This window comes from Carex rostrata, chromosome 33 (assembly GCF_964058835.1).
Source record: "Carex rostrata chromosome 33, lpCarRost1.2, whole genome shotgun sequence".
Classification (NCBI taxonomy): Eukaryota; Viridiplantae; Streptophyta; class Magnoliopsida; order Poales; family Cyperaceae; genus Carex; species Carex rostrata.
Window position 1 is genome coordinate 3,254,186 of NC_135950.1, and position 206,782 is coordinate 3,460,967.

The 206,782-nt window shown below is 33.8% G+C and overlaps 14 protein-coding genes, 6 long non-coding RNA genes and 6 pseudogenes across 28 annotated transcripts; 11 read left to right on the forward strand and 15 right to left on the reverse strand.

Moving 5' to 3' along the window:
* Positions 1 to 4,093: 4,093 nt before the first annotated feature.
* On the reverse strand, positions 4,094 to 5,942 carry LOC144548464 (signaling peptide TAXIMIN 1). The gene is made up of 2 exons (XM_078297136.1): positions 5,665 to 5,942; positions 4,094 to 4,361 (listed from the first exon to the last, which is right to left on the reverse strand). The coding sequence occupies exons 1-2, from the start codon at positions 5,772 to 5,774 to the stop codon at positions 4,238 to 4,240; spliced, it is 234 nt and encodes a 77-aa protein (XP_078153262.1). The 5' UTR covers positions 5,775 to 5,942; the 3' UTR covers positions 4,094 to 4,237.
* On the forward strand, positions 4,371 to 5,016 carry LOC144548465 (uncharacterized). Its single transcript, XR_013509368.1, has 2 exons — positions 4,371 to 4,572; positions 4,797 to 5,016. It is a non-coding gene; the product is annotated as an uncharacterized LOC144548465 (long non-coding RNA).
* A 7,052-nt stretch (positions 5,943 to 12,994) lies between the features above and the next one.
* LOC144548461 (uncharacterized) lies at positions 12,995 to 16,153 on the forward strand. The gene is made up of 5 exons (XM_078297133.1): positions 12,995 to 13,148; positions 14,214 to 14,760; positions 15,026 to 15,142; positions 15,768 to 15,817; positions 15,918 to 16,153. Exons 2-5 carry the CDS (start codon positions 14,275 to 14,277, stop codon positions 16,021 to 16,023), a joined length of 759 nt encoding a protein of 252 aa, XP_078153259.1. The 5' UTR covers positions 12,995 to 13,148; positions 14,214 to 14,274; the 3' UTR covers positions 16,024 to 16,153.
* A 1,202-nt stretch (positions 16,154 to 17,355) lies between these two features.
* On the reverse strand, positions 17,356 to 20,772 carry LOC144548699 (carbonic anhydrase 2-like). Its single transcript, XM_078297430.1, has 8 exons — positions 20,576 to 20,772; positions 20,339 to 20,400; positions 20,133 to 20,181; positions 19,616 to 19,732; positions 19,469 to 19,522; positions 18,417 to 18,502; positions 18,005 to 18,104; positions 17,356 to 17,489 (listed from the first exon to the last, which is right to left on the reverse strand). The coding sequence occupies exons 1-8, from the start codon at positions 20,759 to 20,761 to the stop codon at positions 17,358 to 17,360; spliced, it is 786 nt and encodes a 261-aa protein (XP_078153556.1). The 5' UTR covers positions 20,762 to 20,772; the 3' UTR covers positions 17,356 to 17,357.
* A 6,199-nt stretch (positions 20,773 to 26,971) lies between these two features.
* Positions 26,972 to 27,696, forward strand: LOC144548275 (uncharacterized). The gene is made up of 2 exons (XM_078296960.1): positions 26,972 to 27,331; positions 27,403 to 27,696. The coding sequence occupies exons 1-2, from the start codon at positions 27,052 to 27,054 to the stop codon at positions 27,585 to 27,587; spliced, it is 465 nt and encodes a 154-aa protein (XP_078153086.1). The 5' UTR covers positions 26,972 to 27,051; the 3' UTR covers positions 27,588 to 27,696.
* A 7,490-nt stretch (positions 27,697 to 35,186) lies between these two features.
* Positions 35,187 to 38,692, reverse strand: LOC144548650 (transcription factor GTE4-like). Of its 2 annotated transcripts, XM_078297368.1 has the most exons (3): positions 38,262 to 38,609; positions 36,841 to 37,031; positions 35,187 to 35,384 (listed from the first exon to the last, which is right to left on the reverse strand). In XM_078297368.1, the coding sequence occupies exons 1-3, from the start codon at positions 38,587 to 38,589 to the stop codon at positions 35,379 to 35,381; spliced, it is 525 nt and encodes a 174-aa protein (XP_078153494.1). In that variant the 5' UTR covers positions 38,590 to 38,609; the 3' UTR covers positions 35,187 to 35,378. The 2 variants fall into 2 exon arrangements, with proteins under 2 accessions (XP_078153494.1, XP_078153493.1); XM_078297367.1 differs by lacking the exon at positions 35,187 to 35,384 and having other exon boundaries at positions 36,723 to 37,031; positions 38,262 to 38,692.
* Positions 38,693 to 39,304: 612 nt separating this feature from the next.
* Positions 39,305 to 67,694, reverse strand: LOC144548651 (GDSL esterase/lipase At1g28600-like). Of its 3 annotated transcripts, XR_013509408.1 has the most exons (6): positions 67,424 to 67,694; positions 66,984 to 67,199; positions 66,498 to 66,649; positions 65,290 to 65,566; positions 64,467 to 64,832; positions 62,730 to 62,795 (listed from the first exon to the last, which is right to left on the reverse strand). XR_013509408.1 is itself a non-coding variant. In XM_078297370.1 (5 exons), the coding sequence occupies exons 1-5, from the start codon at positions 67,677 to 67,679 to the stop codon at positions 39,456 to 39,458; spliced, it is 1,164 nt and encodes a 387-aa protein (XP_078153496.1). In that variant the 5' UTR covers positions 67,680 to 67,694; the 3' UTR covers positions 39,305 to 39,455. The 3 variants fall into 3 exon arrangements, 2 of the variants coding, with proteins under 2 accessions (XP_078153496.1, XP_078153495.1); XM_078297370.1 differs by lacking the exons at positions 62,730 to 62,795; positions 64,467 to 64,832; positions 65,290 to 65,566; positions 66,498 to 66,649 and adding exons at positions 39,305 to 39,718; positions 40,264 to 40,540; positions 41,211 to 41,362; XM_078297369.1 differs by lacking the exons at positions 62,730 to 62,795; positions 64,467 to 64,832; positions 65,290 to 65,566; ... (1 more) ...; positions 66,984 to 67,199; positions 67,424 to 67,694 and adding exons at positions 39,305 to 39,718; positions 40,264 to 40,540; positions 41,211 to 41,362; positions 42,733 to 42,951; positions 43,070 to 43,353.
* On the reverse strand, positions 50,087 to 52,414 carry LOC144548665 (uncharacterized). Of its 3 annotated transcripts, none has more exons than XR_013509415.1 (4): positions 52,110 to 52,414; positions 51,605 to 51,695; positions 50,636 to 50,756; positions 50,087 to 50,420 (listed from the first exon to the last, which is right to left on the reverse strand). It is a non-coding gene; the product is annotated as an uncharacterized LOC144548665 (long non-coding RNA). The 3 variants fall into 3 exon arrangements; XR_013509414.1 differs by having other exon boundaries at positions 52,105 to 52,414; XR_013509413.1 differs by having other exon boundaries at positions 52,048 to 52,414.
* On the forward strand, positions 53,935 to 56,086 carry LOC144548718 (uncharacterized). Its single transcript, XR_013509433.1, has 3 exons — positions 53,935 to 54,189; positions 54,300 to 54,365; positions 55,735 to 56,086. It is a non-coding gene; the product is annotated as an uncharacterized LOC144548718 (long non-coding RNA).
* Positions 60,003 to 61,583, reverse strand: LOC144548291 (GDSL esterase/lipase At1g28600-like). Its single transcript, XM_078296975.1, has 5 exons — positions 61,331 to 61,583; positions 60,976 to 61,194; positions 60,688 to 60,836; positions 60,305 to 60,581; positions 60,003 to 60,223 (listed from the first exon to the last, which is right to left on the reverse strand). Exons 1-5 carry the CDS (start codon positions 61,581 to 61,583, stop codon positions 60,003 to 60,005), a joined length of 1,119 nt encoding a protein of 372 aa, XP_078153101.1.
* A 9,632-nt stretch (positions 67,695 to 77,326) lies between the features above and the next one.
* Positions 77,327 to 80,026, reverse strand: LOC144548663 (G-type lectin S-receptor-like serine/threonine-protein kinase At2g19130 pseudogene; annotated as a pseudogene).
* An 11,042-nt stretch (positions 80,027 to 91,068) lies between these two features.
* Positions 91,069 to 93,892, reverse strand: LOC144548736 (G-type lectin S-receptor-like serine/threonine-protein kinase At2g19130 pseudogene; annotated as a pseudogene).
* A 4,420-nt stretch (positions 93,893 to 98,312) lies between these two features.
* Positions 98,313 to 101,084, reverse strand: LOC144548548 (G-type lectin S-receptor-like serine/threonine-protein kinase At2g19130 pseudogene; annotated as a pseudogene).
* Positions 101,085 to 106,888: 5,804 nt separating this feature from the next.
* Positions 106,889 to 112,664, reverse strand: LOC144548664 (G-type lectin S-receptor-like serine/threonine-protein kinase At2g19130). The gene is made up of 2 exons (XM_078297382.1): positions 110,364 to 112,664; positions 106,889 to 107,338 (listed from the first exon to the last, which is right to left on the reverse strand). The coding sequence occupies exons 1-2, from the start codon at positions 112,608 to 112,610 to the stop codon at positions 107,096 to 107,098; spliced, it is 2,490 nt and encodes an 829-aa protein (XP_078153508.1). The 5' UTR covers positions 112,611 to 112,664; the 3' UTR covers positions 106,889 to 107,095.
* Positions 112,665 to 116,203: 3,539 nt separating this feature from the next.
* LOC144548735 (uncharacterized) lies at positions 116,204 to 118,668 on the reverse strand. 2 transcript variants are annotated; one of them, XR_013509443.1, is made up of 4 exons: positions 118,369 to 118,668; positions 117,681 to 117,761; positions 117,223 to 117,446; positions 116,204 to 116,596 (listed from the first exon to the last, which is right to left on the reverse strand). It is a non-coding gene; the product is annotated as an uncharacterized LOC144548735 (long non-coding RNA). The 2 variants fall into 2 exon arrangements; XR_013509442.1 differs by lacking the exon at positions 117,681 to 117,761 and adding an exon at positions 117,928 to 117,986.
* Positions 118,669 to 119,830: 1,162 nt separating this feature from the next.
* Positions 119,831 to 122,147, forward strand: LOC144548661 (uncharacterized). 2 transcript variants are annotated; one of them, XR_013509412.1, is made up of 3 exons: positions 119,831 to 120,141; positions 120,810 to 121,150; positions 121,256 to 122,147. It is a non-coding gene; the product is annotated as an uncharacterized LOC144548661 (long non-coding RNA). The 2 variants fall into 2 exon arrangements; XR_013509411.1 differs by having other exon boundaries at positions 120,810 to 120,915; positions 121,084 to 122,147.
* A 3,600-nt stretch (positions 122,148 to 125,747) lies between these two features.
* Positions 125,748 to 129,181, reverse strand: LOC144548372 (G-type lectin S-receptor-like serine/threonine-protein kinase At2g19130 pseudogene; annotated as a pseudogene).
* A 253-nt stretch (positions 129,182 to 129,434) lies between these two features.
* LOC144548518 (G-type lectin S-receptor-like serine/threonine-protein kinase At2g19130 pseudogene) lies at positions 129,435 to 132,078 on the reverse strand (annotated as a pseudogene).
* Positions 132,079 to 137,800: 5,722 nt separating this feature from the next.
* LOC144548519 (G-type lectin S-receptor-like serine/threonine-protein kinase At2g19130) lies at positions 137,801 to 155,615 on the reverse strand. Its single transcript, XM_078297208.1, has 2 exons — positions 153,243 to 155,615; positions 137,801 to 138,166 (listed from the first exon to the last, which is right to left on the reverse strand). The coding sequence occupies exons 1-2, from the start codon at positions 155,571 to 155,573 to the stop codon at positions 138,008 to 138,010; spliced, it is 2,490 nt and encodes an 829-aa protein (XP_078153334.1). The 5' UTR covers positions 155,574 to 155,615; the 3' UTR covers positions 137,801 to 138,007.
* LOC144548292 (G-type lectin S-receptor-like serine/threonine-protein kinase At2g19130 pseudogene) lies at positions 144,647 to 147,279 on the reverse strand (annotated as a pseudogene).
* A 4,284-nt stretch (positions 155,616 to 159,899) lies between the features above and the next one.
* Positions 159,900 to 164,097, forward strand: LOC144548520 (uncharacterized). The gene is made up of 3 exons (XR_013509380.1): positions 159,900 to 160,421; positions 161,942 to 162,059; positions 163,829 to 164,097. It is a non-coding gene; the product is annotated as an uncharacterized LOC144548520 (long non-coding RNA).
* A 1,755-nt stretch (positions 164,098 to 165,852) lies between these two features.
* On the forward strand, positions 165,853 to 168,852 carry LOC144548579 (sinapine esterase-like). Its single transcript, XM_078297281.1, has 5 exons — positions 165,853 to 166,237; positions 166,600 to 166,818; positions 167,067 to 167,218; positions 167,613 to 167,889; positions 168,462 to 168,852. The coding sequence occupies exons 1-5, from the start codon at positions 165,976 to 165,978 to the stop codon at positions 168,719 to 168,721; spliced, it is 1,170 nt and encodes a 389-aa protein (XP_078153407.1). The 5' UTR covers positions 165,853 to 165,975; the 3' UTR covers positions 168,722 to 168,852.
* Positions 168,853 to 169,658: 806 nt separating this feature from the next.
* Positions 169,659 to 173,152, forward strand: LOC144548580 (GDSL esterase/lipase At1g28570-like). 2 transcript variants are annotated; one of them, XM_078297282.1, is made up of 5 exons: positions 169,659 to 170,440; positions 170,828 to 171,046; positions 171,272 to 171,423; positions 171,818 to 172,094; positions 172,642 to 173,152. In XM_078297282.1, the coding sequence occupies exons 1-5, from the start codon at positions 170,179 to 170,181 to the stop codon at positions 172,899 to 172,901; spliced, it is 1,170 nt and encodes a 389-aa protein (XP_078153408.1). In that variant the 5' UTR covers positions 169,659 to 170,178; the 3' UTR covers positions 172,902 to 173,152. The 2 variants fall into 2 exon arrangements, with proteins under 2 accessions (XP_078153408.1, XP_078153409.1); XM_078297283.1 differs by having other exon boundaries at positions 169,668 to 170,440; positions 171,818 to 172,108; positions 172,642 to 172,784.
* Positions 173,153 to 186,188: 13,036 nt separating this feature from the next.
* Positions 186,189 to 191,469, forward strand: LOC144548601 (GDSL esterase/lipase At1g28600-like). Its single transcript, XM_078297312.1, has 5 exons — positions 186,189 to 186,456; positions 186,694 to 186,909; positions 190,158 to 190,309; positions 190,390 to 190,666; positions 190,939 to 191,469. The coding sequence occupies exons 1-5, from the start codon at positions 186,204 to 186,206 to the stop codon at positions 191,211 to 191,213; spliced, it is 1,173 nt and encodes a 390-aa protein (XP_078153438.1). The 5' UTR covers positions 186,189 to 186,203; the 3' UTR covers positions 191,214 to 191,469.
* Positions 191,470 to 194,095: 2,626 nt separating this feature from the next.
* Positions 194,096 to 197,231, forward strand: LOC144548604 (GDSL esterase/lipase At1g28600-like). The gene is made up of 5 exons (XM_078297316.1): positions 194,096 to 194,354; positions 194,562 to 194,777; positions 195,953 to 196,104; positions 196,227 to 196,503; positions 196,946 to 197,231. Exons 1-5 carry the CDS (start codon positions 194,108 to 194,110, stop codon positions 197,215 to 197,217), a joined length of 1,164 nt encoding a protein of 387 aa, XP_078153442.1. The 5' UTR covers positions 194,096 to 194,107; the 3' UTR covers positions 197,218 to 197,231.
* Positions 197,232 to 200,348: 3,117 nt separating this feature from the next.
* LOC144548373 (GDSL esterase/lipase At1g28600-like) lies at positions 200,349 to 203,927 on the forward strand (the record flags this gene model as incomplete). Its single annotated transcript, XM_078297039.1, has 5 exons — positions 200,349 to 200,634; positions 201,431 to 201,699; positions 202,369 to 202,521; positions 202,693 to 202,969; positions 203,451 to 203,927. Coding segments are annotated over 5 exons (1,254 nt in total), but the record flags the coding sequence as incomplete, so codon positions are not given.
* Between the last annotated feature and the right edge of the window lie 2,855 nt (positions 203,928 to 206,782).

A 206,782-nucleotide genomic window follows, 5' to 3' on the forward strand; every position in this document is an offset into this window, starting at 1 on the left:
TGTTGCATGGAGGGGCTCTATGCTATGCATAGCATGCTAGCATATTCCTATATATATATATATATGAGGAGGGATCAAGTTACAACAATTTTTGAGTTACAACAACCATTTTTTACATTTTCAAAGTCCAAATCATCGATCCAAACCGTTAGATGTGATCTCTACAATAAAATGTGCTTGGAGACCAAATTTTACATTTTTTGAAATTTTTTTACTATTTATTAAGATGGATACAAAATTCAATGGTCTGAATTTGACTAGTTTTTGTATCCATCTTAATAAATAGTAAAAAAATTCCAAAAAATGTAAAATTTGGTCTCCAAGCACATTTTATTGTAGAGATCACATCTAACGGTTTGGATCGACAATTTGGACTTTGAAAATGTAGAAAACGATTGTTGTAACTTGTTGTAACTCAAAAATTGTTGTAACTTGATCCCTCCTCTATATATCTATCTATATATATAATTTATAAAAAGTTGTATTTATTTTGAGAATTCTTTTTAATAACAATCATTAAATAACTTAAAATTTTTTTTTTTTTTTCAAAAATAGTTACCACTTTTTAGAAATTAAATGTACTAGAAAGATGACAATATTTTCTGTATTTACTTATAAGTGACTTTTGAACCAGGATCAATAACTGAGAATTCAAACATTTTTATTTTTTTAATAACACATAAATAAATATATTAATTTTTCTTATAGCCCCAAAAAATTCGGCATGAAAAATGTTGATCCGGGTTATTTGTAGCAGTCTTTCTAATAAATTAAATTATATAGTATTTAATCTTTTTTTAAAGAAATATATTAAATATTTCTAAATATTTCAATAAATAAATTATAAATATTTCTATTTAAATAAAATAAAATCTGAAAAAAGAAAAAAATAGTGAAACTGGAAAAAAAATTACAGTTTATCTCTTTTTTTTTTGGCGATGGTTTTGGAATTCTAAAACCGGAAAAAAAATTCCAATTTGGGTAGATTTCGAAATCATGCCCAACTTTGGTTATTTTTTGAAATTTAATTATTTTTTTGGATATAAATAAAAAAATCGGTCTTAATATACTACTAGTATCATACCCGTGCGTTGCAACGAGGATATATTATAAGAAACAAATATATCAATGAAAATAATAATTATCTAAAAATTAAGATACATGTTAATAGAAAATTTATATGATTTTGTATTTTTAATTAACTTTAATCGTGATCTCTAGTAACAATTTGATGATGCGATGATTCTTTATTTTTAAGTACCAATAATATCAAATAATAGCTCGATTCAAATCTAATATCAAATATCATACAACAATTTAATATCGACATATAATATGATATAAAAAAACATAAATAAAAAGTGTTATCATGTGTATGTATAGGATATATATGTACACACATATTATAAGAGAAATATATACTTACACACACGTTCCAATTTTGTATTATTCTTCTTCTTTGTTTCTAATTTAGAATACCACACACACATTGATATATTATATATTGAAAATATATTTTAAATTGCCCACACTAATATGTATAGAAACAAAGAAAAATAAATAAGGAAATAAAAAAAAATGATTTCCATTATGATCCGTATAGAAATGAAGGAAGAAAGGAAACAAAGAAATAAGAAAATGGAAGGTGAAGTCTTCTCAATTGAAGAGGAGAAATATAGAAACAAAGAAATAAGGAAATGAATAAATATATCGCTAAATTTCAGAATTTTTTTAATTTTAATTGTAACATATCGTGTGGCAGCACATGTGGTGAGTATGATTTTAACTAAATTTAGACTTTTATACATAAAATAGATGCATTTAATCAAAAGAAGACAAATTATGTAATTGGAGGGCTGAGATCAAATCCGAAGTTTCATCTTTCAATCGTAGCCTTTGACGGATCGGACACCCAATAATAATAAAATGGAGATGTATAAAAACATGATATGTTAGGGAGTGAGTCTATGGTACTATGCATATCACGGGTTGTTACCGTGCTACGGCTCTATATTCGAGTTTTCAAATCCTAATGGTCGATCCGAACCGTTCATCTTGTTCTCCATATTAATATGTGTTTGGAGACCAAATTTTACATTTTTTGAAAATGTTTTACTATTTTTTTAGATATTTAGAAAATCACTTGATCTGAAAATTCTGGACCATCCAAAAACAGTGATTTTCAATAAATCTAAACAAATAGTAAAAAAAATTCAAAAAATGTAAAATTTGGTCTCCAAACACATATTAATATGGAGAACAAGATGAACGGTTCGGATCGACCGTTAGGATTTGAAAACTCGAATATAAAGCCGTAGCACGGTAACAAATCGTAATATGCATAGTACCATAGACTCACTCTATGTTAGGTTTAAAGACTTTATATGTTAAATTTAAAGACTAGCATATGTAAGTTTAAAGATTTAAAACGCCAACTAATTAACACCAACTGTAAATGCACTAGTGACTTTCTATAATGTGATTCTGATCAAATATAAGCTAGAGTTAGATAATTTGACCGTATATTGAATATGGGGAGCAGTTATTATGTTCCAATTTATAAATATTAAAAAAAAAACATGAATGTTTTTTTAATTATTTATTTAATCAGATAACTTTTGTAATGACGGATTGATTGATTTATGTCACATTGCTAAAATATAATTACTCATTTATTTTCATTATTTATTTGTTTTCTGAAATCATTAATGAATAAAAATATTATACGAATAAGACTTAATATATCCATCCAATTAAACTATTAAAGTGAGCAATGATATTTTTTAATAAAAGCAATTAAAGTTAGCAGAGTTTTAAATAAAAACGACCTATTAAGTTGCAATTTTATAAATATTCATTTGACGACATTTTTGTGCTTATTTTGGAATTCATATTTGTGATTTTAGTAGCTATTAATTTCTAACCAACAATTATTATTTGAGACATTGAACTTCCTTTCGGAGGATATGATGTCAATGAAATTAAATTTGAAAAAGTATTATATATTTCAAACTCCTAAATAATAAATATAATTAATTGAAATCACTTCAAGTGTTTAAAACAAAATTGGCCGAACAAACAACGATTAAATAGGTAAATTTGAATAAGAATAAACACAGTTACCCACTTTTTGAATTTAAAAAATAATATAAAGAAATTTCAGAACTAAGACTGGTGCTTTTTTTTTTTTTTTGTTCTTCTTATTTTTCTTGTATATTTTTGTAAAGAGGTTTCAGTTGTAATATTTTAAGTACTAATACAGATGTTGTATGTACTAATACGAAATGATATGTAACTGATTTTATCTTGATTAATAAAATATTACCTACGAACTTTCAACCAAAAAAAATATGATATATAGTGGATCTCTCCCCACTGGAATTACCATATCTTTAAATTGAAATTATGTTCAAACTAAGAAAATTTAAGTATATTAATGCAAGTATAACTAGGGTGTTCTTAAGCTCACCAAGTCTCTTGGTGAACTCAAGTTTAAAACTCGTTAAATCAGTTTCAAATGATGAATCCGAACCATTGAAACCCACCTACCTTACGAGTGATGCGTCTACATGTGAAAATTTTAAACATTCAAATTAATTTAGTATAAAGTCAAGCGGTCAAAATTAGAAGCTTAATAAATTAGTTTTGATGCATTCATTTTTCGAACGTTTTTTGACCGCTTGACTTTATACTAAATTAATTCGAATGTTTAAAATTTTTATATGTAAACGCATCACTCGTAAGATAGGCAGATCTCAACGTTCGGATTCGTAATTTGAAGCCGATTTGACGAATTTTAGACTTGAGTTCACCAAGGAACTAGAACACCCTAGTTCTACTCGCATTAATATACTTAAATTTTCAAATCATGATTTTTTTTATCCTGCCAAACCTTTTTCAAATCATTCAGTTGTCACTATGATTTCATCCCGGCATTCTTTCCCCCTTTTTTTTGTTTTTTTTTTTTTTCATTTTCTGTTAATTTTTTTAGTTTCTCTACCCGGTGCTTGTGTTGATTTTTTCTTTCCACTCTATGTAAACATCTACTTCTTCATTTCAATGAAATTTAGTAGGTAAAAACCTTCTAATGATAAAAAAGATTGAACAAAAGATGAAATTTATTTACACAAAATAATGCTGCATGACATATAACAACAATATTACTAGCAATCAATCATACTGCAAAGTGTACTCATATTTAAAAAATAAGCATAAGATAAAGAATGAGAAATATGGATTAACAAGGGATCTGCTTAGTGAACCATTTCATGACATGGAGAGGTGCTTTTATGAGCTCAATAGCAATTTCCACAACTATAGTCACACACAAACAACAAGGGCAGATGCATGACAGAAGCAACCTGCACATATATATTAATATTATATACAAATAAGTAATGTTGGTATCTGGTTCACTTTACTGGCATAAACAAAATTACAAAAAAGTTGTTCACTTATTACCAATTTTGAAAAACAAAAAGATGCTTTCTTTATGCTATTTTCTCCTCAAACAATAATATGTCCTTTTTGTGGATAATTGAAAGGACTAGTTCGACAATACCATAAAATCAGGTGTCCAAATGAAAATTTACTATCAAGTCTACGGTAAAGATTTTAACAAAGCACTTTTGGCTTCATACAACGCAAAACTATAGAATCAAAACAGCATTGCATAATGATTCATGCGCTGCATGAAGCCAAAATTACTCTGTTAAAAATCTTTACCCCGCAATTCAGCTTAATTTCTACACAAAAGATGTTTTGAAAAGACTAATTCGACAATACCATAAAATCAGGTGTCCAAATGAAAATTTACTATCAAGTCAAGAACCTTTCTTCAACTCTACGGTAAAGATTTTAACAAAGCACTTTTGGCTTCATACAACGCAAAACTATAGAATCAAAACAGCATTGCATATGATTCATGCGCTGCATGAAGCCAAAATTGCTCTGTTAAAAATCTTTACCCCGCAATTCAGCTTAATCTCTACACAAAAGAGATGATAGCAAAGAAAAATTTGATATCAAGTCCAAGAACCTTTCTTCAACTCTACGGTAAAAATTTTAACAGAGCAGTTTTAGCTTCATGCAGCGCAAGAACTATAGAATCAAAACAGCATTAACAATGATTAATGCGCTGCATGAAGCCAAAATTGATCTGTTAAAATCTTCACCCCACAATTCAGCTTAATTTCTACCCAAAAGATGTTTTGAAAAGACTAATTCGACAATACCATAAAATCAGGCGTCCAAATGAAAATTTACTATCAAGTCAAGAACCTTTCAACTCTACGATAAAGATTTTAACAGAGTAGTTTTGGCTTCATGCAGCGCATGAACTATAGAATCAAAACAGCATTGCATATGATTCATGCGCTGCATAAAGTCAAAATTACTCTGTTAAAAATCTTTAGCCCGCAATTCAGCTTAATTTCTACACAAAAGAGAGAATAGCAAAGAAAAATTTACTATATAAGTCCAAGAACCTTTCTTCAATTCTACGATAAAGATTTTAACAGAGTAGTTTTGGTTTTCATGCAAGGCATGAACCACAGAATCAAAACAGCATTGCATATGATTCATGCGCTGCATGAAGCCAAAATTACTCTGTTAAAATCTTTACCCCCAATTCAGCTTAATTTCTACACAAAAGAGAGAACTTACCCGACAATCCAGATGATGACTCCAACAATGGAAACGAGAAGAGCGAGAAACGCAAAGGGAAGACCTAGAAGCCACCCAAGCGGCCTACACTCACAATCGCCACTACCCATCCTTAATGAATTTTACGAAATTGAATATAGGGAAGAAGGTAAAGAGAAAGAGAGAGAGAGAGAAATTGAGCAGAGCAATAACGGGACAAGGGAAAGTGAGAAATTAGAGGATAGATATAATTGGAATTTGGTCAAAGGAAGGAAGGTTCGGAGAGGGAAATTATTGTATTGTCAAGTCTAAAAAGGCGATAATAGAGCAGTAGAGCAAAGCAGCCAAGCAAAAACAGGGTTTCAGATCTATCTCGTAAGTCGTAAATAGGGAATAATGATATTGACAGAGTAGTTTTACCTTCATGCAGTTCAAAAATCATATGTACCTGTTATATCTGTGCGCTGTATGAAGTGAAAACTTCCCTGTTAAACATAAGGGTAATAATATTGACAGAGCAATTCTAGTTTGATGCAGTTCACAAACCGCATGAAACCCTATTTTAACTCTATTGTATGTACGTTGTATGAAGCCAAAACTTCTCTGTTAATATCTTTACCCGTTAATCGGATCGAAGCCTTTCTAGTATGGACCTAAATCAATTATTCAATTATGACAGCACCTAAACCAACCTACCAATCCATTCAATCCAAGTGTCATATTCTCTGAGGTAACAGAAATATTATGTTTAGATCTGACCGTCCAATCAGAATCCGGACCAATCCGATTATCATTGAACAGTCCCGATCTGAACAGAAATATTGTGTTACCTCAGGGAATATGAATTCCCAATCCTGTATTCTTAATCCATATCCGCTGTCTTGTACTATGATACAAGGAAGGTGGCAACAAACAAATCCTATGAGATCTCCATGCCATAAATATTGATGTGGTAATTATAATTTTAATTAATATAATGTGTGTAGTACTTGTTAATTTAAATTACTAAAATGGTTATTTGTTTAAAAATATCACATCAGATTTTTCAAGTACTAATTTTGAAAAAAAAATATAATGTTAGTAATTACAAAATTATCAATTATGCAAATTAATTCTTTAATGTCAATTTTTTTTAGGGATACAAACATTCTAAAATTGATATGAAAAAGTTGCTAAATTATTGATGTTGTAGATGACTTTTATTTTTATAATTAGAGGAACAAAAATATCTAAAGAAAGCTCTTGATACACTCCAAGTTTCTCCTTTTTTAAAAAAAAAAAAAAATGTATAACGAAAGCTGCTAAGGCACCCCAAGTTGGCACCACAAAGTTGTCACAAACGGAGTTCACATAATAATTTCACTGTACAATGGAACACCTAAACATAGTAATGTATTCTTGATTTTTTTATTTTATTTTTATAAATTCCTCCATAAAATATATAGAATAAAAAAACATCTAGTACTTCTCTCTTAATATTTTTGGACCTAAGAATTTGTCATTGAAGGTCAATTAGATATGAAATTTAGAAATACATAGGTATTTGTTAATAATATTTTTCCGAATAAGAGAGCAAATGATCATATCGATCTTTAGTGATCATTTTCGAAAATTATTTTGTGATCCAAATTGAAGCTATTTGTATAAGAAATATCACAACAAGCGTTAAAAATCAACACAAATAAATATTAATTATAATTTGAAAGTACAGGTCAATTGTCAAATTGAACATAGTTGGGCTTCAACTTGGAGAAAAATAACAGTTCTTGTTTCTTAATTCTAACAACGTTTTCGTTGATTGACACATTTTGTAAACTAATTTAATTTTCAAACTTTTAATTCTCGGTCTAAAACCATTTAAACCAAATTGAAGCTATTTGTATAATAAATATCACAACAAGCGTTAAAAATCAATACACATAAATAATAACATAAATTTGAGGGGCCTCCAAACCAATATGCGCCCAGGCTGCATATTAGCTTGGAGGCCCTGATATTTTTCGAAATCTCCATAATTTGAGGTGTTTTTCTTTTTTAATATGGTATAAATAAAAATTTCGGTTAATCATCAAATTGAACATAGTTGGGCGCCAACTTGGAGGAAAATAACATTTCTTGTTTATTAATTCTAACAACGTTTTCCTAGATTGACATGTTTTTTGTAAGTTAATTTAATTTTCAGATATGTTTGCCATAAAATAATGGGAAAATTGTGAGATTGCCACTACAAAACCTTGAAATTGTGAGATTGTCACTACAAACTTTAAAATTGTGAGAATGTCACTATAAAACGTCCACAATTGTGAAAATGCCATTAACAGTGTATTCTTATAATATTTTTATCAAAAATTAATTTGAAAAGGCGATATCAACTGGAGTGTTACTTTTTTGTATGAAGGGTATAATCGGAATACAAAATTATGTATATCAAAAAAGTATTTTTCAGTTATTTTTTGATAAAAATATTATAAAAATACACTGTTAATGGCATTTTCACAATTATGAACTTTTTATAGTGGCATTCTCACAATTTTGAAATTTGTAGTTGCAATCTTACAATTTCAAAATTTTATAGTGGCATTCTCACAATTTTTCCTAAAATAATAGGTTTCACAATCAGAGCAGGCGACTGAGACAAGTCTGATTGGTCAAGAATTTAATGAATGGTCAGAAATGTGCCAGCGCAGATTGTAACCAACTGCATGTGTCAAATTTCTCTTTCCCCTCTTTACTTCATCAATTTGTCTCCTAACGATATCTTTCCAATAAAATATTAATTAAAAAAACACACGGTGTCCCGAATGAGACTTTGAAGCATAGCGATAAATAAATTATTCAGATTTAGTTTGATAGAGTTAACAATTTATAATTAAAAATAATTCAGATATAATTTAAAAATAATATAAAATAATTCAAATTAAACATCTCAGTTCAGTTCTATGAGAGAACAAAAATTCATCTGCAAGATAACAAAAGATGAGATCAAACTTAAAATTAAACTTGTTAGATAAATTAAACTGCAACATTGACAAGGCTACATTCCAATTTCCAAGCTTCAAATCGCTTTCCAAGTCACATCTGCAAATTAAATACATACACGTTATTACTTTAATATTACCTATGATCTTTAATGCATATAATCAAATAATATATGCAAAACAACTAATAAGGAATGTTCAATGTCTAATTGGGGAAAAATAATTTTGCTCCAAGTTACTTAGTCAAAATTTATAAAAAAGGTCACCATTTAACATTTGAAAGGACCTATATGGGAAAAATAATATACATAACCATTTTTCCATGAACAAAGAAAATAATAAAATAAAATCTTGAAAAGTTAAACTAGTATATCCTTTGGCCCAGAAAATTAAAATTCATTGTATCAATAATTTTTTTTTTTTTTTGAAAAGATATACTGGTATATCTTGTGGCCCACAAAATTTAAATTCATTGAACCTGTAAAAAATAAACTCACTAAAAAATGTAGAAAGTTTCACAAATAGAAGGAAAACATAAATAAACTCACTTAAAAATGAAATAATAAAAATATAAAAAAAACAAAAGTATTTACTACAAAAGCCGTCTTCAATTAAAGGAAGATACTGTTTTACAATTGCTATAGAGCAAAAGTTCATAGAGGTGTTTTAAATAGTAAATTATCTGACCTGTTTTACTAATTACCATTCAATGCAGATAATGCTTTAACTCTTAATTTTTATTTTGTTTTTATGGTTGACAAAGTCAACAATTGTATTGATAAAAAAAAAATTTATTCACAAGATTCCTACTATATTACTAATGGAGTTGGTTACGGCTCAATATTTGAGTTTTCAAAATCCTAACGGTCGATCCGAACCGTTCAACATGATCTCCATATGAATATGTACTTGCAAACCAAATTTTACATTTTTTAGGATTTTTTTACTACTTTTTTAGACAGGTAGAAAATCACTTGATCTGAATAATATAAAATTTTCAAATAAGGAAAATATGAGAAATATAATTATTTGAGATAATTATATATGATACTACAATTAATTAGATTAATTGTATTTAATTAATTCAAATAAGGAAAAATAGAATTTGTCCCACTAAACAAAAGCTCAATGGTTGTTGTTAATTATGGTCCATGTTTATTTTAATAAATAGTTTTCATAATTTAAAGTTTGCCCAAAATAGTTTACCACGTTTTCTGAAAAAAATGGTTGTGCAGCATTTCTTATTTGGCTCACATATCTCTCATAAGAAATCCATTTTTAGCGTTCTATATATTTCTGGAAAGGTGAAAGAAATATTTAGAACTTTTACTATTTCAGGGAAGCCAAATTAGAAACAGATCATGGTAAAAAACGTGATAGAACATAGTGCTTAATTTAGACTAGTGGTTTGCAACTCGGGTGGGTACGGGTACCCCGGGTATACCCGTCTCGGGTACGGGTACGTCTCGGGTACGGGTATACTCGGGTACAAGGGTATTCGGGTACGGGTATGGCGGGTATAATTTTCAAAACCCATACCCTACCCGTCCTATACCCTTACCCGTGTACCCTTGACGGGTAAGGCGGGTACGGGTACGGGTAGGGCGGGTACGGGTATTTTTTTTTTTTTTTTTTTGCTGTTTTTTTTCTGTTTTTTTCTGGTTTTTTTTGGTTTTTTCTTATTTTTTCTGGTTTTTCCTGATTTTTTCTGGTTTTTTTCTGATTTTTTTGGGGGGAAAAATCAAATTTTTTGAATTTTGAACTGTGATGAACAGTACTCGGGTATGGGTACTCGGGTAGTCGGGTACGGGTTTAGTCGGGTACGGGTTAACTCGGGTAGGGTAAACTCGGGTATTGGTCTAAAATAACGGGTCCGGTCCGGTTTTTGCCCGTACCCGCGTACCCGAGTACCCGACCCATACCCGGGCTCGGGCACGGGTACCCTAGCTGGCGGGTACGGGCGGGTATACCCGTTAAGGGTATTATTCAACCTCTAATTTAGACTACTATATTATGGAAACTGTTGCGCATGTTTCGTATTTTGATCATAGCGCCCTCATACAAAGTCCGTTTTAGGCGTACTATATATGGATGAAAATTTAAAAGAAAGATCTATAATTTTTCCTTGTTGAGCAAGACCGAATTCAAATTAGATTGTGGTAAAAACGTGGTAGAACATGTGGTTAATTTGGAAACATAACTCACATTCCTTGTTTGCTATATATAGTATCTCTCTCATTCCTTTTGAGAATGAATTCGTTTTGAGAGTTGAAGTTCTGCCAAAACTCTCTCTCTTGTTTCATATCTCATATGTTGAGAACTCACAAACCCTAAAAACTCAAGATCTAGTTATGTCATTTTAGTCCGGCTCAATTAATACTCGTTTGATAGAATAACAAGGTCTAAACTCCTTATTCTATCTTTTACGCCACAACCAAACATGATGTATAGTGCTGCTCCTCATCCTCTGAGAAGTCATCAGTACTATCAAAATCAAAGTCGTCCAAAACAGAAGCATTTGGAGTATGATCCAGTTTTCCTTTAGTAGGCTCATTTGGATCCAATTAAATTTTCATGCCTTATTCTATTGGGTCCGCCCCCTCTAATGGATCTGGATCCGCTCCATTATTTACCCAAGGGTCCGCTCCTTTCACCCTAGATCCGCTAGCCCCCTTGTCGGATCCGCTGAAGACTCCATGAGGTGCCAAGAACTCCCACTTCTCCTTTGTCGCCCTTGCTGCCAACTCCTGTGCTGCCCGGATTGTCTCCACTGCCACCGCTTTGATCCGCTTTGATCCTCTATTGTTTGGACATCATAAATTACTAAATTGCCCCGGCAGCACCTCCGCTGAAATGCTACCGGCAGCAATTTAGCCATGCCCTATATATATATATATATAGAGATAGGCTAATGTGCTTCCATAAGCACTTGGCCCGAAGTGCTGCCACCCCATTTTCGATTTTTCAAAATCCAAACAGTCGATCCGAACCGTTCATCTTGTTCTCCATATTAATATCTGCTTGGAGACCAAATTTTACATTTTTTGGAATTTTTTTGCTATTTATTAAGCCACTTTGAACTCTGTATATATATATATAGAGTTAGGTTGGGGTGCTATGGATAGCATAGAGGCCTCTATGCTACGGCTCAATATTTGAGTTTTCAAAATCCAAACGGTCGATCCGAACCGTTCATCTTATTCTCCATATTAATATCTGCTTGGAGATCAAATTTTACATTTTTCTGAATTTTTTTACTATTTATTAAGTATTTTACAAAATTGTTGATCCAACGGTGGCTGCACAAAACAGTAAAACCGTTGGATTAGCGATTTTCAAAGTGGCTTAATAAATAGTAAAAAAATTCAGAAAATTATAAAATTTGGTCTCCAAGCAGATATTAATATGGAGAATAAGATGAACGGTTCGGATCGACCGTTTGGATTTTGAAAACTCGAATATTGAGCCGTAGCATAGAGACCACTATGCTATGCATAGCACCCCAGCCTAACTCTATATATATATATACATATAACTACTAAATCAATTTATAATTCCTAATTTAATTACTCTTAGTTAGAATTCAATTATTTATTTATTTACATAATTTAATTTATTCCCTTTCTTAGTTTCATGATTGCAATGAATTTTAGATTTATTAAATATTTACACTTTATTTATGGTGTTATATTTTATCTTATTTGAGTGTAATATTGTCTTAATTAATATAGTTTTTTTATAAATTATTTTTATCAATTTTTTCTTACTTTTTGGGTACAAAACAAGGCTTCTGCCAAAAAAACCCGAGTTACCGATCCGATTCATCCGATTCCGGTTGATTCATCCGATTTTGATAATACTCGTACGACATCCGATTCTGATAGTACTCGAAATTTAATTAGTGAGATTTAAAAATTAAATTATAAACACGTAATAATATTCGTACGACATTATAAATTGTTACGAATCTTCGATTCGAAATTTGGACTAAAGCAGATTTTTAATAAATTAAATGAATACATATTAAGTTCTGGATTGCTTGGACCATTGGATTTAATCTCAACACGAATCTTGAACTCATCCTACACTTTAATTTTTAAATTGATGAAAGGAAGGGATTTAAACCCATTTGAATAAAAATTTCGGGTCCGGCACCGAATCCATATCATCTGCATTAACGCACCTGTTGAGTTAATTTTTTAGGCCGTGTGATCAGGCCCATGCCTATTATGCATGAGGCCATTAATATTAGTGCGGATTTGAATTGGACGGTCAGATCTTAACTCTAAATTTGTGTTAACTCAGAGGATACGAATTCGTCCGGCACCCCTATTTATCTCCTTTTCTCTTCCCGTGTTTCACCGACAGTGGACCCCACGCACCTCTCTTCCTTCCCTTTTTCCCTTCTCTCCCGTTCACGAAGAAACAGGAGCGACTCCTCAGCGACCTCCATGAAACTTCTCCTCAGCCGGTCTTCAGCCTTCTCCTCCAGGGACTCATCTCCTCCTACGACAGAGCACAGTCCAGGTTAGTAGGAAATCGGAATTTTTTGAAATGAAATCGGCTCAAATCGGCTCAACTCGGTAAAACTCGGCCGAGTCAAGCACTGTTCATCCGAGTTTTGCTGAGAAACTCGCACAGGCACGAGACTCGGGTAAAACTCGGAATCGGCCGATTTTTGGAACCATGGTTTTAACCTTACTTTGTATAGCCTTTGTTTATACAGCATCTCAGCTGTTAATTGCTGATATATATGAATCAAATTAAGATCTACTTGACAGCTAACTTGGTACACTTTTACTTGGCTAATAAACACTTTGCTACAAGTGATGATGCTTGATGCATGATCTTATTTACCATCAAAAAAGATATATGACTGGATTATGTGCAAGCAATATTTTATTTAGTTAAGATGTATGGTCTTTGATCTTTCATTCATTCTAGGTGACGATGCAAAAAAATAAAATAAAAAGTTATGATAAATCAACAAACAGATAACCTCAAGTATTTTTTTAGTTGAGCATTTTGTAGTCTAGTGAATGTTTTCCAAGCACTATGGTCTGCCTTTTTCATTTAATACTTGATTTTTTTTCTGTCAGCAGCAAGGTATTTTACTTTATGTTTTTGCTTAGGTCATCTTTATTTACTTTTTATGTACCAGTTTGTTTTTTACCAGCAAGATGTTTTATTTTTAATGTATCAGTTGGTTTTTAGTGATGTTTTGTCCAATGCATTTTTAAATGTTAAACCAATTGAATATTGTTCGTACCAGTAAGATTGGTACCATTTGGTATCAGTACCAACTCAGATATAAACATTTTATGTCCAAAACTAGTTGAACTATTTGTTTGATAAATTACTTTAAGCTACAAATTGAATGGATTTAAGTATATACTTTAAGGGCATAAAAGTCATTTACTCTAATGAAATAATTTCTCTTTTATTACGTGTACATTTCAATCAATAAATAGAGAAGAATTCAATTCTGGTTTATTTTTATTCCGATCAACAAATTTCAATTATAAATCATCTCTATTGAATACTATTGAATTGAAATCAATTGAACTCTAACACCTTTATTGTTCTGATCAGACCCTTAGGCGTTCCGATCAGAGGGCAAATCTAGTGGCTACTTCTCAGCGGCAGCAACAAAATGCTCTGTTCTCTCCCAAACGCAAAATCCAGTTCCACATGGCTCGATCGCCTTCACACTCTCAAGGGTTTAAACGACTCCATTCCTCCTTCCTCAAACCCTAACCCTAACCCCGATTCACAAATTATTTCATCTAATTCTGATGTGATAACTACCATCTTATCTGATCTCTTTGTCATGGATCCTCTCCATTCAAATCCCATCTCAAATTTCAATTCTAAACGAGGTTTACGCAAGCAACCTACACCTAAAATTTGCATTTTGAAGAATATCGTCACAAATGCTGATATGGCGGATCTCACGATCAAGGCTATCAAGAAAAATCACCGAGTTCAAGAGAAGAAGAAAAAGAAGAAGAAGAAGGGGAAAAAGAGGATTGAAGCGGGTTCGGGCATGAAAGGTCGAACCGAGGCAACTGTTATTGATACAAGCACGCCCGGGTGGAAATCTGCTAAGATTTTGATTCGGAAAGGCTCCATTTGGAAGGTTCAAATTCAATTAGTTTTAACTAAATTCGGCCTCAATTTGTTTAAATTAAGCCTAAATTGGGATTATTGGACTTCAATAATCCCAATTTTACCCCTAATCTGCTATGATTTTGATTCAAAACGGCTCCATTTGGAAGGTTCTGCCTTTCATATTTAGAATTCAAATTCAATTAGTACTAATTTTGCTTCAATTTTGCTTGAATTGGGATTAGTGGACTTCTATAATACCAATTTTACCCCTAATTATGTTTTTGGTCTGACAGATACGGGATAAGAAGCAATTGAATGCAGGATCAAATAAGAGGAAACGGCTTAATCTTGCTTCTAACAAAGAGCAAGAGCTGTCAGATTCTGAGAAACCTTCTGATTCTTTAGAGCAAGTAAATGTTCCTCTATTTATTCATTTATTTCTATGTTTGTTTCTGTTATCTATTAACATGCCACAAAAAAATGGCTGACACATTTGATTTTTAGATGTAAATAGGCATAGAAGGTTTTCTCTTTACTAGACATGAGATAAACAATTGATTGTGAGTGAGTCTATGGTGCTATGCATAGCACGGATAGGTCCGTACTACAGATCAATATCTTTGTTTTGAAAATCCTAACGGTTGATCTGAACCATTCAACATGATTTCAATATGAATATATACTTGCAAACCAAATTTTACATTTTTGGGAATTTTTTTACTATTTTTTAAGATAGGTAGAAAATCACTGTTTTTGGATGGTCCAGAATTTTCAGATCAAGTGATTTTCTACGTATCTTAAAATATAGTAAAACAATTCTAAAAAATGTAAAATTTGGTCTGCAAGTACATATTCATATGGAAATCATGTTGAACGGTTCGGATCGACTGTTAGTATTTAAAAAATATATTGATCGGTAGTACGGACCCATCTGTGCTATGCATAGTACCATAGGCTCACTCGTAAACTATTTGCATAATATAAAACTAAACTATGTGATGTTCAAGTTCTCTTAGAAACATTTTTTAACTGCAGGAAGATGACTATGAAGACTCAATTGATCTAATTCAAATTTCAGTTAAAAGGTATTCACTTGAGTTATTCAATTATTTACCAGAAGTTGCAATTTATTCTTTCTATTTTCTCAGTCACTTGTTAAACTTGTGTATTTTTTTTTTTATTTAGGCCAAAGTGCTCCAAACTACCATCTATTCCTGAAGCAGCGAAATCAATAGCACTCCATTTGAAAGTTAGAACCAATGGCAAGAAAAAAGAAAAGGTCCAGTCTTGAAGTAGTGTTAATCTGCTTACCTTTTGACTTTTGAGATCAAAAGTGTTTTATTTGTTTTTTTTTATTTTGTTTTTAAAATTGTACTTGCTTAAGAAAGGTTTTTATAACTGTGCTTCTGGCTTAATATTTATTCTTGTTGTATTGTCAATTAGGCCCTAGTTAATCTAATTTACTGTTTATTTGATCAATTGAGTGGTAGCAAAGTCTTTCATTCAGGCTTCTTGTACCAGTTTGAAGCCAGTTGTATTTTTAATTGGAGACCCCCAGCAAATCACTAATATAATAACTGGATATAAAATACCTTTTATTCAAGTAAACAATTTTAATACTTCATCTAGAGAATGAATTAATATCTGATGACGTACATTATCATGTAATTTCAGATTAGATCGCAGATCCCTTTTTACTTTGTTTGCAGCCTCTGAACGAAAGAATGAATCACCATATATATATCTATTACATTTTTAAGGGAGACTTAATTGTTCTGATTTTCTTGGGTTGCCTAGACTTCTGAAGCTTTTTCATAGAATCTCAAAGTGATAGTAGATTCACTGCTGATTTTACAAACAAGAGAACTATTTGGGAGGAATGGTAGGGTTTAATTAATCATCCTATGAATCTAAATAACTAGCTATAGTAAATGGAACAAGTTTGGAATTTGAGGTTTAGGGTTTTTGCTTTTACAGTCTAACAATAGGCTACTCGGATTTATATATATATATGTTTTGAAATTAATTTCCAAATTATATCTTAAAGTCATGTTATTTCTCATTGAAGTTTTGTCATAAATTTATGTGCAGAAAACAATTGCTGGCTTGAGTATTAATTAATAAGAAAAAGAATCACACAATTATTGTCTTGTAATAGAGGATCAGTACACAGTGTTATAGAGTTGTTAACTTATAAATCATGGCTATAAATGCATGATGTATATGCATATATGTACTAAAGATAGATCAATACAATATATCATTTCATTACTTTATCTCTTTCTTAAATCATATATCTTGTCTTGTCACAAAAAACACGGATCTAAATATAGGATTATGCATATCATTTACGTTGGAATAACCTAAGGAAAAGAATAACTAAATTAATATTTCTAACAAATTAAACTGATATATATAATGAAACGTGCCCTCTTGGTGAGCAGATCACACTCTAGTTTTGCTCTTCATTTATAAATTAATTACTAAGATGGGGACAAGGAATAGATCAAAATGCATCATACAATGCCACCAGGTTAAGTTACATATTCATGTACTACTTAATTATCACAAGTTCAAACAAATGTGCATGATGCATGTCTTGATGCAGCTAGCAGTGTAATTAAATTATTTGATGATCTCAAATGTGCCGTTGACGAAGTCGTAGTGAGCTCCAAACAGCTTGAGCTTTCCTTTCTTCCACTGTTCCATCACAAACGGGTACGTCTTCAGGTTCTCTATTGATACTTTCACAGCTTCCTGAAATTTTATAGCGTGCAATTTAGTATTATTGTTGTTATTATATATGCAAGTGTTTCTTTTCACTCTTGTAGCAATTTTTTTAATCTAAAATCACACCGATCGATTACACACTCATATGGTTTTGCTCTAGCTAACCAACTTTAAGTAGTATCAGTTATCATCCACGCTGCGAAAATAACTTAAAAATGGGACATCTGCTAATGCAAGTCACAATTCCACTTCATTTATATATGTACTTACACAACAAGAATGAGACACTTTTCGCGAGGATAAAAAAGTGATTTTTTGCGACGGACTACTTTCATTGTTCAATTTTTTCTTTTTGCGATGGACGACCGTCGTAAAAGTACTTTTTTTCTCGCAAAAAGTGTCTACTTTGTTGTAGTGTTAATAATTTATTTATTTAACATATTTCTTTTCGGGTGGGACTGGATTAATCAACCAAGAAATTAAAAAGAAAGTGGAAAAGATTTGAAAGACAAATATATATGTTAGTACAAATTAACTTGTACCTTTTCACAAATGGCGCATTGATCATCCAAGGACATGGTGCTGTGTTCAGCTTTAACCTTTATTCTTGCAGGGACTATATTCGCCCAATAAATATTCTCACTGTTTAGTTTAAAAATCGTAAGACGGAGAAGTTTGTCAAAATTAAAATGACAACATTAATTAGTATATATATAGTACAAGCAGTGCTTAATTAATTCACTCAAGATGGACAAACATTTTCATAGATATTCAGTTAAGGAGGAATTAATTAGTTTGCTGATTGGCTATAATGCATTAATTAATTAACTATATCTATGCATAATTAATGTTTTTCAGTTGAAAATAAATTACTCAAGTTGTGAACAGATATTAATTAAATCTAACAAAATATATATAATAGAAAATATGTAATTTGCATATATACAGACTTACGGGCTGTTGTTTCCATCATATTTGATGGTCATGAGCTTCTTAATTCCATTACACTTGGAATGTCCAATCACCACTATGTTCTCCACCTAATTAAACAACTCAATGATGTTTACAAACCCTCATACTAAAAAAAATAGCTTCACAAATCAATATATTATGAGTTGTGCCCACCGGTAAATATTGCATTATAGTTTTTTTACTCTTACATTCATTATATATAATCAGGGGCGGACCTAGAGTATTCCAGGGGTCCCATGGATTTTGAGTTTTAGTGGAGATTGGGATGTTACGATCGACTTTGCCCCTCTCCTGAAATTTTTTTTACCCCCTCTGGATGTTTGAATTGTAATTCAGGTTAAATTTAGAGTTAAAATTAAAATAATTTTTTTGAATTATGATTGATAATTATAATTATAGGTTAGAGAATCAGAAATTACAAGTCAGAGTATTGAAAAGTATAAGTTAAAGCAATGTTTTTTTTATCAAGTACCTCATTAGTTAATGGATTAAAACCTGATTAACTATTTAAACCCGGTTCGATATTTTTTTGCCCCCCTTGGCTAAAATTTTGGGTCCGCCCCTGATTACAATGAAGAACATTGATTTTGTTTATCCATTGATTGGACCTTCTACAATTTGGACCAATTAGAAGTTCTACCATAACTATTAAAAAGTCTGGTAATACCAGGGAGACATATATGTTTTACTTAAGAGATCTGCTTGGGTCCGATGCCCATTGGACCCAAAGTGGTTCTAATGAGTTCGGTAACTGTCGGATCTGCTTTAGAATTCATGTATACGGATTTTAAAGCAGACGCGAAATTGTGGGCACAAATCTTAAAGCAGATCTGACAGTTAGCGAATCAATTGGAACCACTTTGGGTCCAATGGACATCGGACCCAATTAGCTGCTTCCTTTACTTAATTGGACTCTCTTATCAAGTTTTGATGCACTAATTAATGTATCAAATTATTTACTACTGTCAAATTAATTAATGTATTAAATTATTTTTTACTTATTCCTTCTTATTATTTTTACTTGAAGGTCTTACCTTGAGGTGCAAAACAGCATACTCAATTGCAAATCCTTCACTGGTGTATTTGTTCTGCATTCATCCACAGAAATCACTAAATCAAATTTTATTGAAAGGAAACTAACATATAATAATTTCATCATATTTATATTTATTGAAATTTACTTTGTCAAAGGAAGGGACCATGCTGGCAATGTTGCGAACAGTGAAGGCCTCACCGGACTGGAACCCGAGCGTGATTGACGGGCAAGCACGCGAGTCCGAGCAGGTAAACAACATAAACTGTCACACAAAAACCAAACAAATTGCATTGAGGAAACTATGGCAAGTTTCAAAATTTGAAACATTTCAATCCTCAAATGTGCATTATCATGCAAATGAAGTCATGTTTGTGGTTTAGAGCAATTCAAATAATGAGTTCCACAGTTCAAAACAACAAGTATACATTTTAAATACCAGTTTGCACTCTATGGATAAATGTGTATTTTGAAAATTTCAAATGATGAGTAAAGAAATGAATTCAAGATACTTAATTATCAACTACTGTATTAATTAAACGGAAATTAGTGTATATAATTATTCTGCTGTAGCCAAATACAGAGTATCAAAAAGATTTAATCATGAAAAATTTCAGGTGTGAGTTCAAAGAACTTGAAAAACAAACTACATATATAAATCATACCTTGGGCCATTCTCTATCTTTGAGAGGACCAAACACATTTGGCTTCTTGCTGAAAAAAATTCAGAAATTAGAAAGATCATAAACAAGCCATATAAAAATCTCAAAAGAATTACAGATCATAGAATGAAAGAATACAAAATCAGCCTCCAAAAAGAAAATATTTCATAAATGGAATATGTCAGTTATATATATGCATATATACTCACTCGTACACCTCGGTCTTGAACTGCTTAAATCCGGTAATTAATCTCTCGACCGGATCCATCTCCTGACAGATTCCACCAAATTAAAATTAAAAATAATCAAGTTCAACAATCCAACGAGATAAAATCTGAACAAGTTGATTAATTAATTGCAATAGGTCACAGGAAGAAGAGAAGATCAATCTCGTACAAATTAAACAAAGATAAATTGAAGTTAATAGACAATAATAATTTACTTACCATGTCAACATAAACTCCAAGTGTGTCAAGCCATGTTGCACACCGTCCATAGAAACCGATAACTTTACCATTAATCGCCGGAAGTTCAAAAGGAGTTCCTTCCTCCTTGCCGTATGGTCCGTAAGATCCAAAATTCGTCTCAAATTTGAGTGATCTAACAACAAAATATCCAAAAAAGGAACCCATATGGCCTTTAACAGAGGTAATGTATTCGGATGGCTGAAGAGTGAACTACAAAAAATTCCACCTATATTAATTAATCATAATATATAGAAGTTTGTTATAGGGTAGAAAATTAATTAACAAATTAAGTTGTAATACCTCTGACAAACTTCCTCCTCCTCCGCCCCACTGATCGGTGCTTTCCTCCTTACCATTACGCAGAAAATGCACGGTAAGTGCATCAACAACCCAAGCATGTCGAACACTGACCTTAACAATGCGAGTGATGCCGGTGATGTCCATATCTTTTGCTGAGCCGCCAGTACCACCACATGGCCCTAACTTCTTTGAGAGAATTACTTTTCCACTTGAAGCCTTCAATGAATTAATTAAGTCAACACAATTCACAATAATAATTTACAAGGTACATAAGTTTCTCTCTGGTATATGGACATACATTCATTCAAATTGCCTAACAAAACCAAAGTTTAGACCTTTGTATTAAGAAAAAAAAGGTTAATCCATACCATATATTTCTTTGGAAAATGAAGACAAATTATGACAAGTGAGGATGATAAGGAGGGTAGCCTTAGCCTCTGTTATATTATTCAAGTCACATAGTGGCTCATCTAGTCATCTTTGCTCTTTGTTTTCTCTTTAATTGTCTCCCTTTTCTCTTAGTTTCTTTTACAAGTGGACCCTACCTCATTAAATATCTTCTCTCTCCTTTCTCTTCCTTCATGGAGAAGGCATTGGCTTCCAAAACTCCAATCAAATTTATATCAAAAAAGGGGCTTATGACTGTTGATTATTTAGTTAACCATTAATTAATAGATAGTCCCTGCCAACCCATGAGTGTCCCTAATAATAATAATAATAATAATAATAATAACAACAACAACAACAAGAATAATCATAAAAGAACAACAATAATAAAGCGATACTCTGCATGCATGAATTCGTATCCTCTACATTAACTCAAAAGTTAATGAATCTTTTGAGTTAATGCATCTCAACCATTCAATCTGTTTTAAAATCTATTTTAAGATTCGTGTATACTAGATTTACACCAATATTAAAGGACCTCTATGTTATAGACAAGAGATGGATTAGCTCCGTTTAAAATCAGACACTTGAGATTCATTAACTCAAAAGATTATCTTTTGAGTTGAGTTAATGCAGAGGATACGCATTCCTGCATGCATAGCACCAATGGATTCCTCATATGAATATATTATTCTCTTAATTTAATTCGAACAACAAAAGAGACAATTTAAAAAAATTGTGGCATAAAATAAGTTTCACATATGTTAGCCTAATTTTATTCAAATTCTACGGTTTTCTTTTTCGGAGATACTGAAGTTCGAAAAGTATATATCATAGTAGTTGAATAGCCATATCTTGAAAATGTTATTCTAATTAATTTGAGAAGGATTTTAACCGTAGAAGGAAAAATCCGAATCGGTAGAATTGGAATCGGTAGAAATTGGGTGAATTGAATCGGAAACTCGGATTTTTGTGTCAGAAACTTATTTTGTACTAAAAAAATTAGGAAAAAATTAATAAAAAATTAAATTGTCAACAATTTATATTTAAATAAATCATTACACTCAAATAATTTACTAATACAATATAATACAAGCATTCAACAAACACTCTTTTACTATGTCGAGATAGCTGGATTACTTTGTCATCGTTTGTATTAATAGAAGGGGTAATTACAGTGGGACAATGTGATAACCCATAATTTTAAAATGGGTTAACTAATGATAAAGAATAGTTAATTAGTAATAATTAGCTAAAGCATGTTATGGATGAATAAATTTTATAAAAACTAATTAAAACATTTAAATCAAATGTACAACGGTCTATAGTTAAACAAAAAATTATGAAAATCAAATTCTTGACAAATTGATAGATCACATAAACTTAAACAAATCGTTAGGACATTTAAACTTAACAAAATGAGCATCAACAATCATAATAAAATAAGCTTCATTGATTAACATTTAAAAATAGAAATGAAATTTGCTGACCAGTCAGCAAATTAAATAAACGAATTTGAAGATTTAGAAATTGACTCGCTACATGACAGACCACATGGCCAATCCTTACTCCATTTCCTTCGTTCATTTTTTCTATTTCTCTTTGCAATGGACCCCACCTCTAATTTTTCTCTTTTTCTTTCCTTCCTGGCGAAGAAACCATCTCCCTCTCTAGCTCTTGGAAATATTTTATTCCTAGAAATTAAGAAAAAAGGAAGAGAAAAAAAAATAGAAAGAGTACATTATATTTTTAATTGGTAGAAAGATCGGTAGGATTTTTACCGATTTTAAAAATAAAAAAGTTTGAAACGATAGGAATTATACTGATCCAAACTTTGTATTTTTTTTTTAATCTGGCGCATAGATAGAGGGAATTCTTATATTAAATCTTTAGTAAAATGTAAAAAGTTTTTCGAAAAGTAGATAAAATGTTTCTATTATATATAGATTTTAAGATACTCTATCTTTTTTTGTAAAAACTTTTTATATTTTACTAAAAAAAATTTAAAGGGAAAAAATACAAACTAGTTTTAGATTGGTAGAATTCCTACTTTGAAATATTTATTCATAAGAAAATTAAAAAATATTTTAAAAATAAGAAATCTTGCAATTTAAAAAAATGAGAAGGCAGTAAGAAACCATGACGCCATGGCACATCTCAACTCCGTGAAAAAAATGAATATTTTTTTTGCTTGATTTGAGTATAATTCGGGAATGATTCAGTACAATAAGTGAGCCAAACAAAAAATTCCCAAAAAAAAAACTCACTCCAGATCAACGTGTTACTGGCTTTAGGGACAAGAATTTCCTGCCCACAGGAGGGTCGGAGATTCGGTTCCCTCCTCTTCAGAATGTTGCTTCATTTTTCTCATTTGATCCTTAACTATTAAGTCATATGTAAATATGGAATCCAATGATTGGAAAAAAGAAAAAGAAAAAAATGATTCAAAATGATTCAAAAGGCTTTATAGGAAATTTCTGAGGGACCTATGAGAATTTAAAAGTCCTACATTTTTGTAAATTAATTTAATTTTCAGAATTGTTTGCCATAAAATAATATGTTTCACAATCAGAGTAGCCAATTCTGCATGTGTCAAATTTCGTCTCTTCATCAATCAATCTCCTAACGAGATTTTTTTCAAGAATATATATAAATTAAAGAAACACACGGTGCGGCCATTTTTATTAATACCCAAAAAAAAAAACATTTTTACAATAATAACCTGACAATTTTTTTTTTTTTAAATCTGACCAGACCGCCGGTAATTGGGGCGGTCCGATTCCATACCAGACCGCCAGGACCCTGGGCGGTCCAGTAGGGACCAGACCGCCGGTAATTGGGGCGGTCCACTATGCTGCCATATAGCAGCTCTGTCTGCTGTCTCTCTAGCACAGTATCATTTATTAAACCACAGAGAAGAAAGAGAGAGCGATTTTGAAGCGATTTTAAGCGATTTAGAGGCGATTGCTACAGGTATATTATTTTTTATTTAATTATTTTATGTTTAATTTTTAATTAATAATTATTATACCCGCAGTCTGTAAAAACTATAAATTAGGCTTTAAGTAATATTATAATTAACTTTTAAATTCCAAAAAATAATGAATCTATTATACTGTAATTCTTATGAATGTTTTTTTTTAAATGTAGTTTGTTAAGGACAAAATGCTGGTTGCACTGTACGTGGGCGGTAGGCTAATTAAGGGTGCAGATGGCGTGTATTACTCGAAAGATGCCTCATTCGGCTTGCAGGTTAATGAAAGAACCACATTTATTGAACTTAAGCAACTAGTATATGAAAAGACTGGTGTGAACCCCGACCGGTATGAATTAGAATTGGCTACCCGAATTGACACACAACGGGCTGGGGCGGGTAGACCTTACTTTGTGAGTTTTCCTATAACAGATGAGGAGTTGTGGAAGGCTGTGTACCAACAATTTGAGTCTAGGGGGGTCGCTATGATAGACTTATATTCCAGGAGGGTTCCCCAGGCCGGGGCTAGACCTTTTAGTGCGGCTGGGGCTGGACCTTCTAGGGCTCCCCCTGCTGGACCTTCAGGTTATGACAATTCGGCTTATGACAGCCAGGGGTACCACCACTCCCCTCATGACAGCCAGGGGTACCACCACTCCCCTCATGACAGTCAGGGGTACCACCACTCCCCTCATGACAACCAGGGGTACCACAGTCCCTGTTATGACAACCCGGGGTACCATAACTCCCGTGAGTTTACTGAAGTTGTACCACCACCACCACCACCGCCCAGACAGACACCCATAATCCCTACATTTCCAGCTATACCAGAGTCATTACCGATACAGTTATCCGTTAATCCAAATGATACTAATATTGATGTTGATGCTATTGATGCCATACCGGAAAGAGAAATGGAAACCGGAGATGAATACCAAGGAATTTGGGAATCTGATGACTTATCAGATGGTGATGCAAATGTACCAGGTTTGTCCAGGGAAGAAAAATTCCCAATCAGGGGTCGAGGGAATAGGCATCCTGTCGCCACATTCAACGATACCACAGCTTTTGAAGAGGCTGACATTAGTTTCTTTGGTCCTCGTGTTGTATACAATCGTGAACTTGCCCCAGGGCAAGTCTATACCAACATAGATGAACTTGTAAAGAAAATCTATGAGACTCACGTTCACGGCAACTGGGAATGTATATTAGAAAAAAGAGAATCAAAAAGATTGGTTGTGATATGCAAAAATGCCCCTCGTTGTGAGTTTCGCCTTTATGCAACCCCTGCGGGTTCGGGGGAAGCATGGATAATTAAAAAGTGTGAACCACCTCATACATGCAAGTCTGCGTCCACAAGGACAGACCATTCAAACCTGACAGCATCACTAATTGCCGATGCAATTGAGGCAGACATTAAGTTGGACCCATCGATGAGCATCAAGGCGGTGGCTATGGCCGTCAGACACAAATACATACATGTAATCCCAAAATATAACAGGTTGTGGAGAGGTCGTGAACTTGCGATTTGCAGAATATTCGGTAGTTGGAAGGATTCATACAACTATCTGACACCATTGCTCCAGGCTATGGCAAGTACAAATCCCGGCACTGTATTTCAGCGGTGGCATGGCCCCATTTATGATAAGAATGGAGTACTAATAGAGGGAGTTCAACAATTCAAGGGCATTGCATGGGCTTTTGGTCCTTGTATCCAAGCTGTGCCATTCATCAGACCCGTTATCAGCATTGATGCATGCTTCATGTCTGGCCGTTACGAGGGGAGGCTACTGATAGCATGTGCATATGATGCTGAGAACCAGCTGTTGCCTTTGGCGTTTGCAATTGTTCGGAAAGAGGATGGTGAGAACTGGGGATTCTTTATGCAATTTTTAAGAAGACGGGTGGTTGGGCCAACAAAGTTTTTCTCTGTAATATCAGACCAGCACAAAGGAATAAAATATGTTTTTGATCATGAAGAATACGGTTGGTCAACACATACTGGCGAGTGTGTGCACAGGTTGTGTATGCAACACGTTGCGGAGAACCTTAGCAAGGCAACCGGAAACAATAGCTGGGTCCTAGAAACATTCAGACGTAATTGCAAAAAGAAGAAGCCAAGAAGGGTGGAAGAGATGAGTAGAGAATTTGCAAAGGTATGTGTTTGTTGATTGTTTACATGTCTTATTGTACTTTGTTAACATATTTTTATTTTAATTGTTTACTTATATTATTTTATTTCCTTATTTATATGTAGTATATGCCGAAAGCAAATCTGTACTTAATGAAGGTGGGCAAAAATAACCCCAGAGATGTCCAAGAGCCACCAGCATACGAGAAAATATTTCAAGCACGTGATGGAGGTTACCGTTGGGGAATTATGACCACCAACGGCTCTGAATCGCTGAATGCAGTCTTCAAGGAGAGCCGGACGTTGCCTGTGGCTGCAGTTGTAGAAGACACTTTCTACAAGTTAAATACATGGTTTCAGGAACGGCGTGCTAAGGCCGCAGAATTAATAAGGATGAACCAGTCATTTTCAACAAGGGTGGAGGAGAAACTAAAAAAACACAGGAATAAAGGTGCAACTATGACCGTGATCCCGATGGGTAATGACGGTACAGAATTCGAAGTGCACAATCCAAATGAGTACGTTCCTTCTAGCCGTAGACCAGATGGCACTATGGAGTTTGTGAAGAGGGCTTTCAAGTACGTAGTGCAATTCGGAGAGGCAAGAGAGGTGACCTGTACATGCCAAGGACCCCAACTAGCTGGAATACCTTGTAGTCACGTGATGGCGGTATGCCGAGTGAGAAACTTCTGCGAGGATCACTATGTCGCCGACATGTATCGTACCGATTACCTTGCTTCTACTTGGGGTGGATCTTTCCATTCTTATCCCAACCAGCATGAGTGGCCTGCGTATGTCGGTGATAGAATACTCCCTTCAGAAGGATGGATAAGGAAGGGGAGGAGGAGACACAAACGTGCTATAATGACCATGGACGAGATGGGTGGTAGGAGGCCATCGGGAAATCAGGCTCGCCGTTCCGTTTCTGACAGGCGCAGGGCAGGTAGGTAGCATTTTTCAGAATTAATTTATGTTTTTATTATATTGATAACTGAACTCTGTTGTTATGTTCAGATGCCATAAACGAACACAATGAAAGAGAAAATGCGAGAGTTGTTGCTGAAGCAACTGGTAGAAGACAACCACCTCCTGCGACCCAATCATCTAGTAGCCAAGGGTCTACAAGTACTGCTGCACCTGCAGCTGGCACCAGAAAATCTTCCCGTCTATTGGGTCTATTCCGACGTCGTGAAAGATGAACTTATTATTTTGCTTGGGAGAACTTATTTTGTTTGGTTTGAACTAACTTATGAATATTGGTGAACTTCAGTTGTATCATTGAACTTTAATTGTATTCGTGGACTTTACTTGTTAGACTATGTTAGACTACTTCCGAACTACAGTTATATTATCTAGCATATTCAATAATTAATTCAGAGATAACTGATAAATTGTCTGACAAGATGATAAAATACATCAAGAAACATCTCACAACGAAAAAACCAAATTGACGAATTTAAAATCCTATTTCTTAGCAGTCGGCTTCTTACTAACTGACTTCGTAGCAGCCGAATTCTTAACAGCCGTATTCTTAGCCGCCGGCTTCTGATTGGTGACACCCGACGATGTGCTCGCCGAATTTTTTTTCATACCATATCCATATGGATTTTCCACAAAGTCATCGTCTGAAAGGGGTGGATTTTCAATGGGACATTTGACACCAACTCTTTTCAAAAGAAGTATTGCATCACAGTGACATTTGGTAGCATGAGTACATCTTTCGCTATTGTCCATCCTGTTGAACAGAACCACAAACATAGACTAATTGTACAGTAAACATAGACTAATTATAAAATAAAAAAAAATACCTGCGGATTTAGTAGTGGAGAAAATCGTCTGAAATCGCCGAAACAATCGTCTGCGCTCTCTTTCTCCTTCTTTGTAGTGTGTGTTGGAGAGAGAAAATGCTGATTTTGTAGGACAGCTAGTGGACCGCCAGGGATACCAGCGGTCTGGTCCGTAGCAGCTGATTTTGTATTCGTGAACTTCACTTGTTAGACTATGGTAGACTATAATTATAAGTGGTGTCATAACTCTTTATAAGTTTGATGTAATTTGATTTGATAATGCACATATTTTTGGGCGATTTTGAGGCGATTGCTACAGGTATAAGACCGTTTCGATGAAATTGCTTAGTTTTAACACTTGATTACTTATAATTTGACGAAACAGATATGTTGTAGTTTCATAAGACCGTTTCGATGTAAAGTAGAAAAAACATAAAAACCATGGATCAACATAAAATAAAACTGCAATCATAATAATACTACAGTCCAAAATACATCATAAAAAACTGCAATCATAATAAAAACATCATTAAAAACTGCAATCATCTCTTATGCTTCTTCCCCGAGGGACTGAACCTAGCAGCTGCTTTGCCTTTGAGCTCCCTGTCCGGCTGCACACGCCTCGGTATCTGCTGGGAGTGAGGACTCATATCTCCTAAGTCCTCCTCTCCACCCTGACTCTCATCACCAGTGAGGTCAACCTCCCCCGGGCCCTGTGTATACATGTACGGCGTACCCGTATCGGCTCCCCATGGATCAAATGGAATGACTGATCTGGAATCGGTGGTCTGCGTACGCATCTCCCATGGATCCTCAGCCCAGCTAGGTGCATAGGTGGCAGGAGGCGGTGCGCCAAATAATGCAGATACAAATCCATCTGTGGTCTGAGATGCACTCCCACCAGACTCATAGTCGTGCTGCATCGTATCTCTGTATCTCGGTCTCGAAGAGGCAATCACCTCGTCATCTGTATCCTCACAGGGAAGGTCGTTCGTGCTAAAACCGAGGGGGTCTTGCCGAGCAGGTACTCCATCCTAAATTTAAATAAGGTCAGATCTAATATATACAAAAAAAACTCTGCTATAGAATGTAGAAAGCTGACATACCGGGCCAATCTCCACCGGAACTCCATATTTATTGTAGTAAGCGTCCCATCCTTGGGTATTCAGAATCCACTCGTGGAATGCCCAACCTGAGTCATCAGCTGCATAATTGAAAGTTAACTTAATTAGAACCGAGAATTCGAGGAAAATGAAATGATTATGTGTGTCCTACTTGTAATATTAAATTGTAATCACCTGCAGGAGGTGGCGGCATCTCGGAGGCGTAGATAGGGACTGGTGGCTCATCCGGATTTCGCCTGGTAGTCTTGATCGCCTCCCGCCAATTGATGTTCTCTCCAGCATCGCGCATCATGCCAATGAGGCGGCCTTCCCAACCGCCTACCTCCACGACTGGTGCCGTGTGCTCGAGCATTTGGCATCCTATGGCTCGCCAAGCATCCCTCGCCATGCAGACCAAACTGTGTCCAACCCCTCTCACAGCTGCCAGTAACTGCACACAACATATCATCATGATTATGACAACAATAAGTAATTAAAACTTGCAATTTTTAATTAAAGTATATTTCAGTTGTACTTACCGCACGAGCATGGATCGGACCCCAAGGCAAGAAACTCCTAGATGAATCCTCCATCAGTCTACGTCGAAGGGTGTCGCCGTAATGGCCTGTAAGGTAGACTGACGGCATGCCGTGTCTCTGGTACCAGACCTCATATCTCAAACGTCCGGGACCTACAGGCACTGACTCAGGAGATGGCGGACTCCATAAGTGCTGCTCCGGATGTCCAGCCCAGTCGTACTCCAAGCTGAAACGCTGCCTCCAGTCGACTTTGGGCTTGCAGTGAGTCGTTCTGCAAGTACAATTAATTAGAAAGTCCAGAAACGAAATTAAAATGACAATAGTAAAGTGATAACGATATTTGTTCCTTTGACGATAGTACTTACTTGTGGAACCTGTCCGTCTCATCCTGACCAATCAGCGGGTACTCCGGGATGAAGGCATCCAAGCCGAACTGTCGGGACACCCGATCGGGATAATGGTACTCCACTATCCAGTAACAAACTAACGGTCCCTGATAAAACCAGAGTGGTCTCTGCTCCAATGTCAACCGGCTCAGAAGACCGCTACGATAAAATGCACGATACGGGAACCAATCGATGTTACAATGTCGGAGCATCTGGAGCTGACCCCGGACATAAGAAACCCCCTTGCCCGTCTCCTGGTAGTCGTGATCCCTGCCCCATATAGCAGCATATGCGGGGCATCTGTCTGGGTCTGGAACTCTCCAACGGGGAGGTGGATGTGGTATATCTGGCCGACATATGGGCAGATGTGACCACGACCAATGCTGGAGTAGAAGAAGTGGCCCTTGAATCTGCTTGTTCTTCACCTGAAATTTTAACTGTAAATAAGAACTCCGTATGAATTTTCAACTTTAAAGTAACAACAAAATTAGTACAGACTTACCAAACAAGCGTGACACAGCGATCTGTATAAGTGGGCGAGAACGGCTCCACCCCAGTTCCACCTCTTAGGCTTATCAAGGTCCCTCAGCAATGAGAGAAACATAATCGGGACCGAATCACCGCTAGAGTCCACGAACATGACGGCACCGCACAGATCCAGCACAAAAGCCCTAATATACCTGCAACATGAAACAATCAATATAAAACATTGAAATTATTGAGATTACGAATATGAACGATATTAACAATATTGAAGAACGTAATGGTACCTCCTGACCGCCTCAACATCGTCTGTCTCGGGGAATATCTGATTCTGATTCTGGAAGAAGTGAGCCCGGAGTGATCTCAGAGAAATACAATAAGCAGAAGACCGGGCCTCTTCCTCCTCCCCCTTCTTCTTGTTGAACTTCTTCTGTAGCTGATTCGGATGACACCCTAACAACTCCGGTATCATCCTCTGCAGGTCTGGATGGTCTGAGACGCCACCTATGGGCTCGCCATCGATAGGCAATCCCCACAATGCGCTCACATCACCGAGGGTGACTGTCATCTCCCCAGGCGGGAGATGAAATGTATGCGTCTCAGGTCGCCATCTCTCCGCTAGACCGTGCATCAGATACGGATTGATATTACTCTGTGGCATCATGGCAATCTGATACAACCCAAGCTGCAAGAGGCATTGGGTCATCAGCGGATGGGGAACAAACGGAATCTCAGACCTGCGGTGCCTCACCGTAAGTAAGCCATCGTCCTGTATTTATTATAAATTTATGAGACTCAAATCGTGTTATTTTTTTAGTAATATGTACATTACGCATAATAATCACGTACCTCAAGAGATGCCAATGAGACACGGTGCTTAACATGATGGGTCCACAGAAGAGGACTGAAGGTGTCAGGATCGTGGCAGCGATAACTAGGCTCGGCCTCAGACGACTGACCCGCTCCAGTCGGATGCTCAAATCCTGCTCCATCTCCAGCCACATCCTCATCAGACGACGGGCCCGCTCCACCCGGACCCGCTCCAGGCGTAGGCCGTAGTCCCCACCGTCTAGATTTAGGCATACTACATTTAAAAAAAAAATTAAACAGTTCAAAAAATAAAATATTATGTATATGTGTATGTGTATGCCAAAAGATAAAATATTTGATATATTTACGAAGTCATGTCGTAAATTTTTATAACTTTGATTTTTTTTTTTTTTATTTGTTTGGTGAACTATATGTATAATATACACATACACATACACTTATTTCTAGCATATTCAAAAATAATGCAGCCCATGTTCAACCAAAATACCAGGAATTTAAAATTCATAAAATCCATATACATTACTAAATAATACAGTACCGTCGAGTCCATAGAATAAGGTAACATAAAATTAATACAGCAACAACCAGTTCAAATAGCAATTATACAAACCGTTACAGTTAAAACATAAAATACTACAACAACATACAATTGGGGTCTAAGCCTTACGAGACGAGGAGCTTGCTCCCTTTTTTTCCTCACCCCGACGGACGCACGCAGGACATTCCCACGTAGTGAGACGAGCGTCATTCAGCAGATCTGCATGCAGGTCCATGCAATTGGGATGAACAGCTTTGCCACATTTATAACAGAAGAACATATCCACCATATCTCCCTTCAGCTCACATAAGCAGCACTGTCCCCATCCAGGTGGAGGGACCCTGTCCACCCAGCCTTCCATCAGCATTTTTCTAATTGATGGATCAAGAGTGCTCAGAAATTCTTCATTATTTTTGGGTGAAAACAATCTTTCCAAATTCCGCATCGCGTAGGCTTCAGCCGTCCAAAAATTATTAATGAGTGCTCTTTTTGCTTCGCGTTCGGTTTCAGTTCTTCCTCTATTTTTTCCAACTTTGGGTGCCATTATAACTAGGGTTTCAAGTGACAGCAATTGATTAGGAAGGCTAATTATGTGCGTAATTAAATACTAACTGTACAGTAACCAACGACTAATTCAGTACGAATCTCATTGCAGATCAGACGATCTAAGTTCAACTTTGAATCAAATTTGTCCAAAACTTTTTGAACAAATCCCAATCCATTTATTATATGGCGCCGTAGCTGATTAGCTGAACCTAATGCAGTACGTAGTATTCAACTTTTTTACCGTTAGAACATGACTCTGATAATTAATATTTAATCGTACAATTTCATTTCTATATGATCAGATTCTTGTCTTTGGAAAAAATAAGCATAAATTAAACTTGATAGGAACTTTGCAATTGACTACTTTCCGGCCTTGCAATTGTTTAAATTTAAAAATGGACCGTTAGAATAATGTACATTAACAACAGAATGACAATGAAATTATTTTATCCGTGCGCGCTTACTCTATTCGTATTGTATTTGATAAAATGTATATGAATTAAATTCAATAAATCAGAAAATAATATATGATAATTTTTATTTAAAAAATTAATTAAATATTACTATTATTATTATTATTATTATTATTATTATTATTATTAATTGATTTCTACACTATTTTATATTATTTTATTTTATTAGCAATAATGACGAGACTGGTTTATATATTTAATAACTAGGACAAGCTTCCATAAACATACAATTAAATAGAGTTACGACTTATAATTCCTAATCAACCCTAACCCTCAATTTTTAACCATAACCCCGAATCCTAAATTTTATAACCCAAAATACCAACAATTCGAGAAATTCAACCATCTTAACCCTCAATTTGTATCCTTAAACCCTAACTTTAAATTTTTATCAATAAATCACAATCCAAGCAATTCGAGAAATTTGACCATAAATCCAAACCCTAAATTTTTAACCATCAAGCCTAACCCTAAATTTTTTTAATAATGTCCAAGCCTAACCCTAAACCCTAATCGGGTCGCCTTCCGGGAAAATCAACAACCCGGCAAGGTCACAAGCAATTCGGAACAACCAATTCATAACGAGTTTTCATTTAGATAATTACCTGATATAACTTGAACACAAAACGAGTCAGCGGGTTGCGGTCGGTTTCGAGATCCTTAGCTTTGCCTCCAAAAATTCCCGAAATCACCAAATCACAGTCAATGCACCACGAAGACACCACTACGAGAGAGAGAGGGGCAAAAAGAGTCAAAATGGCTTAGAGAGAGAGAGGGAGAGAGAGGCAGCAAGAGAGAGAGAGAGGGAGAGAGAGAGAGGCAGAAGAGAGAGAGAGGGAGAGAGAGAGGCAGAAGAGAGAGAGGTCACCTGGACGGAGCTGGCGGCGGGCGGCGGAGCTGGGCGGCGCTGGCGCAGATCGGGTTTTTTTTTTTTTCGTCTGGTCTGGTGCGCTACACAGAGACAGAAGACAAAGGGGGGGGGGGGGCGGTTCGGGGGGGTGATTGATGCATAGTGGACCGCCAGGATCACTGGCGGTCTGGTCCATAGTGGACCGCCCAGGTCCCTGGCGGTCTGGTATGGAACCGGACCGCCGGCAGTCCTGGCGGTCTGGTCAGATTTAAAAAAAAAAAAAATTTCAGGTTATTTTGGTAAAAATGTTTTTATTTTGGGTTATTAATAAAAATGGCCGCACACGGTGTCCCAACCATAGACTTAAATACAAAAATTTAGGTTTAAGTCTGTCAGATTATATTATTTTTAATTTAGATAAAAAAAAATCAGATTTTATCAGACTAACTAATTTTATATTTAGTATGCTCTTGAATTTTTAATGATTATATGAATTAGATCATACGGATTTGAATTTAATCAAATATCAGACTGATTTTGATATGAGTTAAATCAGGTTTTGATTTGTTTTTAATTTGAATTTTTGTGTGAGCCTCGTAAATAAACTGAGTAGGTCGATTATGCTTGAATTAAATTTATATTATTTAAATAGTTATTATTGACAGTTTTGCTCAAATAACAAATTTACACAATTACATAAGAACAATAGAAAACGAAACCCAAAAAAAAAAAAAAAATACTAGATAGGATGGACTATCCCGTTCAATTTTTTTTTTTTTTTTTCTAAATTAGCGACTTCATTTTTTTTTTTTTATAAATTAGCAACTTTGTGTGATTATGGTCAGAATTAGGTAGACGTGATGGTTGCTAGATGGGATAAACCATCACATTCTTTCTATATTTCGAGATTTCAGAAAATCCTACCCCGATTTTGATATTTTATTTTCTATTAATATAAAAATTAGATTGAGTGATACAATCTAGATTTTTTTTTTTTTTTTTTTTTTCAGTTCGTTTAGAATTGCCTAAAAAGACCGATATTTATTTTCCGATTCTATCTATGAGACTAAATTTTTTATTATCTTATATTAGTTTTATATAATTTCTATACATAAAAATTCGGGTTAAATGACACCTTTCCAGGTATTACAAAATTCTCTTTTAGAATTTTTGAATTCAATTTTTCCTCAGAAGAACAACTAAAACATTTTGATGAAGATATCTAAAAAAAATAAAAAAAAACATTGACCAGGATAGATCCATTAATCAAACAGTCATCTAAAGGTCAAATAACACAGCAAAATAAAATAAAACACCTTTTTACTGACAAATCTTCGCAACAAAAATTTCATCTGCAAGACAAAAGATGAGATTAAATTTAAAATTAAACTTGTTAGATAAATTAAACTGCAACATTGACAAGGCAAGATTCCAAGCTTCAAATCACTTTCCAGTCACATCTGCAAATTAAATACATACACGTTATTACTTTAATATTATTTGTGATCTTTAATGCATATAATCAAATAATATATGCAAAACAACTAATAAGGAATGTTCAATGTCTACATGGGGAAAAATAATTTTGCTCCAAGTTAGTCAAAATTTATAAAAAAATCACTATTTAACATTTGATGTATTATGAAGAAAATTTATAAAACATTTCCAATTTCCAAAAAAAATTATGAACAAAGTTTCACCAATAGAAGGAAAACATAAATAAACTCACTAAAAAATGACATAAATAAAAATATAAAAAACACAAGTTTTTCTTACAAGGGAATAAAACTCTTTATTTCCTAAGCTTTATTTGCAAGGGAATGTTTTATGTTTGTGACTAAAAACCCAAAATTTGAAAAATTCAAAACCAAATTCTCAAATGACAAAACTAAAATTCCTGTTCCTAAATAGGCTGCCCTGCATTTTTTTTAGTTTATTTTGGGCCCTTAGAAGTGGCTCAAAATTCCAAGTTCTGTTAAATTAAAACCAAAAGAAAAACAAAAGTTCCTCTTGACAGAAACATCTCAAAAGGGAAAAGGAAAGTTCAAAGTAAGGCTGAGAGCTTCTTTGGATGGAAATAAAGAATAATTTGAATGACGAGATCTTAATCTATCATTAGCAAAAGGAATTCATTTTGATGGTATAAATGATTGCTATATTATAAAAGCAATAACCAAAACAATTCATTTTGTAGCCAAATCCTATATCTTGAACTAACATTCTTTTATATCCTACACAAAAAAATCGAACATCTTTTCAACCAAAAATCGTACATTTTAGGTTGTCTTTTCTGTTTTGTATGAAGGAATACACCTATTTTAAGAAGCTTTCTTTTATATGGTTTTACTGGTAGAATCCGTGCTGCCAGAAAGTCGACGCACAAGCTCCTACCCGGTACCAGAGGAACTGAACTCACTAATACACAATTCATTCCTGTCCCCACTCAAGATTTCTATCTGTCAATAAGTTACCAAACTTTTTCGCAGATATATATCTATCTATACAGACAAAGCACACACACACACACACACACAAGCAGACTGTCATTTTGGTGAAAAAAAGGGCATTAAGATAATAAGACGATAAAAGATTAGTCACCAGTAATATCATTTTAATTCCTATTGCATTGCGCTTCATTCTAATGCCACCCCGATTTGCTTTTTATTTTCTCTCGTCTTATGACAAAATTGTTTAATTTAACAAGAATTATTGTCTGTTTACCAGTACCAAAATCCAAAATGAACTCAGAAAATACAGGGTCACTACTCACTTTATTTAGGAAAGGGATTTTGAATTTAAGGGTTTGGGAGAATACACTTGAAAATATATCTTATCAACAATTTCTCAGAGATCTCTGAAAAAGGAAAATGGAAAATAGAATTTAACAAGAAATATTAACATATTATAAGAACTCACCTTCCTTGCTATCTTGCTTGGTTTTGTCTCCCATTCTTCTTCAATAACTTCAACTTTACAACTAAATCCCTGTTTTTTCACAGAATCAATCTCCTTCTCAGTCTTACCATCATTGAATTGGGCCTCAATTGAAGGCCACTCGGACTCGAAAATTCCCAACAACTCCTCTGCCATTGCATATGCAGTTTCATCTAATGAAACAAAGACATAATCAAATCTTAAAACATATGAAATTTTGTAAAAATTTGCTTTAATTAGTTTGTTTTGTGCCTCACTGTAAAGTTTCTTTATAATTTCATTTTGGTCCATTAGTATTTTTGGTATAACCATTCTGCCAAAACCTTTCCAAAAATTTCACATAGGCCGTCATTTTTATTAGGAGGAAACATTTTTGCATTATTTTTCATACTTTTTTCAGACAATATTTTTTTTTCAGAGACCCGTTCAGATTTGTTACATGATTTGTACCAGACATAACAATGTAAATCACCATCTTTGCTGGTTTCAGGGTTTTGATATTATCACTCAACAGCTGAAACAGTAAAAGTTGTTTGTTATATTTTTGTTCATAAAACTTGAGTTGTATTTTGATTTTATAGAAACAATTTATATCCCAACTAAATCTAACTCACTCATGGTTAATTGCCCCTCAACAACTTAAAACCCACATACCCCACAAAAACGGGTGAAAATGTTAACAGAGCAGTTTAGGCTTCAAGCAGCGCACAAACAAAATGCAGTGATAATTTGAAACTATAATCCGTGCGCTGTACAAAGCCAAATCTCCTCTGTTAAATATTTACCCCAAAAAATTGCAAATTTTCAAACAAACATGCATTTGCACAATAATTCCTTTTTAATAAAATTCTAACTTTCCCAATAAAGAATAACAATTTTTAGGGGGAATTTCTTGTATACCCTCAACAACATAAAAGTTACGTATTCCCCCCCTCTAAAATTTCATAATATCATATTTACTCTTCTTAAATGAGTTCTAATTGAAAAGACATTAAAATGGGTAAAATTGTGAGTTTTTGAAGTTTAGAAAGGTAAATATGATATTATGAATTTTAGAGAGGTAATATGCAATTTCCAAGTTTTTGAGGGGTATACATGAAATTCCCCATAATTTTTGAAGCATGCAAATAAAGAATAAGAACACATGAAATTCCTATCTAAATCTAACTAAAACCCATATACCCAAAAAAAATGCAAATAAACAAACATGCATTTTCACCCAATACGTAATTTCCAAGTTTTTGAGGGGGTATACATGAAATTCTTCATAATTTTTGAAGCAAGAAACAATTAAAAACCCAATACCACCAAAAAATTGCAAAAAACAAACAAACATGCATTAAAAACAACCATGCATTTTCACCCAATAAAGAATGATAATGGTTTTTGAAGCAAGAAACCACCTTTGCGGTTGTAAGTCATGGCATTGCGAAAGGTAAGCCTGACGTCATCAGCAAACTGAAGAGGGGAGTTGTACCGACCTTTGTGGACACGGCATTTGACAGTGCCTAGGTCCATGGGGTGTCGTATAACGGCGTAGTAGTCTTTCAATCGGAGCTTCTTCACATCTACTGGTTCGTTGAACAGCCAGCCGTGACGGTGGCTCATCAACTTCTCCAGTAGTGCACTGCAACTGGAGAAGAGAGACAGGGAGAAAGTGTCGTCGCCGGATCCCTTCATGCGCGTGTCCGATACGGCGACAAGGGGTGCTTTTGATTTCGCTTTTGGCATTGTGTGCTCTCTACTGCTCTGTGTGGGGGTAAATATTTTAACATAGCACTTTCGGCTTCACACAGCCCACGAACCATATATAGCCCTGTTTTGATATTATACTCTGTGCACTGCACTAAGACAAAACAGCACTGTCGATAGGAGGGTCCGATTTAATGATTTAAGTGTTTGGTTGATTATTAATTTATTATAGAAAGAAAATTGAAATGCTTTATTGTACTATGTCAATATGTCATTATAATATTAAAAAAAATGTCATTGTCATATCAGCAATTTCATACGAAATTTAAAATTCACATGGACCTCATTTTTTTTTCTACAAACCAAAACAACCATTCCTATCTGAAATTGAAAAAAATAATATTAATCACGGATCTTTTGTGACACCTTACTGTATAGCAACTTATAAATTTTAGTTAAAAAATTGAATGAAGGTAACATACTTAGTGCAATAATATTTCAACCACTTTGAATAAAGTGTGTAGACATATTGATCCCTTCATAGCAATATAGAGATTTAGTAAATAAAATAAAAATGATGAAATAAAATGAAATAAAATAAACGGGCCTTTCGTCTAGTCCTCGGCCCAAAATTTAAATGCTGTTCTAATTTGGATGTGTGGGTCTGAAGCATTACCCAAAGGCTTCATCCAACTGTAATATAAATTGGCCCAATCATTTTTTTTTTTTCAATAAGCCTTTCCATTACTAGTGCTTCATGCAAATTGTCTTGCTGTTCTTTTAAATAATCTAAAACATTCCTCCCTACTAATGATAAAACAAAGGGAAAGGAAGTTCATATTGGCTCAAAATAACAATCAAGATTCAAGAATGGTTGCCTATATATATGTTGTCTATCTCATCCATTACATTGCGTCGAGAAGAAGGCTCCCCGAATCATACATGATATCAGAGCAAGTGTTACTTATGGAAGGAGAAGAGTATGACCCTCGTAGCACTCCATGTGAAATTGCCTTGTAAGCGGCCTCTGTCATGTGGAGCCCATCCCATGATCCGTACTTTGACGGGTCCGAACAAACAGTAGAACCTTGTTTTCCGCATGATGCCAATGACGAGTAATTGTAAGGGCCTTCGGCCCCGCAACATACCATTAAAGGGTAACTGAAACCTACACAAAAAAGTAATACACATGAGAAGGATGTTTATAGTGATTATTGTAGAGTGACGCTATGGTACTATGTATACCGTGGATTGGTCTACGTACGGATCAATATTTTTTGTTTTCCAAATCTTAACGGTCAATCAGAACCGTTCAACATGATCTCCATATAAATATTTACTTGCATACTGAATTTTATATTTTTTAGAATTTATTTTCTATTTTTAAGATAGGTAGAAAAATCACTTGATCCGAAAATTTTGAACCATAAAAAATAATGATTTTTTTACCTATCTAAAAAATAGTAACAAAATTTAAAAAATGTACAATTTAGTCTGCAAGTACATTTTCATACAGAGATCATGTTAAACGGTTCAGATCGATCGTTAAGATTTTGAAAACGAAAATATTAATATGAAGTACAGATCAATCCACACTATTCATACTACCATAGCCTCACTCTAACAATAATCATTATTAATATCAACCAAATTAATAAGATTTTGGTGGCTTGTTGGTTGTATGATTTGCTAATTTTGATTGCAAAATCTCACCTAATTTCTTTGGATTGCGAAAGATGTTCATTGAAGCTTCATAGTAATCTGCATAGATAATAGTCACATTAGGATAGAGAAGCTGAAGCTTTTCAAGCTCCTTGAAAAGCATTGCATTGTGGTATTCTGCAAACTCATTGAAGTGCTTGAGACATCCTGATTCTGGATCATAGTCTTCCTTTTTCTCGCTTTGAAACATCGTAAGATACCTCGGGAGACATCCTATCGGCAAATCATTCGGAACCAATAATGTTTTCGCTCCTCGACTAATCAATTCCTGTATGATTGTATATTAATTAAGATCCCATTCAAAATCAGCTTTTAGTCTAGTGATAAAGATACAAAACTCTTATGTGGAAGATTATGAATTTGAAATCTACAAAGTGAAAAAAATTTATGTAATATAAACAGGGGTTTGAAGGAAGCTGTAGACTAGACCTCCATCTTTCATTTCAATAAAAAGTTAAGATCCCATTCATACATAAGTTTAACATTGGCATGTTCCTTTGCATGTGAAATTTTGAACCCCACCCCAACCACATATATTATATTAATAAGGGCCTGTTCGGTTGCTCCTCACAAAATAGTGTTTACGTGAGAAAAATAAAATTCACTCAGACTGAATTTTTTTTTTCCACGTGAACAGTAAATTTCAGTTCAAAAATTTTCTATTCCTATTTTTATTCTCATTCCCACTGTGCAACCGAACAAGCCCCAAGTGTTTGCTGATCAATGCAGATTCCAGAGGGTAAGGAATAAGCTAATGCATGTGCTACCATGTTAGCATGAAGAAAAACAGTTTAAACAGTACAAAACAAATTAAATATATTTTATTGATGTGGATATTGTGCCACAATCAGATGTTTAATAATAATAATCCTCAATGGCTTGAAAGTTGAAACTATGCATGCTAAGAGAAAAGAAAAAGAAAAGGAAAGAATGCTTACAGTGATGGTTAAACTGATGGTTCTGATTACATCAGGGACAAAGGTTCTGACTTCATCTAGTGTTCTACCAGCAAACAATGGATGGTTGTAGTCGTTTCCTCCTATCTCACCTACCACAAACAGAGCACTGCTCATGATAGACTTGCCAAATCCTGCAAAGTTCAATTGTTAATTTGTGAATATATTTTTTTCAATTATACAAGTACATTTATTAATGATCAACACTTCTGTGACTTCTTCTCATTATATATGTCAGATCCGTTTAAGTTGACCATGCAATCGGAATCGGATTGTGGAATCGGAATCGGCCGAACCAGATTTGAAACTCGGATTATTTTAACAAAAATTTGTTTTGTACTAAAAAAATAATTTGTCAATAAATTATGTTAAAATACAATATATATTACATTCAAAATAACATTACAACTAGAACACACTTATACTACCAAAAGCTATGCCGAGCAAGCTGAATCACCTAATCGTCCTCTGTATTAAAATTATTCATCAAAATTTTCATTATGTGATAGTTAGCGATTAAATTTTAATAACACTCATAATAATTAAATTTGGACAAATAACAATCAAATTTGTAGTTTAGTTAAAAAAATTTGAAATTTATGTAATTTTAACATAAAATAGACTATTCTATGAAATAATAAAAATCCTTAGTGATATTCCAAAATAAAAAATAAATTGTTTAATATGTACTTTTACATTTTCATAATAATAAAATCTGTAGCCTAGTACAGTACCATTCTTTACTTTAATTAGTCAAACAAAAAAAATATATAAATAAAACAAATAGGGACTTCCCAGACTACAGGCCTAGTACGTAAAAGAATAAATATTCATTGGATCAAGATATAAAATGGTAAGGTTTACCATGGACCACTAAAAATTAAAATTTTCTCTAGTAGACATCAAGTCTAGCCACAGAAATATTTGAAAATTCTTCCACCTAACCCGGTCAGAAATTCTTCTCCCTTGCCAAATTTTTCTGGAGCACTATTATTTTTCTTCAAAGGATTCAAAATTGAACTTAAAATCTCAAATTAAGCAATAACAATGATTTTCTTGCTCTCAACCTCAAGATACAATAGAAAGCTAGGGCAGGAAATCAAATAAGAGTAGGCTAAAGCCTCTCCGAAGAATCAGACTAACTCGAACCAAAAATCGTTAACTCGACCGAGTCAACTCAGTTCCAGTTCAACCGATTTTCGGCAGAAAAAAATGATCGGCGGAAAACATGGTAAATATCGGCTCGGACCTGACCGATACCAGTCTGACTCAGCCGATTTTCCAACCCATTTGCGTGTGCGCACACACACATTAATAATTTAAGAAAAGAAAACAGAACTATAAGAACTGAATAGATAAGAGGAACTAGAGACAAATCACAGAAAAAACTATACCTAGTGCTTTAATTTAATCATTTTTTGTGGTACTGGTACCAAGCAAAATACATGGCGTGCACCCATGAACCACAAATAAACAAAAAAAAGAGGTTTTATTGAGATAATACCTGGTTCTTCCAAGATTGAAGGTAGCAATTTCTTGAACCACTGAAGCTGAGTGCCAAGTGAGAAATCCGTCCAGGACACCTTAATTCCCACGGATTCAAAGAAGGAATTGTTCAGTACCGTGGCTCCACCGACAGCAAAATTGACACCATGCCGGAAGTTCTCTTTTGCGCTCCCTCCTGAGAGATATGGCGGGATTAATGGCAATCCGTATGCTTCCGCTAATCAATTAAATATATAAGCCAATCAATCTCTTTGTTAAAAAAAGCTTAATTCATAGGAAACAACTCAGTATATATATACATAGAAGGAAGAAATCTATGAGTAGAATGCACTAACCAATGAAATCGAGAATTATCCGACCATCACAGTACCGGCCAGTGGGGTGGCCGAAATAAGTCTCCCCATATGGTAGGTTACCAATGGGGTCATAGGCATTACCGATCGACTTGAGGTAGTTTCCAGTGTCGCTGATCGAGTCGCCGAAGCAGAAAATGTGGGTGAAGCAACAATTTCCAGTTTTTGATAGAAGTAGAATAAGGATTGTGAGGATAGGGATGTGAAGAGAGAAAAGGAGATGCTTGGAAGCCATGAGATATAATTTTGTATAGTTGAAAATCTATTTCTGAAGAGTTGGTAGTAATAAGACATACACGTTCGTTTCTATAAAGAAAGTCACTAAAAAAAAAACACGTCAGCACTCCCTACTTTAATAGAATAATAATAATAATAATAACACATACACGTTGACGTGGATCCAAATGGGCTCCTTAATTTCTAAAAAGAGCACTCTCCTATTCTTCTACCTGGACCGTTCAAAATCGATCATATGGCTTCAATTACATTTGATTCGTTTTAATAAATTACACTGATATAAAAGAAAAAAATAATTAAAACCGTGTGATTAATTTTGAACGGTCCGAATAAAAGAATAAGAGGGTGCTCTTTTTCTTGAGAAAATAAATAGATTTGAATAGCTAGCGTTGACGTTGTAAACAAAAGGAAAGGTCCAATTTTTTTTTTTTTCATGATGGAAAAGGCACACTAATCTGTCACCATATATATATTGTATATGCACCTTAAAAAAAAAAATTTAGTAGCTTACTATTAGAGCCGAAAATTTTATTTATACCTAAAAAAAAAATTCATCGATTCTGAATAATTTAATAAATATTCAGGTCACAGAACTATTTGAAGGTTTCTAGTTTGGAGCCAAAGGGGTATATGGAAGCCCTCAGTCTTTGAAGTCGCAGAACAGTTTGGTGACCTAGGTGGTATTTCTCAAATTCTCCATAATCTAGGATGATTTGGTTTTTTTTTTTTGTGTGTGTGTGATTAGAGTACAAATAAAATTTCAGCAATTTGAGGGACTATAGTTGAATTCAAAATTGTTTAATATATTGTTTATATTTGAATCGGAAATAAATGTTTAGGAGAAAATAAAGAAAATTTTGGATAATTTTTTTTCCAGGGTAAGGTGACAATTTGTTATTTAAAATGTGGGTGAAGTAACAATTTTCAGTTTTTGAAAGAATTAAGTAGAAGGATTACAAGTGTAGGGATGTGAAGAGATAAAATGACATGCCCGGGAGCCATGAGAGATAATACCCGAAATTTTTATTTATATATAGAGAGAGAGAGTAGAACTAGGGTGCTCTTAAGCTCACCAAAGTTTTGGTGAGCTTAACTCTAAAACTCATAAAATCGATTGCAAATGACGAATCCGAACCGTTGAAATCCGCCTACCTTACGTGTGATGCATCTACATATGAAATTTTTAAATATTCGAATTAATTTAGTATAAAGTCAAGCGGTCAAAATTAGAAGGTTAATAAATTAATTTTAGTGCATTCATTTTTGAACATTTTTTGACCGCTTGACTTTATACTAAATTAATTCGAATGTTTAAAAATTTCACATGTAGATGCATCACATGTAAAGTAGGCGGGTTTCAACGGTTCGGATTCGTCATTTGAAATCGATTTGATAAGTTTTAGAGTTAAGCTCACCAAAACTTTAACTTTGGTGAGCTTAAGAGCACCCTAGTTCTACTATATATATATATGAGGAGGGATCAAGTTACAACATTTTTTGAGTTACAACAAGTTACAACAAGCATTTTCTACATTTTGAAAGTCCAAATCGTCGATCCAAACCGTTAGATATGATCTCTACAATAAAATGTGCTTGGAGACCAAATTTTATATTTTTTGGAATTTTTTTACTATTTATTAAGATGGGTAAAAAATTCAATGGTTTGAATTTGACTAGTTTTTGTACCCATCTTAATAAATAGTAAAAAAAAATTCCAAAAAATGTAAAATTTAGTCTCCAAGCACATTTTATTGTAGAGATCACATCTAACGGTTTGGATCGACGATTTGGACTTTCAAAATATAAAAAAATGCTTGTTGTAACTTGTTGTAACTTGATCCCTCCTCTATATATATATATGAGGAGGGTTCAAATGCACCCAAATTTATCTACTCCCAATTGCTCCCAATCATCAGCCGAACATCTTAAATTAGATGCACGATCCAGATTAAAATAGAAATAAACTTTACATTTCCTTTTCTAGCGCGCTTTTGATTCACCCAAATCTCTCCAGTCAATTAAAACTGATGGTCTTCCCTCTTGCATAAAGGAGGCACTCTTAAAAGTGGTGCAGCAAATCCCAAAGGAGTTGTGGCAAATTTTTGTCTCCTGCCTATGGTCCTTATGGAGATGCCGAAATGATTTGGTCTTCCGAGCAAAGGTACCTACCTTCCGTGATTTTAGCAACTACCATGCTGGAATCAGGTGCGAAATGCTTCTGGCATCAACAGAGGCAAAACCTCAAGCACAGGGACATGTGGCGCAACAAGTTTTGGGAGATGCTGATGGGGAGGAATTGATTTGCTTTGTAGATGGGTCTTGGGTGGAAGGATGGATGGGAGGAATTGGGATAATTTTTCTCAGGAAGGGATGTCTGGTTATGTATAAGGCCGCTACAGTTCAGGTATGCTGTGGCATCCAGGCAGAGGCATGTGCTTTGCTTACTGCAATTAAGTATGCTATTGGGGAAGGCCTTACAACATGTCAGTTCATAACTGATTGCAAGAATGTGGCAGATGCATGCTCTGATTATAAACCACCTTTGGATATTGATTGGAGAGTGCACAAGGAAGTATATGAAATTTGGAGGTGTCTAAAGCAGTTTAGGAATTTTTCATGTATTTTTCAGGATAGAGGCCATAACGATCTGGCTGATAGTCTTGCAAAAATGGGTAGGCAGCTGGGAGATTCTTATATTGGGTTTACGTACCCAATTTTTCCTTGCTAGGAGCTGCAGTTTTATTTCTTTCAGAATGGAAATTGTAACAGGATAGTTTGTAGCCTACGGGCATGACTCAAGCAAAAAAAAAAAAAAAAATAAGGAAAGAAAAGAACGACCCCTCCAGTGAAGGAAAGAGCGTCTCTTCACCTTCTCTGTTTCGCCCTTTCTCCCCATCTCCTTCGATTACCAATCACCCCTCTGATTACCGAAGTGGACAAAGTCGGTCTCCATGTCCGCTTCTCCTTCTCACGATAAAGAAATTGTTGTTTCTCCTTTTTCTGCTTCTCCTACTCATGATGATGTGCCATGTTCTCTTTCTCTGCTTGATGCTTCACTTGCTCTCTCCGCCAGGCCATCCAACGAACCGATCATGTCTCCATTCTCCATCGAGCCTTCATCTCCACCATTTGAAGCAACTGACGTAAGCTGTTTCTTTAAATTTTCAAAAGTAACAGAGTTCAAGTATTGATCAAGTTGCTTAATCGTGTCAGATATTGTTCCTTGATTAATAGGCTTTGAAACTCATCGTATTGATTCAGTAGTAACATAATTCAAGTATTGATCAATTTGCTTAATCTTGTCAGATATTGTTCTTAATATTTTACATGGATAAGCTCATTTCAGGTTTTGACTAAGATTTTATGTTGTCAGATTTTAAATTATTAAAATTGCACTAATTGGTTGTTAAGTCTGACTTTGTTTATTATGAATTGATCTTAAAGAATCAACATGCTTAAAATTTGAATTTATTGGACTGCTTTACCTACTGTTCAAGAAACAACCTGCTTTAATTTACCTATAGTTAATAATATTTTTCATGTTACAATATTATGTCGTACAAGTTCTCATTAAACATTGTTTTATGTTAGGACGATGATTCAATGAATGATGAGATCGAGATAGAGGCAGATTTTTCTCGCGAAGATAATGCAAATAAGATGAGTGGTAATGATCTTGCCCTGTGGGCATGAAGTTTGCGTCGCTTGAAGAATTTGAAAAGTTTTTATCAAAAGTTCGCTATTCTTCAACTTGTGAGCGAAGAAAACATGATGATGCTATGGAGGATGCACCAACTGAAGAGTCATAGAAGGGTATTGTTGGTATAGTAATGGAAATGATACTTTTAATATAGAAAGGGTACTTTTGTTATTTGTTTGCTGTTAGGTTTAGTTTATGTCGTTTTCAGTTTTTTATTCTAAATTGAAGTTGAATGTAATGTGATTTCTTATACTTGTGTTTTATGTTGCGTGACTTTTGCAAGCTTTAATTATACTTGCTGTTGGGTTCAGTTTTGTCAATATTTTTTTATAAGCCTTGGTATACATCTTTCTATTGTTTTGTAAAAAAATGCAAATAAAAGAAACTAAAGGACCTTCTTGCAAATTTGTTTTTATAACCTCAGATAAAGTCTCATGAGTTCAGCTAAAAATATAATAGCAAGACCAAGTATATCAAGTAGTGTACCACATTACAACATTACAATATTTCATAATTACAAGCATTCATCTATTTATCCTAACGATTACATAGGCCTTTGACTAATTCCTTTTTCCTTGATTTCTTCTCTATGTTTGAGTCATTGTGAATAATAGGAAGAGCTTTGCCAAATGCCTTCGAACTCTTCATGCCTTTTACCTGACACACGTGACAAGACAGTAAATATGTTTAGAGAAATAATTGCAGTTAAAGCGGATAATTTACAAGATAAATAAATTTAACAAGCTCACATGATTCAAGATGTTAAAGAACTCTTGAGCAGTAGCAAATACGGATGCTTTGTCCAGACACCACTATATTAAATAAAAAAAAATGCTAAAAACTTTAAGCCAAAAAAGGGATCTGATGAAGTTTACATCTTCGTTGCTACAATTATAAACGAATAGATTGTGTGTCATTTGCAAATAACATATGAAAATATTCAAAAAAATGTTAACAAGAGGGATTCAATTCCCTGATTTTTCATTATAGATTGCTCGATCAAATGGTAACCACCGGATTATGTAATGTACAAACAACATGCACGAGACTAGGGACCCTTTAAAAATTTGGCCAATACTGATAACAAAATTTGTCAGTCTCTCCGTTTGACAGTATAGTACCACTAACAAAATGAGTATGTCAATCTTACCTCAAATAATCGAGTCACCGAAGAGACAGAGAGAGGAGATTGTCACAAACCCTAAAGCGAGAAGGGTTCCGAAGCCCTGAATGGTCGAGGCGGAGAGGAAGCGGGAGGTGATCTGGACTGTTCATTGGAAAGCGAGATGGGGGAGGGGATCCGGCGTTGATGCGTCCATTGATAACAGAGAGGAAGCGAGAGGGGGGATGCATCCATTGTTCGGGGCGGAGAGGAAGCAGGAGGCGGGGATCGGGCGTTGGGGAATCAGAGGTGGGGGGAGATCGAAACGAAGAAGTGGAGGTGGTGAGTTTGGTTCGCGTCTTTCACTGGAGATGACAGAGAACAGGAAATGAATGGAGAGCGTCCAGAAATGAAATTAATTTTGTATAGCGGAGGCAATCTGGATCGTGCATCTAATTTAAGATGTTCGGATGATGATCGGGAGCAATTGGGAGCAGACAAATTTGGGTGCATTTGAACCCTCCTCTATATATATATAGGATTTGGCTAATATGTTATGGGTAGCTAAGAGGCCTCCCGTGCTACGGCTCAATATTCGACTTTTCAAAATCCTAACGGTCGATCCGAACCGTTCATCTTGTTCTCCATATTAATATGTGTTTGGAGACCAAATTTTACATTTTTTGGAAATTTTTTACTATTTTTTTAGATTTATTGAATATCGCTGTTTTTTATGGTCCAGATTTGTCTGAAAAACAGCGATTTTCAATAAATCTAAAAATATAGTAAAAAATTTCCAAAAAATGTAAAATTTGGTCTCCAAACACATATTAATATGGAGAACAAGATGAACGGTTCGGATCGACCGCTAGAATTTTGAAAAGTCGAATATTGAGCCGTAGCACGGGAGGCCTCTTAGCTACCCATAGCACCGTAGCCAAGTCCTATATATATATATATATATATATAGACTAATACTAATAAGACATACACGTTAACGTTGTAAATTAACAAAGGAAAACGTGCAAATTTGTTTTTCTTTTTTTTAATGATGGAAAAGGCACACAAATCTGTCACCGACTCACCGTACAGATCTTAATTTGAACATATGTAACTGTCGAGTGTCGAAAAAGAAAAGGACATGATTATTACAATTTTGAGTTGTCATAAAGTTATCATAATAATTTTTTACACTACTAGAATAATCGTTTATTGCATGACAACGAAAATAGCTTGTTGCATGGCCTTTGGCATGCAACAAGCCCCGAAATGGCTTTTTGCATGGCCTTAGGCATGCAAGTGCAACCATGCAACTACCTTCCATACAAATAGTCAGTATTTACAAGGGCAGCCATGCAAAAAGTCTGTTACATGAGACTTGTCATGCAATAACTAGCCATGCAACTACTTCGAGAGTTGACCCAGTTTAGAGTATATGCAAGGGAATATAGTGCGGGTCCCATCATACTATTTGCAAGGAGCAGACATGGGTCCCACCATAATATTTACAAAGCAAGGGAACACGGGACCCACTAGACTATATGCAAGGATAGATAATGTGGGACCTACTTGATTATTTGCAAGGTTAGTTAACGTGGGTTCCATATGTTTATTTGCATGGGAGATGATTTCGTTATAACATGGGAAGAATATATAGTTATTACATGGATGACTATTTGCAAAAATATGATTTACATTTTTTGCATGCACATAAATTACCAATATTTGCGTGGAAAATCCGACATCTAAAATGAGCTACCTGGAGGCAAGCAGGTATAATTCAATTTTACAATCCTCCCTCTCTGTACCAATCTGATACCAACCCAGTACTGTTTACCAATTCTCATATTACAATTCAACACGATTTACTAAAACACAGAAGAGTACATACATAAAAAGCAACCAACAAGATAAGAAGAGTAATTAATTTCTATATATAACCAAAAAACTATAATCATCATTCATTTTGCCAACATTATAAAGGCAGTAAAAAACACCTTTCAAGCAATTACCAAGATAAGAAGAGTAACTTTTATATATAACCAAAATATACCCACCTTTCAAACATTAACAAAATAAGACAAACCCCCCCCCCCCCTAAGTTTACAAAATATTACCAAAATACTTTACCCTTAATATTGCCAACCACACTAGACCTCCTGGTTTCATGTTGAAGATTGATTGGCCAACCAATCGGACATTGCAGCATCATGTTCGGCAATTTCTTGTACATTCTAAGAACTCAGCAATGTTTGGAAAGACACTTGATTTGGTTGTATAGAACCAGCAGCATCCTATGTATACCAAATTGTTATATTAGAACATGTTATTGTATAACAATTATTAGCCTCAAAATAACTCATTATTATTTATCATACAGTGCTGTTACCAATTAAGAGGACCAAGTTACATTGAGCTTGTTTTTTAAATGATGCAGTTGAAGCCCCAAAATAACTTAGATGCACATGTTTACTAATTTCATAAGCAATTAATGTTATAAGTTAAATACCTTCAACAAATCTTCAAGTAGGAAGCACTGCTTACTTTCTTTCATTGAAGAGTATGAACATTGGCATGGAAGGTTTAGTAGTGTTGCACTCTTGTATAGTTGATACTTGTTACTTGGCTACCTGATGCAGGTTAAAAAACTGCTATTAGCATTGTTACCACAAAACAGGTGCATAAATAATTATATTATTAAGAAACACACCAGCAATGATGAGGCAAGCATGACATAAATGAATAAATAAAGAGTAAAAGGGTTGGGATCATGTGCTGATAACAAGTCAAAGGTATATGCAGCAGCTAATTCATAGAGGTCTTGTTATTGATCCAACTTAGCTAAAACAGTATTGAAAATTAAGATTGATAGTTGAAACCCTTGCAACAAAAAACACTTGGGTTTGAGTAGTAGTCTTCACTTGTACCACATGCTCAACAAATCTCTATATGTCATTGTTGAAGTTTAACTTAACTAAAATAACAAGTCAAATGTAAAAAAGAAAACGTATAGAGATTTAAATCTTGACAAAATTATTGTCAAGCGAAAGAGCCTTAATTCTAATCATTCACAACTTTTCTCCATTCACTACAATAGTAAATAAGTAAATAGGTAAAGAAATGAAAATAGTGAATAAAAAGAAAATGTAGCACCAGATTAAAAGTTGCAGTAATTCCTCAACCCAATCTTTTAATTACCCAAATAATCCAGCAAATTAGACAGATTTCACAACGCAACTCAAAGTGACACTTGATTAAAAGCCACTGATAATTAACAAAGAAACTTCCTAACTAAGATTAGAACACAAAATGCAAAAAGAAATCAGATCTTATGCTAAAGGATAGTAGTGCAAAATTGAAGTAACACAATGCACAAATAGAGTGAAATTTTATTTCCTGTAAATTTCCGGTGATCAACAAATATACCCTCTTCACCCTTTCCAGACCTCAATTAATGGCAGAAAATCAACCAATTTACCTGTCATGAATGCTGGTTAGTGATCCCAAATCAGGAACCAAAACACCATCATCCTTCTCCTCGGCTCCAGCAAAGTATTGAAGTCCCCCAACTGCGTACATATAATTACAAACATAATAGTATCAATTAATTCATCTCCATTCAGCTTATTGATTTAATAAAACCCTTTCAAACTTTACTTAAAAACCTCAAGGCAGCAATGACATCTGGATCGCTTGTCATTAAATCAGGATGACCAACTAATATTCGACAAGGTGAAAATCGAAAGCTATTGACAGCTAAACAAGCAAGCCCCGTAACACAAACTTCTAACAATCAACGTGCCTTGATAAGCTATTGACAGTTCAATTTCGAAATTACTCAGAAAGGTGAAAATTTTAGGGTTACCCACAACCAAAATAATGTAAAACTAATAATTTCTAAATTAATTATTGCCTTACTACCTGATTTGGACAAAATCAGTTGGTTCGCACCATACTCGACTGGATGTTCGATCTAACCTTACTTGAGATCTGAATCGCGCCAGTGAAAAGGAGCTAGAAACCGGGTTCTTGAGCCTACGAGTGAAAGGCCTAAGGACGGCCAATAGCTTATCAAAATGGATTTACTTGATCGGGTCTAAGGAAGCTCTAAAGACGGAGATCGACTTGATCGGGTTTAGATAGGAAAGGGGTCCTCTAGCTCCTAGTGGCTGGGTTTTTTGTTTTGAGAGGGCAGCGCTCGATCGATCGATCTATCAAGAGGCGGATCTAGGGTTTTTTTTTCTGAGAGAGGGAAGCACTGAAGAGAAAGGGAGAGCTATTAGAGGGGGGAAAGAAATATCAGTGTTGCTGACAATTGGGACCTAGTTTGTAATTTGTATTGAGTTCGACCTCTCCCAAACTCTCGTATTTGTCGGTAAAAAAAAATCTGGCGGCAACCGAAAAAAATAGAGGGAAGTTAAGACAAAAGTTTGGAGGGAATCTAAATTTTGTTACAATTTTAGAGGATAATAAAAATTTCAGAGGGAAGTAAAAAGTTTGACAAAATATGAGGAAAAAAAAAACACGTTATTAAATTGGAGATGTCTATTGATAATCAAAACAACACGTTATTTATCGGACGGTTTAGATTTACATATGTATAAATTTGTTAATGTATATATGATAGATAATATGAAAAAAAATCAAAAAAATAAATTTATAATTTTTTTTACAGATTCTACAGTCAAATTATATTTATAATTATTAATTTTGTAGAATTTCATTATAAGTTGTCCCTTCAACATGTGTAAATATTTGTAGACCGTTCATTTTCACACGAGCGATCGACGGTCGATCTGCAATTAAATGATTCCAAATTTATTTTGAAATGATCAAGGGTAAATATTGAGCATAACCAACATAAATTTTGTGATGTTTGGTTGTGTACGAGGTTCGATCCTACAAAAAGTGTTTATAACCCTTCGATATTTCAATATTCCGTTGACTTGATAGATATGTAAACAAAAATAAAATTTCATCGAACTTTCCTATAATAAAATGAATGCAGTGCTCTTTAGTTTCAACGGTTCCGATCGAGCAACGAACAATATATTCCCATACATCTTCATAACTCACAAAACAAGAGTTTATATTTCATGTTCATACATGTAGGTCTTGAGTCATAAACTCTAGTTTTGTCAACATAATGAAGACGCATGAGAATAAATCGTTCGTTGGTCGATCGGAACCGTTGAAATTAAAGTACATTGTATTTATTTTATTGTAAGAAAGTATGGTGAAATTTTATTTTCGTTTACATATCCATCAAGTCGACAGGATATTGAAATATCAAAGGGTTATAAACACTTTCGATTGGATCGAACCTCGTACACAACCAAACATCAGAAAATTTATGTTGGTTGTGCTCAATATTTACCCTTGATCATTTCAAAACAAATTTGGAATCATTTAATTGCAAATCGACCGTCGATCGCTCGTGTGAAAATGAACGGTCTACAAATATTTACACATGTTGAAGGGACAACTTATAATGAAATTCTACAAAATTAATAATTATAAATATAATTTGACTGTAGAATCTGTAAAAAAATTATAAATTTATTTTTTTGATTTTTTTTCATATTATCTATCATATATACATTAACAAATTTATACATATGTAAATCTAAACCGTCCGATAAATAACGTGTTGTTTTGATTATCAATGGACATCTCCAATTTAATAACATTGTGTGAAAGACAAGTGGAACCTACTTGTCAGATCCAATTTTTTCTTTTTTCCGTCCTCTCTGGAAAATTTGCGGTGCGACACAGAGAGCTGCTTGTAACTCCATCCAACTTACTCTTCAATGGGAAATTTCATCAAACAGTTCCTAAGCAATCCGTTTTCCCGCCTGAAATTTTTCATTCCCTCCAAAATGTGACAACTTCCCTCCTAATTGGATTCCCCGTTGTTTCTAGACGGACCCCTATCTCAATTTCTCTCCTACTATATCTCCTCCCTCCGCCTTCCCTAAGTCAGTTTCTAAATTAAATTACTCGCTAGTTCTTCCCTCGTCCTTTCTTTCAGAGGAGAGGAAACGAACCTTCAATCTTGGCTATGTAAGTGCTTCTGTGTAAATCTTTTTGTTTACCTTTTATTTACTTCAATCTTGTGCGCTTGAGTGAATAGATTTCATTTATTAAAACTACTCTTGTTGTACTCGTTCAAGATCATGAATGGGCATACTTTGATTCAAAAACAAGGAAGACAAGGAGACAAGGAAGAAGAAGAAAAGGTAAAAGAATTATTGGGTAGTGATTATTGGTTTCTCGGTGCCTTGCTTATTATTTGAGAAATTATGACTTAAATTTTTTCTGTCTCTGCTGGAGCACTATTTATGCTCGTCAGGTGTTTGTAGAAATTCCCCACTGAAAAATGTCACCATTTTGTTTTGGTCAACCTTCAAAAACCTTTAACATAATATAATTTTAGTTGGTTAATGGAGATGATACAAGCCTAAATAGTAGAATTATTCTAATGGAAGCGGATACGATACGTTGATTGTAGTTAACTTTAGTACCCTTATCCCTGTAATCTGATGTTTATTTTTGAGGTAATCCCTCTAATTTGATGTTATAAGACCTTAGGTGAAATTCCAATCATCTAATTTTAGTTCATATTTTTTTCATTAACACGTCTACCTGGTCTGGATTAGAGCGCTCTGATTTTTGAGGTACCTAGTTGTATGTAATTTTAGGTATTTAGAGAAGTTCAAATCAGGCTTGCTGGTATGATAATGGTACAATGAGCAGTAATGGTGAAAGGTACGTTGAGCAGTGGTACCGGTGGTGATGTGTTAGTATTGTGTTTACTGGTACAGGTTTTTAAGTGCAAAGGCTGGTGCAGGTTACTGTTTTGTTGGTCCAGCTTTGTAGGACTGACTACTGGTTTGGGTACGAAGGTAGATAGATGTTCTGGCCATGAGTCTTTATAATAACATTTTCCAATTTTCCGTTAATATATTCATTGGCACTGCTGCCAAATTTTCAAAAAAAAAAAAAAAAATTATGTACAATACGGTGAATTTTGGTCAAATTGAAGATCTATTCTTCTAGGTCAATAGAAAAAAAATCTGTATAATTAAGTGGTCAGGTTTAATTACATACTGCCGAGTTTATTTGAATTATATCTTGATATTGGTGTGCCAATTGGAATACTCTTTTTTGCATATCATATTACGTATGTGGAGTACAGAGAGAACGTAGAACTAATTACATCCTATTTTATTTTAATTTACTGTTAAGTTTTGCTTTTTAATGGAGATACAAGGGACACCTCCATGTAATTTTTAAAGGGTACATTGGTCAATTCAAAATTTTACACAATTAAATAAAAAGAAAAATAAATAAAAGGGATAGAAGAAATAAAGTTATTTTTTTATAGGGATATTGGGTATTATGGTGATATGATGGGGAAATTGGTTATTTCAAAAGTTTAGATGAGTACATTGGAAATTTTTCCTATTTTTTTGTTGTAATTTTTAACCTGCAATAAGATAGGATTTAACCTGCAATAAGACTCTACTTTAGTTGACCATTAAAAAAAAGTTAGATTATAGTTTCATATATCATGATACTATAAATTTGATATATTCTTGAATTCAGAGAACACATGGAAAATCATGCTTGAATGATGTAAGTGACGGGGGTACATGAAGACAAACAACCTTAATAATCGCCTTAGTTCTTGCAGTGTTAACCCTCCTTCCTTTGTGGGATGAACTAGCTGAGGAGATTGATGTAGGATTAGCGATAAGTTTTTGAGATGAGTAAACTTTTCATGAATCAAATTATTGGAGAGGGTATTTTTTTAGTACAACTGCGTAGTAGAATTTTTGTTTTATGTAGGTTTTCATATGCATTAGGGCTCAATCAAATTATTTTGGAGCCTAGTTGCACATTTGAGATAATTTAAGTAACTATTGGTTTTTTTCAGAGATTTGATTGTGGGCTCATAGATGGATAGATTATGCTATTGATATAAATTTGTATAATTATTTTTCATCTCTAAAAAAATCATTAAACTTCTTGGTGATGTGATTTATAATAAACTTCTTGGAAGGTTTGTTCTACATATAAGAATTTAAGTTATCAAAGTATTGAATTCTTATATACTGTGAATTTTAATTAAAAACTTCATTGAAAATGAGATATCAAATAAACAGAAATAAATCTTTCTTTAGGAAATAAACTATTGCATGGCTAATCCCATGCAATTGTTAGGAACTTTCAGTCCAGACTATTTGCATAAGAATGGTAGTGGACTATTTACATAAATCTTCAATAAAATATAATATAAACATTGAGTTGAGTAGTTGCATGGCCATGGAGTTAAATAGTTGCATGGACATTTAATAAAATATAATATTTACTAAGTGATTAAGTAGTTGCATGAGAAGGGAGTTGAGTTGTTGCATGAACTTTTAATTAAATATAATATCTACTAAGTTTTTAAGTAGTTGCATGGCCATGGAGTTGAGTTGTTGCATGGACCTCGAATTAATTACAATATCTGACCTTCAAAAATCATTTGCATGACTGAATATTACACAGTTGCATGGTTACACTTCATTTAATTGCATGCGATACCTGTTACATGGGAATTCGCATGCAACAAGTTTAAAAAGTCAACAAACGCCATTTCTTTTGCATGGGCCGTCTCAACCATGCAAAAAACCGGTGCTGGGCATGCAAAAAACGATTATTCTAGTAGTGTTATATTTTAAAGTCCAAATTGTCCAAACTGTTCAACATAATCTCTACAATAAAATGTGCTTTCTAGATCAAAATTTATATTTTTTTGAATTTTTTTACTATTTATTAAGTCTTTTACAAAACTATTGTTCTTGGACAATTCTGAACCACTAAAAAATAGTAGTTTTGAAAAATACTTAATAGATAGTAAAAAAATTCAAAAAAATTATAAAATTTGATCTCCAAGCACCTTTTAATACAGATACCATGTTGAACGGTTTGGATTGACTGTTTAATCTTTAAAAATTGCAAAAGTAAATTGTTGTAAGATGTTGTAACTTTCAAATGTTGTAAGTGGATCCCTCGTCGAAAACAAAAAACCAAAAAAGAAAGAAAAATAATTTAAAAATAAATTGTGCACTAATATTATTGTCTATTTCCCATTATTTTTGTATCTGGTACATTTTTTGTGTTGTACCATCCAACACATAAATTTAACTAAAAGCCTTGTAAAAGAATTTGTCTAGCCCTGAAAAGCCCAGCCCATATACTTCACCGTTTTTTTTAGATCCAACAACAAGACCCGTTATTTGGGTATCAATCAATTTGATTTAATTTGGTGTCTTAATTTATGTACTTGAAATATTTGATTGGTTGAACTTACCTTTCAAATTATTTGGTTATTTAGGAAGGGAACAACAGATAGTGTCTCATTTTCTGAAGAGATGCTAGCATTGGTATATATATAGCATGGCAATAATGAGGTGAGAATGTCCTATTACTTATTCTGTGTGAAAAATTAATTGAATTGCACTGATAATAAAAAAATTCTTTCTATTTTATTTGGGTGGTGAGGGGTTCAACAGATATTTATTTTTTGGAGTGTTATATTAATTTGAAGAAATTATTTATTAGCACAATTTTTGTATGAAATGTTTGGTGGTCAGGGAGAAGAATTATTCATTAAATCCATATGACAAAATCATGTCAAAGCTATAAATTGAAATTTTCCAGTTTTCTCCTTTAAAAGTTTTAATTTTTACAAACAAATAAATAATTAGTCCTTCTCACAAAATGAAACTATTAGCCCCTCTCACAAAATAGGAAGTCCAATGAACGCCATGTTAGCGAGGAGTCCAGTCAAACACTAAATCCAATGTATACATCATAACATGCGTTAAACGCATATTGACTCCTTTAACTTATCCATTCCATTCCACATTCATTTTATTTGATACCACACAATTGCCATGTTCATTGAAAGTAGAATTTTGAGCGAACATGCGTGAGTTTACAATTTGTAATGTAAATGTGATTTTGTTATAAGTTAACGAATACAGTACTTGATAACTCCTTGAAAGTAGAGATATATGATCACATAAACAATACATTGATATAAATAGTACTATATAGTGAGGATAATATAATTCGAGATGAAATCATGATTATCCGTTATTTGTAGTATGTATAATGAAGAGCAATATATATAATTTAATTTAAAGAGATGATATTACATGATCTATACAAGTAATGAAAAACGGAGCAGATAGAGTTATAGTTTATTTGTATTAAGGATTGAAGTTAATTAATATGTTGAATAATATTTGCAACGAAAGTAATGGTGAGAATGATTAATGTATTAGTTTGTGAGATGCATTGTGAAAAGGTGTAATGTTAGAATATGTGAGAGAAATGATATGATATGACATGACCAATCTGTGACATTAAATGATGTGAGAGAATATGTGAGAGAAATGATATATTTACATAACAATCTGTGATATGCATATGACCAATCTGTGAATGTATGAGATCTGTGACATGCATATGACCAATCTGTGAATGTATATCATATGAGGAATGATGATAAACAAACAATATAATGAATTTAGAAGAACAGAAAAAAGTAAAAGTTAAGGTAATATTACTAATTTGATGCTATCGAAAAGTCTAGATATAAACTAAGAGCATCTACATCCCTGAAACTATTAGAGCTTCTAATCCAGTTTCAGGGATGTGGGAGAGTTTCTTATTTAGAAACTATGCAGGAAAGTTTCTTATTAAGAAACTGTTTGTAAACTCTGTGTTGGTCAAATGATTGGCTCAAATTGTTTCTCCTTTTTAATTTGTTGCTGACGTGGCTTAATAGAAACTCTAAAATGAGTTTCAGGAATGTAAGAGTTAGAAACTTTAAAAATCATAATTTCTAAAAAATAGTTAACAGTTATTTAGAAATCCTTTTGAGTTTTAGGGATGTAGATGCTCTAAGGGTACGTTAGGATTGAGACTGAGCTTAGTGAGAATAGTGTGCCAACTCCGAATTTGAAAGGGTGAGGTTAGTGAAAATATCTGCAAAACCATATTGTTGGTTTCACTATGAAATTGACAGTATAGTTCCACAAGTTTAATCTGTGAATGGAGTAAATATCAAATTTCCACATAAAAATGGTTAAATTGTTTATCTAATTTTTTTAAAGATGGTAAAAATAAAAAAAATTCAGAAAATAAATGCTTAGGAAAAAAAATAAGTTTGTTATAAAGTTATATTAAACGTTTATTAAATAAGAGTAGAAATAGGTTGTTCTTAAAGCTGTTTTTCACTAAAAAACAGCGAAGGAAAGGGAAGAGAGAGAGAGAGAGTTGGGCAAACGGTTAACCTCCTCTACACATATATATGTAGGTTACAAATTTTGAATAGTTTGTATATAAATTTTCCTCCTTTCTCTTCTCTTCTCCTTTTATTCTTCTCAAAATTTAAGATTATAGAGCAAGTAAACTGAATCTGGTCAGGTCCGGTCACCCCTCCTCTCCCCTCCCTCCTCTCTCCATTTCCGGAGCACACCCTAAGCATATCAAGTTTTTTAGTGAACTGAAGTTGAAACCTATCGAATTGATTTCAAATGACAAATCTAAACTGTTGAAACCGACCAACTTCACGAGTTATATGGACGGTTGTTTCATGTAATTAACTCGATATTAATTTATAATTCAAAGAAGGGCCTGCTATGTCTTTCAAGAAGTTGAGGAAATGCTGGAGTGCGCGGTTATGAGAATTATAATATTTTAATGATCGATGAATTGAACATTTGAAAATATAACAATTTCATGCATCCACCAAACTTGAGATGAACAAATTGTAACTTATTGCAAGACAAATGTTTCCTAAAAATGATAATTAGCTAGCAAAGTTTTGAAAGTGGAGGATCAGAATATGGCCCGTTCAATATTCCGTTTGCAATCGCATGGTACGAAGCCTCTGTTAGGTGGATACCATCCCAAGATAAAGCCTTCGACGGATCAACACACACCGATGATTGCTCGTCTCCACAGCCATGGGTGAAGCTAAAATGATACTGTGATGCTTCAAATCCACAGCAAGCAAATAAGGGAGACTCAAAACCTGCATTGTTTGTACAGATAACATCAGTTGTTGCATACAGTTGCACATATGACATATATAAGCTTTTTGTGAGGTACGTACCGAGGTCATTTGCATTTTGGTAAACATTTAGCAGCATGCCGTAGTAGTCAGCATAGATAATTTTTGCATTTGGATGAAGCATTCTTTGCTTGTTTAGTTCTTGCAGAAGCAAAGTGTTGTGGTACACGGAGAACTCGTTCAACCGGTTGATGCATCCGGTTTGCGGATCATAGTCTTCGGTTCTATTAGTTTGGTATTGCATAAGGTACACAGGAGTGCAGCCGATTGGGAAATTTCCTGGCACAACCAATGTAGTGGCCCCAAGGTTGATCAGATCCTGTCAATGAATAACACATTTTTTTTTTTCATCTTTTGATTTTTTCAGGATTTTTATTATAAGATTTACGCTAAACTATGACAAATTAAGTTGAGAAATAAATTACATTAACAGCGGAACCAATTGCAGAAACCACATATGGGACCCACGTTGTTATTTTTTCAAGTGGTACAAAGGCAGCTAGGCCGCGATTATAGTCATTTCCTCCTATCTCTCCCACAAAAATGAGAGAGTTTCTGATCATGGTTGAGACATCTGTCGAGAAATAAATCTATCATATTTCAATAAATTAAACATTGAAATGCCAATAATTATGATAGAAATGAACACATATATATATGTCTATATAGTATTTACATCCAACAGAAAGTTGTATTAATTTTTGTAAGCTTACCGGAGCCATTAGCTATCGTTGGCAAGAGATTGTTGAAAAACTGGAGCTGAACCCACAAAGAGTTGTCTGCCAGTGTTGTATTTAATCCTGAGATTCTGGTAAATTCTGAATTGTTTAACGCAGCTGCTCCTCCAACAGCAAAGTTTACACCTCTTTGGAAATACTCGGGTGTATTACCACCCACAGATGGTGGCAGGAAGGGAAAATTAAATTGTTCAGCTGTATCCATGTATCATGTTATCAGAAACTAATTGTATTTCACAATTAATCTTAAAAGAATGCACCGAAATCGACTTGTCTCGAAATAAAGAACATTATTATTCATTCATTGTTGTCTGCTTCAATTTCTACATACCTACGAAGTCGACAATGACTCGACCATCGGACCATCGACCGGTGGGATGATGAAAATAAGTCTCTCCATACGGAAGTGCACCAATGCTTGTTTTAGCCTTTCCACTCAGAAGGTAGAAATTTCCGGTATCACTGATTGAGTCGCCGAAGTTAATAATGCGATCGAAGCAACCGAGCATTGGAACTGTGCATAGGTTGATAACAAGAATGAATAGAGAAATAGGAACAGAGAGCATAAGCTTGGAGGAATCCATATTGGCAATTATCACTAATTGGTTTGGAATAAGCAATATAAAGCAAATAGGGGTAACATAATTATATACAAGGTCTCTGAATTTCTACAAATGGAAGGTTAGATATGCTAGTAAATCTGCTATTAATATCAGAACCAATGCCATAAATTTATTAAGAACATTTCAATTGCCTATCAAAATATTTAAGAGAAACAGACTTACAGAATCCACCTTTATTCTTTACGGTAAAGCAAAAATACAACCTTGTTCGGACCAAAATGGTAACAGGATAGAGGTTACTAATTTATTAAATTAATTAAATTTGATGACATAGTGGCCATACTAGTTTCTGATATAATTTTAGAATTTTTGCAGAATTTTGTTAATACTATAATGTATAGCTTAAAAAATTGACAATCAAGTTAGTATGATCAATAAATACTAATTAAGATATCAATCAAATTTCATAGGCCTAAACTTGGGCCTTACTCCGGTACAACAGTTCCAATCCTAATTAAATACTATTTTGGGATGAAGTATCATCCAAATATGAATTGGCCCAATCACCTTTTTTTTTTGTCAATACATCCTTCTATGTAGGGGTGTCAACGGGTACAATAAGACTTGGGTGGGCGCATTTTCATATATGTATCCGTTCCAAATTGTTCTTAACTGTACCTTATTCTTATCCACACTCTACTCTTAACCCGTTATGATTGTCGGATAACGAAACGGTAGAGGATAAATAACGGGTAATTATAATATAATAATCATTTTTATTATTTATTAAATAAAACGTTAAAACACATTCACTTCACACATATATACATGGTTTGAAGGTCTAAACTTTATTGGAATTTGCTGAAATTCATTTACATGTTTTAATGATTGATTAAGTGTAACACAACTATCAAAAGTAGTTGGAGAATATATATTCATTGTTCATTAATATATATAGTATGTATAACTTTTATTATAATTATCTGATTGGGTAACATGTACGTAATAGACTTTATCTATACCCTTACCCGTTTCAATAACAAAGAAAAAATCTTAACCTGTACCCAATAAGTTTACAAAAAAAAAAAAAATCTTACCCGCACCCGTCTTATCGAACACGATACGGGTTGGATATACGGATAAAAAGGTGCCATTGACACCCCTACTTCCATGGACAGTACAACAAATTTCAGTACCAGTGCTTTATGCAAATTGTCTTGCTATTTTTTCAACCTAAAACATTTTTTACAACAATTAATTATAAAACAAAGGAAAAGTAAGTTCAGATATCTCATCCACTACATTGTGTTGGAGGGATAAAGAAGAAGGCTCTCTAAATCATGCATGATATCGGAAAAAATGTTACTTATGGGAGGGAAAGAGTATGACCCTCGTAGCACTCCATGTGCAATCGCTTTGTAAGCGGCCTCTGTAAAGTGGAGCCCATCCCATTATACGTACTTTGATGGGACCGAACAAACCGTAGAACCTTTGTTTCCACATGATGCAATTGATGAGTAATTGTATGGGCCTTTGGCCCTGCAGCATGCCATTAAAGGGTAACTGAAACCTACACAAAAATGTAACAATTTTGTGTAGTGATCTATTTGTGGAATAAATTGAAATACATTAATATGCATAGCTACTTTAGTGAATGTAATTAGTGCACAAGATAAATAGAAGAACATTCTTTTAAAATGTTTCTTATATGCTTGAAAAGTGATTCTTATGTAAAAATATGAGAGAATGTATATAGCTCAGCAAAAAGAATCAATATCAAGTAATGAGTATATTATTTTCTTTTGTGGAATATATAGGTAATAAGTTCCTTTACGAACGAACCATTTTTTTATAGTTCTATTTTGCAATTGTTTTAATTGAATTCCAAAAGTCGATATCAATGTTTTGAAAACCATAGTGACTCAAAATATTAATATTCATAGATTTTGGTGGCTTGTTGGATGGATGTCTTGCTAAGTTTGATTGCGATATTCATACCTAATTTCTTTTAATTATGAAAGATATTCATGGAAGCTTTATAATAATCTGCATAGATAATATTCACATCAGGATAGAGAACCCGAAGCTTTGTAAGCTCCTCTGAAAGCATGGCATTGTGGTACTCAGCAAACTGATTTAAGCGCTTGATGCATCCTGTTTCCGGGTCATAGTCTTCCTTTTTCCGGCTTTGGAACAGCGTAAGATACCTCGGAATGCATCCTACCGGGAAATTATTAGGAACCAATAATGTTTTGGCTCCACAACTGATCAATTCCTGTATAATTATATATAAATTAAGATCAGTGTCATACATTAGTTTAGTATTCACTGTCAATTCCATGACGTTCTGTCTTTAACAAAGACAGCCCTGTCTTAAAATAACATAGATACACAGGATAAGGCAGAATAAAAAGTCAACGAAGAATGTTAGCATGAAGAAATACAGTTTATCCATATAATACCTTAATCCGTTATGGTTGTTGGATAACGAAATAGTAGCAGGTAAATAATGGGTAATTCTAATATAATAATAATTTTTATTATTCATTAAAACACACTCATTTCACACACACACATGTTTTGAAGGTCTAAACTTTATTGGAATTTGCTGAAATTTATTTACATGTTTTAATGATTAATTTAAGTGTAACACAACTATCAAAAGTGGTTGAAAAATAGATGTTCATTGTTCATTAATACATATAATATGTATAATTTTTATTATAATTGTCCGATCGGGTAACAGGTATGGAATATACTTTATCCATACCCGTAGCCGTCTTATCGAACACAATACAATTCAGGTAAATGGATAAAGGGTACCATTGACACCCCTACTTCCATGGACAGTACAACAAATTTCAGTACCAGTTCTTTATACAAATTGTCTTGCTTTTTTTCAACCTAAAACATTCCTTACAACTACTAATATAAAACAAAGGCAAATTAAGTAAGTTCAGATTTCTTCTGGTTTCCCATATGTAGTCTATCTCAGCCACTACATTGCGTTAGAGGGATCAAGAAGAAGGCTCTCTGAATTATACATGATACCGGAGCAAATGTTACTTATGGGAGGGAAAGAGTATGACCCTCGTAGCACTCCATGTGCAATCACTTTGTAAGCGGCCTCTGTCATGTGGATCCCATCCCATGATACGTACTTCGATGGGTCCGAACAAACCGTAGTACCTTGATTTCCGCATCGTGTAAATGATGAGAAATTGTAAGGGCCTTTGCCCCCGCAACATGCCATTAAAGGGTAACTGAAACCTACACAAAAGATTGTAACAATTTTGTAAAGTGATCTAATTATGGAATAAAATGAAATACATTAACTTGCATAGCTACTTTAGTGAATGTAGTTAGTGCACAAGATAAATAGAAGAACATTCTTTTAAAATATTTCTTATCTGCTTGAAAAGTGATTCTTATGTAAAAATATGAGATAATGTATATAGCTCAGCAAAAGGAATCAATATCAAGTAATTAATGAGTATATTATTTTCTTTTGTGGAATATTATATGTAGGTAATAAGTTCCTTAAAAACCATTTTTTTAGTTCTATTTTGCAATTATATATGTTAATTGAATTCCTAAAAGTCGATATCAAAGTTTTGAAAACCATAGTGACATACAATATTAATATGCATAGATGATAGTCAAACTAGATTTTGGTTGCTTAATTGTTGGATGGATGGCTTGCTAATTTTGCTTGCGAAATTCTTACCTAATTTCTTTGAATTATGAAAGATATTCATGAAAGCTTTATAATAATCTGCATAGATAATATTCACATCAGGATAGAGAACCCGAAGCCTTGTAAGCTCGTCTGAAAGCATTGCATTGTGGTACTCTGCAAACTTATTTAAGCGCTTGATGCATCCTGTTTTCGGGTCATAATCTTCCTTCTTCCGGCTTTGGAACTGCGTAAGATACCTCGGGAGACATCCTATCGGGAAATTATTTGGAACCAACAATGTTTTGGCTCCACGACTGATCAATTCCTGTATAATTATATATTAATTAAGATCAGTGTCATACATTAGTTTAACATTCACTGTCAATTCCATGACGTGCATGAAGAAATACAGTTTTAAGCACAGGATAAGGCAGAATAAAAAGTCAATCAAGAATAACATAGATGCACAGGATAAGGCAGAATAAAAAGTCAATCAAGAATGTTAGCATGAAGAAATACAGTTTTAAGCAGTATAAAACAAATTAAAATGTAGAGGCCAGAGGATATTATCCAATTTCATCCGAATCCGAATTCGAAAAATTTCTTAAATTATCCGATCCGTATCCGAGACTACCCGTATCTGTTTATCGCTTTTCGGAAAATTATAATGGATAAGGATACTGTATGATTTTTAACTATCTGTATCTGACCGTTTACACCCCTAAACCACGAAAAATATAATCTATCTTCTTAAATCGATTTATTAAATTGCATATTCATATGACTGATTTATTAAACTGCATAAACATATATATATTTTTATGAACAATATAACACTATAATATGATTAGTGACTAATGTTTTGATAATATGATATATGTTTTGTAACCATCAAATTTATTATGAAAAATATTAGATCTAATTTATGAATGAAAAATTATATTTGGATATTCTTTACTATAATATATATTCGTAATTTATCTTTAATTATCTGAATTATATTCATATCAAATCCGTATCCATCTGATATTTGATTCGTATCTATAGCATTTAATATCTAATCCGTATCAGGGACTATATATCCATATTTGTATTAATTTCCGAAAAATTATAACATATAAGAATACGGTTTGACCACTATCTGATCCGTATCCGACTGTTTACACCCCTACCCTAATTACATGTTTAATAATAATAAGCCTCAATGGTTTAAAAGTTGAAACTATGCTAAGAGAAAAGAAAAAAAAAATGCGTACTTGGATGGTTAATCTGATGGCTCTGATTACATGAGGAACAAAGGTTCGTACTTCATCTAGGGTTATTCCATTAAACAATGGATGGTTGTAATCGTTCCCTCCTATCTCCCCTACCACAAACAGAGCACTGCTCATGACTGAGCTGCCAAGTCCTGCACAATCAATTTATTAATTAGTGATGTTATGAAAAAACAATGTTGTAAATAACGGTATGTGCTTGTCGGACGGATAGGGTACCGCAAAACAATTAATGAAAAATAATCTGAAATAATCGACTATATTAAAAAATAATTGGTCAATTAGTAAGGAAAATCTGTGACGGTTTGATCCTCGCCAAAGACTAATTGACCGATTAATCGGCCGAAAATAGAGATTATGTTCAACGGTTCATATCGCCTATTTGAATTTGAAAATAGAGATATAAATCGGTAGCGCAGTCCATGCATCACAAATAAAGATAAACAAGAGATTTGATTGAGATAATACCTGGTTCTTTCAAGATTGAAGTTAGTAATTTCTTGAACCACTCAAGCTGAGTACCAAGCGAGTAATCCGTCCAAGATGCCTCGATTCCCATGGATTCGAAGAAGGAATTGTTCAATGCCGTGGCGCCACCAACGGCAAAATTTGCACCATGAAGGAGGTCCTCTGTGCTCTTTCTCGAGAGATATGCCGGGATAAATGGTAACCCGTACGCTTCCGCTAATCAATGAAATATAAGCCAGTCAATATCTTTCTTAAAACAGACCTACTAAATTTTTTAAATTGGGGGTAAAATTCTACAAAATTTACTGATTTAACTAAATTTCGTAAAATTTTCTTGCTAATTATTCGCATTATCCTATTGTTAAATATATACACATCACATTTCCTTAAGAAACAACTCAGTATTTAGAGGAAGGAACCTATGGGTAAAGTGCACTAACCAATGAAGTCCAGAATTAACCGTCCATCACAGTACCGGCCAGTGGGGCGGCCGAAATAAGTCTCCCCATATGGCAGGTGACGGATGGGATGGTAACCGTTGCCAATAGATTTGAGGTAGTTTCCAGTGTCGCTGATCGAGTCACCGAAGCAGAAAATGTGGGTGAAGCAATTACAATTTCCAGTTTTGAATAGAAGTAGAGTAAGGATTGTGAGTGTAGGGATGTGAAGAGAGAAAAGGAGATGCCTTGGAGCCATGAGAGAGATTGTATCAAGTCAATTTGTGATATGTGCTTGAATGTTTGTTTTGTAAGAGGTTGTAAACTATACTTATAGACAAATACAATAAGGTCTGGAAATATATAAATTAAAAACATTTCTTATTCTGCATGAGAATAAACAATCAGGGTGTGTTCAGCTGCATGGGGAAATAAACTTTTCCCTTGTTTCTTGATGGACCGGGCCTGTTCGGCAGTCAATTTTTACTGGGATTTTTCATGGGTTTGGGTCATCAGATCAAATTATAATTCCATGTGGGCGTTCCGCAGCCCTTTTCTTCCCCATAATATTCCTACAAGTACAGCCCCATTGTTTCCATTTCAGTGCAATTTGGTGGGCTAAAAAGACGCAGCTCAAATATCATATTATTTTTTTTCTCTACCCAGTCTTCTCTCTACTACTGGGATCCACACTCTCTTCCATTTCCTTTTTGCCCCCCAGACACGTGCTCTCTTCAAATTTTCTTTCAACTCTGTCTCTCTCCCTCTTAGATATGTTTGATTGCTAGTTGTGGGACTAACTTATGATGTGATCCGGATTTTTTATTTATTTTTTATTTATTTCATATTTTTAAATATATATTTTTAAAATGTTTTTAACTGTTGTTTTCTTATTTTTTTTAAATTACATATTTTATATATTTGTTTGTTTTCTTATTTTTCTAATTACATATTTTAAATATTTGTTTATTTATAAATGTTTATTTTTGTAAATGTTTTAAAAAATTTATTTGTTTGTAAATGTTTTTAAATGTTTGATTGTTTTCTTATTTTTTTAATTAAATATTTTATATGTTTGTTTGTTTTAAATGTTTACTTATTTGTAAATTTTTTTTAAATGTATAAAAATTATTATTTTCTCATTTTATTGATTTATTTATTTATAAATATTTTCTTATTTTACTTTTACCCATTTTAGTAATATTAAATATTTAATTAATTTTATTTAATTACATTATTGTAATCTTTTAATAAAAATAATTGTATAATTTTAAAAAATTAAGAAAAATGAAAAATTAAGAAAAAATAAAAACATTCTCTGACAAAACAGTTTTGACAAAATTTTCATTGAAAAACTTTTTCTCACAATTTTTTTGTTTTTAAAAAATAGGACGATAACAATATTTTCTGTATTTATCTAAAAGTGACTTTTTAATCGAGATCAATAACTCAGATTCAAATTTTTTTTCCAATAACACATCAAGAAATATTTTAATTTTTCTTACAGCCGCTAAAAGTCCAGCCTGAAAATTAAATATTGATCCGGATTATTTGTCGCAGTCTTTCTAACAAATCAAATTATATAGTATTCCATCTATTTTGAAAAAAATATATAAAATATTTATAATATTTCAATACAAAAAATAAATAAATTATAATTTTTTTTGTTTACTTAAAAAAACTTAAAACTAAGAAATATATTGCCGGTTTTGGAATTCCAAAATCAAAATTGGAAATTTATTTTCTGGTTTTGTAAAAAGTTGTAGTTTTGAGATGCCTAAAACCGGAAAAGAAATCTACGGTTTGGACAGTTTTCGAAATCTTGTCAAATATGGTGTAGATTTTGAAATTTAATATTTTTTGTGGATATTAATAAAAAAAATCAGAAAAAGGAATTACAAGCCAGCAAGATCAATATAATACTAAATTTCTAATTTTTGGAAGTTATAAAATTGAACTTACCTCTGATTTCTAATCACTCAAAGTAAAAATAGCAAAGGACAAAAATCAATGCTTTCAGTTAAGATTTACGTGGATTTAATATCTACAATGTTCTTTTCTATCATTTTTTTTTAACATGACATGAGGACTAAAGTGCTCAACTCAACCTAGTGGCTTGTATTTGATTTCAAACATAAGCTCCTCAAGTAGGATTTCAAAAATTCAAAGGTTCTAAATAGCATTTATCGCGTCATAGCGGGAAGCCTACAAAAAAAGCTATAGCGAATAGCGTCGCTATAGCGAAAGCTATGCTACATAGCATTTTTTTATTTTTATAAAAAATATATCATATATTTGTACTAAATATCAACATTATCTAAGTCTCATAGAACAATAAATAATATCAAATTAATTAAAAAATTATAATATTCATATTGAACCAATACAAAGTCCAAATTGCGACTCAAAATATTCATAGTAATACTAATATCATAAAGTATTGATCTTTTTAGAGGAGAGTTCAAATGCACCCAAATTTTTGTGCACCCAAATGCACCCTATCATTTTTCTCCATTTTCAAAGTCCGAATAGTAAATCGGAACCGTTAGATGTGATCTATATATTAAGATGTGCTTGGAGACCAAATTTTACATTTTTTGAATTTTTTTTACTATTTATTAAGCTACTTTGAAAATCGCTGATCCAATGGTCCAGAAAATGTAAAATTAACGATTTTCAAAGTGGCTTAATAAATAGTAAATAAATTCCAAAAAATGTAAAATTTGGTCTCCAAGCACATCTTAATATATAGATCGCATATAACGGTTCGGATTGACTATTCGAACTTTGAAAACGGAGAAAAAGAATTTGAAAGATAGGTGCATTTGGGTGCACAAAAATTTGGGTACATTTGAACCCTCCTCATCTTTTTATATTCAAAATATATTCAGCATCATGACATAATCGATCTTTTTTCTATATAAATTTCAAAATAACCTAGACATCATGGCATAATTAAGTATCTTAATCTATTCAAAATATTCAAATTACCATATAGTAAGTATCATTTAGTTACTTCAAGAAATATCTTTTTTTTTTAAAACTTGGTAGTAGCTACCAAAGTTCGTGAGGGGGAATCGAACTCTCGACCTTTGGGTATAACAACTCTAGGACATTTTCCTAGCCAATTGTGCTACCTTTCCTTTCTCAAGAAATATTTTAATATATTCAATCTGAGCCTTTATTTAAAGCCCATATAAATTGAAAAGAAAAAAATAAACTCATGTTGCATAGCGCTGTAGCTTCCTTATTTGATTTCGTTTGATGAATTTCTCATTTTATAATTAATACTTTAATATAAAGCTTAGTATGTCAATTGCAAAAAAATTCATGGTTAAAATCTAATCTAAGCCATTATTTAAAGCTCATGTAAATTGAAAAGGAAAAAAAAAACAGCTCATATTGCATAGCGCGCGCTATTTGCGCTACACACTATGTGTTATAGCGGACCACTATTACCGCTATAGCGTCTATAGCTCAAATAGCGCGTTTTGATGCCATAGCTCAGCGTTTCGGATCCAAAAACGCTATAGCGCCGCTATAACGCGCTATTTAGAATACTTCAAAAATTAAAGCAGACAGCTAATAAACATTAATTTGTTTGTCAACAATTATATTTAGGGGGAATTTCATGTATACCCCTCAAAAACTTCAAAATTACGTATTTCTCCCTCTAAATTTTAAAATTATGTATTCCCCCCTCTAAACTTCAAAAACTCACAAATTTATCCATTTTATTGTCTTTTATATTAGAACTCATTCTAAATTTATAAAATACCTATTTTACTCTAATTTAAAGCTAAAACATACATCATACTTAAATTTGAATCACAAAGGGTTCCTCTACCATCCAAACTGCTTTAAGATATGTGTGCGCTAGATCAGCACAAATCTTGAAGTGAACAAGCACAGATCTTGAAGCGGCATGCACATACCTTAATGCAGTGCGTGCACACTAGATCAGCACTAATCTTGAAGCAAACATGCACGTATATTGAAGCAACACAGATATATCTTAATGCGATGCGCATTAATTGGATAGTATATGACCCTTCAGATTCAAATTTGAGTCCAATTGTCATTTTATGCTTTTAATAAAGGGTAAAATGAGTATTTTATAAATTTAGAATGAGTTTTAATATAAAAGATAAATTTGTGAGTTTTGAAAATTTAAAAGGAAAATATATAATTTTAAAGTTTTTGAGGGTATACATGAAATTCGCTCTTTATAGAATATAGTAAAACTGCATGGAATTCGCCGCATTGCTCTCAATATATTTCGAACTTTGAGTTCCTGTTCGGCCAGCTGGGGTTTGGTGGGGGATACATATATACCGATATTTTTAAAAATACCATTTTCGGAAAATTAATAAACCAAAACATCATTTTCAGAATTTTTTATTAAAAACAGCATGGCCGCTTCTGTAGAAAGCGGCCACATACAATCGGGCCGCTTTGGTGGGCAGCGGCCACTAGAAAACAGAAATTTTCCTTTTTTTTCCTTTTTTTTTTTTTTTTTTTTTTGAAAACAGAATTTTTTTTATTTTTTTTATTTTTTGTATTAAAATATTAGAAATGTTGAATATATTTCTTTGAATATAGATGGAATGCAATATAATTTGATTTATTAGAAAGACTGCAACAAATAACCCGGATCAATATTTTTCAGGCCGGATTTTTCGCGGCTGTAAGAAAAATTAATATATTTCTTTATGTGTTATTGGAAAAAAATAAAAATAATTAGATTTTGAGTTATTGATCCCGGTTCAAAAGTCACTTCTAGGTAATCCAGAAAATATTATGATCCTTCTAGTACATTTAATTTATAAAAAGTTGTATCTATTTTTGAAAAAAAACAAAAACTTTAATTTATTTAATGATTGTTTTAAAAAATAATTCTCAAAATAGATATAATTTTTTATAAATTAAATGTATTAGAAAGATCACAATATTTTCTGAATTATCTAGAAGTGACTTTTGAACCGGGATCAATAACTCAGAATCTAAACATTTTTATTTTTTTCCAATAACACATAAAGAAATATATTAATTTTTCTTACAGCCGCGAAAAATCCGGCCTGAAAAATATTGATCCGGGTTATTTGTTGCAGTCTTTCTAATAAATCAAATTATATTGCATTCCATCTATATTCAAAGAAATATATTCAACATTTCTAATATTTTAATACAAAAAATAAAAATAATAAAAAAATTTCTGTTTTCAAAAAAAAAAAAAAAAAAAGGAAAAAAAGGAAAATTTCTGTTTTCCAGTGGCTGCTGCCCACCAAAGCGGCCCGATTGTATGTGGCCGCTTTCTACAGAAGCGGCCATGCTGTTTTTAATAAAAAATTCTGAAAATGGTGTTTTGGTTTATTAATTTTCCGAAAATGGTATTTTTAAAAATTTCGGACATATATATACATAAACAAATACATATACATATACATATACATATACATATACATATACATATATATACATATACAAATACATATACATATACATATACAGATACATATACATACATATACATATACATATATATACATATACATATACATATACATATACATATACATATACATATACATATACATATACATATACATATACATATACATATACATATACATATACAGAGACATAGAGATGGGCTATGGTGCATTGCAATGCATGGAGGGGTTTGTGCATTGGACCATAAATCTAAAATTCAAAATCCAAATGGCCGATCCAAACCGTTCATCTTGTTCTCCATATTAATATGTGCTTGGAGGCCAAATTTTACATTTTTCTGAATTTTTTTACTATTTATTAAGTATTTTACAAAATTGTTGATCCAACGGTGGCTGCTGATTTTACTGTTTTGTTAAGCCACCGTTGGATCAACAATTTTGTAAAATACTTAATAAATAGTAAAAAATTCAGAAAAATGTAAAATTTGGTCTCCAAGCACATATTAATATGGAGAACAAGATGAACGGTTTGGATCGGTCATTTGAATTTTGAATTTTAGATTTATGGTCCAATGCACAAACCTCTCCATGCATTGCAATGCACCATAGCCCATCTCTACATATACATACATATACATATACATACACATACATATACATATACATATATATACATGATGGATTTTTTTTCTCCAAACTGTAAAAAAACAAAAAAAAAAAAAAAAAAAAATCCGGGCCGCAGAAAAAATCTGCGCTCGGAATAAAAAATTCTAAAATAAAAAAAAATAAAAAATTTCGGGGCGCAAATTTTTTCTGCGGTCCGGAATAAAAATTCCGGAGCGCAGAAAAAATCTGCGGCCTGGGTATTTTTAAAATTTCATCCAAAACCTGGTTATTATTAATAAAATAATTATTTTTTGGGGTATTTTTAAAAAAATCGGTCCAGTGGGTTGTAATTAAATTTCGTACATTTTCGGCTGTTAGTTTATTTCTCATGAATTTTTCATTTTGATCCAACCTCAGTTTCCACACCAGTTAATTAAAAAATTACGGAGCTCAGACTGCATTTTCAATTTCCCAGCTACTCTCTCTCATCTCACTAATTTTATGCATTAATTGTATGTCAAAGTCAAAGACTAAGACCAAATATATATACAATACACCTCTTTAGCACCTAAGTTTTCTCATGTTGAACTATTTAAAATCTAGATCCGGCCCACATTTTTTTTCTCTTTTTTTCTTGCTCGGTCAAACAATTTGACAATTAAGAAAAAAATTCAACAGTATATATTAATAAAAGCTAATCCGAAAAAAACAAACAATACATCATTTATTATTATTATTATTATTATTATTATTATTATTATTATTATTATTATTATTATTATTATTATTATTTATTCTTTCTTTTTACAAATTAAGTTGGGATGTAACATGTATAAATATAATTTTCATAAAAAATAAAGAAATTACAAAACATGAGAACAAGGAAAATATACCAAATCTCATTAGAACATCTTATTTAATTATAACGAATAAAATTTGTATTTTATATAATAATAATTAATTAATATTGTTATGTTATTGTTTAATCCAATTAATTTAAATACATGTAATAATTATATTAATAAAAAAATGTATCATATCAAATATTTCAGAAAGAAAAATAGAATTTAATTTCCACAATTAATCTCACCGTACAACCGAACACTCATTTCAACATATTCCCATAATTAATCATGTGTGTTGCCGCACTCATGGGTTCTCGCTTTTTCAAAAGTGGATTCCCATTCCCGTCAAATCTCATCCTATATAATCCTGTGACATCCGAAGAGGCCCTGAGTGTTTTTTTTTTAAATCTCAACCTTTCTAATACATTCTGCACGAATCTCAAAGCAAACATAATACTTGCCCCTGCGTTATCCCCAAATAGGCATCGTACACGTCGGTCACGCAAAAATTGAGATATCTCAAGGATACAAACTCGCTGTAGGCTAGCGGTTATAGTCCAACTCTGTAAATCATAAAAAAAAAAACTAGCGGTTGGTATTCTGTCACTTTTCTGTAATGCCAAAAAATACAGCGGCTCACAGTTTACACTTTACAGATTGATGGGCTATACAGGAAGGATGTCTAACATGATTTTTTTTTTTTTATAAATCATAATTAGAAAAAAAAAATTTCTGAAACCAATATGATTATTTTTTTTTATAAAAATTATAACAACCGAAATGTCATTTCGGTCCCGAAATTTTTTTTTTTTTGGACCGTAATAGCAAGTTGGTCTCAGGTATTTTTTCAATTTTTCAACGTATTTTTTTCTCGAAATCTGTGAAAACAGCTGAGACCGAAATGATAATTCGGTCCCAAAAAAAGAAGGGACCAAAATGACATTTTGATTCTTATGGTTTTTGTCAAAAGAAAAAAAATTCGTCTAATTATGGTTTATAAAAAAATTCGTCTAACATCCCTTATCCTAAATATGGTGACAATTTAATTATTTGAAAAAAAGTTTTAGTAGAGTCAAAAATTCGTAATTCAAAAATAATTCAGATATAATTTAGAAATAATACGAAGAAAAGTTAGAAAAAAATTTCACTTAATTTCTCTAATTAATACTTGGTGTATTTACAAACAGTCTTGAAATTAAAAACATATTTACAAACAACTTTTATGCACTTACGTTTTGGCCAACATGTCGTCAACCTCAATGTTTCTTCATATAGCCCTTCTAGTTCTTGGTGCATGTATTCATAATTATTGACGTAAGAAAATCAACCTCAATGTTTCTTCATATATTAAAATTGTCACAGAGTGGTCCTCAATGCACACGGGAATTTGAAAAAAAAAAGAAAAGCAATAGTGAGTGACAAACTATGTAATATTTGATAAAGCAAAGGGTAATTTATCAAATGGAACACATGAAGATGCAAGAGCTTTTGACGAACTTTTATGAATAAATCGCGATTAATTCGTAAAATTTGTGAAGTTCGCGAATAAGATAGTGGGGATCGAGATGCTCTTTGTATTTTTCTCTAAGCAATACGTGTAGTTGGTTTTGATATGGGTTTGTAACCATAGTGACATGACTCGCGTTTTATATGCGTTTAATTTGGGTATAAAACATTTTTTTTGACGTTTTTGAACCAAACTTCGAATAAAACACATATAAAACGTGAGTCATGTATTATTTGCGAGAAAAACGTGAAAAAAACGTCAATTTTTTTTTTTGAATTTTTTTTTGCAGTTTTTTTGTGGGGAATTTTTTTTTGACTTACTTATTGTACCGAATCATACCCGAATTATACCCAAATCACGAATTTTTGAATTCACTGAACTGAACCCGAACTTTTTATTTGTTAATGTGATTCTACATCTACTTTTAAGTTGAATCCACCAGGAGAATCAGTAAAATATGCAGCGGAGACAGCTGTAGGGTTCGTTGGGGAAGAAGCGAATTCATATTTCCTAAGGTATCTCATTTTTTTCATTTTGAATCCAGTCCGTTTGTTACATACTTGCACGATTCTTAAAGGATCCCCAAGGCCCTGTTAATAGCATAGTAGAAAATATAGGCCTCCGGCCGATGCGTATTGGTATCGGCCAAGTCCGATCCGATCCTGAGCCGATCCTCACGTAGCAAATTATAAAGTAAAAAAAAAAAACCCGATCCTAAGCCAATCCTGAGCCGATACTCCGATCCCGTATCGGTATCGGCCAGGACTGATCGCGATCCAGATACCGATAATTCCTACTACGGTTAATAGGCCATGTTGCCATTAACAGAACTGATTTGGTCACAGTAGTGCGCAAGTGATTAATCATTATTAAATGCCTGGAAAACCTGTTTTTCTTGTAGTAGATGAAGGTAGGTAAATATATTTGTTGGGCAGAATACATCATGGAAAAAAAAAAAATCCTTCGGCTAAAAACTTACCGAAATTATTCCCACACACCCAAATCTAAACAGGCCTTAATTATGTTTCTGCGGCTGATTGCTTGTTTTTGCGGCCCAAAGTAAAACAAGTTTAACAAACAAATTGGGCCGCAGTCTTATTCTACAACCTTTTGTACCTCTTTTTCGGCTGTTGCTTTCAATATGGTGACCTTGATTCCATAGAATTATTTTAATTTCCAGAATATTTTAGCCATGTTTTTTCTTAAATTATAACAGCCTAGAATTCAGTGTTAGATAGTGAATATTGGTATTATAGAGTGCAAGACTGGTACCCATGTTTCCTCCAAGGACATGCTGTTTGAAACTTTGAACCATGGTACCAACCACCTGTACCTTTGGCAAATATCTCTAGAGGAACATTACAAAGAGAAAGCAAAAGTGGCTTCCTGAACACTTATCAAAACATAAGTTTGATTTGTACATGGTATCAAGTTTAAGCTTTTACCATGTAAAGAATTAGATAAGTAGCTTATAAAGGGGGAAATTCAAGTAATGTAAATAATCATCCTCAATATATATACATATAATGCAATAACTTAATTATCACAGTCCAACTCTAGAACTTGAATAAGATAAATTAGACGAATTCAGCCCGATTTTTAACTAGTGAACTAGATTCACTGGTAGTTGAGGTGTTGCTTCGGGTCTTTGAAGATGTACCAGAAGAAATATCCAAGAAGAAATTAATAAAATCAGGTCTCTCCCCCATAACTCTAAGTGACAGCGGCATCGGTGGCGTGTTAACCTCCAAAATGCCTTCTAAAATTTGCACTACTTGTCCCATTGTTGGCCGAGTGGTCTCGTCATCTTGTATGCACCAGCATGCCACCTTACATGCTATTTCGATCTGTTCAATTGGTGCATCTCCGTTCAAATTTTGATCCAAAAGTGTCAGAACATCGCCATCAATTAGTTTTCTAGCAGCAAAAGTGGGGAAGAAATCCGAACCTGATGAACCGCTATTCCATTGATCAGAGTTGTTTCTACGGCCAGATATTAGTTCCAAAAGCATCTTTCCATAGCTATAAACATCAGCTTTAGAAGTAATCGGTATGCCTGTTATCCACTCTGGTGCTAGGTAACCTATTGTGCCTCTCATGGTTGTCAAAACCCTACTAAAATCCCGACCTAAAAGCTTCGATAATCCAAAATCGGCAACTTTTGGTACCAAACTGTCATCCAAGAGAATGTTCTCGGGTTTAATGTCACAATGAATGATGCAATCTCGACATTTTTCATGTAGGTATGCTATCCCTCTAGCTGTACCAAGTGCAATTTGGTACCGAGTGCTCCAATTTAGTATCACATCTCTGCAATTAAATAATTGCACATCAAGAGAGCCCTTAGGCATGTACTCATAAACCAATAGCCTATGGGAGGCTTCAGAACAAAACCCGATGAGGCGAACTAAGTTAACATGCTGAATTTTACCGATCGTGCTGACCTCAGCCCTAAATTGCTTCTCGCCTTGGTGAAAACCATCTAACTTTTTAATAGCAATAGCAGTCGAATCAGGTAAATACCCCTTATAAACCGAACCGAATGCACCTCCACCCAATTTCTCAGAGAAGTTCTTACTAACAAATTGCAAATCACTGTACCGAAATGCAATTAAGGTACCTCTCAAATCCTTTAACAATCGAGCTCTCCTCTGATCTCTCTTTCTCTTCATTACAACCAGAACAACTATGATACAAAAAAGCACAACAGTTATGCCGCCTATAACTACACCAATAATTAAACCTGTGTGACTTCTACTAGCAGTAAATTCTGATGCAGCCAACCTGATATAAAGGGTACCAGCTGGATCACTTCCACTATATCCATCTTGGAGATTCAACAAACCACCATACCACAAATTGCACCCGCTCTGGTACGAATAAGCTGAGCAGGAACAATTTTTCAAACAAGCTGACTCGCACTCTTGTGCACTACTAACTTGTATACTTTGCAAATTGTCAGGGTATTTCATGTTATCCAAAACATAGAATTTATCTTGTTGTACCTTAGTCAGATTGCCGTTTTCGCATTGTAATTCTGTATTTCTTACACACCCACCACTATAATCCTCTAAACTGTAATTGGTCTTAGATTTTTGTGAAAACCCATGTAAACAATTACAATACGGCAATTCATTCCCATTGCATATACCGTAAGGCCCACAGAGCGCATCCACATCACAAATATGCGTCGGCTGAGCCCAGAACTGAATCCACTCTGTGCCTACCCAATTTAGTTGTTTGATTTGGCCATTATGATCCAATATCAGCCCAGATCTCGATAGCTGACCAGCATCATGTTTCATCGAGTAGATGAAGTAATTCTCCTCCTTGTTGCTCACATAAGTGAAATTGTATACGGAAGTATCCTCCTCGCGGATCATTTCCGGGATTAAAGTGAAACATTTCTGTGAATCACTCCAGGGACCACTGGTCCAGTATGGTTTAGTCTTGTTCCACTGTATGAAATATTGACCGGTACCATTTGGGTCTAAAAAAAACGAGTATATACCTTCAGCTGGATCAGCCAAACTCTTCCAAGAAATCAACCTTTGGCTAATACCAGTTGTTTTATTGAGACCCAATTTACCACCCGGTAACCACGTGTCGGTTGGGTTGTCGATGCTTTGCCACAATACATTAGATATATTCGACACATATCTCAACATGAGGTTTCCACTATCATTCAACACTGCTTCGGTTTTGTTCAACAGGTTTATACCAGTAACATTAGTGGACCATACTTCAGTTTTAGACCCGTTAAGCAAGACCAAGTTACCATCGGAACCAATGGTGAGTTGGGAAGTGGCGGGGTCGGTGAGCGGCGCATTTCGGTTGGCTATGAAGACAGATGTTTGCACGGAGATGGTATTGTACCAGATGGATATGTACCAGTAGGAGGAATTGGGAGGCTGGTAGAAACCAAGTGCAAACTTCTTTTGAGCAGAGATGAGTTTTTGGTTGGGGCCTGAGAGAGATGAGTTGGAGGTGATTGTGTCTGTTGAAGTAGACATGGATAGGAGAGAGAAGATGTAGAGAGAGAAAATAGACGAAAGCAAGGGACTTCTTCTCAAAGAAGCCATTAGTTGGGGAGGAAGAGAGAGAGAGAGAGAGAGGTGGGATGGTATTTGCTAATGGGTTGTGATATTGTTTCTTTTGGTGATTTGTTCAGGGTTTGTGTGTATTTGAAAGAAAAAGAAGTGGGATATGGATACATTACCCGCGAAGTTGTGGCGTCCACTGATCAGGTTTTCTAATTTTTTTTTTCCTGCTCATTAGAGTGAAAAAAATGACAGGACGGAGCCTGCTCCGTCACGGAATGGCACGGTTATGGTACGGAACAGTGCGACACGTGTATCGGTTACGTACCGTAATTCGTGTGTCCCCTTCTGAGATTATTTGCATGCCGTAAACATCTTTAGAAAATTTGACACGGCATGCGAAAGATTTAGTCACGTCACAGCACGGCACGTAGTCACGCGAGTCACGTGTAATTAGAACTATTAGATGTTGATCAAATGGTGAATCTTGAATAAACTCTTAAATGATCACATGTGAGTCACGTGATTCAAGTTTGATTACGACACGTTTAGACACAGCGTGATCATTCACGTGCAATGACAATCTCTTAACACTTTAGTCACAGCACTGTACGGCATATGAAAAATTAACTTAATCACGGTACGGCACGACACGAGACCAAAGTCACAACATGTTAGTTACAGCACGACACCTTTTTTCCACTCGACCAATAATTTGCAGTTATTGAGACTTTTCCGCAAAAGATTTAAACCGTTTGTTTCTGTCTTGACTAGCTGCTGGTTCGATCTGCAGTGGCAGAATGGCAAATCATTTCAGTTGAATCCTAAATTGAGGTGGTGATGATTGGATGACATATTGTAGTTGAATTATTTAATACGGCACTAATGGCATACACGGTCATTATGAGACAAGATTAGAAGTCAAAAGATTAGTCATTACACTACTACAGAAAACACGACTATACACGGTTCAAAAAGCTAATGACTTATGGTTCGCAAACGTGTTTGTGAGTGTTATGTAAGTGGGCAACATCTCTCACCTCTTTCACCCAATACTTCTGTTTCTCATCTTCTCATCTGTTATTTGTTTCTTGTCAGCATCTTTCAGAAAAATCTGAATTCGACTGAGTTCACAGCTCATTATCTCCACTTGCTCATCGTCGCTGTATAGGAGTAAAACCTCTTTAACTAAAACATCAGTGAGCTTGCTTAGTACAAAACATACAATACTCTCAGGTATCTCACTTGTGTATTCAACGTACGTAGTAGCTAAAATTGGTGATAAACAAAAAATATTTTTGTTTTTTTTGTTTTATTTATCACCAGTTTCAGCCAGAGTTGTTGTATCTAAAGTTCGAGAGTTTGATTTTTCCCTCACAACTTCACAGTTTCTACGAAAGTTTTCAAAAATATATATATATAGAGAAAGAGAGAGCGAGAGAGGAGGGTTCAAATGCCTCCATGTTTTTGTGCCTCCATCATGCCTCCATCTCTCTCCATCATTTTCATAATTCAAACAGTCGATCCGAACCACTCAACCTAACCTCCATACTAAAATATGTTTGGAGACCAAATTTTATATTTTTAGGAATTTTTTTACTATTTTTTTAGACAGGTACAAAAATATTGTTTTTAGATGGTTTAGATTTACTGATTTTGTACCTATCTAAAAAAATAGTAAAAAAATTCCTAAAAATATAAAATTTGGTCTCCAAACATATTTTAGTATGGAGGTTAGGTTGAGCGGTTCGGATCGACTGTTTGAACTATGAAAATAATGGAGAGAGATGGAGGCATGATGAAGGCACAAAAACATGGAGGCATTTGAACCCTCCTCATATATATATATATATTGGTGTATGAAAGGATAGAAGCAATTTAAATGCCTCAAGTGGTCGCTAGTTGATACGTCAATTCAAAGGCTAGTTACTTCAATAGATAGTGCTGGTTGATGCGGAATTCGTATCCTCTCCATGAACTCAAAAGATAATATTTTGAATTAATACATTTCAATTATTCAATCTGTTTTAAAATTCATGTGAACTAGATCTGTATTATTATTAAAACCCCCCCTATATTATAGATATATTGACTCCGTTTAAATCAGACATTTGATATTTATTAACGCAAAAGGGAAAAATATTTTCTTTTGAGTTAACGCAGAGAATACGCATTCTTTGGTGCGACAATTCATTATTAGATAGTGGTGGCTGATGTGTCAATTCATTAATAGATTCTCTTTTACGGTACATGGGAGGATACGGTTTCGAGCCGTTGACGCACTAAGGACGTGTGGGGTCCACTCTGAAGTGGAACATGACCATTGGACTGTTCGCGACTCGTTACTTCGTTAGGCTGAACTCGTCACTCTTCGACAGTAAAAAAAAAACAAGAGAAGAAACCTATTGTAAACTGAGCCGAAGAGACGAGAGTAGACCCCACTTAGAATTCTCAATACGTGTTATCTTGTGCCGTGTTGTGACCAAATCAGATTTATACGTGCCTTGATTGGTCGCATTTAACTATTTTTTTCTTCATAATTTAAGTTAGTTTATTCAAGATTCACCATTTGATTAAGATCTAACGATCTTTATTACACACAACTCGCGTGACCACGTGCCATACTAAATTTTCAAAAAAATGATCATAACATGTGAATAGTCACGACACGAGACAAGAAAATCACGGCACATAACCGGTACACATGTCATGTCATGACGTATTCGGTCACACTGACCTTTTTAGAACCCTAGCTAGTCCAAATATTGTGAAAAGGATCGATATGATTTTGGTAGTATCACAAGTAGGGCTATAAATGAGCTGAGTTTGAATAAATTACGTTTAATTCGTGCTCCGCTCATTAAATTAATGAGTGAGTCAACTCGAATTGGAATGATAATAATGAATTGTAAATATAACTCGAGTTAAGCTCATTACCAATTCGAATTGGCTCATAACTTATTTATAATATGATATGATTACCTATGCACCGTAAATTTAACATTACCAATTAACCAAGTGATAGTAAATGACTTAGAATTAATAGAGGACCAGGGATCTACTGTAACGACTTTGTGTGTAACTTGATTTTTTATTTTTTTTATTTGTTAGAACTTGGGCCGGGGAAGCTAGCTGCCAGGATAGTTATATTGAAATTATTAAAATGCGTTTACATCAAGTGGTATCGAAGTATACCACTGTCTGCCTACTACATCCATGTGCTCTTCTTAATTTACCCATAAATAATTACAAAATCAAAATTTATTCACGTGATTATACATAATGAGATTTGACATAAATGAGAGTTCACTTTTGAAAAAGTGAACCACAAGTACAGATATGCACATAATTGATTATGAGAATGTATTGAATTGAATGTTTAATTGTAGCGTGATGTTTTAGTGCTGGAGAATTCTATTTTTTTTTTAAAATATTTGATAATATTAAAGAATTTTCTTTTTTTTTATAAATTATCAATAATGCAATTAAATAAGTAGGTTAAATAATAACATAATATTTCTTATTAATTATTATTGTATTAAAATCAAAATTGTTTATAATTAAATAGGAAATATTTAATAAAATAGAACATGCATTGTATTCAACACATATTTTTGATATATTCAATATATTTTTTGTTTGAGTATGTTTTATTGATCTAACACCTTTTTTTTGTGATGAAGTTCATCAAGCTCCTTGGTGAACCTATGTATAAAACCCATCAAATCGGCTTTAAATGACGAATCCGAACCGTTGAAACCCGCATACTTTACGAGTGACGCGTCCACATATGCTACTACAAAAAAACAATTTGCTATCGGTTGAAATCGCGTTCCCCTATCAGTTTTTGAACCGTTGCATATCGCCCTGATAAAAAATGTGTACCCATACGCCATCGATATGAGCCGATGGCATTAAGCTTCAACACAATCGGTTAGAAATTAGGGACCAACGAAAATATTAGTTTTTCGACTGTTAAATGTGCCATTAAAATAGAAACACCATCGTCTCTGGGTGTTATTAGTCGTTAGCAAAAGTGTATTATACCATAGGATATGTTTGAGTTGGCGTACAGTGAGTTGCGAAGTAAAACACGTTTTTACTTCACGCAATATCTTAATTTTCAAAGTTCAAATAGCTGATCCAAACCGTTAGATATTTAATCTATAATAAAATATGCTTGGAAACTAAATTTTATATTTTTTTTAATTTTTTTACTATTTATCAAGTCACTATGAAAATCTGAAAATCCGGGTGAACAGTAAAAAATAGAAAAAAATTCTGGACCACTGGATCGGCGATTTTCAAAGTGGCTTAATAAATAGTAAAAAAAATTCTAAAAAATGTAAAATTTGGTCTCCAAGCACATTTCAATATGGAGATCATGTAGAGCGGTTCGGATTGACCTTTTGAACTTCAAAATCGCAAAATATATGCATGAAGTAAAATAGTCGTTTTATTTCGCAACTCACTGTAGCTCATCTCTCTCTCTATATATATAGAAAGAGATGAGATACAGTGAGTTGCAAAGTAAAGCCACTATTTTACTTTACGCTCATATTTTGCGATTTTGAAGTTCAAAACGTCGATCCGAACCGCTCAACATGATCTCCATATTAAAATGTGCTTGAAGACCAAATTTTACATTTTTTGGAATTTTTTTACTGTCTATTAAGCCACTTTAAAAATCGCCGATCTAGTGGTCTAGAAATTTTTACTGTCTTTTTACTGTTCATCCGGATTTTTAGATTTTCAAAGTGGCTTAATAGATAGTAAAAATATTTCAAAAAATGTAAAATTTGGTCTTCAAGCACATTTCAATATGGAGATCACATCTAATAGTTCGGATCGACGTTTTGAACTTTGAAAATGAAGATATTGCGTGAAGTAAAAATGCATTTTACTTCGCAACTCACCGTAGCCCATCTCTCTCTCTCTCTCTCTCTCTCTCTCTCTCTATATATATATATATATATATATATATATATATAGGAGATGGCCAAAATGAGCCATGGAGTAAAACTTTTCATATTGAAAATTCAAACAACCGATCCAAACTGCTCAACACGATCTCCATATTGAAATGTGCTTCGAGACCAAATTTTACATCTTTGTGCACATTATTTTCAACTTGGTTTTACAAAAACTCATTTTGAGGATTAATTTTCTCCAAAACTTTTAAATAGAATCTTTTAGAGGTTTTATTTTTTCTTCTCCCTCCCATATTTTACTTTATTTTTTCACTACCTAATGCATGTTTTCTATTGTAAATTAATGCTATACTGTACCGGTAAAAAACAAATATCCTTGGGCTAAAAAATTCCCAAATATTCCCACACATCCAAAGCTAAACAGGCCTTAATTAAGTTTCTGCGGCTGATTGCTTGTTTCTACGGCCCAAATTAAAACAAGTTTAACAAACAAATTGGGCCGCATTCTTACTCTACAACCTTTTGTACCTCTTTTTCGGCTGTTGCTTTCAATATGGTGACCTTGATTCCTTAGAATTATTTTAATTTCCAGAATATTTTACATGTTTTTCTCTTTAATTAGAAGAGCCTACAATTCGGTTTTCTAAGCATAATACTTTGGTACTATAGAGTGCAAGACTGGTACCCCTGTTTCCTCTAAGGATATGCTGTTTGAAAATTTGAACCATGGTACCAATCACCCACTACTACAGAATAAGTGATTGTACACGGACATAAATAGGAGAGCTACACGGATTTCCTACCGTGTGGAATGTGAGGGTTTAGAAATCCCTGAATATTTACACACGGATATTTACCCGTGTGCGATTATCGAGAGGTACACGGATTATTACATAAACAACCGTGTACAAACGCTTGCCAGCGTCGCTCTCAAAATAACCGAGCTACATGGATATTTACATAAACAACCGTGTATGATTACTCTTTCTACGCGGACATTTAGCTAAATGTCCGTGTACAATTACTCTTTCTACACGGATATTTAGCTAAATGTCCGTGTAGCTCTCTTATTTTTTTTTATATGTTTAAATACCTTTCTACACGGACATTTAGCTAAATGTCCGTGTAGCTCTCTTATTTTTTTTATATGTTTAAATACCTTTCTACACGGACATTTAGCTAAATGTCCGTGTACAATTACTCTTTCTACACGGATATTTAGCTAAATGTCCGTGTAGCTCTCTTATTTTTTTTTATATGTTTAAATACCTTTCTACACGGACATTTAGCTAAATGTCCGTGTACAATTACTCTTTCTACACGGATATTTAGCTAAATGTCCGTGTAGCTCTCTTATTTTTTTTTATATGTTTAAATACCTTTCTACACGGACTTTAGTTAAATGTCCGTGTAGAATTGTTTTTTTTTTCAATTTTTTTTTAATGTTTAAATACATTTCTACATAGACTTTAGTTAAATGTCCATGTAGAATTGTTCTTTTTTTTCCCATTTTTTTTGTGGCTAGCTTCCAATTTTGTTAGCCATTTAAAATTAGAATTCCAAAACAGAGAAACATTAAACAGAGGTCTTTTAAACTCATAATTCGAAAACTATACAACAGTATAAATAATTTATGTACACTAAATTATACAAAATTATACAAATCCATATTGAGCATTACAAAATTTAAATTGAAACTGCCTTGTCCACATACATCTGACATCGTCAATTTGCTCCTTGATGTAACACTTTTGCTTTGGTCCATACTACAATTATAATTTGGTATTAGTTAGTAACAAGAAAAGGTAGAAGATTACAATTCATGCAACATATATATATACAAAGCCTTTTGTACATGCAATCTCATGTGATAAAACATAACATATACTTCTCAGGATCCAATACAATGTTTGTACAAAAGTTATATCCTTACCACTTAGTAATCACATGATCAAGCTTTGGCCCAAAATTCGGTAAAGTTGGGCTCAAATTGCCAAAACTCTTGGTTATGATCTAGTTTGGACCGAAATTTCATACAAACTAAGGCGTATTAGATCCAACATACCAAAAAAGGAGCTCCCATGTGATCCATGACATGATGCCTCTTGGTTAAAGGTCTCCAACATATTGCATCTCCAATAAGAATCCATTGATCAACATATATGTGCATACATAATAGGGAATAAAAATTCTCCTTTAAAATTTTCATCCAAAATTATAAGAAAATGTTTATATATAAAATTAGTCGAATCTGTCTAGCTTTTATACGAACCATTGAAAATCAATTTCGTAAAAAAAAATTATTGCATCTTATATGAATTTACGATGGCTCTGATACCAAATGATAGTCTTAATAATTCATGACGTGTTTTGCAATTAAAAAAACACAAGCAATCCAGAATCTGTAAATTCAAAATAAAATAGCAAAGTAATTTAAATCTTACAGTTCTGAAGTGCAGACATCTTTAGGCTAAAGCGTTAGTACTGATCTTCAACGGTTTTTCTCAGATCTGATGATGGAGACCTTAGGCGTTTTCTTTACTTCTCACTTTCAAAAAATGGTCCACATTACACTAATAATTTACATTATCTTAACAAATCAAGCATGCATGCATTAATTAATAATTGACCTAAATAAGCAATAATAAGCTAGTAACAGAAAAGAGAAATATATATATATATATATATATATATATATATATATATATATATATATATAGAGTTGGGCTATTATACATTGCAATGTATTGGTCAATCTGTGCATTATAATCTGTACCGCACGATCCGATAAAAGATTTGCGCTGATCAAAGTCGCTGATCAGCGAAAATATTCAAAAAAATTCGCGTCCATTGACCTGTCAATGGAGGCCTCCAGTCCCTCTTTCTCTCATGGAACCCCCTCTCTCTCTGTCAGCTCAAATTCCCCTCCAGACACCTATACGAAAGGAAAAAACCTAAACCCTCTCTCGCACCACCACTAGCCCTCTCTCGACCCCCTCCGACTAAAAAATCTCCCTTCCGAAAGAAAAACCTCAAATCCCCGTTCTCCCATCGGACCCCTCTCCTCCTACGCCGCTAAACCGCAGTGACCCCTTTCCACCGCTCTCTCCTCTTTAGCACTGGGTTTCTCGGTCTCGTTGCACAGGGTTTCTGGACCTCGCAAATGGCGCTTTCAGGCTATAATTACTGGTTTGTTCAAATTACACATCGTTTTGTCAGATTTTGTTCAATTTAGTTTCAAAAAATTGAGTGATTGTTATTTGTTGTTATAAGCTTATGTGAAGTAATTAGTATAGTTATGTATACTAAATTTGGTTTCAGAAAGTTGTTGGCAGTAAATTTGCATACTTCTTGACTTGTTGTTATGTATAATCAATTCATCAACTTGATACTTATTACGAAAGGAATTTTGACATTCCAAGCTTACTTGCACCTGAAATGGTTACTAATATGTCAATCTTAATAATGGGCAAGATTCATTAATTAGCTCGTTGCAATGAAATCTATGATTTTAATTGTGCTTAGATGGAATTTAAAATCTTTCATTGTCTTCCTCAAATAGGTTATTGAAAGATATATTCATCATGGCGTTGAGTGTTGTTAACTTGGAGCCAAGATGAAGCACAACTCATCAAGCACATTTTGACAAGAGGAGCCTCAGTTTCAAGTACCAATCTGCATGGTATGGTCATAAATAGCAAGAAAGAAAGAACTGTTGAGATGGTTATGCAAATATAAATTGCATTGTCTTAGGATTGTACATATTTGTAATGCACAACAAGCTATAGCAAGGGAAAATTAATTATTTTTTTTGGTAAACAATGTTTGACATTTTTGCTTAGTGCAGTCGGCAATATAGTTTTTTTTTTCATCTTTACACAAAAGATGCAATATTTTTTTTTTCACATTTATGATGAAATGTTTAGTTGTTTGCTTAAGATTGTGATATTTGCTCATAATTGTTCTACTATGTATTTGCCTATGTTGTTTGCTGTTATACAATTAGAGCAGTGAGTTGTTTGCCTATGTTGTTTGCTGTTAAATTTTATGCTTTCATTAGCTGTGTTTAGCCTATGCTTTACATTTTAAGATATGAACTCTTATGCTTACATAAGTAAAAATAAAAAAATTAAAAGAAACCATGCCAAAACTGATTTCAACAAATCAGTTCTTTCATTAGCTGTCTGTACTTAGCCTGCGCTTACATAACTAGCAAAAAATTACAATTAAATGAAACTAAAAACCTAAAACTCTATTCAACTAGCTGTACTTAAGCGGTTAAGCCTATGCGATCCATTTCTAAGCCTTCCTATGTTTTTCACTTCTATGTTCTAACCAGCCAAAGCATGGTAAAACAACCCCAAATTAGTCTCTGACGGGTAAAACAACCCCATCTTATCTTCACAAATATTATACTTATTTTGATACAACTAAACAAAAAAAAATAAAAATAAACATAACCACAAAACATCCATCTTATATTCACAAGAAAATATCAGACTAAAATCTGAATTGCAACTACAGTGATTTTCTGCCCATGCTCATCCTCCTTGTGGCTGGCTATATCTTCATAACTCTACAAATCTGATGAACTTGTGCCAGAATTAATGTCTTCTCTTAGCTATTTCAAAAGAGTAACACAAATTAGAATTCATAGGTATGTTAGTCAGTACATGTCAAAATTACCAAATAGATATGCCAATCTGTCAAATATAAAATGCATTGCAGTATGTAAAAAATATATGTAAATACTTTTTAGAAACTGAGATTTTAAGTCTCTCTAATTTAACTAACAAATTTGATTAGAAAAATACACAATAGAATTGCGCAACAGATCCTGAATTTCTAGGATTTCATGCATTTCTCAACATAAATTCTTTCAACATACCCATATATGCCTCAATTACATTCCTGAGTTCAAATCAAAATCAAGGAGAAGGGAAAGTGTACCAGTATAAAAATCTGACAAATTTGTGACCCAGTGCAAAATCCAGAGACCCAGTAAAGAAAAGAGCGAGTGGAAAGGGATCAGCGATAGGGAAATCGGAGGCAAAGGGTTCGGAAGGGAAGTTGAGCGGCACGAGGAGAGGACGGACGGAGAGTGGAGCGGGGAGAGGTCCGAGGAGAGAGCGGCACGGGGAGAGGACGGACAAAGAGCGGTACGGTTAAAGGTAGGTGCAGTGAGGGGCCGACCGCCGGCGACAAGGGCGGCTTAGTTATTTTTTCCCTCCTCAGAGAGTCGTGCAGGGGAGGAGAAAGATGTTGGGACTGGATTTCTCCAGTTAATGGAAGCGAATTTTAACAAAAAAATGTCGCTGATCAGAAAATTAATCCGCACAAATCTGGAGCAAATCCGACGGTGAAAAATTACAATGCACCAACAGGTCAATACATTGCAATGTATCATAGCCCATCTCTATATATATATATATATATATATATATATACATGACTAAGCTTAGCAAGATAGAGAGGAGAAATACAAATTAACTTCAAAGATCTCAGATCCTAGCTCTTTGTGCACAGAAATCAGAATGACACTTCTGGAAGGAGAGAGAGAGAGAGAGTATTAATTGATCAAAACGGCGCTGCTAGAAGGAGGTCTTTTATATAACCAAAACCCTAAAATAACCTTTCTACACGGATTTTTTACTTAAAAATCCGTGTAGCTCTCTCAAGGCTTTCTATACTGTTATTTAAACAAAAAACCGTGTACAATTTTCACCTTTCTACACGGCTCTTTATTAAACGTCCGTGTTGCTCTCTCAAGTTTTCTACACTGCTATTTAAACAAACATCCGTGTACAATTCTTACCTTTCTACACGGTTCTTTAATAAATATCCGTGTAGCTCTCTTAAAGCTTTCTACACTGTTATTTAAATAATAATCCGTGTACAGTTCCTAATAAACGTCCGTGTAGCTCTCTCAAGGCTTTCTACACTGATTCTTTAATAAACATCCGTGTAGAGATCCCACAGATATTTCGGGCTTCCAAAAAATTACAATTTCTCCACGGTTTTTAGGTAAAATTATCAAATCCGTGTACAATGTGCAGTGTACAATGACCATTTTTGTAGTAGTGACCTGTACCTTTGGCAAATATATCTTGAGGAACATTACAAAGAGAAAGCACAAGTGGCTTCCAGAACACTTACCAAAACATAAGTTAGATTTGTGCATGGTATCAAGTTTCAGCTTATACCATGTAAAGAATTAGATAAGTAGCTTAAAAAGGGGGAAATTCAAGTAAGGTACGTAAGAGCAGATAAAATAATATTTTAGATTCGATAACGTAATTGGAATAATATTTATTATGAAAAAAATAGTTTTTTTTTTTTTTTTTTTTTTTGCAAATATTCAATTACATATTAACGTAATCCTCTCATGGACTCTACAATTTACATCGCTAATTGATATCTAAATAATCATCCTCAATATATATACATATAATGCAATAACTTAATTATCACAGCCCAACTCTAGAACTTAAATAAGCTAAATTAGACGAATTCAGCCCGAGTTTTTAACTAGTGAACTAGATTCACGGGTAGTTGAGGTGTTGCTTCGGGTCTTTGAAGATGTACCAAAAGAAATATCGGAGAAGAAATTGATATAATCAGGGCTCTCCCCCATAACTCTATGTGACATCGGCATCGGTGGCGTGTTAACCTCCAAAATACCTTCTAAAATTTGCACTACTTGTCCCATTGTTGGCCGAGCGGTCTCGTCATCTTGTAAGGCCCAGCATGCCACCTTGCATGCTCTTTCGATCTCTTCAATTGGTGCATCTCCATTCAAATTTTGATCCAACAGTGTCAGAACATCGCCATCAATTAGTTTTCTAGCAGCAAAAGTGGGGAAGAAATCCGAACCCGATGAACCGCTATTCCATTGATCAGAGTTGTTTCTATGGCCAGATATTAGCTCGAAAAGCATCTTGCCATAGCTATAAACATCAGCTTTAGGAGTAATCGGTACGCCTGTTATCCACTCTGGTGCTAGGTAACCTATGGTGCCTCTCATGGTTGTCAAAACCCTACTAAAATCCCGACCTAAAATCTTCGATAATCCGAAATCAGCAACTTTTGGTACCAAACTGTCATCCAAGAGGATGTTCTCGGGTTTAATGTCACAATGAATGATGCAATCCCGACAATTTTCATGTAGGTACGCTAACCCTCTTGCTGTACCAAGTGCAATTTGGTACCGAGTGCTCCAATTTAGTACCACATCTCTGCAATTAAATAATTGCACATCAAGAGAGCTCTTAGGCATGTACTCATAAACCAGTAGCCTATGAGAGGCTTCAGAACAAAACCCAATGAGGCGAACTAAATTAACATGTTGGATTGTACCGATCGTGCTGACCTCAGCCCTAAATTGCTTCTCGCCTTGGTGAAAACCATTTAACTTCTTAATAGCAATAGCAGTTGAATCAGGTAAATACCCCTTATAAACCGAACCGAATGCACCTCCACCCAATTTCTCAGAGAAGTTTTTACTAACATATTGCAAATCGTCGTACCGAAATGCAATCAAGGTACCTCTTAAATCCTTTAACAATCGAGCTCTCCTCTGATCTCTCTTTTTCTTCAATATAACCAGAACAACTATGATACAAAAAAGCACAACAATTATGCCACCTATAACTACGCCGATAATTAAACCTGTGTGACTTTTACTTGCTGTAAATTCTGATGCAGCCAACCTGAGATAAAGCGTACCAGCTGGATCACTTCCACTATATCCATCTTGGACATTCAACAAACCACCATACCACAAATTGCACCCGCTCTGGTACGAATAAGCTGAGCAGGAACAATTTTTCAAACAAGCTGCCTCACACTCTTGTGCACTATTAACTTGTATACTTTCCAAATTGTCAGGGTATTTCATGTTACCCAAAACATAGAATTTATCTTGTTGTACCTTAGTCAGATTGCCGCTTTCGCATTGTAATTCTGTATTTCTTACACACCCACCACTATATTCCTCTAAACTGTAATTGGTCTTAGACTTTTGTGAAAACCCATGTAAACAATTACAGTACGGCAATTCATTCCCACTGCATATACCGTAGGGCCCACAGAGCGCGTACACATCACAAATATGCGCCGGCTGAGCCCAGATCTGAATCCACGCTGTGCCTACCCAATGTAGTTGTTTGATTTGGCCATTATGATCTATTATAGCTCTCGTTATCAGACCGGCATCAGGTTTCATCGAGTAGGTGAAGTAATTCTCCTCCTTGTTGCTCACATAAGTGATATTGTACTTGTAATTCTCATCATTGCCGATCATTTCCGGGAGTAAAGTGAAACTTCTCTGTGAATCTCTCCAGGGACCACTGGCCCAGTATTGTTTAGACTTGTTCCACTGTATGAAATATTGACTACCATTTGGGTCTAATAAAAAAGAGTATATACCTTCAGCTGGATCAGCCAAACTTTTCGAAGAAATCAACCTTTGGCTAATACCAGTTGTTTTATTGAGAATTAATTTACCGCCCGGTAACCACGTGTCAGTTGGGTTGTCGATGCTTTGCCACAATACATTAGACGTATTCGACACATATCTCAACATGAGGTTTCCACTATCATTCAACACTGCTTCGGTTTTGTTTAACAGGTTTATACCAGTAACATTAGTGGACCATACTTCAGTTTTAGACCCGTTAAGCAAGACCAAGTTACCATCGGAACCAATGGTGAGCTGGGAAGTGGCTGGGTCGGTGAGCGGCGCATTTCGGTTGGCTATGAAGACAGATGTTTGCAGGGAGATGGTATTGTACCAGATGGATATGTACCAGTAGGAGGAATTGGGAGGCTGGTAGAAACCAAGTGCAAACTGCTTTTGAGCAGAGATGAGTTTTTGGTTGGTGCCTGAGAGAGATGAGTTGGAGGTGATTGTGTCTGTTGAAGTAGACATGGATAGGAGAGAGAAGAGGTAGAGAGAGAAAATAGAAGAAAGCAAGGGACTTCTTCTCAAAGAAGCCATTAATTGGGAGGAAGAGAGATAGAGAGAGCTGGGATGGTATTTGCTAATGGGTTGTGATAATTGTTTATTTTGGTGATTTGTTCAGAATTTGTGTGTATTTGAAAGAAAAAGAAGAGGGAATGATTTATCACGGGTGAAGATATTAACAGAGTAGTTTGGCTTCATGCAGCGCACCTTCCATATGTAGAGGTTTTTTTTTATCCTAGAGTCCGTGGGCTGCATGAAACGAAAACTAAGGTGTTAATGTATTTTTGCAGTTTTCTTGCTTAGATACAGTAGGAAACTGATACTCAGATCTGAACCGTTAGATTTGATCGAATGTGATACAGTGGTCTTGAGAATGGTCCAACTAAATATCTCCCGAGTAATGGTGCACCATCGATTGTAGCGGATATGGATACACTACCCGCGAAAATGATACGTCCACTGATGATCAGGTTTTCTAACTTTTTATTTATTATTATTTTTTTACATCCCGCTCATCTGCAGTTATTGAGACTTTTCCACAAAAGATTTAGACCGTTCGATAAAATTATTTAATACGGCACTAATATTATCAACATGTTTAATTCGTAACCAGTACTCTTAAGTCAAAAGACTACTGAAAACACGACTATAGACGGTCCGAAAAGCTAATGACATATGGTTAATTTCGCGACCGTGACTGCGAGTGTCATGTATGAAAAGATCAATACATGGTTCCTACAAGTGAATGGTGTCAGATATATATATAAATTAAAAAAAAAACGCTAAATATGGTGATTTCTACACAGTCACAGTAATCAAGGGGTCCCAAAATAAATGGTTTGTATATATATAAAAAAAAGAGTGAGTCTATGGTACTATGCATATATATTACGGGTTGTTACCGTGCTATGGCTCTATATTCGAGTTTTCAAATCCTAACGGTTGATCCGAACCGTTCATCTCATGCTCTCCATATTAATATGTGTTTGGAGACCAAATTTTACATTTTTTGAAAATTGTTTACTGTTTTTTTAGATATTTAGAAAATCACTTGATCTGAAAATTCTGGACCATCCAAAAACAGTGATTTTCAATAAATCTAAAAAAATAGTAAAAAAATTTCAAAAAATGTAAAATTTGGTCTCCAAACACATATTAATATGGACACAAGATGAACGGTTCGGATCGACCGTTAGAATTTGAAAACTCGAATATAAAGCCGTAGCATAGTAACAAATCGTAATATGCATAGTACCATAGACTTACTCTAAAAAAAATAATTTGTACATATTAAAAATAAATAAAATATTAGGGTTCAAATTTTGTATATATAAAGGATTTAAATTTTTTATAAATATTTATGATCTATGCCAAGTTCCAATACCTCATGTTTTAATTTCATACCTCATCATATGTCTCATATTTTATATTTTCGTTTTCAAGTCTAATTAAACTATCAATTCAAACTGCTCAACATGAAATATAACCATATTAAAATATGCTTGGAGACCAAATTTTATAATTTTTGAAATTTGTTTACTATTTTTTTAAATACATACAAAATCATTATTTTTGAACGGTCCGAAAACAACTATTTTGTACCTATCTTATTTTAAATTAGTAAACAAATTCAAAAATTATAAAATTTCATCCCTAGGTATATTTTAGTATGGATATGATGTTGCGCGGTTTGGATTGACGAATTGGACTTTCAAAACAAAAATATTATATATGAGGTATGATGGGGCATGAAAGACATGAGGTATTGGAACCCTCATGATCTATTGAAATATCAATAAAAATCAAACAAGCAAATCACTTCAATAAGTATTTCAACATCATATGCTTATAATTGTTTTTGTGTTTTAAAAGTTCAAATAGTCGATCCAAACCGTTCAACATGATATCGATATTAAAACGTGCTTGGAGACCAAATTTTACATTTTTTTGGATTTTTTAAACTATATTTTAAGGTAGGTAGATAATAATTATTTTTTATGGTTCAAAATTTTATAAATCAATGGATTTTCTACCTATCTTAAAAAATAGTAAAAAATTTCAAAAAATGTAAAATTTGATCTCCAAGCATGTTTTAATATAGATATCATATTGAACAGTTCGGATCAATTATTTGGACTTCGAAGAAGCAAAAATGACTTTATAGGAATGTGGTGTTGAAGTACTTATAGAAGTATATTAGCCGGTCTCATAAAAAAACTATATATATAAATGAACCAAAATTTTCTCTCGCCCCGATCCTCAAAATCTTTAGGACCGGCCCTGACAGTAATTATGTATAATAACTAGGATTATATACATAGTTTCTACAAGGGATCTGTGTATTATTTTGAAAACCTTACACGGTTTGTTTTTAAGAACCATGTATGATTTCTATTTTTTTTTAATATAATTTATAATCGGCTAGTATTCATATTTTCTAGCTATTATATTAACATACAATATTAAACATTCATATAATTCAATAAATATTCAACTTTCACAACATACACAAATTAATATTCATTTATTCAACATTCAACATACATATACACATACATGTCAAGAGGGTTTGTGTAAGAATATGTTTGATAAATTGTAAGGTGAACAAGCATTTAGGAGAAACGAGAAATCTCAAAAATATAGTTTGCTTGTTTACATTGTTAACTTCTGATTAGATCCAATCCAACTTTTTTTTTTTTTGTTACAAATCTGATTGCACTAACTACTAAGGTATGGTATATATAATTGAGGAAACAAATGCTCATTTTCAGAGACTCAGATCCTGAGACTAATTTTTGAGAAAAAAAAAACGCAGATCAATTCCTTGCCACCCATTCCTATTCCAAGGAGAGACTAACGACTTCAGTCAACTAATCCATCTAAAATCTCGGTGTTAAGTTACAAAACATCCAAATAAACTGTTGATATCTTGCCAAAAAGACAATCCTACTGAAATTTCACTTTGACAAGGTAACAAAGAAAATGAAATCATAGAAGAAAATTCATTAAGCCAGTTAATGCGACCTGTCTTTTTTTCGTAATTGTCTTTGTTTTGACTTTGAAACTTGGTGAGATAAGATGGGCACAACCATGGTTCTGAATCTCATTATCGAAATCAAAATCAGATACTTGACCGTGGAATCAGAATCGAAAGAATCGGCCAGAATCAAAAGAATTGGATCAGAAACTCGAATTTTTTTTTGCAGAAGTTTGTTTTGTAGCCAAAATATAGGAAAAAATTTGGTAAAAATAATAATTTGTAAGAAAATTATGTAAACAAAATATTATGCTGAAATAATCCACTAATTATATAATATAATATAAGCATTACAAATAGATAACACACCTTTTATGCAAGCTAGCTATTACTTATGCATAGAAAAACAAGATTAAATTAACAGCATAAATTTAGTGCAAGATTATCTTGACATGGTATGTGTTAATTTTTTTTTAATTCAAATTTGTTTGCAGAATTTGAATTTTTTTTTTGTGATTTCAAATCATAGATTAACATTTCAAGGAAAAATAAATAAAATAACCGAAGGACTCAGCCTGGCTCGAGCTTGACTCGGGCGACTCGGACTTGACTCGGACTAACTCGGCCTAGTCAAACACTGTTCAACTGAGTTTTAATGAAAAAATCGCATGGGAACAAGACTCGGGTGAAACTCGGATCGGACCCGACCAATACAAATATATTTAATTCGGATTTAATTCGCGAATCTTGTGACTATGGTAAGTTATCTCATTTTTTTTATTTTGAATCCAATCCGTTTGCTACATACTTGCACGATTCTTAAAGGATCCCCAAGGCCCTGTTAATAGGCCATGTTGCCTTTAAGAGAACTGATTTGGTTACAGCAGTGCGCAAGTGATTAATCAATTATTAAATGCCGGGAACACCTGTTTTTCTTGTAGTAGATTAAGGAAGGTAAATATATTTGTTGGGCAGAATACATCATGGAAAAAAAACAACAAATATCCTTCGGCTAAAAAATTGCCAAAATTATTCCCACTCATCCAAATCTAAACAGGCCTTAATTAAGTTTATGCGGCGGATTGCTTTTTTTTGCGGCCCAAAGTAAAACAAGTTTAACAAACAAATTGGGCCGAAGTCTTATTCTACAACCTTTTGTACCTCTTTTTGGGCTGTTGCTTTCAATATGGTGACCTTGATTCCTTAGAATTATTTTAATTTCCAGAATATTTTACATGTTTTTTTCTTTAATTAGAAGAGCCTAGAATTCGGTTTTCTAAGCATAATACTTTGGTACTATAGAGTGCAAGACTGGTACCCCTGTAATTTCCTCTAAGGACATGCTGTTTGAAACTTTGAACCATGGTACCAATCACCTGTACCTTTGGCAAATATATCTGGAGAAACATTACAAAGAGAAAGCACAAGTGGCTTCCTCAACACTTACCAAAACATAAGTTAGATTTGTGCATGGTATCAAGTTTCAGCTTATACCATGTAAAGAATTAGATAAGTAGCTTAAAAAGGGGGAAATTCAAGTAAGGTACGTAAGAGCAGATAAAATAATATTTTAGATTCGATAACGTAATTGGAATAATATTTATTATGAAAAGCATAGGTTTTTTCTTTTCTTTTTTTTTGCAAATATTCAATTACATATTAACGTAATCCTCTCAAGGACTCTACAATTTACATCCCTAATTGATATCTAAATAATCAACCTCAATATATATACATATAATGCAATAACTTAATTATCACAGCCCAACTCTAGAACTTGAATAAGATAAATTAGATGAATTCAGCCAGAGTTTTTAACTAGTGATCTAGATTCGCTGGTAGTTGAGATGTTGCTTTGGGTCATCAAAGATGTACCAGAAGAAATATCCGAGAAGAAATTGATATAATCAAGGCTCTCCCCCAAAACTGACATCGGCATCGGTGGCGTATTAAACTCCAAAATGCCTTCTAAAATTTGCACTACTTGTCCCATTGTTGGCCGAGCAGTCTCATCATCTTGTATGCACCAGCATGCCACCTTACATGCTCTTTCAATCTCTTCAATCGGTGCATCTCCGTTCAATTTTTTATCCAAAAGTGTCTGAACGTCGCCCTCAATTAGTTTTCTAGCAGCAAAAGTTGGGAAGAAATCTGAATCTGATGAACTGCTATTCAATTGGTCAGAGTTGTTTCTATGGCCAGATATTAGCTCAAAAAGCATCTTTCCGTAGCTATAAACATCAGCTTTAGGAGTAATCGGTATGCCTGTTATCCACTCCGGTGCTATGTAACCTATGGTGCCTCTCATGGTCGTCATAATCCTACTAAAATCCCGACCTAAAAGCTTCGATAAACCGAAATCAGCAACTTTTGGTAACAAACTGTCATCCAAGAGGATGTTCTCGGGTTTAATGTCACAATGAATGATGCAATCCCGACATTTTTCATGTAGGTACGCTAACCCTCTTGCTGTACCAAGTGCAATTTGGTACCGAGTGCTCCAATTTAGTATCACATCTCTGCAATTAAATAATCGCACATCAAGAGAGCTCTTAGGCATGTACTCATAAACCAATAGCCTATGGGAGGCTTCAGAACAAAACCCGATGAGGCGAACTAAGTTAACATGCTGAATTGCACCGATCGTGCTGACCTCAGCCCTAAATTGCTTCTCGCCTTGGTGAAAACCATCTAACTTCTTAATAGCAATAGCAGTTGAATCAGGTAAATACCCCTTATAAACCGAACCGAATGCACCTCCACCCAATTTCTCAGAGAAGTTCTTACTAACAAATTGCAAATCATCGTACCGAAATGCAATTAAGGTACCTCTCAAATCCTTTAACAATCGAACTCTCCTCTGATCTCTCTTTCTCTTCATTACAACCAGAACAACTATGATGCAAAAAAGCACAACAGTTATGCCGCCTATAACTACACCAATAATTAAACCTGTGTGACTTTTACTAGCAGTAAATTCTGATGCAGCCAACCTGATATAAAGCATACCAGCTGGATGACTTCCACTATATCCATCTTGGAGATTCAACAAACCACCATACCACAAATTGCACCCGCTCTGGTACGAATAAGCTGAGCAGGAACAATTTTTCAAGCAAGCCGACTCACACTCTTGTGCACTATTAACTTGTATACTTTGGAAATTGTCAGGGTATTTCATGTTATCCAAAACATAGAATTTATCTTGTTGTACCTTAGTCAGATTGCCGTTTTCGCATTGTAATTCTGTATTTCTTACACACCCACCACTATAATCCTCTAAACTGTAATTGGTCTTAGATTTTGGTGAAAACCCATGTAAACAATTACAATACGGCAATTCATTCCCATTGCATCTACCGTAGGGCCCACAGAGTGCGTACACATTACAAATATATGCCGGCTGTGCCCAGAACTGAATCCACTTTGTGCCTACCCAATGTAGTTGTATGACTTGGCCATTATGATCCATTATAGCTCTCGTTATCATACCGGCAACAGGTTTCATGGTGTAGATGAAGTAATTTTCCTCCTTGTTGCTCACATAAGTGAAATTGTATATGTGAGTTTCCGCCCTGCCAATCATTTCCGGGACTAAAGTGAAAATTCCCTGTGAATCACTCCAGGGACCACTGGTCCAGTATTGTTTAGTTTTGTTCCACTGTATGAATAATTGACTGGTACCATTTGGGTCTAATAAACAAGAGTATATACCTTCAGCTGGATCAGCCAAACTCTTCCAAGAAATCAACCTTTGGCTAATACCAGTTGTTTTATTGAGACCCAATGTACCGCCTGATAGCCACGTGTCAGTTGGGTTGTCGATGCTTTGCCACAATACATTAGATGTGTTCGACACATACCTTAACATGAGGTTTCCACTATCATTCAACACTGCTTCAGTTTTGTTTAACGGGTTTATACCAGTAACATGAGTGGACCATACTTCAGTGTTAGACCCATTAAGCAAGACCAAGTTACCATCGGAACCAATGGTGAGTTGGGAAGTGGCGGGGTCAGTGAGCGGTGCATTTCGGTTGGCTATGAAGACAGATGTTTGCAGGGAGATGTTATTGTACCAGATGGATATGTACCAGTAGGAGGAACTAGGAGGCTGGTAGAAACCAAGTGCAAACTGCTTTTGAGCAGAGATGAGTTTTTGGTTGGTGCCTGAGAGAGATGAGTTGGAGGTGATTGTGTCTGTTGAAGTAGACATGGATAGGATTGAGAAGAGGTAGAGAGAGAAAATAGAAGAAAGCAAGGGACATCTTCTCAAGGAAGCCATTAATTGGCAGGAAGAGAGAAAGAGAGGGAGAGAGAGGTGGGATGGTATTTGCTAATGAGTTGTGATAATTGTTTCTTTTGGTGGGCTGGTATTTGCTAATGGGTTGTGATAATTGTTTCTTTTAATAAAATGGTATTTGCTAGATTCTGCCTACGGGCTTTGAAACAAAAATAAATAAATAAATTTTGCTAGATTCTGTGGGCTGCATGAAGCTGAAACTAATCTGTTAACCATATAAGACGGAGTTGATGTGAACTGAGTTAGCGTTTTTTGCTTGTTTTCTTGCTTAGATATAGTAGGAAACTGATACTCAGATCTGAACCGTTAGATTTGATTGAATAAACTTGTCCACAAGATTTAGACCGTTCGATTCTATCTTGACTGCTCGTTCGATCTGCAGTGGTAGGAATTCTTGGTTTGAAAATTCGGCCGATTTCGAGTTGACTCAACCGAGTCGGAGCGGAATCGGCTGGAGACGATCTGATTTTTATCGAGTTAACTCGGATATATAAGTTATATACAAAAAAATTGACAAAATTGAGACTAAATCCAAACAATTGACCGATTTTTCACTCATTCTCTTCTTTCTAGATCAGAGATACATTGTTTCAGTGATTTAATCGGACCAATTTTGATTTTTTTGCAAGGACAAGAGAAACAATTTGGGGAAATTGCGATTCAGAACGGAGGAGGAGGTTAAATTCTTATAAAAATATTGAATAGATAGAGTTGGTGTACGTTTGGTATACTGTTTTGTTTTGAAAATATAAGATTGGTTTACGGCGGATCATGTTCAAACCGGTTATAATTAAATATGAAGAAGCGAATCAACGGATGCACAGAATGTCAGAATGTTATTTTGTCGTTAATACAAATTTGCTATTAATAAATGCTGTCCTATTTAATTTGATAATGCTATTAATACACAGTGATTTATTTTATTATTATTTTTATTTGACTAAAGTAAACAGTGCATATAATTGTTGACAATAGTAATTAATTTTTGAAAAATAGTGGTATTACCACCGATTTCATAGAAATCAAGCATACCTGATATGGTACTTAAAATAGGTACCAAAATCAAATATGAAAAGTCTTACATCAAGTCACCATCAACAAACATAAAAGCATACAAGGAGAGATAGTACCACATCAAAAGCTAAAATGGAAACAAAATGAATACTAAGCAAAAAGTCTCAAAAAGCAATCATATCCTAGGAGACTAGTAATCCAATAGATCCTCATCCGACAGGTCGTCTCCAGACATATGATCTGGGGGGTTGCCAGCTTCAAGAGCTTGGGTGAACTCCTCTTCCTCCTCCAGTATCTGATCTAGAAGGTCCTTAACATCACATGGAAGCATTAGACTTAATTTTAAGTATGAATTGTCAGAGCTAGACTTACACCAAAAAGTAGCTAAAGAGATTATCTTAAACCCTAATGATTTAGCAGAAATGGGAGTAGTATTATCATTAAAAATAACTCTATTTCTTTCTAACCAGACATTCCATAAGATAGCTCCTCTTAACAATTCTACAAGGAGTCTATCCTTTAAGGGAATCGAAGCATCAAGTAACCATAAATCATCTAAAGAATTACAGGTAAAGGAGAATGAATTGTATGTGGCAATCCAATTCCATATCAAGCGTACATATGAACAATGTATAAATAAATGGTCAGCGCTCTCATGTTGGTCACAAAATGCACAAGTAAGATTTCCTGGCCAACCTTTTTTTGCCAAGTTAACCTTAGTAAGAATTTTATCACGTCTGACGAGCTAAAGAAAGATTTTGATTTTTAAAGGGATGTGAGATTTCCAAATGGTATCATATTCAGAATTTGGAATACCACCATATTCTAACCATTTATAAAAAGAATGAACAGTGAAATGATCATCTTGTGACCATCGACATATCAATCTATCTTCCAAATGAGAAGACAAAGTAAAATGTTGAAACTTGTGGTGCAAGGTAATCAATTCATCCCTATAAATACCAGTTATTTGCCTTTGAAAAGACAGACCTAAATGAGAAGTAGAAAATGCCTTAGCTACAGAAATAAACCTATCAGTAACAATAGAAAAAAGGTTTGGAAATTGATTTTTTAAGGTATGTTCACTACACCATCTATCTAACCAAAAAGAAGTTGTTTTACCGTTACCTATTTCTTTATTTAGTCCTAAATTGATAACCACATGATCTTTTAGGATTGATCGCCAAAAAGGTGAACAAAGAGAAGGAGTAGTTCTAGTTCCATATTTACTAAGCAAAATATTTTTTCATCTACCAGAAACAAAATTATCTAGAAACCGATACCACCATTTAGCCAGAAGGGCTTTATTCATAAGCTTAAGGTCTAAAACCCCCAAGCCTCCCTGATCTTTACTTTTGCACACAGTTCTCCATGAGACTAAAGAGTATTTTCTTCTAGTAGAGTTACCTCCATGCCATAAGAATTTACGTCTAATTTTATCTATTTTATGTCTAATTTTAGCAGGTAATCTATATATAGATAACCAATATAAGGGAATAGCAGAAATAACAGACAATAGTAATTAATTAATTTTTTTTTTTTTTTTTTTTACTTAAGAAAGATAAAATATTAATTGTTTATGAAATAAAATATTTTCAATGAAGATAAAATTAATGCATACAAAATAAAATATAGAAATATAAAAGTCAAAATTAAATATTTTATTTGTCTTTTGTGAATTTATTAAGCTTTTTTATTATTTTATGGAATAGTCTATTTAATTTTGAAATAAGATAAATATTAATTTTAAAAGTAATACATTATAAATTTGATTGTTATCTGTTCAAATTTAATTATTATAAGTGTTATAATGGGTTATTTGACAAATGTAGTACAAAACGTGCGTCTGGCAAAAAAATCTGAATTTTCGATCCGATTCCACCGATTCTGACCGATTCACCCGATTCCGATTCTGATTTTCAAAACCATGGGCAGAATGGCAAATCATTTCAGTTGAATAAAAAATTGAGGTGGTGATGACCGGATGACATATTTTAGTTGAATTACTTAATACGGCACTAATATTATAAACATGTTTAATTCCTAAGCAGTAACTTGGTCAAAAGATTAGTCATTAAACTATTACAGAAAACACCACTATACATGGTCTAAAAAGCTAATGGTATATGGTTCTGCGACTGATGTCTATGAGTGTCGTGTATGAAAAGATCGGTACATTGTACATAGTTTTTATAAGCGAAATGATTGTACATGGTTCCTACAAGCGAATCGTGTTAGATATAAAAAAAAAAAAAAAAAAATATTGAAAATGGTGATTTCTACATAGTTAGAGTGGGAAAAATGGTATGGCGGAGCTGGTTCGATCCATCACGAAACGGCATGGTTACGACACAGAACGACATGACACGCATGTCAGATATATGTCATGATTCACGTCTCTTGTGCTGTGACCTGCATGCCGTGACCATCTTTTGAAACTTTGGCAAGGCACAGTACGTCACATGAAAGATCTAGTTACAGCACGGCATGTAGTCACACGGGTCACGTGTAATTAGGACCATCAGATATTAATTAAATGATAAATCTTGAATAAGCTAACTTGAATTATAATTAAATGGTCACGCGAAGTCAAGCAAGGCATGCATGTTTGGTCACGGCATGTTTAGGCACGGCGTGACCATTCGCGTGCCGTGACCACTCCTTGATATTTTAGTCACGTACGGCACAGCACGTGAAAAAATAACTTGGTTACGTACGGTACGGCACGTTTTTTCCACTCTATACACAGTCACAGTAATTGTGTATAATAACTAGGATTATATACATAATTTCTATAAGGGATCTGTATATTATATACATAGCTTCTATAAGGGTTTGTTTTTAAGAATTATGTATGATTTCTATATTTTTAATATCATTTTTAATTAGCGAGTATTCATATTTTATGTGACTGTGTCTGTGAGTGTCGTGTATGAAAAGGTCAGTACATTATACACAGTTCCTACAAGTGAATCGTATCAGGCATAAGAAAAAAAAGGCGTCGAAAATTGTGATTTCTACACAGTCGCAGTATGTATAATAACTAGGATCATATACATAGTTTCTTTAAGGAATCTATATATTATTTTTGGAAACCGGTTTGTTTTTAAGAACCATGTATGATTTCTATCTTTTTAATATCGTTTATAACTGGTTAGTATTCATATTTTCTTACCGTTAAATTAAAATACAATATTAAATATTCATATAATTAGATAAATATTCAACTTTCACAAAATCAACATTCAACATACATATACACATGTACATACATGTCCACCACTAATTTTCAAGAGGGTTTGTATAAGAAGATATTTGATGAATTGTAAGTTAAAAATGAAGAAGCATTTAGGAGAAACGAGAAATCCCAAAAGCATAGTTTGCTTGTTTACATTGTTAACTTCTGATTAGATCCAATTTTTTTTTTTTTTTTTCAAATTTGATTCCACTAAGCTATGGTATATATAATTGAGGAAAAAAAATGCTCATTTTCAGAGGCTCAGAGCCTGAGACTAATTTTTGAGGAAAAAACGCAGATCAATCCCTTGCCACCCCATTCCTATTCCAAGGAGAGAGACCAACGACGATCCAAATAAACCGTTGATCATATGTTGCCAAGAAGACAATCCTACTGAAATTTTACTTTGACCAGGTAACAAAGAAAATGAAATCATAGAAGAAAATTGACTAAGCCATTTAATGCGACCTGTCTTTTTTTCGTACTTGGTGAGATAAGAATGGGGCACAACCATGGTTCTGAATGTTATAATCGAAATCATAATCAAATACTTGACCGTGGAATATCGAAACACGAGGAATTGGCCAAAATCGAAAGAATTGGATCGGAAACTCGAATTTTTATTGCAGAAACTTGTTTTGTAGTCAAAATATAGAAAAATATTGGTAAAAATAATAATTTGTAAGAAAACTATGAAAACGAAATATTATACTGAAATAATCCATTAATTATATAATATAATATAAGCATTACAAATAGAACACACCTTTTATGCGAGCTAGCTATATATTATTTATGCATAGAAAAAAAAAATTAAATTGACTGCACAAATTTAGTACATGATTATCTTGACAAGGTATGTGTTAAGTTTTTTTTTTTTTAATTCAAATTTCTATGCAGAATTTGTTTTTCTTGTAGTAGATTAAGAGCGTGACAGGTTAATGCTATACTGTACCAGTTAATGCTCTTCTTTATTAAGAGCGTGACAGATTAATGCAATACTGTACCGGAAAAAAACAAATATCCTTCGGCTAAAAAATTACCAAAATATTCCCACACATCCAAATCTAAACAGGCCTTAATTTTCTGCAGCTGATTGCTTGTTTTTACGGCCCAAATTAAAACAAGTTTAACAAACAAATTGGGTCGCAGTCTTATTCTACAACCTTTTGTACCTCTTTTTCGGCTGTTGCTTTCAATATGGGGACCTTGATTCCATAGAATTATTTTAATTTCCAGAATATTTTAGCCATGTTTTTTGTTTAATTAGAACAGCCTAGAATTCGGTTTTCTCAGCATAATACTTTGGTATTATAGAGTGCAAGACTGGTACCCATGTTTCCTCCAAGGACATGCTGTTTTAAACTTTTAACCATGGTACCAATCACCTGTACCTTTGGCAAATATCTCTCGAGGAACATTACAAAGAGAAAGCACAAGTGGCTTCCTGAACACTTACCAAAACATAAGTTTGATTTGTGCATGGTATCAAGCTTCAGCTTATACCATGTAAAGAATTAGATAAGTAGCTTAAAAAGGGGGAAATTCAAGTAAGGTAAGAGCAGATAAAATAATAATTTAGATTCGATAACATAATTGGAATAATATTTATTATGAAAAGCATAGTTTTTTTTTTCAAATATTCAATTACATATTAACATAATCCTCTGATGGACTCTACAATTTACTTCGCTAATTGATATCAAAATAATCAACCTCAATATATATACATATAATGCAATAACTTAATTATCACAGCCCAACTCTAGAACTTGAATAAGATAAATTAGACGAATTCAGCCTGAGTTTTTAACTAGTGAACTAGATTCACTGGTAGTTGAGGTGTTGCTTCGGGTCTTTGAAGGTGTACCAGAAGAAATATCCAAGAAGAAATTAATAAAATCAGGGCTCTCCCCCATAACTCTAAGTGACATCGGCATCGGTGGCGTGTTAACCTCCAAAATGCCTTCTAAAATTTGCACTACTTGTCCCATTGTTGGCCGAGCAGTCTCATCATCTTGTATGCACCAGCATGCCACCTAATTACATGCTATTTCGATCTGTTCAATTGGTGCATCTCCGTTCAAATTTTGATCCAAAAGTGTCAGAACATTGCCATCAATTAGTTTTTTAGCAGCAAAAGTGGGGAAGAAATCCGAACCTGATGAACCGCTATTCCATTGATCAGAGTTGTTTCTACGGCCAGATATTAGTTCCAAAAGCATATTTCCATAGCTATAAACATCAGCTTTAGGAGTAATCGGTATGCCTGTTATCCACTCCGGTGCTATGTAACCTATGGTGCCTCTCATGGTCGTCATAATCCTACTAAAATCACGACCTAAAAGCTTCGATAAACCGAAATCAGCAACTTTTGGTAACAAACTGTCATCCAAGAGGATGTTCTCGGGTTTAATGTCACAATGAATGATGCAAATATGCAATCCCGACAGTTTTCATGTAGGTACGCTAACCCTCTTGCTGTACCAAGTGCAATTTGGTACCGAGTGCTCCAATTTAGTACCACATCTCTGCAATTAAATAATTGCACATCCAGAGAGCTCTTAGGCATGTACTCATAAACCAATAGCCTATGGGAGGCTTCAGAACAAAACCCGATGAGGCGAACTAAGTTAACATGCTGAATTGTACCGATCGTGGTGACCTCAGCCCTAAATTGCTTCTCGCCTTGGTGAAAACCATCTAACTTTTTAATAGCAATAGCAGTCGAATCAGGTAAATACCCCTTATAAACCGATTTGCCATTCTGCCAACGGACTCGATCAAGATCTAACAATTTTTCCACAAAAAAAAAATTTCAAAAAATGTAAAATTTGGTCTTCAAGCACATTTCAATATGGAGATCACATCTAACTGTTCGGATCGACGTTTTGAACTTTGAAAATGAAGATATTGCATGAAGTAAAAATGCATTTTACTTCGCAACTCACCGTAGCCCATCTCTCTCTCTCTCTCTCTCTCTCTCTCTATATATATATATATATATATACATATATATATATAGGAGATGGCCAAAATGAGCCATGGAGTAAAACTTTTCATTTTGAGAATTCAAACAACCGATCCAAACTGCTCAACACGATCTCCATATTGAAATGTGCTTCGAGACCAAATTTTACATTTTTTGGAAAAAATTTTTACTATTTTTAAGCCACTTTGAAAATTGCTAATCCGATAGTCCATAAATTTTTATCATTTTTTACTGTTCACAGCAAAACAATGATTTTCAAAATTACTTAATAAATAGTAAAAAAATACCAAAAAAAATGTAAAATTTAGTCTCCAAGAACATTTCAATATGGAGAACATGTTGGAAGGTTCGAATCAGTTGTTTGTATTTTCAAAATAGAAATATGCCGTGGAGTACAAACGCGTTTTACTCCATGGCTCACCCTAGTCAATCCCATATATATGGAGATGGCTAAAATGAGCCATGGAGTAAAACGAGTTGGTGCTCCATGGCACTATATTTTCATTTTGAAAATCCAAACAACCATTCCTAACCTCTCAACACGATCTCCAAATTGAAATGTGCTTGGAGACCAAATTTTACAATTTTTGAAATTTTTTTTACTATTTATTAAGCCACTTTGAAAATTGAGTACTTCAGATCGACCATTTAGATCTTAAAAACGCAAAAATGACTTATAAACATATGCCCTCATATGCTAATCGAAAAGTAGAGTAGCCAACCTTTTTATTATATATATAACTCATCTCTAAATCTATATATATTGCACCAAATCAAAACCAATACCTCTCAATTTTTATTTTTATTTTTAGACACATTTGTTGTCTTGATTTACCTTATCTTCATTTATCTCATTTTAGCTTTCAGATATATTTCTTGTTTCTTTGTGCACATAATTTTCAACTTGGTTTTACAAAAACTCATTTTGAGGTTTAATTTTGTCCAAAACTTTTAAATAGAATTTTTTAGAGGTTTTATTTTTTCTTCTCCCTCCCATATTTTATTTTATTTTTTCAGTACCTAATGCATGTTTTCTATTGTAAATTAATGCTATACTGTACCGGTAAAAAACAAATATCCTTGGGCTAAAAAATTGCCAAAATATTCCCACACATCCAAATCTAAACAGGCCTTAATTAAGTTTCTGCGGCTGATTGCTTGTTTCTACGGCCCAAATTAAAACAAGTTTAACAAACAAATTGGGCCGCAGTCTTACTCTACAACCTTTTGTACCTCTTTTTCGGCTGTTGCTTTCAATATGGTGACCTTGATTCCATAGAATTATTTTAATTTCCAGAATATTTTACATGTTTTTTTCTTTAATTAGAACAGCCAAGAATTTGGTGTTAGATAGTAAATTTTGGTATTATAGAGTGCAAGACTGGTACCCATGTTTCCTCCAAGGACATGCTGTTTGAAACTTAGAACCATGGTACCAATCACCTGTACCTTTGGCAAATATATCTAGAGGAACATTACAAGTGGCTTCCTGAACACTTACCAAAACATAAGTTTGATTTGTGCATGGTATCAAGCTTCAGCTTATACCATGTAAAGAATTAGATAAAAGGGGGAAATTCAAGTAAGGTAAGAGCAGATAAAATAATATTTTAGATTCGATAACGTAATAGGAATAATATTTATTATGAATAGCATAGGTTTTATTTTTTTTGCGAATATTCAATTACATATTCAAGTAATCCTCGCATGGACTCTATCAAGTCGCTAATTGATATCTAAATAATCATCCTCAATATATATACATATAATGCAATAACTTAATTATTACAGCCCAACTCTAGAACTTGAATAAGATAAATTAGATGAATTCAGCCAGAGTTTTTAACTAGTGATCTAGATTCACTGGTAGTTGAGATGTTGCTTTGGGTCATCAAAGATGTACCAGAAGAAATATCCGAGAAGAAATTGATATAATCAAGTCTCTCCCCCAAAACTCTAAGTGACATCGGCATCGGTGGCGTGTTAAACTCCAAAATGCCTTCTAAAATTTGCACTACTTGTCCCATTGTTGGTCGAGCAGTCTCATCATCTTGTATGCACCAGCATGCCACCTTACATGCTCTTTCAATCTCTTCAATCGATGCATCTCCGTTCAATTTTTTATCCAAAAGTGTCCGAACGTCGCCCTCAATTAGTTTTCTAGCAGCAAAAGTTGGGAAGAAATCTGAATCTGATGAACTGCTTTTCAATTGGTCAGAGTTGTTTCTATGGCCAGATATTAGCTCGAAAAGCATCTTTCCGTAGCTATAAACATCAGCTTTAGGAGTAATCGGTATGCCTGTTATCCACTCCGGTGCTATGTAACCTATGGTGCCTCTCATGGTCGTCATAATCCTACTAAAATCCCGACCTAAAAGCTTCGATAAACCGAAATCAGCAACTTTTGGTAACAAACTGTCATCCAAGAGGATGTTCTCGGGTTTAATGTCACAATGAATGATGCAATCCCGACATTTTTCATGTAGGTACGCTAACCCTCTTGCTGTACCAAGTGCAATTTGGTACCGAGTGCTCCAATTTAGTACCACATCTCTGCAATTAAATAATTGCACATCCAGAGAGCTCTTAGGCATGTACTCATAAACCAGTAACCTATGAGAGGCTTCTGAACAAAACCCGATGAGGCGAACTAAATTAACATGCTGGATTGTACCGATCGTGGTGACCTCAGCCCTAAATTGCTTCTCGCCTTGGTGAAAACCATCTAACTTCTTAATAGCAATAGCAGTTGAATCAGGTAAATACCCCTTATAAACCGAACCGAATGCACCTCCACCCAATTTCTCAGAGAAGTTCTTACTAACAAATTGCAAATCATCGTACCGAAATGCAATTAAGGTACCTCTCAAATCCTTTAACAATCGAACTCTCCTCTGATCTCTCTTTCTCTTCATTACAACCAGAACAACTATGATGCAAAAGAGCACGACAGTTATGCCGCCTATAACTACACCAATAATTAAACCTGTGTGACTTTTACTAGCAGTAAATTCTGATGCAGCCATCCTGATATAAAGCGTACCAGCTGGATGACTTCCACTATATCCATCTTGGAGATTCAACAAACCACCATACCACAAATTGCACCCACTCTGGTACGAATAAGCTGAGCAGGAACAATTTTTCAAACAAGCCGACTCACACTCTTGTGCACTATTAACTTGTATACTTTGCAAATTGTCAGGGTATTTCATGTTATCCAAAAGATAGAATTTATCTTGTTGTACCTTAGTCAGATTTCCGTTTTCGCATTGTAATTCTGTATTTCTTACACACCCACCACTATAATCCTCTAAACTGTAATTGGGCTTAGATTTTGGTGAAAACCCATGTAAACAATTACAATACGGCAATTCATTCCCATTGCATCTACCGTAGGGCCCACAGAGTGCGTACACATTACAAATATGTGCCGGCTGTGCCCAGAACTGAATCCACTTTGTGCCTACCCAATGTAGGTGTTTGACTTGGCCATTATGATCCATTATAGCTCTCGTTATCAGACCGGCATCAGGTTTCATTGTGTAGATGAAGTAATTTTCCTCCTTGTTGCTCACATAAGTGAAATTGTATTTGTGAGTTTCCGCCCTGCCAATCATTTCCGGGATTAAAGTGAAAATTCCCTGTGAATCGCTCCAGGGACCACTGGTCCAGTATTGTTTAGTTTTGTTCCACTGTATGAATAATTGACTGGTACCATTTGGGTCTAATAAACAAGAGTATATACCTTCAGCTGGATCAGCCAAACTCTTCCAAGAAACCAACCTTTGGCTAATACCAGTTGTTTTATTAAAACCCAATTTACCGCCCGATAACCACGTGTCAGTTGGGTTGTCGATGCTTTGCCACAATACATTAGATGTATTCGACACATACCTTAACATGAGGTTTCCACTATCATTCAACACTGCTTCGGTTTTGTTTAACAGGTTTATACCAGTAACATTAGTGGACCATACTTCAGTTTTAGACCCATTAAGCAAGACCAAGTTACCATCGGAACCAATGGTGAGTCGGGAAGTGGCTGGGTCAGTGAGCGGCGCATTTCGGTTGGCTATGAAGACAGATGTTTGCAGGGAGATGTTATTGTACCAGATGGATATGTACCAGTAGGAGGAACTAGGAGGCTGGTAGAAACCAAGTGCAAACTGCTTTTGAGCAGAGATGAGTTTTTGGTTGGTGCCTGAGAGAGGTGAGTTGGAGGTGATTGTGTCTGTTGAAGTAGACATGGATAGGATTGAGAAGAGGTAGAGAGAGAAAATAGAAGAAAGCAAGGGACATCTTCTCAAGGAAGCCATTATTTGGCAGGAAGAGAGAAAGAGAGAGAGAGAGGTGGGATGGTATTTGCTAATGGGTTGTGATAATTGTTTCTTTTGGTGGGCTGGTATTTGCTAATGGGTTGTGATAATTGTTTATTTTGGTAAAATGGTATTTGCTAGATTCTGCCTACGGGCTTTGAAACAAAAATAAATAAATAAATTTTGCTAGATTCTGTGGGCTGCATGAAGCCGAAACTAATCTGTTAACCATATAAGACGGAGTTGATGTGAACTGAGTTAGCGTTTTTTGCTTGTTTTCTTGCTTATATAGTAGGAAACTGATACTCAGATCTGAACCGTTAGATTTGATCGAATAAACTTGTCCACAAAAGATTTAGATTGTTCATTTCTATCTTGACTGCTCGTTCGATCTGCAGTGGCAGAAATTCTTGGTTTGGAAAATCGGCCGATTTCGAGTTGACTCAGCCGTGTCGGAGCGGAATCGGCTGGAGACGATCTGATTTTTTTCGAGTTAACTTGGGTATATAAGTTATATACAAAAAATTGACAAAATTGAGACTAAATCCAAACAATTGACCGATTTTTCACTCATTCTCTTCTTTCTAGATCAGAGATACATTGTTTCAGTTATTTAATCGGACCAATTTTGAATTTTTTGCAAGGACGAGAAACAATTTGCAGAAATTGCGATTCAGAACGGAGGAGGTTAAATTCTTATAAAAATATTGAATAGATAGAGTTGGTGTATGTTTGGTATACTGTTTTGTTTTGAAAATATAAGATTGGTTTACTGCGGATCATGTTCAAACCGGTTATAATTAAGAATAATTATATTGATCTGCTCACCCCTGTCCCCCCATTTAACCCCGCACTCTCTCTCTTCAAATTAACTCCCTAAATTGTCTTTTATCCCCGCATTAATTCCTCTAAGAATTTTCATTTATCCCCGCATTAATTACTGTCATTTAATAACAATCCCCGCATTAATTAACAATCTCCATATTAATTATATTATCCTCTAATAACAATCCCCGCATTAATTATACTATCCTTTAATAACAATTCCCGCTAATAAATATTTATATGTTTATTGATGTTCAAGAAAGTATTTATCATTGTTCTGACAAGTATTTATCCTTATGTCTGAGAAGTATTTATCATTGTCCCTGACATGATAATACTTTGATTTGATTAAACATTACTTATTGACAAGTTCAAGAACAAAGTTCAAAAAAGTATTTATCGTTGTTTTGACAAGTATTTACGATTATATATGGAAAGTATTTATCATTGTCACAGATGTTTTACTGTAAGTTGCAATTATGTCTAAGAAATATTTATCCATGTAACATAAAGTATTTATTCATGTAACATAAAATATTTATCATTATGTCTGAGAAATATTTATAATTGATATTTTACTGAAAGTTGCAATTATGTCTGATAAGTATTTATCCATATAACATATAGTATTTATCAATGTATCATAAAATATTTATCCTTATTTCTGAGAAGTATTTATCATTGGGTGAGGGGATAGTTTATTTAATGGTCCCCAGTTGTGCGGAGACAATCCAGAAAAAAAAGGAAAATTTGTTCGGGGATAAATGGCAAGTATTTATGAGGGGATTGTTTATTTAATGGTCCCCAGTTGTGCGGGGATGATTAAAAAAAAAAGGAAATTTTGTGCGGGGACAACTAATGGATTGATTTATTCTTTCCTAAATAGAGATCATTGCATAGGGATTAACACTTTGCAAATTCACGATAAATACTTTGATGCTTTAAGTTAAATACTAACAGTTTCTGCGGAGTATTAATTATTGAGTGGTCCCCCCATGATATTTTTGACAGTTTGTGCGGGGTTTTTTGCAGGAATAGATCTGCGGGGATTGTTATCAGGATCCTATAATTAAATATGAAGAAGCGAATCAACAGATGCACAGAATGTCAGAATGTCATATTCAGAACCTAATGTTATTTTGTCGTTAATACAAATTTGATATTAATAAATGCTGTCCTATTTAATTTGATAATGCTATTAATACACAGTGATTTATTTTATTATTATTTTTATTTGACTAAAGTAAACAGTGCATATAGTTGTTGACAATAATAATTAATTAATTTTATTTATTTTTTATTTTTACTTAAGAAAGATAAAATATTAATTGTTTATGAAATAAAATATTTTCAATGAAGATAAAGTAATGCATACAAAATAAAATATAGAAATATAAAAGTCAAAATTAAACATTTTATTTGTCTTTTGTGAATTTATTAAGCATTTTTATTATTTTAATGGAATAGCCTATTTAATTTCTAAATAAGATAAATATTACTTTTAAAAGTAATACATTATAAATTTGATTGTTATCGGTTCAAATTGAATTATTATAAGTGTTATAGTGGGTTATTTGACAAATGTAGTACAAAACGTGCGTATGGCAAAAAAATCCGAATTTCCAATCTGATTCCACCGATTTTGACTGATTCACCTGATTCCGATTCCACTGTTAAATAACTGATTTCGATTCCGATTCTGATTTTCAGAACCATGGGCAGAATGGCAAGTCATTTCATGAGTTGAATAAAAAATTGAGGTGGTAATTATCGGATGACATATTGTAGTTGAATTATTTAATACGGCACTAATATTATAAACATGTTTAATTCCTAATCAGTAATTGGTCAAAAGATTAGTCATTAAACTATTACAGAAAACACCACTATACATGGTCTAAAAAGCTAATGGTATATGGTTCTGCGACTGATGTCTGTGAGTGTCGTGTATGAAAAGATCGATCGGTACATTGTACATGGCATGCATGGTTACGACACAGAACGACATGACACGCATGTCAGATATATGTCATGATTCACGTCTCTTGTGCTGTGACCTGCGTGCCGTGACCATCTTTTGAAACATTGGCAAGGCACAACACAGCACGTCACATGAAAGATCTAGTTACAGCACGGCACATAGTCACACGGGTCACGTGTAATTACACTACTAGAATTTCCGTTTTTTTCAAGGGTAGCATATGTATTTTCAAGGGTAAGAAGGGCCCTTGGAAATAAAATCGAGTTTGCTGACACATTTAACTATTTTCAAGGGTAGTCCCTTGAAAATAGTAGCGCATGGAAATCCCTGATGCCAACCCTTGAAAATGCTTGTTATCCACCCTTGTAAATACTTTTGCACGACCCATGACCCGCTAAACAGAACGAATACTATATTTTATTGATAGCCCATATTATTTTCAAGGGACTACCCTTGAAAATGTTTTGGTAAGTCTGTTTATATTATTTTATAGTGGGGCTCATGGAAATGCTGGAGCAAAATACTCTTGATAATATTTTGTTGATTCAGTTTATATTATTTTATGCTGAGGCCCATGAAAATGCTGGAGCACACTCTTGAAAATATTTTATTGATTCAGTTTATATTATTTTATAGTTAGATATAATATTTTCATGAGGCTACCGTTGGAAAAGTTTAACTCCTAGAGACAGAAATATTTTTGATTATTTGAGATACCAGTTTCAATGTTCAACAAAAGTAAATCACAGCAAGCAGCATTTAATTGAAATAAACTAAAACATTAGAATGAAAACTTAAATTTTAATCCTTGAAATAAAACCAATCTTATTAATTAAGATACAAAAAGTTGTGATAAAAAAAAAAGATCTGAGTGATTTGTATAGTTTGTTTAAAAACAAAATTTATACCTCCCTTTAGCCCCCACTTCATAACTTCACTCAAAATGAAGTGATGACGTTACAAGTTCATATTTTACATGATTTTATTTTCTCAAAAGTATCACTAGTAATGACAATTTAACATTTCCATCCAATTATTTTGGAACAAATTAAGCATTATTTGCGAGCTGGGAGCTGCAGCACTCAAGACGCCGTAGGTACCCATGGCAACAGTATGTCAAGCTCCGTACTATCCTTAGGCATTTTGGCAATACAGTTATCTCTTCATGGATGTTTCGAATCTGAAATAAAGGTAAATTGTAATTCAATATAACTTGGTAAACCATAATCTATATATGTATATGGAGTTAGGCTGGGGTGCTATGGATAGCATAGTGGCCTCCCGTGCTACGGCTCAATATTCAAGTTTTCAAAATCCAAACGGTCGATCCGAACCGTTCATTGTTTAATCCATATTGAAATGTGCTTGGAGACCAAATTTTACATTTTTTGGAATTTTTTTGCTATTTATTAAGATGGTTTCAAAATCGCTGTTTTTATTAAAATTCTGCACCACTGGAAAACAACGGTTTCAAAAATGCTTAATAAATAGTAAAAAAATTCCAAAAAATGTAAAATTTGGTCTCCAAGCACATTTCAATATGGATTAAACAATGAACGGTTCGGATCGACCGTTTGGATTTTGAAAACTTGAATATTGAGCCGTAGCACGGGAGGCCACTATGCTATCCATAGCACCCCAGCCTAACTCTATGTATATGTATATATATATATATAGACACACACACATATATATATTGAGATGTTTGGCACCAATGATACTGATGACGGCAGATTTACATAATGATACTAATGATAGGCCTAGACAATAAAAAAAAATTATAAAGGGACCAATACAATCAATTACCTAGCTAATCATAAAAGTGGCTTGATCCCGGTGGTATGCAAACTACCCAACTATGCATTTTTCTAACTCTTCCATAAGTTTTACATAGAAAGCCTCAGCATTTGGCTCCTCCTCTCAAAATATGGAAATATTCTCTTCATACCGGCCCGTTTGTCTTTCTCAAATAATCAAGGGCCAATTTGCCAAATTGTGGGCATTGACTTGCATCTTCAAAATCCATTTTCCTGGTTGCATAATCAAGAGTAAATTTCATTAAAGAATAATTAAAAAAATTATGGCTACACCAAGAGATATGAAATCTATATTTTGATTTTGTGAGGTGGCACCATGTGACACTATAAAATTGATGGGGCTATATCAACCATTATTAACAGTAACTTCATGTATGGTAGCACCATGTGGTAATATATATGTAACACATAAATTTACTTCTAATAATGGTCCATATTAGATATTACCAATCAATTTTATGTTCTGGTTGAAATTAATTGAAACCAACACCTCGCCAGTCGAGACCTTCCATTAGATGCTGCCTCTACCTAAATTGTGATAGCAAGAAACCTTAATCTCTTTACATTGCCCAAAGCATATAAAATAATTACTAAAATGCAATCCATGAAATATATCATTGGGCACTCATATAGATGAACACATATTCTTACAGTCTTACTCTCAACAATTACAAAGTAACAAAACTTTGCTTACAATTCTAGACTAATTAAGTCGTCCTCCTTTGGTTTTTCCAGAAGTCTGAAAGGTACTGTCTACATCATGCATTCAGCAAAATTATTAGTCAGATGATAATCAAATGAATAACAACAAGGGTTAAGTATTTCAGCAAACAGTTGTTGTGACAAAAATATATATGAGCTTCAGTTGGGAATTTCAACAAACATATGGTGCTCGCTGGTTTAACATTGGTTATACACGTGTTGTACAATATGCATTTGAATTGAATTGACTGACATCAGCTTATCCCCAATTAAACGAGTTAATTAATGAGCCAATCTCAAAAAGAGCAGATCGGTGCTCATTAAGAGTTGAATGGCATAAAGCAACCGAATTAGACCAATTTCTAATTTCTAATGCTATAATGCTTAATTACGATTTAGGGTTCTACCGCCCATATTAGACCATTCTACGTACCAGTGTCTTAGAAGGTTCTCGGTTTGCTTGAGAATTTCTCCGATGGGTACGGTTTTCCCTTCGATGATCGGGTTTGCTTTGGCGTTTCCGACGATCGGCTTTCTTCCCGCTTATAGAGTATTTGAGAGGAGGAAATATTGAGGAGAAGAGGGTTTAGATGTTTGCCTTTCATTAAAAATAAATTGAAGCGGACAACACAGAGATTTTTTTGGTACTTCAACGTAAGAGGGGATTTTGGCAATAAATTAGCGGGAAGACTCCCGCTAGAATTTGGGCAAGCATATGCTGCTAAAAGCAGAAAACAGCTATCACAAGTTCACAACTTATGCCGGCGCTAAGGTAGGGAAAAAGAGAACGGAGTTTTTGAGTCCAATAAGCTGCTACACCGTCTGATCTGTATTAAGATATGTGTGCAAGAAAATTGATCATTCACTCATGAATTTTGAAGTAGAGTGCACGCATCTTAATTTGAATCAAACGGTTCAGATTTGAAGTGTGTATGGCCCTTCGATCTTTCGATATTCCGTTGGCTTGATGGATAGATAAATAAAAATAAAATTTCATCAAACTTTGCTGCAGGAAAATAAATTCAGTGCTCTTTAATTTCAACGGTTCCGATCGACCAACAGATGACGTGTTTACGTGCGCCTTCATTAACTCACGATGCAAGAGTTTGTGAAACATAGAACATAAACTCTTGCATTGTGAATTAATGAAGGCGCACGTAAACACCTCGTTTGTTGGTCGATCGGAACCGTTGAAATTAAAGAGCACTGAATTTATTTTCCTGCAGCAAAGTTTGATGAAATTTTATTTTTATTTATCTATCCATCAAGCCGACGGAATATCGGAAGATCGAAGGGCCATACATACTTCACATTGGATCGAAACTCAGACACAATCAAATTTCATAATTTTTACGTTGGTTATGTTCAATGTTTTTTCTTGATCATTTCAAAATAAATTTGGAATCATTTCACTGCAGATCGACCGTCGATTATGCACGTGAAAATGAACGGTCCGCAAATATTTGTTAAATTCGAAGAGGCAAATAATAACAAAAGTTTATCAAATTGAAAATTATAAGTATAATTTGGTCATAGGAGATGTAAATAATTTTAAAATATTTTTTATATTATTTGTTGTACATTCATTAGCTAATCAGTAAATATCAAACTCTGAGCCGTTCGATAAATAATGAATGGTCCCGATATCTTCATTTTAGAATTTGTGGAAAGGGAGTTTATTTCTCTGAGGTAACGTAGTATTTCTCTTTAGATCCGACGCCAGACAATGCATATAATTCTTTAATATTAGTGCGTAATGATGATCAGACGACTCTGATCTAAACAGAAATATTATGCTACCTTAGAGCACATGAATACTCCCAGTAAATACAATATCTTTCCTTTCTATTTCTCCTGGACTTAGCGAAATCTCTCCTCCCTGTACTCTCCAAGCAACACAAATTGAATTTTGAAACCGCCTTCTTCAACTTCTCCCAAATAGAAGCCGCACCCAAATTCAAATCTACCCCGTAGCCCACAAATCAAGCACGAGAGAGTAACCTAGATCGGTCTCCCTTCCCTCTCACTCTCTCTTTCTTGTGCGATTTTGCACTATGCCGTCCCCTCATTGCTCCATTAACTACTCAAACCCAGTTAGGGTTTCATTGGGTCCTCAATTAACGGCCTCAGAAGCAAGGCGGAGGAGACCAATCGAGACCGTCTTGGCACCGTGAAGCCTTGCTGAGCCGAAGTTGGAACCTATCCGGTAAATTGACTTTTTTCTAAGTTATTTCTCCTTCTCCGTGTTGTTTGAAATCGAGCGATTAGGCCTTAAATTGAATTGTCGGTAAATTATGACTGTTGGTTAGAGCGGTTTCTTGTGCAAGAAAGATACATGTCTGGTACGTAAATTACTGTTTTTAGTTTTTCAGCTTATAGGTACATGCCTTTTGTAGATCACATCACATCCAAAAAAGATGATGCCTTCTCAATTTAACCTTTCCGGCACAACTCTTTTTTAAGAATATAGGTTACAATATCTGGCTTATGTCATTTGAAAATCATGATTTCTACAAAGTAACAACCTCTATGTTCCACCATTTTTAAGAGTGTTATCAGTCTCATACCACTGGGAATTTTGTTTTTTTTTTTATGAGGAAGGTACATTTGAATGTTGATTTCTACAAAGTTCAATGGCTTCTAAGTATCACAATTTTTGCACAGCATAGTTTATAGCATCTTTACATGTAAGCCATTACAAGAAATAAATCGAGATGCCGAAGGGAATATCCCGCTTCTGAGAGCAATTCTAATTTATTTACAATAGTAGTAGTGACGATAGTGCCAAACTTGAACTAATACACAATTATTTATAATTTGATACCATTTTTTTTTATCAGTGACTAAGTCACAATTGGTGAATTTTTGTTTCAGGAAAGGTAGTGGGATTAGCAAAAGAACAATTTGACACAGGAGTTGGTGCTACACAAGTTCATGCTATTTCAATTTGGTGATTTCCAGATCAAGTTCTCACTTCCTGGTATTTAACTCCTGTATCAAGTTCTCAATTTGGTGATTTATATCAAGTTGCTTTTAGTTATCTTGATATAAATTCAACTTGTTGAAAACTGACTGACATTTAACTTTCGTATGGCCCTTTATATTTTTTTTGGATCTAAGCTTTGGCAATTAACTAATTAATCCATAGGTTCATAGAGATAATGGCACCTGTATTTTCTAGAGATGCATAGATATGTGTATGGCACATGATTCGGGTATTTCAAACTTTATTTGAAAAATATGCTATTTCAAGTTATATAAACATTTAATTTAGACATTAATTGCTCATTGTTTCCTTTTTGCATTTCAAATAAATGAAGTGGTGCTTATACGAACTATGGTGAGACATTGTGTAATAATAGCGCGCAGATACAATTGATATCAGGCTATCAGTGTGAAGTAAGATAAATCTTGGCTTCATTAACCTATACTTTTATTCAAATTTGCTAATTTTAGTATACATTTGTTATGCAGCAGCGAAACCTTGTAATGTGGATAAGAAAACCCCAAATTCAAATAAATGGGTAAAACAAAGAGGCAATACCGTAAGTTGTACTGATATGTCACCACCCAACACAGGTATATATATGTGTACTTGTTAAAGCTCAATTCAAAATTTGTGTCAAGTGCTTATATATATTAGGAATCATAAATAATTAATGTTTTTGGATGGTTCAGAATTTTCAGATCAAGTGATTTTCTAATGTCTGTTTACTGTCTGTTTACAATGGTATGGCCATGTTAGTCCTTGTACCAATATGTACTTTACATTCAAGATTTTATTATGTCTGCACTTTGCAGCAAGGTAGAGTACAATTTTTAGTAACTTATTACATTTTTGCAAAATGCATTTCCAAACTAATAATAATAATATAATTCTCATGATTTATTTTCTTAATATTGTAGGTGTCAGACTCGATAATTTCACATGGATGTTTTCTTAATATTGTAGGTGGCAATCTACCTTCAACTTGAACCAGACCTTTTAGTGTCCGAAAGTGCACATTTTGGTGAATTTACAACTTTTAGCATATCAACAAACTAGGTGGTAACTTATTATGTGAATTTTTGTTAACTCATAGCATAGTGAGTATATTTTGAGTATATTAGTAGTGTGCAAGCGCACAATACTGTGTTGTAAAGGGTTTTTCATCTTCTTTTGATACAATGTGTTGATTATACTATATTAATGATTTATGCTTATTAAATGCTTTGCAATCTCTTTTCTCAATGTGTTTTCTATTGATTTGTAAGATGTGTTATCAGTTTGAATGTGAATTGGGGATTGTAAAGGAATATTGGGTTGGTACAGGGAGAATTATCCAATGAAAGCATTTTGGTACAAAAAAAAGGAGGCTAGTATTTCCAGGGGTATATCAATGGAAAAAAAATGCATGGACCCATTTAAATAATAGCACCAATATCTGATCAGGTGGGGCCCACTTTCGCTGGTCATGGATATGCTGGGGTGGGTCCCTCGTAAACTCCCCTTGAAAATACTCTAGTGGGTCCCAGGGGTGTCACCCTTGGAAATGTTCAAGTGGGACCCATGTTCCCTCCCCTTGAAAATAATCTGATGGGCTCCACGATGCTCCCCTTGAAAATAATCTGATGGGCCCCACGATGCTCCCCTTGAAAATAATGTAGACAGTGGCCAAGTTTGAAAGTATTTCCAACGGTCCTTTTTTCAAGGGTATTCTCTTGAAAAAAGTTAGAAAAGAGTATTTCCAACGGTACCCTTGGAAATACTGACTATTTGCAAGGAGGGTATTATCAACGGTAGTATTTTCAAGGGTAGCGCTTGAAAATAGCGATTTTTGGGCTTTTTTCAAGGGTAATCTCTTGGAAATAGCCATTTTCGGGAGCATGAAAAAAGAGTGAATTCTAGTAGTGTTAGGACCATCATATATTGATTAAATGGTGAATCTTGAATAAGCTAACTTAAATTATAATTAAATGGTCACGGGAAGTCAAGCAAGGCATGTTTGGTCACAGCACGTTTAGGCACGACGTGACTCACGTGGCGTGACCATTCGCGTGCCGTGACCACTCTTTAATATTTTAGTCACGGCACGGCACGGCAAGTAAAAAAATAACTTAGTTACGGTACAGCACGTTTTTTCCACTCTATACACAGTTACAGTGATTGTGTATAATAACTAGGATTATATACATAGTTTCTATAAGGGATCTGTATATTATATACATAGTTTCTATAAGGGTTTGTTTTTAGGAACCGTGTATGATTTCTATTTTTTTAATATCATTTTTAATTGGCTAGTATTCATATTTTATGCGACTGTGTCTGTGAGTATCGTGTATGAAAAGGTTGGTATATATACACGGTTCCTACAAGTGAATCGTATCAGGCATAAGAAAACAAAGGCGTCGAAAATTGTGATTTCTACATAGTCTCAGTATGTATAATAACTAGGATCATATACATAGTTTCTATAAGAAATCTATATATTATTTTGGAAACCGGTTTTGTTTTTAAGAACCATGTATGATTTCTATCTTTTTAATATCGTTTATAACTGGCTAGTATTCATATTTTCTTACCGTTAAATTAAAATACAATATTAAATATTCATATAATTAGATAAATATTCAACTTTCCCAAAATCAACATTCAACATACATATACACATGTACATACATGTCCACCACTAATTTTCAAGAGGGTTTGTATAAGAAGATATTTGATGAATTGTAAGTTAAAAATGAACAAGCATTTAGGAGAAACGAGAAATCAGAAAAGCATAGTTTGCTTGTTTACATTGTTAACTTCTGATTAGATCCAATTTTTTTTTTTTTTTCAAATTTGATTCCACTAAGCTATGGTATATATAATTGAGGAAAAAAATGCTCATTTTCAGAGGCTCAGAGCCTGAGACTAATTCCTTGCCACCCCATTCCTATTCCAAGGAGAGAGACCAACGACGATCCAAATAAAGTGTTGATATGTTACCAAGAAGACAATCCTACTGAAATTTTACTTTGACCAGGTAACAAAGAAAATGAAATCATAGAAGAAAATTCATTAAGCCATTTAATGCGACCTGTCTTTTTTTAGTACTTGGTGAGATAAGAATGGGGCACAACCAGGGGCGGAGGCAGAATTTTGAATAATGGGGGTCAAAAGCATACAAAAAAATCAATAACATAATATATTTTTTTAATGAAGTAAATATTATAACCATTGGTGTTTGGATCGGAGAGATGAAAAGTTTGAATTGGAGAGAGAGACAGATAGAGGCCTGTGAAGCTTCTCATCGTTCGGAAAAAATAATATAAATTGTTATAAGTTCCCAATTTGTACACATTTAATCATCTATTTTTTTTTCTTGGAAAATGAATGGGGTCAACTATACAAAATTTTCAGAAAATCTATGGGGGTCATTTTATAGGTACCTTTAACATTTAACTATAAAATATACAAAAGTATCATGTATAATAATTAGTTTTTGAAAATGAATGGGGTCAATTGACCCCCATTTGATACACTTACATTCGCCTCTGGGCACAACCATGGTTCTGAATGTCATAATCGAAATCAGAATCAGTACTTGACCGTGGAATCGGAACAGGAGGAATTGGCCAAAATTGAAAGAATTGGATTGGAAACTCGAATTTTCTTTTGAAGAAACTTGTTTTGTAGCCAAAATATAGAAAAATATTGGTAAAAATAATAATTTGTAAGAAAACTATGAAAACGAAATATTATACTGAAATAATCCATTAATTATATAATATAATATAAGCATTACAAATAGAACACACCTTTTATGCAAGCTAGCTATATATTATTTATGCATAGAAAAAAAAATTAAATTGACTGCACAAATTTAGTACATGATTATCTTGACAAGGTATGTGTTAATTTTTTTTTTTTTTAATTCAAATTTCTATGCAGAATTTGTTTTTCTTGTAGTAGATTAAGAGCGTGACAGGTTAATGCTATACTGTACCAGTTAATGCTCTTCTTTATTAAGAGCGTGACAGATTAATGCAATACTGTACCGGAAAAAAACAAATATCCTTCGGCTAAAAAATTACCAAAATATTCCCACACATCCAAATCTAAACAGGCCTTAATTTTCTGCAGCTGATTGCTTGTTTTTACGGCCCAAATTAAAACAAGTTTAACAAACAAATTGGGCCGCAGTCTTATTCTACAACCTTTTGTACCTCTTTTTCGGCTGTTGCTTTCAATATGGGGACCTTGATTCCATAGAATTATTTTAATTTCCAGAATATTTTAGCCATGTTTTTTGTTTAATTAGAACAGCCTAGAATTCGGTTTTCTCAGCATAATACTTTGGTATTATAGAGTGCAAGACTGGTACCCATGTTTCCTCCAAGGACATGCTGTTTTAAACTTTTAACCATGGTACCAATCACCTGTACCTTTGGCAAATATCTCTAGAGGAACATTACAAAGAGAAAGCACAAGTGGCTTCCTGAACACTTACCAAAACATAAGTTTGATTTGTGCATGGTATCAAGCTTCAGCTTATACCATGTAAAGAATTAGATAAGTAGCTTAAAAAGGGGGAAATTCAAGTAAGGTAAGAGCAGATAAAATAATAATTTAGATTCGATAACATAATTGGAATAATATTTATTATGAAAAGCATAGTTTTTTTTTTCAAATATTCAATTACATATTAACATAATCCTCTGATGGACTCTACAATTTACTTCGCTAATTGATATCAAAATAATCAACCTCAATATATATACATATAATGCAATAACTTAATTATCACAGCCCAACTCTAGAACTTGAATAAGATAAATTAGACGAATTCAGCCTGAGTTTTTAACTAGTGAACTAGATTCACTGGTAGTTGAGGTGTTGCTTCGGGTCTTTGAAGATGTACCAGAAGAAATATCCAAGAAGAAATTAATAAAATCAGGGCTCTCCCCCATAACTCTAAGTGACATCGGCATCGGTGGCGTGTTAACCTCCAAAATGCCTTCTAAAATTTGCACTGCTTGTCCCATTGTTGGCCGAGCGGTCTCATCATCTTGTATGCACCAGCATGCCACCTTACATGCTATTTCGATCTGTTCAATTGGTGCATCTCCGTTCAAATTTTGATCCAAAAGTGTCAGAACATCGCCATCAATTAGTTTTTTAGCAGCAAAAGTGGGGAAGAAATCCGAACCTGATGAACCGCTATTCCATTGATCAGAGTTGTTTCTACGGCCAGATATTAGTTCCAAAAGCATATTTCCATAGCTATAAACATCAGCTTTAGGAGTAATCGGTATGCCTGTTATCCACTCCGGTGCTATGTAACCTATGGTGCCTCTCATGGTCGTCATAATCCTACTAAAATCACGACCTAAAAGCTTCGATAAACCGAAATCAGCAACTTTTGGTAACAAACTGTCATCCAAGAGGATGTTCTCGGGTTTAATGTCACAATGAATGATGCAATCATTGGCGGATCCACATAGGCCCAGGGGTAGGCAATTGCCTACCCCTGGATTTGAATTTTTTTTTAGGCCTAGTACGTTTTTACTCTTGTGCCTAACCCTGGCTCAGATACTGTGCCTAACCCTGGCCCAGATAATATTATAACAAGGCCCGCTCTGCTTGATTGAATTAAAAAATAAATAACAGGCTTCGATCTGACTGCTCCGCTGCCTAATTCTTATTAAATAAAATACTACTTTGAATCTTTGATTGATTTGCTGGCCCAATAAATAAAATACTGCTCCGCTACTTTGAGGCTTTTATTTACTCACTTGCAACAAAATAAAAAAAAAGTCACTTAATTCTCATTGGCTGCTAGGAGAGGTGAGCAAAACCCAAAAAAAAAAAGACCATTGCGTCTCTGGAGCCAGAGAGCAAACGAAAAAAAAAAGACCATTGAGAAAAAAAAAAAGGTAATTGGGCAACAGTATACCAGTTTCATGTTTGCCACTATTTTACTGCAACAGAAAAGAGATTAAACTAGCAAAATAAAAACTGCTTAGAAATTAACCCCTATTTTGTTTAGCCTAAGGTGATTTAAAATTGGATTGGATTGATTAAAGCATCTACTCAGTTCTGAAGAAGCGCTCATCCAGCGATCTTCCATTTCTATCTCTTGCAAGAAGAAATCAATTCGCATATCCGATTAGTTAATGGGTTTAAACCCGATTAAATAATTTGAATCCGATTAGTGCCCTACCCTGACAGAAATTCTGGATCCGCCCCTAGATGCAATCCCGACAGTTTTCATGTAGGTACGCTAACCCTCTTGCTGTACCAAGTGCAATTTGGTACCGAGTGCTCCAATTTAGTACCACATCTCTGCAATTAAATAATTGCACATCCAGAGAGCTCTTAGGCATGTACTCATAAACCAATAGCCTATGGGAGGCTTCAGAACAAAACCCGATGAGGCGAACTAAGTTAACATGCTGAATTGTACCGATCGTGGTGACCTCAGCCCTAAATTGCTTCTCGCCTTGGTGAAAACCATCTAACTTTTTAATAGCAATAGCAGTCGAATCAGGTAAATACCCCTTATAAACCGATTTGCCATTCTGCCAACGGACTCGATCAAGATCTAACGATTTTTCCACAAAAAAAAAATTTCAAAAAATATAAAATTTGGTCTTCAAGCACATTTCAATATGGAGATCACATCTAACTGTTCGGATCGACGTTTTGAACTTTGAAAATGAAGATATTGCATGAAGTAAAAATGCATTTTACTTCGCAACTCACCGTAGCCCATCTCTCTCTCTCTCTCTCTCTCTATATATATATATATATATATATATACATATATATATATAGGAGATGGCCAAAATGAGCCATGGAGTAAAACTTTTCATTTTGAGAATTCAAACAACCGATCCAAACTGCTCAACACGATCTCCATATTGAAATGTGCTTCGAGACCAAATTTTACATTTTTTGGAAATTTTTTTTACTATTTTTAAGCCACTTTGAAAATTGCTAATCCGATAGTCCATAAATTTTTATCATTTTTTACTGTTCACAGCAAAACAACGATTTTCAAAATTACTTAATAAATAGTAAAAAAATACCAAAAAAAATGTAAAATTTAGTCTCCAAGAACATTTCAATATGGAGAACATGTTGGAAGGTTCGAATCAGTTGTTTGGATTTTCAAAATAGAAATATGCCGTGGAGTACAAACGCGTTTTACTCCATGGCTCACCCTAGTCAATCCCATATATATGGAGATGGCTAAAATGAGCCATGGAGTAAAACGAGTTGGTGCTCCATGGCACTATATTTTCATTTTGAAAATCCAAACAACCGATCCGAACCTCTCAACACGATCTCCATATTGAAATGTGCTTGGAGACCAAATTTTATATTTTTTGAAATTTTTTTTACTATTTATTAAGCCACTTTGAAAATTGAGTACTTCAGATCGACCATTTAGATCTTAAAAACGCAAAAATGACTTATAAACATATGCCCTCATATGCTAATCGAAAAGTAGAGTAGCCAACCTTTTTATTATATATATAACTCATCTCTAAATCTATATATATTGCACCAAATCAAAACCAATACCTCTCAATTTTATTTTTTTATTTTTAGACACATTTGTTGTCTTGATTTACCTTATCTTCATTTATCTCATTTTAGCTTTCAGATATATTTCTTGTTTCTTTGTGCACATAATTTTCAACTTGGTTTTACAAAAACTCATTTTGAGGTTTAATTTTGTCCAAAAATTTTAAATAGAATTTTTTAGAGGTTTTATTTTTTCTTCTCCCTCCCATATTTTATTTTATTTTTTCAGTACCTAATGCATGTTTTCTATTGTAAATTAATGCTATACTGTACCGGTAAAAAACAAATATCCTTGGGCTAAAAAATTGCCAAAATATTCCCACACATCCAAATCTAAACAGGCCTTAATTAAGTTTCTGCGGCTGATTGCTTGTTTCTACGGCCCAAATTAAAACAAGTTTAACAAACAAATTGGGCCGCAGTCTTACTCTACAACCTTTTGTACCTCTTTTTCGGCTGTTGCTTTCAATATGGTGACCTTGATTCCATAGAATTATTTTAATTTCCAGAATATTTTACATGTTTTTTTCTTTAATTAGAACAGCCAAGAATTTGGTGTTAGATAGTAAATTTTGGTATTATAGAGTGCAAGACTGGTACCCATGTTTCCTCCAAGGACATGCTGTTTGAAACTTAGAACCATGGTACCAATCACCTGTACCTTTGGCAAATATATCTGGAGGAACATTACAAGTGGCTTCCTGAACACTTACCAAACCATAAGTTTGATTTGTGCATGGTATCAAGCTTCAGCTTATACCATGTAAAGAATTAGATAAAAGGGGGAAATTCAAGTAAGGTAAGAGCAGATAAAATAATATTTTAGATTCGATAACGTAATAGGAATAATATTTATTATGAATAGCATAGGTTTTATTTTTTTTGCGAATATTCAATTACATATTCAAGTAATCCTCGCATGGACTCTATCAAGTCGCTAATTGATATCTAAATAATCATCCTCAATATATATACATATAATGCAATAACTTAATTATTACAGCCCAACTCTAGAACTTGAATAAGATAAATTAGATGAATTCAGCCAGAGTTTTTAACTAGTGATCTAGATTCACTGGTAGTTGAGATGTTGCTTTGGGTCATCAAAGATGTAGCAGAAGAAATATCCGAGAAGAAATTGATATAATCAAGTCTCTCCCCCAAAACTCTAAGTGACATCGGCATCGGTGGCGTGTTAAACTCCAAAATGCCTTCTAAAATTTGCACTACTTGTCCCATTGTTGGTCGAGCAGTCTCATCATCTTGTATGCACCAGCATGCCACCTTACATGCTCTTTCAATCTCTTCAATCGGTGCATCTCCGTTCAATTTTTTATCCAAAAGTGTCTGAACGTCGCCCTCAATTAGTTTTCTAGCAGCAAAAGTTGGGAAGAAATCTGAATCTGATGAACTGCTTTTCAATTGGTCAGAGTTGTTTCTATGGCCAGATATTAGCTCGAAAAGCATCTTTCCGTAGCTATAAACATCAGCTTTAGGAGTAATCGGTATGCCTGTTATCCACTCCGGTGCTATGTAACCTATGGTGCCTCTCATGGTCGTCATAATCCTACTAAAATCCCGACCTAAAAGCTTCGATAAACCGAAATCAGCAACTTTTGGTAACAAACTGTCATCCAAGAGGATGTTCTCGGGTTTAATGTCACAATGAATGATGCAATCCCGACATTTTTCATGTAGGTACGCTAACCCTCTTGCTGTACCAAGTGCAATTTGGTACCGAGTGCTCCAATTTAGTACCACATCTCTGCAATTAAATAATTGCACATCCAGAGAGCTCTTAGGCATGTACTCATAAACCAGTAACCTATGAGAGGCTTCTGAACAAAACCCGATGAGGCGAACTAAATTAACATGCTGGATTGTACCGATCGTGGTGACCTCAGCCCTAAATTGCTTCTCGCCTTGGTGAAAACCATCTAACTTCTTAATAGCAATAGCAGTTGAATCAGGTAAATACCCCTTATAAACCGAACCGAATGCACCTCCACCCAATTTCTCAGAGAAGTTCTTACAAACAAATTGCAAATCATCGTACCGAAATGCAATTAAGGTACCTCTCAAATCCTTTAACAATCGAACTCTCCTCTGATCTCTCTTTCTCTTCATTACAACCAGAACAACTATGATGCAAAAGAGCACGACAGTTATGCCGCCTATAACTACACCAATAATTAAACCTGTGTGACTTTTACTAGCAGTAAATTCTGATGCAGCCATCCTGATATAAAGCGTACCAGCTGGATGACTTCCACTATATCCATCTTGGAGATTCAACAAACCACCATACCACAAATTGCACCCACTCTGGTACGAATAAGCTGAGCAGGAACAATTTTTCAAACAAGCCGACTCACACTCTTGTGCACTATTAACTTGTATACTTTGCAAATTGTCAGGGTATTTCATGTTATCCAAAAGATAGAATTTATCTTGTTGTACCTTAGTCAGATTTCCGTTTTCGCATTGTAATTCTGTATTTCTTACACACCCACCACTATAATCCTCTAAACTGTAATTGGGCTTAGATTTTGGTGAAAACCCATGTAAACAATTACAATATGGCAATTCATTCCCATTGCATCTACCGTAGGGCCCACAGAGTGCGTACACATTACAAATATGCGCCGGCTGTGCCCAGAACTGAATCCACTTTGTGCCTACCCAATGTAGGTGTTTGACTTGGCCATTATGATCCATTATAGCTCTCGTTATCAGACCGGCATCAGGTTTCATTGTGTAGATGAAGTAATTTTCCTCCTTGTTGCTCACATAAGTGAAATTGTATTTGTGAGTTTCCGCCCTGCCAATCATTTCCGGGATTAAAGTGAAAATTCCCTGTGAATCGCTCCAGGGACCACTGGTCCAGTATTGTTTAGTTTTGTTCCACTGTATGAATAATTGACTGGTACCATTTGGGTCTAATAAACAAGAGTATATACCTTCAGCTGGATCAGCCAAACTCTTCCAAGAAACCAACCTTTGGCTAATACCAGTTGTTTTATTAAAACCCAATTTACCGCCCGATAACCACGTGTCAGTTGGGTTGTCGATGCTTTGCCACAATACATTAGATGTATTCGACACATACCTTAACATGAGGTTTCCACTATCATTCAACACTGCTTCGGTTTTGTTTAACGGGTTGATACCAGTAACATTAGTGGACCATACTTCAGTTTTAGACCCATTAAGCAAGACCAAGTTACCATCGGAACCAATGGTGAGTCGGGAAGTGGCTGGGTCAGTGAGCGGCGCATTTCGGTTGGCTATGAAGACAGATGTTTGCAGGGAGATGTTATTGTACCAGATGGATATGTACCAGTAGGAGGAACTAGGAGGCTGGTAGAAACCAAGTGCAAACTGCTTTTGAGCAGAGATGAGTTTTTGGTTGGTGCCTGAGAGAGGTGAGTTGGAGGTGATTGTGTCTGTTGAAGTAGACATGGATAGGATTGAGAAGAGGTAGAGAGAGAAAATAGAAGAAAGCAAGGGACATCTTCTCAAGGAAGCCATTATTTGGCAGGAAGAGAGAAAGAGAGAGAGAGAGGTGGGATGGTATTTGCTAATGGGTTGTGATAATTGTTTCTTTTGGTGGGCTGGTATTTGCTAATGGGTTGTGATAATTGTTTATTTTGGTAAAATGGTATTTGCTAGATTCTGCCTACGGGCTTTGAAACAAAAATAAATAAATAAATTTTGCTAGATTCTGTGGGCTGCATGAAGCCGAAACTAATCTGTTAACCATATAAGACGGAGTTGATGTGAACTGAGTTAGCGTTTTTTGCTTGTTTTCTTGCTTATATAGTAGGAAACTGATACTCAGATCTGAACCGTTAGATTTGATCGAATAAACTTGTCCACAAAAGATTTAGATTGTTCATTTCTATCTTGACTGCTCGTTCGATCTGCAGTGGCAGAAATTCTTGGTTTGGAAAATCGGCCGATTTCGAGTTGACTCAGCCGTGTCGGAGCGGAATCGGCTGGAGACGATCTGATTTTTTTCGAGTTAACTTGGGTATATAAGTTATATACAAAAAATTGACAAAATTGAGACTAAATCCAAACAATTGACCGATTTTTCACTCATTCTCTACTTTCTAGATCAGAGATACATTGTTTCAGTTATTTAATCGGACCAATTTTGAATTTTTTGCAAGGACGAGAAACAATTTGCAGAAATTGCGATTCAGAACGGAGGAGGTTAAATTCTTATAAAAATATTGAATAGATAGAGTTGGTGTATGTTTGGTATACTGTTTTGTTTTGAAAATATAAGATTGGTTTACCGCGGATCATGTTCAAACCGGTTATAATTAAGAATAATTATATTGATCTGCTCACTCCTGTCCCCCCATTTAACTCCGCACTCTCTCTCTTCAAATTAACTCACTAAATTGTCTTTTATCCCCGCATTAATTCCTCTAAGAATTTTCATTTATCCCCGCATTAATTACTGCCATTTAATAACAATCTCCGCATTAATTAACAATCTCCACATTAATTATATTATCCTCTAATAACAATCCCCGCATTAATTATACTATCCTTTAATAACAATTCCCGCTAATAAATATTTATATGTTTATTGATGTTCAAGAAAGTATTTATCATTGTTCTGACAAGTATTTATCCTTATGTCTGAGAAGTATTTATCATTGTCCCTGACATGATAATACTTTGATTTGATTAAACATTACTTATTGACAAGTTCAAGAACAAAATTCAAAAAAGTATTTATCGTTGTTTTGACAAGTATTTACGATTATATATGGAAAGTATTTATCATTGTCACAGATGTTTTACTGTAAGTTGCAATTATGTCTAAGAAATATTTATCCATATAACATAAAGTATTTATTCATGTAACATAAAATATTTATCATTATGTCTGAGAAATATTTATAATTGATATTTTACTGAAAGTTGCAATTATGTCTGATAAGTATTTATCCATATAACATATAGTATTTATCAATGTATCATAAAATATTTATCCTTATTTCTGAGAAGTATTTATCATTGGGTGAGGGGATAGTTTATTTAATGGTCCCCAGTTGTGCGGGGACAATCCAGAAAAAAAAGGAAAATTTGTTCGGGGATAAATGGCAAGTATTTATGAGGGGATTGTTTATTTAATGGTCCCCAGTTGTGCGGGGATGATTAAAAAAAAAGGAAATTTTGTGCGGGGACAACTAATGGATTGATTTATTCTTTCCTAAATAGAGATCATTGCATAGGGATTAACACTTTGCAAATTCACGATAAATACTTTGATGCTTTAAGTTAAATACTAACAGTTTCTGCGGAGTATTAATTATTGAGTGGTCCCCCCATGATATTTTGACAGTTTGTGCGGGGTTTTTTGCGGGAATAGACCTGCGGGGATTGTTATCAGGATCCTATAATTAAATATGAAGAAGCGAATCAACAGATGCACAGAATGTCAGAATGTCATATTGCGGGGATTGTTATCAGGATCCTATAATTAAATATGAAGAAGCGAATCAACAGATGCACAGAATGTCAGAATGTCATATTCAGAACCTAATGTTATTTTGTCGTTAATACAAATTTGATATTAATAAATGCTGTCCTATTTAATTTGATAATGCTATTAATACACAGTGATTTATTTTATTATTATTTTTATTTGACTAAAGTAAACAGTGCATATAGTTGTTGACAATAATAATTAATTAATTTTATTTATTTTTTATTTTTACTTAAGAAAGATAAAATATTAATTGTTTATGAAATAAAATATTTTCAATGAAGATAAAGTAATGCATACAAAATAAAATATAGAAATATAAAAGTCAAAATTAAACATTTTATTTGTCTTTTGTGAATTTATTAAGCATTTTTATTATTTTAATGGAATAGCCTATTTAATTTCTAAATAAGATAAATATTACTTTTAAAAGTAATACATTATAAATTTGATTGTTATCGGTTCAAATTGAATTATTATAAGTGTTATAGTGGGTTATTTGACAAATGTAGTACAAAACGTGCGTATGGCAAAAAAATCCGAATTTCCAATCTGATTCCACCGATTTTGACTGATTCACCTGATTCCGATTCCACTGTTAAATAACTGATTTCGATTCCGATTCTGATTTTCAGAACCATGGGCAGAATGGCAAGTCATTTCATGAGTTGAATAAAAAATTGAGGTGGTAATTATCGGATGACATATTGTAGTTGAATTATTTAATTCGGCACTAATATTATAAACATGTTTAATTCCTAATCAGTAATTGGTCAAAAGATTAGTCATTAAACTATTACAGAAAACACCACTATACATGGTCTAAAAAGCTAATGGTATATGGTTCTGCGACTGATGTCTGTGAGTGTCGTGTATGAAAAGATCGATCGGTACATTGTACATGGCATGCATGGTTACGACACAGAACGACATGACACGCATGTCAGATATATGTCATGATTCACGTCTCTTGTGCTGTGACCTGCGTGCCGTGACCATCTTTTGAAACATTGGCAAGGCACAACACAGCACGTCACATGAAAGATCTAGTTACAGCACGGCACATAGTCACACGGGTCACGTGTAATTAGGACCATCATATATTGATTAAATGGTGAATCTTGAATAAGCTAACTTAAATTATAATTAAATGGTCACGGGAAGTCAAGCAAGGCATGTTTGGTCACAGCACGTTTAGGCACGACGTGACTCACGTGGCGTGACCATTCGCGTGCCGTGACCACTCTTTAATATTTTAGTCACGGCACGGCACGGCAAGTAAAAAAATAACTTAGTTACGGTACAGCACGTTTTTTCCACTCTATACACAGTTACAGTGATTGTGTATAATAACTAGGATTATATACATAGTTTCTATAAGGGATCTGTATATTATATACATAGTTTCTATAAGGGTTTGTTTTTAGGAACCGTGTATGATTTCTATTTTTTTAATATCATTTTTAATTGGCTAGTATTCATATTTTATGCGACTGTGTCTGTGAGTATCGTGTATGAAAAGGTTGGTATATATACACGGTTCCTACAAGTGAATCGTATCAGGCATAAGAAAACAAAGGCGTCGAAAATTGTGATTTCTACATAGTCTCAGTATGTATAATAACTAGGATCATATACATAGTTTCTATAAGAAATCTATATATTATTTTGGAAACCGGTTTTGTTTTTAAGAACCATGTATGATTTCTATCTTTTTAATATCGTTTATAACTGGCTAGTATTCATATTTTCTTACCGTTAAATTAAAATACAATATTAAATATTCATATAATTAGATAAATATTCAACTTTCCCAAAATCAACATTCAACATACATATACACATGTACATACATGTCCACCACTAATTTTCAAGAGGGTTTGTATAAGAAGATATTTGATGAATTGTAAGTTACAAATGAACAAGCATTTAGGAGAAACGAGAAATCAGAAAAGCATAGTTTGCTTGTTTACATTGTTAACTTCTGATTAGATCCAATTTTTTTTTTTTTTTCAAATTTGATTCCACTAAGCTATGGTATATATAATTGAGGAAAAAAATGCTCATTTTCAGAGGCTCAGAGCCTGAGACTAATTCCTTGCCACCCCATTCCTATTCCAAGGAGAGAGACCAACGACGATCCAAATAAAGTGTTGATATGTTACCAAGAAGACAATCCTACTGAAATTTTACTTTGACCAGGTAACAAAGAAAATGAAATCATAGAAGAAAATTCATTAAGCCATTTAATGCGACCTGTCTTTTTTTCGTACTTGGTGAGATAAGAATGGGGCACAACCAGGGGCGGAGGCAGAATTTTGAATAATGGGGGTCAAAAGCATACAAAAAAATCAATAACATAATATATTTTTTTAATGAAGTAAATATTATAACCATTGGTGTTTGGATCAGAGAGATGAAAAGTTTGGATTGGAGAGAGAGACAGAGAGAGACGTGAAGCTTCTCATCTTTCGGAAAAAAATAATATAAATTGTTATAAGTTCTCAATTTGTACACATTTAATCATCTATTTTTTTTCTTGGAAAATGAATGGGGTCAACTATACAAAATTTTCAGAAAATCTATGGGGGTCATTTTATAGGTACCTTTAACATTTAACTATAAAATATACAAAAATATCATGTATAATAATTAGTTTTTGAAAATGAATGGGGTCAATTGACTCCCATTTCATACACTTACATTCGCCTCTGGACAGAACCATGGTTCTGAATGTCATAATCGAAATCAGAATCAGTACTTGACCGTGGAATCGGAACAGGAGGAATTGGCCAAAATCGAAAGAATTGGATCAGAAACTTCAATTTTTTTTTGAAGAAACTTGTTATGTAGCCAAAATATAGAAAAATATTGGTAAAAATAATAATTTGTAAGAAAACTTTGAAAACGAAATATTATACTGAAATAATCCATTAATTATATAATATAATATAAGCATTACAAATAGAACACACCTTTTATGCAAGCTAGCTATATATTATTTATGCATAGAAAAAAAAGATTAAATTGACTGCACAAATTTAGTACATGATTATCTTGACAAGGTATGTGTTAATTTTTTTTTTTTTTAATTCAAATTTCTATGCAGAATTTGTTTTTCTTGTAGTAGATTAAGAGCGTGACAGGTTAATGCTATACTGTACCAGTTAATGCTCTTCTTTATTAAGAGCGTGACAGATTAATGCAATACTGTACCGGAAAAAAACAAATATCCTTCGGCTAAAAAATTACCAAAATATTCCCACACATCCAAATCTAAACAGGCCTTAATTTTCTGCAGCTGATTGCTTGTTTTTACGGCCCAAATTAAAACAAGTTTAACAAACAAATTGGGCCGCAGTCTTATTCTACAACCTTTTGTACCTCTTTTTCGGCTGTTGCTTTCAATATGGGGACCTTGATTCCATAGAATTATTTTAATTTCCAGAATATTTTAGCCATGTTTTTTGTTTAATTAGAACAGCCTAGAATTCGGTTTTCTCAGCATAATACTTTGGTATTATAGAGTGCAAGACTGGTACCCATGTTTCCTCCAAGGACATGCTGTTTTAAACTTTTAACCATGGTACCAATCACCTGTACCTTTGGCAAATATCTCTAGAGGAACATTACAAAGAGAAAGCACAAGTGGCTTCCTGAACACTTACCAAAACATAAGTTTGATTTGTGCATGGTATCAAGCTTCAGCTTATACCATGTAAAGAATTAGATAAGTAGCTTAAAAAGGGGGAAATTCAAGTAAGGTAAGAGCAGATAAAATAATAATTTAGATTCGATAACATAATTGGAATAATATTTATTATGAAAAGCATAGTTTTTTTTTTCAAATATTCAATTACATATTAACATAATCCTCTGATGGACTCTACAATTTACTTCGCTAATTGATATCAAAATAATCAACCTCAATATATATACATATAATGCAATAACTTAATTATCACAGCCCAACTCTAGAACTTGAATAAGATAAATTAGACGAATTCAGCCCGAGTTTTTAACTAGTGAACTAGATTCACGGGTAGTTGAGGTGTTGCTTCGGGTCTTTGAAGATGTACCAAAAGAAATATCGTTGAAGAAATTGATATAATCAGGGCTCTCCCCCATAACTCTATGTGACATCGGCATCGGTGGCGTGTTAACCTCCAAAATACCTTCTAAAATTTGCACTACTTGTCCCATTGTTGGCCGAGCGGTCTCGTCATCTTGTAAGGCCCAGCATGCCACCTTGCATGCTCTTTCGATCTCTTCAATTGGTGCATCTCCGTTCAAATTTTGATCCAACAGTGTCAGAACATCGCCATCAATTAGTTTTCTAGCAGCAAAAGTGGGGAAGAAATCCGAACCCGATGAACCGCTATTCCATTGATCAGAGTTGTTTCTATGGCCAGATATTAGCTCGAAAAGCATCTTGCCATAGCTATAAACATCAGCTTTAGGAGTAATCGGTACGCCTGTTATCCACTCTGGTGCTAGGTAACCTATGGTGCCTCTCATGGTTGTCAAAACCCTACTAAAATCCCGACCTAAAATCTTCGATAATCCGAAATCAGCAACTTTTGGTACCAAACTGTCATCCAAGAGGATGTTCTCGGGTTTAATGTCACAATGAATGATGCAATCCCGACATTTTTCATGTAGGTACGCTAACCCTCTTGCTGTACCAAGTGCAATTTGGTACCGAGTGCTCCAATTTAGTACCACATCTCTGCAATTAAATAATTGCACATCAAGAGAGCTCTTAGGCATGTACTCATAAACCAGTAGCCTATGAGAGGCTTCAGAACAAAACCCAATGAGGCGAACTAAATTAACATGCTGGATTGTACCGATCGTGCTGACCTCAGCCCTAAATTGCTTCTCGCCTTGGTGAAAACCATTTAACTTCTTAATAGCAATAGCAGTTGAATCAGGTAAATACCCCTTATAAACCGAACCGAATGCACCTCCACCCAATTTCTCAGAGAAGTTTTTACTAACATATTGCAAATCGTCGTACTGAAATGCAATCAAGGTACCTCTTAAATCCTTTAACAATCGAGCTCTCCTCTGGTCTCTCTTTTTCTTCAATATAACCAGAACAACTATGATACAAAAAAGCACAACAATTATGCCGCCTATAACTACGCCGATAATTAAACCTGTGTGACTTTTACTTGCTGTAAATTCTGATGCAGCCAACCTGAGATAAAGCGTACCAGCTGGATCACTTCCACTATATCCATCTTGGACATTCAACAAACCACCATACCACAAATTGCACCCGCTCTGGTACGAATAAGCTGAGCAGGAACAATTTTTCAAACAAGCTGACTCACACTCTTGTGCACTATTAACTTGTATACTTTCCAAATTGTCAGGGTTTTTCATGTTACCCAAAACATAGAATTTATCTTGTTGTACCTTAGTCAGATTGCCACTTTCGCATTGTAATTCTGTATTTCTTACACACCCACCACTATAATCCTCTAAACTGTAATTGGTCTTAGACTTTTGTGAAAACCCATGTAAACAATTACAGTACGGCAATTCATTCCCATTGCATATACCGTAGGGCCCACAGAGCCCGTACACATCACAAATATGCGCCGGCTGAGCCCAGATCTGAATCCACGCTGTGCCTACCCAATGTAGTTGTTTGATTTGGCCATTATGATCTATTATAGCTCTCGTTATCAGACCGGCATCAGGTTTCATCGAGTAGGTGAAGTAATTCTCCTCCTTGTTGCTCACATAAGTGATATTGTACTTGTAATTCTCATCATTGCCGATCATTTCCGGGAGTAAAGTGAAACTTCTCTGTGAATCTCTCCAGGGACCACTGGCCCAGTATTGTTTAGACTTGTTCCACTGTATGAAATATTGACTACCATTTGGGTCTAATAAAAAAGAGTATATACCTTCAGCTGGATCAGCCAAACTTTTCGAAGAAATCAACCTTTGGCTAATACCAGTTGTTTTATTGAGAATTAATTTACCGCCCGGTAACCACGTGTCAGTTGGGTTGTCGATGCTTTGCCACAATACATTAGACGTATTCGACACATATCTCAACATGAGGTTTCCACTATCATTCAACACTGCTTCGGTTTTGTTTAACGGGTTTATACCAGTAACATTAGTGGACCATACTTCAGTTTTAGACCCGTTAAGCAAGACCAAGTTACCATCGGAACCAATGGTGAGCTGGGAAGTGGCTGGGTCGGTGAGCGGCGCATTTCGGTTGGCTATGAAGACAGATGTTTCCAGGTAGATGGTATTGTACCAGATGGATATGTACCAGTAGGAGGAATTGGGAGGCTGGTAGAAACCAAGTGCAAACTGCTTTTGAGCAGATATGAGTTTTTGGTTGGTGCCTGAGAGAGATGAGTTGGAGGTGATTGTGTCTGTTGAAGTAGACATGGATAGGAGAGAGAAGAGGTAGAGAGAGAAAATAGAAGAAAGCAAGGGACTTCTTCTCAAAGAAGCCATTAATTGGGAGGAAGAGAGAGAGAGAGAGAGGTGGGATGGTATTTGCTAATGGGTTTTGATAATTGTTTCTTTTGGTGATTTGTTCAGAATTTGTGTGTATTTGAAAGAAAAAGAAGAGGGAATGATTTATCACGGGTGAAGATATTAACAGAGTAGTTTGGCTTCATGCAGCGCACCTTCCATATGTAGAGTTTTTTTTTTATCCTAGAGTCCGTGGGCTGCATGAAACGAAAACTAAGGTGTTAATGTATTTTTGCAGTTTTCTTGCTTAGATATAGTAGGAAACTGATACTCAGATCTGAACCGTTAGATTTGATCGAATGTGATACAGTGGTCTTGAGAATGGTCCAACTAAATATCTCCCGAGTAATGGTGCACCATCGATTGTAGCGGATATGGACACACTACCCGCGAAAATGTTACGTCCACTGATGATCAGGTTTTCTAACTTTTTATTTATTATTATTTTTTTTACATCCCTCTCATGATCTGCAGTTATTGAGACTTTTCCACAAAAGATTTAGACCGTTCGATAAAATTATTTAATACGGCACTAATATTATCAACATGTTTAATTCGTAACCAGTACTCTTAAGTCAAAAGACTACTGAAAACACGACTATAGACGGTCCGAAAAGCTAATGACATATGGTTAATTTCGCGACCGTGACTGCGAGTGTCATGTATGAAAAGATCAATACATGGTTCCTACAAGTGAATGGTGTCAGATATATATATAAATTAAAAAAAAAACGCTAAATATGGTGATTTCTACACAGTCACAGTAATCAAGGGGTCCCAAAATAAATGGTTTGTATATATATATAAAAAAAATTTGTACATATTAAAAATAAATAAAATATTAGGGTTCAAATTTTGTATATATAAAGGATTTAATTTTTTTATAAATATTTATGATCTATGCCAAGTTCCAATACCTCATGTTTTAATTTCATATGCCTCATCATGTCTCATATTTTATATTTTCGTTTTCAAGTCTAATTCAACTATCGATTCAAACTGCTCAACATGAAATATAACCATATTAAAATATGCTTGGAGACCAAATTTTATAATTTTTGAAATTTTTTTACTATTTTTTTAAATAGATACAAAATCATTATTTTTGAACGGTCCGAAAACAACGATTTTGTACCTATCTTATTTTAAATTAGTATAAAATTTCAAAAATTGTAAAATTTCATCCCTATGTATATTTTAGTATGGATATGATGTTGAGCGGTTTGGATTGACGAATTGAACTTTGAAAACAAAAATATTATATATGAGGTATGATGGGGTATGAAAGACATGAGGTATTGGAACCCTCATGATCTATTGAAATATCAATAAAAATCAAATAAGCAAATCGCTTCAATAAGTACTTCAACACCATATGCTTATAGTTGTTTTTGTGTTTTAAAAGTCCAAATAGTCGATCCAAACCGTTCAACATGATATCGATATTAAAACGTGCTTGGAGACCAAATTTTACATTTTTTTTGGATTTTTTAAACTATTTTTTAAGGTAGGTAGAAAATAATTATTTTTTATGGTTCAAAATTTTATGAATCAATGGATTTTCTACCTATCTTAAAAAATAGTAAAAAAATTTCAAAAAATGTAAAATTTGATCTCCAAGCATGTTTTAATATAGATATCATATTTAACAGTTCGGATCAATTGTTTGTACTTTGAAGAAGCAAAAATGACTTTATAGGAATGTGGTGTTGAAGTACTTATAGAAGTATATTAGCCGGTCTCATAAAAAAACTATATATATAAATGAACCAAAATTTTCTCCCGCTCCGGTCCTCAAAATCTTTAGGACTGGCCCTGACAGTAATCATGTATAATAACTAGGATTATATACATAGTTTCTACAAGGGATCTGTGTATTATTTTGAAAACCTTACACGGTTTGTTTTTAAGAACCACATGTATAATTTCTATTTTTTTTAATATAATTTATAATCGGCTAGTATTCATATTTTCTAGCCATTATATTAACATACAATATTAAACATTCATATAATTCAATAAATATTCAACTTTCACAACATACATAAATTAATATTCATTTATTCAACATTCAACATTCAACATACATATACACATACATGTCAAGAGGGTTTGTGTAAGAAGATGTTTAATAAATTGTAAGGTGAACAAACATTTAGGAGAAACGAGAAATCTCAAAAACATATTTGCTTGTTTACATTGTTAACTTCTGATTAGATCCAATCCAATTTTTTTTTTTTTGTTACAAATCTGATTGCACTAAGGTATGGTATATATAATTGAGGAAACAATGCTCATTTTCAGAGACTCAGACCCTGAGACTAATTTTTGAGAAAAAAAAACGCAGATCAATTCCTTGCCACCCATTCCTATTCCAAGGAGAGACTAACGACTTCAGTCAACTAATCCATCTAAAATCTCGGTGTTAAGTTACAAAACATCAAAATAAACTGTTGATATCTTGCCAAAAAGACAATCCTACTGAAATTTCACTTTGACAAGGTAACAAAGAAAATGAAATCATAGAAGAAAATTCATTAAGCCAGTTAATGCGACCTGTCTTTTTTTCGTAATTGTCTTTGTTTTGACTTTGAAACTTGGTGAGATAAGATGGGCACAACCATGGTTCTGAATCTCATTATCGAAATCGGAATCAGATACTTGACCGTGGAATCGGAACCGAAAGAATTGGATTAGAAACTCGAATTTTTTTTTTTGCAGAAGTTTGTTTGTGGCCAAAATATAGGAAAAAATTTGGTAAAAATAATAATTTGTAAGAAAATTATGTAAATAAAATATTATGCTGAAATAATCCACTAATTATATAATATAATATAAGCATTACAAATAGATAACACACCTTTTATGCATAGAAAAACAAGATTAAATTGACAGCATAAATTTAGTGCATGATTATCTTGACAAGGTATGTGTTAATTTTTTTTAATTCAAATTTGTTTGCAGAATTTGATTTTTTTTTTTTTGTGATTTGAAATCATAGATTAACATTTCAAGGAAAAAAAAACATAAAATAACCGAAGGACTCGGCCTGGCTCGAGCTTGACTCGGGCGACTCGGATTGACTCGGACTAACTCGGCCTAGTCAAACACTGTTCAACCGAGTTTTAATGAAAAAATCGCATGGGAACAAGACTCGGGTGAAACTCGGATTGGACCCGACCAATACAAATATATTTAATTCGGATTTAATTTGCGAATCTTGTGACTATGGTAAGGTATCTCATTTTTTTCATTTTGAATCCAATCCGTTTGCTACATACTTGCACGATTCTTAAAAGGATCCCCAAGGCCCTGTTAATAGGCCATGTTGCCTTTAACAGAACTGATTTGGTTACAGCAGTGCGCGAGTGATTAATCAAAATTATTAAATGCCGGGAAAACCTGTTTTTCTTGTAGTAGATTAAGGAAGGTAAATATATTTGTTGGGCAGAATACATCATGGAAAAAAAACAACAAATATCCTTCGGCTAAAAAATTGCCAAAATTATTCCCACTCATCCAAATCTAAACAGGCCTTAATTAAGTTTCTGCGGCGGATTGCTTTTTTTTGCGGCCCAAAGTAAAACAAGTTTAACAAACAAATTGGGCCGCAGTCTTATTCTACAACCTTTTGTACCTCTTTTTCGGCGCGCTGTTGCTTTCAATATGGTGACCTTGATTCCATAGAATTATTTTAATTTCCAGAATATTTTAGCCATGGTTTTTTCTTTAATTAGAAGAGCCTAGAATTCGGTTTTCTAAGCATAATACTTTGGTACTATAGAGTGCAAGACTGGAACCCCTGTTTCCTCCAAGGACATGCTGTTTGAAACTTTGAACCATGGTACCAATCACCTGTACCTTTGGCAAATATATCTAGAGGAACATTACAAAGAGAAAGCACAAGTGGCTTCCTCAACACTTACCAAAACATAAGTTAGATTTGTGCATGGTATCAAGTTTCAGGTTATACCATGTAAAGAATTAGATAAGTAGCTTAAAAAGGGGGAAATTCAAGTAAGGTACGTAAGAGCAGATAAAATAATATTTTAGATTCGATAACGTAATTGGAATAATATTTATTATGAAAGCATAGGTTTTTTTTTTTTTTTTTTTTTTGCAAATATTCAATTACATATTAACGTAATCCTCTCAAGGACTCTACAATTTACATCCCTAATTGATATCTAAATAATCATCCTCAATATATATACATATAATGCAATAACTTAATTATCACAGCCCAACTCTAGAACTTGAATAAGATAAATTAGATGAATTCAGCCAGAGTTTTTAACTAGTGATCTAGATTCGCTGGTAGTTGAGATGTTGCTTTGGGTCATCAAAGATGTACCAGAAGAAATATCCGAGAAGAAATTGATATAATCAAGGCTCTCCCCCAAAACTGACATCGGCATCGGTGGCGTATTAAACTCCAAAATGCCTTCTAAAATTTGCACTACTTGTCCCATTGTTGGCCGAGCAGTCTCATCATCTTGTATGCACCAGCATGCCACCTTACATGCTCTTTCAATCTCTTCAATCGGTGCATCTCCGTTCAATTTTTTATCCAAAAGTGTCCGAACGTCGCCCTCAATTAGTTTTCTAGCAGCAAAAGTTGGGAAGAAATCTGAATCTGATGAACTGCTATTCAATTGGTCAGAGTTGTTTCTATGGCCAGATATTAGCTCAAAAAGCATCTTTCCGTAGCTATAAACATCAGCTTTAGGAGTAATCGGTATGCCTGTTATCCACTCCGGTGCTATGTAACCTATGGTGCCTCTCATGGTCGTCATAATCCTACTAAAATCCCGACCTAAAAGCTTCGATAAACCGAAATCAGCAACTTTTGGTAACAAACTGTCATCCAAGAGGATGTTCTCGGGTTTAATGTCACAATGAATGATGCAATCCCGACATTTTTCATGTAGGTACGCTAACCCTCTTGCTGTACCAAGTGCAATTTGGTACCGAGTGCTCCAATTTAGTATCACATCTCTGCAATTAAATAATTGCACATCAAGAGAGCTCTTAGGCATGTACTCATAAACCAATAGCCTATGGGAGGCTTCAGAACAAAACCCGATGAGGCGAACTAAGTTAACATGCTGAATTGCACCGATCGTGCTGACCTCAGCCCTAAATTGCTTCTCGCCTTGGTGAAAACCATCTAACTTCTTAATAGCAATAGCAGTTGAATCAGGTAAATACCCCTTATAAACCGAACCGAATGCACCTCCGCCCAATTTCTCAGAGAAGTTCTTACTAACAAATTGCAAATCATCGTACCGAAATGCAATTAAGGTACCTCTCAAATCCTTTAACAATCGAACTCTCCTCTGATCTCTCTTTCTCTTCATTACAACCAGAACAACTATGATGCAAAAAAGCACAACAGTTATGCCGCCTATAACTACACCAATAATTAAACCTGTGTGACTTTTACTAGCAGTAAATTCTGATGCAGCCAACCTGATATAAAGCATACCAGCTGGATGACTTCCACTATATCCATCTTGGAGATTCAACAAACCACCATACCACAAATTGCACCCGCTCTGGTACGAATAACCTGAGCAGGAACAATTTTTCAAACAAGCCGACTCACACTCTTGTGCACTATTAACTTGTATACTTTGCAAATTGTCAGGGTATTTCATGTTATCCAAAACATAGAATTTATCTTGTTGTACCTTAGTCAGATTGCCGTTTTCGCATTGTAATTCTGTATTTCTTACACACCCACCACTATAATCCTCTAAACTGTAATTGGTCTTAGATTTTGGTGAAAACCCATGTAAACAATTACAATACGGCAATTCATTCCCATTGCATCTACCGTAGGGCCCACAGAGTGCGTACACATTACAAATATATGCCGGCTGTGCCCAGAACTGAATCCACTTTGTGCCTACCCAATGTAGTTGTATGACTTGGCCATTATGATCCATTATAGCTCTCGTTATCATACCGGCAACAGGTTTCATGGTGTAGATGAAGTAATTTTCCTCCTTGTTGCTCACATAAGTGAAATTGTATATGTGAGTTTCCGCCCTGCCAATCATTTCCGGGACTAAAGTGAAAATTCCCTGTGAATCACTCCAGGGACCACTGGTCCAGTATTGTTTAGTTTTGTTCCACTGTATGAATAATTGACTGGTACCATTTGGGTCTAATAAACAAGAGTATATACCTTCAGCTGGATCAGCCAAACTCTTCCAAGAAATCAACCTTTGGCTAATACCAGTTGTTTTATTGAGACCCAATGTACCGCCTGATAGCCACGTGTCAGTTGGGTTGTCGATGCTTTGCCACAATACATTAGATGTATTCGACACATACCTTAACATGAGGTTTCCACTATCATTCAACACTGCTTCGGTTTTGTTTAACGGGTTTATACCAGTAACATTAGTGGACCATACTTCAGTTTTAGACCCATTAAGCAAGACCAAGTTACCATCAGAACCAATGATGAGTTGGGAAGTGGCGGGGTCAGTGAGCGGCGCATTTCGGTTGGCTATGAAGACAGATGTTTGCAGGGAGATGTTATTGTACCAGATGGATATGTACCAGTAGGAGGAACTAGGAGGCTGGTAGAAACCAAGTGCAAACTGCTTTTGAGCAGAGATGAGTTTTTGGTTGGTGCCTGAGAGAGATGAGTTGGAGGTGATTGTGTCTGTTGAAGTAGACATGGATAGAATTGAGAAGAGGTAGAGTGAGAAAATAGAAGAAAGCAGGGGACATCTTCTCAAGGAAGCCATTAATTGGCAGGAAGAGAGAAAGAGAGGGAGAGAGAGGTGGGATGGTATTTGCTAATGGGTTGTGATAATTGTTTCTTTTGGTGGGCTGGTATTTGTTTAATGGGTTGTGATAATTGTTTCGTTTGGTAAAATGGTATTTGCTAGATTCTGCCTACGGGCTTTGAAACAAAAATAAATAAATAAATTTTGCTAGATTCTGTGGGCTGCATGAAGCTGAAACTAATCTGTTAACCATATAAGACGGAGTTGATGTGAACTGCGTGAGCGTTTTTTGCTTGTTTTCTTGCTTAGATATAGTAGGAAACTGATACTCAGATCTGAACCGTTAGATTTGATTGAATAAACTTGTCCACAAGATTTAGACCGTTCGATTCTATCTTGACTGCTCGTTCGATCTGCAGTGGTAGGAATTCTTGGTTTGAAAATTCGGCCGATTTCGAGTTGACTCAACCGAGTCGGAGCGGAATCGGCTGGAGACGATCTGATTTTTATCGAGTTAACTCGGGTATATAAGTTATATACAAAAAAATTGACAAAATTGAGACTAAATCCAAACAATTGACCGATTTTTCACTCATTCTCTTCTTTCTAGATCAGAGATACATTGTTTCAGTGATTTAATCGGACCAATTTTGATTTTTTTGCAAGGACAAGAGAAACAATTTGGGGAAATTGCGATTCAGAACGGAGGAGGAGGTTAAATTCTTATAAAAATATTGAATAGATAGAGTTGGTGTACGTTTGGTATACTGTTTTGTTTTGAAAATATAAGATTGGTTTACGGCGGATCATGTTCAAACCGGTTATAATTAAATATGAAGAAGCGAATCAACGGATGCACAGAATGTCAGAATGTTATTTTGTCGTTAATACAAATTTGCTATTAATAAATGCTGTCCTATTTAATTTGATAATGCTATTAATACACAGTGATTTATTTTATTATTATTTTTATTTGACTAAAGTAAACAGTTCATATAGTTGTTGACAATAGTAATTAATTTTTGAAAAATAGTGGTATTACCACCGATTTCATAGAAATCAAGCATACCTGATATGGTACTTAAAATAGGTACCAAAATCAAATATGAAAAGTCTTACATCAAGTCACCATCAACAAACATAAAAGCATACAAGGAGAGATAGTACCACATCAAAAGCTAAAATGGAAACAAAATGAATACTAAGCAAAAAGTCTCAAAAAGCAATCATATCCTAGGAGACTAGTAATCCAATAGATCCTCATCCGACAGGTCGTCTCCAGACATATGATCTGGGGGGTTGCCAGCTCCAAGAGCTTGGGTGGACTCCTCTTCCTCCTCCAGTATCTGATCTGGAAGGTCCTTAACATCACATGGAAGCATTAGACTTAATTTTAAGTATGAATTGTCAGAGCTAGACTTACACCAAAAAGTAGCTAAAGATATTATCTTAAACCCTAATGATTTAGCAGAAATGGGAGTAGTATTATCATTAAAAATAACTCTATTTCTTTCTAACCAGACATTCCATAAGATAGCTCCACTTAACAATTCTACAAGGAGTCTATCCTTTAAGGGAATCGAAGCATCAAGTAACCATAAATCATCTAAAGAATTACAGGTAAAGGAGAATGAATTGTATGTGGCAATCCAATTCCATATCAAGCGTACATATGAACAATGTATAAATAAATGGTCAGCGCTCTCATGTTGGTCACAAAATGCACAAGTAAGATTTCCTGGCCAACCTTTTTTTGCCAAGTTAACCTTAGTAAGAATTTTATCACGTCTGACGAGCCAAAGAAAGATTTTGATTTTTAAAGGGATGTGAGATTTCCAAATTGTATCATATTCAGAATTTGGAATACCACCATATTCTAACCATTTATAAAAAGAATGAACAGTGAAATGATCATCTTGTGACTATCGCCATATCAATCTATCTTCCAAATGAGAAGACAAAGTAAAATGTTGAAACTTGTGGTGCAAGGTAATCAATTCATCCCTATAAATACCAGTTATTTGCCTTTGAAAAGACAGACCTAAATGAGAAGTAGAAAATGCCTTAGCTACAGAAATAAACCTATCAGTAACAATAGAAAAAAGGTTTGGAAATTGATTTTTTAAGGTATGTTCACTACACCATCTATCTAATCAAAAAGAAGTTGTTTTACCGTTACCTATTTCTTTATTTAGTCCTAAATTGATAACCACATGATCTTTTAGGATTAATCGCCAAAAAGGTGAACAAAGAGAAGGAGTAGTTCTAGTTCCATATTTACTAAGCAAAATATTTTTCCATCTACCAGAAACAAAATTATCTAGAAACCGATACCACCATTTAGCCAGAAGGGCTTTATTCATAAGCTTAAGGTCTAAAACCCCCAAGCCTCCCTGATCTTTACTTTTGCACACAGTTCTCCATGAGACTAAAGAGTATTTTCTTCTAGTAGAGTTACCTCCATGCCATAAGAATTTACGTCTAATTTTATCTATTTTATGTCTAATTTTAGCAGGTAATCTATATATAGATAACCAATATAAGGGAATAGCAGAAATAACAGACAATAGTAATTAATTAATTTTATTTATTTTTTATTTTTACTTAAGAAAGATAAAATATTAATTGTTTATGAAATAAAATATTTTCAATGAAGATAAAATTAATGCATACAAAATAAAATATAGAAATATAAAAGTCAAAATTAAATATTTTATTTGTCTTTTGTGAATTTATTAAGCTTTTTTATTATTTTATGGAATAGTCTATTTAATTTCGAAATAAGATAAATATTAATTTTAAAAGTAATACATTATAAATTTGATTGTTATCTGTTCAAATTTAATTATTATAAGTGTTATAATGGGTTATTTGACAAATGTAGTACAAAACGTGCGTCTGGCAAAAAAATCTGAATTTCCGATCCGATTCCATCGATTCTGACTGATTCACCCGATTCCGATTCTGATTTTCAAAACCATGGGCAGAATGGCAAATCATTTCAGTTGAATAAAAAATTGAGGTGGTGATGACCGGATGACATATTTTAGTTGAATTACTTAATACGGCACTAATATTATAAACATGTTTAATTCCTAAGCAGTACTTGGTCAAAAGATTAGTCATTAAACTATTACAGAAAACACCACTATACATGGTCTAAAAAGCTAATGGTATATGGTTCTGCGACTGATGTCTATGAGTGTCGTGTATGAAAAGATCGGTACATTGTACATAGTTTTTATAAGCGAAATGATTGTACATGGTTCCTACAAGCGAATCGTGTTAGATATAAAAAAAGAAAGAAAAAATATTGAAAATGGTGATTTCTACATAGTTAGAGTGGGAAAAATGGTATGGCGGAGCTGGTTCGATCCATCACGAAACGGCATGGTTACGACACAGAACGACATGACACGCATGTCAGATATATGTCATGATTCACGTCTCTTGTGCTGTGACCTGCGTGCCGTGACCATCTTTTGAAACTTTGGCAAGGCACAGTACGTCACATGAAAGATCTAGTTACAGCACCGCATGTAGTCACACGAGTCACGTGTAATTAGGACCATCAGATATTAATTAAATGATAAATCTTGAATAAGCTAACTTGAATTATAATTAAATGGTCACGCGAAGTCAAGGAAGGCATGCATGTTTGGTCACGGCATGTTTAGGCACGGCGTGACCATTCGCGTGCTGTGACCACTCCTTGATATTTTAGTCACGTACGGCACAGCACGTGAAAAAATAACTTGGTTACGCACGGTACGGCACGTTTTTTCCACTCTATACACAGTCACAGTAATTGTGTATAATAACTAGGATTATATACATAATTTCTATAAGGGATCTGTATATTATATACATAGCTTCTATAAGGGTTTGTTTTTAAGAATTATGTATGATTTCTATATTTTTAATATCATTTTTAATTAGCGAGTATTCATATTTTATGTGACTGTGTCTGTGAGTGTCGTGTATGAAAAGGTCAGTACATTATACACAGTTCCTACAAGTGAATCGTATCAGGCATAAGAAAAAAAAGGCGTCGAAAATTGTGATTTCTACACAGTCGCAGTATGTATAATAACTAGGATCATATACATAGTTTCTTTAAGGAATCTATATATTATTTTTGGAAACCGGTTTGTTTTTAAGAACCATGTATGATTTCTATCTTTTTAATATCGTTTATAACTGGTTAGTATTCATATTTTCTTACCGTTAAATTAAAATACAATATTAAATATTCATATAATTAGATAAATATTCAACTTTCACAAAATCAACATTCAACATACATATACACATGTACATACATGTCCACCACTAATTTTCAAGAGGGTTTGTATAAGAAGATATTTGATGAATTGTAAGTTAAAAATGAAGAAGCATTTAGGAGAAACGAGAAATCCCAAAAGCATAGTTTGCTTGTTTACATTGTTAACTTCTGATTAGATCCAATTTTTTTTTTTTTTTTTCAAATTTGATTCCACTAAGCTATGGTATATATAATTGAGGAAAAAAAATGCTCATTTTCAGAGGCTCAGAGCCTGAGACTAATTTTTGAGGAAAAAACGCAGATCAATCCCTTGCCACCCCATTCCTATTCCAAGGAGAGAGACCAACGACGATCCAAATAAACCGTTGATCATATGTTGCCAAGAAGACAATCCTACTGAAATTTTACTTTGACCAGGTAACAAAGAAAATGAAATCATAGAAGAAAATTGACTAAGCCATTTAATGCGGCCTGTCTTTTTTTCGTACTTGGTGAGATAAGAATGGGGCACAACCATGGTTCTGAATGTTATAATCGAAATCAGAATCAAATACTTGACCGGGGAATATCGAAACACGAGGAATTGGCCAAAATCGAAAGAATTGGATCGGAAACTCGAATTTTTATTGCAGAAACTTGTTTTGTAGTCAAAATATAGAAAAATATTGGTAAAAATAATAATTTGTAAGAAAACTATGAAAACGAAATATTATACTGAAATAATCCATTAATTATATAATATAATATAAGCATTACAAATAGAACACACCTTTTATGCAAGCCAGCTATATATTATTTATGCATAGAAAAAAAAAGATTAAATTGACTGCACAAATTTAGTACATGATTATCTTGACAAGGTATGTGTTAAGTTTTTTTTTTTTTAATTCAAATTTCTATGCAGAATTTGTTTTTCTTGTAGTAGATTAAGAGCGTGACAGGTTAATGCTATACTGTACCAGTTAATGCTCTTCTTTATTAAGAGCGTGACAGATTAATGCAATACTGTACCGGAAAAAAACAAATATCCTTCGGCTAAAAAATTGCCAAAATATTCCCACACATCCAAATTTAAACAGGCCTTAATTTTCTGCGGCTGATTGCTTGTTTTTACGGCCCAAATTAAAACAAGTTTAACAAACAAATTGGGCCGCAGTCTTATTCTACAACCTTTTGTACCTCTTTCTCGGCTGTTGCTTTCAATATGGGGACCTTGATTCCATAGAATTATTTTAATTTCCAGAATATTTTAGCCATGTTTTTTGTTTAATTAGAACAGCCTAGAATTCGGTTTTCTCAGCATAATACTTTGGTATTATACAGTGCAAGACTGGTACCCATGTTTCCTCCAAGGACATGCTGTTCTAAACTTTTAACCATGGTACCAATCACCTGTACCTTTGGCAAATATCTCTAGAGGAACATTACAAAGAGAAAGCACAAGTGGCTTCCTGAACACTAACCAAAACATAAGTTTGATTTGTGCATGTATCAAGCTTCAGCTTATACCATGTAAAGAATGCATGCAATAAGTAGCTTAAAAAGGGGAAAAATTCAAGTAATGTTAGATAAATTAGACGAATTCGACCTGAGTTTTTAACTAATCAACTAGATGTACCATAAGAAATATCCGAGAAGAAATTGATATAATCAGGGCTCTCCCCCATAATTACATCAGCATCGGTGGCGTGTTAACCTCCAAAATGCCTTCTAAAATTTTCACCACTTGTCCCATTGTCGGCCTAGCGGTCTCGTCATCTTGTATGCACCAGCATGCCACCTTACATGCTCTTTCAATCTCTTCAATTGGTGCATCTCCGTTCAATTTTTTATCCAAAAGTGTTTGAACATCGCCCTCAATTAGTTTTCTAGCAGAAAAAGAAGGGAAGAAATCTGAACCCGATGAACTGCTATTCCATTGATCAAAGTTGTTTCTATGGCCAGATATTAGCTCGAAAAGCATCTTTCCGTAGCTATAAACATCAGCTTTAGGAGTAATCGGTACGCCTGTTATCCACTCCGGCGCTAGGTAACCTATGGTACCTCTCATGGTCGTCAGAACCCTACTAAAATCCCGACCTAAAAGCTTCGATAATCCAAAATCAGCAACTTTTGGTACCAAATTGTCATCCAAGAGGATGTTCTCGGGTTTAATGTCACAATGAATGATGCAATCCCGACATTTTTCATGTAGGTACGCTAACCCTCTTGCTGTACCAAGTGCAATTTGGTACCGAGTGCTCCAATTTAGTATCACATCTCTGCAATTAAATAATTGTACATCAAGAGAGCTCTTAGGCATGTACTCATAAACCAGTAGCCTATGAGAGGCTTCAGAACAAAACCCAATGAGGCGAACTAAATTAACATGCTGGATTGTACCGATCGTGCTGACCTCAGCCCTAAATTGCTTCTCGCCTTGGTGAAAACCATTTAACTTCTTAATAGCAATAGCAGTTGAATCAGGTAAATACCCCTTATAAACCGAACCAAATGCACCTCCACCCAATTTCTCAGAGAAGTTCTTACTAACAAATTGCAAATCATCATACCGAAATGCAATTAAGGTGCCTCTCAAATCCTTTAACAATCGAGCTATCCTCTGATCTCTCTTTCTCTTCATTACAACCAGAACAACTATGACATAAAAAAGCACAACAATTATGCCGCCTATAACTACACTAATAAGTAAACCTGTGTGACTTTTACTAGCAGTAAATTCTGATGCAGCCAACCTGATATAAAGCGTACCAGCTAGATCACTTCCACTATATCCATCTTGGAGATTCAACAAACCACCATACCACAAATTGCACCCACTCTGGTACGAATAAGCTGAGCAGGAACAATTTTTCAAACAAGCAGCCGCGCACTCTTTTGCACTATTAACTTGTATACTTTGGAAATTGTCAGGGTATTTCATGTTAGCCAAAACATAGAATTTATCTTGTTGTACCTTAGTCAGATTACCGCTTTCGCATTGTAATTCTGTATTTCTTACACACCCACCACTATAATCCTCTAAACTGTAATTGGTCTTCGATTTTGGTGAAAACCCATGTAAACAATTACAATACGGCAATTCATTCCCATTGCATCTACCATAGGGCCCACAGGGCACGTACACATCACAAATATGCGCCGGCTGAGCCCAGATCTGAATCCATGCTGTGCCTACCCAATTTAGTTGTTTGACTTGGCCATTATGATCGATTATAGCTCTCGATATCTGACCGGCATCAGGTTTCATCGAGTAGATGAAGTAATTTTCCTCCTCGTTGCTCACATAAGTGAAATTGTATATGCGAGATTCCGCCCTGCCGATCATTTCAGGGACTAAAGTGAAAATTCCCTGTGAATCACTCCAGGGACCACTGGTCCAGTATTGTTTAGTTTTGTTCCACTGTATGAATAATTGACTGGTACCATTTGGATCTAATAAATAAGAGTATATACCTTCAGCTGGATCAGCCAAACTCTTCCAAGAAATCAACCTTTTGCTAATACCAGTTGCTTTATTAAAACCCAATTTACCGCCCGATAACCATGTGTCAGTTGGGTTGTCGATGCTTTGCCACAATACATTAGATGTATTCGACACATATCTCAACATGAGGTTTCCACTATCATTCAAGACTGCTTCGGTTTTGTTTAACGGGTTCATACCAGTAACATTAGTAGACCATACTTCAGTTTTAGACCCGTTAAGCAAGACCAAGTTACCATCGGAACCAATGATGAGTTGGGAAGTGGCTGGGTCGGTGAGCGGTTCATTTCGATTGGCTATGAAGACAGATGTTTGCAGGGAGATGGTATTGTACCAGATGGATATGTACCAGTAAGAGGAATTAGGAGGCTGGTAGAAACCAAGTGCAAACTGCTTTTGAGCAGAGATGAGTTTTTGGTTGGTACCTGAGAGAGATGAGTTGGAGGTGATTGTGTCTGTTGAAGTAGACATGGATAGGAGAGAGAAGAGGTAGAGAGAGAAAATAGAAGAAAGCAAGGTACTTCTTCTCAAAGAAGCCATTAATTGGGGAGGAAGAGAGAGAGAGAGGTGGGATGTTATTTGCTAATGGGTTATTTGTTCAGGATATGTGTGTATTTGAAAGAAAAAGAAGTGGGCATGATTTAGCACGGGTGAAGATATATTAACAGAGTAGATTTGCTATAAGCAGCTCACTATCCGTATGTAGAGCTTTCTTTTATCCTAGATTCCGTCGGCTGCATGCATGAAGCCAAAACTAGTCAGATCTGTTAATTTGTTTTTTACCCATAGAGGATGGAGTTAATGTGAACTGAGTGAGCGTTGTTTGCTTGTTTTCTTGCTTAGATATAGTAGGAAACTGATACTCAGATCTGAACCGTTAGATTTGATCGAATAGACTTTTCCAGAAAAGATTTAGTCCGTTTATTGACTGTTCGTTCGATCTGCGCGCAGTGGCAGAATGGCAAATCATGTATCATCAGTTGAATCAAAAATTGAGGTGGTGATGATCGGATGAGATATTGTAGTTGAATTATTTAATACGGCACTAATATTATAAACATGTTTAATTCCTAACCAGTACTTGGTCAAAAGCATGGAAGGAAGTATCGGTATCAACTATATGCACGTGCATTGATTAAATAGAAAACTATCCACTATGTGCATGCTGTCAACTAAGTTATTTCAAAATTTGAACCTGTGATTAAATAGAGAACTATCAAAGTATCAACTATGCACATGCTGCCAATTCAACAATTCAAGTTTTGCCTCACTTGTCTTCTTCTCCCATCGTAGAAACTAGAACAATTTGAAGGAATTTGAAGTCATCAAAGCAACCGAAATTCTTTGAGCAACCGGAAGTCATCAAAGCAATTTTAAGGATTTACAACGAAATTCTCACTTCTCAATTCTCTAATTTTAAGGTGATTATCAATCATTCTTTGATAATAGAAATCATGTTAGTATTTTACTATTTTTCTTCTTTGTATTGATTTTGTGAATTATTAGTTTCTCATTAGTTAATCTTAATAGAAATATGGCGGCTAGAGGCAAATATATGAGTAAATAACAAGATAATGGCTGGGAACATTTCATATCAATTGATGATAACAAAAAAAGAGTGAAATGTAAATGGTGCGGTAAAATAATTTCGGGTGGAATTTCCAGAGGTAAACAACATTTGGTCGGTGTAAAAGGTAACGTAATGGCATGTACTACAATTTTGTTAGATATTAGAAAGGAATTTAACCTATTTATACGGGGAAAAATGTAGAAAAACAAAAGGCAAGGGCACGAGAAGAATTAATAGTAGATGAAATGACAATCTGTACTGAAGGTAGTCCGGATGAGGATGACTTAGATTCGGAACTTCAGAGGGTGATGAAAGAAAGTTGTCGAGAGTTTGAAATGAATGAACAATCACGGCGGAGGGGTGATGGGTCCTCAAGGCAGAGAGTAGAGATAGGGCACTCTGCTTCCATGCGTGCACCAGAAGTTAGTCGACGCAATAAAAGGCTGAACCATGTAGGAATTGGATCATCTCATACGCAACCAACAGTTGATAGTTTTTTTGTAATCGAAACAAACCAGTACACAACAAAAAATAACTAAATCTGTGTTGAAAGGCATAAAAGAGTCCAAAAAATTTATAGGTTGAGCCTGGACGAAATGGTTTGTGCCTGATCACATCTCGGCTCATGTCGCAAATAGTATTTATTTTAAAGCAGCAATTAAGGCCACTCAAGAAGCGGGAACTGGTATCGAACCACCAACTGCAAAAGAAATTTACAATAAATATCTACGGATGGAGATCGATGAGATCAAAACTGTGATAAAATCCTATCACTGTCACTGGGACAAATTAAACTGGTTGAGTAGATATTGTGGACACCATGTACCGCCCACTGTATTGATCAGTACTTGTGAATATCAATTATGTTTCAATTTAAAACTTTTATTAATCTGTCTTTCAGAAAAAAAATAATTAAAAAAAAAACTAAGAAGTTTGAGCAAATAAATTTATATACGGAAGAGAACAAATTTTGACAACTCCATATTTATAGTATTCAAGCAAATGAGAATTTATGATTTTTAGCATTTTAGATTTGCAAATGCTTAACATAATTTGAAGGAAATAACAACTCAATATATTTAACATAATAACAACATAATTTGAAACTTTGTAACAAAATAGATAGTAATAATGTTGACACCAAGTTTTCTAATTTGAAATATCCATAAACAATAAGTGCACTAATTTAAACAACAATTCATAAATCAATGTCCTCATCTTCATCTTCTTCATATGTCGTTTCCTTACTCTTGTTAGGGCCTCGTGATTTTAACTTGTTTACAAAAGAAAGATATGTTAGAAACAGATGCAAGGTAATTTTGATTTCTAACTTACAAAAAATGTATAAAATAATAATATGATAAACAAGGTAATTTTGTTTAACCATAAATCTAAGAAATTTTGTTCTCTGTCACTGTTTTTTCAAAAATAGACCTAGGGTTTACCAATTCTGTCATTGTCAATGTTTGTTCAAAATGTAAAATAATAATAATATGAGATTTTGTTCTCTGTCACTGTGATTTTCTGCTAATTTTGAAATAGGGTTTACCAATTTGTTCAGTTCAGCCATAAATCTAAGAAAAAATAGAAAATAAAAATCTAAGAAAAAATAGAAAATAAAAAATTGAGGGACTGGAAGCACGAGGTCGGAGGGATTGGAGGCGCGAGGTGCAACGGGGGCTGGAGGAGAGCCGCGAGATGATCAGCAAAGGAGGGTCGGCACAGAGACGGAGAGGGTCACTACAATAGCTTAAATTAGTATTAGACCATAACTTCTCATCTCTGTCTCCTTATATGATACCAAGCACAAATAGTACTCAACTGTTTGTCAAATTCTGAGAAATAAAAAAATAGTTCCATCGTCAATTTTTCAAGTGACATGAGTAATTAATTAGAAATGATTCGATAAATTAACTTACAGCAGCACAGCTTACCATTCGGTGTTTGACTCGACCATCCCATTTCACTACTATTTGGATACAGAACAACTGGTTTCTTTGTAAACTGAAACAAACAAAAATGGTTCCACCAGTTAAAACAAAGTGGCCCACAGGGCAGTGAAAGTAGGTCTCTCCTGATCTCCATAAGGGAATGGGTACCAAGATAGGTAGTGTCATTACCAGAATTGTGCTTAAAGTTGCCAGTATCAGTGACTGTGAGTGAGTCTCCAAAGCTGAATATTCTGGTGTACCATCCAAGGGAGATTTTGAGTAAGCTTATTAGGAGCATAGTGATAAGATTCGCTAATAATTTATTTTTTCTGATGTCGGTGAACTGAAAGGCGAATTATTTGGTTGACCGAACTTTTACCGAATTTTTTATGAATATTTCTTGAATTTTAATTTGTTTTGTTTTTGCTTCCTTGTGGGACTGAGATCTGAGTCCTATCACTTGGAAACCTATATTATTATTGAATCACGATTTTTAACCTGCCAACCGAACCCGAATAATTTATTTTTCACTGTAATTAGGAGGAGTACAGTTAGAATTGAGATCTTGGTGCTATTGCAGAGCATTGTAAGCTTCTCTTATTTATGTCTCTGTTTGAAATTGGAGGATTAATTTGGATCCTATATTTCTTCATTGACTCTGATTGTAATTGTTATATTCCGAAATTCTAAAACATAATTAAATTACTAAATCGATCATTTGACTTAAATAAAATTTTTAATTAACTTAACGATCGTTCAGAAATTTTCTGACTGACTAAAACGAATCTAAAATTTCGAAATATAAATAATGTATGAAATTATGTATATTAAAATTTAGAGATTTAAAAATAAAATAAAATAAAATATAGCACAAGGAATAAAATTATAATTATTCGGTAAATTAGAAACTTAGAAAAATCCGCTACAATTTCTTTGAATTTTTAGAAAAGAAGAAATTGATTTAATTAGATTCGTGTGAATAAATAAGTAATTGAATTCCAAATAAAAGTATAATTATACAAAAATATTCGTACAAATAAAATATAGAATTTATAAAACTCATTCATTTAGAACTTTTAGATAATTAATTGAATATATATAATTATATAAAAGGAAATCAAATTATTCGAATCTTAAATTGAGAAATAAATATACGAATTTTATGTGCGAATATAGTTACAAAAATTTACGAACTTTCGATTTGAATTTATGAAAGAAACAGAATTTAAACCAATTAAATGAAACTATATTGAAGTTTCGAATTATTTGGACCATCGGATTCCATCCAGCACGAATCTTAAAGCAGCCCCATTATTAAAACCCCATTTTCTCTCTTCTCTTCTCTCCCTCCCTGTCTGTGCGTGAACCCCACGCCAAACCCCCCCCTCCTGCTTTCTTCTTACGCCAACAGACCCCTCCTCCTCTCCACTCCCCCCCTCACGCAAGCCAAGGACTCCGCCCCGCCCCTCTCCCCTCTTATGTTGCCTCAACAAACCCCGCCCCTTTTTCTCTCCTCTCTCCCTGTGTCCGTGAAACCCCCACAACAGCCCCGCCCCCCTCTCTCTTTTTACCTATCTCTGTCACTCTCCTTATTGGGTCCGAATTTTTTTCAATTTCAAACCCGTTAAGGCATTGTTGGTGTTTTCGGTTAAGAGGCGGTGTGCTTCTTGGATTGATGGTGCTCGGGAGTAAGAAGAAGTGCGGATGCGAAGTCGCGAGTGTCACAACCTCGGTACCGACTGTCCCATGCCAAGACCGAAGTGGAGCCTTTTTCGACTCGAGACCGATTAAACAAGAGAGGTTGGAGAAGGCAGCAGACGGTCGAGAAGTAAGGTGGAGGAAGTGCTTTGGTACCGATCGACTTTCTACGGCTTTGAGCGCATTCGGGTAATAAAAGAATTCCCTTTCGTTTTTCCTCTTAAATTCTATGTTGCCTTGTGATGGCACGATGGGCATCGACCCTTTTCGACTTGACTTGAAATGCTTGGTATAATTTGCTTGTTGAAGAGGTCTTGTGTTTGACTTCATTTGGGTCCTGTTAATCGTTGGTTTGGTTGTGTATTTTGAATGTGAAATCGAGTATTAAATTGCCTCTTTAAATTCCCTTTTATTTTTCTAATTATCAGGGTGTTTGTGAAGTTAGGGACCAAGTTGTAATTTTAATAAGTTAGAGCGAATAACAGTAAATGTATGTGAATTTAGTAGATTGTCCTTGTTGTCGGCTTAAATGAAAATTTAGATTTTTGAAGAAATGAATTCGGCTAGTTAGTAGGATGTGAATTAATGGGGGCTCATGCGACAATTAACTTGAAATCCTTAGGTCAAGATGATTTGGTAATAAATGTGGGAATTAAATTGAAGCCCTTAAATAATTGAAATGAAGTTGATTTTAGGCTCAAGCCGAAGGTATTAAAAATAAATAAATAAATTGAATTAGGCTTTTTGATAAAATTAAATTTGATCTAAGTTGCACTTTGCACGTTGAGCCAAGAATGAGAAGTGATGATTTGGTTTTTCTTTTACTAAGAGGAATTTAGACATGGCCTGATTCCTGACCGAGCATAAGAAAAATTTATTTAAATGGGTTCATGGACCCTTGTACACTATATAAAAGGAAGAGGCATGAACCGATAACTTGAATTTTGAAATTTGCAATTTTGAATCTTGAATATCGGACTGGAACTATTGGACCAGCTTTTAAATAAGATTGAAAAGTAAAATAAAATGTTTAGCAAATCTATCTAAGAATATAAGAAATAATGAACTAGACTAGGCCATTCCAATTTAGATCAAGTCCAAAACTGAAATAAGTAAATTGAATTTCGATCGGCTGAAATGAAACTAATATAAATTAGAATAGAATAAAATGTCAACTAAAATGGATATATAATATTAAGCAAATATAATTAGCATATTAGTGTATTATAATATATTTACTTTGTATACTTATCTATCTAGTATATTTATATCATAACATATCTATCTAGTATATTTTATATCATAACATAGTAGAAATTGGATAAGTTAAATATATTCTAATAACATAGGAATACAAACATGGCATGTACTTTAACCTACGTATAAATGATTATCCAATAATTAAGCAAATTATGAATTTTTACTAACTCTATTCTTAAAATTAAAATTTATAATAATAATACTAAGGTAATCAAGATAAAATATCTCAACACATTTAAAATAAATTAAAAGTTTTAAATAACTTTTTAAATTTAAAACATCTCTTTAAACATTTTCGAAGCTTTTATAAAATTTCGTTGCTAATTAATAAAAGACAATTAATTAGCAACGAAAAATATTGTTTTACTTAGATTCGAAACGTCGAGCTAAACGAAAAATTAGAATAATTTAGAGTAGATCTTAAATTAGTTACAATTACGTAATTTCAGATCAGCAGATCCCGTACGAGCCCGATCATTGGGCTGATCCGAATGACCCGCAGTTCGGAGCATACGCGGAGCACGCTGACTTCGCCGAGGGTTAGCCACAGAGACTCCAGCCCTACAGGTGTGGGATATCTGAATTGTTTCTTTCGTGGGCGTACTCTTACCAGTCGATCCATCTGACCTGACATCTGCACTTATTTTTAAGTAGCTGCATTAAAACTGTAGAGCATGTTTACCTTTCTGCACTGTAGTTAGATTTGCATAAACCCTGAAAAACCTGAATTTACTGTATTTTAAGAGTAGAGTAATTAAATATATTATATAATATATTATTAGAATAGTAGGTTATTAGATTGCCTTCTTCTCGTAGAAGACAATATACTATTATTGTACGTGCATACGCATGCATTGGTGAGAGCTGAGCAGGGCCGAGTGACTTCGTTCTGTCTTGGTGTCACTTGGCATGGGACGGCCCGACAGCCACTGAGCTGAGCGTCATTGGATTCTCGAATGGCCTTAGGATTTATATTATATGTATAAACTTTGCTTATATATCCTTTTCGATCATTTTTTGTCATTTTACGCGAGCAGTTCTGATCTTGAGTTTTGTGGCATTGGTTACCCCATCACGGTTCCTATCTCGAGTTCCGTGGTGGCATGTTTTTACTTTGAGACTGCACAGTTCCGATCTCGAGTTCTGTGTAGGTATGTTTTACGCTACCGCATGGTTCCGATCTCGAGTTCCATGGCGGATTTGTCTGCACGGTTCCGATCTCGGGTTTCGTGGCAGAGTGAGTGCACAGTTCCGATCTCGAGTTCTGTGGCACTGGTTACCCCACCACGGTTCCGATCTTGAGTTCCGTGGTGGCATTTTTATTACTTGAGACTGCGCAGTTCCGATCTCGAGTTCTGCGTGGGTCTGTTTTACGCTACCGCATGGTTCCGATCTCGAGTTCCATGGCGGATTTGTCTGCACGATTCCGATCTCGAGTTCCGTGGCAGAGTGAGTGCACAGTTCCGATCCCGAGTTCTGTGGCACTGGTTGACTATATTTTTACGACTTGCATTGTATGATTTCTCCTATTTTATATGTTTGATTGATGAATCGTTTAGGCGAGATGACACACCGGATTTAGATATAACCATCGGCTAGTGTGCTAGTGTAATGCTAATCTTGTGGACAATGCGCGATGTCATTAGGCAACGTGTATCATTGTTCCCTGATCACAGTCCTTGGATTATATTATTCAAATTATTTTTGGTAAAGGTATAACCATCGGCTAGTGTGCTAGTGTAATGCTAATCTTGTGGACAATGTGCGATGTCATTAGGCAACATGTATCATTGTTCCCTGATCACAGTCCTTGGATTATATTATTCAGATTCTTTTTGGTAAAGGTATAACCATCGGCTAGTGTGCTAGTGTAATGCTAATCTTGTGGGCAATGCGCGATGTCATTAGGCAACGTGTATCATTGTTCCCTGATCACAGTCCTTGGATTATATCATTCAGATTCTTTTTATCCTATTGGCACAACACGGGGTGATTTATTTAAATCTGTAATATTATTATTATTATTATATTTGTTCACACGGTGCTTTGGTACTGGACTTCGAATTGATTACTATCCGATATTGTATTTTTGACTTTGGCTTTATTTTGCATGTTGGCATATTAGAACAATCACATCATGGCATTAATTAAAAGTGTTTTTATGACTATTAGATATTGAGATAGGTTTACACTTGTGCATATTTAATTGTATTCATAACTGTACGAAATTTATATAAATAAAAGTGCTTTGACCGTAGAGGATCCTTGAGGGGATAATTCTGGGTCACATACTGGGCGATTCGTCGCTCACCCACAAGTTGTTTCGTGGGTTTTAGGTACAGGTTCTGGCGGTCCGCAGCAGGAGATGTCAGGAGCTGTCCCCGAGGGCCACACCACTTGACCTAGTTAGGGTTAGGCTTTTGATTAGATTTACGAGTCCCGTATTTCATGTGTTATATATACGGGCTCGATAGATCATGTATCCCCTTTTTATAGATGGTGTTATTTGGATCCGAGATGGATCGAATTATATGTTATGTATGTGTATGTTTATTTATTTGCTATGTGACTGATGTTTGATATTTATATTATTTTATTTTGCTTCCGCTGCTGCTTGATTTATCATTTAGGATTAGCCTTGCGTGCTTAATGATTAATTAAGCACGAGGCGAGGTTGATCACACCTTAATCCAGAATTCCTGGTTTGGGGTGTGACAGTAATGGTGTATTTTTAATTGCCAATAGAGTTGTTACTATTAACCAATACCCTTATTCAGTTATTCACCTTCGATCTGTGAAACATTTGAAATGATAATTAATCAAGTTACTAGATTTGGAAAATCATTTTAATATATCCCTGCAGGACTTTGTGTTTTCTTCATTTCATTAACTATTTTAATAAATATTCTTGGACTTATTAGGCCAATTGCAAGATGTTCAACTCAACTAACATAGGTTGGATAAAAAAACTAAATATTAAAACTTGACTGGTGAAGAGGTGCATCTCAAGAAAAAAAAAAGGAAAAAAAAAACATGCATTTAGAAATATTAAAAGTTAATAATGGCAATTAATGAGCCCCATATCGATCCAAACTTTTATATATATTTTTTTACAATTTGCAGAATAAAAAAATTCAGGAAATGGTCGGAGAATCTTTATTCAAATGAGTAAAAAAAGAAATGCCCACATAGTCAATATTTGTTGAATAATATTAAGGACATCATCACCAGTGCCAACAGGCCACAGAGAATCACAAAATAAAAAAATGGAGAAAGGGTGGGATTTTATGTGAGATTTTATCGTAGTTGTCAATAAAAAAAGTACATATGAATTTTCTCACTAATAAATTAAAAAGTTCAAATTCTACAATTATTATATATGTAATTGAGATAATATAAAACACATTTAATGATTTAAATTTATTAATTTATATAAAAATAAATAAAAAGTTAAGATCGTTTAGTAGTAATGACCATTGAGATAAATTTTCTTCTCATAAAAAAATAAGTTCCTGACAATTAACAGAACTCAACTTCCAGCTATATATTGTTTAAAACACATTTCTTTGTATCCTTGTATCCTTTTCTTTTTTATCCTTGTATCCTTGTCTTAATAGTGTATAAAAATTGAGATAAGACTAGAATTTAATAAATTATATTAGCATTAAGATCATACTTCACTTTGTCAAATTAATTGTGATCATGACAACTGTAATAATATTTAAAGAAATGGGCAATAAGAAAATTTATTTCATTGCTTAAAGTTAGAAAATAAGTAATTTTTAAGTTTTAATGGGAAATTTGGTTATTAGAATATTTTGATGGGTATAACAACAATTACCTTACATTATGATAATAGTAGTTATACTACTATACTAACAAACAAAAATTATTGATGGTTTCTCATGACTTGATAGTGTAGCAATTTGCAGTAAATTATTTATTTGTTTAAAATACATTTTCTTTTTTATCCTTATATCTTGTCTTAATAGTATATAAAAATTGAGATAAGACTAGAATTTAATAAATTATATTATCATTAAGATCATACTTCACTTTGTCAAATTAATTGTGATCATGACAACTGTAATAATAATAATAATACAGAAATGGGAAATAAAAAATTAGGTTCTTAATTTCATTGCTTTTAGTGAAAAAATAAGTATTTTTTTAAGTTTTGTTATTAGAAAATTTTGATGGGTATAACAACAATTACATTACATTATAATAATAGAAGTTGTTATACTATTATACTAACAAACAAAACTATACTGAGGGTTAGTCATGACTTGATAGTGTAGCAATTTGCAGTAATTTATTTATTGTTGATGACACTGGGGCCATATGCTTAATGGTATAGTCTCATATAATAATAATCTATACTCTCTATAGAGATCAAACTAGATTGGGATTCAAAAAGAAGTCTTTATAAGCTCAGCAATAGGTTTCCATAAATCCATATTATCCTTACAGTTTACCAAAAATGTCTTTAAATGGAACAAGAGGTCTCAATTCCTATAATATTCTTTCCTTTCTCTTCTTCAAACTCACAATCCTCTTACTAAGTGGAGCTCATCTCTGCCATGGTTGCTACCCGCGCATGTTCATCTTTGGTGATTCGCTCACTGATACGGGTAACTTTTTGTCGATATTTGGTGATGTCCCCATGCTCCCCTATGGTCAGACTTTCTTTCACAAGGCAACTGGACGCTGGTCCGATGGTCGAGTCTTCGCCGATTTTATTGGTAAGTTAGTCCCACTTTATCAATTCAGAAATTTAAAATCACATTTTTCCTTGGGATAGATATCAGAATCTATGTCAAATATACACACACACACTTCATGTGTTAAATGCCTATTTAGGAATCTAATAAATCTAGACGACAATAACAACAAAAAAAAAAAAAGATAGAACAAAAAGCAAAAAAAGGTAATATAATGCCAAGTTTAATATTAACAGAGTACTTTTTGCTTCATGCAGCGCATAAACAATATAGTTTCCACAACTGCAGCATATGATTAATGTGCTGCATGAAGTATAAAGTGCTCTGTCAATTTCAATAACCTTATCCTTCTGACCAACTTGCGTTTTTGGTGCTTTAAACAGCAAAAGAACTTGGTATGTCCCTACCAGTAGCCTATCTTAATGGAAAAACAGCCGAGGATTTTCTCTATGGCGCCAACTTTGCGGTTGGAGGTGCAACGGCTATGAATCATTCCTTCTTCCAAGAGAAGGGCATTACAGTTGCCGATCCGAGGGTGGGGTTTTTGGCACTTCAGATCCAATGGTTCAAGCAATTATTGACTCTTCTATGTCCTCAATCAGGTAATTACTAATTACAAAAGGTTAACAGTTAAAACAAGATTTAATTAGCATTTGGATATAAAGTTTACACTAGAGGTGCTATCGGCAAGGGTAGGATGTGGACCCGGATCATCATAGTCCAGTTTGGATTTGTCATTTTGTTGGGTCTGCCCAGGTCTTACTTTGGCTAATCTCCTTTTATTTACCCTAAAAAACAAAAATATTCAAATTTCAAAAATTGTAAACGGTATGATAAACTGTTTGTGCAGATTGTAGAAACATTTTGGAAAGTTCATTATTTCTGGTAGGAGAGATTGGAGTGAATGACTACAACATCCCGGCATCATCTTTTAGTGTACCGTTTGATGAAATACGCACATTTGTCCCTCATGTCATCCAAGCCATTGGTGAAGGCATCAAGGTGATTGTTTGTTTATCTCTTTTAGAACATCATTTCTTTAAATTGTGAACTATGCATGTTATAATCTGATCAATGAATTTAAAGCTTCTATGTGCTAACATATAATTCCTTATTAAAATTCAGTAGACACAGACCAGATATGAACAGAAATGGTTCTTCATACACAATTTATGTCATAAAAATTCACTGATTAAATTATAACATTTGCTTTCAGACTGCATTATGTAGATTACCAGTACATAGTGCTGTTCCGAAAATTCTGGTATTAGCACTTAAAAATTGTTCAGTAGTAAAAATAATGCATTTCTATTTTCATCGAAAATGATTTAATGCTCGAAAAAATTAGCTTGATGATTTAAATGTCTCTGAAAACATCAATTTTTTTAATCAACAGGAATTAATTGAGCTTGGGGCGAAGACATTAGTGGTACCAGGAATCATACCTTTTGGTTGTACCCCATACTATCTGACCATGTTCCGTACCGAAAACAATGAAGATTACGATGAAGTAACCGGTTGCATGAAGTGGTTGAATGAATTCTCATATCACCATGAAAAATTGCTCAAAGAAGAGTTGAATAAATTGCAGCGACTATGTCCAGAGGCTACTATCATACATGCTGATTACAACGGAGCCTCAATTGATATATTCAAATCAGCTGAACGATATGGTGAGTTTTCTGAAGTTTACTGTAACTGTGTGTCAATGGTTTTTTACAACAGATAAATTCCAGACATACCAGAAAATTCTTTGATTGAGGCCATTGTATTATGCATAGCGCAGATTGGTCCGTACTATGGATCAATATTTTAGTTTTCAAAGTTCAAATAATCGATCTGAACTATTCAACATGATCTCTATATAAAAATGAAATTACAGACTAAATTTTACATTTTTTTTAGAATTTTTATACTTTTTTTTAGATAGGTAGAAAATCACTACTTTTGAATGGTCTATAATTTTTAGATCAAGTAATTTCCTACGTATCTAAAAAAAAGTAAAAAGAATATAAAAAAATGTAAAATTTGTTTTACAAGTATATTAACATATGGAGATCATGTTGAAATGTTCAAATTGACTATTTGGACGTTATAAATAGAGATATTGATCCATAGTACGGATCATTCCACGCTATGCATAGTATAACCTCAAGTTCTTAACAAGAGAGGTATATACATAGATCTCTGTGATATATATTACTTCTGCTAGAGCTTATTTTTGTCCTTTTTTTTTTGCATATAGGATTTACAAATCCCTTATTTGCCTGTTGTGGAGGCGAAGGCCGATACAATTTCACATTTGAGATTCCTTGTGGAGATGAGAGATCTAGGGTTTGTGCTGATCCATCAAGATATTTATCTTGGGATGGATTTCATTTGACAGATAGAGCAAATGAACTGATTGTACATAGAGCATTTAGCAAGATAATCAAACGGCTCGACGTATGCGAATCCTCTCCTGATTTGAAGTTGATAGCTGATTCAATGGATTTTGAATTATAAGAGATTCAACATTTGAACAGTTCTGAATATTTAGCTTTCTTCTGGCATAATCAAGTAATTTTTTTAGTATAAAAGAAACCACAATCAGATATCATTGTGAAAATCTTATTACAAAGTTATTTTTGGGTTCTTGTTGTATAATTTGGATGAGACATACTCCACCAAATTCAAATAGTTTTGATGAACAAATAATACACAAAAGAAAAAAAACACCAAATTCAAAAAGTTTGGATGAGACATACTCCACCAGAAAACAAAAAAAATCAGCGAATTTCACTAATCAAGAAAAATAATTTAAGATTTAGTGTACAATGATCACTAAATACAATTAGAATAAATTAATGTTTAAACCTCAAGTCAAAGATCTTTATTTATTTTTTTCATTATTTAAAATATAAGACTATCTAAGAAAGCATCTACTGTATATCACTTTATTATAGTATTATTGATTGTGACAGCCTGCTGCTATTGGTTTTAATTGCTGGAGCTACTCCATAAAACAAGAAAACAAAAGAAACTATTTTTATTGGAAGACCCAACAACCAGAGGTAAGACCGAAAGAGGCCTCTCTCTCACGCCTCTATTTTTCTACTGGGCCTACTTGGGTAAATTCATACTTGGGTCAATTTTTGAGTGACATACATAAAAACAGTGTAGTAATATTCGGTCTATTTTGCTGAATATTCTGTCAAATATTTCTATTCAGTTGCAATATATCCATATAGAAAATTTATATTCAGTCCGAATATGCAGTTTAGGGCATATTACCAGTTTAGAGTATATTAACAGTAATAAATTTGATAAATTTTATTAGCATTAAAATCATACTTCACTTTGTCAAATTAATTGTGATCATGAATAATAATTAATGAAATGGAAAATATGAAAGGTTCTTTCATTGCTTTTAGTGAGAAAATAAGTAATTTTTAAGTTTTGATGGGAAATTTGGTTATTAGAAATTGTTTTATGGGTATAACCGTATAAGAACAATTACTTTACATTATAATAGTATAGTAATATAGTCACCGTGATAATAGGGAAATAAATATGTTTTATTCTTTGGGAAAAACATGAATCTGTTATTTTAATCTCAATTGTTCATACTTTTTTATGCATGAATCTCAACAAAGTTTTTCATACACAAATTTCAACAAAAATCAACGGTTGGGATTGGAATAACAGGTTCCTGTTATTTATTTCCTGATAATAGAAGTTGTCATTCTAACAAACAAAACTATTGATGGTTAGTCATGACTTGATAGAGTAGTAATTTGCAGTAAATTATTTATTTGTTGATGTCACTGGTTCTATGTGCTTAATGGTATAGTCTCCTATAATAATAATAATAATATATATATACTTTATAGAGATCAAATTGGATTGGGATTCAAAAAAAGTGTCTTTATAAGCTGAGCAAGAGCTCTCCATTACAATATCATCCTTACAGTTTTCCAAAAATGTCTATAAATGGAAGAAGAGGTCTCAATTCCTATAATATCCTTTCCTTTCTCTTCTTCAAACTCACAATCCTCTTACTAAGTGGAGCTCATCTCTGCCATGGTTGCTACCCGCGCATGTTCATCTTCGGCGATTCGCTCACTGATACTGGTAACTATTTGGCGATATTTGGTGATGCTCCCATGCTCCCCTATGGTCAGACTTTCTTCCACAAGGCAACCGGCCGATGGTCTGATGGTCGAGTCTTCGCCGATTTTGTTGGTTAGTTAGTCCCACTTTATCAATTCAGAAATTTAATATCACACCTTTTTCCTTGTGATAGATATCAGAATCTATGTCAAATATATATATACTTCATGTATTAAATGCCTATTTAGGAATTTAATAAACCTAGACAACAACAACAAAAGACAAACAAGAAAAGAAGGAATAAAGGAGTGTACCTGTTTTGCAAAAACAAAAAGCGAAGAAGATAACACAATGCAAAATCTTATATTAACAGAGGAGTTTTTGCTTCATGCAGCGCATAGACAGCAGAGTTCAAAAAAATGCAGCATATGATTAGTGCGCTGCATGAAGTATAAACTACTCTGTCAATTTCAATTACCTTATCCTTCTGACCAAATTGCCTTTTGGTGCTTTATACAGCAAAAGAACTTGGTATGTCCCTACCAGTAGCCTATCTTAATGGAAAACAAGCAGAGGATTTTCTCTATGGTGCCAACTTTGCGGTCGGAGGCGCAACGGCTATGAATCATTCCTTCTTCCAAGAGAAGGGCATTACAGTGGCCGATCCGAGGATTGGGTTCTTGGCACTTCAGATCCAATGGTTCAAGCAATTATTGACTGTTTTATGTCCTCAATCAGGTAATTACTAATTATTAATTACAAAAGGTTAAAAGTTAAAACAAGATTTAATTAGCATTTGGATATAAAGTTTATACTAGAGGTGCTATCGGGTCGGGTAGGATGTGGACCCGGATGGTCAGAGTCCAGTTTACTTTGGCTAGTCTCATTTTATTTACCCTCAAAGACAGAAATATTCAAATTTCAAAAATTGTAAATGTATTATAAACTGTTTGAATTGAACAGATTGTAGAAACATTTTGGAAAGTTCATTGTTTCTGGTAGGAGAGATTGGAGTGAATGACTACAACATACCGGCATCATCTTTCAGTGTACCGTTTGATGAAATACGCACATTTGTGCCTCATGTCATCCAAGCCATTGGTGAAGGAATCAAGGTGATTGTTTTTTTATCTATATTAACACATCATTTTTATTAATTCTGTACTATGCATGTTATAACCTGATCAATGAATTAAAGCTTCTATGTGCAAACATATAATTCCTTATTAAAATTTCAGTAAACACAGACCAGATATGAACAGAAATGAATCTTCATACACAATTTATGTCATGAAAATTCACTGATTAAATTAAAACATCTGCTTTCAGACTGCATTATGTAGATTACCAGTACATAGTGCTGTTCTGAAAATTCTAGTGTTAGTACTTAAAAATTGTTCAGTAGTAGAAATAATGCATTTCTATTTTCATTTAAAATGATTTAAAGCTTGAAAATATTAGTGTGATGATTTAAATGTCTCTGAAAAAATCAAATTTTTTAATCAACAGGAATTAATTGAGCTTGGGGTGAAGACATTAGTGGTACCAGGAATCGTACCTTTGGGTTGTACCCCAATCTATCTGACCATGTTCCGTACCGAAAACAATGAAGATTACGATGAAGTAACCGGTTGCATGAAGTGGTTGAATGAATTCTCAGGTCACCAAGAAAAATTGCTCAAAGAAGAGTTGAATAAATTGCAGCGACTATATCCAGAGGCTACTATCATACATGCTGATTACAACAGAGCCTCAATTGATATATTCAAATCAGCCATACCAGAAAGTTACTATCATACGGTGAGTTTTCTGAATTTTACTGTAACTGTGTGTTATTGGCTTTTCTACAACAAATAAATTCCAGCCATACCAGAAAGTTCTTTGATTTAGGCTATGGTACTATGCATAGCGCGGATTGGTCCGTACTATGGATCTGAACTGTTGAACATGACCTCCATATGTAAATGTACTTACGAACTAAATTTTACAGAATTTTCATACTTTTTTTTAGATAGGTAGAAAATCACTATTTTTGAATGGTCTATAAGTTTTAGATCTAGTGATTTTCTATGTATCTAAAAAAATAGTAAAAAAAATCTAAAAAATGTAAAATTTGATCTACAAGGACATTTTCATATGGAGATCATGTTGAACGGTTCAGATCGACTGTTTGGACATTAAAACCAAAAATATTGATTCATAGTACAGATCAATTCACGCTATGCATAGTACTATAGCCTCATTCAAGTTCTTAACAAGAGAGGTATATACATAGATCTCTGGTATATTACTTCTGCTAGAGCTTATTTTTGTCGTTTTTTTTTTGCATATAGGATTTATGAATCCCTTATTTCCCTGTTGTGGAGGCGAAGGCGGATACAATTTCACATTTGAGATTTCTTGTGGAGATGAGAGCTCTAGGGTTTGTGCTGATCCATCAAGATATTTATCTTGGGATGGATTTCATTTGACAGATAGAGCAAATGAACTGATTGTACATGGAGCATTTAGCAAGATAATCAAACGGCTCGATGTATGCAAATCCTCTCCTGATTTGAAGTTGATAGCTGATTCAATGGATTTTGAATTATAAGGGCCTGTTTGACTGTTTATTGTGCGCGTGGGGAAAAAAAAAAAAATTCACTCAGACTTTGCGAAAGTATTTCGGCCATTCAAAAATTTTCATTCTCGTTCCCTTTAGACGGCCAAACATGCCCTAAGAGATTCAGGATTTGAACAGTTCTGAATATTTAGCTTTCTTCTGGCATAATCAAGGAAGTTTTTTAGTATAAAAGAACCACAATCAGATATTAATATAAGATTTAGTGTACTTTTACAAATTTATTTTTGGGTTCTTGTTGGATAGTTTTTAAATAGTTTGGATGAGACATACTCCACCAGAAAACCAAAAATCAGCAAATTTCACAATTCAAGAAAAATAATATAAGATTTAGTGTACAATTAATTAATGTTTAAACCTCAAGTCGAAGATCTTTATTTTGTTTTCATTATTTAAAATATAAGATTATCTAAGAAAGCTACAAAGTCACATCTACTTAGAGTATTAACAATACCCTTAACGGGTATACCCTACCCTACCCGCCCGTGCCCGCCGCCCGGGGTACCTGTGCCCGAGCCCGGGTATGGGTCGGGTACTCGGGTACGCGGGTAAGGGCAAAAACCGGACCGGACCCAGTTTTTATGATCAATACCCGACCATACCCTACCCGACTATACCCGTACCCGACTACCCGAGTATCTGTACCCGTATACCCGACCACTGTTCATGCCATTTCAAAATTTGTATTTTTTTCCCCCCAAAAAAATCAGAAAAAAACCAGAAAAAACCAGAAAAAAACCAACAAAAAAACAAAAAAAAAAAAAAACCAGAAAAAAAAAAAAGCAAAAAAAAAAAAAAAAAAAAAAATACCCGTACCCGCCCTACCCGTACCCGTACCCGCCTTACCCGTCAAGGGTACACGGGTAAGGGTATAGGACGGGTAGGGTATGGTTTTTGAAAATTATACCCGCCATACCCGTACCCGTATACCTTTGTACCCGAGTATACCCGTACCCGTCCCGGGTATACCCGGAGTACCCGTACCCGCCCTAGTATAAATACACTACATCTACTATATATCACTCTATTATAGTATTATTATTGATTGTGACAACCTGCTGCTATTGGTTTTTAATTGCTGGAGCTACGCCATAAAACAAGAAAACAAAAAGAAACTATTTTTATTGGAAGACCCAACAACCAGAGGTAAGACCGAAAGAGGCCTTTCTCTCACGCCTCGTTTTTCTACTGGGCCTACTTGGGTCAATTTTTGAGAGATACACATAATAGCAGTGTAGTAATATTTGGTCTATTCGACCAAATATTTCTATTCGATTGCAATCCGAATAAAAAATTTATATTTGGTCCGAATATACGGTTAGAGCATATTACCGGTTTTAGAGTATATTAACAGTGATAAAAATACCAATTTAGAATATATTAATAGTGATTTATACCACATATTACCGTATACTTGTTTTTGTATGTATATGTATATGTATATGTATACGTGTGTATATTCACGTGTACATACACACGTATACATATACATATACATATACATATACATATACATATACATATACATATACATATACATATACATATACATATACATATACACACGTATACATATACATATACATATACATATACATATACATATACAGTAAAAACAGTAAAAATTTCTGAACCACCGGATCGGCGATTTTCAAAGTAGCTTAATAAATAGTAAAAAAATTTCAAAATATGTAAAATTTGGTCTCCAAGCACATTTTAATATGGAGATCATGTTGAGCGATTCGAATCGACATTTTGAACTTTAAAATTGTAAAATATGAGTGTGAGATAAAATAGTTGTTTTACTTCACAACTCACCATAGCTCATCTCTCTCTCTTTCTATATATATATAAATTCTCATTTAAAATCCATATATATAAGTACGCATATGCGATATGCATTGGCTTTCCGCATACCACATATAAATCAAATATTAAAACACTGCATAAAAATCCTTTCAATAAAATTTAGAGGGTTAAATATGGTATTATGATTTTTTTAAGGATATGAATAAAAACTTCGGTACGAATTCATATCTTGTATTATTATTATTGAAGCCTACTGTTATTGTTTAGTAATGGAGAATTTTTTATTCATAGAAATTATTAAAATAAGATGTATGAAAATAAAAATAGTACACTGATTCCAATATATTTAAAAATACCCGGACCAATTGTCCCAATCCAAACCTTTAAATTTAACTCAATAGTTCCGATTCAACATTTTCCTTTTGCAAACTCCTTTAAATACAAATAATTTAATATTGTAGAAAATCAACAAGTTAATGCATCGGACTCAACAGGAATTCACATTCTCTCCAATACTACACAAGAAAATATTTTACAATTAATTTATCTGAACCATAAAAACCAAATGTACTGCCCTCCAAGGAAATCTTTTTAACTTGGCACAAATCTCAAAGCCCAATAATACTGACCTCCTACGCTAGTCCAAATCTCAAAATAATGAGATTTAATCTCAAACCGGAAAATGAGATCCATCCTCTACAGTATTGAAGAGGAGTTGAATCCACTTAATAGTGAGTTAGGCTAATATGACATTGGTGTTATTTCAAATTAAATAACACCAGATCGTAAACCGTTAGATCTGCTTTAATATTCGTACAAAATAAAGTGCTTGAACAGTAAAAGCAGATTGTACGAATATTAAAGCAGATCTAACAGTTTACGATGTGGTGTTATTTAGTTTGAAATAACACCAATGTCATATTAGTCTAACTCCTTAATAGTTCCCATGCATAAAACAAATGTTTTCAAAACCAGTGCATGGGACACTCTTCTTTCTCTTTTAAGCTTCTTCTCCATTTTCTTTAAACCTGACAAAAAAAAAATCTTTATTCATACCATGTTATTCATTGGAGCTTTGTAAATAAATTTTGCTGTTTCCAATAAAGAAACAAAATTTAAAATATTAAATTGAAATTTCTTTTTTTATTATTTCATATGCTATTTTTTAAGATAAAATATGGTAGGGGTGTAAACGGGTAATTAATTAAGATAAAAATCATTCAATCTGGGTTTTATGCTAGGCATTCCGATTTTGAATTTTCGATGGGTTAAAAAGTTTTTTTTTTTAAATACAAGTAACATTAAATAATAATTTAAAAAGGTGAAAATAAAATATGACATATTCTAACTAAAAATAAATTATAGAAAATTATAACTAAAGATATAAAATTGATAATGTCCATATTTTTTTTTGAGAGAAATGTCCATATATATTATTTCTCTAATGAATATACTTTTATAGTTATCATAAATAAATGCATGTTCTTGACAAAAATATTGTACAACTATTAAGTCGTGTTTAACTCGACCTTCTGATACAAAACCTGCTTCCAAAATTTTATTAGTTGGGTTAATCAGAATCTAATACATACTTAACCAATTAAATGAATTAAGGGATGAATCCAGTACTAGTAACTGGAGAAAATAATCATCTTGAGTTGCGGAGAATTTGGAAATAGACGGTTCATGAATAGGGACCATTCAGTTGGACCTATAAACGGGTTGATTTTTTTTGGGACATAAAATTTTCAAAATTATGTATTTTTCTTCTAAATTTGAAAACCTCACAAATTTTCAAATTTCAATTTTTTTTTAGTTGGATTGTTTTTATTTTGAAATTTAGTTGAGTATTTTTGATATTCAGATCTAAGATATGCTATAAAAAACAGATTATTTTGAGTATTTAGTTTAGTGTTTTATCAAAAAAATAGTTTAATATTTTCATTTTTAGCTGAAATTTTTAAACATACCCTAAAAAAAAACACAAAGACCATTGTTTCCATAAAATTTGATATTTACCTCAAATGGCAAGGAAAAAAAAATTGATTTTACTTTTGTAGTGATGGCAAAGGTTTTTTTTTAAAATAGATGGAGTATTTTAAAATTTGAATATACTAGAATGACCACAATAATTTATTTATTTACTAAAAGTGACTTTTTAAACGGTATCAATAATTCAGATACAAAGCATTTTTATTTGTTTCTAGTAACCAAAGGTTTAAATAGCGTTTATCGCGTCATAGCGGAATGGTTAAAAAAATAGCGCCATTCTCATATAGCGCCGCTATAGCGCGCTATTTAGAACCTTGCTAGTAACACATCAAGAAATAGCTAGCTTAATTTTTTTACAGCCGGGAAAATTCTTACCTGAAAAATGTTCCAGAGTCCTTCTAGTACATCTAAATTATAAGATATTTTATCTATTTTATTTGATGTTCTTTCTAATATATTCAAATTATTAATTGTTATTTCTATTTTTGAAAATTATTAAACAAATATATTAAAACTCAATGAAATCAGATGGATTTTTTTTAGTTTTTGTGGGGCCGCAATGACAAATGGGACCATCATTTGTTGTTGCGGCCAAGGTAAATATTGAATTTTACAGATTTAGTGATCTTTTGGTTTATTTTTTTAATAGGGGTATATTTAAAAATTTCAGCATTTTGAGAAATTTTGAAAACAAAAATAAAAATGGACCGCCAGGTGTCTTGGTAGTTTGGATATTTTTAAAATTTTCATAAAACCATAGATATTTTTGAACTTTTTTTATTGTGTAGTGGATATTAATAAGAAAATCAGATTTATTTGTCTTTTCTATTAGAATTAATTTATAAAATATCGATTTTACTTTTTACCAAACAAATATAAAGATTTTTTACCAAAACAAATAAAAAGATATAGATTGTTTAAGAGCAATGTTCATGATAAATTAGGAGAATGAATATGTTTCTTACACATACTATATAATTTTATTTTTTTAATAAAAGATAAAATGAAAACTTTATAAATATAAAATAAATGTTAATAGAAAATAAAATAAGTTTGATAAATTTATGAGTTTTTATATTTTAGAGGAGTAAATATTATTAATAGTTTTACAAATACATACAATTCCCTCTTTTAAAAATATACAGTAAGGTGTCGAACTTTTAATACTTTTAAATAAACGCTTGCCACACCAAAATTCTAATTAAAAATACCTCAACCTAAGTCCAACCTAAAAGGACCTTTCTTAGATAATGGATTGAACAGTTCCTCCACCCCCCCCCCCCCCCCCCCCCCCCCCCCCCCCCCCTCGTCCCCCTCCCCACCCAACCCAAATGACTAAGGCCATCTCACTGAAAACGACAAATTAGCCCATTTTAAGTACTTCAAAAAAATGAAAAAAAATAAAACAAAGGATGTTGACGACTATAAAGTATAAATACATAAATATTCTGTGGTGTAGAGATAAAGTTGACACATACAAGAGTCAGACAAGAAAAATAGTCACATTATATCACGATTACGTGATTTAACTCGTGTGTATTACGACTAGTGTTGTAAAAAACATCCGTTTAGACTGATTAATCGGCTGATTAATCGTTGGCGGTGATCAAACCGTCATGAATTTTTCTGACTAATCAACTAATGATTATTTCCGATTAATCGTTTGGCAGTACCATGTCTGTTCGACGACCGCATACCGTTATTTACAACACAGATTGCAACTATTCACGTAACGTAACTACTTTTTATTATCTTAATCACGTCATGTCACATCATGTGACACGTTATACGTGGCATGATCAATACGTGACTAATATTTTCAACATTATTCTTAATTAAAATTTATTTAATTTGTAATAATTTCATATTTTTTATATATTTTGTTATTTGTTTTTAAACTAACTTAAATATAAAAATAATAATTAAAAATACGTCTTTTATCATTTTAATCACACAATATAAAATTAAATTTTAATGACGTAAACATGACATACATAATCAAATCACATGACTTAATCACATCACATCGAATTTTATTCTTCCCTTGACAGGACAGTATATATGTTTCAAATTAATTATATATGATTGTATCGTCATCTATTTCGTCCCTTCCACTCAAATTTTTTATGTGGCACTTACACAAAAATTCCGCAACTTTAGGTAAAATGGTGACTTAATTAGCATGTGTGTCAAAATGTCTAACAACAACAAATAATATTGCATATCATTTTAAACGACTAAAAATAATAAATAATACTACGTAATTTATTCAATTAGAATGACAAATAATAGGGAATTTTTTTAAATAAAAACATTAGAAGTATCATTGTGACATGAGTGATACGTAGATCTAGTATGGCATGCGTTTTATAGATCGATCTGCATGTCACACTTCTGAGCAACGAGCATAGCTAGGGGTGTTCATCAATTCAGTCTGGTTAAAACCAGAATAAAATAAATAAATTGAAATTTTATTTAGTTTTGAAAAATACAATCGAAATGGTTGAAGAAAACTTATTAATCAAATTTAAACCAAATCAAATCAGTCGAACTAAATTTAATTTGTTCGGTTGAATTGAAATAAGAAGATTAATCATTAAAACAAATCATTTTTGTTAAAATTTTTTAAGATGTATTTAAAATTTTTATTTGATTCGATCTAACCGGTTTTAGACCGAACCAATCAATATACATTATGTCGTAATTTTTTTTTAAAGTTTGGTTTGGACAAGTGACAGGTTTAAAAATTTCGGTCATTTCATTTTAACAGGTTTTAAAGCTTCCAAACCAAATCGAACTGAACAATTAAACTGGTTTTAAAAAGAACCAAACCAGTTCATTTAATCATAAAAATCAAACCAATTAATTCAAACTCTCTCGATTCAATTTAAAATCGATTAAACCAGAACCGATGAACACTCCTAGACAAACAAACTTAGTCTTTTTTTTTCTTTGCTAAGTTTTGACATTTTGAGAAAAAATGTTTGTTACTTTTTGAATTTTGTTATTTTGAAATATGCTACAAATCAAAAGTTCGGCCCTTCCCGGCCTATTCCGGGATTAGTAGCAATATGTGTTTACTGTAAAGAAACCTAAGCAACATATATTGCCTTTGAAAAGGTGCACATCTATTAAGTAGGCATGCATCTCGATAAGGGCACCACAAACACTAAGTTGTGGAAAAGTTTAAGGAGGTTAAATCCCTTACTTTCGGCTTAAATAAAGCCTTTTCCACTTACATAAAACCACATTTTCAAAACTCATATGGACCGGACCGGACCAACCTGTGTGAGCCTGGACCATGATTCTTGGTACGGGTTTGGACCAATCCATCTAAATTAGATTCGTTGAACCCGGACCGTGTCAACCTATGGACTGAAGGACCAGTGGACCGTAGAGACCTGTGGATCGGCCAGGTTTTGATCGGACCAGACCGAACCAGCCCGTTTGCAAATCACTAGCCCCTTTACTATTCCATGATTAGCAATGTGTGTTTACTATAAAGAAACCTAAGCAATATATATATAGGAGTGTTCATCAAATCGGTTTGGTTAAAATCAAAATAAAATAGATAAATTAAAATTTTATTCGGTTTAACAAAATATAACCGAATCAAATAAGAAGATTAATCATAAAAGTAAACTTATTAAACAAACTAAATTTGATTTGTTCGGTTGAATAAAAATAAGAAGATTAATCATAAAAACAAATTTTTTAATAATTTTTTTTTCAGATGAATATAAAAAATATATATTTGGTTCGGTCTAATCAGATTTAAATCGAACCAAGCAATATAGATATCATATTTTTTTAAGTGTTTGGTTTTGACATGGGACATGCTTAAAAATTTCGATTACTTCGGTTTAACCGGTTTTAAAGTTTTTAACCCAAACCGAACCAAACAATTAAAACGGTTTTAAAAAAGAACCGAACCAATCCATTTAATCAGAAAAACTAAATCAATTAATCCTAACTCTCTCGATTCAATTTAAAACCGATTAAACCAAAACCGATGGACACCCCTCGACAAACAAACTTAGTCTTTTTTTTCTTTCTTTTTGCTAAGTTTTGACATTTTGAGAAAAAAAAATTGTTACTTTTTGAATTTTATTATTTTGAAATGCTACTAATCAGAAGTTCGGCTCCTCCACTATTTCGGGATTAGTAACAATGTGTGTTTAACTATAAAGAAACCTAAGCAACATATGTTGCTTTTGAAAAGGTGCACATCTATTAAGTAGGCATGCATCTTGATAAGGACACCGTAAACACTAAGTTGTGGAAAAGTTTAGGGAGGTTAAATTTCTTACTTTCGGCTTAAATAAAGCCATTTCCACTTACATAAAACCACACTTTCAAACTCATATGGACCAGATCGGACTGGATTGGACGATGGATCGAATCAACCCGTGTGGATCTGTACCATGGTTTTTGGCACGAGTTTGAACCAGCCCCTCTAAATTAGATCCGTCGGACTCGGACAGTACCAACATGTGGACCGAAGGACCCGTGAACCATAAAGACCCATAGATCGGCCGGATTTGAACCGGACCGAACCAGACCAGCTCGTTTGCAAATCACTAGCTCCTCCACTATTCCGTAATTGGTAGCAATGTGTGTTTACTGTTTACGATAAAGAAACTTAAGCAACATAAATTGCTTTTGAAAAGGTGCACATCTACTAAGTAGGCATGCATCTTGATAATAAGAGCACCATACACACTAAGCTGTGGAAAAGTTTAGGGAGGTTAAATCCCTTACTTTCGGCTTAAAAAAAAAGCCATTTCCACTTGCATAAAATCAAAACCACACTTTAAGTCTCCCACTCGTCAAATCAGGTTGAATTTGTTTTTTTTTTGTTTTTATTTAATTTATTTAACTTGTCTCCATCTCTCATCTCTGTACCCATTTTAGATTACTTCTCCCACTGTATTTCAGGGACCAGTACTTTTTATTCCTTTGTACTGTGGACATGCATGCATAAATGATGGAACTCTGACATTTTATCATTTTATGGTCAAGTGCATGGGCTCCTTGGTTTTCGATCTTCTGTTACAGAACTCTGGAGCCCATCCATATTATATATATATTATTAATACGAAGCCATAGCAACAAGAATTAATACAAGATTCACCAATAATTTGGATTTGAATTATTGGTGAAGCAATTTCTGTATTATTCGGTTTCTCAAAAAATTTCAGAATTATTCGCGAATTTTTCTTGAAATTTTCCGTTATTTTTTTTTGTGCTCTTTTGTGAGAATTTTTGTTCTCTCGATGTATAACTTAAAACTATTTCAGAATTATATCTAAACTATTCTCGGATCACGAAATTATAATTAAGTTGTCACTTTGAGACGAACATGAATCTTTGTATATTTATTTATATTCTGAGCATTTGCAAGGGGAACATCATCATTAATTAGACACTTCATGTGATGATCAGTTTTGAAAATCTTTGAGCGGCAACCATTTTCATCCATTTCAAGTAGAGACGAAGCCATGCAAAATTTTGAACTATGAAAGATAAACATTAAATAAAAAATTTCTGCAAAAAATGTGTGTAAATTTTGTAGTACCATGACATTAATTTTATTTTAAATTATATACAAAAATCATACGTATATACAAAAATATTTAAAAAAATGAAGATCAATTGATCCCATTCTTTTAAATCTTCCTTTAATTTTAACATTTTTTTTAGAGAAAAGGTAATGTCCCCCGGGCTACAGTCCCCCAAAAATCTCCGTGTATAAAAACCTTCCCTTTTTAGCTTAGTTCTGATGCGTTTTTAACTGCCATAACTGTCATAATTTCAACTGCTATAATTTCAAGTACAATATGTATGTTTACAGAATTATATGTATATGCTTATAGGATAATATGTGTATGTTTACAAGATATTATGTGTATGGTCACAGAAGGTGGTCCCCAACAGCTGCCACGCGTTTTCAACAGCTGTCACGCGTTTTTAACATTAATTTTTATGTTTACAAGATTTGTTGAATTACTTTACAGGATTTAGTATTGATGTTTACATAATTAGTTGAAAATATCCGGAGATTTTTGGAGGACTGAAGTTGGAGGACTGTTAGTTGCTTCCTTTTTTTTATGTTTACAATGATAGGACACGTGTTTTTGTGTTGAATTTTAAATTAAACCAATATGCACTTAGCTATTTGATTCCGGACAATGAATTAATCAATTCCATGCAATTGATCTTCACAGTTCTCTCCTTTCTTTAATTTTTTTTTTCTTTATGGAAGAGATACAAAAACTTATGTAATACATATGTTGTAAAAATTTATACAAAAAGTAAAGCACCACTAAACTACATTACATTGTTTGCAATAGTCTATTTGAACTATATATAATTACGGAAAATTACACATAGAATCTACAATTAAAATCTCAAACAAATCCAATTTTTTATAATATTAATTAATATATCACATTTAATCGGTCATAAAACTATTTATACCAGGGATTGGTCTGTTATCACAAGATCATTAGATTTATTTTTGAAGTTCAACTAATCGATTTGAATCATTCAACATGTTATATCCTTTTTCGTATTTCTTCAAGGTCTATTGTAGATGGGAGGTAGAGTTGGAATTCCTCCCATCTCGTACCAGTACCTCAGTTCCGTATTGAGAACTGTCTTTGCTTCCTTGTTTGTTTTGTGAAAGTTCGTGTTTAAGATTCAACATGTGAGCAAAATTACTACTTTGGATGAATTTAGAAGCATGCATAGGCGTGCGATTTTTGGCTCCATGGTGTTCATGAGCCATGATATGATCAAATGATCTGATGTTTGACATTCTGTTACCAAATGATCTGATGTTTGACATTCTGTTATTTTTTCCCTTTTCTTACTCAGTTGGGTCTTATCATTTGGTTTTGATGATTTTGTTTTTTTTGCGAGTTATATCGATAAATCGTAATTTGCCTCTGCCACTGAGGCCTATTAGAATGGATCTTGACTAGGGAATATAATCTTTGTTGCAACTGACAATGATTGTGGTAATTTTGGAGTTATCGGTTGATAGAGACATGATCTTTGGTATTTTGTTGGATTTTCAGACTTTACTGGTTTTGCTGATATATATTTGGTTGATTTTTCTGATTTTGCTGGTAATAGATGCCTTCTTGTAAAAAAATAGTACCGACTGGCTTTGTTACTGGTACGGGTGCTTTTACGGTGTGAGAATGGTTCTTAAATCAGGGTTTTTTATGGTGTTTGTTTGTTTTGTGATTTACATAATTAACTCCTGCTCTGATACCCTGGTAATTTTAAAAATCTTAGAAGAAAATATAATAAATAACATTTTGTTGCTTATTGTTCTGATTTACAAATGAGGGTAATTGTTTTTATAGCAAAATATATAATCCAACGGTTGTCTATTTTTCCTGTTTCAACGGTTGCCTACTGTACATACTAAAAATGGTAAAATATAGAGTAGCTTTTTCTAAGAATTAGCTTCCCTTTTTCGATATTTTTTTCCTATAGAAAATAATAAAAAATAAGAAAGAAAAATAGAAAGAGTGTTTGTAATTTTTCATAACTAAAAAAATCAGCATGAGAGAAACCGGAAAAAATTATTGTTAGGATCGGTAGGTCAGACACCAATTTTTTTAATTTTTTAATTTCTCTATTAAAATATAAAAAGTCTTTAAAAAATAGATAAAATATATTAGAATTTGGATATACTAGAAATACTCTATCTATTTTATTAAAAACATTTTATATTTTAATAGAGAAAATAAAAAATAAAAAACAGAACTGAGTTAGGATCAGTGTCTCCGCTACCGATTCTAATATTGGATTTTTTTTTTTAATCGGTGGCTTCCTTACATATCTTTCAACTCATAAAAAATCACATGTATTTTTTCTATATCTCTCTCTTTTTTTTCATATTTTATATAGACAAAAAATTCTGCCCCTTTTCCTAAAATAACCGATGATGAAAATATTCCCTTAACGGGTCTGAGGTTATTATTTCTTTGCTTTTTTTAATTAATCTTTCAAAAAAATAAATAAAATTAACTCATTGGCAATCAAAAAGGAGAAAGGTAATAGTCGGTTATATCCCTTCTCCGGTTTCAAAGCCACATGTCTCTCTTCCTTTTCCCCTTAGCATGGAGAAAAGTAACGAAAATCGTGCAAGCATGCTGCCCTACATAAAAAAAAAAAGTTATCTCCTCAATTACTGTGTCATGAGCATCACCATCTGAATTTTTTTTATAAACCATAATTAGAAAAAAAAATTATGAAATCAACATGATGAGATGGACTACGGTAAGTTGCGAAGTAAAACGACTATTTTACTTCACGCTCATATTTTGCGATTTTAAAGTTCAAAACGTTGATCCGAACCGTTGATCTTGTTCTCCATATTGAAATGTGCTTGGAGACCAAATTTTTCATTTTTTGGAATTTTTTAACTATTTATTAAGCAATTTTGAAAGTCTCTAATCTGATGGTCCAGAAAATTTTACTGTTTTTTACTGTTTACAGCAAAACAGCAATTTTAAAAAATGCTTAATAAATAGTAAAAAAATTCCAATAAATATAAAATTTGGTCTCCAAGCACATTTCAATATGGATTAAACATCTAACGGTTCGGATCGGTCGTTTGGACTTTCAAAATAAAAATACGTCGTGAAGTAGAAACGCATTTTACTTCGCAACTCACCGTAGCCCATCTCCCAACATGATTACTTGTTTTTTTACAAAAAATCATAAGAATCATAATGTCATTTCAGTTCCAGCCGTTTTCACATATTTCGAGGAAAAAATATGTTAAAAAATTGTAAAAATACATGGGGCCAAATTGTCATTTCGGTTCCAAAAACAAATTTTAAGACCGAAATGTCATTTCGGTTCTTATGGTTTTTGTAAAAAAAAAAGTAATCACGTTGGTTTCATAAAAATATTTTTTCTAATTAAGGTTTATAAAAAAATTCTCACCATCTTGTTCTCATTTTTTTTTTCACAAATCTAATTGTTAAGAATTAACCTATGATTTTAATTAATAGAGTTTATTTAGAATTAATTTGTTTTAATTGGAATTTATTATTCACTCTTTTATATATAATTGTAAAAATGGATAGATGGGATACATTATGGGGTGTATATATGTTCTTGGCTGCTTTAAAAAGAAAGGAATATTGAGACTTTTCTTGAATGAAGCAAAGACGACCCAACATTGGTAGTTATATATTTTTTAATAATTATACAAAAAACAATTTCATTTCATGCTATTATTTTTTAAACTATTATATTTTGTATTTTTTGAACATTTATTCCAATAAGTTTCCACAATCACATATTAATTATACCATTAAAACAAAGCACTATGTAATGGACGTTCCTTTGTTTACAACGAAAGAATCGTTGGGTTCTTTTTGCTTATAACTTTATAAGCATCATACAATAAGTATATGAAGCACATGACTTGATACAATATCTCTCATGGCTCCAAGGCATCTTCTTTTCTCTCTTCACATTCCTACACTCACAATCCTTATTCTACTTCTATTCAAAACTGGAAATTGTTGCTTCACCCGCATTTTCTGCTTCGGTGACTCGATCAGCGACACTGGAAACTACCTCAAATCTATCGGGAACGGTTACCACCCCATCCGTAACCTGCCATATGGGGAGACCTATTTCGGCCGCCCCACTGGCCGGTTTTGTGATGGACGGTTAATTCTAGACTTCATTGGTTAGTGCACTTTGCTCATATATTTCCTCCTCCTCTAAACACTGAGTTGTTTCTTAAGGAAATCCTTAATGTGATGTGTATACATAACGATAGGATAATGCAAATAATTCGCAAGAAAATTTTACGAAATTTAGTTAAATCAATAAATTTTTGTAGAATGTTACCCCCAATTTTAAAATTTTAGTAGCTGTGTTTTAACAAAGAGATTGACTGGCTTAATTATATTTCATTGATTAGCGGAAGCATATGGGTTACCATTTATCCCGGCATATCTCTCGGGAAAGAGCACAGAGGACCTCCTTCACGGTGCAAATTTTGCGGTTGGTGGCGCCACGGCACTGAACAATTCCTTCTTTGAATCCAAGGGAATCGAGGCATCTTGGACGGATTACTCGCTTGGTACTCAGCTTGAGTGGTTCAAGAAATTACTACCTTCAATCTTGCAAGAATCAGGTATTATCTTAATGAAACCTCTTGTTTATATAGTGTTTATTTGTGGTTCATGGGTGCACAACTTGTATTTTGCCTAATACCAGTATAATTAAAATTGATTAAATTAAAGCACTAAGTAGTTTTTGGTGTGGTTTTTTTTTTTTTTTTTTTTTCTCTGGTTCTTCTATCTTAACTTTTCTTAGAGTTCATTTTTCTTTTTTAAATTATTATTTTTGGTGTGTGTGATAGAGAGATATCAGAGGAGAGAGACTGCTCAGGTTTTGTTTGGTGTGTTCAGGGTCTACTTTGGTTTGATGGGTGTAGTGACCATCCGATTTCATCAAGATTCGTACAGTCTGTATTAAAATCCGTGCATGTCACACCCCCGGACAACCCGCCGCGCATTTATGCGCTAGGCGTTAAGCACATCACATACATCATCAATAAAAACATTCAACAAGCCACTTTATTTAAAAATAAATGGAGTTCACAAACAAACAAGAAAAAGGACAATATGTCAGACATGGCTAGTCAAACAGTCACTGTCATGTCCACACAATATATTGTTCATACAAATATAAAATAAACAGAGAGTGGCTATCTTAACAACTTCCGCTAATTTCCTCACCCGCGGCCTTCCTCCATGCTTTCTTCTTCGTTTCCTGGAACCCACATAACAGGTGGTACGGTGAGAGATCGAACTAACTCTCAGTGCGGGATTTAGTTCCAGCCCGGTGCTTTTACAAATCAATGCATTTAATTCCCCAAATAACATAAAAAGAAGGTTTTTGAATTTTTCCCCATGTCCCTATCACTTCGGATATGCAAATCACTTTAAAATAACCAGTTTTTATTCCCGCCCCTTTTTAACTCATTTCAAAAGGTTTTAAAATTCCACACTCTGGGAATCCATGCCCGTACATGAAAACCCGGCGAATCGCCACGCAAGGACGACCCGATTGTCACACTCTAGATGGGCCATTTCGGGGACCCATCCGGCGAACCGCCGCGAATTTGGCGACCCGTTCTGTTCTGTTCTGTTCTGTTCTGTCCTGTTCACACACTGGGCTGCCACACATGGACAGCCCGCTTTTCAAAAACACATGCAGAGCCGCCTCACACGGACGGCCCCAATTTAAAACGATTCATTCAAGTTCCCCATTCTCAAATTCACACTTCAATTCCTATCAATTCAATTTCATGCATCAAGAGTTCCTATCATGCAATTCTACACAAATTCAAACGATTGTTCGACATTCACAACATGCAGTTTATCCACCAGATTAAGAAAAAGGACTACTTACCTCAATCCATGCATTTTTTGTATTATTTGTAAAAAGACCAGGAACCCGCACTTGTATTTTCAGTGCCTTCGTTTGAGCGGTTGTCAGGATCTCGCGTATTCTCAGCGTCTCCTAAATTCACGCGGTTTGCTCCTAAGTTTTAAACGCTTAATTAACTTCTTATTTCTTTTTAAATCCAAAGAATTTACACATAATTAAAACCCTCAATTCAGTTTCCCCCACAATTCAATTTGGTATTATTAAATTGGTATTAACCTTGACCCTCGTACTAATTTGATTGACTTTAAAGAGGGAAGGGGTTCGGTTCGGATATTGGGTTATTGGGTTTAGGTTTTGGTTTCCTTACCCCGTATATTAAATCGGCGGTTCCACTAGGGTTAATGGGTTTCGGGTCTAGGGTTAATGGGTTCGGGTCTAGGGTTAATGGGTTCGGGTCTAGGGTTTGGGTTCGGGTCTAGGGCTGTGGTTCGGCCAGCAGGGGTCCGGCTAGGGTAGTGGCCGGCGGCAGCGGCAAGGGGAAGAAGAGAGAGAGGGAGGGGTTCGGCCAGGGGGCTGTCGGCCTAGGGGGCTGGCGGCCTTGGGGTTGCTCGGGTCAGCGGCCAAGGGTGGGGCTCGGGTCAGCGGGTCAGCAGCCAAGGGAGAGAAGGGGGGCGGCGGCACAAGGGAGAACAAGAGAGAGGGAGGGCCGGCGGCATCCAAAAAGAGATGGGGGGGGCGGCCAAGAAGAGAGAAAGAGAAAGAGAAAGACTTACAGGAATAATTGAAAAGGAAACAATTGGGAATGAGAAGAGAGGAGAGACTTTGGTTTGTTATATTATTGGATGTGGGCTAAACTTAGGATTGCATATTTCTAATTTGGGCTTACTAATTGGGCTAAGAAATGCATAATTAAAATTTATATGCAGAATTTAGATATAACTTTCATGTAAATTAATAAAACGTTTTGCTATTTATTTTCTGAACTATATATATTATTCTTATTTTTATTTTGATTCAAATTGGATTCTAAATTTAAAATATACCCGAATTCAGAAGCGTTACAGTGCATGTCTGTATCAATTTCCGTGTGCACATATTTTAATGCTAATCGTATGATGTTAGAGCTAATTGAACCTAAAAGTAGGTCCTCATCATACCTACTATCTATTGTTTGGTAGCTTATTATCATGTTTCTTTCTTTGTTGTTTTCAGTTTTCTTTAATAAAACCTTAACAGTCAGTGTCAATTTTTTTTCTGAAAAGGTCACACTAAGAAGAGGAAGAGAATCAATAGACCACTGTATATATAATGCCTATAAATAATAGTGGTCAAAATTCAGATATATAATGTTGCAATTTTAAATGGATGTGACAGTTTATATTAAACCATTAAAAAAAAAGAGAGATTTCTTTCTTTTAATGCATTGACTGAAACACGGCATGATCCATGATTTTTTTTAATACAATATATAAAAAAATTTTGGTCGAATATTTCAATATGAAATTTGTAAATTTGATCCTATGATGTTTCAGTCGAAATGCTACCGAAAGCATATTAGTTAACCTCACTCTCTCTCTCTCTGCATATATATATTAAAGAGTAATTATGAAACTTTCTTCCTACTTCTTTGTAATAATGACAGCTATTATTGTGTCATTACAGAAAAACAAAAAAAAAAATCAAAACGCTATAGCTCTGTTATTGTGCTGCTATAGCATAACGTTATAACTTTTAATAATGGGAGAATAATGGCAGATAGCGTTTTGTTGAAAACAACAGATAGCGTCAAAACTTTTAATAATAGCAGATAGCATCGAAAACAACATATAGCGTTGAAAATTCAAATAGGAGACTATTTTGTGGATATTAACTTTTAAATTTTAAATTATTGGATGGCTTCACCTCCAACCTTTACTAAAAGAAATGTATATAATAGCCAAAATATATATATTATTCACAAATTTATTAATAAATTGAACTGTGCAGGATGCAGCAAATCTGTCATGAGCAGTGCTCTGTTTGTGGTAGGTGAGATAGGAGGAAACGATTACAACCATCCATTGTTTCAAGGGAGAACACTAGATGAAGTCCAAACCTTTGTTCCTGATGTAATCAGAACCATCAGTTTAACCATTCATGTGCGCATTCTTGCCCTTCTTCTTCATGCTAAATTAATATTTTATGAATGAGATCTTAAATAGATGCAATAATTATACAGGAATTGATCGGTCGAGGAGCCAAAACTTTATTGGTTCCGACTAATTTCCCAATAGGATGTGTCCCGATGTATCTTACGCTATTTCGAAGCCAGAAAAAGGAAGACTATGATCCAAAAACAGGATGCCTCAAGCGCTTCAATGAGTTTGCAGAATACCACAATGCAATGCTTTCGAAGGAGCTTTCAAAGCTTCGGCTTCTCTATCCTAATGTGAATATTATCTATGCAGATTATTATGAAGCTTCTATGAACATCTTTCGTAATCCAAATAAGTTAGGTGAGATTTCGCAATCAAAATCAGCATGTTACCAGAATCTTATTTGTCTGATATCAATAATGATTAGTGTATGTTACTGTGGTCCTTCAAAATTGATATTGAATTTTTAGAATTCAATTCACAAAATTGCAAAATAGAACTAAAAGAATGATTCTTTTGTAAAAGAGTGTTCTTCTATTTAACTATGCAAAATAATTTATTCCATTATTAGATGACTATGCAAAAATGTAGCATCCTTCTCTTTTTTTTTTAAGCCACTTTTTTGTGTGCAGGTTTCAGTCACCCATTAATGGCATGTTGTGGGGCCAAAGGCCCTTACAATTACTCATCATTTGCATCTTGCGGAAACCAAGGTTCTTCGGCTTGTTCGGATCCATCGAAGTTCGCATCATGGGATGGGCTCCACTTTACAGAGGCCGCTTACAAAACGATTGCACATGGAGTGCTACGAGGATCATACTCTTTCCCTTCCATAAGTAACACTTGCTCTGATATCATGCATGATTCAGCGAGCCTTCTTCTCCCTCCAACACAATGTAGTGGATGAGATAGACAATATATAGGCAGCCATTAATTCTTAATTAATTGTCATTTTGACACAATTAAATGACAACTATAAGAAATCTCAACTTTTTTTTTTTCCTTTGTTTTATTATTAGCAGGGACTAGGGGGGAATGTTTTAGATTTATAGAACTGCAACACAATTTGCATAAAGCACTGGTCCATGGAAGCATGTATTGAAAAAAAAAAGAAAAGAAAAATAGAAGCTAATTGGGCCAATTTTATTAATGTTACCTTTGGATGATCTTGAGCCCAAAAAAGGTTTTAATTAAAATTGAAACTGTTGTACCGGAGTAAGGCCCAAGTTCAGGAATCAGATCTCCTGCCCCCAGAGTCATTGCGGGGTGGATCCGGTTACTGTTAAAGGGTTTAGGGTTTAAGGTTTAGGGTTAAATGGAGGTCCACTCTGCAGTGACTCTGGGGGCAGGAATTTCCTGCCTCCAGGGGGACAGACGATTCGGTTCCCCAAGTTCAGGTCTAAGAAAGATACATCCAATTTGTGTGACCATTCGAATATACAGCAAACATTTTGAAGTTAGGTAGGCTATTATTAACATGTTGTATGTAGGGGTAAAAACGGAGCGAATAATGCTCATACTAAATCCACATCCATTTTTTAATGAGCGGATACGAATACGGATAGTAAATGGATATCAAAATTCAAAATCAAATCTTCCTTAAACGGATACGGATACATAGCGGATAATTCACGGATATGAGTTCGAATACTGATACAAAATAAATAATTGTCGGATAATTAAATTTTACAAGTTTCAAGATACATATACCAATTAAGAAAATAAAAAAAAAAACAAATCAGAAAATAAGAAAAGATAATGAGTGAGTCTATGGTAATATGCATATCACGGGTTGTTACCGTGCTACGGCTTTATATTTAAGTTTTTAAATCCTAACTGTCGATCCGAACCGTTCATCTTGTTCTCCATATTAATATGTGTTTGGAGACCAAATTTTACATTTTTTGAAATTTTTTTACTATTTTTTTAGATATTTAGAAAATCACTTGATCTGAAAATTCTGGACCATCCAAAAACAGTGATTTTCAATAAATCTAAAATAATAGTAAAAAAATTTCAAAAAATATAAAATTTGGTCTTCAAACACATATTAATATGGAGAACAAGATGAACGGTTCGGATCGACCGTTAGGATTTGAAAACTCGAATATAGAGCCGTAGCACGGTGCCAAATCGTGATTTGCATATTACCATAGACTCACTCAAAGATAATTATTCAACCCTCTTTATGTACATTAACGAGTACTCGAAGCAGTTTTCACTAAAAAAATATTTTTTACAAAGAGAGTAAAAAAAATGGATGACCCACACGTGAACACTAGCGATCCACTATGAAGCAATTCTTAGTTTCTCGTTATACGTGATTTTCTTATTACACGGGAAATGAAATTCTACAGTACTATCCAATCATTCTAGACCACGTGGAAAGAATTTAAAAGATGATTCAGATGAAATTATTTCTCCGTAAGAATCTGGTGCAGTTAGCATAAAGCTATTTACTGACGCAATCACGTGAGAGGTGGAAGAGCAGTGTTTAAAGAAAAGACATAAATAGAAGACCGGTCCGACCTCACATTTAGTCCCACAACTACAGATGAAACTTAGATTGGAATGGTTATATAAAACTGCGTTCCTAGATAACCATTATAACAGCGGGTTGGATAGTGCGGATATCTAAGATCCGTATCCGGTAAAATCTAAATCCGTTTAATCATCTTGTTCAGATTCGGAACGGACTATCCGGCTCTGTAAAATTTAGTGACACCTAGCTTCATATACGACGTCTACAGATAAGGTTGTACATTTTAAGGTTGTACATTTTAAGGTTGTACATTTTATGATTTTTTTACTATTTATTAAGTATTTAACAAAATCGTTTTATGATTTTTTTACTATTTATTAAGTATTTAACAAAATCGTTTTATGATTTTTTTACTATTTATTAAGTATTTAACAAAATCGCTATATTTAGACCGTTGAATTTTTGTACCCATCTTAATAAATAGTAAAAAAATTAAAAAAAATGTAAAATTTGATTTGCAAGTACATTTTAACATATCCAACAAGTTGAACAGTTTGGATCGACTATTTGGACTTTGTAAACATAGAGTGTAATCCGGTGTCACCAAAAAATGGTGTAATCCAATCCTTCCTCATATATAAAATTTTAAAATTAATTTAGTATAGAGTCAAGTGATAAAAAAAATAAAATTTTTAAAAATTATTTTAATACAATTATTCAGGGTTCTAAATAGCTTGCTATAGCTGTATTATAGTTTTTTTAGACCTCAAAAGCTAGAACGTTATATTTGAAAAAGAAATGTGAGGGTCAAGCCCTCATATTCCATTAAACCAGACACTAAAGGTGTCAATTTACATAGTTTATTTACAATAAAAGAAAAGAAAACTTAATAAATTCCAGTGACTAACTGCTTTTCTTTTATAATGATTTTAAATAGCTAGCTTTGGTTACACCATAGCAGCGCTATAGCTTTTTCGGAGTTTAAAAGTTATAGCACTATAATTGCTATTAATAAACTTGCATTTATTTTTCATCATAAGTATCTACAGTGACGTATTAATCCATCTCCGGTTCATATATAAGCAATATATTGAACAATTCTAAATTCAACTAATCCCTCCAATAATGAGCTACTAGGATAAAATAAAAATGCAGATACGTTAGGTGATGTTGCCTTCAATCATGATAAAAAAAACACAAACACCAAACTTTGTTCTTGTTTATCCAACCAACGTTGGTTGCTTTTTGCTAAAGCATCCTAATTAAGATAAATATATCCGACCAACTCTTAAGAAACAAATATTCAAGCAATATCTCTCATGGCTCCTCTGCTTTTCTCTCTTCACATCCCCATCCTCACAATAATCCTTCTACTTCTATCAAAAACTGGAAATTGTTGCTTCACCCGCATTTTCTGCTTCGGCGATTCGATCAGCGACACTGGAAACTACCTCAAATCTATCGGGAGCGGTTACCACCCCATCCGTAACCTTCCATATGGGGAGACTTATTTCGGCCGCCCCACTGGCCGGTTCTGTGATGGACGGTTAATTCTGGACTTCATTGGTTAGTGCACTTTGCTCATAAGTTTCTTCCTTCTATTCTGAGTTGTTTCTTATGAATTTAGGTATAAAATTACTCAACAAACAAGTACCTCAAACATGTAAAATGAATTTAGTTGCTACCCAAGGAAATGAATTAAGGAAAACTTACAGTAGCTCTGTTTTAACAAAGAACAGAGAGATTGACTGGCTTATATATTTCATTGATTAGCGGAAGAATATGGGTTGCCATTTGTTCCGCCATATCTCTCACGAATGAGCACAAACGAGCTCCTGCATGGTGCGAATTTTGCGGTTGGTGGTGCCATGGCACTGAACAATTCCTTCTTTGAATCCAAGGGATTCGAGATGTCCCGGACGGATTACTCGCTTGGCACTCAGCTTCAGTGGTTCAAGAAATTACTACCTTCAATCTTGGAAGAACCAGGTATTATGTGAATGAAACCTTCTTTTTTATCTTTATTTGTGAATCATGCGACCATGAAACGGACTTACATCTCTAATTTTTAAATTCAAATAGTTGATATGAACTGTTCAACATAATCTCTATATGAAAATTTACCTGCAAACCAAATATTACATTATTTTATAATTTTTTATTATTTTTTTAAATAGGTAGAAAATCATTTAATTTGTAAATTATGGATCATTCAAAAGCAATGTTTTTCTACCTATCTAAAAAAATAGTAAAAAGTGTTTTAAAAAATAAATTTTTTGGTTTGTAAGTAAATTTTCATATGAAGATTATGTTAATTTACGGTTCGGATCAACTATTTGAACTTTGAAAATATGGATATGAATTCATACCATGGGTTGATCTGGTCACTCCTACAATTAATGTATCTAATTGAAAGAGTTAATTTGAAACTTTCTCCCTGCTTCTTTATAATAATGACAGCTATTACTTCTTTCTCATCAACTATTTATAATGAATAAACAGAAAGCAACCTGCTTTTGTTTCATAAGGGTTGAATTTTGTAGGCCATTCAGGAGCGAACTCAGTGTATACTAAGGGGGGACAGTCGTCTCTCATGGATTTTAAATTTTAATGGTTATCTATCGGTCCTGACTAACTTTGTCCTTTTTTGGAATTTCTTTTGTCCTTCTGGAATTCTTATTTGTATTTCAGGTTAAATTTAGAGTTAAAATTAAAAAATATATATTTTTCTAAATTATGATTAATAATTAAAATTATAAATTAGAACATCATAAATTATAAGTTAGAGAATTGAAAATTATAAGTTAAAATATTATTTTTTATATAGTATCTGATTAGTTAATGAGTTTAAATCCGATTAACTATTTAAATCCGATTCGCTATATTTTTGCCCCCCTTACAAAATTTATGAATCTGCCCCTATTAAGATAGGGGCCCACTATCTTAATTAATAAATGAATTACAAGTTCTGTCACCCATTGAATGGAATTTATAAACTAACTCACACTTTAATTGCCAAATAAAATGGAAAGTGAAAGATGTACCAAAAGACCAGGAAAGAATAAAGAAAGGAAGAAAATGACAAGAAGTCAGACAGGTGTTGATCACCAATAAATGAACAGAATAGCAAAAATTATTCACAAATTAATAAATTGATTGTGCAGGACGCAACATGTCTATCATGAGCAGTGCTCTGTTTGTGGTAGGTGAGATAGGAGGAAACGACTACAATTATCCATTGTTTAATGGAGCAACCTTAGATGAAGTCAGAACCATTGTCCCCAATGTAATCAGAACCATCAGTTCAACCATCCATGTAAGCTTTCTTTCCTTTCCTTTTCTCTTAGAATAGTTTCAAATAATTCAACATGCAAAGGTATATGCCAATACTAAACAAATGTATGACACTGAGATCTTAATTAATATACAATTATACAGGAATTAATCAGTCGTGGAGCAAAAACATTATTGGTTCCAAATAATTTCCCGATAGGATGCATCCCGAGGTATCTTACGCAGTTCCAAAGCCGGAAAAAAGAAGATTATGACCCGAAAACAGGATGCATCAAGCGCTTAAATGAATTTGCCGAGTACCACAATGCAATGCTTTCAGACGAGGTTGCAAAGCTTCGGCTTCTCTATCCTGATGTGAATATTATCTATGCAGATTACTATGAAGCTTCCATGAATATTTTTCGCAATCCAAAGAAGTTAGGTGAGATTTCACAATCAAAATATATCAGCAAGACATTCCATTCAACAGGCCACCAAAAATTAGTATATATTATCTATGCATATTATTGTATGTCACTATGGTTTTCAAAACTTTGGTATTAACTTTTTCGAATTCAAGTATTTAAAAAAAAGAAAAGATTTTTGGAATTCAAATAACATATTTGCAAAATAGAACTAAAGATGCATGGTTCTTTCGTGAAGAACTTATTACCTATATATATTCCACAAAAGAAAATAATTATATACTCATTACTTGATATTGATTCTTTTTGCTGAGCTATAAACATTCTCATATTTTTACATAAGAATCACTTTTCAAGCAGATAAGAAATATTTTAAAAGAATGTTCTTCTATTCATCTTGTGCACTAATTACATTCACTGAATAAGTAGCTATATAATTTATTCAAATTTTTTGTGTAGGTTTCAGTTACCCTTTAATGGCATGTTGCGGGGCCGAAGGCCCTTACAATTACTCATCGATTGCATCATGCGGTAACCAAGGTTCCATGGTTTGTTCTGACCCATCAAAGTACGCATCATGGGATGGGCTCCACATGACAGAGGCCGCTTACAAGGCGATCGCACATGGAGTGCTACGAGGGTCGTACTCTTCCCCTTCCATAAGTAACACTTGCTCTGATATCATGCATGATTCAGGGAGCCGCCTCCTAGATTCATCCAACACAATGTAGCAGATGAGATAGACGATGTATATATATAGGCAAATTGATTGTTATTTTGATCCAAATGACAACTATATATATGAAATCTGCACTTCTTTCTCCTTTGTTTTATCTTTAGTAGGGAGGAATGTTTTAGATTATAATAGAATTGCAAGACAAGTTCCATAAAGCACCAGTAAATAAATTTTTTGTACTGTCCATGGAAAAAAAAATTGTGATTGGGACAATTTATGTAGATATTGCCTTTGCTTGAGCCCAATATAATTTAATTTAATTAAGATGGGAACTGTTGTACCGGAGCAAGGGTGTATGAAAGATACTTCCAATTGGTGAAATTATTATTGATGACATTTTTCTATTTATATTTAGTACTATATACTTCAACAAAAAATGATAACATTATGATTATGAATAAAAACTTTCGGCAATTAAACCCTACTTCTATAGAATATGCCATTGTACCCAAAAAAAAGCTAATTGTACACGGTTTTGCAATTATGTTCAAGCACATGCAACATGTATGAATGTGTTAGTAAATTATACATGGTTGTGCAGAACATTCATACACGCCTTTTTTTATATTAAAATTGCGTATGAAAATAGCTTTGAAACACGGTTTTAATATAAAATTGTGTATGATTCTAATTTATTTTTTTAAATACTTTTACAAAAAAAACACTATATTTATTAATATAAATAACAATTTTTACAGTTACTTTACACAATAAAGCTAGTATGAACTCATTAACTTTGTGTATGAATGATCAAGCTTATTGATTCAACCCAAATGGCATTTACAAAATGAATTAAGATATATCATGGATAATATTGTAGTGGCACATGAGGTAAGTCATATATACTATCAAATCAAAGAATATTAAAGGTGTTTTATATATTCAAATTGGATTTAAATTTATTTTCTTTATTAAATTTATTTTAGAAAGTAGCAAAACATGTATAATTAAGTATTAATAGTCAGTTAGGTAACTATTTTAATTGCCGAATAGGACTTGGACAGGGACCCGTTATCCCTCTTTTTGATCTTATTGGAGATGCACAACAGGCAATGTTGGTACAAGGACTAGGTAATTAAAAAAAAAAAAATGATAATGTGCTCAATCTACATTTTATAGATAACACATGCAAGCAGATAAGAGGATGATTGAAACTTAAAAATAGATCCTCTTATGATTTGAAAATTTATCAGATTTTAAAATGAGAGATACTTGCTAGATAGTTAGATGTAAGCTTGTAGAGCTACCTATCCTTTATTTAAGAGTTCTATTACACTATATATATATATATAAATACAGGCTAAGGATCGGAATAGTTTTATTGAAAAGATAAATAATTTATGATATTTTTAATAATAATTTGGACTTTGTATTGGTTCAACTTCAATATGAATATTATAATTCTTTAATTAATTTGATATTGCTTATTACTTTATAAAACTTTAAATAATGCTGGTACTTAATAGAAATATAGAATATAATTTTTGAAAAAAAAAAAAACGCTATGTATCAATATATATATCCCTATTTATTCCAATAGCTTCTAATTAATTGATGGGATTATGGATCTGGCCGGGTCTTCTCTGAGATGGGGATTAAACTCCAATTGAAAACACAATTAGTAGGAACTTATTTATTTATTTACTGGAATGGAAAATATTAGTTCAGCAGTTTTGTGATTTCAAACTAACTGATTAGTGTGATCAGATAGTGTGGAGATGAGCCTCAAATTCACAATTTTCTGTTAAATTCTTTTATGATTGGTTAGATTTTAGTGGAATTAAAAATACATACTATATTATAATTTGGCAAGAAAAAAATTCTTTTGAAAATAAAAAATTTCCATTGGATGGTTATGGAAAATAGAATTTTTATTTTTTTGAAAAGCTTGGTAATTAACTTTATTAGAAAAATGATATATGGCAAGGGGATTCTAAGTGTTTTGTTTGTAATGAGAATAAAATAGGTGACCAACTGTTTGCATGTTACATGTCATATGATTAATAAGATATGACAATTGATAGATGATTTTAATGGTTTTCAATTTATTTCTACTATTATATACAAGAGTTGTGGTATAATATTCACAGAAACTTTCCACACAAAAAGTATTACTTTTGCCACTAAATCAAAAAATAATTCTTCAAATATATAACTCATATTTTGTGTTCAATAAAGATCTGGATCACCCATATCTTGATTGAGGTGAAATGCACAATTTGAGATACTTCAAATTTGACGGTCCGAATCTAAACTCAAAATTTGAGTTACTTTAGGTGATGTTGTCTTTTCCATTATAAAAAAAATATATATATCAGTCCTATATATATATATAGGCTGTGGCTAATTTGCTGCCGGCCTTTTTTTTTTATTTTCTGATGTCCAAACAACAAATCCAAACCGTTAGATGTTTAATCTATACTATAATCTACTTGGAGAGCAAATTTTACATATTTTGTAATTTTTTTACTATTTATTAAGCTAGTTTGAAAACTGCTGATTTCAATGCTGCAGAAATTTACTGAAATTTTGGTAAATGTACATATTTCAAAATACATCAGTATTTATTAACTATTGCTACAGTATAATTAACCCAATATTCATCTCAAGTCTCAGCACATTTCATAACCATTATAGTGCATACCTATGGTAAATTGATTTCTGATTTTCCGTATTCATAAAATTTCATCACATATACTCTCGTGCAAAGGCAGATCACTTGTTTTGTAATAGAAAGTTGAAAAAAATTGATAAAAAATATTTTTCAAAAAATTATATTCCATATGCATCTATACTTTTGTTATTAGCTAAATTAGTTATTAGTTTTTTTAATTTTCATAATCTATATCCAAAAAATAATTAAAAATACTAATTGAAGCAAAAAAAAATGCTTCATACCAATAAGGTAAAAATTTAATCAATAGTTACAATACCTTTGATCTATAAAAATTATATTGTTGAAAAAAACAAAAAGATGTACAAACTACGAATAATAATTCAAAAAAACAAATATGCAAAACAATATGTGAAAATGGATGGTCCAATGAGTGAAGAAATGGAGATGATGGCCTACCATAAGTACTATATATATCTTAGTATCTTACCAACTCTTAAAAAACAAAATATTTAAGGGCTTCCCACAAGGTTGACTCATGGCTCCCTGGCATCTCCTTTTCTCTCTTCAGATCCCTAAACTTGCAAGTTGCAATCCTTATTCTACTTCTATCAAAAACTGGAAATTGTTGTTTCACCCACATTTTCTGCTTCGGCGACTCGATCAGTGACACTGGAAACTACCTCAAGTCGATTGGTAATGCTTATGATCACATCCGTTACCTGCCATATGGGGAGACTTATTTCGGCCACCCGACTGGCCGGTTCTGTGATGGACGGTTAATTCTCGATTTCATTGGTTAGTACACTGTACTCATAAATTTCTTCCTTCTATTCTTAGTTGTTAATTTCTTATGAATTTAGGGATATAATTAGTCAACAAACAATGAATTCAGTTACCAGGTACCCAAAGAAATGTAATATGTAATATGATCACTGTAATAATTGTATGGTTCTGAAAATTGACGGATTCTGAGTTGACTCAGTCGAGTTGGAACGGAATCGGCCAGAGGCGATCCGAGTTATACCCGAGTTACGCGGTGGCCGATTTGGAATCGATGAAATTGGAACGATTCTATCGAGTTTTTGTCCCAATCGGACAGATTGCAATAAGAAAGAATCAAATAAATGGGCCGAACTTTTTGGGCCTGTTAGTTGAAATTTTGGTTAAGTTTTCATTTTTAAATTGTTAGGTGCCTCTTTATTCTCTGGTTTTGTGGTAGCCAGAAATAAAAAGGACTAAATTACGTAAAACAGTAATAGTATAATTTGTTGACAAAATAATAATAATTTTTTTTTTTAAATATCTGAGAGTTTATGATCCGATTCGTCTTTATTCTCACCGATTCATCTGCTTGTGATTCCATGACCAATTTACAGATTCAACTTCCGTTTCCGATTTCCAGAACCTTATAGTTACTAAGAAAATTGCACAAAATAAAAAAAATAAAATAAACCTCAGAATCTTGCCGTGCCAGTTTTAATTTAGATGTGGATTCCATTGGAAATTCCATAAGGAAATGAATAAAGAAGAAGTTACTGTAGCTCTGTTATAACAAAGATATTGAAAGGTTTATATTAATTTCATTGATTAGCGGAAGCATACGGGTTGCCATTTGTTCCGCCATATCTCGCAGGAGAGAGCACAAAAGAGAACTTCCGGCATGGTGTCAATTTTGCTGTCGGTACCGCCACGGCACTCGACAATTCCATCTTTGAATCAATGGGAATGGAGGTGTTCTGGACGAATTACTCGCTTGGTACTCAGCTTGAGTGGTTCAAGAAATTGCTACCTTCAATCTTGGAAGAACCAGGTATTATCTCAATGAAACCTCTTGTTTATGCTTATTTGTGGTTCATGGATGTACAGCGTGTATATATTTTGCTTCATAAAAATTGATTAAATTATAGCCAATAATAGCCAATAATTCAGATGCATGTTCTATTCCACTAACTGGATGTGACAGTTAACATTATTTTGTTCATTAGGAGACAGCACCCATGTTTTTTTTAATACAATCTATCTATTTCAATGAGTTAATTTGAAGCTTTCTCCATGCTTCTTTATAATAATTAATGACAGCCATTAATTAGGTCTTTCTCATCAACTATTTATAATGAAGAAACAAAAACAACATGTTTGTTTTTCAAGATCAAGCGGTCAAAGAAATGATAAAATTTGAATATATAAAACAACTTATAAATTAACTTATAAAAAATTCATTTCTTTAACCGCTTAACCTTGTAGAAAATAAACTCGAAACTTTCAAAAATTTGCATGTACATACATCATTCATGAATTACATGGATTTCTATGGTTTAGATTCAACATTTAAAGTCAATCCGATATACTTTTGAAGTTGTGCTCACCAAATCCTCTTGGTAAGCACATCACACCCTAGCTTTACTCAATTTATTTAGAAGGAAACAAAAATTGAAGAAGAAAATGATATCCAGCCAGACAAGTGTTGATCACCAATCAATGTACAGAATACCCAAAATTATGCACAAATTAATAAATTGAACTGTGCAGGATGGGGGCAGCTCTATCATGAGCAGTGCTTTGTTTGTTGTAGGTGAGATAGGAGGAAATGACTACAATTATTTATTGCCTAGTGGGAGAACATTTGATGAAGTCCGAACTTTTGTTCCAGATGTAATCAGAACCATCAGTTTAACCATTCATGTAAGCATATATTATTTCTTTTCTCTCAACATAGTTTCAACTTTTAAACCTTTAATTTGTTTTATACTTCTTGAACTGTTTTTCTTGATGGTAACATGCTTGACTGATAAATATGCCAGCAATGCTAAACTAATGTATGACTGGAATCTTAATTAATGTACAATTATACAGGAATTGATCGGTCGTGGAGCGAAAACATTATTGGTTCCGAATAATTTCCCTATAGGATGCATTCCGATGTATCTTACGCGGTTCCAAAGCCAGAAAAAGGAAGACTATGATCCAGAAACAGGATGCCTCAAGCACTTCAATGAGTTTGCAAAATACCACAATGCAATGCTTTCGAAGGAGCTTTCGAAGCTTCGGCTTCTCTATCCTGATGTGAATATTATCTATGCAGATTATTATGAAGCTTCCATGAACATCTTTCGCAATCCAAAGAAGTTTGGTAAGATTTCGATATCAAAATCAGTGAGTCATACATTCAACAAGCCACCAATTAAATTCTTATTTGCCTGATAACAATAATGATTATTTTTATGTCATAATGGTCTTATAAAAAATTGATATTGACTTTTTTAGAATTCAAATAAGAATTGAAAGATAGAGCAAAAAAAAATGATTATTTTGTAAAAGAACTTATTACTTATTTTGGAAAAAAAAATATACTCATTATTTCAAAGTTCAAATATGATTCTTCTTGCTGAGCTATACATTCTCTTATATTTTTTGCACAAGCCTCACTTTTCAAGTAGATAAGAAATATTTTAAACTAGTGTTCTTCTATTTATCGTGTGCACTAATTAGATTCACTAAAGTAACTATATATGCTAGACAATATAGTTTAATTTATTCCATTATTAGACCACCATACTAAAATATAATATCCTTCTCATGTGTATTTTTAAACTAGTTATTTTTTTTTGTAGGTTTTAGTTACCCTTTAAAGGCATGTTGTGGGGCCAAAGGCCCTTATAATTACTCATTATTTGCATCATGTGGAAACCGAGGTTCTACGGTTTGTTCGGACCCTTCAAAGTATGCATCATGGGATGGGGTTCACTTGACAGAGGCCGCTTACAAGGCGATTGCATATGGAGTGCTACAAGGGTCGTACTCTTCTCCTCCCATAAGTAACACTTGCTCTGATATCATGCATAATTCGTTCAAGCCTTCTTCTTTCTCCAATGCAATGTAGTGGATGAGATATATATACCTCATATAGGCAACCATTCTTAGTTGTTTATCGTTAGTAGTAAGGAATTTTTTAGGTTGAAAAAAGAGCAAGACAATTTGCATAAAGCACTAGTACTGAAATTTGTTGTACTGCCCATTGAAGGACGTATTGACAAAAAAAAAAGGCTTATTGGGCCAATTTATATTATAATTGCCTTTGGATGATGCTTCTGCCCAAAAGAGTATTTAATTAAGATTGGAACTGTTGTACCGGAGTAAAGCCCAAGTTTTGGATCAGCACTTTTGTCATCTTATTTCTCCCTCATCAATCCTCTCCTCTCTCTTTCTAGTGGTATGGTCGCTAACTTGGCAAATTTGATTGATATCTAATTTTGGTAAATGTACATATTTCAAAATACATCAGTATTTATTAACTATTGCTACAGTATCATTAACCGAATATTCATCTCAAGTCTCAATACATTTCATAACCATTATAGTGCATACCTATGGTAAATTGATATGTGATTTTCCGTATTCAGAAAATTTCATCACATATACTATCGTGCAAAGGTAGATCCAGGATTTTAGTCAGAGTAAGGCACTAGTCTGATTCAAATAGTTAATCGGGTACTAGATACAAACTTGTTTTGTAATATAGAAAGTTGGAAAAAATTGACAAAAAAATATTTTTCAAAAAATTATATTCCATATGCATCTATACTTTTGTTATTAGCTAAATTAGTTATTAGGTTTTAATTTTCATAATCTATGTCCAAAAAATAATTAAAAATGTTAGTTCAAACAAGAAAAAAATTGCTTCACGCCTAACAATAGTTACAATACCGTTTATCTATAAAAATATACATTGTTGAAAACAACAAAAAGATGTATAAATTACGAATAACAATTAAAAAAAAAAAAGTGAAAATGGATGGTCCAATGATTGAAGAAATGGAGATGAGATAAAAAAGTTAGTGCTTCAATTTTACAAGTGAGATCCATCGTCTCATTTAGGGGTGTTCAAATGGTTCGGTTTATTTGGTTTTGAACCGAACCGGTAAGATTCGGTTTAAATGGTTCGGTCGTTCGGTTGAATTGGTTCGGTTCGGTTGATTTTGTGACTTAGTTCGGTTTAAATGGTTCGGTTCGGTTTTGATTTCTCAAAACTGATTAGTTCGATTTATCTCATATTTTATTATTTGAACCCAATTAACCCATAAAAACTCATCTCCAATAGTTCTTAATGATGCACATACACCAAATTTAAATGGACAAAGGATGAAATAAGACCCTTTTTTTCCAACTGGCTCCACCAAAATTTGACGGAAAAAAATAGATCGGCTTCAATAGAGGAAGAAGGAAAATAGCGGCAAAGAGACTCAGTTCTTGTAAATTAGATTGTTGGGCTTATTAGAGATGTAGAGTAGGATAATCATATTTTTCAGCGTAGAGCAAAGGTCTGAAACTTAGTTCTGTAAATTAGTGACCATTACTGTTTTTGACTAAACATGGTTATATTATGTTTTACCCTTCCATTAAAAGAAGACAGGTTGGATATTCTGTAAATCTGTAATTTCTCTTTAATAGAGCTAGATAGGCCATTGAACAAGAATACTTTACACTAAATTACTTGAAATTATGTTAAATTACATTAAAATGCGCTAAATTACGCTAAATTAGACCGATTTTGTGCCTAATTCATAAATAGTAAAAAATAGTAAAAATTGGGATTCTACTAGTTCATTATATAACTAATTTATTGAGCTACTTAGATCGAAAAATAGAAATGAAAATCTTAATCAGATTCTATCGAGAGGCGGCAGATGGCAGTTAGTTAACGCAGTTTTATCTGCGGTGCCCACTTACTTCATGGCAGCACAGGCATATCTATAATCAATTGGGAAGCGGTGTTAATTCCAAAAGAATGGGGGGGATTGGGAATAAAAGACTTATCCCTACAGAACATGGCTCTCATGTTAAGATGGTGGTGGACTGCAATTACAAAACCTGGAGCACTATGGACTGTCGTTATTACCAGGATAAGGAGGGAAGGAAACGAAGCGGTGATAAGTCCTTTTTTCTGGTCGGATCAAGGATCCTTCTTCTGGAATCAATTGCAAAAGCTAAAGCCCCTCTTTCACTGGTGTGTGTTTTGGAAGGTCGGGGATGGTAGAAGTATAGCTTTCTGGTATGACTCGTGGCAAGGGCTGCCCATTATCGGGCATTTTGACCAGCCTCCAGACTATCCTAGAGTCTCACTGAGAGATGCACAACCAATTCTCCATGTGCTAACATCTGAGACTTTTGAAATTTAGTTACAGAATGATGAAGCGGATATCCTTTACTGGCGCTGGGAGCCGGGGGGAGCCTACAGCTCAAAGTCGGTATACAAGGTAATGGCTGGAGGGGGGAAATTAGGCTGGCACTACCTAGAGATTTGGTCTTGCAAGGTACCTCAGACAGTGCGTATTTTCGCGTACCTGGTTCTCAGGGGTAAGATTTTAACTCATGACAACTTGGCGGTAAGGAACATTAGATGTGAAATGGAATGCTACATGTGTGACAATTGTCCTATTGAATCCATTTTACACCTTCTGTTTTTGTGCCCTAACGCAGTGCATGTTTGGTTTGAAGTATCCAATAAGCTGGGGTGTAGGATCATGGTACCAGGTATGTCAGTGGAGAGTATTTGGGACAGATCTTGGAATCTGGTGAGAGGTACCGGCAAAATGACAAAGAAGAAATGGGCTGCATGGTTCATTTGTGTGTGTTGGCACACTTGGAAACATAGAAATGAACGCATATTCAGAAATAAACGAGTGGAAGCAGCTTTGTTGGCAGAAAGAATAATAGTGGAGGGTGAGATGTGGGAAAATTATTGCTAAAGGCAATTGAGTACGTGGAGATCAGTAGCATGCAGCACATTGAATAGTGTTTGGTTATGTAATTTCGTTGCTTAAACACTATGTATGACTGTAAGTTGAGTATACTTTGTTAATAAATTAAAGTTCACTTGGCAGCCTCTGCCAAGAATTTCAAAAAAAGAAAAGAAAATCTTAATCAAAAACTTTAACTCAAGTTT

What these genes read in the sequence shown, in the direction of transcription:
- LOC144548699 (XM_078297430.1), bottom strand. Translation starts at nt 20,761, where the DNA reads ATGGGTTCCTTTTTTGGATATTTTGTTGTTAGATCACTCAAATTTGAG. An exon ending in TTGGAGTTTATGTTGACATG is followed by an intron (nt 20,401 to 20,575) that starts GTAAGTAAATTA and finishes GGAATCTGTCAG; the next exon opens with GAGATGGATCCGGTCGAGAG. An exon ending in AATGCGCCATTTGTGAAAAG is followed by an intron (nt 17,490 to 18,004) that starts GTACAAGTTAAT and finishes ATAAAATTTCAG; the next exon opens with GAAGCTGTGAAAGTATCAAT.
- LOC144548601 (XM_078297312.1), top strand. Translation starts at nt 186,204, where the DNA reads ATGGCTCCAAGGCATCTTCTTTTCTCTCTTCACATTCCTACACTCACA. An exon ending in TTCAATCTTGCAAGAATCAG is followed by an intron (nt 186,910 to 190,157) that starts GTATTATCTTAA and finishes TGAACTGTGCAG; the next exon opens with GATGCAGCAAATCTGTCATG. An exon ending in CCATCAGTTTAACCATTCAT is followed by an intron (nt 190,310 to 190,389) that starts GTGCGCATTCTT and finishes ATAATTATACAG; the next exon opens with GAATTGATCGGTCGAGGAGC.
- LOC144548519 (XM_078297208.1), bottom strand. Translation starts at nt 155,573, where the DNA reads ATGGCTTCTTTGAGAAGAAGTACCTTGCTTTCTTCTATTTTCTCTCTC. An exon ending in TTTTAGAAGGCATTTTGGAG is followed by an intron (nt 138,167 to 153,242) that starts GTTAACACGCCA and finishes GGTATTTTGGAG; the next exon opens with GTTAACACGCCACCGATGCC.
- LOC144548461 (XM_078297133.1), top strand. Translation starts at nt 14,275, where the DNA reads ATGCTCTGTTCTCTCCCAAACGCAAAATCCAGTTCCACATGGCTCGAT. An exon ending in GGAAAGGCTCCATTTGGAAG is followed by an intron (nt 14,761 to 15,025) that starts GTTCAAATTCAA and finishes TTGGTCTGACAG; the next exon opens with ATACGGGATAAGAAGCAATT. An exon ending in ATTCAAATTTCAGTTAAAAG is followed by an intron (nt 15,818 to 15,917) that starts GTATTCACTTGA and finishes TTTTTTATTTAG; the next exon opens with GCCAAAGTGCTCCAAACTAC.
- LOC144548579 (XM_078297281.1), top strand. Translation starts at nt 165,976, where the DNA reads ATGTCTTTAAATGGAACAAGAGGTCTCAATTCCTATAATATTCTTTCC. An exon ending in AGTCTTCGCCGATTTTATTG is followed by an intron (nt 166,238 to 166,599) that starts GTAAGTTAGTCC and finishes TGCTTTAAACAG; the next exon opens with CAAAAGAACTTGGTATGTCC. An exon ending in TCTTCTATGTCCTCAATCAG is followed by an intron (nt 166,819 to 167,066) that starts GTAATTACTAAT and finishes CTGTTTGTGCAG; the next exon opens with ATTGTAGAAACATTTTGGAA.
- LOC144548291 (XM_078296975.1), bottom strand. Translation starts at nt 61,583, where the DNA reads ATGGATTCCTCCAAGCTTATGCTCTCTGTTCCTATTTCTCTATTCATT. An exon ending in AGTCATTGTCGACTTCGTAG is followed by an intron (nt 61,195 to 61,330) that starts GTATGTAGAAAT and finishes ACATGGATACAG; the next exon opens with CTGAACAATTTAATTTTCCC. An exon ending in AACGATAGCTAATGGCTCCG is followed by an intron (nt 60,837 to 60,975) that starts GTAAGCTTACAA and finishes ATTTCTCGACAG; the next exon opens with ATGTCTCAACCATGATCAGA.
- LOC144548664 (XM_078297382.1), bottom strand. Translation starts at nt 112,610, where the DNA reads ATGGCTTCCTTGAGAAGATGTCCCTTGCTTTCTTCTATTTTCTCTCTC. An exon ending in AGATTGAAAGAGCATGTAAG is followed by an intron (nt 107,339 to 110,363) that starts GTGGCATGCTGG and finishes GCATGTAATTAG; the next exon opens with GTGGCATGCTGGTGCATACA.
- LOC144548580 (XM_078297282.1), top strand. Translation starts at nt 170,179, where the DNA reads ATGTCTATAAATGGAAGAAGAGGTCTCAATTCCTATAATATCCTTTCC. An exon ending in AGTCTTCGCCGATTTTGTTG is followed by an intron (nt 170,441 to 170,827) that starts GTTAGTTAGTCC and finishes TGCTTTATACAG; the next exon opens with CAAAAGAACTTGGTATGTCC. An exon ending in CCATTGGTGAAGGAATCAAG is followed by an intron (nt 171,424 to 171,817) that starts GTGATTGTTTTT and finishes TTTAATCAACAG; the next exon opens with GAATTAATTGAGCTTGGGGT.
- LOC144548651 (XM_078297370.1), bottom strand. Translation starts at nt 67,679, where the DNA reads ATGGCTCCAAGGCATCTCCTTTTCTCTCTTCACATCCCTACACTCACA. An exon ending in GTTAATTCTGGACTTCATTG is followed by an intron (nt 67,200 to 67,423) that starts GTTAGTGCACTT and finishes TTCATTGATTAG; the next exon opens with CGGAAGCGTACGGGTTACCA. An exon ending in CCATCAGTTTAACCATCACT is followed by an intron (nt 40,541 to 41,210) that starts GTAAGCATTCTT and finishes ACAATCATACAG; the next exon opens with GAATTGATTAGTCGAGGAGC.
- LOC144548604 (XM_078297316.1), top strand. Translation starts at nt 194,108, where the DNA reads ATGGCTCCTCTGCTTTTCTCTCTTCACATCCCCATCCTCACAATAATC. An exon ending in TTCAATCTTGGAAGAACCAG is followed by an intron (nt 194,778 to 195,952) that starts GTATTATGTGAA and finishes TTGATTGTGCAG; the next exon opens with GACGCAACATGTCTATCATG. An exon ending in TCGCAATCCAAAGAAGTTAG is followed by an intron (nt 196,504 to 196,945) that starts GTGAGATTTCAC and finishes TTTTTTGTGTAG; the next exon opens with GTTTCAGTTACCCTTTAATG.
- LOC144548464 (XM_078297136.1), bottom strand. Translation starts at nt 5,774, where the DNA reads ATGGGTAGTGGCGATTGTGAGTGTAGGCCGCTTGGGTGGCTTCTAGGT. An exon ending in GTCATCATCTGGATTGTCGG is followed by an intron (nt 4,362 to 5,664) that starts GTAAGTTCTCTC and finishes ATATATGTGCAG; the next exon opens with GTTGCTTCTGTCATGCATCT.
- LOC144548650 (XM_078297367.1), bottom strand. Translation starts at nt 38,589, where the DNA reads ATGCCAAAAGCGAAATCAAAAGCACCCCTTGTCGCCGTATCGGACACG. An exon ending in CATGACTTACAACCGCAAAG is followed by an intron (nt 37,032 to 38,261) that starts GTGGTTTCTTGC and finishes TTGTTTCATTAG; the next exon opens with ATGAAACTGCATATGCAATG.
- LOC144548275 (XM_078296960.1), top strand. Translation starts at nt 27,052, where the DNA reads ATGGCGGTATGCCGAGTGAGAAACTTCTGCGAGGATCACTATGTCGCC. An exon ending in TTCTGACAGGCGCAGGGCAG is followed by an intron (nt 27,332 to 27,402) that starts GTAGGTAGCATT and finishes TGTTATGTTCAG; the next exon opens with ATGCCATAAACGAACACAAT.